This window comes from Dasypus novemcinctus, chromosome 10 (genome assembly GCF_030445035.2).
Source record: "Dasypus novemcinctus isolate mDasNov1 chromosome 10, mDasNov1.1.hap2, whole genome shotgun sequence".
Classification (NCBI taxonomy): Eukaryota; Metazoa; Chordata; class Mammalia; order Cingulata; family Dasypodidae; genus Dasypus; species Dasypus novemcinctus.
In genome coordinates, this window is record NC_080682.1 from 70,116,010 (window position 1) to 70,404,367 (window position 288,358).

Here is a 288,358-nt window from a genome sequence, read left to right on the forward strand (position 1 = left end):
CTCTTTTATTTGTCTTGAATAATGCCTCACTTGAACCTGATAAAGCAATGCATATCTCTCAATATGGATATTTATTGGCAGAATTTTCATGTCTAAAGAAAATACTTAACTTCATTTTTATTTTATGTTTTATTACTTCCCAAAATTAAGTATTACAGGATCTTACTTTGATCTTTTTAATTACACATAGATGAAAGTTTCAGATCACTAAAAGACAGAAGTTAAACAGTCAAAGAAAGCCCGTCTTTTTGTTCCCAAACACAAGACCAAGCAATATTCAACTATGTACCTGGTAGTCTCAACCCACTTCTTGCTTCTTGATTTAATTTACTGCCCTCCATACCCCCTCTGATAATTAAACTTCCTGAAGTCAGTTACCAGCTCTGCTTTTAGCAACTCTTTATACTCAGAACCTAGCATAAAACTTATACAGAATAGCAATTTAGCATATTGCTGTTGAATGAATCAATGAATTAATGGCTTTAAACTAGGTGCTCATGTCACTGAGGTCAAAGATATAGCATCCAGCCTATAAGTCTTAGTATTTCAGAGGAGAAAAACATAACCATTCTAAGACTGCTAGTTATAGTCCTTTAAAAAGTTTGCATAATTATTTTGACCCATGCATGTATGTTCAAGTAATGGTTTTAAGAGTACTTTTATTTTGTCCAAGAAAAGCACAAAAATGCTCCCAATTTACATATTTTATAAAAAAGATAGAATATTACTATCTAATCTGCATTCCTATTTCAAATTATAATTAATATTAACTTGTTCAATATTAAGGAATTAAAAGGCACAAGGCTAAAAAAATTATATTGAATTTTATATAAATTCCAGTATGTATTTGCTAAAAATTCACTGCTAATTCTCATGGATGACATTATTTTCCATCAAATAAAGGAAAACAAAAATACATTTTATGAAACTAGCCTAGAATAAAAAATTAGGTAGGTACTTTTAAAAAGAAAGATAGTTGGTCAAAGGTTATTGAAATAAATAATTAGCAAACTTGGAAACTTGGTTCTGTTAATATTTACAATATTTAAGTGCATGCTACTAATAATATTTTAGCAGAGTCCAAATAAAAATCTTGATTTTATCTTTATAAATTTAGTAACCTTATAATGTGCTAGGAAATATGCCAATTTTGTTTTTCATTTCTGTAAAGTTTAAAATGAAACATTTCTTTAGCAGTTTAGATTTTTCTTTTTTTGTGCAGGAGTCTTAAATGTTTAAGCATATCTGAAAATTTAACATATTTAGTTAAAAGTACCTTTTTTCCTTTCTCTGTGAGTACAAGTCATACATTTGTTTAAAAAACCTACAAAGGAAGTCAAATTTAGTCTGGAAGATTTCAGCAAAGCCTTTTAGAATATACTCATATTCATGGATAATATCAAATTTAAATTATACCTAATTACTAAAATTTTGAAAAGCAAAAGAAGACAGACCTGCCCAATGTGAAAATTAATCCTTCACTTGGAAATTAAACTTTATAGAGATATATCCTAGTAATAGTTAGCTAAGAACAAAATATACAGTTAGAGCATTTAGAAGAACTTCCTTGGTATGAATAGAGTGGGAAAATTCATAAGAATGTTTCACAAAAAAATACTTTGTTTAAAATTGGAGAAATCAAAGGCATTGTGTTTATCTAGAATTACATTAATTAGTATTAGACATTATTCATGACACCTACTTAGATATATCATTTCATTTAAAAAATGTTATATTATTGATTTTTTTCTCAGTGGAATGTGATGTGCATTTCTTGTCCATATCTTAGACTGTTAGTACTTTTTTGCATTGTGTTATGTCCATGTAGTGGAACACTCCTCATCAGTAAAATAGGAAATATCGGTATATGTTGCAAAATAGACAAATCCTAAAATAATGATACAGAGTGAAAGAAGCCAGGCCAAAAGACTACATACTGTATGATTTCATTTATTTAAATTTATAGAAAATGAAAACTAATCTATAGTGACAGAAAACAGGTCAGTGGTTTTAGGGTAATGGAGGAACTGAAGGGAGGGATTACAAAGGGCATGAGGAAAACTTTGGGAATGAAGGAAACATTCATTATCTGATTGTTGGGATGGTTTCACCAGTGTTTGTCTGTCTAAACTTACCAAATAGTACAATTTAAATATATACAGTTTATTTTATATTAGTTATACCTTTTTAAAGCTGTTTTCAAAGGAAAGCAGTAAGTAGAGTGGGATAGAATTCAAAGGAGAACATTTATTTGCAAGACAGGAGAAATTATATAATACCCATACATGTAAATACATAAGAGGCAGGCATGCACTTATCACATGTGTAATACTTTCACAAAAATAATATTGTATCTTTAAAAACTGTTAAAAGATGTTTATCTAAAGAATTGGCAGATCAAATTTGCTACTACTACAACTCTGCATTTAAATTGCCCTGAATCTCCAAATATATGAGAAAAAATTAAGTATTTTAGATAAATTTATAATCATATATTAAGATTTCGATCCAAAATGGAAACTTTTGGAATCTTTGATTTTTAATGCCAATTATGTCTGCTTGATTTAAATATGGGTATACATCTTTCCCATCACCTGAGATTCCTATCTAACTGCTCTGTGGAAAGACTCTGGGATTCATACCTTTTTAAAACCTCAAGATGCGTCTAATCCGTAGCTAACGTGGAAAACCAATATGTTAAGGGTTTAGCTTAGCAACCTAAGTGAACGTTTCCTGAACTACAACAATTGTAGTTGAGATAGCAAGATTTGTATTGATTTATGATTTGATGGTGAATTTGAAGATTGATTTAATAGGGTGAGATAGAAAATTCCAGGTTGGCATCTAGTTTCTGACTTTGAAAAATTTATGTCTTATGATGCCATTCATAGAAACAGGGAAAAAAATCAGGTTGAGAGGGAGATCATTTTGTTCTGAGAGTTCAGTTCACCTCATTAGATCTGCTTGAATTACAGATATGTCAAAGAAAAAATAAAGAAGCAAAAATTCATATTTTAAATGAACCACCTTTTTTGGAAAATTAATTTTATATCAAGAAATCTTTATGAAAATCTCTTTTATGCCAAGAATTATGATAGACTTTGGTGACATATGAACAAATTAAACATGTCTAAACTCTCAATCAGACCTGTCTATTATGTGCCACACACAGTCTGCTGTGTGTTATGCAGTGAGCGTAACCCCTTTTAATTTTCCACAAAAATTTGTAAAGTAGGTAACATCATTATTTTGCATAAGAGAAAAGCTAGGATAGTTAAGTAATTGGTCCAGACTGGCATGAATTAGAAATAGCAGAATTTGAATTCAAACCTAATTCTCTATGACTTTGCCTTTCATCGTTATGGTAGAAAAACAACACAGCAGAGCTTGGGCTTCCAGTGAAGGACCTTGAAGCGTATGATGTCAAAGTAGGATCTTTACATTTGTACTACAGGAAAAAGATATTCCAGAAAGAGGAAAGAGGCTATGAAAATCCTACGAAGCACATGAATTAATTTATGGCTGGCTAGGGAACATGAAGGACAGATTCCCAAAATAAAGGTGGAAATGTGGGTGAGGGCCAGGCCAAGCAGACTGTGAACTGTGTCCAGTCTTAACGACTGTATTTTTTAAAGAATGTGAGCAAATGGGCCGAAAATAGTAAAGTTAAAGAGAGATAGGATTCTATTTAAAAATTAAAAGATAGAAAATGGTTCTTCTGTAGGAAACTCTTTGAAACAAAAAGAGATAGCCAACCCATATATTTCAAATAGGAAAGCTTGTCTTCTAGTAGAACAAGGAACTCGGAAAAGAGCTGGGGCTTGAGCTTAAGCCCATCTGTTTTGACAGGATAGAGGCTTGACTTATAACTGAGCAACTGTTGATGAAACTGTTGATTATCTGTTGGATAATACTGGTTCAAGGGAAGAACTTAATTCTTTATAACTATGAGATGTTTGGCCTATTTATGGACATCTTACAGCAACTGACCAAGAAATCAATGAAAGAAAAGATTCCTCTTGGTAACCAGATAATGAGAGCAGTATGGATGTTAGATATTAGGGGATAGGAAGAAGGCAGTAACCAAGTTATCAAAACTACAGAACCATATTTATGAATACTAGGAGCAATAATAATTTGAACATTGGGTAAATAAACATATTCTGATGAAACACTGATCCTGGAAAAAATACAATGCAAGAAATTGTATACATATACAAACAAAATAGTTTCGTGTGGAGAACAACTTATGCAGAAGCTAGGAATGGGGATGCATCTGATGATGTCCTTTTCTTTTTTAAAATTAGGAAAGAAACATTAAGAAATGAGAGAAGACAGTGAAAAAAATGCAAACATAATATCAAAACAAAATCCATAAGTTAAGTTTTCTCTTTCAATGAATGAGGACAAGTGAGATACAAGAATGATCTATGACAGATAATTCAATGGAAATGTAACAGTCTAATCACATATTTGCTGAATATCCACTGTATTAGTCAGGGCTTTCTACGGAAACAAAATCAAGATGAGATATCTGTAAATAGTATGAGATTTTATAAAATTTTCTCACATGACCGTGGGGATGCACAAGTCCAGATTCCACAGGCAGGCTGCAAACTAGGGGCTCTTATGAGCTCCCAGGAGACACAGGCTGTCCAAAGATAAGCTGGGAAATTCTCTTGAATGCTTAAATCATTTCCTGTTTTAAGTCATTTAACTTGGATTGGATAAAACTTTAATTGGGTAAAATGTCACTCATTGCTGACAGCAAACTCCCTGGTCGATTGTAGATGTAATCACTGTCTATGCAGTATACTCACTGATGACTGAAGTCCCTAAATGTCCATGTATTACAGTTAGACCAGTATTTGCTTGACCAAACAACTGGACACAATTCCCTGGACAAGTTGTCACATTAGCCTAACCAACACATCTACAATATTCAAGCACTGCTCTAGGTTCTGGGAAGAAAACAGTGAAGAAGAGAGATAGTTTTCTCTTGAAGACTGCAAATTACTAGCCTCAGGCTCTTTTTGATGAAACTGAGACAACTCCACAATGTTAATAACAGGGTTAAATGAGACTCTAAAAATGTACACAGTGTATCAGTTAATATCTTTAATCATTATTTCATGGTTATTCCCATACCTTCAATTACATCTGCGTGGCTTTCTGACTTAATACATATTCATGTTAGTCTTTGAATTCTAATTTCAATTGCAGGGAAAACAATTTTCTTTGTTAACTAATACCTAATGAAAGGAGATATAAAATAAATAATGTGAGAAAACTTAAAATAACTTTTTTTCCAGAAAAAATAGACTTTTATATTCACTAAATGTATTAATTGAAATGCATAACCCTCCATCAGTGTATATAAACCAGATGAGCAAAGTGAAAAAGTTGGCTAGATTTAAATGTATACTTTTATTCATATTTACTGTGCATTTTTACTATTACATAGTTGTATGTGTGTGTGTATGTATAATATTTAACTATGTTAAAATTAGGGACATTTTGGAAGCTCAGTACAATATAAATCAAATATTAAAATCACTACCCTTTTGTTTACTAAAAAAAAAAAGAATGAAGACTTATGGAAAGTAAATTACCCATGCAAAGTCACAGAGCTAGTTAATGATAAGCCCCAGAAAACCACCTATTCACTTCAACATTTAGGTCAAAGATCTCCTTAGGTAATTCTTTAGGATTTAAAAACACTTGTGGGGAAGCAGATTTGGCTCAACTGATAGAGCATCTGCCTACCACATGGGAGGTCCAAGGTTCAAACCCAGGGCCTCCTGACCCATGTGATGAACTGGCCCACACGCAGTGCTGATGCACGCAAGGACTGCCGTGCCACACAGGGGTGTCCCCCGCGTAGAGGAGCACAATGTGCAAGGAGTGCACCCTGTAAGGAAAGTCGCCCTAGGGACCGCAACAGAGCCCCACTGGCCAGGAACCCAGCACCCCCACCAGCTGTTGTTTTTAATTATTTCCACTATGAAAATATCCAAACATTTCCATGCACCCGAGACACATGCCCTGTAGAACTCCCTGTCAACCACATGTCCCCTGTCAATAACATCCCACACCAGTATTCCTCCACTGCCATTGTTGAACCACTTTGTGATCAAAAACTTCCTGAAAAGTGAAGCCCAATATAATGCCAGGTTCCCTTAATAGTAAAATGGAATATAGTGATGAGTTTAAAGGTTAGATATAGAATACATATTAATTTGGAAAAATTCTACATCCTATCTTTTTCTTTTCTGTTTTCTAATTATTAAGCTTATCTTCACAAGAGTTTTAGATCACAGTAATTCATATATACTCTCACCTATCCAACATAAAACCTTTTCCCTTCCACAGCAATATCTTTTAACATATTCATAACATATTTACTGAAACTGATGTACAGATATTGAGACAAGAGCTTTCAAACAAGGTAACATTTGTGTTTACATTGTGGTTTATACTTTAGGCTATACAATTTTCTAAATTTTTAGTTATCCTGTTTTACATTATGATTTACATTTTAGCCTATCACCCCTATATATTTTTGGTGTAATTTTACATGTGTTATATCCATCCTCGCATACTCCTGTGAAACACTTCTATTGCCCTCACAGTTTTGTTGGTTCCATCTGTTTAATACCTATCTCCCCCTCCCCTTAGGGCCCACAGTGACAGTCAATCTTCATTTCTTGAAGAGCCATGTTCAGAGCTACTTGCAACAGTGTTGAGGGCTTGACTTGCTCAACTGCCCTAATGTCCTAGGAGCCATCATTTCTCTTGAGAGATACAGTTCCCTCTATTTGATGGCATCAGTCCTCCCCAGGATGTGGATATACCTTCACTCTCATTATATGGGTCTCTGCCCAATGATATAAACCACTCTGGCAAAATGAGCATTCACATATTCCCTAGGAGTCTATCCTGCATCAGATTATCCCCTGTAAGTATCTTAAACAGGTAACTTTCCTTATGATATTTTTGAAAAGGTTTTTTCAGCATTATACTCTCAACAAACACCTGACAATCTCCTATGTTCTTATGTTGCCCCACCCTCCCCCCAATTTCTTGGGCAATATTACCCATCCGCCCATCCCTAGCCCCCCTCAAGCCTGCAAAGCCCCACCCTAGGTAACCCTACGCCCCCATTTTATCCCTTCCTTGTACACATACTTACCTCCAGCTTATCATAGATTTCACCCATGTAGATGTCAGCTTACATCCTTCCTCTACCCCCTGATTTCCTGTAAGCCTATCATCCAGTTTCTAGATCTCTGAGGCAGCTTGATTTACTTATTTCATATCATTGAGGTCATGTAGCATTTGTCCTGCAATGCCTGGGTTGCTTCACTCAACATAAGGCTCTCAAGATTCATCCATGTTATCACGTGTGTTTGTAGTGTATTTGTTCTTAAAGCCGAGTAGTATTCCACTGTAGTTATATACCACATTTTATTTATCCATTCATCAGTTGATGGGCATTTGGGTTGATTCCAACTTTTGGAGATAGTGAACAGTGCTGCTATGAACATTGGTGTGCATATATCGATTTATGTCCTTGTTTTCAGTTCTGCTGGGTATATACCCAGCAGTGGAATTGCTGGGTCATGTGGCAAATCTATGGTTAGTTTTTTGAGAAACCACCAAACTGTCCTCCAGAATGGTTGGATCCTTCTGCATTCCCGCCAGCAGTGGATGAGTGTTCCCATTCCTCCACATCCTCTCCAGCATTTGTATTCTTCTGTTTTTTTTCATAGCTGTCAATCTTAAGGGAGTACGATGGTATCTCATTGTAGTTTTGATTTGCATTTCCCTGATAGCTAGAGATTTGGAGCATTTTTTCATGTGCTTTTTAGCCATTTGTATTTTTTCTTTGGAGAAGTGTCTGTTTAAATCTTTTTCCCATTTTTTAAATGGGTTGTTTGTGTTTTTATTTTCAAGATATAGGAGTTCTTTATATATGCAAGTTATAAGTCTCCTATCTGATATATGGTTACCAAATATTTTCTCCCATTGTGTAGGCTCTCTTTTCACTTTCTTGACAAACTCCTTTGAGGTGCAGAATGCTTTAATTTTGAGAAAGTCGCTTGTATCTATTTGTTCTTTTGCTGCTTGTGCTTTTGGTGTGAAGTTCATGGCGCCATTTCCTATTACAAGGTCTTGTAAATGCTTCCCTACACTGCTTTCCAAAGTCTTTATGGTCTTGGCTCTTATATTTAGGTCTTTGAATCATCTTGAGTTGATCTTTGTATAAGGTGTGAGATGGTAATCCTCTTTCATTCTTTTACATATGGATATCCAGTTCTCCAGGCACCATTTGTTAAATAGGCCAGTTGAGAGGGTTTGGTGGCTTTATCGAATATTATATGGCTATATATATGAGGACCTATATCAGAACTTTCAATTTGATTCCATTTGTCTGTGTGTCTCTCCTTATGCCAATACCATGCTGTTTTCACTACTGTAGCTTTGTAGTATGTTTTGAAGTCCAGTGGTGTGATTCCTCCATTTCCATTTTTCTTTTTCAATATGTCTTTGGTTATTCAGGGCCTCTCTCCTTTCCAAATAAATTTCATAGTTAGTTTTTCTAGTTCCTTAACGAAGGCTGTGTTGATTTTTATTGGGATTGCATTGAATGTGTGTATCAGTTTTGGTAGGATAGACATCTTAATAATATTTAGTCTTCCTATTCATGAACAGGGAATATTCTTCCATTTATTTAGGTCTTCTATGATTTCCTTGAACAGTCTTGTGTAGTTCTTTGTGTATAAGTTCTTTACCTCTTTAGTTAAATTTATTCCTAGGTATTTGATTTTTTTATTTACTATTTTAAATGGTATTTGTTTCTGATTTCCTCCTGATCTTGCTCATTATTGGTATACAGAAATGCTACTGATTTTCGCGCATTGATCTTATAACCTGCGACTTTACTAAACTCATTTATGAGTTCTAGAAGCTTTGTTGTAGACCTCACAGGGTTTTCTATGTATAGGATCATGTCACCTGCAAATAATGAAATTTTGCCTTCTTCCTTTCCAATTTGAATGACTTTTATATCTGGTTCTTGCCTCAGTGCTAAAGCAAGTACTTCTAACATGATGTTAAATAGAAGGGAAGAGAGTGGGCATCCTTGTCTTGTTCCTGATCTTAGAGGGAAGGATTTTAGGATTTCGCCATTGTAAACGATGTTCGCTGTGGGGTTTTCATATATATTCTTTATCATGTTCAAAAAATTTCCTTGTATTCCAATCTTTTGGTGTGTTTTCATCAAGAAAAGGTGCTGTATTTTGTCAAATGCTTTTTCTGCATCTGTAGATATAATCATGTGATTTTTTTCCCTTCAATCTGTTTATATGGTGTATTACATTGATTGATTTTCTTATGTTGAACCATCCTTGCATAACTGGAATGAATCCCACTTGGTCATGGAGCGTAATTCGTTTAATGTATTGTTGAATACAGTTAGGAAGAATTTTCTTGAGGATTTTTGCGTCTAGGTTCATTAGAGAAATTGGTCTGTAATTTTCCTTTCTTGTGGTGTCTTTGTTTGGCTTTGGTACTAGGGTAATGTTGGCATCATAGAATGAGTTCGGTAATGCTCCTTCTGTTTCAATTTTTTGGAAGAGTTTTAGCAGGATTGGTATTAGTTCTTTCCAGAATGTTTTGTAGAATTCACCTGTGAAGCCATCTGGCCCTGGGCTCTTCTTAGTTGGGAGGTTTTTAATGACTGATTCTATCTCTTTACTTGTAATTGGTTTGTTGAGATCATCAGTTTCTTCTTTCATCAATATAGGCTGCTTCTGTGTTTCTAGGAATTTGTGCACTTCCTCTGAATTGTCATTTTTGTTGGAATATAGTTTTTCAAAGTATCCTCTTATGATAGTCTTTATTTCTGTGGGGGGTCAGTGGTGATATTTCCTTTCTCATTTCTTATTTTGTGTATTTTCATCTTCTCTCTTTTTTTCTTTGTTAGTCTCGCTAAGGGTTTGTCAATTTTATTGATTTTCTCTAAGAACCAGCTCTTGGTCTTGTTTATCTTTTCAAGTGCTTTCCTATTTTCTATTTCATTTAGTTCTGCTCTTATCTTTGTTATTTCTTTCTTTCTTCTTCCTGTGGGGTTACTCTGTTGTTTTTTTACTAATTCCTCCAAATGTGCAGTTAGTTCTTCAATTTTTGCTCTTTCTTCCTTTTTGATGTATGAATTTATGGCTATAAATTTCCCTCTCAATACTGCTTTTGCTGCATCCCATAAGTTTTGTTATGTTGTGTTATCATTATCATTAGTTTCATGGTAGTTATTGATTTCTTTTGAGATTTCCTCTTTGACCCACTGTTTTTCTAAGAGTGTGCTGTTTAATTTCCATATCTTGGTGTGAAATCTGAGCCTCTGGCCCTTGCAGATTTCCAGCTTCACTCCACTCTGGTCACAGATATTATTTTGTATGTTTCGATCTTTCTGAATTCATTAAGCCGTTCTTTGTGGCCTAACACATGGCCTATCTTGGAGAATGATCCATGTGCACTTGAGAAAAATGTATATCCTGCTGTGTTTGTGTGTAATGATCTGTATATGTCTATTAGATCCAGCTCCTCTAATATACTGTTCAAATATTTTGTTTCTTTAGTGATTCCCTTTTGAGATGTTCTGTCCAAAGTTGATAGTGGTGTATTAAAATCTCCCACTATAATTGTAGAGGCATCTATTTTTCACTTAGTGTTTCCAGTGTTTGCTTCACGTATTTGGAGGCGCCCTTGTTAGGAGCATAAATATTTATGATTGTTCGCTTTTCTTGTGAGATTGTCCCTTTCACTAATATGTAGTATCCTTCTTTGTCTCTCACAATTGTTTTGCATTTAAAGTCCATTTTGTCTGATATTAATATAGCTACTCCTGCCTTTTTTTGGTTATTGTTTGCTTGTATGATTGTTTTCTAGCCATTCACTTTCAATCTCCATGCGTCTCTGGGTCTAAGATGTGTTTCTTGTAGACAGCATATAGATGGGTCATATTTCCTTATCCAATGTCCCAGTCTGAATCTTTTGATAGGTGAGTTTAATCCGCTGACATTCAGTGTTATTACTTTCAAGGAATTATTTATGTTAGCCATATTTTGATTGGACTGTTTGTCATATTTTGTTTTTTTCCTTCTCTTTTTGTCTTTTTTGTTGCTCTTACACTGTCCTCCAACTCTGCCTCTCCTGTTTTTTCCTTTCCTCCTGCAGAACTCCCTGTAGTATTTCTTGAAGGGGAGGTTTCTTGTTGGCATACTCTTTCAATTTCTGTTTATCTGTGAATATTTTGAACTCTCCATCATTTTTGAATGGTAGTTTAGCTGGGTAGAGTATTCTTGGTTGGAATTTTGTTTTCTTTTAGTACCTTGACTATACCATACCACTGCCTTCTTGCCTCCATGGTTTCAGATGAGAAATCAGCACTTAATCTTATGGAGCCTCCCTTGTATGTGATGGTTTTCTTTTCTCTTGCTGCTTTTAGAATTTTCTCTTTATCTTGAACATTGGATAATTTGACAAGTATATGTCTTGGGGTGGGCCTGTTGGGGTTTATGATGTTTGGGGTGCATTTTGCTTCCTGGATATGTACATCCTTCTCTCTCAGTATATTTACGAAATTTTTAGCCATTTTTTCCTGCAACACCCCTTCCGTCCCCTTTCCCTTCTCTTCTCCTTCTGGGATGCCTATAATACGTATGTTTGTGCATTTTGCATTGTCATTCAGGTCCCTAAGTCCTAGCTGGATTTTTTCTATTTTTTTATTCATAAATTCTACTATCTGTTTGATTTCCAATGTACTGTCTCCCACATCGCTAATTCTCTCCTCTGCCTCTTCTAATCTGCTGCTATTTGCTTCGAGTGTATTTTTGATTTCTTGAACTGTGGTGTTCATTCCCATTATATCTGTTATCTTTTTGCATATGTCTGCAATTTCCTCTCCAAGTGTTTTCTTCATATTGTTTAACTCTTCCTTTACTTCATTAAGTTGGTCTCTAACATGTGTTCTGAGATTTTTAATTACTTGTCCGATGTTCTGCTCCCCTTCCTGGTTTTTAGTTTGTTCATTGGATTCAGCCATGTTTTCCTGATTATTGGTTTGGTTTGTAGTTTTTTGTTGCTGTCTGGTCATCATTTTATCTTGACAGGTTTAATCAGTTCCTTAGCTTCTTTGTCTAGTCTTGGGGATTAATTAGCTGTTGTTTTTGCATAAGTGTTGTATCTTCTCTTTGTCATTTTCTTCTTCTTATTCTGATTTCTTGTTGCTGGCTGAGTTCACTTTGAAGGAAAATATTAGGACCAGGGAAAGGCAATTGTGTACGAAAGGAAAATGTGTAAAGTAGTATTAGTAATAAATGTTAACAGAGCAACAATATGAGATCTGGGAGAATGGATATTAGATTCATGTAAGTTGTGTAGAGTTGTAGTGGTAAGTAGAGTACCTATAATGAGATAGTCAACTAAATATGGGGAGGAATATAGTATGAATTACAAAGCCAGTGTTTTCATGAGAGAGGGAAAGAGAAAAGAAAGACAATAGTATCAAGAGTGGATAAAAGACAGAAAACAAAATGAAGGTATTAGAAATTAAAAGTTAGACAATCTGGGGACCAAAGAAAGGGAGGTTGAATGTAGGAGAGACAGTAGATGATGGAGGATAGCAAGATATGGGGTAAAGGGGGTAGTGTAGGTGGCCAAAATCAATTCACACAGAAACGAGGAAATGGAGGATGAGGAAACCCAGCAAATGTGAGGTGTTCCCTGCAGCACCTATTGTATAAATAAGATAAAATAAGAAGAAAAAGAGAGAAAAGAAAAAAAAGAGAAGAAAAAGGGGCAGGTGGGCAAAGAAAATGGAGGGAAACAAGCAAGAAAAGGAAGAGAAGAAAGAAAAAAAAAAACCTAAATAAATGAAAAAGGACCTTGGGGGATACAATGGGAGAAATGACTAGGAGATAATGCAATATTAGCAACCAAGACAATAAAAAAAGAAAGAAAAAAGAGAAAAAGGAAAAAAAAAAACAGACGTCGAGGGCTAGGACAATCAAGGACCTCACATGGCCCTCAGGGTGTGGTGAATTCAGGGATGGGAAGTCTGTGATATTGCAGACTCAAGAGGTGTGAGTCTCTGGGGTGTCGGTCACCAGGGTTTAGGGGACATAGACCTGGGAACCACACATTGGTTAACAGGGAGCCTGGGAGCACCACAGTGCAATACAGCCTTCAAGGATCCCCGCAGCTGGGCGCTAGCCCTATGGGGAGGGATCACATCCGCAAACTCTGACTTCTGTGTCAGAAACCCAAAATTCCCCCTCTCACAAGAGTCTCTTCTGTCACTGTCTCACCAAGTCGACTTGAGGACACCTCCTGCCCTGCAAGGCCCCAAAGCAGCCTGCTGGGGGCGCAGCTGTACTATAGACAATTTGGTGACTGCTGTAGATGGACTACTACCCCTATGGGGAGGGGCTTTAGCCGGAGGCTCTGATCTCCATGTCAGAAACCCAAAACACCATGTCCTGCAAAAATCTCCTCCATCTTTGTCTCATCAAATTGGCTTCCAGACACCTCCTGCCCTGCAAGCCCCCAAAACAGCCTGCTGGGGATGCCTCTGTGCTACAAACAATTCAAGGACCACCGCAGATTGGCCACCAGCCCTAGGAGGATGGGCTGTAGCTGGAAGCTCTCATCTCTGTGTCAGAAACCCAAAATTCCACATCTCACAAAAATCTCCTCTGTCTCTGTCTCACCAAATTGGCTTCCAGACACCTCCCGCCCTGCAAGCCCCCAAAACAGCCTGTTGGGGGTGCCTCTGTATTACAAACAATTCAAGGACCACCACAGATTGGCTGCCAGCCCTAGGGGGAGGCGCCAGTGGCATTATAATGTCCATGTATGCTGTTTTAGGATGCCAGTATAAAATTTATCAATCAAGAAGGAAGACTTTATTTTCCCTGCCACTGAAGTCAGGACTTAGATTTTTTTAAAAGATAAACACCATATTACTACCACGAAATAAATAATAGCATTCTATTTGTATAGATAAAGGCATGTGAAATAATCTTGACTGAGAAACTAATATTACCTCTTACAATTTCTCCAGCACTAAACCCTCACAAAGAGTGGCACAGAGGAATGCCCAGAGCCAGAGGCTTGTACAAAGGAAATAATTATCCACAGCTGATTAGTCCCATCTTCCTGAGAACTACAGTTGATTCTGAATTATTCCTAGAAAGTTCAGGTACTTTTATCTCATCTAATTCAAATAGCTGTATTCAGTTGTTCCTCTAGTGCTCAGAAAGACATACAGATGAACATAGATCAGTTAAGTGACATACTCAAGGTCTCCTTATTAATGAAAAAAATGAAGAGAAAAAAATGTGTAATCATATTGAGAGCCCACAAAACCAAACTCCATATCTTTTTTTCACCTTTATAATTAAGTACCAACTTTTTTTTGCTACAAAAACCTGACAACATTGTTATCTATAGTCCATATCTTATATTTGTTATATTTTCCCATGTATCACCACATTCTTAACACCCTGAGTTTTCTTGAATTTATATTAACTACCATCTTCATCTACTTCCAAAGTCATTGTTGTACAATCTCAATATTATCCTGAAGCTGTCTTTCAACTCACATCAATCTTTCTAGACTACTTGTTTTAGCAATAATCACATCCATAAATCAACAGTGTTTGTTACATTCATTATGTGTTACCATCAAGTCCAAATATTACCACATATTTATACTTTACCTTATTAAGCATTCTACATACATCCAGCATCTTCTCCATGTTTCATCCCCTATTCAATCTCCCACCAACCTATACTTCAGTCCAACTCCATAAGTCTATTCCTTGTATTTAGATCATTACAGTCAGACCATACAATATTCATCCTCTTGTGTCTGGCTTATTTCATTCAACATAATATCGATAAGGTCCCCCCATGTTGTTACGTGCTTACCCAAGTGATTTCTTTTTACAGCTGGATAATATTTCATCATCTGAATTTACCACATCTTATTTATCCATTCTTCAGGTGATGGACACCTAGGTTGTTTCACTCTTTTAGTAATTTTGCATAATGTCTCTATGGACAGTTGTGAGCAAATATCTGTTCATGTCCTTGCTTTCAGTCCTTCTGAATATATTCCTAGTAGCAAGATTGCTGGGTGATATGGTGGTTCTACATTTAGTTTCCTGAGGAGCCACCAGATCATCTTCCACAGAGGTTGCACCATTTTACAGTCCCACCAAGAGTAAAGAAAAGTTTCTATTTCTCCACATCTCTTCCAGCACTTGAAGTTTTCTGTTCTTTTAATAATGGCCATTCTATGTGGAGTGAATGATATCCCATTGTAGTTTTGATCTGCATTTCCCTAATTGTTAGTGAAGTTGAAGATATTTCCATGTGCCTTTGGTCATTTGTATTTCTACTTCAGAAAAATGGCTGCTTAATTCTTTTTCCCATTTTTTAATGGAGTAGCTTGTCATTTTGTTGTTAAGTTGTGTGACCTCTTTATATCAATATAACATGGAGCTTAATCCTTTACAATATCTATGGTTTCCAAAGATTTTTTCCTATTGAATAGGCTGCTTTTTACTTTCTTGACAAAGTCTTTTTTGAAGAACAAAAGTATTTAATTTTGCAGCAGCCCCATTTATCTATTTTTCCTTTTGTTGCTCATGCTTTAGGTGTAAGGTTCCATAAACCACCACCAAGCACAAAATTTTGATGATGTTTCTCTTCATTTTCTTCTAAGCATTTTATAGCTCTAGTTTCTTTATTTAGGTTCATGATCCATTCTGAATTAATTTTTGTATAAGGTGTGAAATAAGGATCTTCTTTCTTTCTTTCTTTTAGATAAAGATATCCAGGTTTCCCAGCACCATTTTTTGAATAGGCAATTCTGAAAAATGACTAACCCAGCAGGCTGGTTTAGACAGCCTTGTCAAAAATCTTGACCATAGATGTGAAAGTCTATCTCCAAACTCTCAATTTGATTCCATTGTTCAATCTGATTATCTTTAAGCCAGTACTATGCTGTTTTACCATTATAGCTAGATAATATATTTTAAATTCTGGAAGTGAGAGTCCTCCAACTTCGTTCTTTCTTTAAAGATATTTTTGGCTGTTTGGGGGCCTTCCAGATAAATTTGAAGATTGACTTTTCCAATTCTTTTTATCTGGTTTGTGCTAAATCTGTAGATCAGTTTGGGTAGAATTGACATCTAATGATGCCTTAGATATTTTGTCTTCCAACCCATGAACACAGAATATTCTTCATTTATTTAGGTCATCAGTGGTTTCTTTTAGCTATGCTTTATACTTTTCTGAATATAGGTCCTTTATGTTGTTGGTTAAAATTTATTCCTAAGTACTTGATTTTTTATTCACTGTTATAAGTGGGATGTTTTCTGACTTCCTCTTCAGATTGCTCATTAGTAGCATATAGAAACATTATTGATTTTTACATACTAATATTGTATCCTGCCACATAACTGAAATTCTCTGTAAGTTCTAATCATTTTGTTATGGATTTTTGGGTGATTTTCTAAGACTATGATCATATCATCAGGAAATAATGGAAGTTTTACTACTTTCCTTCCTATTTGGGTGTGTGTGTTTTTTCTTGCCTGATTGCTCTGGCTAGAATTTCTAGCACAATATTGAATAACAATTGTGAGAGTGGGCATCCTTGTCTTGTTATTGAACTCAGTGGGAAAGCTTTCAGTCTTTCACCATTGAGTGCAATACTAGCTGTGGAATTTCCATATACACTTTATTATTTGAGACATTTTCTTCTATTCTTTGAGTGTTTTTATCAAGAAAGGATGTTGTATTTTTTCAAATGTCTTTTCTGCATCAATTGAAATGATCATGTGATTTTTCTTCTTCAATTTATTAATGCAATATATAACAGTGACAGATTTTCTTATGTTGAACCACCCTTGCATACCTGATATAAAGCTCACTTGATTATGATAAATATTTTTTATATGTTTCTGGATTTGGTTTGCAAGTATTTTGTTGAGGATTTTGGCATCCATATTCATTAAAGAAATCGGTCTGTAATTTTGTTTGTTTGTATATAATATCTTTATTTGGATTTGGTATTAGGGTGATGTTAGCTTCATAAAAATGAGTTTGGTAGTATTCCTTCATGTTCGATTTTTGCAAGAGTTTGAGCAAGATTGGTATTAGCACTTCTTTAAATTATCGATAGATTCACCTGTGAAGCCATCTGGTCCTGGACTTTTCATTTTGGGGAGGCTTTTGATGACTGTTTCAGTTTATTTTCTTGTGATTGGTTTGTTGAGGTCCTGCAAGACCTTAATTTCCTTGCTGCTTTTTTAAGATATCAATCTGACATTGAGAAATATCTGTAGCGTTGCCTATGTTTACATGTGCCATGCTCTTAGTCTTCCACAGGCTGCTAGTCATTGTGTGTATGTGTGTGTATATATGTGTGTTTAACTTAGTGGGTCACAGAAACAGAGAGGCACAATCTTATAGCATAGGTATATTAAGAGTAGGTCTACCGCTATAGGCCTGGGGTCCACTGATATTTTTATAGACTATATTACCTCAATTCAAGTGACTCACTTTCCTCTACCTCAATGAAAATAGGAAATTTTGAATAGGAGTATAATACCTGACATTGGAAATGCATTGATAGAAAGCCTCTAAAATAAATTTAGACTAAGCAAAAAACATGAAAAGTTTGTTCTGGAATTTTTTAATAATAATAATAGATAAATTCATTCATTTATTCTAACTTCACATTACTTCCCTAATAATAAAAATTGAACACTTATGCTGAAAACAAATGTTGAACACAATCAAAACTGTTGGTTATATGCAATGTCCTTGATAATATAAGCATGCATATACCAAAATAAACATATTTTAAAATATAGTTTCTATTTATTGGGCATAGAAAACATGAGTGCCATCCCATTCTCAAATAAGATATTCAATGCATTTTCCCTCAAAGTTTCAAAATAATCACACCAGAGTACCTACTGACAGATTTTTAAAGCATAGTAAAATGAAAATAAACATTTCAATAGGTCCATCTCTACCCTCTGTCTATTAGAGTATCCAGTGAGTGGAACATGAGGGCTTTGCATTCAAATGACTTTTTTTTAAGTAGTTATTATTTCTAGACGCATAAGGCATTAGAATGGAAAAACAAATTGGAACCAAACTACCTCTGCACTTTGCTTAATAAACTGTAGACTAGAAGTTATAGATGGCATCTTCCTTCAATTATGCCATGAGGTAAAGATAAAGTTATAACCCTGTAGTACTGATTGTTCTTAGAATTTTCAGAGATAGGAAAGTCTTTAATACGTAAGAAGAGATTTTTAGATGCTACATTTCCACTGTGATAGTACAAGTAGTCAAAAAAGCAATGTCTATCTAAATAGTTTTTATTTCTTCTTACTAAAATCCTCATAATAGCACACCTGTTGAGCTTCTGTGTGTCTTTGCTGATTTCATCAGGTTTCGAAGACTAAATCGAATTATTTCTAGGAACCCCAGGATTTCTGTCAGGATTAGGTGTTTCTGTTTCTTCTAAATTATCTCTCAAAGGTCATTGCCAAGAAGACTATTTCAATTTAAGCCATATCATCTATTTTGAGGGAGAGACCTGGAGTAGTAAGTGAGGCAGTATATGTGAATTTTCATGGTATGCAAATGAAAAATGAATGTATGTACCTATGTGACATAAAAAGACCATGACATGAAACATGGATAACCACCACGAATCCTGGAGGTATGCAATATATTGCTCTGGCAAAATCAGTTCAGTATGATCACTTTGCTTAGGCTAAGTATCTAGCAATTTTTTCTTCCTAGAAGAAAATACCATGCAATGAACCTAATCAACTTTTTTATATTGCTATTTGAACAGCCTTATTTATCTCTTTGTTAACATATTTTAAAATATGTTGATTGTATTAATCAACTCAAATCTTGCCAGCTGCTTGCTTCTTTTAGAATGCTATCTAATACTTAGTAATCTAAATACTAATCAGAAATAAGAGTATTTTTTTTTCTTTTGCAAGGTATTGGGTGTGGGTTTTGTATAGAAGTCCTGTATGCTATGCATGTTGTTTTGTAAGTTCACCCTTTTTACTATGAACTTATTTTTTTATGTATGCTCATAGAAGCATTATATACTTCAGTAAAATATTTAAAAATAAAAAATAAATGCAGTAAATCACAAAAAATATTTATTAGATTTCATTCTCAAGACTCATGGTATTCTGCTTTACTATTTCTGACAGTGGGGTTCATTCGTTTTATTTGAGGCAAAAAGGACAGCTCAATATAGCTTGAGAAGAGAGACAATGTACAAACTAAGCTTGACAATGTATGGTGTACTATAAGAAAATTATTATTAAGAATTGTGAATTCATAAGCTTTCTAAACAATAGTGTCTGCTGTTTTAGCCTAGAATTCAAATTATTAACTTGTCCTTTGGAATGTTGTAAAAGCTGCTATGCAGACAACTATATGATCAATTACCCAGAAAACAAATACTTAAGAAGAACTAAATACCAGACATGATGTTTGCATGTCCTGTTTGTAGCCCCTATAAACCTAAAAGCTGAAAACCTTTATGTTCCTCTTCAGTGCACCGTAAATAAAATAGAACAAAGGCGCTCAAGACACTGAGCCTCTCCTCCAGAGGGCTGGCCATGCCCACCCCCACCCCTCATACTTATTGGAGTTCTGAGATTCAGAACCCCTTAAAAGGGATAGTCCCCAAGCTGCCAGTCAGATCCTCACCCAGGAAGGGTCGCTATGCCTGAGACCATTTTTCCAACTGGGACGCTGATCGGCTGGCTACAAAGGGACTCCCAAACCACATGAGAGTTCACATGTTGAGTTTTCCCCTGATTTGGGGAGTGGTTGTATATACTTTCATTCTTTCCTATTTCTTTAAGTGATTACTTTCTTTTGTGATTGTTCAAATGTCATAATCATATGATATAACCACAAAATCATCTGATTGAATGAAACTGCCTTTGCATAGCATTTAGAGTTTGTCTCTTCCTTAGCGGAGCATTTTGGAGTAATAGGCAGGATCCATTAGATATTAAGCTTCCATTATTGTTAACCTTTACTTAGCAAAACATTTTGGCATATTCATCAGGACCCAGGTACAATTAATTATCAGAATGCCTCTGCTCTCATCCTTTCAGGTAAGGGGGGGAACAGTGATGACGTGGCTGTGGGCTAGGGGGTTCTCGTACTCCCAGGTAATGGTGGGAGCAGCAATGATGAGGCTGTGGGCTGATAGAATTAAGTTGCTGGAAGAGTTGAAAACCTTAGCAACGTTAATGTTTTCTGTTTTGTTTCCATGCTAATTCTAATTGGGCCTGGATAGCCAAATTGATAAAATTAGTGCTGTTAAAGTTTAGTAACTTGAACTGGGTGACTCTATGAAAGTAAGAAAAAAAAATGCTAGCAGCTTTTGTAAGCCAGCAATTAAAAATAGATCACAAATCAGAAAGCCCATAAAACTTGTGTAAACTGTAGAAAAGTTTGAATGGGATGTTACTTTGAAATGTTTTAAGTTTTAGTCAATTTTGATCAGAATTTTCATCAAGATGTTAAAAAGAAATTTCAGTTTTGAATCAATAGCTTACTCCTGAACTTCGAGCCTAAGTGTACTCCTAAAGAGCATAGTAATCCAAAATATACAGTTAAATATCTGTCTGTTTAAACTGCTAAATTAGAGCTTAGTTGCATTTATATTACTCAAATATACCTAACTGTTGCTGTTCCTAATAAATGTGTTTCCAAGAGTGAACTTGCATATTACAAGCACCACAGATTCTAGAAGAAATCTTAAAAGCAATAAAATTAGAGATGTGAAATGGTGGAGGGTTTGGAGACAGCCATACCAAAGAAGTAAGAACTATGAATCAAATTAGTAAGCTTTATGTTTCTGCTGATGTGTCTTAACTCTTTCTGTGTTAAGTGTCAATGCATATGTTGATACCTCCAGGTGATACTATTAAATTGATAAATGAAAATTCTTAAAAGAGCTCTATTCAAATGACCATACATACATATATATATATATTTTTTTTTGCCTAAATTGAAATGAATAGTTTATTTTTCTTCACAGAATGAAATGAAGGATGTGCCATTTAAAAGGATATTAAAAGAAGTAAAAGATTTATGGAAGTGTCGACTAAAATTTGATAAGTTTGTTCAAGGAAGTGTGTTTTGTCCTAATATAAGATGGCTGATTTTCATAAAATCAGAATGGGAGTATGTAGGACAAAACTTGAATGCATATGGAAAATTGTAGAAAGTATTGCAGAAGATAGCACTAAGTAAGGGAATGTGTTCTGGGAAGGTATAATTTGTCTTAAGATGAAGTAAATTACTGTATGTGTTTATGAATAGTTATAAGAAGTTTGTAGAAGCATTGTTTAAACTGAAATATTTGAATGGTTGATTCCAGGAATTCATAATTCAGAAGAAACTAAATTAATGATAATAATAAAAAATAACTTCATAACAGGAAAACCTGTCAGAGGCTACCTCATCTGCATATTAAAAGGAGAAGATAATCTTAATTTCATTGGGAATCTTAGATTTTCATAAAGTAATGGAGAAAAGTAGTTTTTTTTATTCTGCTAAAATAAAATACCTGCTAATTAACGTAACTGTGGTAAAGGTGTAAAAGTGGAAAGTAAAGTAATGAAATGGTTAAGTTCATTTGATATAAGTTAAATGGAAAGTGTTTAAAAATGTTATAAAATTAAAAGGAATTCTTTACCCCTCTGTTCATGCAAGTTGTATGAGTAAAATGTTCATATGAATGCTTAAAGACTATATAAAATCCCTGCAAATTTAACAATGTTTTGGCATAATATTAGATAAAAAATATAATGTTGTTAGTCATGGTTTTAATCATTTTTAAAAAATGATATGAGTCACAAAAACAACCTATCTGCCTTGAAATCAAGAGATGGATGCTTTGGTTCATGTTTTTCTGATTTGCTCCACCTCTGCTAAAGAAGCAGCTCTATGGCTGCAGAAAGAGAGTGGCCATTGGGAGCTGTCAGGGGTAATGCATAACAGTAGATTATTATAATTTAAAGTAACACCATTGCGGCATGCAACAGTCCCAAATATTGCTAGTAGTTTGCAAGAAGTTAATATCCAGTTATGTCATTAACACTTTGTTTTAAATCTTGCTAAGACTTTCTTTAGTATCTCTTTAGGCAAGTCAAGTCAGCCTGCATTCACATTCAAATGAGAAGTCCAACAGTGGATTTTGTAGTCTGACCTGGTGGCAAAGAATTTGGTTGCTTGGGAGAAACTTGTGGTTGTTAACACTACTTTATTATAGTGATGATATTATGTTAACCAGTAATTTTTTTTTTCAGATTTAAATGAAGCATCAGTGACAGTGGTATCTTAAGAGCCTTAGGGTGGGCAAGTAACTGGGATAAGTTTCAAGGTCCTTGCTGCTCTGTCAAACTCTTTTTTTTTTTTGTTAAGATTTATTTATTTATTTATCTCTCTCCCCCCCACCCCCAAACCTGGTTGTCTGTTCTCTGTGTCTATTTGCTGTGTCTTCTTTGTCCGCTTCTGTTGTCATCAGCGGCATGGGAATCTGTGTTTCTTTTCGTTGCATCATCTTGTTGTGTCAGTTCTCCGCGTGTGCAGCACCATTCCTGGGCAGGCTGCACTTCCTTTCACACTGGGAAGCTCTCTTTACGGGGCACACTCCTTGCGCGTGGGGCTCCCCTACGCACAGGACACCCCTGTGTGGCAGGGCACTCCTTGCGCGCATCAGCACTGCACAAGGGCCGGCTCCACATGGGTCAAGGAGTACCCGGGATTTGAACCACGGACCTCCCGTGTGGTAGACGGACACCCTAACCACTGGACCAAGTCCACCGCCTCTGTCAAACTTAAGTGTTGTTAAAGTATAATGTTTTCCCACACCACAAACTGAAAACCCTTCATCCCTCATTTAGTTAAAATATTAAAAACATTGTATGTGTTAATAAAAAAAACATGTGCATGAAAATAAGACCCCTCCCCCAAAGCAGGTAGCTTTTATTTTTGTTTTGTTTTGGTTTTGAACCTTTATTTTACTAATTTTTATGCTTTTTATTGTTATTATCATTTTTAAAGATACATAGATCACACAAAATGTTACATTAAAAATATGAGGTTCCCATATAACCCCACTCCCCACCCCACCCCACCCCCACTCCTCCCACATCAACAACCTCTTTCATCAGTGTGGCACATTCATTGCATTTGATGAGTCCATTTTGGAGCATTGCTACACAGCATGGATTATAGTTTACATTGCAGTTTACACTCTCTCCCAGTCCATCCAGTGGGGTTATGGCAGGATATATAATGTTTTGCATCTGTCCCTGCAATATCATTCAGGACAATTCCAAGTCCCCAAAATGCCCCCATGTCACACCTCTTTTTCTGTCTTCCTGCCCTCAGCAACCCCATGACCACTGTCTCCACATCAATGATATACTTTCTCCCATTGCTAGGGTCACAATAAATTTTATTCCTCCATTCTGTGGACCCTGGGATGGTGATGTCCACTCCACCTCTAAATCAAGAGGAGGTTTAGATCCCATATGGTTGATGGATGGGATTCTACTGCTTACAGTTGTAGACTCTCTCAGTTCCCTGGTGTGGTGGTTGACCATCTTCACCTCCCTGTTACCTGGCCTGGGTAAGTCCAACAAACCAGAGGGAAGGTGCAACTATTCTGAGGCTCAGGGCCCAGCAGGTACATGGACAGTCCAAAGATTCAAGTCTCTTGAGCATACATCAACCCCAGCGCCAAGCACATGTTCAGTGAAAATGACAGAAGAGGCATCTGTAGAGAGGCCACTTCTGAATCCAACTCCATCACACTCAGGAACACAAATTCCAAAGTTAGGGCCACTGGCAAGGCACTAAACTCCAGAACCATCTGTCATGACTGTAGGAGCTGGCGGTTTTTAAAACAATAACAGAGGCTCAAGTGGTAAGCAGGGTGGATCTTAACTTACCCTGTGAATTAGATGTAGCCAGTACCAATATTGGCTTTTGGTGGGATTTGTGGCAGAAGTAACATTCTAAACAAATATCCCTTGGGGTTTTGTTGTTGTTGTTGTTTTATTTCTCTCCTCTTCCCCCCATCCTTGGGTTATATTCACAATTGTGGGAAGGGACCAAAGTACAATATAGTCCCTTAGGAAAGCAACTATGTTCAACATACCTTGCCCTGCTGCATGTGAAAAGCTTAACACAATAGTGTTCAGTCACTCTGAAGAATGCCATCCCTATCTAGGGGTGGATTGAAGAGACTATAATCAAGACAGGAAGAATGGGCTATTTTGGGCTGCTCTCTGTGGGGGAGAGATCTGGGAATCTTTGCTTGGGACTGTTTCCCCAATTGGAACTCTGATCAACTGCAAAGGGGCTCCCCAGCCAAATGAGAGTTTAGATGTTGAGTTTCCCCCTGATTTGGTGAGTGGTTGTATATACTTTCATTCTTTCCTATGCCTTTAATTAATTTCTTTTCTGTGATTGCTCAGTTGTTGTAGTCATTTGATATAATCTGAAACTCATTTAATTGAATAAAACTGCCTTTGCATAGTATTTAGAGTTTCTGCCTCTTTCTTAGCAGAATATTTTGGCAGAGTTGGCAGGATTCATTAGATATTAAGGTTCCATTATTGTTAATCTTTATTTAGCAAAACTATGCACAAACTAGGAAAGAACTATTTCTCTCTTTACAATTCACCATTACATATGAAACCTTGCTCCAAATTTGAAGATTTTGCCATTGGGGAGCAAAAATGAAATGAAAACATGCAGCATGAAGATGTGAGGCAGCTTGCCCTCTGGTCAGTGCCAGGAGTCTTAGGGAAGACTACACTGGTGTCTGATAGATCGCAGATCAGATTCAGTGGTTCTGAGGTCTAATGGTTTGGTTAAAAAATAGTGTCCTTGTATCTGAAAAGAAACAAAAAAAGTGCTTCTCAAACTTTGTAATGTATAAGTGATTTCAATATTTTTCTTTCTCTCTACACGTACAGGAGAAAGTTCTTTTTTCTTTTCCTTTTTTTTTTTTTTTCTTTCTCCTTTGGTTTAAAAAAATACCATCTCAATCACATGGAGGCTACTGAACTTGAGAATGTCCAATCTTAGATGGCAGACTCACATTTTCTATTTTGATGAGTACTTAAGTGAAAAAGACTTATTTTTTAGTTGGGGTTGCAATTAATTTGTAAATAGGAAACAGTTCAATGCCAAAATAAGCAAGTGAAAATGCAAGAAATAAATAAGATCCAAATTATTTCCAACTACGTCATCTAAGAACAAGAGATTCCTAAGGAAAACTCATGGTTACTTTAAAAGAAGAAAGATTATACAAATATCTCTTACATATTGCAAATGTTCATTTTTTTTTCTAATAGGCAGTATAGTTTAATGCTAAGCGATTTGTGTTTGGGTTGTGCCAACCTGGGTTTACATTTCAGCTCTGCAATTTACTCTGTGTGTTCTTATTTAAAACTCTTACAAAATATGTAAAATGACAACATTCATAAGGCTGACTCAAATGTTTTGTGTGTGAGAAGTAAATTAAAAACATTCATGTAAGGGGCTTACCATAATCTTTTGCTCAAAGGACATGTGCTCAAAAATATTACTATTATCATTATCTGGTAGGTTGTATATTATCATGTTAATTAAGAATTCAATTTCTACCTTAATCTTTTGACTGTTATACACCATTTTTCTTTGTACCCAGAACATGATTACTTTTTATTTTTAGGATTAGCGAATTAAATTTGGTGTGTGTTTATTGAATTATTCAGCACAAATGAGAGATTCATAATTCTAGCTTTCCACACAACATTATTATGTGTAAACAATCTAAGATGAACTGTAGTTTCATTATAAAAGTGTTGAAGGATGAAGGACACACAGAGGATAAATACCAATCAACACCTTCAGGACACCCCTTCCCATATTTTATTACACGAAGAGTTCTATTATATTTCTAATTAAAATCTTCCTCTTTAATTTCATCTTTTTTTTTTCTTTCTTATCTTTTCTTTTCCTCCTTTGTCATTGCTGTTCTTTGTAGTCTTAGAAAATAAAGCCCCAGAAAAACATGGAGCTAATGATTTGGATATGAATTACATCACCTCATAGAGCATTATTTGCTAAGTCAAATGACTTAAATTATTTATTATTTATTTATTTATTTATTTATTTCATCATAAGGTTCTATTCCCATCCCTATCATTCGTTCAAAAATTTTTTCCAGTTTCACTTCCTCCTTTTAATCCAAGACAAGCAAAGTGGGACCCAGGGTTCCAATTAGGATTTGACCAACGCAAATAAGAAAGAAATGATAACTTTCAGTCCCTTGCATATTCTACTCCTTCCTAACTCCACTTAGATTTGCCAATCATATCCTTATTTTTTTTTTCTTTTGAATTCCTTTAATCAGTTTTCCTTATTCTGTATTTGCATTATTGCTTGTTCTATTGAAGTTATTATTTCTGTATAAGGTACTATATATAATATAGAAATAATGAACTATGTATTCTGTCCCTGTATTATGGGTGATTTATTTTGATTTTACAATGGTGAGTTTGCTTAATTTTATCACTTCCTCATATTTGCTTATTCTGATTTTGATTCTTCCATCTACATAATCATCAAGGATTTTTAATAGAATGCATCTCAAGAGAAATGACTTCCCTGATTCATTTCAGTTAGATTTTTAACAATTATTATGTGTTGAGTGTTGACTTTGTTTCAGGCACTTTTTAGTGATTATCTCATTTCATATTCACAAGAACCCTAGTGAATATTATTATCCCTGTTATTCATATGGGGGAAATGAGGCCTGTTTTAATTTGCTAAAAGCTACCAAGGCAATAAACCAAAAATGGATTGGCTTTTGCAATGGGGATTTATTAGTTTAAAAGCTTACAGGCTTGACTCCGAGACAAATGTCAAAATCAAGCTTTATCATTCAATGCTTTTTCCCCATGAAGACCAGCTGTGTGATCCTGGAATCCTCTCTCACATGGCAAGGCACATGGAAGCAACTGCTGGGGCCCTCGCTCCTTTTCCAGGCTCTGCTGCCCACAGCTTCCTGCTTCATGTTTCTCTCTGCTTCTGTGTTCCATTATTTCAGCTTCTGGCTTCTTGGGCTTTCTCTGTCAGCTTCTGGATATTTCTTTCTATCTCTGTGGTCCCCTCTCTCCATATTCATCCAATAATAGAGCACTCCAGTAAGAAGACTAAGACCAAACCTGGGTCATGCCTAACTGAAGAAATCTAATCAGTCTCACCTACAAACCCACAGGAATGGACCAATTTCAAGATCATGATGTTCTGGCTCAAACTACCACAAGGCCCAAGATTACATAGCAACCTTGAATATCAGGTCCCGTTTTGCCACTTCTCATGACCATTCTTCTATCTCTTTCCTTTTCTTTTTCCTTATTTTGTTCTAGGGGCTGAATCAAAGATGAATTGAGCACTCAAGAAATTCACAGGTTCAAGCTTCATTTTTTTCACAATGTCATATACATAGTTGACATTCACTAAATATTTTAATCTTTAAAAGTGAAAGAAATGAACCTCTAATAAAAAAAAAAAAAGCATTTCAATTCCACCATGGCATTTAGCTAGCTAAGAAAAGATTTAAAAATAGCCCCTATTCTCTTATACCTTAATAATCTGTCAAGTAAGTTCTCACTCTACTACATTGTCTGTACTCTAATAACTTTATTTTGTATTATAAATATTAGAGTGATATATTTTAGACTCTATGTAATGGATGACTATATGAGTAGTGGTAAGTACTGAGTAAGTATTAAATTGGAAGGTTTGCAGGAATTTGGTGGAGACAATACACTTTTGAAAGTTTATGCCCAATTCTAACTTTTTAAAAATTGATTTTGGAAAATAATAAAAAATCTGGAATCAAAAATTACAAAAACACACATGACAATGAGTTAACCACTTAACCTAAGAGCAACAACTTTTCTTCTCAAGTCAGGAAAAATTTACTTTTTGAACAATTGTGAAAAACTAAATGGCACCATAAAAAGAGTAAGGACCTGGCAATCCCACTTCTAAGTATATACCCAAAGGAATTGAAAGTAAGGAGTCAAACAGATATTTCCACTTATATGTTCATAGTGGGATTATTCACAATTGCCAAAAGATAGAAGCCACCCAAATGTCCATCAGCCAATGAGTGAATAAACAAAATGTGGTATATATATATAGAATGGAATCTTATTCATCATAAAAAAAAAAAAAAGAAGGAAGTTCTGATATGTGCAACATCAGGGATGAACCTTAAGGACATCATGAGGAGTAAAATTAGCCAGACACTAAATGACAAATATTGTATGATCTCACTTTTGTGGAATAATCACAATAAGAAAATTCATCAATCAGAAACCAGAATATAGGTTTCCAGGGGCCAGGGTGAGGATAGGGAATGGGAAGTTATGCTTAAATTGTAGATTTTCTATTTGGGGTTATAGAAAAGTTTTGGTAACATATGGTGGTGATGGTAGCACAGCTTTGTGAATGTAATTAACAGCACTGAATTATATATCTGAATATGATCCAAGGGAAAATTTTAAGTTCTTTGCATGTTACTACATAAAATAAAAAACAGAAAAGAAGCCATAAGAATGTAAACAGTGAACCCTTATTCAAATCATGGACTATAGCTAATAATACAATTATATTAGTATTCTTTAATCAATTGTAACAAAGATACCACACTAATGCAAGTTGTTAATAATAGGAGGGACAGAAGAGAACTCTATTTTTCTGCATGAAATTTCTGTAAGCCTACAACTTCTCTAATAAAAAAATAAAAATTTTTAAAAAGAAGAAGAAAATATAAACATTGTTGTGCAAGAAATCAATATATTGATCAAAGAATAACTTTTCAGGCAGTTTCAGATCCCATAGCTTTTTGAGTGGTTCATGCATCCCATTCAGAAAGTAGAAGGGAAACTCTACTGAGAGGGGGTGGAACATGGAAGCAAGTGAGGAAATGTTCTGATTGGCTGACATTAAGTTTCTGTTTTACATAGGAGGGTTTTATAAAGTGGAGAACAAGTGTACATTGATGAATATGGTATGTTTGTCCATTCTGCTAAATTCTCTCTACTGGACTGTAACTAGTTTTATTGCCAGGTGCTGTTTATCAGCAATCCTGTAGGATTGTGCTCTGTTTTCTTCAAAATCCTGAAGGCTAATTGTTTTTCCTTCTGAACAAGCCCTTCTCAAAAAAGCCTTCTCATATATTTAGGGGATTGAATCTTTTTACTGACAATATGATAGCCAGGCCCTGAGCCTCAACAGACTCCAGCTCCTACAATCTGATTTATTGGACTCACCTCACTCAGCTAAGATGGAGTTGGAGAAGGACAACCACCACACCATGGAGCCTAGAGTGCCTACAACTGAAAGCAGGAGGATTGCATCCAGTAACCATGTGGAATCTGAGCCTCCTCTTGACATAGAGGTGCAACGGACACAACCAATCCAAGGACCACAGAGAAAAGGTGGCATTGGAGTGGGAAAAGTGGACATGGTGGCTGATGGGAATGGGGAATGGCAGGAAGAGATGAGATGTGGAGGCACCTTTGGGACTTGGAGCTGCCCTGGATGGTGCTTCAGGGGCAATCACCGGACACTGTAAATCCTCCCAGGGCTCACTGGATGGAATGGGGGAGAGTGTGGGCCATGATGTGGACCAATGACCATGAGGTGCAGAGATACCCAGAGATGTACTTACCAAATGCAATGGATGTGTCATGATGATGGGAGTGAGTGTCGCTGGGGGGGGGAGGGGGAGGGGTGCGGTGGGGGTGGTGGGGTTGAATGGGACCTCATATATTTTTAATGTAATATTTTTACAAAATCAATAAAAAAAAAAAAGCCTTCTCCCAGAAACACCCAATGCAGGCAGTCAATTTATTTTACCTAAAAATATTAATTTGGTCCATTGAAAGTTTGTTCGAAATGTTAGTTATTATTATTTTATGATAAATTTTATTTAGGACTTCTATATTTTATTAGACATATAAATGAAAGAAATATAATTACTTAAACTTAATTATATATTACATCAGAAGGAAAGATGGTCTGGGATGAAGAAAAATATTCTAAATAAATAAATAAATGATCCATCCTTCCCCAGAGTATATTCGATGTTATACTTTTGATATTTTTCTCCATTTTGGTAGACTAATTAAAATAGCCTCTTCAAATCATCAGTAAAGTCACTGTGGTAATTGTTTTATTTAAAGGATTTGCTTACCTAAAGAAATTTAATTGCTGCCTAAATCGACGTCACATTTTGTGATTATAGAACATTTTTTAAACAAAATATTATAATATTTATTCATTTTTAACACAAGGATGGTCAGACGGTAAAGATAATCCATTTTATTTTTCATTTGCCCCCATACAAGCTTCAGTGCCTGCAGCATTAAAACAATTTTTTTTGAGTGAACAGGACATTGAAACTTTTCAATGTCATAGATTGAGAGATAGGATTTGGGGAAAAAAAGAATCTTCTGAGCAAATGTATCATTTATTAGTGCAAAAACACTCAGAAAGATAAATATGCACTGTTCATTCTATAATTCAAGGTTAGTTGTACTGTTAAAGTTAAAAATATAAAAACAATATGAACACTCATGATTAAGCTTACCGTAGTATTCAAGACTCAAAATTTGATTGCTGACATTCTCTCAGGGGTAAGACACCATGTGGAAAAAGTTAAATAATAAGTTAAATAACAAACAAGCAAATAAATAAATAAGCCCTGTTCTCAAACAGCCCACAACAATAATTACTGCTATTTTCAGATGCTAATTTTTTCCAGGCTTTGTGAAGGTATTTCACATTTATGCTTGTTTTTTATCATTCCAGGAAACTACTGATCTAATTATTGAAATTGTCTGCATTTTATTAATAAAAGAATTAAAATTCAGAGTGGACTTAGTATCATATACATGGTGACATAGCTAGTGTGTCAGACAGGAATTTAGCTGCAAATATCATCTCTAGAAAAGAGGATCTTAAACAAAGTAAGTATTTTATTTTTCTCACTTAATGAGTATCTGGAAATAGGAATTCCAGGACTGGGATAGTGACTCTATCATCAGGTATCTAGTCTTCTATATTTCTATAAACTCAGCTTTTTGCTCCACAATCAAAAGAAGACTGCTCCAAATCTAACATGAAGTTCTCCTAAGTAGGATGAAAGGAAAAGGCAACATAAAAATGTGTATGCCAGTTGAATCTCTCCTTTGTTTTAAGATATTCTCCAAGAAGCCCCTTTCAAGAATTTCCACTTAAATCTCATTGACCAGAAATATGTTACATAGTGTAAAGTAAAAAAAAAAGTACCTCCCTAAAGAGGTCTTGTTTTTGTCCTACCTCCTACGGGTGGGAGAGTAGTATCAAAGTCCTTGGAATTTCTTTAGTGATAGGAATGTCTTTGCTATAATTCATGGTGGCCCCTGGAGGACACCTGATAGTTTATGTTAATCAGATGGTTCAGGTGGGACCACACTTGTAGTGTGAAGGTGAAGGCTGGTCATGCCAGAAAGATCACTGTGTGATTAGAGGGTTGGGGCTTTGAGCCATGTCCTTTCAGCTGGACTTTCATGGGAGAGAGGAAGGCTGGAGATTGAATTCAACCATGTGGGACAGTGATTTAATCAATCAATGTAATGAAACCCCAATTCAGCTCCAGATACTGAAGCCCTTATTGGTAATACACGTCAATGCGCCAGGAGCATGATGCATTCTTACTTCATGGGGAGAAGACACAGAAGCTTTGGGTTTGGGAATTCTCCTAGACCTTTCCCTATGATCTCTTGCCTGGTTCTGTTCCATATTCTCTTTGCTATAATAAAACTGTAAAAACAGCTATAGTATTTTCTTGAATTCTATGAGCCATTCTAGTGAATTATCAAACTGGAGGGAGTGGTAGTAACTCCTGAATTTGTGACCAGTTGGTCAAAAGTGAAGGTGGCTCTGGGAATCCACAGTGTCTGAAGAGAGGGAAGTTTTACAGAGAATGTGCCCTTAACCTGTGGAGTATACACTAACTCTGGGTCATTAGTGCCAAAATTGCACTACACGTGGTCACTTTTATCTGTTAAGAAATACAGGTTTTTATTTGGTACTAAGCAGGAAAGGGGGAAATATATTGTCTAAATAAAAATCTCAGACCTACTTGTTCAGAGGCAGAGCTAAAGCTTTTATTTGACAAGTGAAATAAAAACTATTCAGCAAAGTACTGATCAGAAAATACATGTAAGAAAATGATCCAAGTCCATGAGAAAAACTACCCCAAAGAGTTAGAGGTAAAAGTGTCTTATATCTGCAATGGGCTAGACTAGACCTTGTTTCTATTCCAGACCAAAAAAAAAACCTCAATGTGTTCCTGAGTGTGATGGAGTTGGACTAAGATGTGACCGTTCTACACATGCCTCTTCTGTTACTTTTACTGGACCTGTGGTTGGTCCTGGGGTTTGTGTATACTCAGGAGACCTGAATCTCTGGACTGTCCATGTGATACCCACGCCCTGAGCCTCAGCAGACTTGCAAGTCTTATCCTCTGGTTTATTGGACTTACCATGGCCAGCGAACAGGGAGGTGAAGAAGGTCAACCACCACACCAGGGAGCCAAGAGTGCCTACAACTGCAAGTAGGAGAATTGTATCCATTATCCACGTGGAATCTAAGCCCCCTCTTGATATAGAGGTGGAGTGGACATCACCATCCCAGGGTCCACAGGATGGAGGAATAGAGTATGGATTAGAGTGGACTTACTGAAATTCTGCTATGGAACTGCTGTGATTAGTAATGGAAGAGATTGTAGCATTGATGTGGAGAAAGTGGCCATAGTAGCTGCTGAGGGTAGGGAAAGGGAAGAAGAGATGTGATGTGGGGGCATTTTCCGGACTTGAAATTGTCCTGGGTGGTACTGCAGGGACAGAGGCTGGACCTTGTATGTCCTTTCATGGCCCACTGGGTGGACTGGGGGAGAGTGTAGACTACAATGTAAACCATTATCCATGCGGTGCAGCAGTGCTCCAAAATGTATTCACCAAATGCAATGAATGTCCCATGATGGTGAAAGAGGTTGTTGATGTGGGAGGAGTGGGGTGAGGGACTTGGGGGGGGTATTTTTTTTAATATAACATTAAAAATAAAATAGAGGAAAAAAAAAACCCTCAAAACTCAGAAGACATTTGGATAAATTACACAGAAGTGTCCTACCTCAGTATTGGAAAATGATTAGCCCTAACTTTTGCACTACTGCAATTTTGCTTAACAAATCTTAAAAGCAACACCTAAAAGTATCTAACTGCTTCCATGTAACTAAACTGCATCCCATAGCAAATCTCAAAAAAATGTATAGGAAAACAAAAATATCCACACCTAAGAAGGTAAAATTCACAATGTCTGGCATCCAAGCAAAATATTACTGTCTTAGTTTGTCACAGGGCTGCAAGTGTAAAGTACCGAAAATGGGATGGCTTTTATAAAAGGGCTTTATTTGGGGAAAAAGCTTATGGTTCCAAGGTCATGAAATGTCCAAATCAAGGCATCAGCAGAGATGCTTTCTCAGGGTCCTGCCACATGGCTGAACAAGATGACTGCCAATCTCTGCTGAGGTCTCTGCCTTCCCCTGCCCTCCCCAATCTACAGTCTTCCAGAATTCAGTTGTGACAAATGAGGCATAGGGTTCATCTCTTCTGCCATGGGCTCTTCCAGGGTCCAGCACCACTGAGGCCACTTTCTGTGCCTCTGTGTTCTGCTGGTTCCAGACTCCTAGACTTCTCTCACCTCTTGGAGTTTCTCTACTTTCCTGCAGTCCTCTGTCTCACATGGTGGGATCGATACAACATGGCAGCTTCCCTCCCTCTGTGTCTCTATTTATATCAGACCCAGTAAAAGGGCAGAGACCAAATCTGTTTCACAACTCAATGATGTAGTCAAATCAAAAGCCCCAAAGAGGTCTTATCAAGTAATCTAATCAAATGACCCTCAACAGAATTTAATGCAACCAGAAGGCACCAAACCCAAAGGAATAGATTAGTTTAAGAATATAATCTTTTGGGGATTTCTAAAAGAACTGCAAACTGCCACACATTACCAAGCAGGCAAAGAAAAAATACAGATGGCAAATATGCCCGTGAAAAGTGTTGAATACCATTAGTTATTTGGTAAATGTAAATATTGACATCACAGTGAGATATCACTACATATCTGTTAGAATGACCAAAATTAGGAAGACTTACTGTACTGAGTTCTCTGGAGTTCTCATAGACTGCTGGTAGGAATGTAAAATGGTACTATTGCTTTGGAAATGTTTGACAGTTTCTTAAAAATTTTTAAAAATGTGCCTTTTCTATGATTCAGGCAGTCCACTCCTGTGTATTTATACAAAATAGATGAAAATATATGTTTATGTCCAAATCAAATGTTCTTATCAGCTTTTTTTGGTGATAGCCCCAAATGGAAATAACACAAATGTTCATTAACAGGTTAATGGAGAAACAATCTGTGGAATAAAATATTAAGAAATAAATATATGCAATAATATGAATGAATCTCAAAAGATCTCAAAATAATTATGTTGACTGAAAGAAACCAAACCAAAAATGTATTCATACAAATGAAACCTAACATTTATAGAGGGAAAAGCAAATTAGTTTTGCCTGAGGACAAGATGTGGAAAAGTAATACAGAGGGGAACCGGGGACCTTTTGGGGTGATGAAATTGTTCATTATCTTGATTATAGTAATGATATATTGGGTGTACACATTTCTCAAAATGTACCAAATCTATATTTTTAATATGTGCTACTTATTGTATATCCATTATACTTCATTAGCGGTATTAAAAATGAAATTGTCTTTTATTGACTCCCACAGTAGACTGTAAGCAGTTTTAGAGCAGGAACCCTCTATCTCCAAGTTTGTATAAAAGTTTTCTGATTTTTTGTTGAACTATCCTAGTATATTGATATCTCTATCACTGAGAAAGTGTTGTGGAATTTAAGAGAAGTTCAATTATTTGAGTATAGAGAGGCCAGGACTCAGGAATGATTTTGAGAAGGAAAAATGGTTTATTGACAGCCGGCCGGACTCGGGAGCTTTCAGTTTGAATCCCGAGCCCCGAACAATATTTTCAAACGTCTTTTATACAGAGAGGAAAGGCCAAATGGTCCCTTTGTTTCAGTTCTCAATAGGCTTCAATTAGCATATATCTCTTCCACATCTTAGGTAAGCTTTTAGCAAGGACTCCAGACATTCTAGATAAGCCTTGGTTTTTTGCATTTCCCCTAAATACTTAAAGTTTATAGCCCTTGCTTTGTTAAACATTTCCTGGGACTGGAGCCTGCTGTCACTGTCCCTAAGGGCAGGACTGCAGCCTCTTACCGCTCCACACCCATAAGTCAAACAACTTAGTTATCTCTGAAGAGACACAGAGCCTTCCACCCATAGCCCACATCATTCCCCCCCTTTTGTCAAAGTTTACTTGCTAAGCTTTGGCATAATTATTGTTGGAGCTATGAGGTGGATGGCTGTTTGTTGTCTTGACTGATTATTTATCAGTCTTTAGTACAGCATCCAGGACTGTTTTTAGAAGTTTAGAACTTTTCATTCTGGACAGCAGAATCTTGGGCAGGGGCCTCCCGCAGTTATTCTGCTGCCACTGGCACTCACGTGGATTTCCAGTCAGGTTCCAGATCCATCTTTAGAGAGAAATTGCAACAGACACTTAGCTTTGTCTGAAGACACATTCCAAGCTGTTCAATGTTTGACACTCATTCGCTCTGTCAGATGCTCCTGGTGAACTGGTACTCCTTGGGCAACTGGCTTCACTCAGGATTAGAACACTAATTTGGAAATACTCTTAGTTTTCACCTGTGGGAGTGATCAGAACTACAGAATAAAGATTTTTACATCTTGGTTTTCATTGTACAATTTCTAGCAATTTTGACTTGTTCAATAGGTGACTCACCATCAGCAAGCAAGCCTCACTTTTGCTAACTGAGACTGGCTGAGACTGCCACCTTATTCTATAGACATGTTATTAACTGTTTAGAAAATGATTTTACCAGGAATTTAAAATGTCTAATATACTTCTGCACTTGATCCAAAATAGAAAAGATAACATTACAATTATTAGGCATATATTTAGTACAGGATAAAAGTACAGCACTTAATATTAACTAATGTATTACTTAATGCATAAGGATTCAGAGTTGCCATTATTAGTTTTGAGTTTCAGGTTTGTAATACTTTACATGTTATCTCTCCATGAGAGCAGGCCATAATGCCAATTGTGTTTAAGTTTTACTTACAGTCTCCTGGTATCATGGCTCCACTTAGCATGTTCTTCAACGCAGTGAGCAAGTTGCAGCATCCTTCCAGTATTCCAGAGATTTTCCAGTATTCTACTAGCCTGGTGCATAGTGCTCTCTGGCACCATGGAACAGTGCCAGTCTGGAGGCGATATCCATTGTACACTTGGCTGTACCGAGTCATTATTGGCTGCAGGAGCTTGAAACTGCAATATAGTTTCCATCGACTTCAGGAGCAGAACCAGAGACTGATATAGCACATATTTTTAATTGAGGGGTCAGTGACCAGCCTAGCCAATAACTCACATGGAGAGGCCACCTGTAATGTATACAAGGCCTGGTTCGAATGCACAAGAGTTTGACAATGTTAAAGTTTATTCCTTGTTTTATATATATATTTTAAACAACTTAACGCAATACATATATCAAATGACTATTTACTTACACAATTTTACTATGAAGATAACAGTAGGTACTTTACTTTAGTAATAGAGGAAAATATTATTTTTCATTGTTAGAATGAAAACAGAATATTTCCAATAGAATCAAGACAACTTTTTTATTACCATTTACTTAAATGTGTATTTTGCAGTGGCCTTCAGACAGGTTTATTATCATGAAGTTATTTCTGCTACCAATACCAATCTAAGTTTCTTTAGTTAACAATGACTTCTACAACTAGAACTATTTAAACATTTTCAGTTTGGAAGATGTTTTACAAACTCTTTATAATTGACTATAACCACATTGACTAGCCACCTCATGTTTAAATAAACTTACTAAATTACAATTACCAATGAAAGAAATTTACTCTTTATTTAAGAGAGCATATCTACAATCTTTTTCCTTTAGCCTAATTTCACCAATGTGAACTTACAATTTTCATTACTGTAAAGATTTTGTATATATAATGTTAATTTAGTTTATAAATTAACTATGGGAGATTACACTCAAGTTAAATAAAATTGAAACCATAATAGTTCATGCAAGGAATGTTCTCTTTTTCCCTTACAGGAAGCTAAAAACTTCTTTTCTTTAAGTTATGAATATTATTAAATTAAAAGCATACTGACTACCAGGTTTTAAAACACATTACACAATTACTTAATTTTTTAAAAATCATAACCCAGGAAAGATCTCCATAGTTTTTATGGACTTTCCTTTACTTACTGAAAATTTGTTGATAGAGCCACTAATTACCTTTATTTCGTTGGAAAGTAATCTTCTGGAAGAAATTAAGGCTCACCAGATTGTGGAGAAGAAAATAATTTATTCTCAATCTTGCAAGAAGGGGTGCAGAGCCAGATATGGCTGGTGCCCCGAACAAAGAAAAATGGCACAATTTATACCCCTAAGCCTAACATGCGAGCTCTTCCTGTTTTTCCATAGATTGGATACTTCAGAAGTTACAGCTTATCTGAGATTTAACTTTCCCACGCAAAAGTTTGATTTAACTACTTCCTCTATCACATTCCAACCATTTTAGTTTTTACCTGCTCCCCCCTTTGTCAAATAAGGAATAGAATTTAGTGCTGAAATGGCACCGACTTAGTTAGCTCCTTCTTGGGCATCCTTCCACTGCCCATAGGACTGGCCTAAACTGGTCTCCTCCACTGCTGTCCAACCCGGGAGTGGGAGACTGAGGCAGCAGGCCGTGGGGTTACATCAACATTTTTCTTATGTGAAAATTAACCTAATCTTTGGTGTTTTTTTTGTTTTTTTTTTTAATTTTGGAGATAATAAAACTCCAGTGGCCATTTAACCTTATTCTATCAGGCAGCAATTTATTTAGTTTACACTTGAATTCATGAGAGAAAGGGTTACTAATACCAGGAGAGGAGACAGTGATGTCCCAGCTCTTCTCAATTATGAAATAACCATAGGCAAAGGCAAAGGGTGAGGTTAGGCTTGAAGTAACCATAAACAAAGGAAAGGTTAGTGTAGAATTTACACTTAAATAATAGTTTCAGGCTAAATTCACCCAGCTATAATCTCAGTTATTGTCTTTCCACTGTTTTATAATATAAATGCATTTATAAATGATTTTAACTCTTAGTTACAGTTTTTATTAATTTTTTTAAAACCTATTAATTTTATAACACCTTTAAATACCTTTCATTCGACTTATAACATATTAAATGAACTTATTACCTTAATTTTTCCTTTAAAGTAAAAGAATAAATCTCTTGCAGTTAGTTTGAAATAAAAGGCTACTTTTCAGGATTTGATTTCTAGAACATAAATGTTCTTTTAAGAGGTAAGACTCTTCTTTAAACACTGAGGAAATGATGAGGTTAAAGCACAAGAAGCTATTGATAAAAGATTTTCTTTGTATATTGATCTTATTCAATTTTAATCATAAAAATTTCCCTTCCACAAACCTTCTACACTTTCAGTATTCATTCAGGTTCTGTCCCACACTCTACTCTTTCCAATAATCAATCATTTTATCTTAGGACAAAATCATCTTCTGTTTCCTTAACAATAAAAACCCACTCCATATATCCCACATACTAAGTTACCAGGCAAACTTCTTACAACATATAATTGCCATTAATACTAAACAAGTTTGTTAAAATAATGAACCTTTCTTCACTTCCCCCCCTTCCAGGCAGTCGGGTGCACAACAAACAGGAATGCGGCTTATGAATAGAAGGGTGGACTCACTGGAAAGGGGCAAGCCGCTCCCCCCTTTCCAGCTTTCAGCCAAAATGGGCAGACAGAACCTACTCAAATTTGGCAACTCTCCCAGGAACCAGCCGCCCTGACTGGGACATTCCCAACAGACTTGGGTGCTTGGCGCGGACACAGATGGCCTCCAAGCCCCGGCAAAGGGCCAGACCAGAGACAAGACAGCAGAGCATGCACAAACATCTAGACTCCGCAAACATCCAGACTCCTCAGCTTTTGCCCCAGAATCATTTCACCCCCTTGCCAATGGCAAGGGAGGGCTCCAGCTCAGCTGTAATTCTACTTTACATAAGGACACAACTCCGACACTAACATTGAGCTGACACAGACAGAAGCACAAAGGTCACTAATCTGACCCACAAGTTATATATTTATTTTCACCATGGCTGCCCCCACAGCCATTACAAACCTCAGAACACTTAACATTTGGTATAAAGCGAATTCATTCACAAATTAGCACCATAATAAAAGATTTCAGCTAGACTTTTCCACTGTTTAAACTTTACACCCAGACCAAGCTCCACCAGAAAAGCCGATCCATTTTCCTGTAACCAAGTTTTGTTTCCCTTAATCTAGACCAATTTCCAGGACATTAGGACTTGAACCTATAAATAGCCCTTCCTATTAAAATCGAGACTCCACTCCTTTAGTGGATATAAGACCAGTACCAGATTCTAACATGCAGTTAGACAAACCCAAAACACCAGGGCTTTTCCCCGGTTTTCCTCCTTTTCCCAAGCCTAGAGAGAACGGCTTCCCCCCAGCCTTCTGGGGCTACTAGGGTTCTCTCGGGAGGTGATCAGCCTCCCCTTCCTAGCAATTAAAGCTAGGGCCTTCCAGACTGTGCTCACCCGGGGAGTCTTACCTTCTTCCATGTTCGGAGTTCTTTTTCGTTCCCAGAATCTTTCTCTTCAGACCTTCCATTGCCCTCGATTTTTGTCGGGAAGATTCTGGTGGAGCCCACATCTTTTCTGGATTAAATTTAATCCAGGGGCGCCCAGATTTGGGGTTCACCCAAGTCCTCCCGGCTTCCTCGGGAATTTGGAAGGGGCAGCAAAATGCTACCGTCTCTGGCCTTCATTTGTAGTCCCTTCGTGGTCGCCAAATATGTTGTGGAATTTAAGAGAAGTTCAATTATTTGAGTATAGAGAGGCCAGGACTCAGGAATGATTTTGAGAAGGAAAAATGGTTTATTGACGGCCGGCCGGACTCGGGAGCTTTCAGTTTGAATCCCGAGCCCCGAACAATATTTTCAAACGTCTTTTATACAGAGAGGAAAGGCCAAATGGTCCCTTTGTTTCAGTTCTCAATAGGCTTCAATTAGCATATATCTCTTCCACATCTTAGGTAAGCTTTTAGCAAGGACTCCAGACATTCTAGATAAGCCTTGGTTTTTTGCATTTCCCCTAAATACTTAAAGTTTATAGCCCTTGCTTTGTTAAACATTTCCTGGGACTGGAGCCTGCTGTCACTGTCCCTAAGGGCAGGACTGCAGCCTCTTACCGCTCCACACCCACAAGTCAAACAACTTAGTTATCTCTGAAGAGACACAGAGCCTTCCACCCATAGCCCACATCAAAAGCATATAAACACACACATAAATATAATCAATCACACATGATACATCACACTCACTATGTAAAATAGTTATTATCTCTAATTTTTACATGAAGAAATTAAGATATAAAGGAGCCAAGGATATTGTCCAAGGTCATAAAGATTCTAAATGATAGAATCAATTCTCCCACCAGAATTTCTTCTGACCTCGAAGCACCTGTTATTTCCATTCTATATGCAAACATGTTTCAGCATAGTATCCACTCTCTTCTGACATATCTCATTATCTACAAATGTCAGATCTAGTAGCTAAAGCTTACCATGATTTACTCTTAACATGTCATGGAATTAATGCAGTAGACTAAATAATTATCTATCTGAGAGTCTGTTGTTGATACAGGTGGTTTGGTGAATAGCCCTATATTCATGCTTGAGGACACTTTATGCCTTGGAAATCGCAGTGGATAACGTGATTGGAATGAGGTATTGGACTATAGAGAGTCTCCCTTTATATACTGAATCTCAAGGAAATTTTTTGTGAAGAACAGGTGCTCAGTGACATTATATTGTTCTATCAAGTACCCAGAAACCTGATTTCAAGTGGGTTAGAATGAATAAAAGAAAACAGTTAAGCCAAGTATCAAATCATTTCTTCTTTAGGAATTTGCATACATTTGCTTAGCAAGGATTGATATTGAAGAAAAGTGGGTTCTTTCCTCCTGATGGACTTTAAAAGACGAATTCCTGAGACACCCAAGTTTTAAAGAGAAAAAGAGGGCATGTGTTTGCGCAAGCAGAGGAAAACAGTGGTCTAACCGCCCAAAAACTGCCTCCCAGAACTGCAGTTCCCCTAATCTCCAGACCTAGCAGTGTATGCTAATGAGTAATTAGGGTGAAGCTGGTTCAGTTTCTTTCATTAATAAACAGTAAAGGGGCTGAACATAATGGGAGGTGGATACAAAATGGGAGTGACTCACAAGGTTATTACAATCACAAAACAGTCATTATCAGAAATAATGGCATGTGGGGACAGTGAGTACAGAATGGGAGACAGTCACACAGTGGTTCTTACAAATTCAAACAAAGGAGGGTGGAGTGGTTACATTTCAATAGAAATGTTCATATACAAAGGTAAGAGCTGTCTGGAATAATCACCACAATGGCAGGGTTTTACTTAGAAAGGACCATATACAAAGGGTTAGGTCAGTCCAAACAATTCCAGCAATTTTAGATAGCAACCTTTGGCTATTTTATAATAGATTGGAAGTAAAAAAGCACCTATATAGTGATTTAGTCATTATAATCATTAATTCTTCACCTTCAGTTACAGGATGGTTGATTTTTACTTCTGTCACTGTAAACACCAAGCGAGTGCAATGAACTTGTTCCACTCTGTGTAGTCTCTTGTGACCAGGGCATATTTTTGATTCCTAGAAGGACTTCCCCATTGGCAGTCTACACCTTGCCAATTATTTAACCAGCAGTGAATGCTCTATTACTATCCCAATCACAGTGTTACTTATTTAGTTGAACTAAATTAAATTATTGATATTTGGCCCTTTTTACCTCAAAATAGCAATTGTATTTGGTTCAACCTAATATATTTCCTCTGAATTCAGTACCTATTATCTGTTCTACTCTTTGGAGATTAAAAACACTTGAGAATGTTTGGGAAAACTATTGACCATAACATCAACAACAAAAACTAAACTAATGTGTGTGTGTGTGTGTGCAGTATTCACTGCACATGGAATATTGTAAATGAGTGGGAGGAGAATAGTAGCATTTATAGAATGTCTGTTAAGTGTGAAGCCTCACGTTAGGGTGTTACCTGTTTTGTTTTAGCTTAATGACTTTCAGAGTTGGTAACTGTTGCACCTATTTTAGAGACAAAAACCTGCTCAAATTTAAATTATTAAAGCAAAGTCACTGAGATTACCAAGAGCACAGCCAGCTTGTCCAAATTCCTGCTGTTTCTAAATCACCCACTATGATTTATTTCACATTTTTTTGTATTATTTATATATAAAAAATTTCTGTTCAGTCAAGAAAGGGGCTTTTATAGTTACTTTGCATTCACCACATGGCCTGGCTACAGCTTTGTTTAAGTGGCAGCATGGCATTTTTCCTTTCCCATGCCCATCCCAAGATCATTGAAATCAGCTACCAAAGCTGTGAAACTTAAGTCATACGTCTATTTACTCTAAGGCAGTGGAAAACCCTACGATTTCTTTCACAAAAGCAAGTGTGGGTGTCATCCTGAGAGATTTAAAATGTGTTGGGATTTGCCACTTGAATCATAGTGCCTCTACATAGGATGGTTGTGTGTCTGTGTACCTATGGAGGGTGGGAGGAAAAGGAATTATACAATTAAGGGAAGAGAAGGAATATATTGATGTGAACTTCTGAATCTCTGCATATAGAGCTTTTCTACTTGGTCACTGATCTACAACCATTTATAGATTTAATAATTCAACTTTAATCACTTTCTCTGAAAATTAGTGCTCTTCTTTTCTCATACAACTACACAAATATGTAGAAGCCAGAACTCTCCATCTTCAAGGAGCTCAAGAGATTAATCACTTACCTGATATATGAGAGCTTGGTAAATTATATCTCAGAGGGAGGATATTCCTTGCTGGAGAAATTAAGGGCCTTCTGAGTATATTAACAGTAAGAATTAGAGTTATTACAGCATAATGAATCAATGCCCTGCCATACAGATAACATGTGTTTGAATCTAAACCTGAATGTGGTGAACAGAACTGATACTGGCTGTTATTCCCAACATCATTACAGAACACTAGCAACTAATATTAAGAAAATAATATTACAATTTATTGTACCATTACCCTGTAGTTTGTGTATATTATCTTATTTTTCTCACCACAATGTTAAGGGATAGGTATCATTACAACTCCATTTTATACACAAGAAACCTGTGAACTAGAGTGGCTAAGAAACTTGGCCAAGGACTAGTAAAGAGTAAAGTCAAGTTTCATGTCCAGGTCTGTTTAACTTGAGTGTCTGAGCTTTTATTTACCATACAGTGCTACTGGGTTTGGCTCTCTATTGCTGTGTAAGAAACTACCCCAAAACGAAGTGGTCTGAAAATAACAACAATCATTTGTTTTGCTCACAAATCTGCAATTTGAGCCAACTTCAGTGAGGATAGATCATCTCTACAGCAAAACGTGGGGCAGCTCATCTGGGACTGGGGTTTCCATTCTAAAGATGTATGACTCACATGGCTAATATGAGAGTGAAAGTTGTGATTTTCTCTTCACATGGGTATTTGAAGTTTTCTCATAGCATGTTCTCTAGGTTCCAAGAGTAAATGCTATGAGAGTACCAAGAGACAATTATAAAAACTTCTATGAACTAGTCCCATAACATATATATATTTGGTTCCGCCATGGTCACAAATGTACCCTACTCAACAGGAGAAAACACTGTACATCAGAGTTACATGGTAAGAAGAGGTTGTGAGTTGAGAAATAATGTTGCAGACAGTTTTGGAAAATACAATCTAACTTACTGATCCACTGAAGTGTTTGTGTAATCAGCAATGCATGAAGTACTACTTATTTAACCCAAAATTTTGCATATTATGAAGAAATTTATTTTTGCAGCTTTTTTGTGAACCACAGAAGATAATCTTCTTAGAACGAATCCATTTCTGGAGAGATTAGTTCTTAGAACTAATCCGTTGATTGGACTGTGTCAAGGAGGCATGATCCAGGTGGGGTCTCCACTCTCTTGCTGTGGTCTTGTATAAACTGAGAACTGAAAGCAGAAACACCCAGAGAAAGATAGTCACCATTTTGATTCTGCCATGAGAGAGAGTAATAGAAAGTCAAACAAGTCCTGACAGGGTGAGAGAAGTCCCAGAGGTTATAGGCTGTGTATGCCCTAAGTCAGCAGAGCACAAAGTCATGGAAAGAGGTCCCTAAAAAGCTAAGTCCACAAAGTAGGTCAAATCTGAAGAGATGAGTCCTGCCATGTGCTTGATCACCCACTGAACACTGAGAGCAAGTACCCTGGATGACAAAGCAAAGACCCAGACAGAAAGCTGCCATTTTGCTTTGCCACATGGCAAGAACCCAGGATCTGACCAGCAGTCGATCTTTGGTGAGAAGCATCTCTGAGGATGCCTTGATTTGGACATTTTCACTGCTTCAGAGCTTTAATATTTTACCCTAATAAATTCCCTTTATCAAATGTAACCCAGTTTTAGTATTTTGTATCTGTAGCCTTAGCAAATTAAAAGATTTACATCAGGGACCATGGGAAATTGGCAATGGACTAGTAGGCAATGCTCAATACTCTCATAAAAACAGTGGAGAAAGAGCAAAAAGCTGTCTGAGGGAACTGCTTTGGGGTCATCCTGCTAGGACAGTGCTACACAACCCCCTGGAGGGTGAGGGACACAGAGATGAAGAAGCCAAAACAACATATGTGAGTTACCAAGCCCCCATGGTGGCTGGGAATGGCTCCCCTTTCCCACTCCCAAGATATTAAGCTGCAATAAAACCCCTGGCTCACTGCATCCGACTGAGAGGGGAGCAGACATCTTCCCCCTTGTCAGCTGTTTCAAGGGTAAAAAGAGGGGGACTCGGGGGCTTTACTTCCATGAATTTTCAGTCATCATGAATTTTCAGCCATCATCTCTCTACTCTGGAGAGTCAACACAAGGACACAGGAAAACCCAGACTGAAACACCTCTGTGGAAAGATGTGTAGACAAGCACCATCTGCTGTCAGGTCTGGAAATTGCACAGACAAAAACTTTATGGAATTCTCCATATTGTACTTCTGGGAGAACATCTGCATCCCATTAATGTCCCTGGCTGGATCTTGATGACTTAAGCCAGGCAAATTTAAAGACTTAGAGTAAGTTGTACCAAATATCCAAGAAGAGCTTTGAAAAAAACCAAAAAACAAAAAACAATAGGCAAGAGAGAAATTGGCCATTAGAGTAAATTCACAAATTCAGATGCCTAGACATCAGCAAAAAATTATGAGCCATGCTAGGAAACAGGAAGAGATGGCCCAGACAAAGGAGCTAACCAAATATCCTAAAGACATATAGGATTTAAGACAATTAATCAGTGATAATCACACAACTCTCCTAAATCACTTCAAATAATTTAAAGAAAACATGACTAAAGAAATAGAGGATATTAAGAAGACACTGGGTGAGCATAAAGAACAATTTGAAAGCCTGCAAATAAAAGGAATTTCTTATGGGAATGAAAGACATGACGGATGAGATTAAAAATACATTAGAGGCACCTAAGAGAAGATTTGAATTGCTTAAAGACAGAAATAGTGATTTTAAAGACAGAACATCTAAACTGGAAAAGAAAGGAGAACAGAAAGAGAAAAGAATGGAAAAATGAAACATATTCTCAGGGAATTGAATGACAATGCAAAACACACAAACATTCACATTATCAGTGTCCCAGGAGAAAAGAATGGAAAAGGGGCAGAAAGAATGTTTGAGGAAATAATGAATAATAAGTGATATTGCACATATATAAGACTGTTTTTACAAAATATAAATATAAATACACTAGAGAGAAGGAAGGGAAATTGCTACTATGTATAGCAGGGGAACCATAAAGAGTTTGGGGAGTGATGAGTGTTGTTTGTTTTTGGTTTATTATTATTATTGGAATAATAAAAGTACTCTAAGAAAGACTGAAGTGATGAATGCACAAATATGTGATTACACCAAATACCACTGATTATACACTGTGGATGGATTAATGCTTTGTTAGTATGTATCAATAAAATTGATTTGTTAAGAGAAGAAGAATGAGAAAGATATTTAGAAACTCATGGGACACTCCCATGAATATTTTTAGAATATTGTTAAGCAGAGCAATGAATTAATAATGATGTTATTAATGGTATTATTAATCATAGTAGTTTTAGAATTTTAAAATGTATAATTTGCTTTGATTATTTTTCTCATTCTTAGTAAACATTATTTTTTTATCTGAAAAAAATTTACATCACAAAATATACTTGTATATGAAAAGAAGAAATTGAGAAACACTCCCAAATCTCATTCCCCCAGAGAAAACCAACGTTATAGATATTGGATATATTCTTTCAGCCCCTCTTCTGTGTGCCTGATACATGCCCAGAAGACACATACATATACCTATATGAAGGTTAATTTTTTCATGTGTCAACTTGGCTAGATTATAGTGTTCAGTTCTTTGGTCAAGCAATTTGTGGACTTATTGTTACCATGAGGATATTTCATAGATGAATTTGCATTTATAATCAGTTGATTGCATCTATGGCCATTTGCATCTATAACCAACAGAGGAGATTGCTATCAATAATGTGAGAAGTCTCCTCATCCAAGTAGTTTGGAGGTCTTAGAAGCCAGAGCTGAGGAATTCAGATATCAGAAAAAAGAATTTCTGCCTCAAATTCAGCTTGCCAGGTCTCCTAAGAAATTCAAATTCACCTCTGTCAGAATTTTCAGGTTGCAGCCTACCCTATGGAATTTGGATTATCCAAGCCCCATTGATGTGTGAGCCAATTCCTATAATAAATTTCTGTATATTTATATTTAACTGTGTATATACATACACACACATATATCCTGCTGTTCTGTTTCTCTGGAGAACCCTGAAAAATACAATCTATATTGTTATATATATGCACACACACACATACACATACATACCATACATACATACACACATCATATATAACATTAAAAATATATATCCTATATATACATACACACATTTACATATTTGAGTTGCATCCTTGATCCTGTGTCACTTTTTCCATCTTCCATCAGGACCATACTTTTGGAGTCTACTGATGTCCAGCATTTTCCCCTGCATTTTAAGAATAACCATTGCTATCACTAATGTCTATAGAACTTAATCCCCAGAGACAAACTCCCACATTTTCCATTTAATTATGATTAATATCATTCTTATCTTTCTATTGTCTTTATTGTTAAACTGTTAATTCACAATCAGCCTACATCGATAGGAGGTCCTTTGAATTTAGCTCATAATTAAAGGTGGACCTTACAGGCAAATGTGGTATTTAATTAAGGTTGTGAAATTACTGTTCATTAATCAAGTGTCTTGCTGCAGTGTATGGGGGTACTACAATTAGACCACTTGAAAACAGAATGTAAATTGGGCAGTGGCTACACTGTGACTAAAGTTCACAGATAAAACTTAACACAAGCATTTTTTTTTTGCTTTCATTGATTTATTTCTTAATTGCTATGCTTCAGAATCAATTTTTTTTAACCATAGACTAGCAGAAGGTTTTTATAACACATAAGACTATATTTTTAAACATACTCCTAAAAACCAATAAGAAAAAGCACAAGTAACCCAATAGAAAATGAGCAAAAGGTATGAATGACAATCCACAAAAAGGAAAACAAAATGGCCAATAAGTATATAAAAAGATGGCCAACTTCACTATAAACCAAAGAAATACAAATTAAAACCACAAAATACAATTTCACACTATTCAGATTATTAAAAATGTAAAATTCTGACAGTATTGTTGACAATAATGTTAACACAAGCATTTAATGATCTAAAACATGTTTCCATTTTAGTACATTTTTTATTTTTATTTTTTTTTTTATGGGATTTTTCCTCCAAGATCTCATCCAGGGATCTTGATTTCTTCTTCGATGTGTTCTTTTTTTTTTTTTTTTTTTTTTTTTTTTTTTTAATTTTTTTTTTTTATTGACTTTGTAATAATATTACATTAAAAATATATATGTGAGGTCCCATTCAACCCCACCCCCCCACCCCCCCCTCTCCCCCCCCCCCAACAACACTCGTTCCCATCATCATGACACATCCATTGGATTTGGTAAGTACATTTTTGGGCACCTCTGCACCTCATATACATTGGTTCACATCATGGCCCATACTCTCCTCTATTCCATCATGTAGGCCCTGTGAGGATTTACAATGTCCGGTGATTACCTCTGAAGCACCATCCAGGGCAGCTCCATGTCCCGAAGACGCCTCCACCTCTCATCTCTTCCTGCCTTTCCCCATACTCTTTGTCCATTATGTCCACTTTTCCCAATCCAATGCCACCTCTTCTATGTGGACACTGGATTGGTTGTGTCCATTGCACCTTTATGTCAAGAGGAGGCTCAGATTCCACCTGGATGCTGGATGCAATCCTCCCATTTTCAGTTGTAATCACTCTAGGCTCCATGGTGTGGTGGTTGTCCTTCTTCACCTCCATCTTAGCTGAGTGTGGTAAGACCTTATACGGAAGGTTCATTTTAGTACATTTTTTAGATCTGCTCATGTCTAAGAGCAGGGTCAGCAAACTTCTTTGGGCTGTAAGGATTTTCAGTTTTGCAGTTCATCTAGTCTGCTACAGCTACTCAATTCAGTCATTGTAGTGCAATGTGGATAGACATGAAGTAGAAGAACAGGAGCAGCTGGATTTGGTCCATGTGCTAGAGTGTGCTGACCCCTGACTTAGAGTGACTTGTAATTTGGTATGTTTTTAGCTGAAGTCACACTATACTCTGACTCACTTGTCCTAAACCACATAAGTTTACCCTGTATAATAAAAAGTCCTGAGGAAGATTAATCTAGGTTGCTTAACCACAGCAATACCATAAGGTCCAGCTTCTTTCCATTTTCCTGCTCTTCCACCTTCAGTCTGTCTACCTAGTTCACTTCAGGGTTACAAGATGGCTGCTGTCATTCAATAAATAACATAGATATAATGACCTCCATCATAAAAAGCAACACAAATTAGGTTCTTTCTTTTTCTTTTCTTCTTTGTGTCTTTTTTTTTTAAAGATTTATTAATTTATTTATTTCTCTCCCCTTCCCCCCCCACCCCCCCCCGGTTGTCTGTTCTCTGTGTCTATTTGCTGCTTCTTCTTTGTCCACTTCTGTTGTTTTCATCAGCAGGGGAATCTGTGTTTCTTTTTGCTGCGTCGACATCTTGTTGTGTCAGCTCTCCGTGTGTGCGGCATCATTCCTGGGCAGGTTGCACTTTATTTCACGCTGGGCGGCTCTCCTTACGGGGCACACTCCTTGTGCGTGGGGCTCCCCTACATGGGGGACACCCCTGAGCGGCAGGGCACTCTTTGCGCGCATCAGCACAGCGCGTGGGCCAGCTCCACACGGGTCAAGGAGGCCCAGGGTTTGAACCACGGACCTCCCATATGGTAGATGGACGTCCTAACCACTGGGCCAAGTCCGCTGCCCTTTGTATCTTTTTAAATCAGTGAGAAAGCCTTTCCCAAAGTTTTCTCCCAACAGGCTTCCTGGGTCATAAGTATATCATGTTTTCTGAAACTAGTCACTACCAACCAAGGGAAAGTACATGAAATGCTTGTCAGGATTTACCCTGAGTTACCATGGGGAGGGGTGGACTTGCAAATAAAATTCATATTTTGTTAGGAAAAAAAATTGGTACCTGCTTTTTGGATAACAAATAAGGGACATCCTTTCTTCATACTCAGTGGAGTACTGCTATATAATAAAAAGACAATAACACGGGAAGATATTTTTTTTTTTTGCTTTGTTTTGGCCAGGCTCTATCACAACACCTTTGTGTGTCTTTGGCTAAGTCCCATAAACTCTCTAAACTTTATATTTACTATCATTAAAATAAAGAAGTTGCACTAAATGAATTCTAAGCTTTAGAATTCTCTCTCTAATTTTAAGCACTCCGTCTTGATCCCAGAGAAAGTTACGTGTCTCAGCATTGTAAAGTCCCTATCGTCATAATTAGTACACTGAACTATATATGTGAATATGTTCACGCACAGTCCTGTACTGTATAGTAAGTTCTTTTAAGAAAAAGACCGTATCTATTCACTATTTTATCTCCAATGCCTAGACTAATGCCTAATACAAAATTTGGCATTTCTTAAATGTGTTAATTTGAGCTAAATTTTTTGCTAATGTTTTATCATTACATTGTTTGCTGTGCTCTCCTATAAAAAAGAGGCAAACAAAAACATTTCCTAGGCTTCTAGGGGCTGGCTAAAGCCAATAGGAAACTTATTTATGCCTCAACACCCAACTAGGACCCTTTGTACCATGATTGCCCTGGGCATAGTGGTTATTACCACAGAATTGGAAGCTTTACATTCTAACTTACTGTTAAATTGGAAGATCTAACAGTTCTTGCTTTAACAGTTAAAGAAGATGTATAATCATCACAGATGTAACACTCCTGGATCCTGATTCTACCTCACTCCCATATCATATGTAGGTTTCCATCTAAAGCTGATCTTGTGAACATTATTTATTAGGACCAAAGAACGCTACCCTTAATGCAATAATGAAAACAGAGTTGTGAACCATGTCACTCTCACATAGCTAGATTTTTATAGCTCTTTATTGAAAATAAATGTACAACATACAAAGTATGTGCAGTTATGACTTGCTAGTTATGATGTGTGAATGAGTTCATAGTTTTGAAAGTTTTTAAACTCGCTACTAATTTTCTTAAAAGCAATACTTTATGATATATTTATATGCATTCTAATTTCGCTTATTCTAAACTGTAGTAATTTTTTCTGGGGCCTTGTCTTACACTTATCTTTTAGTTGGCAAAGAATTTTTTTAAATGAAGCCACTTGCTTATTCAACATAGATTCTTTAAATGCTCACTGTGTGCAAGGATCTGATAGTTTCTTGTTTGAAATGCAGGGAAGGGAAGAAACTCTTCCTTAATACAACTTAGATACTAGCAAAGTCTTTAAGCTATTTTAAACCAATTATACATTTCATTTAATCACAACTAGAATAATTCAATTTCAAACATTTCTTCAGCATATACTATGTAACAGGAAGTGCCCAAGGTAACCATCAGTGAAAAAAAAATAAAGATCTTTGCTTTAATAGATTTTATTTTGCTAGAAAGAGCCATAAACTATAAACATAAAACATAAATAAATTATGTAACAAGTTAAACATAAGGGCTGTAGGGAAAAAGGAAAGTACAACAGGCTTGAAGAAAATGGGAGTAATTGTTCATTTAAAGAGAATATTCTTTACATTTGTGTTTGATCTAAGTGAAATGGGAGCTATTGCAGGATTTTGAATTGATTTACTTTTTAGGAATCACTTTGATTGCTGTGTTCATACTGGCTTCTACAGGGCTAAAGGCAGAAGCAGAGAGATCAACTTGGAAGGTTATTATAGTAATGAATGTAAAAGATGATGGTTACTCAGGCCAGAATGGTAGTAGAAATTGTTGGTGAAAAATGGTTGAACTTTAGGAATATTTTGAAAATAGAGTCAAGCATAATTCCTGGTGGATTAGATGTGGGGTGTGAGAAAAAGGGAATTAAAAAATAACATAGAAGAGAAGCCAAGATGGCAGCAGAGTAAGGAGCTCCTGGGTCCACCTCATGATACAGAACAGTTGGTAGTCACCTAGAGCTACATAAAGCACCTGTTTGGACAACCCAGGACACCAAAGGAGTATCCTATAACATCCTTGAGAGTGAGGAAGGAGGAGATTGCCCAGCTGCAGAAAGGATTCATGAGTAGGGGCCTCCACACTGCGAAGGTCAGTGCCCATTGGTGCATAAAACAACTTGGGAGCTTTTCCGTGGTTGGAGTTGGAAACTCCATTTCCAAAAATGAAACAGGGAGGAAGACACAGTGTGGCACTGACTTTAGTTACTGATTAGTGGATTCAGTGGGCTGAAGTATAATCCTAGGAACAAGTAAACTTTGAGCCTGTCCAGGTCAGAGGGAAACCAGTGGCCACCATTTTGACTCTGCACCTGGTGTGAGGGGAAGTGGGGATGACCGAAAATCACAGTGCTTGTAATGTCTGACTTCTTTCCACCCAGGTTGGATTGCAGGTCTAGTCTAAACCCCAGTCCCACCTCCAGGAGGGAAGAAATTGGAGGGACCTGTACCACCTCTCTGGGAAGGTGCAAGCCATGTCACAGAGGCCAGCACCCATTCTAATGTAGTGGTGCAAACTGTCCCATGATTTATTCCATGGCTGGAGTTAGAAGCTCCATTTCCCATAAATGGTGGAGGAAGAGACAGTTATCCACTAACCTCAGCTACTGATTAGTGGACTTGGCTAGCTAAAGTATAATCATAGAGAGAGATGGGGTCTGAGCCTGTCCAAGTGGGAAAGAGTCTGGTAGCTGCAATTTTGACTCTGTCCAGGCATGAGGAGAAGCCTGGCTGACTGAAACTCCAGTAAAGTTAGGGACTGACTTCTTTCCACCAAGATCTAACTGCAGCCCTAGCTTAGGCTCCAGCCTACCTCAAGCAGGGAGGTAGCTGACAGGACCTGCACCAGGCTCTCTAAGCAACAGCCAGTGCTCTCCACTGGCACAGGCTGAAGAGCAAACACCTGGGGCTGCTTCCCCATACCCTGAAAGATTAGGAGAGGAGCTGGGTATTCTTGACCTCTCCAGGCAATGGAAGGAGTTTTCATCCCATACAAACTCATTTGCTGAGTGCCTTTGAGCCCATCTCCACCTCTGTCCCCCCATAGGATAGGAGAGGACTGGTTTTCCCTCAGCCTCTAAGGGCAACTTCAGGCAGTTTTGGCCTGCACTAGTTGACTGTTGGGCACCTGTGGCTCCATCTCCATCCCCAATAGGACAAAAGACAGACTGTGTTTGCCCAGCCTCTCTGGGTTACTGCAGGTGCTTTTGGCCCACACAGCCTGGAATGCTGGGTATTTGTGGGACCACCCTCACTCCCCAGTAGGAAAGAAGAAGGCTGGTGTTTCCACAGCCTTTCTGGGCAACAACAGATCTTTGATCTGCATGGAATGGGCTGTCAGATGCCTATGAATCCACCCCCACCCCCAATAGGATAGGAGGGATCTGATGTTGCCACAGCCTCTCTAGACAATGGTGGGTACTTTTGGCCAAAGGGACTGAACTGCAGGGTGCCTGTGGATACAGCCCCATGCCTTAATAGGATTGGAGGGGGCTGGTGTTTCCTCAGCCTCTCCAGAAAACAGCAGTTATTTGCAGCCTAAAGGGACTGAACTGTTGAGTGCCCACAGAACCACCCCCACCACCCAATAGAATAGGAGCAGGCTGGTGCTTCCTCAGCCTCTCCAGGCAATGGTGGGTACTTTTGGTCTACAGGGACTGAACTGTTGAGCATTGTGGTTCCATTCCCACCTCCTAAAAGGCAGAAGGGACGTACTCTCTCAGTCTCTCAGGGAAACTGTAGGCATATTTTGCCCACAAAGATTAGATTGTTGGGCACTCCAGAGGGTCCATTCCCACCCCCGGCAGGAAGAGCATCTGATGCTACATCAGTTTACCAGAGCAACTTTGACCATTTTGGACCCACACAGCATAGATTGCTGCCCATACTATAGCTCCATCCCTGCCCAAAGTAAGGGGGGAAAGGGTGTGAAGCTTCATCAGTGTCTCCAGGTGACTACAGACAGTCTTGTCCTGCCCAACTTAGATTATTATACATGGCTGCAGCTCTCCCCCTACTCTTGAAAGAGGAAATGGTGGGAGAAACTGCATCAATTCCTGGTGCAATGTGGGCAGCTTCAGCCTCCATAGCTTACAACAGTAACTTCATCCTTGGATCCTACTACACAACCAGCAAGGGAGAAAATACAGAAAATCCCTAAACTAAAGGGAGAAACTGCACCCAGAATAAATACATCTAGCAAGCCAGATGCAGAAACACCAACAAAAAATTACAGCCCATACCAAGAAATAGGAAGACATGGCCCAGTTAAAAGAACAAGATAAACCTGAAGATTACATAAAGAAGTTAAAACAACTAATCTTAGATGTTCAAACAAATATCCTTAATAAATTCAATGAGATGGCTAAAGAGATTAAAGATATTAAGAAGACAATGGATGAGCACAAAGAAGAATTTGAAGGTATACATAGAAAAATAGCAGACCTTATGGAATGGAAGGTGCAATAAATGAAATAAAAAATACGCTGCAGGCATATAACAACAGATTTGAGGAAGCAGAAGAAAGGATCATTGAACTTGAAGACATGGCCTCTGAAAGCGAACATACAAAAGAAGAAGTGAAGAAAAGAATGAAAAAAATTGAACAGGGTCTCAAGGTACTAAATGACAACAAGAGATGTGCAAACATATGTGTCATGGCTGTCCCAGAAAGAGAAAAGAAAAGGGGCAGAAGGAGTATTTGAAGAAATCATGGTGGAACATTTCCCAACCCTATTGAAGGACATAGATATCCGTATCCAAGAAGCACAATGTACTCCCATCTGAATAAACCCAAATAGATCAATTCCAAGACACATACTAATCAGAAGGTCAAATGCCAAAGATAAAGAGAGAATTCTGAGAGCAGTAAGAGAAAAGCAATACATAAACATATAAGGGATATCCAATAAGATTAAGTGCTGATTTCTCACCAGAAACCAGGGAGGCAAGAGGGCAGTGGTATGATATATTTAAGATACTGCAGGAGAAAAGCTGACAGCCAAGAATTTTATACTCACCAAGATTATCTTTTAAAAATTAGGATGAGATTAGAATATTCACTGATATATAGAAACTGAGAGAGTCTATAACAAAAAGACCAGCTTTGCAGGAAATACTAAAGGGAGTGTTATAGCCTGAAAAGAAAAGACAGGAGAGAAGGGCCTGGAAGAGAGTCTAAAAATAACAACTGTATCATTAACAGTAATTAAAAGTGTCAAGAATAAAATGACAGCTAAAACACAATGATGAAAATGGATGAAATAAGAACTGCCTTTACAGTAATAACATTAAATGCTAATGAATTAAACTCCCCAATCAGAAGACACAGACTGGCAGAATGGATAAGAAAATATAAGCCATCTATATGTTGTCTGCAAGAGACTCACCTTAGACCCAAGGATACCAATAGATTGAAAGTGAAAGGTTGGAAAAAGATATTCCATGCATGCAGTAATAAAAAAAAAAAAAAAAAAGGCTGGGATCACTATACTTATATCAGATGATACAGACTTTAAAACAAAACTGTTATTAGAGACAAGGAAGGACATTGCATATTAATAAAAGGAATGATTCACCAGGAAGAAATAGCAATCATAAATATGTATGCACCTAACCAGGATGCTCCAAAATACATGAGGCAAACACTGGCAAAACTGAAGGGAGAAATAGACATCTCTACAATAATAGTTGGACACTTCAATACACCTCTCTCAACATTGGATAGAACATCTGGGCAGAGGATCAATAAAGAAAGAGAGAGCTTGAACAATATGAAAATGGACTAAACCTAATAGACATATACAGAACATTGCACCCCAAAACAGCAGGATATACCCTCTTTTCAAGTGCTCATGGATATTTCTCCAGGATAGATCATATGTTGGGTCACAAAGCAGATCTCAATAAATTCAACAAAATCAAAATTATACAAAGCACTTTCTCTGATCATAATGGAATAAAGTTGGAAATCAACAAGTGGCAAAAAAAAGGAGGGAAAATTCACATATATATGGAGATTAAACAGCACTCTCTTAAATAATAAGTGGGTCAAAGAAGAAATTTCAAAAGGAATCAATAAATATCTTGAGGTGAATGAAAATAAGAACACAACATATAAGAACTTATGGGCTGCCTTGAAGGTAGTTTTGAGAGAAAAATTGATAACCCTTAATGCTTTCATTAAAAAAGAAGAAAGAGCTAAAATCAATGTCTTTTTTTTATAGTCTATAAAACTTTATTAAAATTGGGATTACTTACAAACTGTACAATAAAAAATGAAAAAATATGAGACATCATTATCTTTTTTTCCTACAGAAGAGAGGATAAAAAGAAGATCCATGGCAAAGAGCCATCCCTGATAATTTTTCCTTTCAAAACATTCATGGATGTTTATTTTAAATATAAATGACACAGATATTTTTATTTTTAAATAACATTAAGGCATTAACCACAGGCTAAACTTCACCCAGTAAAATTCCTTACCTTCAATTTCAGAAACATGGAAAACGGAGGCAATCACAGGCTATAACAGTCCTAATACTCCATTATGGGCTATTACGTTAACATGGTAAGAATGTTGCTCATGCTGTAGAAAAGTTCAGAAGGTGATCTCATCACTTGAGTCATCATCCAGAGCACAAATAAAAAGATGAAACACATGGCGGGGGGGATGTGGGAATCCATACTTTGGAAGGCTGCAAAACCATCCCTATTCCCATTAAGCTGCGAGGTGACGCTGGTGCGAGTCTACTTGTTTATTCATGGAAGGCTCTGGCTCCTTTCACCTAAGGCACCACGTACTCCTTTGCCAGGTAGTTACCATCTAGAATTCAACTCAACAGGACCTAAATCCATAAGCTACGTCATCGAAACACACTATTGATTCACCACAATTACACAGGTTCCCCTAAAAATAAAAACAATTTGTTACACCAAAACAAACAGTTTAGGAGCATTTGCCCTGTGCAATGAGTATTTTTTGTGTTTAATACTTGGTTGCCTATAGAAAATGCAGGCACAATAAATCTGTCAGCCACTCCTCTCCTTGGTTCAGATCAAATTCTTGACTTTTCAATACAGGCTGTCTCATATGTCAGGCCCTGGTCCAAAGGAATACTAGAAAAACATTTAATTTCCTTTCCTCCTACTTCAACTTTCACTACTCAATTCACAGGAAAGTTATGAGCACAGAGCTAGGAATCATTTTTACACAGGCATCCATCCATCTGAGCCCATTTTATTCCTACAACAAAAAAGAGATCAAGGGCAACTGCGTAATCCATTCCCAAGCCTTTTATGGGTTTCAGGGCCTAGGGGGACTATCGACCTATTTGGGTCCTTTCTTCCCTCAACCTCTACAATATATGCCAACTAGGGACTGGGGTGAAGGGAACACAATCAACGAGAAGAGGGCTGAGCCCAACAATGGGCTGTATTAGCACAAAAGGGAATACTGGGACCCAAAAAGCTATCATAAGCAAAATCCCCTTATAAAAGACAAAAATTCATGAGTTTGCAGAGAGAAATGAACCAGTTCTGGTGGAATGCATTGGGTGACAAGAGTATCTCATTTGAAGATAATGATGCTGCTAAAGTTTCCTTATGGTTATTGCAATCCTTTGGTCTCATGGGAAGTATCAGAGTGGGAAAGTGAAGGAATACGTTTTAGGTTAGTTACCTTCTATACTCCAATTAATCAAAGTCCTATTCTATACAACTTGGCCAGACCAATTAAAGACAATAGATTTCCAGTGCTGATGTGACCCTGAGCCCTAGGGCCGATTTACAGTTTGATATTTGTCAAACAAAATGCTGATGTGGCAGCAGACATGGCTCCAACATCCAGCTCACTCCACAGTTATCCCTTCAATCCTCCTTGATGAGATTGGTCTTGGAGGAGATGAGACTGTGCTGAAATTGCAAGAGCTGTAACTGCCAGAGGAAATTAAATGGGGGCTTCAAATAGAGACTGAGCCAGCAGAGTTAAGTGCCAAGAGGGAGACAAGAGCAACTCCTAAAGGTTTACAGCATTCAGCAATCTCCAATCTCACGAAGGTTCTGAAGCATCTGGGGCAGAGCCACGCAGGCAGGCAGGCAGGGCAAGGACATACAGCACACCAAAGAGGTACCATCCTTCACTGTCTGAAAGCAATTCTCATGCTGCGAGACTGTCATCTCCACCACCTATAGTTCAGTTCTCCAACTACCAGACAGGGAATAACAGAATGAATTTGGTTTTACTCATCCCAAATTCAAAACGTGGAAAAAAAATGTCTTGAGGTGGGAGCTATGCTTCCTAAGGCATTCAATAAACTGAAATAAACACTTGAGGCAAGCTATAACTTCCCACAGTTGCTATTCTGAGGAAGGCACCAAAGTCCCCAGGGAATCCTGAGACCATTTGGACAGTTCAATTTATTTTTTCAATCAACTCATGCTCAAATATGCTAGGTCTCAATTTCTGTAAATAAGGCAAAATTCAACGTAAGTATAATTCAGAACTTTTAACAGAGAGATAAAAGTGTATCATATACACAAAGGCATTAAGGTTTTCCAATATAAATCTTTTTACCCTAAAACTTTAACCCTTAGCACCTGCCCAAATACTGCTCATATTTTCAGTCTCTACTGTGGTCTATTTGCTGCCAACTGAGGTAGCTGTCACCTTGTGATAGTTTAAAGCTGTGGGAAACACTGGTAGAAATAACCAGCCAGCCACCTGGAGGGGTGTCTCAGAGCTGACATTTTGGACGTCAGCAATGGAGCCCAGAGCCTTGCACACTTATCAGCTAAAAGGCTGGACTAGGGAGGCAAATGTGGCTCAAAAGATAGAGCTTCTGCCTACCATATGGGAGGACCTGGGTTTAATCCCTGGGTCCTCCTGGTGGAAAACAAGAAGAGAAAGCATGCCTGCAGGGCAAGCCAGTGCCCATGCAAGCGCCCACATGGTGAGCGCAAAGGGCCTGCGTGCCTGCATGAGTGCCCGTGTGGTGAGCCAGCACCGGCACAAGTGAGTCATGCAGTGAGATGATGATGCAACAAAAGAGAGACAAGGGGAGAGTCAAGGTGAAGTGCAGCAGAGACTAGGAACTGAGGTGGCAAATTGACAGAGAACCTCTCTCCACATCAGAGGTCCCCAGGATTGAATTCTAGTGAATCCTAGAGGAGAGAAAATGAGAAGAGAAGATAACACAGACAACAAAAACAGCAGGGTGGGAGGAGGAGAAGGGGGGGCGGAAAAGTAAATAAAAGGCTGGGCTGAAGGAATCATTACAGTTGTTAGAAAATCATCTGCCTTGTCCATGACCATGATAAGCCAGTAAGCCTGATGCTGTGCTCATAATTTACTTGGCTAAAGTAATTACAGCTTTTTCCAAGGTACAAGGGTGAAGATCATGAACACAGAACCCAGCAAATGACAGACACTTGGGAATTTGCTCCCTCATAAAAGGCACCGCTGGTTTATCTGGGTACTTTTCCAATGGCCAAGGAATCTGAAACTAAAGCCACTGTAATGAAAGGTAGCATGAATCTCTGGCAGAAATGGAATTGCAAATAAGTATAATAAGATCCTGGGAAAATGCCTGATCCTGATAGTTGAAAAAGCACCAATGGGCATGAAGACTACCTGAAGGTCTATTTTTCAGCAATGCAAATTGTGACTGCTACATAGCTATAATGTATGCATCAAGAAATTTTGTATATAGTTTCAGGGCTTGTAAATTAGTCAGAAAATTGGGGTGGGGAGCAGGGATGGGGTGATTGCTAAGGTGGTAAGTAAAGGCTGAAAGGAATGGATAGAATGAGAAGACAAAGGAAAGGAAAGGAAAAGGAGATAGTTTTTGGAGTCCATAACATCTGATCCACTGGCAAGAAAAATGGGGAACCTGTAAAAAACATTTAAATCTCCAAAATAGTATCACTTCTCCTAGCTGGCAGGAATAATGCTATAAACCAAGGGGAAGAGGGCATAAAAATGAGGCAAACACTGAATAATACATCCTTCAGGAAGTAAGACACTTCCTGAAAGGATAAAGGGGACAGGGAGGAGAGGCACCTAAGGAGGAATGCGAAGGGAAGAGTACAAATGTATTTTTAAGAAGGAATTTTAAGAAGTTGAATATAATAAAAAACCACAAAGACCTTGCTTACAGAAGAGACTACAGGAATATTCCCAAAGGCTAGCAGACTCCAAATACCTATTATGAGAACTGAGTCAAAGTCCAACGAACCACAACAGCTCCTGGAGCTCCCATGGCTAATCTGTATTAATAAATATGTAAGGGCCTCTGGGCTTTGTCACTCTGGAGCACTTGGTTGTTCTGGAATATGAGTTTGTTACCTTTTTTTTTTTTTAGGGGGTACCAGGGGTTGAACCCAGGACCTTGTACATGGCAAGCAGGCGCTCAACCACTTGAACTACCTCTGCTCCCCAGTTTGTTACATTTTTACAAATACATTTGTTGAAAATATAAGACAAATAAAAATCCATCTTCTCAAAACAGTTAAATCAAGAATTTTTTTTAAGTCACTAAAATAAAGCAGAACTGAAGGAGGCACAGATTTGTGGATTTCTCTATGGAAGATGCAGCCTTTAGTCTGAGAACCTTAGAGCACTTAAACAGTTTTCACTCCTGATCAGTGAGAACTCACTCATTCCAGCCACAGTGGAAAGATGCCACAGATGTTTAAGCCTTTCTATGGGAAGACCCAGGCAGAAATACCACAACCGAATCACCTTTCACAGAGGAGCTAGAACGCCATGCTGGCTATGTTCCCCAGTTTCTTTGGGAACACACAGGTAGGCTGATAGTTTAACCAAGGGGAAGACAACTGCCCATAGCATTTATTACTTTACCCCCACTTCTCCAGGGGATTCCACGGAGACTACCTAAATCAGTTCCAGAGGGAGGCCTACTTAGGCCTCTAATCTCAGAGGGAGAATTTCTGTATTTTCTCACCCTGTTTCAAAGGGTTCAGGAGCAATTGCACAGCACATGTACAGGGACCACCAAGGTGCCAAGCTACTCCACAAAAAAGTAACTGAACACCACCTAAGCCAGGAAGCTGTTCTGTGTGACAGCAAGGCACCGAGACTCTGAGTCTTCCTCCTCAGAGGATGTGTCCTCAAAGATTTCATCCTGGACATTAATGCTCCCTAAGCCATACTCCTGCTCATGGACAGAAACCTCATTAGGTGTCAGGTGGGAGGAGCCTTCCACAAAGTCAGCAAATCTTTTTGGAGACTGGATTCGAGAAACAGTCTTCCAAGCAGAGCAGTCCGGACTGCAACAAAATTCTCGAAGCTCATCTAAAGCCTTTCGGGTCTCCACCTCTCCCTGTATCCGATACTCTTCTTCTGTCAGGAGACGAGGGGGGACAGGCTTTTCTGTTGCCTTATACACCTTTCTGTAGGTGATGTACAGCCAATGAATAGGATACTCCAGGTTCTTAGTGCACAGTGCAACGACGATAAGGGCAAGGGCAATGTGTGGAATCTGGATGCCGGAATACATGAAACATAAGCCCATCAGCTGCAAGGCCCAAGTCAACAGGTTGATACTTCATTCATTCTCCAAAGGCCCATACTTGTAACACACTGCAAAACTCATGAATCCAACTGTGAGGACGTAGCTTAAAAGATACTGCCAGTAATACCTCCAGATCTCTTGTAAATTTTTAAAAGCTAGTTGAATAAGGTATAAAGAAAAGGACCAGCCTCCCACCAGAATGACGTAAACGGGACTCTTCTTGGGCATAAACTTGGACAGTATGAAAATGATGATTAGTAGAGAGGCCACAATTCCCACACTCATCCCAGTGGAATAGTAGAAAATCTGACTTCTGCTCAGCAAATCTCCACAAAAAAATAGCATAATTCCAAGGAGGAAAATGAAGAAGAGTTTGGGGTCAAATCTCTGGGTCACAACGACAGTGTACTTGGTGTTGTGCTCTATAATCTCAACTTTGAGACAGGTTTTTGTGCTGTACAGACCCACGTTAATATAGGTATCATTCAATTTCTCCTTTAAAAAGGAGGAAAAGAAGTTCCAGATATTGAACTGCTCTAGCTCCTTTAGCTTCTCCTCATTGTCCACTTGGGTGACTCGTACCAATTTGGAACTATATATCCGAATCTGTATCCGTGTCCATAAATCATGCCACTTTGGAACAAGCACATTTTTATAACAGAACTGTTGGTTGTCATCCCTATGATAAACTTGGGATTCTTGAAGCATGACCACATGGGCCTCAACAGCAGCTGCGCCGCAGACCAAGCAGCCGGAGAGGACCAGGAGCAGCCACACTGCCCCACGGCCCCCGGCCCCGCAGCCCCAGCATCCGGAACCAACTGCCGGTGAGACCGCCACTTTCATGCCTCCCGCCATCATCGCCGCACACCCTAAAATCAATGTCTTAACTACACAGCTGGAGGAACTAGAAAAAGAACAGCAAACTAAAGCCAAAGCAAGTAGAAGGAATGAAATAGCAAAGATCAGAGCAGAAATAAATGAAATTGAGAACAAAAACAACAGAGAGAATTAACAAAACCAACAGTTGGTTCTTTCAGAAGATTAAGAAAATTGACAAACCCTTAACTGGACTAAGAAAAAGAGAGAAGATACAAGTAAATGAAATAAAAAATGAAAAGGGAAGCATTACTACTGACTCTACAGAAATAAGAGAGATCATAAGAGGATACTATGAACAATTTTATACCAAAAAACTAGACAAAGTAGATGAAATGGAAAAATCCCTAGGAATGTACAAACAACCTACACTGAACATAAAAGAAATAAAAGACCTGAACAAATAAATCACAAGTAAAGAGATTGATATAGGTATCAAACAGCTCCCAAAATGAAAAGCCCAGGACCAGACAGTTTCACAGGTGAGTTCTACTAAGCATTCAAAGATTTAATACCAATCTTACTCAAGCTCTTCCAAAAAATTGAACAAGAAGGAAAGCTACCAAACTCATTCTATGAAACTAATATCACCCTAATACCAAAGCCAATTAAAGATATTACAAAATTTTCATACCCATTTTTCTAATGAATAGAGGCAAAAATCCTCAATAAGATTTTTGCTAATTGAATCCAACAACACATTAAAAGAATTGTCCATCAGGATCAAGTGGTTTTTATACCAGGCATGCAAGGCTGGTTCAACACAAGAAAATCAATCAGAATAGCATGCCACATTAATAAATCAAAGAAGAAAAATCACATAAACTTATCAATTGATGCAGAAAAATCATTTGACAAAATACAGCTTCCTTTCTTGACAAAAATACTACAAAAAATAGGAATTGAAGGAAACTTTCTCAAATGATAAAGGCCATATATGAGAAACTCACAACTAACATTGTACTCAATGTTGAAAGACTGAAAGCTTTCCCATTGAGATCAGGAACAAGACAAAGATGCCCACTGCCACCAGTGTTGTTCAATTAGTGCTAGAGATTCTAGCTAGAGCAATCAGGCAAGAAAAAGAAATAAAAGGCATCCAAATTGGAAAGGAAGAATTGAAACTTTCCCTATTCACAGATGATATAATTGTATACACAGAAAGTTGCCCAAAAAATCTACAACAAAGCGCTAGAGCTAATAAATGATTTCAATAGAGTGTCAGGATACAAGATCAATTTGCAAAAATCGGTGGTGTTTCTATACCATAGTAATGCACAATCTGAGGGGGAAGTCAGGGGAAAAATTCCATTTACAATAACGAATAAAAGAATCAAATATTTAGGAATAAACTTAACCAAGGATGCAAAGCACTTATATTCAGAAGACTATAATACATTGCTAAAAGAAATTTAAAAAGACCTAAATTATTGGAAGAATATTCCATGCTCATGGATTGGAAGACTAAATATCATTAAGATATACAATCTACCCAAATTGATATACAAATTCAATGCAATCCCCGCCCCCCAAAAAAACTCCACCAGCATTTTTAAGCAAATGGAAAATACAATTATCAACTTCATCTGGAAGAGTAAGAGGCCCCGAATAGCTAGAAACATCTTAAAAGGAAAAGTGAAGTTGGAGAACTCTCACTTCCAGACTTTAAATCATATTACCTAATTACAGTGGTAAAAACAATATGGTATTGGCATAAAGATAGACATAGGCCAATGGAACTCAACTGATGGTTCAGAAACAGACCCTCACATCTATGGCCAAGTGATTTCTGACAAGCCTGTCAAGCCCTCCCAGTTGGGACAGAACAGTTTATTCAACAAATGGTGTTGGGAGAACTGGATATCCATAGCCAAAAGAAAAAAAAAAAAGACCCCTATCTCACACACCTTATACAAAAATTAACTCAAAATGGATCAAAGACCTAAATATAAAGGAAAGTGCAATGAAGTTCCTAGAAGAAAATGTAGGGAAACATCTTCAAGACCTCGTGGTAGATGGTGGATTCTTTACCTTACACTAAAAGCATGAGCAACAAAAGAAAACATGGATAAATGGGACTTCCTCAAACTTAAACGCTTCTGTGATTCAAAGGACTTCATCAAGAAGGTGAAAATGCAGCCCACTCAATGGGAGAAAATATTTGGAAACCACTTATTTGATAAGGGTTTGATTTCCATTCCATATAAAGAGATCATACAACTCAACCATAAAAGAGCAAGCAATCCAATTTAAAAATGTACAAAAGATTTAAATAGACATTACTCCAAAGAGGAAATACAAATGGTCAAAAAGCACGTGAAAAATATTCCAAATCACTAACTATTAAGGAAATGCAAATTAAAACAACAATGAGATATCATCTAACATCATATAGACTGGTCATTATTAAAGAAACAGACAATAAGTGCTGGAGCGGATGTGAAGAAATAGGAACACTCTTTCACTATTGGTGGGACTGTAAAATGGTTCAGCCTCTGAGGAAGACAGTTTGGCAATTCCTCAGGAAGCTATATATAGAACTGCCATATGATCCAGCAATTCCTCTACTAGGAATATATTCAAAAGAAACTAAAAACTATGACAAAAAAAAACAGACATCTGCACACCAATGTTCATAGCTGCTTTATTCACAATTGCCATAAGATGGAAACAACACAAGTGTCCAACCACCAATGAGTGGATAAACAAAATCTGGTATATACATATGATGGAATATTATGCTGCAGTAAGAAAAAATGAAATTGGGACACATGTGATAATATGGATGAGTCTTGAAGACATTATGCAAAGCAAAGTAAGCCAGACACAAAAGGACACATATTGCATGGTTTCATTAATATGAACTAAATATAAAGAATAAATACATGGAACTAAAACCTAGAGTATACATTATTAGGAAATAGGAGGGTTGAGAAGAACTACTGATGATTATTGTATGTAGAAATTTTAATTAACTTGACTGTAAAAGTGTGAAAATGGATAGAGTTGACGGTAACAAATTATAGTGAGTAGCAACTGGCTTATAAATGGATTGTGGCTGAAAAATGTAGTCAGGGGAAGTAAATGTCAATAGAAAGAAAGCTAAAGAATAATCTAGAGACTGAATAACACAGTAAGATAATGTAAGATAAGGACTATGGGTAGTAATATTTTGACAATGCTCTTGCATAGTTTGTAACAAATGTTTGACAACAATGCAAAGTGTTGGTGGAAGGGTGATATATGAGATCCCTATATGATGTTATGTATGTTTATTTTGTCAGTTCACCATCTTTACTATATACTTATTGTTCATGCATGTTCAGGTATGAATAGATACTTCAATAAAACATATATTAAAAATAATGTAAAGCTTTTAGTATGATTGCTGTAAAGATGGAATTTACATCATTCAAGATGGGGAAGACTGTAAGATATCATGAGTTTAGTTTTGCTCTTGATTTTGTCTGGTATGTCTAGTAGAAACCAGCTAGAGATGTTCAGTACATAGTACATATTAAGCCTAGCCTAGATCAGTAGAACCAGTTGATCTACAGGTGTCTGAGAAAGAAAAATTTATCTGTTTTAAGTCACTGAGTTTTTGGGTTTTCACATTACCCAAATATTATAGTTTGCAAATTTTCCACAAGTGAAGGTTGAGTACCTGTCCTCCATCAAAATTCATCTCACAGTGAAGTTTTCCATCAACTGTCTAACAATGACAGGTCTTCCTCACATAAAAATTTGGGACAAAGTCAATAATAGTATTTTTTTTAGAATTGTGCCTTTACTTGATATTAAAACTTGCTGTTTACCACACAAGGAGAAAATACGTTGCTAGGCTAAAAAAACAGTTCACTTTTGAAATGAAAAGATTGATAGTGGAGAGATAACATGACACTTAAAAAATGCTAGAGGTCTTTTTAAATATTGCTTATTGGAAAGAGCTCAAAAATAGGAAACTATTCCAGTAAGTAACTGAATGACCCTAGGAAAATCACTGAACATCTTTGGTTTTAATTATCCTGTGTATAACATGAATGGATTAAAATAGCCCTTTGCCTTTTCAAATTTTTAAATTCTAGCCAATTTCCAGAGTAGTAGATACTAAATAACAAGGATGGGCTACTAATGCCTAAGTGAAGCCATCAGAGGCAGATTGTTCTACTAAAGAATCCTTGTCATTGGCCAAATGCTGAAGTTAAGGAAGGTCCAGAACCTTGTTAATGAAAACTACAAGGTTATTTTGATCAGAAACTGCCAGAGTGAGACCTTGTTTGTCTATATTCTGTCTCCCCACCCCCCACCCCCAAAATAAGTTAGCAAAATTTTCCTTTGAATACAAAAGCAAAGATCAATACCTAAAATGATCCTCCACTTTGATCCAATAATTCCTTACAACTGTTGTACTGAGACCTTTTAGACAACACATTGAAGGACGTAACTTAAAAATGGGAGATGAGGTCAGAATTTATTTCAAACTTCTACTTTCCACACTACACTGTGAACCAGGTGAAGAGTGGGTCATGAACAAGGGCTAGAATACTGCGTTGTGCTTTCTGAGAATACATCCCCAAAATAGTAGTCACCTGTTTGCTATTTTCTTATTTTTTTACTTTTATTGAAGTTTATCATTCATACATGGACACACACAAACAATAAGTGTATACAAAACAAACATGCCTAATATCATAAAGGAGTCCCATATATCACCCCACCACCAACACCTTGCATTGTTAGGAGACATTTGTTACAAATTATGGAAGAATATCATCAAAATATTACTACTAACTATAGTCCATATCTTACATTCATTGTATTTTCCCCCAACCCACCCTATTATTGTTGTTCTTGTTTTCTCTTTTTCTAAATTTTTCTTTCTTTCACTTTTTTATTTTTTAAAAGATACTTCAATTACATAAATGTTACAGAGAATATATAGAGGATTCCCATATGCCCCACTGCCCACACCTCCCACATTTTCCCACATTAGCAACATCTTTCATCACTGTGGTAGATTCATTGCAATTGATAAATACATTTTGGAGCATTGCCACTAAGCATGGATTATAGTTTACCTTGTAGTTTACATTCTGTCCCATTCAACTTTGTAGGTTATGTTATGGCTGGATATGTAATGGCTTATATCTGTCATTGTAATGTCATGCAGTATGGTTCCCAAGTCCCAAAAATGCCACCCTATTATACCTGTTTTTCCCTCTCCCTAACCCCAGAACATCCATGCATCACTGCCTCCACAACAGTGGCATTTCTGCCATTGCTAGAATCACAATAAGTTTATAGTAGAATGCTAGTAAGTTTATTTTAGTCCATAATTCATTTCCCAATTGTATGACTCTGGGATGGTGATGCCCACTCCATCTTAAACTGAGGGGTGCTTTGATCCTCTACATCCAATGGATGGGACTCTCTTACGTGCAGTTGTAGGCACTCTTGGTTCCTTGTCATGTTGTTTGTTCATCATCTCCTCCCTGTTAGTTGTCCTGGGTGAGTCCATTTAACTGGAGAGTAGGTGTTGGAACTCTGTTGAGATTCAGGGCTCAGTTGGCACATGGACAGCCCAAAGATTTAAGTCTCTTGGATATACACCTACCAACTCTGGTAGTAATTATAGGTTCAAATAGAAGGTCAGAAGAGTCATGCACAGGGAAACCACTTCTGAGTCTAACTCTGTTACACTGGGGAACATAAATACCAGATTAGGGTCCACTGGCAAGGGGACCAATTTCTGAGCTGTCTGCCCTGACTGCAGTGTCTGCATGCCTCCATATCCCTAAGGAGCTTCGCTATTTGGAGTAGTATCTACTCTGTCTGTCAGTGAGATCCTGTTGAGATGTGCATAAGTGCTACCTCTGGGACAACCTCCCAACTCACTTTGAAGTCTCTTAGCCATAAAACTCATTTGTTCTTAGCTTTCCCCCTTTGATGAAGATCTTTTTTTTTTTTTTTTTTTTTTTTTTTGCCAGATGCTCTGTGTGTTGGTACTTGGTAGCAATCCCTCAGTGCCAGGGAGGCTCATCCATGGTCTTCATGTTCCACCATGGGGGGAAATTATTGCTTTTATATGCTGAGTTCAGCTTAGAGAGAGGACATATATGAGCAACAGGAGGCTCCCAATAGATAACTCTTAGGCATGCTGCATCATTAGGCTGAGTTTCAATTTCAAGAACAAAGGCTCATAAGCATAGTCATCAATATCAAGGATCCTTCAATGGACTGTCCTCCTTCACAAGTCATTATCTCTCTACTTGGGACATTCTTGTTGTTGTTCCATTAGAGAATGTGGCAAAGCTCCCCCAGAAGGGATTTTGATATTCTTTTGTTATTGTGTAAATCTCCACCCACCATTACAATGCCCCACAAACATTTGAACACATTTATATGCCTTATATGTATAACCAGGTGAATTTCCTTCCATGTATTCCCCCCTCACCAATACCCCAAACCAACGATCCTCCCCTGCCACAGTTGTAACCCTTCTGTGATCTAAAACCTCTTCAAAAGAGAAGCCAATAAAAAAGTCACATATAATTAATAAGAAAATGAAGTAATAATAATAGCTTATACATAAGAAGTAAAACACAGAAAAAATAATTAAAAGTAAAAATATATTTTTTAAAAATTGGGATATTAAAAATAATGAAAAAATATTTAAAGAAAAAAACTTTTTTTTGACATTTTGCCTTTCATCACTGTACTTTTGTCCTATGTGTACAAAGACATTTTCTTTCATTTATTCCCCCAGTGTCTTACTTTTTTTTCTTCCATTTTTTCTTCAGAGAAGTTTTAAGTCACAGTAGTCACATACAGAATACAGGGGATTCACACATACCTGACATCCTCCCCTTTACCCTTTTCCCCCATCAATAACGTTTTATGTGTGGATGGTACATTTGTTACAATTGATGCACAAATATTGAAACATAGCTACTAACCTTCATCAATGGTTCACATTATGGTTTACATTTTGTACCTTATACTTATAAAATTTAATGTGGCCTCTATTCATCATTGTAAGATCATGCAAAACACTTCCATCACCACCAAAATGCCCCCTGTTCCATCTATTCTATTCTCCCTCCCCTTCCCCTTTAGGTCCATGGTGACCACCAGGCTTCACTCCTTGAAGGACAAGATTCATAGTTATTTGCATCTTCACTGAGGGCTTGATACACTAGTCTGTCCTCCCCTATTAGGCACTGGTGATGCTCTCAAGTGACTCCCATCCTTCTGTTTGAGAACACAGCGGGCCTCCCTAGGATAGGAATCCAATGCCTTCTTGCTCATTATGTGGGTCTCTATGCACTGATGCAACACACTATGCCAAAATGATCACTCTCATGCTCCCTAGAAATCTGCCCCAGATGTGCCCTGGCATGAATGCCCCCATCCAACACCCTAAACCAGTAACATTTCCTTGTATATTGCCAAATGAGCATCCCAATATTGTAATTTCAACCACATACCTGCCAGTCTCCAGGGTTCAGTGGCTCCCTCCCCCCAGTTCCATGTACAATCCAATCCACCCTCCCCACCCTGTCAAACCTGCACCACTCAACCTAATATTATCACTGTACCCCTGCCATGTCCCTTCACTATACAACCAGTGGTACCAGGAGCCAGGGATTGAACCAGCAACCTTGTATGTGGGAAGCCAGGGCTTAGCAACAGTCCCATCGGCTTCCCTGAGTTATTTTTTTCATGTTTTGCTTATTCTTTGACTTCTTGTTTATTAATTTTGTTTTGCTTTTTTCAGGAGGCACTGGGAACTGAGCCTAGGGAATCTTCCAGGTGGGAGGCAGGTGCTCAACCTCTTGAGCCACGTCTGATTCCCTGTTAATTTTTAATATATTTTAATTACAGAAGTTGTGAACTTGCAAAACAATCATGCACATGTGTAGAATTCCCACACAACACCCCTTCACCAACACACCACACCTGGTGGAACATTTGTTACAGATTATGAAATAATATCATCAGACAATTGCTATTAACCATGGTCCATAGAGTTTAATATTTTAAGAAATGCTGAATTTGTTTTGTAGCACAAAAATAAGTAGTTCGTGTATTGCTACAATAGAGACGTCTGTACCTTCCCCAAATACATTTTCTCTTCTTCTAGGGCACATACCAGATGAAATTTACCAGCCTCTCTTGCAGTTAAGTGGTTCTACATGACTGATTTCTAGCCAATGGAGCATGAATGGAAATGAAACAGGTACTCTCAGGAAGGGCTCATAAAAACTTCCCACATGTAATCCTTCCCATACTTTGATGCAGGTGAACAATATAACCTTGAAACCCATGTGTTGACGATGGTAGAAATATAAAACAGAAAGCACCTGGTTCCAAGATTGCCTGGTTAGGAGGAGCACTACCTGCCAGTCAGGAGCACTCATTTTGGACTTTAGATGAAAAAAAAATAAACATCTATTGTGTTATCAATGATTTTGCAATTTGTCTGTTACTTTACTTTGTGTTACCCTAATTGGTACAAAATTTAGTACCTTGAAGAGGGACTCTGCCATAACAAAAAAATAAAGTGTGTGGCCTTTTTATTTTTTAGTGTTTGTTACATGCATAGTGAAGAAACAGCTTTAGCAAGAAACAAAACAAAACAAAACAAAACTGGAAAGCCTGATCATGCCTTAGGAAAATATTTGGTAAACAGACACCTTTACTTAACAACAGGCTTTTAGAGTCATGGTTCTGGGGAAATTCTTTGAAAGAGTGAGAGTTCTAGTTTCTCTTAGCTGACTTTAGTAAGAAAAGAACTGGGTAAGAAATGGTCGACTTTCAAGCAGAGATCAAAGAGAACTGGCAAGAAATCAGAGATGAGGGGTCATGGAGGCTCAGAAAAAATGAGTCAATTTGGAGACTGATAGTACGCAAAAAAGATGAAAAAGGCATTAGAGCTACAAAGGCCTAATGAGGATCATCAGTTGAACAAAATATTGCAGCCTTGAAGTGAAGCTTAAGCTAAAGTAATTACATTCCCACCCAACTCTATTGGTGGAAACTTTAAGCCAAAATATAGAAAGATTGAAAAAGAATCATTATGCCAAAATGGGCTAAACCTTTAGTTACTTCTGGTTGCTCTAACCTATGAATTATCAGAGGTTTTTAATGACATCAGCTGGGGAGTGAACCAAAGAGAAGTAATTTTCACTTATATTAAGAGCTATTTACTGTGGTAATACCAATTCCCCAACAGTGGCCTTGGGAAAACTCTCAATTCAAAAATACAGCACCAAAATTATGCTTTCATTGCTCACAACCCATCATTTCTTTGTCATGAACGATCTCGTGACTGCAAAGTTGATGGTCTTTTCAATAATTCAGGTAAGCAAACATTTATTGAGCACCAGTGCTGTGTTGGGTGCTGTGAATATAAAGATTAATTGACCAATATTTTTTGTCCTCAGGAATCTCTCGCTCAATGAACGATATCAAATCATAAATATCTATGACTGAAAGCACCTTGTTAAGAGTTGCCACAGCCTTAAAAAACTGCGCAACTTCAAAGAGGAGGAAAACAAACACACAAGGGTAGATCTCAGAGGTTTCATTGAAGATATGAAATTTAAGATAGAGCCTAATGTTCCTACTAGACTGGCAGTTGGAGCCAACTTAAACAAAAAGAAGAAAGAAAGTAAAATGCCCTTCTGGTTACAAAAAGTTCTAAAGAATTTTTCTACTGCTTTAAAAAAATTGTAGGTTTTGGTGAATCCTGCATTAGCCATTTGTCAAAGTCTATTTCCAGATAGGTATTTGAGAATTTCATGATAAACCTTAGAAAAAAATCTTATAATATAAGAGAAATGGAAATAGTGAGCAGCCTTCTTTTATAAATTGAATGAGCGAAGAAATGCCTAGTACATAGGCTGGATTACATGCAGGTGTTAACATTTTATTATTATCTCTTACTTTGAAATGGCTATCGAGACTTTCCAGCCTAAATATACTATCAAATTCAGTTTCCTAAAATGAGATCACTCCTTTAGAGAACAATTTCTTTTGGTTACTAAATTAAATCACACATTTAAACTGAAATCAAACCTTTCATCATTGCCAATTTAAAAGCTTTGGCACTACTCTGTCACCAATACTTTTGATAGGGTATAGTCTTCTGGGCTCAAATACCAACTGTCCACCTCACTAGTTGTGTGACTTTGAGAAAGTCACTTAACCTCTACATACCTGATCTTCTTTATCTACAAAATATAAATAATATTACTTTCTGTGTAGGATTTTTATGAGTATTAGGCAAATGTGTGCAAAGATCTTAGAAAAGTGATAGTTATTATAACATTTTGTTTCCTTTAAAATCCTCCCCATTTCTATCTAACCTGTCCCCAATTTGCAAGATCCGCCTTATCAACCTGTGCTTTAATTTTCTCAGAATATTCAAGAGAGGTTTTAAACTAAGAGATTCAATTCACTGTCTGTTATGTACCAGGCAGTTTTAGGAGCTCTTCAGTACAGAAGGAAAGATGACAAGGTCCTTGCCCCCAGTACTCCTTGCCTTCATGATGAAGGAAGACATATAGTCAACTTATTTTAGTTTTAATTCACAACTCCATCTAAATGCCTAAAACAGTGCCTGGGGCACAATATATACACTCAATAAATATTTCTTGAATGGATAATCAATATATAATATAGACCGGGATGTGATAAATGTCATAATAGTGGAGAGATAATCAGAGATTAGTTAGTATTTTGAATTGTACATGTGAAAAAGGAGAAATTGATTAGTAGAAAAAATGACCTTTACCAAAATGATTAGTGTCCCTTACCTTCTTTCTTTAATCTTAAATCATCTGAGATTTTAATGAAACCCCATAAATTAATCATCTCCAATGTACTATTATCTCCATAAACTAGTCATCTCTGATGTACTATTTTCACACGATTTTAGACTGTAATTAATATCATGTTTTAGTTGCTTAAAATATCTCCAAGAATAAATCTAGCCTTGTAATACGGTCAACTTTGGCATTCATTCTGAAAATGATTTTAATATTTTTAATTAAAGATATGCACCTAATACTTCTGTATGTCATGATAATCACAGTGAATCTTTCTTTTCCTATCAAGATTTAATAAAAATAATAAATTAAGCATGGGCTCTGTGTCAAGAGACTTCAAGTCATTTTTCTATTTTACATTAATTTTGTGACCCCCCCCCGAAAAAACCTCATCATTCTGAATCTCCCTTTGTCCTTCTGTAAAACAAAGATTTCATTTTAATAACCCCTGTTATGACTACCATAAAGAGTTTAAAGAAAAAAAATCAAACACATGAAAGAATCTTTTAAGATAAAATTTTATCAATACTAATTATTAGAGTCATCTTATAATAGCAGTGCTAGTAGTAATAATAGCATTTCTGATAAATTTGTCAACTCTCTTTAAGCCTTCCCATTCTAAATTTTTTTTGAGTGGGTATTTTTATATTCTCAGATGTACATTGATATACTAAGATCCCCAAGAATCTAGGATCATTAGTATGCCTACCTAATCCAGCCATTTCTTTGTAAATTTTTAGTGTTTATTGATTCCTGATCATGAAGAAATTATAATCAGAGATGGATTCAAGTTTATGGACACTAAAATTCATAAAATTTTAGAACTTAAGAAAGAGTATATGAAATTCTGAATACAAAATTAGATTTATGCATCAATATGCTTTCAGAATGAGTAAAGAATTTCCAAGAAAATATAAGTTGTAACAAGCTGAAAATTAATACAAGCCCCCACACACACAAAAAAAGAAGAAAATATAAACCATATTAATTAGCTATCTGACATGACAGCACTATATAATATATATATATATTAAGTTCTGGCTACATAGTATATGCTTGCCTCCTGATATGATGAAATTTTTGAATTATTATAGCTTTTTCTCTAGAGATAATAAAAGAAAAATCAGTATTTTCTCTATCATGGTTATTTGAAATTTGTTTTTATTTATATATTTCTCTCACCCCACCCCACCCCACCCATTGTCTATTCTCTGTGTCCATTTTGCTGCATGTTCTTTGTCTGCTTCTGTTGTCAGTGGCACAGGAATCTGAGTTTCTTCTTGTTGTGTATCCAAAAGTGTAATTTAACTTCATTTGTAATATAAATTTTTACAAGTGTTGTCAAATTTAGGGAAACCTGTGGAAAGTGTCTTTAATTTGTTAGATATAAGATTTGTAAGAACTTTCTACAGACTAACTTCTGGCTTTCTTTATACAAAACTTTTTTTCTACCCTATTGTCCACATACATTCAGTGGATAAGATATACTAATATTCCAATAAAAGTGCATCTTTATTTTAATTCACCAGTTAAGTTGATGTAGAGCAGTGTTATATATTCCTGGAAGCCTTTCCTACCCTGGGACAGGAATTCCTAAATCTGTATGCATATGACTGTGGGCCACATAGCTCTATTTCACTAAACCAAATCTAAGTCTATGCCTAACTCACTTCTCCTTAGCAAATCATAAAATCTCTACAGCTGCTCCATCACTCTGCACAGTGATAAGATGTGAGTTGAAGTGAAAAAAGACAGTGGTTTAAATATTTTCCAAAACATATGGGTTATAAAATTGTATTGCCATTATGGAAAGCAGTTCAGCCATTGCTTATAAAACTAAGCATGCAATTTTCATACAACCCAGCAATTGTACTCTTGGGCATTTATCCTGAATAAATGAATACTTATGTCCACATTAAAAAAAAACAAAAAACACACACATGAATGTACGGAACAGCTTTATTTGTTAATAGCCCAAAACTAGAAACAACCCACATATCCTTCAACCAGTGAAGAAAACTGAGGTACATCCACCAGGTAGAACAGTGCTGTGGGTTATAGATAAAATATGTTTGTGTTTCTGCAGAGTTGGGGCTTTCTGAATAAATTTTGCACATACATGGGATCTTGGACTAAGAACAAACCTTGAGAAACTAATATACAACTGACTATATAGCACAAAAACCCCAGAAAGAGTTCCCTAACCCCAGAGGTCTGTGTTTCTATTTTAAGGGTAAATGAGACTCCAGCACTTAGAGACATCTCTAGGTCATAAAGCCTAGTGAGCCTCTGGCCCTTGCAGTGGTATATTTACATTTCAAGAGGTTAGGGTGAGAATCCGGGATCTTTTCCATCCCACCCCTAGAAAGTAAACATTTTTGTCCCCCTTCTCAGGAAGAGAGGGTGGGGCAGCTGCCTTCTTCTCCTGTATATAAACAGATAAAATCATGTTTCTTCATTCAGATCCAGAAAACTTAATGTGTGTAATCAGGAAAATTAATAAAGATGAATATTCAAAACCTGACAAGTATTTAGCAATACAAAGGAGTAAATGCTGAAACGTGAAATAAGTTGGATCTTGGGGGAATTCTGCTGAATGAAAAAAGCTAATCCCGGAGGTTACATATTCTATAATACCATATACAGAACATTCTTGAAAAAACAAAATTGTAGAACTGTAGAACAAATTGATGGTTGGCCAGGATGAGGGTGGGATGTGGAGGTATGCATTGCTATAAAATTACAGCAGGAGTGATCCTTGTGGGGAGGGAACAGTTCTGTATTTTGACTGCGGCAGTAGAGACCGAAACCCACGTAAGTGACAAAATTGCACAGAATTAATTACATACACATATTCATACACAAATGAGTATATGTAAAACTGAAGATATCTGAATAATATTGGTGAATTTCATGAATATCGAATTCTTGGTTTGATGATGTACTTTTGTTTTGCAAGATGTTACTGGGGGAAAATGGGTGAAGGGCTTATGGGATCTCTCTGTATTACTTCCTTCCACTGCAATGATCTCAAATAAAATGTTTAATTAAAACATGTGAGTATATGAACCCAATTGTAGTGCCTCTTTCAGAACCTTAGGAATGACTGTGCAACTGTGGGTCCCTGAAACTGATACTTCATTTGCTCCATGGTAATTATGCAAGCACTGTTCTCTACGTATTTGACCAACACTGGCCTGCTTGGTTTTCAACCAGGATGTAGCTTGAACATAGACTCTCTGAGGACAGGAAATATGTACTGTTCATTACTGCATCTTCAGAAACTATGACTGCCCAACATAGTACAGATGCTCCAGAGAAGGAAAAAAATTAACTATCCTAATTTTAATTCCAGAAGTGCCTGGGTATCTGAAATTCATTTATTCAGTACCATGACATTAAACTGAAGTAATATGTATTGTTAAATGATTTGCTACCCAATAAATGTGGGGAAGTCCTAGACAAATATATGAAATAGCTTTAATCCATTCTCCCACTGTGGTGAAGTACCTATGAAGTGAAAGATTCAGAAGAGAAAGCATGTTTCAGAGTGGAGATAAAAGTTTAGAATACCCTTATGGCTTCTTTTGAGTAGAACAACATTAGAGAATTAGGGCTTCAAGAAGAAGGAACAATATTTAAAAACCAAGCAATAAATATCACTTTTTCTTTCTTTTTCCTCTCTCAATTACCTAGTAGATCTTGGTAGATCTCAATCACAGGTAGATCACCTATGAAGTAGGTATCTACTTTGGAAAGGAAAAAATATCACGGCTTGAAATGGTTCAATAAGTTGAACAAGCTCCTGGTGATTAAGTAATGAAGCTGAAATTTGAACTTTTTCTAAAACTGTTTCTTAAATCCATGATCATTCCTTCTGTCATAAAGAAATTTGAAAGTAGCATGCCTAGAAAATTATTTCTGTTTTCAGTACTAATAAAATGTCTCCCTCTCTTAAGCTACTAAAAAACCATTATAAATGAATTTTATTCTGACAGTGCTCTCTTTTTTAAGAGAAAAGTCTTTACTGGGGAAAAGCCAAATAGTTATTTTTAGAAAAATGCATTAGCAGTCAGATATGACTAATGTTTCTTAATACCTTATGGACTTTTAACTTCAGGGGAAAAATAAATGGTGCATTTCACTTTCTCAGAGAACCTGGGGGATGACAGAAGAAAGCAGAAAGTTGAGTAAAAGAAGAGAGGAATGATGAAAAGAGGCCAAGAGAAGGTTGGAGACAGTCACAGATCTTTAAAGTAAGCTATTATAAAAAGGATATCAAATGCAATTTATTGGCATAAGATTTAGAAAGAGATGAGAAATCAAGTTAATCTTGTATTCAAACTATTGAGAAAAGCAGATGGTAAGGGTGGAAGTCAGAGTGAAGCACACAGTCCCCAAAAGTAAATGCAGTATGTGATTAATATAAAGATCATGCCAGCTTCAGTGATCAAAGAGACTGATGAGGCCCAGAAATACAAGGAATACCAGGCGCCTGGGCAGAGCAGAGCAAAGCAGGGCTTAAATGTGCAGGGGCTGCTGACTTCACAATCAGAAGGAAAATGGCCCAAACCATATCTTCTCTGGTTTCCTATTGTCCTACTAGAGAAACTGAGGTCCAAAAAGGAAAAGTGACTTAACAAAAGTCATATTTTATAGTCACATAATGGAGCCTTGACCTTGTATAGCTCCAAAAGGTTTTTTTTTTGCTTTTGTTTTGTTTTGTTTTGTTTTACCATGGTTCCCTAGGGTCTCCTAGTTTTAAAATTCAGACTTGAATTGAAATTAGTGTAGTTAAAATTATATACATACACATATATGAAAGAGGAGAGAGGGCATTTCATCTATTGAAAATTGCTGATTCTAGTTTCATGGTTAGTTATTATGGAAGTTTAGGCAAATCAAGCAAGGATACGGGTGTATTCTGTGCACAGAACTTAAAAATTCTCTGCCTTCTCAAAGGTCTTCAACTCTGGATCAGGATCCCTGTTACCTCCTACCAGTCGTCTGAGATACCTTTAGGAATAGCAGCAGGATCACAGAGGACAGGAGCAATAGATGGGCAAAATCAATATTACTCAGTTCTTTCGAAAGAATTCCTCTATTTATATTTTTAAAATTTTTGGCCGCTGCTTTGTTTGAATTGAGATCCAAATAGCCCACACATTACAAATGGATTTTAATTGATCATTTGTTTGTTTTTTAGGAGGTACCAGGGATCAAACCCAGGACCTCATAGATGGGAAGTGAGTGCTGAACCACTTGAGCTACATCTGCTCCTCTATTTACATTTTGATAGAACATTTTGCTCCTGTGAATTTTACTGAATGTCACTTTCTCCAAACCCCAACAGAAAAGATATGATTTATGAGAGAATACACAAGAACAATAAAGAAAGTTGGACCAGAAAGAGATTTCATATCACAACTTTGCCTGTGACATTTAGTTTCTACTTGATGGCTATGGGCTGCAAGTCCATAAATCAGGATAATGGGATAGATGTATCTAACAACCCACCCAACATTGGCATTCTATAATCTAGATTAAAAACAAATGCTTGACAAGCTTCTGTAAATTTACAGCAACTTGGTAGCTCCTCTTCCCACAGCCTATGCCTTTCCTTAGACCTTCTATTACTCCCTCCAAATGTCATCCTCCCCCACCTCCTACATCCTTCAAGGGAAGACAAAAAAGCCGAGACTTTTTTACAACATGACTAGGGATGGGTCTTCTGTGAAGGAAATTTGCAATAATTGTTTGTCTTTGGTCCTACCTCTAATAGCTTTTTGCATCAGTGAGCAGATGGATGACAATTGCCTACATGGCCAAATAGCAATCTTTATTTTCTTAGCAGGCCTCTAGGCGAAAATATTTCCATTTGTTGAAGCTATTTAAATAAAGGTGCTTTTCTAACCCTTGATCACCCTGTCACAACAACAGGAAAATATTTTGTGTCTAAGCATCAGGAAATAATAGATATAAAACTAGGGAACCATGAATGAAATGTATTTTTATTGGCCAGGAAAGTTTTATTTCGCCACAAACATCAGATTAATCTATCCCCCCCACCCCAAAAAAAAAATTCTTGACAATGAATTTCCCCATCTTAGCTTGTATCATAAAGTTGCAATCTGTAGCATCCTTTTACTTCAAATTTATTAATTCTATAAAATCTTCCTGAGATCTAAAATGCTCAGACATCAGGCTGTGTAATAAAGTCTGGCTGGAAATGAAGGAAAAAAATTTGCAGAGCAAAACTAATGATGGAGAGAGTCAGAATCCTATTACATCATTTGAAGATATGGATAAAGTCTCTCTTAAAGCAAAAAATTCCCCTGGATTCTTCAGCTGTGTATACCAAACAATTCCTATTTGGCTTAAGCCTGTTGGAGTTGTTTCTATTATTTTGCAGGCAAAAAGATGTGATGGAAATTTAGGATGTTAGGTGATCAGATTTATATTTTGTGTATAGATTACTGCTATCTGATGCCAGAAAAGAGAGTGTTAAAAGAATAGGGACAGAAGGATTAATAAAAAGCTAGTAATGCACAGAATAAATACAATGAGAGCCCAAACTAAAGCAGTTGCTCTAGGAATTGGGAAAGTTTAATGAAAGCAGAAGGACTTTCTTACTTTATTCCCTCTTGTATTTATAGCTTCCTGTACAGAGCTTGGCATACAGATTATGTTTAATACATGTTTAATGAATGAATGAACACAAGGTTTTCAAAAGATGGAAGTTTATGGGAGGTGGAGGTGGTAGATGCACATGAAGAAAAAGTCATTGATAATAAAGTAGCGAGTAGTTCCTTCATAAAGTAGTGGAGGAAGTGAGGGAATGAGAAGGAGTTGATGGTTAGGACATAGGTTATGGCTCTACCTTCAAAATCTCTTCAGAATCCTACCACTCAATACCTCCAGTGTTGTCATCCTGGTCATTCAGATCATTCGGTAAGTTCCTGTCTTGTCTCCTTTCTTCTACACTTTACCTTCTACAGCAGCCAGATGGAGATTTGTAAAACCTAAGTCAGATCATGTCATAATCAATGATTCTGTTTCATTCAGAGTGAATTCCAGGGTCCTAATAATGGATGTCAAAGACAGTTATTTTCTGGCTGCCTGTTTCTACTCTGATCTCATCTCCCAGCATCTGTCCTTTTCATTCACTCCACATCATTGGCCTTTCACTTTACTACTCCCAGAACTTAACTGAAATACTCTACTGTTAGGGATTTTGTTTAATCTTTTCCCCAGTTATCTGTTTACATACTTAACAGCTCTGTTCAAATATGTACCCTAACCATACTATTTAATATTGCAAACTGCCCCTCTTACCCTGCACTACTTATCCTTTTTTTAGCATGATACTAAAGACATTCTAATATATTTGAATAGATACAACCTCCGTGATCATTAAGATGTTTGTTGGTACGTTCCTAGAACAGGGCCTGACACTTAGCAATCATTCCGTATCATTTGCCATTATTATGTATTTATTTAGCTGTGAATTTTCTATCTTTCTCCACCAAAGGCTGGGGATGTCTGACAGTGCCATTCACATATATTGTAATGTTGCAGCGAACAACCTATAGGGCTAAATACAGATGCCTTCCACCCACACTAAAATGTAAGCTCCATGAGCATAAGGATTTTGTCCATTTTCATCACTGCTATATACTCATAAACTAGAACTGTTCCTAACACACAGTAGGTGCTTAACAATAACTGTTGACTACATTAATGAATGAGTAAAAATTCCATTGTATATCATTAGAAGGATGTAAATGCTCTGAGGTTGATAGCATAGCATTTTAAAATATATTAAAATGTAAAACAGAAAAGTCACTTCTATGTTTCCTTCTAGGCACAATTGGCACAAACCTTCAGAAAAGTTGATGATTCATTTAAAAGAGTGAAAATCACTTATATGAGACATCAAGCCACAAATTTCATTTTGTTATGCCCAAATTTACCCAAAGGGTACTCAATCACCTCTAGCAGCCATAGGAGCTGGTGAAAAGACACTGGAAGATCAAAGAACACAAGCGCTTATTCCTGAGCAAGGCAGGAATGGGGACAAAAAGGACTCCAGGAGCTAGGCCCAGAGGAAACAGGATGAAATTGATATTCATTTCACGCTGGTTCTTTGATAGGCACTAGTATTTGCGAAGAAGGCTGTAGGTTAGATTGATAGCCCCTTTGATTTCCTGTCAAAAGTAAGGCATAAAATATAGGGAAAATTTAGCAAAGACAAGGAAAAGCCTCTGAAATGCGAAGTAGAATGTAATATATAGCACACACATAGAAAAGCTTCCTGCAACCTACTACTGGTACTGAATACCTGACCTTTGCAAAGGAATTCCCCGCCCCCCCACCCCTAGGTTCTGCTCATGCTTATTCATGAGCTGACTTAGCTTAACAAACAAGAACAACTGGCTGAAGAGTTCTGATCCCAGCCACTGAGCGAAGTCTGCAAAAGAATTGTGCTGCCAGTATACTATCAGTTGGTCAGGGCTGCTACTTGTCCATACTGATCTCAACCAAACACACATATTTTATTGACAACTTTATTGAAACATAATTTACATATAATAAACTTCCCCAGATTTAGTGTACTATTCAATGATATTTTAAAAATCCACTGAGCTGTGCAACCATCACAGTACACTAGTTATAGAACATTTTCAATACATCCAAATACAATATCCCTCATACAGTTAATTATAGTTAACCATAATTAATCCTCATTAATTACAGTTAACCCACATTCCAACCCACAGCTCCTGGCAACCACAATCTACTTTTTGTCTCCATAAATTTGCCTATTCTTAATATCTCGTATAAGTGGAATCATACAACATGTGGCTTTATTTTGTCTAGCTTCTTTCACTTAGCATATTGTTTTTGAAGTTTTGCAGTTAACCATGCTGTAGCATATATCAGCATTTCATTCCTTTTTATTGCTGAATAGTATTTCATTGTATAGATATACCACATTTTGTTTATTTACAAGTTGATCTGCATTTGGGTTTCAACTTTTTGGCTCTTATGAATAGTGCTGTCATGAACATTTCCATGAGATACTTTGTATGGACATATGTTTTCATTTTTCTTGGGTAAATAGGAGTAGAACTGATAGACTGCATGGTAAATTTATGTTTAATTTTTTAAAAACTGCCAAATTGCTTTGCAAAGTGCCTGTAGCATTTTATTTCCCTGCTACTAATGTATGAGGGTTACCATTTTTCCATATTCTTGCCAATGTTTGTTATCAGCCTTCTTTTTAGATTGTAGCTATTCTAGGCAACTGTGAAATAGTATCTCATTGTGGTGTTAATCATTTGCCTTTCCCTAACAAGTAATGATGCTGAGCATTTTATATGTGAGCATTGGTTATCTGAATATTTATTCAAATATATTACTCATGTTTAATTGAGTAGTTTGTCTTATTGGAACAATTCTTTGTAAGAGTTTTAAGACTTCTTATATATTCTGGACACAAGTCATCATATATGAAACTTAAAAATATTTTCCTCCAGCTTGTAGCTTTTATTTTCATTTCTTAATGGTGTATTTTCAAGTGCAAAGTGTCCAGTTTGGGGAATGCAAAAATTCTTTTATGGATTATGCTTCACGTGCTGTGTCTACCATTTGATTTTAGGATATAAATGGTTCTGATGCTGGCCGTCAACCAGCCTCATATTGCACTATTGTTGAACCCCTGAAATTTCCTCATAACTGGCACTCCAATGTCCATTTTCATTTAGTCATTCAGCATTTTCCTTACAGGACAATCTCTAACAATTATGAAATTATGGAAGATAGCAAATATTTTTTGGTGAATGATATGGACAAAGCTCCTAATAGAACTAACATGCTTCAGGCTGAGGTTGGGGAGGAAGAGATAGACAATTAGAAAAAGAAATAAACAAATTGTATTGTATGTTAGAAAATTATAAGTGCTATGGTGGAAAGATAAAGTAGAACAGGCTAAGGGCTTCAGTAATATGAAGGTGGGATGGGAAGGCATATTGTACTAATGAATAACTTGATCAGCACAAAACTTGCTTAGAGGTTAGATTCAAACAAAGACTGGAGGTAGGTGAGGCAGTGACCAAGCAGATTTCTGGGGGTGGAACTGTATCTGGCATGTTCAAGGAAGGCCAGTGTGGAATGTTTAAGTCAATAACAGAGAAAAGATATATCCCTTCTCTAATCCCAGATCTGCCTCAATTAACTATAAAACTGCACAAATTATTTTGTTCTTTCACATCACTCTTTCCTTATCCCTACAAAGAAGAATTTTAACTAAGATTGTCCAAGTCCCTTTCTACTAAAGCATATTTAGTACTATGTATTTTTGGTAATAAAATACCAACGAATACATTGGAATAGGACATTTGTATTGGAAACAGGTATTTCTTCAAGGGATTAGTGCATACAAATATTCAGGGCCTACTTCCCCAACAGAGGATAAAATAGAACTCTGGAGAACTGGAAGGGAAATTTAAGGCAGGTTGATTTTAGCTATAAAGAAGGAAAATCTATTGGTGGTGAATAGTAAGCAGCCAAAGAGAATCACTCTTGCCTCTCCGAGGAGTTGTAGATATAGGACTCGCTCAGAAAGGTAGGTAGAAGCAAATAATGGTAAACAAAAATGCTTGAGATCAAGGAAGTAAACTTTTCAGACATTAATTATTCAACTTTATTTGGCATAGATAAGAACCAATATCATGAGATTGAATATTTAAATCAATTCAGTAGCACTGCAAGGATTGCACTAAATCCAGTGTGCCACATAAGACGCTTGGCACAGGTCTGACAGAGTGCTCAGTGAATGCTGTTGATGAGAGGAGTGTCAGTGGGAGCGTGAGATGCTTTTGCAGTCACTCCCCAAAATACAGGATAATCTGGCTTTAGGCCTACCCCTTTCATCTTCAAACCAAGGAATCAGAAAATTAAAAAAAAAAAAAAACAGTTTGAACTGATAAATAACCCCATTCAGTGACTTTTTTAACTCCTTATTAGCAAACACATGAATGGAGTCTGAAGACCGTCCTGTAGTTTCAATGGCTATATTGAAAGAGAGAAAGAAAGAAAAAACACTACTTGTCTGCCATCCATTTTATTTTTATTTCTCCTACATAATACCCAATAGCCTCTTCAGTCTAATTAATCCCAGTAAAGGGCCTTGGAGAAAGCTAAGAGAAATACTCAGTTTTGAAGTGAAGCAGTTTTTATTCTCCTTTTCAAAGCACTAAAGCATCTTTCTAAATTCAAGGCTTAGGATGAGTATCTCTAACTGTTTAAGTCAAATCAGGCCATGTACCTCTACCTATAACTGATACTTGGCAAATCTCTAACTTCTAAACAGTTTCAAACTGCAAGGAACAAAGTAAGCCTCAAATACACAGACCGATGGTGAAATTTTTATTCTCAACTGATCTAATATCCAGTAGATCTATAGTTAAATCTTTTCCTACTCCAAGAATTCACCAAACTCTTACTATTGCAACATTTTTAATAGTATATTATTGCAACAATTCTTATAGTAATTTTCTCATGAAATTTCCATCTATTATAATTTACTTCCTATTGGGTAATCATGAGCTTTCTTTCTAGAATGGTGACATTTGCTGACACATGATGACCAGAAAGAGTTGAGACTAAAAGTTGAAAATGAGCTTTGTTCAAGAAACAGAGAGCTAGGAGGGAAAACTGTAGAGTTTAAGAAGAAGAGTGGTAGGAGAGGGTGCAGAGGAAAGCAGGGGGTAGATATTGTAGGAGAATGAACTTTAGCAGGGAGACCAGTAGGGAGGATGTTATATTCCTGTGAACGAGATATGGTGGTGGTTTGCTCTAAAGTGGGAGTACTGAAGATAAAGACAAATATCCTGATCTGGGAGATGATTCAAGGTAGGATCATTAGTTTTGTTAATGGATTGAAATGAGGAGTAAGGCGATACAAAGAATTAGCAATGACTCTTAGATTTGGGGCATGACAACCAGAGAGATAGTTCATACCATTTACTGATACAGAAGACTAAGAAGCAGGTTTGAAATGTTTCAGAGTTTAATGTTACCACTCAGCATTTTCCCATGAAAACTGAAATATGGAGTGGTTATCCATAACATGAATTCATGAGTGTGTAATCTGAAATACTTTTATCCCCATATTATCACACTGAGAAGCAGGATTTCAAGATGATTAAGATATACCTTCTCAAATCAGGCTGCCTGCATTCAATTGGCTGCACTTAGCTCAGTGATCTTGAGCTAGTTTTTAATCTCATTTTCCTTAGTTTCTTTACCTGTGAAATGGGAATACTAATGCAACTTGCCTCATTGAGTAAGAGGAAATGAATTAATTTCTGAAAGTCCTCAGAACAGTGCTTGGCACAGAGTATGTGCTCAAAAATGTATTATTATTCTCAATAAATTTCTTTCCATATGAGTACATTTTGATTGCCATATAATGACTAACTAGATAAGACAGGGTTCTTTCTGGAAGTTTATCCTCTCTCTGCTCAGGCAGTAATACCTAAGTACTCACTCCCTGCTGTCCTGTGGCAATTATCCTCTGGTTACTTTCTCTAGGCAACATCATCATTTAATTATAAAAATAACTTGTACTTGTCGATTAATATCTATGTGCTTGTAAGAAAGGTTTATGCATAATCTAATTTAATTTACCGCTATCTTTAATCCTATGAAATAGGTTTTATAGTGCCATTTCACAAATAAAGAGATGGAAGTTTAGAGAGGGTATGAAATCAATCCAAGTTGAGACACAACCAGTAAGAGTCTAGAGTTGGCATTAAATTGTGTTTTAATCACTTCATGTGTCCATTTCAAGTTTATTCTGAAATATTGTATATCATATAACTGTTGAAAGTAATTTTCTTAAGGGACCAAAACTATTTTTTCCTTCTCTCTGGCCATCAGTATGACCACACTCCTTCTCAAGAGTCATTTCCCAACACATGCCTATTGCTTCCAGACCTCGCTGGGCCCTTTATTAGCTGGCTCACTTACTCCGTTCCCTATGGCTGAATTTCCCACAATGCCCCTGTCAGCACACAGGTTGACCTTGTTGTCCTTTCCTTTTCCCCTGATAGGAGCGTGTGGATTTACCCCATTTTGTGTTTCTCATATTATCTAGGTGTGATTGTGTGAAGTTGTATGTACCCCAGAAAAATATATAATTAAATCAATCTATTCCTATGGGTGTAAACCCATTGCAAGTAGGACCTTTTGATGAGACTACTTCAGTTTATGGTGTGACCTACCACATTCAGGATGGGTCCTAATCCTTTTACTGGAGTCCTTTATGAACAGAATGAATACAGAGAGGAAAAAAAACCTATGGAAGCAAGAAACTGAAAGCAGTAAAACTCAGAAGAGAAGGGAGAGAACAGCGGGTGCCACCATGTGCCTTGCCATGTGGCAGAGGAGCCAAGGATCACTGGCAGCCAGTCTTTGGAAAGAGATCATTACCTTGATGATGCCTTAATTTGGATTTTCTTTCAGCCTCAAAACTGTAAGCTAATAAATTGCCATTCCTTAAATTGACTCACTCCATGGTATTTGCTTTGAGGAGCCTAGGAATATAAAACATTCCAGCTTGAGACTGTCTTTGAGGACCTGTTTTATAGATGGTCTTCTCACTACCATGAGCCAACATTCCCTGAGTACCAATAGAGCCTCTTAAGGACAAAACCACAAAGTCATCAAAACTAATTTGCACAGGACAGGGCTTGCAAATCAGAATCCAGAAAAGCAATTTTCTGCAAAGGCAAATGAGGGAACTGAGTTTTCTTTGCTCATTTTTTTTCCTGCAGCTCCTTGAAAACATAGTATTGAGATTTAGTCAAGCCTGTTTAGAATCAATAAGCCTAATTGCTCATTTCTTTGGAGAAAGAATAGCAAAGAAGATAGGATTTGAAAGCTTAAGCTTTGTTGGGTAGAATATGGAAATATATGGAAATCCATGCTAAATTTTATGAGCATAATTTTGAAAAACTGGAAGACCTTAAAAAGATTCATCATGTGGGGTGCAGGTGTGGATGTCAGAGCCGAGGGCAGGCAAAGAATCTGGATATGGGAAAAGAAAGGAGCCAGGGGACAATGTGGCTGTTAATTAGAATGTCCTTCTGTTACAGGAGGTGTTTGCAAAGTGGTATGGAGAGGATAAGAAAACAGACAGTGGAAATTCAAAGATAGGGTTGGAAAGTGTGATATAGATACATCTTCATGATCATTTGCAATATTAGAATATCATTTTATATTTTGCAAATGTATCGTATTCTCAAAATACAAAGTACAGAATGTAAGCTCAGAGATATCTTCTTGACTAATGATGCATGAATTAAATAAAGGTTGAGGAAACATTGCTTTAGAGAATCTGTGTACAAGGCTAATTAAAGGAATACATAAATAAATGTGCTGTGCACTTGGCTCATTAAATGAATACATAAATAAATCATTTGTTTAAAAGTTGCCATAGAGTTCATTGTCCTGCTCTTGCTAGGAAAAGTTATAATTGCTCAGCAGTGTCCTTGTGACAAATTATAATTTTTTATAAAAGAAAGAATAAAGAAAAAAGAAAAGTCATGGATCTTTAAAATCCTTTTATTCTAAACTAGTGCCCCATGCTGCCTGCATTTAGAATGATGGATGATTACTGATTGTATGAATAAAGTCAACTGAACAGAAAAGAGAGGCAATTAATTGTGTCATACATATTTGGAATTCAATAATGGCTATATCTTTTTGAGATAATTTCCTGCAATTCTCAACAAATCTGAAATTCAGTAGTCTTTTCCTTTATCTTTAAGACCTAGGGTACAGTACACTGCAGCATTAAGACTAATGTTCTGGTGTGCAACTGCCTGGGTTTGAATCCTTGATCCACAACTTGACTTCTCTGTGATCTCAGTGAAATAGCTTCAGCTTTCTAAGCCCCAGATTCCTCATATGCCATACATAGAGAAATATCTCTCTACCTAACAAAGTTCTTGCTAAGATTAATTGAAATACTGCAAGTAAAATATTATCATAGTGCCTAGAAAAAGATTTCAATAAATGTTAACCATTACAATCATCTTCTCTCTTTTATCTTTTTTTTCTTCTTTATTTTCTTTTAAATGTTACATTCAAAAAATATGAGGTCCCCATATACCCACACCCCTCCCACATCAACAACCTCTTCCATCACTGTGGTACATCCACTGCACCTGGGGAACACATTCTTGAGCACCACTGTACCACATGCACAGTGGTCCACATTGTAGTCCACACTCTCCCCCAATCCACCCAGTGGGCCACAGCAGGACACACAATGTCCAACATCCATCCCTGCAGCACCACCCAGAACAACTCCAAATCCTGAAAGTGCCCCCACACCATATCTCTTCTTCAGTCTCCCTACCTTCAGCAGCCACCATGGCCACCCTCTCCACATCATACTACAATTTCTTCCCTTAATAATCACAATAGTTCCCCAGCAGCACACCAGTAAATCTACTCTAATCCATAATCTATTCCTCCATCCTGTGGACCCTGGGATGGTTATGTCCAGTCTCCCTCTACATCAAGAGGTGGCTTAGATTCCACATGGATGATGGATGCAATTCTCCTGCTTGCAGCTGTAGGATCTCTTGGCTACCTGGTGTGGTGGTTGACCTTCTTCACCTCCCTGTCAGCTGGCCAGAATATGTCCAACAAACCAGAGGGTAGGAGCCACAAGTCTGCTGAGACCCAGGACCTGGCCATCACATGGACAGTCCAGATATTCAGGTCTCCTGAGTATACAACAACCCCAGCACCAACCATAAGTCCAGTAAAAGTAACAGAAGAGGCATGTGTAGGAAGGTCACATCTTAGTCCAACTCCATCACACTCAAGAACACAAACTCCAAAGTAGGGCCAACTGACATGGCCCTGAACTCCAGAGCCATCTGCCATAACCATAGAACCTGCAGGTCTCTGCAGCCCTCAGGAGAATCAGCACCTGGGTTTCTATCTACCTTGGTTGTCTCTGGTACCCTGCTGAGGCATGCATAAGCATCGCCCCTCTGATGACCTCCTGACTTTTTTTGGAGACTCATAGCATAAAAACTCCTTGTCCTTTCCATTTTCCCCTTTAATCCAAAGTCAAAAAGCAGTTTTTAGCACCTGATGTTAAATGTAGGCTGAGATATTCTGTCGGTCTGAGTTGACCCCTTTATTCAAGGTCTTTTTCTAGTTACATCATCAGCTAGTGCTTGGTAGTAATCCCTTGGCACCAGTGAGGCTCATCCCCAGGAGTCATGTCCTTCTGCATCTCAAAGGACTTTGTCAAGAAAGTGAAAAGAGAGCCTACACAATGGGAGAAAATATTTGGTAAACATATATCTCATAGGAGACTTATATCTTGCATATATAAAGAACTCCTATATCTTGAAAATAAAAAGACAAACACCCCATTTAAAAAGTGGGAAAATATTTGACACGTCTCTGAAGAAGAAATACAAATGGCTAAAAAACACGTGAAAAACTGCTCAAAATCACTAGTTATTAGGGAAATGCAAATCAAAACTACAATGAGATACCATCTTACTCCCATAAGACTGGCAGCTATCAAAAAATCAGAAGATTATAAGTGCTGGAGAAGATGTGGAGGAATGGGAAAACTCATCCACTGCTGGTGGGAATGCAGAAGGATCCAGCCATTCTGGAGGACAGTTTGGCAGTTTCTCAAAAAACTAACTATGGATCTGCCATATGATCCAGCAATTCCACTGCTGGGTATATAAGCAGTAGAACTGGAAACAAGGACACAACTGATTCATGCAGCCAATGATCATAGCAGCACTATTCACTATTGCCAAAAGTTGGAATCAACCCAAATGCCCATCAACAGATTAATGGATAAATAAAATGTGATATATACATACAATGGAATACTACTCAGCTACAGGAACAAATACAGTACAAACACATGGCATAACATAGATAAATCTTGAGAACCTTATGTTGAGTGAAGCAACCCAGGCATTGAAGGACAAATACTACATGACCTCAATGATATGAAATAAGTAAATCAAGCTGTCTCAGAGAGCTAGAGAATGGATGATAAACTTAAAGGAACTTGTGGGAGAGAGGAAGGTTGCAAACTGACACCTACATGGATGAAACCTACGATAAGCTGGAGGTAAGTATTTGTACAGCGAAAGGATAAAATGGGGGCATAGGGATACCTTTTGGTGGGGCTTTGCAATTTGAGGGGGCTAGGATGGGAGGGTGGGTCAGATGGCCCAAGAAATTAGGGGAAGGTTGGGGGAACATTGGAACATAGGAGATTGTCAGGTATGTGGTTGAAATTATAATGTTGAAAAAACACTTTAGAAAACATAATAAGGAAGGTTATCTGTTTAAGATGCTTAAGGGGGGGGGGTGGGCATCAGACACAGCGCAGGCTTCTAGGGAGTATGTGAGTGCTCATTTTGTCATAGTGGGTTATTTCATTGGGTGGAGACCCATACAATGAGAATGAAGGTATACCCACATCCTGGGGAGGAGTGATGTTCTCAAACAAAGGGAATTGTATCTCTTGAGAGAATTGGTGGCTCCCAATGGGTTAGGGCAGTCGAGTATGTCAAGCTCTCAACATTGTTGCAAGTATCTCTGAATATGGTCCTTCAAGTCAGGAAGATTGATTGTCATGGTGGGCCCTGAGGGGAGAGAGAAAGAGGTGTTGAATACATGGAATCAGTGTAACTGTGGGGCAATGGAAGTGTTCCACAAGATCATGCAATGATGGATATAGGACGTGTTAAATTACAACAAAAATGTATAAAAGTCTGTAGGCTAAAATGTAAACCATAATGTAAAACATAAGATTACTAAAAATTTAGAAAATTGTATAGTCTAAAATATAAACCATAATGTAAACCCAAATGGAACCATGTTTGAAAGCTATTGTTTCAATATCTGTACATCAGCTGCAGCAAATATAATATGACTATGTAAAAAGATCATTGCTCTCTTTTATCTTTCACACGTATCTTATGAAAGGAATGTTGGATTTCGTGTGTTTGGCTCCTCTGAAAGAGAGCATTGTCCTATGATTAGTGCCCTAACTGGAATAAAAACATCCAGGATTTGGACTCTGGACTCATCACTGACAAGTCAGATAAGGATGGGGAAGTCATTTAACTTTTCTGAGTCTCTGTTTTCTCATTTCTAGAGGATGCTATCTTCCTTTGATGGATTTTTTTTTAATTAAATGACCTGTGAATCACTTGGTAAATAAGAATTAACCAAACATACTTCTTTCTCCTTTTATTCATTCGGTCTTACTTCCCTAAATATAATTTTTGTTAAAATACTAATAAATTCTGAAATACCTAATATTAAAATGATTTGAAAATGTACTCACAAAATGCCAAGTCTGCCAGTATTTCCTCATTCAATATTTGGTGGCTTTATAAGGCAAGCAGCTTTAAATTATCAAATACACATGGAACATATTTTTGCATTATTCCTTCATGCCATTTGAATTTGAATCTCTCTTTAAAAATTTTCAGACTGATTTCTGCATGTTTTCTGTAAATGATGCTACATATAGGAAAGAAGAAGAAATTGCATTTCTACAAATTGTATTTCTACAAATTATAATATTAGGATTTTTTTTTTTAGTTTTGCCATAAGTTCCAAATTGTTACAAGTCTAGATAAATCTAGTTCATGAGTGGATGCTGAATAGCAAATGATATCAAAATCTTTCAGAAAGAACAGGAAGAGACTTCCAACACGACTGCCCAAACTGTTCCCAGAGTTCTACATATCACAAATCTAACTATTGAGTCCCCACAGCCCACACCCAAGATTTAGACCCCTTCCCCCACCCCCAGATCCTAAAGAAGCTGCACTCTTCAAGGGTCAGCCTGAGTGGGAGCCTCAATCTGCTGAATCTGGGTGATGACTAGAACCACCAGAACCCAAGATGTCAAAGTTCCAGGGAGTCAGGACAGGGAGTTTCTCTTCTCTCATGCCTCACTGTTTTCTTTTGAAGATATATAGGCAGTTTTAAGTGACTCACAAAATTACAACATTAATAAGAAGGAGTGAAGGGAATCAGTTACAGAGGAAGTTGGCTTAATGACTGTACCCCAAACCAAAATATCTCAGAGGTTTAACAAAATAGAAATTTATTTCTCACCCACATGGAGCCCAAACTGTGCATTCTTGCTCAGTGGGAGAACTCTTCCAGGCCGGAGTTTAGTAATACAGGCTCCTTCCATCTTGTTTCTCTACTAGGGAGTTTGCTTATGGGCAGGTGTGGAAGCGACACAGATCATTTTTGTTCTCTGTCCACCCTTTTCCAGTTCTGACTAGAACTTGGTCATGTGGCCACAACTAAGCAACACAAGCTAGAAAATGTGTTCTTGCTATATCCAGGTAAAAAAGGAAAGGGGGTTTTAACACACAGCAGTCTGCCACATTCTGCAATTCTGATCACCATATGTCCATTTCACCCTTCTGCACTTACAGAATTCAACCTTCCCTAGGGAAGAAAATCAAAAGCCCATTAGAGCACGAATTTCAGTTCAAATCCCATGATCTCCAGGTGATATGCAGTTTTCTACTCCAAATGTGACCTCTTGTTGTTCAACAATCTATGAGGAGAAAAACACACAAATTTTCTACTGCCTACATACACACACTCATAAAAGTATGGTAAAGCAGAGATCATGTAGCTTCAATACACATTAGCATTTGTAAAAGGGAAAAATGAAAAATATTAGTTCAAAGCAATGATGTAGGTAAGCATTATGTACTACTTGTAAGTTTACAAGGGTGATGTTCCCTGATCATATCCTTCATTCTGCTCTTTTCAGTGCATTTCTTTATATATTATTCCCCAAGGCTACATCTGGAATGGATATTAAGAAGTATGCCTTCCTTAGAATGCCTTGTTTTTGAAACTTGCTTTTGTGCTCATGAAATTTGTAAGCCCAAGGATTGTTTTAAAGCTAAAAAAATTTTTTAGGCCAGTATTGAGGTTGTTTGGCAATACAACTCCTTTAACAATGTGGCAGGCCTTAGGTCTTTTTGTTTCCAATATATTCTGTCTGTCAATAACACCTAAAATCTTCACTAAAATTTGCTCTAAACTTCAATGTATTTCTTATAGTTCTCATTTCTAAGTATGTCTCTAGCAACTTATCTCGAGTTACCTTGAGGACATTCCTGCCTTGCTGTGGCAGCTTTCATAATCTCAAAGTTACCAAACAGCTAGGGCAATGTTCATTTTCTCTAGGATAAGGAGAATGATTGTATGAATAGTCACCTTGTATGGATGCCCAGGAAGAATCTATTTGTTTGCATAAATCTGCCAGATCCAGATAATTTATTTGTTTTTCTTAAATGAATTCCACTGAGGTGTAATTCACATGCAATAAAATACAGAGTTTTTTCAAGTGAATATACAATTTATTTAACATTCAAACTTCATTAAGTCATGTACAATATGGCAATTTTACTGGGTTTAACCCTACCTAGGTATGATCACTTGCTGGGACTTAGCAGCAGGGTTCAGCGCACACTTAGTTAAATACTTTATTGAGTAAATACAATACCAAACAAAATGCATTCAAATGCTTTCTGAAAAGGGAGAGGTGGGACAAGATGGTGTCTGAGTGAGTGAACCTCATAATCTCTACTGCAAAGAAGCAGCTGGGTAGGGTTAGAATCTTGCCAGAGAGGGCTATTTCGGGGGCTCACAAGGCAAGAGATGTATGGACATCGATTTGGAGAGACTGACAGAAGTAGTGCTTGCTAAAGGTAGAAATGCGGGTTTCAAGCACAGAAGCTGGAAGTTGTGGGGAGGCAGGACCCTTTCCCTTAGGGCTGGTGGCCACAGTATTCCCTGAAAACTGTTGGTTGTGTGGTGGTGTTCCCAAACCCCATGTTCCCCAGATGCATGATCCCCAGGTCTGTGTCCCCTAAGCCCCTGTAGCTCACATTCCACAGACCCACATACCCTGAGTCTGCAATATATTGGACTTCCCTTTCCCAAATTCAGTGCTCCTTGAGGTCCAGGATTACCCTAGCCCTCCAGTTTGGACTGACTCTGTGAGTGGGAGGGATTTGGTGGGAAGTGCACAGGGATCAAACAAGTGTGGGTTCAATTTTCTGGTCCTCCCCTCCCCACCCCCCTTTTTTTCGAGCTTGAAGGAGCATGCCAGCTGGCTTGGGGAAAGCCTGGGAAGAAAGGAGAGGTGAATCTGCTGAAAAAGCACAATGTACCTTAATGCCCTGGGATAGGAAACTTGATCTGGGAAAAGGTAGAGTCAGAAAATCAACTAGCACTCCTGTAGCACACCTAAGGGAGAAGGACTGTAGGACGTGCTTTCCAAGCTCCCAATAACATATTTGGGGTTTCTGGTGAGGTGTGGGTGCTCTATCTTTGGAAATTAAGAATCATTGTTTTCTGTGCTGAGCTGGTTCCCAAGGACCCCAATGGGGAAAGGGGCAGTGTCAGGTTCCTAAGCATTTTATTTAACTGCAAAGAGGATTCCTTGCTTGAAACTTTGTCTGGTCTTTTTTGTTGGTTTGTTTTCCTGTTTTCCTTCCTCTTTATCCCCCAAAGGCCCTTTTTTTCTTTTTTCTTTTTTTCTCTTTCTCTTTTTCTTTTTCTTACTTGCTTCCCCCCTTTGTTGCTTTTTTTTCTTTTTAATTCTTTCTTTTCTTTTTCATTTATTTTATATTACGTGCTGAAGGGAGCAATTTGAATTTGCAGTGTTTCCTCATCCTCCATTTCCTCTTTTCAGTGTGTATTGATTTTGACCACCAACACTATCCCCTTTCCTCTACATCTTTATATCTTCCATCATTTATTGTTTCTCTTAGTTTCCACCTATCTTTGTTTGGCACCCAATTTTTCTGAATTTTTATTTTTAATACCTTTGTTCTGTTTTCTGACTTTTATTCACTTTATATTATTGTCCTTTCTTTTCTCTTTCCCTCTCTCCTGAACACACTGGCCTTTTAATTCATAATATATTCCTCCCCGTATTCAGTTTACTGTCTCATTATAGGTCCTCTACTTTTCTTACTGTTATAACTCTACACAGCTCACAGGAGTTTAATATCCATTCTCCTATATCTCACACAATTCCTCTGTTAACATTTACTATCAATACTACTATTATACATTTTCTTTTCTTACTCCTTTTGCTTTTGCTGGCCTTAATATTTTCCTTTGAGTGAACTTAGCCAAAAACAAGGAAATAGAATAAAACCAACAAAGTGACAAATAGAAGACTTAATGCGAGCAATAAAACAACCAATTGAATCCCAAGACTAGACAAATAAGCTAAGCAAATGATTAAACCCTTCAAGATAAAATGATGAGCAGACAGCAACAAAAAAATACAAACCAAACCAATAATTAGGAAAACATGGCCCAATTCAATGAACAAACAAAAACTAGGAAGAGGGGCAGAAAATTGAACAAATAATTAAAGATCTCAAAACACAGAGTAGGGACCAATTTGATGAAGTGGAGGAAGGGATTAAGACTGTGAACAAAACACTTGGAAAGAATACAGAAGAAATTGAACTCATACACAAAAAGAAAACAGATACAATGGTGATGAAAAGCACAATTCAAGAAATCAAAAATACAATCTCAGCAAATAAGAGCAGATTGGAAGAGGTAGAGGAAAGAATTAGGGATGTGGAAGACAGGACATCTGAAATCAAACATAGTAAAACTGATCAATACAAAGAGAAAAAATCCAGCAGGGATGTAGGGACCTGAATGACAATTCAAAACACACAATCATACACATTATAGGCATCCCAGAAGGAGAAGAGAAGGGAAAGGGGACCACAGGGGTGTTGGAGGAGATAATGGCTGAAAATTTCCCAAACCTATTGAGGGAGATAGATGTACATGTCCAGGAAACCCAAGGCACCCCAAACAGCATAAATCCCAACAGGCCTATCCCAAGAGATATACTTGTCAAATTACCCAATGCTCAAAACAAAGAGAAAATACTAAAAGCAGAAAGAGAAAAGAGAACCATCACATACAAAGGAGGTTCCATAAGATTAAGTGCTGATTTCTCATCTGAAACCATGGAGCAAGAAGGCAGTGGTTTGACATAGTCAAGGTACTAAAAGAAAAGAATTTTCAACCAAGAATACTCTATCCAGCAAAGCTGGCATTCAAAACTGATGGAGAGTTCAAAATATTCACAGATAAGCAGAAACTAAGAGTGTATGCCAACAAGAATCCTGCTCTTCAAGAAATACTAAAGGGAGTTCTGCAGGAGGAAAGAAAAAAAAAAAAAACAGGAGAGACAGAGTTGGAGCAGACTGTAAGAGCAAAAAATCATATAAACCATTACAAACAAAAATCCAAAGAAAATATGCCTAATATAAGTAATTCCTTGAAAGTAATAACACTGAAAGTCAATGGATTAAACTCACCTGTCAAGAGACTCAGACTGGAAGATTGGATAAGGAAATACGACCCATCTATATGCTGTCTACAAGAAACACATCTTAGACCCAGGGATTCAAGGAGGTTGAAAGTGAATGACTGGAAAACAATTTTACAGGCAAACTATAAACAAAAAAGGGCAAGAGTAACTGTATTAATATCAGACAAAACAGAATTTAAATGCAGAACAATAGTGAGAGACAAAGATGGACACTACATATTGGTGAAATGGATAATCTTTCAAGAAGAAAGAACAACCATAAACATTTATGCTTCTAACAAGGATTCCTCCAATTATGTGAGGCACACACTGGAAAAACTAAGCGAAGGAATAAATGCCTCTGCAATTATAGTAGGGGACTTTAATACACCACTATCAACTTTGGACAGAACATCTCAAAAGGGAATAAAGAAATAAATAAATAAAGAAACAAAGACTTTGAACAACATATTAGCTGGACCTAATACACATATACAGAAAATTATACCCAAATACAGCAGATATACATTCTTCTTGAGTGCACATGGATCATTCTCCAAGATAAACCACATGCTAGGCCACAGAAAAAGTCTCAATGAATTCAGAAAGATTGAAATCATACAAAATAATTTCTCTTTTCACAGTGGAATGAAGCTGGAAATCTGCAAGGGCCAGAGACCCAGATTTGGCAAAAAGATATGGAAGTTAAATAACACACTCTTAGAAAAACAGTGGGTCTAGGAGGAAATCTCAAAAGAAATCAATAACTACCTTGAAATGAATGAAAATTGTAACACAACATATCAAAACTTATGGTATACAGCAAAAGCAGTACTGAGAAGGAAATTGTAGCCATAAATTCATACATCAAAAAAGAAGAAAGAGCTAAAATTAAAGAACTAACTGTGCCCTTGGGGGAATTAGTTAAAAAAAAAAAACTAAACCCAAAGAAAGAAGAAAGAAAGACCAATGATCAGAGCAGAATTAAAGGAAATAGAAAATAAGAAAATACTTGAAAAAATAAAAAAACCAAGAGCTTGTTCTTTGAGAAGATCAATAAAATTGACAAACCCTTAGCTATACGAACAAAGAAAAAAAGAGAGAAGATGCAAACACAAAATAAGAAATGAGAAGGGTGATATCACTACTGACCCCACCGAAATAAAGACTATCATAAGAGGATACTTTGAAAAACTATATGCCAACAAGAAGGACAATTTAGAAGAAATGGAAACATTCCTAGAAACACATAAGCAACCTGCATTGATGAAAGAAGAAATTGACAATCTTAACAAACCAATCTTAACAAACCAGTAAAGAGATAGAATCAGTCATTAAAAACCTCCCAAATAAGAAGAGCTCTGGGCCAGATGGCTTCACAGGTGAATTTACCAAACATTACAGAAAAAACTAACACCAATCTTGCTTAAACTCTTCCAAAAAATAAAAAAAAAGGAACATTACCTAACTCATTCAATGATGCCAACATTACCCTAGTCCCAAAGCCAAACAAAGACACCACAAGAAAGGAAAATGCAGACCAATCATTCTAATGAACCTAGATGTGAAAATCCTCAACAAAATACTTGCTAATCATATTCAACAATAACTAAATGAATTATACACCATGAGCAAGTGGGGAGATTCATTCCTGGTATGCAAGGATGGTTCAACATAAGAAAATCAATAAATGTCATACATCATAGAAACAATAATAAGCAATCTCAGGAGGAAATCAAGAAACAAATGCCATTTACAATAGTAAATAAAAAAATCAAATACCTAGAAATAAATTTAACTAAAGATATAAAAGACTTATACACAGAGAACTAGACAACACTGTTCAAGGAAATCAAAGAAGATCTAAATAATTTGAATATTCCCTGTCCATGGATAGGAAGACTAAATATAATTAAGATATCTATCTTACCAAAACTGATCTATGGATTCAATGCAATCCCAATAAAAAACAACACAGTATTCTTCAATGAACTAGAAAACTATGATATTTATTTGGAAAGGAAAGAGGCCCTGAATAGCCAAAGACATATTGAAAAAGAAAAATGAAACTGGGGGAATCACACTACTGGACTTCAAAACATACTACAAAGCTACAGTAGTGAAAATGGCATGGTATTGGCACAAGGATAGACGCACTGACCAATGGAACTGAATTGAGAGTTCTGATATAGATCTCCATATATACAGTCAAATGATATTCAACAAGGCCACCAATCCCTCTCAACTGGGAGAGAATGGCCTCTACAACAAATGTTGCCTGGAGAACTGGATACCCATATGTAAAAGAATGAAAGAGGATTACCAACTCACACCTTATACAAAAATCAACTCACATGGATAAAAGACCTAAACATAAGAGCCAAGACCATAAAGACCTTAGAAAGCAATATAGGGAAACATTTACAGGACCTTGTAATACGAAATGGCTTCATGAACTTCACACCCAAAGCATGAGCAGCAAAAAAACTAATGGATAAATGGGACTTCCTCAAAATTACAGCATTCTGTACCTCAAAGGAGTTTGTCCAGAAAGGGAAAAGTAAGCCTACACAGTGGGAGAAAATATTTGGCAACCATATATCTGATAGGAGACTTATATCCTGCATATATAAAGAATGCCCATATCTCGAAAATAAAAAGACAAACAACCCATTTAAAAAATGGGGAAAGGATTTGAACAGATACTCCTCCAAAGAAGAAATACAAATGGCTAAAAAGCACATGAAAAAGTGCTCAAAATCACTAGCTATTAGGGAAATGCAAATCAAAACTACAATGAGATACCATCTTACTCCCATGAGACTGGCAGCTATCAAAAAATCAGAAGACTACAAGAGCTGTAGAAGATGTGGAGGAATGGGAAAACTCATCCACTGCTGGTGAGAATGCAGAAGGATCCAGCCATTCTGGAGGACAGTTTGATGGTTTCTCACAAAACTAGCTATGGATTTGCCATATGACCCAGCAATTCCACTGCTGGGTATATACCCAGTAGAACTGAATAAAAGGACACAAACCAATATATGCACACCAATGTTCATAGCAGCACTATTCACTATTGCCAAAAGTTGGAATCAACCCAAATGCCCATCAACATATGAATGAATAAATAAAATGTGGCATATACATACAATAGAATACTACTAAGCTGTAAGAATGAATACAGTTCAAACATATGTGATGACATGGAGGAATCTTGAGAACCTTATGTTGAGTGAAGCAACTCAGTCATTGAAGGACAAATAATACATGACCTGTCTGATATGAAATAGGTAAACCAAGCTGTCTCAGAGAGCTAGAGACTGGATGATAAACTTAAAGGAAGTTAGGGGAGAGAGGAAGGTTGCGAGCTGACACCTACATGGGTAAAATCTATGATAAGCTGGAGGTAAGTATTTGTACAGGGAAGGGATAAAATGGGGACATAGAGATACCTTTGGGTGGGGCTTTGTGGGCTTGAGGGGGCTAGGAAGGGAGGATGGGTCAGATGGCCCAAGAAATTGGGGGGTAGGGGGGAGGGAACATTTGAACATAGGAAATTCTCAGGTATATGGTTGGAACTATGATGTTGAGAAAACTCTTTAGAAAATATAATAAGGAAGGTCATCTGTTTGAGATGCTTAAGGGGTGGCATCTGACACAGGGCAGGCTTCTAGGGAGTGTGTGGGTGCTCATTTTGTCATAGTGGGTTATTTCATTGGATGGAGACCACATGATGAGAGTGAAGGTATACCCACTTCCTGGGGAGGACTGAGGTTCTCAAACAGAAGGAATTGTATCTCTCAAGAGAATTGGTGGCTCCCAATGGCTTAGGGCAGTCAAATATATCAAGCCCTCAACATTGTTGCAAGTATCTCTGAATATGGTCCTTCAAGTAGGAAGATTGATTGTCACTGTGGGCCCTGATGGGAGGGTGTAGAGGTATTGAATAGATGAAATCAGTATAACTGTGGGGCAATGGAAGTGTTCCATAAGATCATGCAATGATGGATATAGGACATGTTAAATTACAACAAAAATGTATAAAAGTCTATGGGCTAAAGTGCAAACCACAATGTAAAATATAAGACAACTAAAACTTTAGAAAATTTAAATTAAAAATTAAAATATAAACCATAATGTAAACACAAATGGAACCATGTTTGAAAGCTATTGTTTCAATATCTGTACATCAGCTGCAGCAAATATAATATGAACATGTAAAAAGATCACAGCTGTGAAAGAAACAAAGTGATGTTGGATATGTGGGAGTACTGTGTATTGTATATGTGAATTACTGTGATCTAAAACTTTTCTGAAGACAAACTTAATAATTAGAAAAATAAAGAAAGGATTTAGACACTGAGAAAGAAATGAAAGAAATTGCCTTGCCTCTGTACATACAGGGCAACACCTATAGCAGTGATGAAAGGCAAAAGCTTTTCCAGTTTTTCATTTTTGATACCCCAATTTTTTTACTTTTAAAAATTTGTCTAAATTAATATGTTTTCTACATCTAACCTTTAAACCCATCACTATAGTCCATTTTACTATTAATGGAGCCTGGCAATATATTAGGCTTCATTTTTTAAGAAGTTTTGGACCACAGAGAGGTTCAACATGGGAGGAACACTGGTGTGGGGTGTTATTGATAGGGGGCACATGGTTGGGAGGGAGTTCTCCAGTGCATGTATACAGAGTACATAAAAATGTTTGGATATTTTCATAGTAGTTACAATTAAAAACTACAGCTGAGGGAATGCTGAGTTCCTAGCCAGGGGAGCTCTATCACAATCCCCAATGGAACAGCAACAATCCCCCAAGGGCAATGATAAAGACCAAAAAAGGATGGTCCAACAATGAGCCCTTAATACTGATGACTATACTTATAAGCCTGTGCGTCTGAAATATGAACTAGGCCTAGAGCTGCAGGGTGCCTAAGAGGTACCTCCTGAGAGCCTCCATGTTGCTCAAATGTGGTCACTCTCTAAGCCAAACTCAGAATGTAAATGCATTACCTTCCCCCAGTATGGCACATGGCTCCTGGGGATTAGCCTACATGGTGCCAAGGGATTACTACCAAGCACTAGCTGATGATGTAACTAGAAAAAGACCTTGAATAAAGGGGGCCAACTCAGACCAGCAGAATATCTCAGCCTGCATTTAATATCAGGTGCTAATGACTGCTTTTTGACTTTGGATAAAAGGGGAAAATGGAAAGGAGTGAGTTTTTATGCTATTAGTCTCCAAAAAAGAGTCAGGAGGTCATCAGAGGGGTGATGTTTATGCCCACCTCAGCAGGGTACCAGAGACAACCAAGGTAGATGGAAACCCAGGTGCTGGTTCTCCTGAGGGCTGCAGAGACCTACAGGTTCTATGGTCATGGCAGATGGCTCTGGAGTTCAGGGCCATGTCAGTTGACCCTACCTTGGAGTCTGTGTTCCTGAGTGTGATGGAGTTGGACTAAGATGTGGCCTTCCTACACATGTCTCTTCTGTTACTTTTACCGGACCTATGGTTGACACTGGGGTTGTTGTACACTCAGGAGACCTGAATCTCTGGACTGTCAATGTGACAGCCAGGCCTTGAATCTCAGCTGACTTGCAACTCCTACCCTCTGGTTTGTTGAACTTACCTTGACCAGTGAACAGGGAGGTGAATAAGGTCAACCACCACACCAGGGAGCCAAGAGTACCTATAGCTGCAAACAGGAGAATTGCATCCATCATCCATGTTGAATCTAAGCCCCCTCTTGATATAGAGGTGGAGTGGACATAACCATCCCAGGGTCCACAGGATGGAGGAATAGAGTATAGATTAGAGTGGATTTACTGATATTCTACTGTGGAACTATTGTGATTAGTAATGGAAGAAATTGTAGCATTTATGTGGAGAAAGTGGCCATGGTAACTGCTGACGGTAGGGAGAGGGAAGAAGAGATATATTGTGGGGCATTTTCAGGACTTGGAGTCGTCCTGGGTGGTACTGCAGGGACAGATGCTGGACATTGTCTGTCCTGCCATGGTCCACTGGGTGGACTGGGGGAGAGTGTAGACTACAATGTAAACCATTATTCATGTGGTGCACAGTGCTCCAAAATGTATTCACAAAATGCAATGAATGTCCTACAATGATAAAAGAGGTTGTTGATGTGGGAAGAGTGGGGTAAGGGGGGTGGGGGCATATGGGGACCTCATATTTTTTTAATGTAACATTTAAAATATAAATAAATAAAACCATTAAAAAATGAGAAAAAAAACACAAATGCTTTCTAAAAAACTGTTAGAGGCCTTTCTAAATTCATGCTAATGACAAACACAATAAAGGCAGATATGAAAGTTTAAAGTTATGTGCTGAATTTTTACAGCACTTTTTTATCTTTTGGTTCACAAGTATGTTATTAAGTGATAAAGAACATCTAATATATCCATTTCTACAATACCAAGAAACAAATTTCAAAGAAAGGAAGATTTTACGGACCTCATCTTTTATATCCAACTTCAACAGTCTAACTCTAAAGATGATAAAGCCAATGATTTTCCTCACAAGAGGTCATAACTAAAGTCACTTTTCTATCAAAAATCTGTATTTCTGACTCGTAATGAGAATTGAGACAGGGCTGAGATATTCCCAATCAAAGAAGCACAACTCTCATTGTGATCGCCTATTCAGCAACAGCAAGCACTGCATTCAAAACTCTCATCCCACATCCCTTGGTATTTCCTCCACGTAGTATTGTAGAAAGTTCCAATGTCCCAAAGAATCCTCTTATGTTCTTCAGTAACAAAGCTAATAGCCTCACCTTTCCTCCCTAATTAACCCCTTTGCCCATTTCTTTATTCAAACAGTGTGCAGTTTTGCTTATGACTCCACGTCCTTAATTACATAAATGCTGTTTCTTAAAACCATCTCATCATCAACTGCAGCCATTGACTCCTGTGAATATAGTTTTCACAATTGATAGGTAGGTCATAGTTTATAACCAAAGACACTTGTTGCACATCAATTCCATGAGCAACAAATTAGCTGTGATCAGAACATGGCTTGACCCTGATGGGAATTCCCTCATGACAACATCACTTTTCTTCTGGTGCATATCACCATGCAGTGCAGAAATTATGAGGTTTTATTGCCAGTGTCTCATACAAGTCACAAAGTGAATCCAACTTCCATTCCTCTCTTTCAACATTAATATAAAACTGTTTGATTCCTTCAAAGGTCAATTCTTTCTTCTTCACCAGAATCTAAATTGGATCTTTCATGAATTTTTGGTCACTTCCAATACATTTTTGGGCATTGTGGCAGAAAACAACACAACCTGAATACTTGTACTCAGCTTTTGGAAAATCTCATAGATTTGATCTTTAAAACCTCAGCCTAACAGTTCATCTGCTTCATCCAAAACAAACATTTTATTCTATTTTGGATAAATTTATCTTCTGCTTAACATATCAAACACTTTTCCTGGAGTACTAACAACAGTATGTGGTGCTTCAGCCTGCAGTTTTTGCATTTTACATCAAACATTGGTTCCACCATGCAGGCATGACAAGTTGCTCCTATATATTCTCCAAGTGCCAGAATTTCCTTTCATATCTTTAGTACAAGGTATAATAGTACTCTGCTAAATAGGTGAAGATTTCTTAAAACTATAAGCATAGATACCCCGAAGAAAATATTCTATTAAATTTATATTATTAAAATTATCAATGATCTCATTCCAGTTGCTCTCAATGACACCATTGGGGTCCATTCTCTCTAGTCCACTGTATTGTTTGACGAGTTTTGAGATTAATATATACCCTGATAAACAACACACAAATCAAAATATAGGACATGTCATCATTGCAGAAACTCCCTGTGTGTCACTTCCAAGTCAATCCCCCATTATCAACTAAAAACTGATCCAGGAAAGCGGATTTGGCTCAATGGATAGAACCTACCACATGGGAGGTTCAGGGTTCAAACCCAGGGCCTCCTGACCCATTTGGTGAGCTGACCCATGTGCAGTGCTGATGTGCACAAGGAGTACCCTGCCATGCAGGGGTGTTCTCTGCATAGGGGAGCCCTACACACAATGAGCGCACCCCATAAGGAAAACTACCCCGTGCAAGAAAAGTGCAGCTTGTGCAGGAGTGGGGCTGCACACACAAAATGCTGACACAACAAAAAAGAGACACAGATTCCCAGTGCTGCTGACAAGAATGCAAGCAGACACAGAAGAACACACAATGAATGGACACAGAATGCAGACAACTGGGGGGGCGGGGGGACAGGTGGAAGGGGAGAGAAATAAATAAATCTTAAAAAAAAAAGAGATCCAGTTTATGTTATTTGCTTGTTCTCTAACACACATCAAATTTATTTGCATCCTGTAGAACAGCACTGTCCCAAAGAGTGTCCTGCAATAATGGGAACCCCATATATGAACATTCCAATATGGTAGTCACTAATCATGTATAGCTATTAAGTACATAAGATATGCCTAGTGGCACTGAAGATATGAATTGTTTATTTAACTTGAAAAAAATTAAAATTCAAATGACCAGATATACTGAATGACTACTTTATTGGAAAGCACGGTTCTAGAACTTCATGTGAATGGATTTAAAGAGGATATGCTCTTTTGTGTTTGGCTGTTTTGATTCAACATAATGTTTTTGAGATTCATGTATGCTGTGTTATTTATCCATTTGTTTTCACTACTGAGTAGTGTTCCACTTCATTAATATATCAGAGACTGTTAATCTAATATCCTTTCCATATGTATTTTGGCTGGTTCCAGTTTTTGACTATTATGACTAAGCTTCTCTAAACATTCTTGTACAGATCTTTTAGTTGTCATATATATATATGTATATATATGACATATATATATATAAATTTGGGAAGAAAGGTAAATTTCTAGAAGTAGGTTACAGGGAGTAAATGTTTAAATTTATAATATCTGTCAAAATAATAACCAAAGTGATTGTATAATTCATGGAGATTTTAATGTGCATTTCCATCATTTAAAACCATGTTAAACAACTTTATATATGCTTATTTGTCATTTGTGTGTCTTCTTTTGTGAAGTATCTGTTCATACCTTTTGAATTTTTTACTGGGTTTCTTTTTATCTTCAGAGAAGTTTTAGATCTACAGAAAAATTTCACAGAAAGTACAGAGTGCTCCAATATACAGCCCTCCCCCAACACACACACACAGTTTCCCTATTATTAACATCTTGTATTAGTGTGGTATTTTATTATTACTAATGAACCAATATTGAATCATTGCTATTAACTAAAGTCTATAGCTTGCAGTATGGTTTATGCTTTGTGCTGTAAAATTTTATAGCCTTTGACAAATGTATAATGCCATGTACCCACCATTATAGTATCATACAGAACAGTTTCACTGGCCTAAAAGTGCCCTATTTTCCATCTATTCATCCCTCCTCCTCCCCTCTGAACCCCTGGCAACCACTATTTTACATCAATGTTACAAGTTACTCCATTAACATAAGATAACAACTACAGTAATAATAAATCTGCTTTGGTCCCTGGTTATACCTGCCCACGTTTATTCATTTCTCAACCAGGAGGGATTTAGGATGATATCCACTCTGACTGCTTCAGGCTGAGAGGGGACATGGGGCAGAGAGAAGGAAATGTTTTGCTTGAAGTTGTAGATACTCCTTGATTTGGGGGGATTAGACTTGCGCATTCTCATCATTTTGTTATTTGTCCACAGGGCAGGCCCAAAGAACTAGAGAGAAGGAGTTGGCTGCAACACTGCTGGAGTTCAGGGCTTAAAATGTGAGTCTCTGAGAAATATATTTAATACCTTTATTGAAAGTTATAGGATCAAATAAAAGGAATAGAAGAATCATGATTATAGGAATTATAAATGAGTATAACTATGTTGTACTGAGGAAATGGATTTTCACATCTTCCCAAATAGCCTTGCCAAGGGGGTGTTGATTTTAGGAGGCTGTGTGCCTTGCCTATGGTTATCTGTATGTTCCTAAAGTCCTTGGGAGCACTTTTCTTTGAGGCTTTGTTTACTGTCTCAATTTGTGCACTCTGCTTGAGATCTGAATAAGTGCAACCTTCAGAATGAACTTCCAACCTGCTTTGAAATCTCTTAGCCATGAAACACTGTTATATTTAATATTTCCCCCTTTTAGTCAAGGTCTTTTTCCACATCGAGAAATACTTGGTGATAATTCCTTATTTCCAAGGAGACTTATTCCTGGGAGTCAAGTCTCACACTGGGGGGGAAGGTAATGACTTTATTTACAGAGTTTGGCTTAAAGTTTAGAGAGATTTGAATTTTTATTTTTATTATTGTGTTATAGGAGGTCTTCATATACTCAGAATAAAAATCCTTTTTTCAAATATATGAATTGCAAACATTTTCTCCCTATCTGTGGCTTGATTATCCATTGTCTCCATAATGAGGTTTGATATAGAGAAGTTTTAAATTTTTATTAGTTTCAATTTATCAATTTTTAAAATTTATGCTCAGTAATTTTTAATGTCCTAAGAAATATTTGCTTACTCCAAGCTCATTGAAGATATTTTTCTATATTTTCTTCTGGAAATTTTATAGTTTTAGCTTTTAGGTCTATGATCTATTTTATGAATTAGGATTTAAGGTTTCTATTTTTAAATATGTATACACATATTCAATTTTCTTCCACCATTTATGGAAAAAGTGTCCTTTTACCACTGAATTATCTTGGATATTTTTGAAAACCAATTGTCTTTATGTATTAGTTACCCATCATTGTACAACAATTTTCCCCAAATCTTAATGGCTAAAATAGCAAACAATATTTATGTTATAATCTCTGTGGGTCAATAATTTGGGAACAGTTTACATGGTTATCTTGCTCACAGTCTCTCATGAGAATGCAGTGAAGCCATTGGCCAGGGCAACATTCATCTCAAGGCGTGTGGGCTGCAGGATCTGCTTCCAAGTTCACTTACATGGTTATCTGCAGGCTTTAATTCTTCACAAGGTATTTCATTCAGGACCTCAGTTTCCTGTGGACTTTGAAAGAATTTCCCTACCATGCTACATGGGCCTCTTCACCAGGTTGTTCATATCATGAATTTTCTCCCTCAGAGTGAGTGAGCCAAGACCAAGAGGGAGATGGAGAGAAGAGAATAAGTACATTATTGTACTACTTCTCATAAAACTTAGTAATTTTATAACTGTATATGCTTATTGTACATTTTTCATGTCATAGTTGTTAAATGTATTAAATCTGCATATATTATTATTGATAGTTAAATTTATTGATAAATTAATGATAGTGTTAAATTTTATTTTAAAGGGTGCATATTGTGTAGAAAATTAAAAAAAAAAATGTTTTCTTTAATTTATCCAGATAGCATTTCTGCTGCTCTTCTTTTCTATGTATTTGAATTTCCATCTAGTATTTCCATTTGATCTGAAAAAAATGGTTTATCATTTCTGTCACATAGGTCTACTGATGTCATACTTCTGATAAAGCAAATTAAGAGAATGTATCTTTTTCCAACTTTCATTTTTTAAGGATATTTTTGCAGATTGTGAAATTCTAAGTTGAATTTTTGTCAGCACTTAAAATGTTTTGGAGCAGAGCAAGATGGTAGCTGAGTGAGCTTACCTTATGGTCTCTCCTGCAAAGAAGCAGCTGGGCACCGTTGGAGGTTCTCCGGGACCAGGCTGTTTCAGGATTTTTGCAGGGCAGGAAGTGTCTAGACATCAATTTGGTGGGAAGGTAACGGAGAGGATTAGTCTATAAGATATAATTGAAATTCTATTGCACGGAGGTGAGAGCTGCACACGGGTTGCTCCCTCCTTGGGGGAGTGGGGTGGAGCCCCAGAACTGGTGCTGCTACCGTGCTTTTTGGAGGCTCTGCAGCACTGGGGAATTCGTGAGCCCTGGGCGGGCTGTTGGGGGGTTGACAGGACAGGACGCCTTTGCAGACAGATTTGGGGAGACAGACGGTGTTTTGTTGTGAAGTGGGGAATTTTTGACTGCGGACACAAGTAATAGTGCTTCCGCCTGGAGCCCGGCCCCCACAAGCCCAGCTGCGGATCTGCAGTGGAATTAGATTGCTGGCAATAAAGGGATGTAATTGGGAGATTGTTATAGGGTGCGGCGAGGGGAGGGGGGACACGTCTGGAAGCCGATTGGGGAATATTTTGCGAAGCTTGGGAACTTTGGTTTTGGACTCTGTTGTCGGCATTTCCGGCTGAAGCCCCACCCACAGGCCTGGCTTCTAATCTGCGTCATTAAATTGGCTGTAGTGTAAAGGCGCCCTCAGGTGGCCGTTCTGGGGGATCACAGGGTGGGAGCTGTCCAGAAGCTGAATTGATGATATATCCACATAAATAGACCCCAGTGAGTGAGTGAATTGCAGGGTGCAGACATAACGTAGAGTTTGCAGATCTGACTGCCCCCATAGGGCTGGCACCCAGCTGCGGGGATCCCTGAGGGCTGTGTTACACTGCAGTGCTCCTAGGCTCCCTGTTGACCAGATTTGAGGTTGCCAGGTCTGAGTCCCCTAAACTCTGGTGGCCCACACCCCAGAGACTCACACCTCTTGAGTCTTCAATATCTCAGACTTTCCATCCCTGAATCCATCATGCCCTGAGGTCCATCTGAGGTCCTTGAATGCCCTAGCCTTCAATGTTTGCATTTTTTCTTTTTTATTTCATTTTGTTGTGTTTTTATTTTCATTTTATCTTATTTTTTTACTTGTTTTAATGTCCTGATTGCTAATATTGCATTATCACCTAGTCTTTTCTCCCAGCGTATCCCCCAAAGTCTTTTTTTTTTAAGTTATTTAGGGGTTTGTTTGTTGTTGTTGTAGTTGGTGTTGCAATTGTGGTTGGTGTATATCTTTTTTTTTCTTTCCCCTACCTGTTCCCCACACTTTGCCCACCCCCTTTTTCTTTCTTCCTTTCTTCTCTTCTTTTTTTTTTTCTGTTTTTTCTCTCTCTCGTCCCTCATTTTTTTCTTGTTTTATTTTAATTTAATTATACAATAGGTGCTACAGGGAACACCTCACATTTGCTGGGTTTTCTCATCCTCCACTGGCTCATTTCTGTGTGAAATGATTAGGGTACCTACACTATCCCCTTTCCCCTACATCTTTTTTTTTTTTATTGACCTTGTAATAATATTACATTAAAAATATATATGTGAGGTCCCATTCAACCCCACCCCCCCACCCCCCCTCTCCCCCCCCAACAACACTCGTTCCCATCATCATGACACATCCATTGGATTTGGTAAGTACATCTTTGGGCTCCTCTGCACCTCATAGACAATGATTCACATCATGGCCCATACTCTCCTCCATTCCATCCAGTGGGTCCTGTGAGGATTTACAATGTCCGGTGATTACCTCTGAAGCACCATCCAGGGCAGCTCCATGTCCCAAAGACGCCTCCACCTCTCATCTCTTCCTGCCTTTCCCCATACCCATCGTCCACCATGTCCACTTTTCCCAATCCAATGCCACCTCTTCTATGTGGACATTGGATTGGTTGTGTCCATTGCACCTCTATGTCAAGAGGAGGCTCAGATTCCACATGGATGCTGGATGCAATCCTCCCATTTTCAGTTGTAATCACTCTAGGCTCCATGGTGTGGTGGTTGTCCTTCTTCAACTCCATCTTAGCTGAGTGTGGTAAGTCCAATAGATCAGATTGTAGGTGCTGGAGTCTGTTGAGGCTCATCCCCTACATCTTGATATCCGCCATCATCTACTGTCTGTCCTATTTTCCACCTCCTTTTCTTTGATCCACAAAGTGTCTAACTCTTAATTTCTAATACCTTTGTTCTGTTTTCTGTCTGTTATCCACTCTTGAAATTACTACCTTTCTTTTCTCTTTCCCTCTCTCGTGAAAATACTAGCTTTTTAATTCATACCATATTCCTCCCATATTCAGTCGACTACCTCATTATACGTACTATACCTACTGTTATAACTCTACACAACTTACATGAATCTAATATCCATCCTCCCAGATCTCATATTGTTGCTCTGTTAAAATTTATCACCAATACTGCTATACACTTTTTCCTTGCTTATACAATTGCCTTTCCCCGGCACTAATACTTTCCTTTAAAGTGAACTCAACCTGCAATAAGAAATTAGAATAAGAAGAACAAAGTGACAAAGAGAAGATATAACACTTACGCAAAAACAACAGCTAATCAATCCCCAAGACTAGACAAAGAAGCTAAGAAACTGATTAAACCCGTCAAGATAAAATGATGACCAGAAAGCAACAAAAATCTACAAACCAAACCAGTAATCAGGAAAACATGGCTGAATCCAATCAACAAACTGAAAATCAGGAAGGGGAGCAGAACTTCACACAAGAAATAAAAGATCTCAGAACATTCATCACCGACAAATTTAATGAAGTAATGGAAGAGGTTAACAACATGAAGACAACACTTGGAGGGGAAATTGCAGACATATGCAAAAAGATAACAGATATGATGGGAATGAACACCACAGTTCAAGAAATCAAAAATACACTTGCAGCAAATATCAGCAGACTAGAAGAGGCAGAGTAGAGAATTAGTGATGTGGAAGACAGTACATTGGAAATCAAACAGATAGTAGAATTGGTCGATAAAAAGGTAGAAAAAATCCAGCTAGGACTTAGGGACCTGAATGATAATGCAAAACGCTCAAATATACGTATTATAGGCATTCCAGAAGGAGAAGAGATGGGAAAGGGGTCAGAAGGAGTGTTGCAGGAAATAATGGCTGAAAACTTCCCAAATGTACTGAAAGAGAAAGATGTACATATCCAAGAAGCACAGCACACTCCACTGGTCATAAACCCCAACAGACCCACACCAAGACATATACTTGTCAAATTATCCAATGTGCAACACAAAGAGAAAATTCTAAAAGCAAGAGAAAAGAAAACCATCACATACAATGGAAGCTCGATAATATTAAGTGCTGATTTCTCATCTGAAACCATGGAGGCAAGAAGGCAGTGGTATGATATAGTCAAGGTACTAAAGGAAAAAAAATTCCAACCAAGAATACTCTATCCAGCTAAACTAGCATTCAAAAATGATGGAGAGTTCAAAATATTTGCAGGTAAACAGAAACTGAAAGAGTATACCAACAAGAAACCTCCCCTTCAAGAAATTCTAAAAGGAGTTCTGCAGGAAGAAAGGAAAAAACAGGAAAGGCAAAGTTGGAGGAGAGTATAAGACCAACAACAACAACAAAAAAGACCAAAAAAATATACAAACAAAATATGACAAACATAAATCCAATCAAAATATGGCTAACACAAATAATTCCTTGAAAGTAATAACACTGAATGTCAATGGATTAAACTCACCTATCAAAAGATTCAGACTGGGACATTGAATAAGGAAATATGACCCATCTATACGCTGTCTACAAGAGACACATTTTAGACCCAGAGACTCATGGAGGTTGAAAGTGAATGGCTGGAAAACAATCATACAAGCAAACAATAACCAAAAAAAGGCAGGAGTAGCTATATTAATATCAGACAAAATAGACTTTAAATGCAAAACAATTGTGAGAGACAAAGAAGGATACTACATTTTAGTGAAAGGGACAATCTGTCAAGAAGATCAAACAATCATAAATATTTATGCTCCTAACAAGGGTGCCTGTAAATATGTGAGGCAAACACTGGAAAAACTAAGTGAAACAATAGATGCATCTACTATTATAGTGGGGGATTTTAATACACCACTATCTACTCTGGACAGAACATCTCAAAAGAGAATCACTAAAGAAACAAAACATTTGGACAGTATATTAGAGGAGCTGGATCTAATAGACATATATAGATCATTACACCCAAACACAGCAGGATATACATTTTTCTCAAGCGCACATGGATCATTCTCCAAGATAGACCATATGCTAGGCCACAAAGAAAGGCTTAATGAATTCAGAAATATTGAAATCATACAAAACAATATCTCTGACCACAGTGGAGTCAAGCTGGAAATTTGCAAGGGACAGAGGCCCAGATTTCACACCACGATTTGGAAATTAAACAGCACACTCTTAGAAAAACAGTGGGCAAAAAAAAGTGGGTCAAAGAGGAAATCTCAAAAGAAATCAATGACTACCTTGAAACAAATGATAATGATAACACAACATACCAAAATTTATGGGATGCAGCAAAAGCAGTACTGAGAGGGAAATTTATAGCCATAAATTCATATATCAAAAAAGAAGAAAGAGCAAAAATTGAAGAACTAACTGCACATTTGAAGGAATTAGAAAAACAACAACAAAGTAACCCAACAGGAAGAAGAAGGAAGGAAATAACAAAGATAAGAGCAGAACAAAATGAAATAGAAAATAAGAAAGCACTTGAAAAGATAAACAAGACCAAGAGCTGGTTTTTTGAGATCAACAAAATTGAAAAACCTTTAGCGAGACTAACAAAGAAAAAAGAGAGAAGATGCAAACACACAAAATAAGAAATGAGAAAGGCGATATCACCACTGACCCCACAGAAATAAAGACTATCATAAGAGGATACTTTGAAAAACTATATTCCAACAAAAATGACAATTTAGAGGAAATGGACAAATTCCTAGAAACACAGAAGCAGCCCTTATTGATGAAAGAAGAAATTGATGATCTTAACAAACCAATCACAAGCAAAGAGGTAGAATCAGTCATTAAAAATCTCCCAAGTAAGAAGAGCCCAGGGCCAGACGGCTTCACAGGTGAATTCTACAAAACATTCTGGAAAGAACTAACACCAATCCTGCTGAAACTGTTCCAAAAAATCAAAACAGAAGGAACATTGCTGAACTCCTTCTATGATGCCAACATTACCCTAGTACCAAAGCCAAACAAAGACACCACAGAAAGGAAAATTGCAGACCAATTTCTCTAATGAACCTAGACGCAAAAATACTTAACAAAATACTTGCTAATCATATTCAACAACACATTAAATGAATTATACACCATGACCAAGTAGGATTTATTCCAGGTATGCAAGGATGGTTCAACATAAGAAAATCAATCAATGTAATATACCGTATAAACAGATTGAAGGAAAAAAATCACATGATTATATCTATAGATGCAGAAAAAGCATTTGACAAAATACAGCACCATTTCTTGATAAAAACACTTAAAAAGATTGGAATACAAGGAAATTTTTTAAACATGATAAAGAGTATATATGAAAACCTACAGCCAACATTGTTTACAATGGAGAAATCCTAAAATCCTTCCCTCTAAACTCAGGAACAAGACAAGGATGCCCATTGTCTCACCTCCTATTTAATATTGTCTTAGAAGTACTTGCTCGAGCACTGAGGCAAGAACCAGATATAAAAGGCATTCAAATTGGAAAGGAAGAAGTCAAAATTTCATTATTTGTAGATGACATGATTCTATACATAGAAAATCCTGAGAGATCTACAACAAAGCTTCTAGAACTCATAAATGAGTTTAGTAAAGTTGCAGGTTATAAGATCAATGCACAAAAATCAGTAGCATTTCTGTACACTAATAATGAGCAAGATCAGGAGGAAATCAAGAAACAAATACCATTCACAATAGTAAATAAAAAAATCAAATACTTAGGAATAAATTTAATTAAAGAGGTAAAAAACTTATACACCAAGAACTATACAAGACTGTTCAAGGAAATCAAAGAAGACCTAAATAAATGGAAGAATATTCCTTGTTCATGGATAGGAAGACTGAATATTATTAAGATGTCTATCCTACCAAAACTGATCTACACATTCAATGCAATCCCAGTAAAAATCAACACAACCTTCTTTAAGGAACGAGAAAAAACTAACTATGAAATTTATTTGGAAAGGAAAGAGACTCCGAATAGCCAAAGACATATAGAAAAAGAAAAATGAAATTGGTGGAATCACAGTACCTGACTTCAAAACATACTACAAAGCTACAGTAGTGAAAACAGCATGGTATTGGCATAAGGAGAGACACACAGACCAATGGAATCGAACTGAAAGTTCTGATATAGAACCTCACATATATAGCCATATAATATTCGATAAAGCTACCAAACCCTCTCAACTGGGAGAGAATGACCTATTCAACAAATGGTGCCTGGAGAACTGGATAGCCATGTGTAGAAGAATGAAAGAGGATTACCATCTCACACCTTATACAAAGATCAATTCAAGATGGATCAAAGACCTACATATAAGAGCCAAGACCATAAAGACCTTGGAAAGCAGTGTAGGGAAACATCTACAGGACCTTGTAATAGGAAATGGATTCATGAATATAACACCAAAAGCACGAGCAGCAAAAGAACTAATAGATAAATGGGACTTCCTCAAAATTAAAGCCTTCTGCACCTCAAAAGAGTTTGTCAAGAAAGTAAAAAGGGAACCCACACAATGGGAGAAAATATTTGGCAACCATATATCTGATAAGAAACTTATAACTTGCATATATAAAGAACTCATATATCTTGAAAATAAAAAGATAAACAACCCATTTAAAAAATGGGAAAAAGATTTAAACAGACACTTCTCCAAAGAAGAAATACAAATGGCTAAAAAGCACATGAAAAAATGCTCCAAATCTCTAGCTATCAGGGAAATGCAAATCAAAACTATAATGAGATACCATCTTACTCCCATAAGATTGGCAGCTATGAAAAAAACAGAAGAATACAAATGCTGGAGAGGATGTGAAGAAAGGGGAACACTCATCCACTGCTGGTGGGAATGCAGAAGGATCCAACCATTCTGGAGGACAGTTTGGCAGTTTCTCAAAAAACTAACCATAGATTTGCCATATGACCCAGCAATACCACTGCTGGGTATATACCCAGCAGAACTGAAAACAAGGACACAAACCGATATATGTACACCAATTGTTCATAGCAGCATTGTTCACTATCACCAAAAGTTGGAATCAACCCAAATGCCCATCAACAGATGAGTGGATCAATAAAATGTGGTATATGCACACAATGGAATACTACTCGGCAATAAGAACAAAGACACTACAAACACACGTGATAACATGGATGAATCTTGAGAACCTTATGTTGAGTGAAGCAACCCAGGCATTGAAGGACAAATACTACATGACCTCAATGATATGAAATAAGCATGCTGCCTCAGAGAGCTAGAGACTGAAAGATAGGCTTACAGGAAATCGGGGCGTGAAGGAAGGATGTGAGCCGACGTCTGCAGGGGTGGAATTTATGATGAGCTGGTGGTAAGTATGAACACAAAGAAGAGAGAAAATGGGAGCAAGGCGTTGCCTTTGGGTGGGGCTTTGCAGGTTTGAGGGGGGTTGGGGATGGGTGGATGGGTAATATTGCCCAAAAAGTGGGGGGAGGGAGGGGTAGCATACAAACATAGGAGAGTGTCAGGTGTTGGCTGAGAGTAAAATGCTGAGAAAATCGTTTCAAAATATAATTAGGAGGGTTAACTGTTTAGGATGCTCGGAGGGGATGGTCTGATGCAGGACGGGCTCCTGGGGAATGTCTGAATGCTCATTTTGCCAGAGTGGGTTGTACCATTGGGTAGAGACCCATGTAGTGAGAGTGGGGGTGGACCCACATCCTGGGGAAGGCTAATGCCATCAAATAGAGGGAACTGTATCTCTCGAGAGAAAGGGTGGCTCTCAGGGCATTAGGGCAGTTGAGAAAGTTAGGCCCTGAACACTGTTTCAAGTATCTCTGGACGTGGCTCCTTGGGAAATGGAGGTTGGCTGTCACTGTGGGCCCCAAGGGGAGGGGAAAATGGAAGCTGAATGTGTGGAACCAAGGTAAATGTGGGGTAAGAGAGGAGTTTCACGAGAGTACACAAAGATGGATAAAAAACATGTAATATTACACCATAAACATATAGGGGACGACAGTCTAATAATGTAAACCATAATGTAAAACATAGGATAACTAAAAATTAAGAAAACTGTATATCCTAAAGTATGGACCACAATGTAAACACAGATGTCACCTTGTTTGAAAGCTATTGTCTCAGAGCCTGTACATCAGTTTAAGTAAATATGATATGAATAAGTTATAAGAATATCACTGTGGAAGGGAAAAGGTTTTATGGTAGATGTGTGGGAGTGCTGTATATTGTATATATGAATTACTGTGGTCTAGGGCTCTTGTGAAGAGAAGTTCAATAATTAGGAAAAAATAAAAGAAAAAGATAGGATGTAGAATTTTTCCAAATCAACACGTATTCTATATCTAAATTTTAAACCCATCGCTATATTCCATTTTACTAGTAAAGTATCCTGACATTATATTGGGCTTCACTTTTCAGGAAGTTTTGGATCACAGAGTGGTTCAACAACGGCAGCAGAGGAATACTGGTATAGGATACTATTGACAGGTGATATATGGCTGACAGGGAGCTATACAGGGCATATGTCCAGGGTGCATAGTAATGTTTGGATATACTCATAGTGGCAACAATTAAAAACTACAGCTGGGGGGGTACTGAGTTCCTGGCCGGGGGTGCTCTGTCATGGTCCCTAGGGGAGCAGCGGCAGTCCCCCAGGTGCAACGGTAAGGACCAGGAAAGAATGAGGGTCCAACAGTGAGACCATGATACTAATGACTATGCTTGTGAGCATATATGCCTGAAATAAGAACAAGGCCTACAGCAGCACTGTGCCTAGGAGTTTCCTCCTGACAGCCTTCATGTTACTCAAATGTGGCCAGTCTCGAAGCCAAACTCAGCATGTAAATGCAATGCCTTCCCCCCAGTGTGGGACATGAAACCCAGGGATGAGCCTCCCTGGCACCAAGGGATCACTACCAAGTACCAACTGATGATGCAACTAGAAAATGACCTTGAATTAAAGGTTCAATGCAGATCAGCAGAATATCCCTGTCTACATATAATAACATGACTTTAAAATGCTGTTTGACCTAATGTAAGAGGGAAATGGAAAGCAGAAATGAGTCTATATGGCTATGAGTCTCTAAAAAAGAGTCTGGAGGTTGTCAGAAGGATTGCCCTTATGCACAACTGAGCAGAGTCTAAGAGACAGATAAAGTAGATACAACCCCAGGTATTGGTTCCTTTGAGGGCTAAAGAGACCCATGGGTTCTATGGTCATGGCATATGGGGTTTACTGCCATATCAGATGGCCCTTCTTTGGAGCTGGTGTTTCTGCGTGATGGAACTGGACTCAGATGGGATCACTTTTCACAAGACTTTCATGCTACTTTACTGGAATTGTAGTTGGTGCTGGGGTTTAAGATATATCTAGGGGATTTGAATCTCTGGAGTGACAATATGATAGCCAGGCCCTGAGCCTCAACAGACTTCAACTCCTACACTCTGATTTATTGGACTTACCCCACTCAGCTAAGATGGAGTTGAAGAAGGACAACCACCACACCATGGAACCTAGAGTGCCTACAACTGAAAGCAGGAGGATTGCATCCAGTATCCATGTGGAATCTGAGCCTCCTCTTGACATAGAGGTGCAACGGACACAACCAATCCAAGGTCCTCAGAGAAAAGGTGGCATTGGTGTGGGAAAAGTGGCCATGGTGGCTGATGGGTATGGGGAATGGGAGGAAGAGATGAGATGTGGAGGCGTTTTTGGGACTTGGAGTTGCCCTGGATGGTGCTTCAGGGACAATCACTGGACATTGTAAACCCTCCCAGGGCCCACTGGATGGAACGTGGGAGAGTATGGGCTATGATGTGGACCATTGACCATGAGGTGCAGAGATGCCCAGAGATGTACTTACCAAATGCAATGGATGTGTCATGATGATGGGAGTGAGTGTTGCTCTGGGGGGGGGGGGGAGTGGTCGGGTGGGGTTGGTGGGTTTGAATGGGACCTCATATTTTTTTAATGTAATATTTTTACAAAATGAATAAAATTAAAAATAAATAAATAAAATAAAATATTTTGCTCCAATCTCTTTTACCTTTTAGAATTACCAATGAAAAGTCAGCCATTAATCTGATAATTGTCCTCTTATTAAGTGTGATTTTATATCCTGTTTTAAAAATTTGCTTCCTTTCTTTGAATTTCAACAGTTTGATTATGATATGCTTTGCCCTGGGCTTCTTTATATTTATTCTGCTTGAAGTTTGTTGATGATATATCTTTCATGAAATTTGGAAACCTTTCAGTCATTATTTCTTTAACTATTCTTTCTGCACCATTCTCTATCTGTTCTCTGAGAATTCCAATTACTTACATGCTGGACAATTTGGCATTTTGAGAATATATGACAATAGAGATATTGATATTTTTAAGTTTCTACAACTTTCATTCTGAAGGTATTCTAGACAGTCCTGATCAAAAAATAATATATGCCTTTCTAAGGTGTATTATTTGGATATATTCAAAATCTATTTTGATATTTCAGTTATAGAATTTTGTTCAAAAATTTTACTAGTATGGAAATTTCCAGTCACATGATGAGATTGTTTGTTCTCTAAGGATTTATGTTTTAAGTTGCCAATATCAATTACTTCAGGTTCCTTACCTTTCAAATATAGAAAAATTCTTTTTCAGCAGCAAACCAAGTATATAACCAAGAAAAATATGAAAATGTCTTATCTTTTATTAAAATTACATACTTTGACAAAGGCTAACTTACTTATAAATATTAAATAGATATTTCCAATAAAATAGTAGCAAGAAAATGCATAACGTGCAGAAAACTTGTAATATTTTTTATGCTTTATAAGCATTGTAGAAGTATTTTGATGTGAAACTTCCTTGGTATGCTTTAGGTAACTATTAAAAGGAAAGCCAGATAAAGTGCTCTCTAGGCCAATAATATTTTATCTTCTGGTAGAGTTGCCAGATGTATCAAATAATAATGAAAAATAACTAAATTTTAATCTCAAGTACACAATGAATAACTGTATTAATATAATATTTGGTATATATATATATGCTAAACAACTATTGACTGTGTATTTAAAGTCAAATTTAACTTTATATCCTGTATCTTATCTGTTGATCACATCTTTGTTTTAACAGTTTTATAGAGCTATAACTCACTTAAAATTCAATGCATATAGCTCAGTCATTTTTAATATATTTGCAACAATCAACATAATCAATTTTTTAGAATGTTTTCATCATCCTAGAAAGAAATCTCATACTTACTAGCACTTGATCCCCATTCCACCCAGCAACCCAATCCCACAGCCCTAGACAACTGTTTTAATAGAATTGTCTATTCTGGATATCTCATATAAATGGAATAAAAAAAATGATATATGAGAGAGTGGGAAGACGGCATTAGGTTAGGCAGGCAGGGCTCAGCTGTCTCACAAAAACAACAGAAAGACCCAAAAGCTGTCCAAGGGAACTGCTTTGGAAGTCAGAAGACCAAGATAGTGCTTCACAACTCCCTAGATGGTGAGAGACATGGAAATGAAGAACCCAAAGCAGAAAACATGAGTTGCCAAACCTCTGTGGCAAATGGGAAGGAATCCTTTCCCATCCCCATTATAGAAGCTTGGGGTAAAACCCCTGACTCATTGAAGTTCACTGTGAGGGAACAGACATATTCCTCCCTGTTAATTATTACAAGAGAAAAGAGATGGGGAGTCAGGGGATCTTTCCTCAGTGAAAAGAGCCAGTGAAACCTGCTTTGAATATTGACCATGGCAGACCAAATGAAAGAAAACAGAGACTTGCTCTCTGTGGAAAATTGCAACAATGAGTGCCATCTGCTGGCTGGTCTGAAATTGCATGGGCAAAAACTGCTTTTGGGTCTCTCTGTTCTCTAACTCCTGGGAGAAAATCTCTGCCCCGTTAGTGAATCCTTAGCATGGTTTTGATAACATCAGCTGGGCAATAAATACTTAGAAAAAGTTGAACCTATATCAAAAAAAGAGCTGTGGAAAAAAAAAAAAACAATAAGCAAGAAAGAGAAATTGGCCATCAAAGTAATATACCAACATACTTAGATACCTAGATACCTAGATATCAGCAAAAAATCAAAGCAGTACTCGAAAACAGAAAGAAATGACCCAGCTAAGGGAACAGACCAAATATTCTGAAGAGATACAAGATTTAAGACAATTAGTCAATGGTAATCACATAACTCCCTGAATTACTTTAAATAATTAAAAAGGAAATACAATTAAAGAAATGAAGGATGTTAGAGAAGAAGACACTGGATGAGCATAAAGAACAATTTGAAAGTCTTCAAAGAAAAGTAACAGATCTTATGGGAGTGAAAGACTCAGCAGATGAGATTAAAAATACATTAAAGGGGGAAAGGAAAAAGGATGTTGGTTGTATGGGAATCCCCAATGTTCTGTATGTGAATTTACTGTGACCTAAAATTTCTTTGAAGACAAAATGAAAAAAACTTAGACACTGAGGAAGAAATGAAAGAAAATGCACTGTACATACAGGATGATAGATATTACAGTATGAAAGGCAAAATGTCAAAAAGAAATTTTAAAAATATTTTTCATTATTTTTTAATATCCCAATTTTTTATTTTATTTTAATTTTAGTTTTTCTAAATTATCACACATTTTATTTCTATGTTTAAACCTATCTTTATTATTTCATTTTCTTAATAATTGTATTTGGCAATATACTTGGCTTCATTTTTGAAGAAGTTTTGGATCACAGAAGGGTTACAACTATGGCAGGGGAGGATCATAGGTGTGGAGTGTCAGTGATGGGGGGATGCATGGGAGGAAGTTCACCTGGCCATACATATAAGGTATATAAAGGTGTTCATGTGTTCATGGGGCATTGCTACATTGGGTAGAGATGCACTCAAAAACTGAAAGAATATTGAATTCCCAGCCTTGGGAGCTCTGTCTCATTCTCTAATGGAACAGCAACAATCACTCAAGTACAGGAGCAGTGACTAATGTTCACTGATGGGCCCTTGATATTTATGACTATCTTTATGAGCCTTTGTTCTTGATGTTGCAATGTAGCTTAGAATTTTGGGGTACCTAAGAGTTACTTCCTGAGAGCCTTCATGTTGCTGAAATGTGGCCTCTCTCTGAGCCAAACTCAGCATATAAATGCATTACCCTCCCCCTAGCATGGGACATGACTCCCCTGGATGAGCCTCCCTGGCACCAAGAGATTCCTGCCAAATACCAATAAGCAATGCAACTGGAAAAAGACCTTGAATAAAAGGGGGAAAAGGTAAAGACAAATGAATTTATATGGCTAGGAGACATCAAAGTGAGTCGGGAGGTCTTCCCAGAAGCATATGCAAGTCTCAGCAGGATCTCATAGACTGCTAAAGTAGATACTACCCCAAATCGTGGGGCTCCTGAGGGCTCTGGAGACACCCAGGTCCTACATTCATGGGAGATAACTCCAGAGATTGGTACCTCACAATTGTGCCCTACTTTGGAGATTGTGCTCCTCATTGTGAGAGTTGGACTCAGATGTGACTTCTCTATACATGCTTCTTCTGTCCCTTTTATTTGAACTTATAGTTGGTGCTGGAGTTGGTAGGTGTACTTCCAAGAGACTTGAATCTCTGGGCTGTCCATATAACAGCTGGGCCCTGAGCCTTAGCAGAGTTGCAACACCTACTCTCCCGTCATTGAACTCACCCAGGACAGCTAACAAGGAAGTGAGGATGGACAACCACCACAACAAGGAACCAAGAGAGCCTACAACTGCAAGCAAGAGAGTCCCATCCATCAGCAGTATGGGATCAAAGATCCTTCTCAATTAGAGGTGGAGTGGGCATCACCAACCCAGAATCTTCAAGATAGGGGAATAAAATTTGGACTAGAGTTCACTTACTAGTGTTCTACCATAAACTTATTTTGATTGTAGCAATGGAAGAAATTATATCATTGATGTGGGTACAGTGGCCACTGGAGGTGCTGAAGTCAGGGAAAGGGATGAAGAGGTGTGATATGGAGGCATTTTTAGGACTTGGAGTTGTCCTGAGTGACATTGCAATGACAGATATTGGTCATAATATATATGGCCATAACCTACAGAAGTGATTGGGGTAGACTGTAAACTGCAATGTAAACTATAACCCATGCTTAGTGGCAATGTTCCAGAATGTGTTCATCAACTGCAATGAATGTATCACACTAATGAAAGAAGTTTTTGATGTGGAAAAAGTGGGAGGTGTGGGTAGTGGGGCATATGGGACTCCCTTATTACTTTTATATAACATTTTGTGTAATCTATCTTTTTTTAATTAATAAAAAATATATTTTAAAAATACATTAGAGGATATGGGGGGGGGGAAGATGGTGGTAGAATAAGGAGCTCCTAGAGTCAGCTTATCCTACAGGGCTGTTAGTAATTAGTCAGAGCTATATAAAGCACCACTGTGTGGTCCCAGGAGACCAGAGCAATATCGTGCAATATCTTTGAAAGTATGGAAGGAGAAGACTGTCCATCTGCAGAGAAGATTCATAAGTAGAGCACTCGATAGCATGGGGGCCAGTGCCCATTGTGCAAGCCACCACAGGAGCTATATCATGGCTGGAGTTGGATGCTCCATTTCCTTAAAATGGGGGAGGAAGAGACAGTTGGTTATCAACCTCTGCTACTGATTAGTAAACTTGGCTGGCTAAATCCTAATCCTAAGAAGAGCTAAAGGGTGAACCTGTCCAAGTTGAAAAGAGGCCAATAACTGCAATTTTAACTCCACTCCCAGGATGAAGGGAAGCAGGACTGATTGAAAATCATAGTGCTGGTAGGGACTGAATTCTTTCCACCAGATTGGATTGCAGTTCTAGCCTCAACCCCAATCCCACCTCCAGCATGGAGGAAGCTGGGGGGGACCTGCACCAGCCTATCCAGGAAACTGCAGGCCAAACTGCAGAGGCAGGTGCACATCTTTCCCTGGCAACACAAGCCACCTCAGTGGCTATTCTGTGGCTGAAGTTGGAAGCTCCCTTTTCTCTAAACAAGGAAGGAAGAGATGGTTGGCCACTGACTTCCACTACTGATTAGCAAACTTGGCTGGCTAAAGTATAATCCTAAGAACAACTTGTTTTGAACCTATCCAAGTCAGAAAGAGTCTGGTAGCTGTTATTTTAATGCCATCCCCGGCATGAGGGGAAGTGAGGCTCACTAAAATCACAGTGAAGTTATGGACTGGCTTCTTTCCATCCAGATCAGATTACCACCCTAGCTTAGGCTCCAGCTTCACCTCTGACAGGGAGGAAGCTGGAGGGACCTGCATCAGCCATTCTGGGTAACTGCAGGCACTTTCAGTGGCACAGACTGAATAGTTGGACACCAGGAACTCCAACCCCACACTCTGCTAGGATAGGAAAGGAGATTGTTTCCTCTGCCTTTCCAGGCAACTGCAGACATTTTCAACCCATGTGAACTGGTTTGTGAGTACCTTCTATTCCATCTCCACCTCTGCTCCTACCCCACCATGATATTTCCTCAGCCCCTGAGAGCAACTGCAGGTACTTTTGGCCTGCACAAAGTTTATTATTGGGAACCTGTGACTCTACCTCCACCCCCAGTAGGAAGAGAAGGACTGTGTTTCCCCAGCCTCCCTGGGTAACTGCAGGTAATTTTGGCCCACACAAACTGAGTAGTCAGACACCTGTAGTTCAATCTCCACCCCACATAAGATAGGATGGGAACTGAGTTTTTCTCAACCTTTCCAGGTAATGGCAGGCACAGCCTGGACTGGTGGATACCATTGCAACCACCCCCACCACCCAATAGGATAGGAAGGGACTGGTGTTTCCTCAGCCTCTCCAGACAATAGCAAGTACTCTTGGCTTACAGGAACTGAACTATTGAGTGTCCATGAATCCACACCCACCACCCCATAAGATAAACAGGGCCTGGTAATTCCTCAGCTTCTCCAGGCAATGGTAAGCATTTCCAGCCTACATGGATGAAATGTTTGACATTGGTGGTTCTGTTCATACCCACTAAAGGGCAGAAGGCACAGTACTTCCTCAGCCTCTCAGGGCAACTGCAGGTATATTTGACCCATATTGATTGGCTGATTGAGCACTCCAGAGGGTCCATCCCACCCCTGGTAGGGAGGATGATCAGTGCGATGTCAGTCTACCAGTGCACTGTGTTCCTTTTATTTTTAGTGTTAATTTGCATTACTTTTATTATGCACTAAATTAAACATTTTTATTCTTTATTATCTTTTTTAAAGATATGTAAATCACACAAAATGTTCATTAAAAAATATAAGAGGTTTCCACATACCCCACTCCTCACACCCTCCACTCTTCCCACATCAACAACTTCTTTCATTAGTGTGGCACATTTATTGCATTTGATGAATACATTTTGGACCACTGCTACACAGCATGGATTATAGTTTACATTGTAGTTTACACTCTCCCCCAGTCCACTCAGTGGGTTATGACAAGATATATAATATCCTGCATATGTCCCTGCAATATCATTCAGGACAACTCCAAGTTCCAAAAATGGCCCCCTATCCCACCTCATTTTCCCTCTCCCTGCCTTCAGCAACTCCTGCAGCCACTGTCTCCACATCAGTGGTATAATTTCCTCCATTGCTAGATACACAATAATTCTATAGTGGAATACCAGTGAGCCCACTCTATTCCATATTTTATTCCTTCATCCTGAGGACCCTGGAATGGTGATGTCCACTCCACCTCTAAATCTGGAGGGAGCTTAGATATCACATGGCTGATGGATGGAATTCTCCTGCTTTAAACTGTAGATTCTTTTAGTTCCCTGGTGTGGTGACCTGGGTAAGTCCAATGAACCAGAGAGTAGGTGTTGCAACTCTACTGAGGCTCAGGGCCCAGCTGGCACATAAAAAGTCAAGATTCAAGTCTCCTGAGAATACACCAACTTAAGCACCAACCACAGGTTCAGTAAAAGTGACAGAAGAGGAGGCATGCATAGAGAGGACAAATCTGAGTCCAACTCTATCATACTCAGAAATGCAAATTCCAAAGTAAGGCCCCTGGCAAGGCATTGAACTCCAGAGCCATCTGTCTTGACTGTAGGACCTCAGTGTCTCCATAGCCCTCAGGAGCACCAGTAACTGGGTTGTATCTACTTTGGCTGCCTCTGAGATCCTGCTGAGATGTGCATAAGTGCAACCCCTCTGATGACCTCCCAACTCATATTGAAGTCTCTTAGCCATATTAAGTCATTTGTCTTTACCATTTCCCGCTTTTATTCAAGGTCTTTTTCTAGTTGCATCAGCTGCTGGTGCTTGGTAGTAATCCCTCAGCACCAGGGAGGCTCATGCCCAGGAGTCATGTCCCATGCTGGGAGGAAGGTAACGTATTCACATGCTGAGTTTGGCTTAGAGAGTGGCCACATTTGAGCAACATGGAGGCTCTCAGGAGGTAACTCTTAGGCACCCTTCAGCTATAGGCCTAGTTGAAATTTCAAACACACAGATTCATAAGCATAGTCATCTTCATCAAGGTCCCATCATTGGACCATCATTCTTCATTGGGCTCTGCCCTTGTACTTGGGGGATTGTTGCTGCTCCATTGGGAACTGTGACAGAGTTTCCCAGAATGGAAATTCAGCACTCCCTCAGTTGTCATGGGAACTCTACTGCCTATGTCAATACCCAACGAACATCCAAACATATTTATACACCCTAAATGCATGCCTTGGAGGACTCCCTCTCAAACATGCATCCCCCATCAATGACTTGTCACATCAGTGCTCCTCCCCTGCCATAGCTGAGCCCCTCTGTGATCCAAAACTTCTTCAAAACCAAGTTTAATATATTGCAAATTCATTTAATAGGAAAATGAAATAGTAACGATAGGTTCAAAGATTAGAAATAGAATACATAATTTAGAAAAACTAAAATGAAGTAAAAAATAAATTGGAGTATTAGAAAAGGAAAATATCTTCAAAAACATTTTTTGATGCTTTGCCTTTCATCACTATAATAGGCATTTCTCTGTATGTACAGTGGCAAGGTAGTCTCTTCCATTTCTTCCTCAGTGCCTATATCCTTTTTTAAAATTATGTCTTCAAAGATGCTTTAGGTCACAGTAAAGTCACATATAGAATATAGGGAACTCCCATATACCCAACATCAAACCCTTTTCCCCCTCCCCCAGCAACAATCTTTTTACATGTGGATATTACATTTGCTGTCAATGATGTACAGATATTGAAACATAGTTACTAACCATGGTTCCATTATGGTTTATACTTTGATTTACATTTTAGACTGTACACTTTTAAATTTTTGGTTATATTATGGTTTACATTATAATTTACATTTTAGACTATATACCTTCATAAATTTTTAGTGATATTTAACCTGGCCTGTATCCATCACTGAAGGATCATGCAGGGCACTTCTATTGCCCCACAGTTACCCTCCTCTTCCAACTATTCTATTCCATTTTTCCCCTCCCCTCAAGGCCCACAGTGACAACCAAGCTTCACTGCTTGAAGGACAAGATTCATAGATATTTGCAACAATTCTGAGGGCTTGACACACTAGTCTGTTCTACCCATTGGGAGCCACCCATGCACTCAAGAGATACCAATCCCTCTGTTTGAGAACTTCAGACCTCCAAAAGATGGGTGCATAATACCTTCCTGCTCATTGTATGGATCTTCACCCACTGATATAACATGCTATGACATGATGGGCACTCACACACTCCCTAGAGGCCTGCCTCAGATGCACCCTATGCCAGAAGCCCCCCGTCAAACATTTTAAACCAGTAACCCTTCCTTATTATATTTTCTAAAGAGTTTTCTCAACATTAAAATTTCAACCACATACTGAACAATCTCCCATGTTCACTTGCTCCTTCCCAAATCTCCCCCCAATTCCTTGGACCATCTGTCCCATCCTCCCAACCCAGCACCCCCAAGACTGCAAAGCCCAACCCAATAGTATCCCTCTGCCCCCATCTTATCCCTTCATGGCACAACTACTTATCTCCACTTTATCATAGATTTCACCTGTGTGAGTATTGGCTCGCAACCTTCCTCTCTCCACCCATTTCCTGCAAGCTTATCTTCCAGTCTCTAGCTCTTTGAGACAGCTTGATTTGCTTAATTCATATCAGAGAGGTCATGTAGTATTTGTGCTTCAATGAAGTCTGGCTTGCTTAGTTCAACATAAGGTCCTCAAAATTCATCTATGCTACCCCATGAGTTAGCACTGTATCCCTTTTTACAGCTGAGAAGTATTCCATTGTATGGATATACCACATTTTGTTTATCCATTCATTTTGTTTATCCATTCATCTGTTGATGGCACTTGGGTTGATTCAAACTTTTGTCAATAGTGAATAATGACTTGATGAATGTTGGTGTGCATATATTGGTTCATGTCCTTGTTTTAGTTCTTCTGGGTATATACCCAGCAGTGGAATTGCTGGATTATATGGGAAATCTAGCTAATTTTTTAAATAGCCACCAAACTGTCCTCCAGAATAGCTGGATCACTCTACATTCCCACCAGCAGTGGATGAGGGGCCCCATTCCTCCACATCCTGTCCAACACTTGTAGTCCTCTGTTTTTGTAATAGCCACCAGTCTAATGGGTGTAAGATGGTATCTCATTGTAGTTTTCATTTGCAGTTTCCTAATAGCTAGTGCAGTTGAGCATCTTTTCTTGCTTTTTTTAGATATTTGTATTTCTTCTTTGGAGAAGCATCTATTCAAATCTCTTGCCCATTTTTTAAATGGGTTCTTTTTCTTTTTAAGATATAAGATTTCCTTATATATGCTGAATATTAGGCACTTATCAGACATATTGTTACCAAATATTTTCTCCCATTGAGTAGGTTGTCTTTTCACTTTTTTGACAAACTCCTTTGAGGTGCAAAAGGCTTTAATTTTGATGAAGTCCATTATCTACTTTTTCTTTGACTGCTTGTGCTTTGGGTGAGAAGTTCATGTAATAGGAAATAACAAGATCCTGTAGATGCTTCCCTACATTGTCTTCCATGGTCTTTATTGTCTTTGCTCTTATATTTAGAGCTTTGCTTTATCTAGAGTGGATTTTTGTATAAGGAATGAGATGGTAATTCTCTCTCATTCTTTTACATATGGATGTCCAATTCTCAAAGCACCATTTATTGAAGAGGCCATTCTTTCCCAATCAAGTGGGTTTGGTGGCATTGTTGAATATCAGATGACTGTATATGTGAGGATCTATATCATAACTCTCAATTTGGTTCCATTGGCCAGCATGTCTATCCTTATGACAATACCATGCCTTTTTAACCACTATAGCTTTGTAGTGTATTTTAAAGTCAGTTTGATTCCTCCAATTTCATTTTTATTTTTCAATATGTCTTTGGCTATTCAGGGCCTCTTTCCCTTCCAAATAAATTTCATATTCAGTTTTTCCAATTCATTAAAAAATGCTGTGGACTCCTACTCTCTGGTTCATTGGACTTACCCAGGTCAGCTAACAGGGCAGGGGAAATGGTCAAACACCACACCAGGGAATCCTGCCCTTTTATTGTTATTGTTTATTTGTAATATTGCTTTCCAGCCATTCACTTTCAACCTCCTCGAATCCCTGGGTTTCAGGTGGGTTTCTTGTAGACAGCATACATATAGGTCATATTTCCTTATCCAGTCTGCCAATCTGTGTCTCTTGACAGGTGAGTTTATTCCATTTATATTCAGTGTTATCACTTTGAAGGAATTACTTACATTAGCCATATTTTCTTTGGATTTGTGTGTGCCATATGCTATTTTTATTTCTCATTTTGTTTTGTTTTTTAGTTGTTTTTTACACTCTCCTCCAACTCTGCCTCTTCTGTTTTTTACTTTCCTCCTACAGAACTCCTTTTAGTAGGAAGCACTACACACCCAAACAGTATAAATCCCAATAGGTCTATCCCAAGACATATACTTTTCAAACTATCCAACACTCAAGACAAAGAGAAAATACTGAAGTCAGCAAAAGAAAATAGCACCATTACATACAAGGGAAGCTACATAAGATTAAGTGCTGATATCTCATCTGAAACTATTGAAGCAAGAAGGCAGTGGTATGACAGAGTCAAAGTACTAAAATAAAAGAATTTCCAACTAAGAATACTCTCTCCAGCAAATCTAGCATTCAAAATGATGGAAGGTTCAAAATATTCACAGATAAACAGAAACTAAGAGAGTATGCCAATAAGAAACCTGTCCTTCAAGAACTAATAAAGGGCATTCTGCAGGAGGAAAGAAAAAATCAGGAGAGACAGAGTTAGAGGAAAGTGTAAGAAAAACTAAAAAGACAAAAAGAGGAAAAAATCAAACAACATGTGACAAACACAAATCCAAGGAAAATATGGTTAATAAAATTAATTCCTTGAAAGTAATAACCCTGAATGTCAATGGATTAAACTCACCTGTTAAGAGACATAGATTGGATGATTGGATAAGGAAATATGACCCATCTATATGCTGTGCACAAGGAACACATCTTAGACCCAGGGATTCAAGGAGATTCAAAGTGAATGGCTGGAAAATAATCTTACAGGCAAACAATAACCAAAAAAGGGCAGGAGTGGCTATATTAATATCAGACAAAATAGACTTTAAATGCAAAACTGTTCTGAGAGACAAGGATGGACACTATGTATTAGTGAAAGGGATAATCTTTCAAGAAGAAAGAACAATCATAAACATTTATGGCCCTAACAAGGGTGCCTCCAAATATGTAAGGCAAACACTGGAAAAACTAAGGGAAGGAATGGATGCCTCTACAATTGTAGTGGGGAACTTTAACACACCACTGTCACCATTGGACAGAACATCTCAAAAGAGAATCAATAAAGAAGCAAAGACTTTGAACAATATATTAGAGGAGCTGGACATCAGAGACAGATACCGAACCTTACACTGAAATACAACAGGATATACATTCTTCTCAAGTGCACATGGATCATTCTCCAAGATAGACCACATGCTAGGCCACAAAGGAAGTTTCAATGAATACAGAAAGATTGAAATCATACAAAATAATTTCCCTCTTCACAGTGGAATGAAGCTGGAAATGTGCAAGGGCCAGAGACCCAAATTTGGCAGCAAGATATGGAAGTTAAACAACACACTCTTAGACAAACAGTGGGTCAAGGAAGAAATCTCAACAGAAATCAATAACTACCTTGAAACTAATGAAATGATAACAAAACATATCAAAACTTATGGGATGCAGCAAAAGCTGTACTGAGAGGGAAAGTCATAGCCCTAAATTCCAACATCAAAAAAGAAGAATGAGGGAAGCAGACTTGGCCCAATGGATAGAGTGTCCACCTACCACATGGGAGGTCTGTGGCTCAAACCCCAGGCTTCCTTGACCCATGTGGAGCTGGCCCATGCACTGTGCTGATGCACACAAGAAGTGCCATGCCATGCCATGCCAGGGTGTCCCCCATGTAGGGGAACCCCATGTGCAAGGAGTGACCCCATAAGGAGAGTTGCCCAGCATGAAAGAAAGTGCAGCCTGCCCAAGAATGGCACCACACACACAGAGAGCTGACACAAGATGATGCAACAAAAAGAAACACAGATTCCCAGTGCCACAGATAAGGATAGAAGTGGTCACTAAAGAACACACAATGAATGGACACAGAGAGCAGACACCTGGGGGGGGGGGAAGGGAGAGAAATAAATAAAAAATAAATAAAAAATAAATCTAAAAAAAAAGAATGAGCTAAAATTGAAGAACTAACTGCACAATTGAAAGAATTAGTAAAAAACAACAGCAAACTAACCCCAAAAAAGAAGGAAAGAAAGAACAAAAATCAGGCAGAACTAAATGAAATAGAAAATAATAAAGTGTTCAAAAATATAAACAAAACAAAGAGCTGGTTCTTTGAGAAGATCAATAAAATTGACAAACTCTTAGCTAGACTAATAAAGAAAAAGAGAGAGAAGATGCAAATACACAAAATAAGAAATGAGAAGGGGATATTACCACTGACCCCATTGAAAGAAAGACATTCATAAGAGGATATTTGTAAAACTATATTCCAAAAAGAAAGACAATTTAGAGGAAATGGACAAATTCTTAGGAACACATTAGCAGCCTATATTGATGAAAGATGAGTTCAGTAATCTCCATAAACTAATCACAAGTAAAGAGATAGAATCAATCACAAAAAACCTCCAAACTAAAAAGAGCCCTGGGTCAGATGGTTTCACAGGTAACTTCTACCAAACATTCTGGAAAGAACTAACACCAATCTTGCTTGAACTATTCCAAAAATTGAAATAGAAGGAATATTGCCTAGTTCATTTTATGATGCCAACATTACCCTACTACCAAAGGATAGGAAAATTACAGACAAATCTCTCTAATGAACCTAGATGTGAAAAGAAAATCTTCAACAAAATACTTGTTAATTGTATTCAACAACACATTAAATGAATTATACACCCTGACCAAGTGGGTTTTATTCTTGGTATGCAAGGATGGTTCAACGTAAGAAAATCAATTAATGTAATACACCACATAAGCAGATTGAAGGAAAAAAACCACATGATCATATATATATATATATATAAAGCATTCAACAAAACACAGCATCCTTTCTTGATAAAAACACTGCAAAAGATAGGAAAAGAAGGAAACTTTCTGAACTTGATAAAGGGTATATATGAAAAACCCACAGTTAACATCATTTACAATGGTGAAATCCTAAAAGCTTTCCCTCTAAGATCAGGAACAAGACAAGGATGCCCACTATCACCCTTCTATTTAGCATTGTGTTAGAAGTCCTTGCTTGAGCACTGAGGCAAGAACCAGATATAAAAGGGATTCAGGTGGTGGACATGGCCCAGTGGTTAGGGCATCCATCCACCATGGGAAGTCTGCGGTTCAAACCCCAGACCTCCTTGATCCACGTGGAGCTGGCCCAAGCACAGTGTTGATGTGTGCAAGGAGTGCCCTGACACGCAGGGGTGTCCCCCATGTAGTGGAGCCCCACATGCAAGGAGTGTGCCCCGTAAGGAGAGCCGCCCAGCATGAAAGAAAGTGCAGACTGCCCAAGAATGGCACCACGCACACAGAGAACTGACACAAGATGACACAACAAAAAAAGAAACACACATTCCCGTGGCACTGACAGCAACAGAAGTGGACAAAGAAGATGCAGCAAATAGACACAGAGAACAGACAACCGGAGTTGGGGGGGAGGGGAGAGAAACAAATAAATAAAATAAATCTTAAAAAAACAAAACAAAACAGCAACAGACAAGCCCTCAAGCATGGAGTGAAGCAAATATTAAGAAAAACCAGATTTCCCTCTTATGCCTTCTGGAGCTTGTCAGGCTTCTGGTTTTTATTGTTCAATTACCCTGCAGCTTTCTCACTGCAGAGTTTGTAGTGGATTTTAGTGAGTACTAAGCCAAATTATGTACCAAGAGTTATCTTTTTTTTTTTTTTTTTTAGGAAAAATAAGAGACCCACGGGAAGATAATACAAGGATTATGTCCATGTTTTCCCTGTCTCAAAGTATCAGCTAGATGTTTATTATCCCAGTGGGTCACTACTCTAAGAGGAGCTGGGAACTGAACCAGAGACCTTGCACGTTCAAGGCTGAAACTCCTCCACTGAGCAAAACCCTCCTTCCAGGTCAACCTGCTCCTCAAAGAGTCCCCTTCCTGCGGCTGGATTGGCTCTTTGCAATTGAATAAACTGATTAGGAATCTGTCATTCCCCCTTTCTCCCTTCCTCCCTTCCCTCTCTCCCAGGGCAGCAGGAAGCCTGTGTGAGATTTCCCCTCCAAGATTCAAATCGGGCCCTGATGAACCAAATCACCACAGAAAATAATGATTCTCAGTCCCTGAGAAAAAGCACCACACTTTGCTAGGAACCCTAAATGTGCTCTTGGATGCTTACCAAGCAGTCTCTTCCCCTCCCTTAGGTGTGTTGCACAGGACTAGTTAATTCATGACTCCACCTTCTCCCAGACCAATTTTCCCTTTCCCAGGGTGGTTAGGTAAATCAGGCTGCCTCAGCAGATTCACCTCTCACCTCTTTTTAGTTTTTTCCTCAAACCAGCTGATGTGCTCCTCAAAGCTCAAAATCAGGGATCCAGACAATTAAACCCACACTTGTTGAACCCCTCTGCACCTTTCACCAGAACCATCCCACTCTCAGAGTTTGTCCAGGACTGTCAGGGTTTGGGAAATGCCAGGTTTCAGGGCTCAGAGAATGATGAGTTTGGGGAAGGCAGATGAACGGATCACAGGTGGGGGAATGTGGGGTTTGGGGAATGCCACCACGTGACTGGTGGGGTTCAGGGAATGCTGTGACTCCTTGCCCTAAGGAAGGGGCTTAGTCTTGCCAGAGCTCCAGCCACAAGCATCAGAAACCTGTCATTTTACCATGAGCATTCTTTTTGTCACACTCCAGATCGATGTCCAGAAGCCTCCTGCTTTGTGGGTTCCCAAAACATCTTACTCAGGCAGGATTTTGTCCCCACTCAGATATTTTTTTTTTGTAGGAGAGATGATGTAGGTGTACTTACTCTGATGCCTTCTACTCTGCCTCCTGTGTTCATTTTAGACCTGCATAGCATAGATTGTGGCCTGCAGATGGGCCCACAGGTGCAGCTTCATCCCTGCCCAGGTGGGAGAGAAAGGGGTAAGAAGCATCATCAATCTCTTTGGGCAACTACAGACAGTCTTGTCCTGAACAACTTGCATTACTACATATGACTGTGGCTCTGTCCCTACCCATGACAGAGTAGAAAGTTGAGAGAAGCTTAATCAATTTCTGGGGCAACATGGGAAACTTCAGCAACCACAACTTACAGCACCAACTACATCCTCAGCTCCTACTACACAACCAGCAAAGGGAGAAAAGACAAGAAAGCCCTGAACTAAAAGAGAGAAACTACACCAATAAATACATTTATTAAGCCAGATGCCAAGACACTAACAAAAATTACAATCCCAACCAAGAAACATGATAATATGGCCCCGTTAAATGAATAAGATAATCCTCCAGATGACATAAGGAGTTGAGAAAACTAATCATAGATGCTTAAACAATTCCCTGTAATAAATTAAATGAGATGGCTAAAGAAATTAAGAATATTCAAAAGACAGTGTGTGAGCACAAAGAATTTGAAAGCATACATACAATAATAGCAAATCTCATATGAATGAAGGACACATTAAATGAAATAAAAAATACACTAGAGGCATATAACAGCACATTTGAGGAAGCAGAAGAAAAGATTGGCAAAAGAACAGATGAATAAAAGAATGGAAAAAAAGTTGAACAGGGAACTAAATAATAGCAAACATATGTGTCATTGGTATCCCAGAAGGTAAAGAGAAGGGAAAAGAGGCAGAAGAAATATTTGAAGAAAGAATGGTAGAAAATTTATCAACCTTATTGAAGGACATATATATCCATGTCCAAGAAGAACAAAGTATTCTCCTTTAAATAGACCAACTCTGAGGCACATGCTAATCAGAATGTCAAATGCCAAAGACAAAGAGTATTCTGAGAGCAGCAAGAGAAAAGTGAAGCATAATATATAAGACATACCCAATAATATTAAGTGCCAATTTCTCTTCAGAAACCATGGAGGCAAGAAAGTAGTGGTATAATGTATTTAAGATCCTGCAAGAGAAAAACTGCCAACTAAGAATTTATATATGGCAAGATTGTCTTTCAAAAATGAGGGTGAGTTTAGAATATTCACAGATAAACAGAAACAAAGAGTTTCTAACAAAGAGTGCAGTTTTACAGGAAATAATAAAGGTAGTGCTACAGTCTGAAAAGACAAGACAGGAGAGAAAGGCTTGGAAGAGAGTCTAGAAGTAAAGAACGTATTAGTAAAAGTAACTAAATGTGTCAAATGAATAGGGAAAATAAAATACAACAGATAAAACTCAAAGGTCAAATTCATGAAATAAGAACTGCCTTTACAATAATAACATTAAATGTTAATCAAAAGACAAAGTGGCAGAATGGATAAGAAAATATTAGCTATCTATATGCTATCTGCAGGAACTCATTTTAGACCCAAGAATACCAATAGATTGAAAGTGAAAGATTAGAAAAAGATATTCCACACATGCAGTAACCAAAAAAAAAAAAAAAAGCTGGAGTAGCTATACTTATACTGCATGAAATAGACTTTTACTACAGACAAGGAAGGACATTGTGTATTAATAAAAGAGGCTATTCACTAGGAAGAAATCACAGTCATAAATGTCATAAATGCACCTAACCAGGATGCCCTGAGATACATGAGGCAAACACTGACAAAACTAAAGGGAGAAATAGATACCTCTACAATAATAGTTGGAAATTTCAATACACCACTCTCAGCATTGGATACAACATCTGGACAGGGGATCAATAAAGAAGCAGAGAGGTTGAACAATAAGATAAATGGGTGAACCTAATACACATATACAGAACATTGCACCCCAAAACAGCAGGATATACATTCTTTTCAAGCGCTTATGGATCTTTCTCCAGGATAGACTGTATGTTGGGTCACAAAGCATATTCAATAAATTTAACAAGATCAAAATTTTAAAAGCACTTACTCTGATTCTAATAAAACAAAGTTGGAAATCAACAAGAGGTAGAAAAGGGAAATATCACGAATATGTGAAGATTTAACAACACACTCTTAAATAATCAGTAGATCAAAGAAGAAATTTCAAGAGAAATCAATAAATATCTCATGATGAATGCAAAGATGAATACAAAGTATCAGAACCTAAGGAATACACCAAAAGCAGTGCTGAGAGGGAAATTTATAGCCCACAATGTTTACATTAAAAAAGAAGAAAGAGCTAAAATTAGTGACCTAACTACACTGCTGGAAGAATTAGAAGAAGAACAGCAAACCAATCCCAAAGCAAGTAGGAGGAATAAAATAACAAGGATCAGAGCAGAAATAAATGAAATTGAGAACAACAACAACAACAAACCCTTAGGTAGACTGAGAAAGAATAAAAGAGAGAAGATGCAAATAAATGGGGAAAAAAATGAAAATGGGGACACTACTACTGACCTCACAGAAATGAAGGAGATCATAATACAGTAATATGAACAACTGTATGCCAAAAAAAAAAAATGGAGAAGAAATGAAAAATTCTTAGGAACATACAAACAACCTACATTGACCTCAGAAGAAATAAAGATCTCAACAAACTAATCACTAGTAAAGACATTAAAAGTCATCCAACAACTCCCCAAAATGAAAAGCCCAAGAACAAATGGTTTCAGATGTGAATTCTACCAAGCATTCAAAGAAGACTTAATATCAGTCTTGCTCAAGGACTTCAAAAAAAATTGACAAGAAGGAACACTATCAAACTCATTATATGAAACCAATATCACCCTAACACCAAAGTCTGAGAAAGATATTATGAAAAAAGGAAATTACACACCCGTTTCACTAATGAATATGGATGCAAAAATCCTCAATAAAATACTTGCTAATTAAATCCAACAATGCATTATAAGAATTATTGGCCATGATCAGGTGGGTTTTATACCAGGCAAGCAAGGATGGTTCAATACAAGAAAACCAATTAACTTAATACAACACATTAAAAAATCAAAGAACCAAAATCACACAATCTTATTGATTTACACAAAAAATGCATTTTACAAAATACAGTATCTGTTATTGATAAAAATAATACAAAAGATACAAATTGAAGGAAACTTCCTCAATATGATAAAAGCCACATATGAAAAGTCCTCAGCTAACATTGCACCCAGTGATAAAGGAATGAAAGCTTTCCTGTTGAGTTCAGGAACAACTCAAGGACGCCCACTGTCACCACTGTTGTTCAATATAGTGCTGGAGGTTCTAGTTAGAGCAATCAAGCAAGAAAAAGAAATCAAAGGCATCCAAATTGGAAAAGAAGATTTAAAACTTTTGCTCTTGGCAGATGATATGATCCTATATTTAGAAAGTCCCAAAAAGTCTACAACAAAGCTGTTAGAGCAAGTAAAGGATTTCAGTAGAGTGTCAGGACACAAGATCAATATACAAAACTCAGTGGTGCTTCTAGACAATCATAATGTGCCATCTGAGGAGGAAGTCAGGAAAAAATTCCATTTTAAATAGCAACTAAAAGAATCAAGTATTTAAGAATAAACTTAACCAAGGATGTAAAGCACTTGTATTCCGAAAACTAGAGTGCATAACATTATAACATGGTATCTTGAAGATATTATGCTAAGTGAAGTAAGCCTGACACAAAGGGACAAATACAACATGGTCTCAATGATATGAGATGAATATGAAAAATAAGCATACAGAGTTTAAATCTAGAGTTTGGGTTATTAGGAGATAAGAGGATGGTTGAAAGGAAATACTGATATATAAACTGTGAAAATTGATAGAATTGGTGAGAACACATTATAGTGAGTAGCAGCTGGTTTATAAGTGTGATTGTTGCTCAAAAACATAACCTAGGAATGTAAATGTCAATTGAAAGAAAGCTAGAGAATAATCTATGGAATGAATAATACAGTGAACCCAGATGTGGATGAATGTGGGAAGCTGCCTCTGGCACTGGTGTTGTATTGGCAATCTTGTTGCTAAGCGCTATTTTTAGATACTAACCCGGTTAAGTTTCTGTTTCCCCACCCTCGCTGTAGTAATTAAGTTTCTATCCTCATGCCACTCAGACAGTTGTTTTGAAACGTCTGCGAAAAGACTTTGTGACGTGGACCAATCAGATCTGTGGCATGAAACCTCATTCATCCCTGGCTATAAATACCCCTGATTGACCCTCAATAAATGAGACTTGATCAAAATCCTGTCTTGTCTCCATTCTTTGTGTCTCTTGTCCCCTTTCATTCCCATTCCCTCCCTCAGGTCTTGGTTTGACTGATCAGCGGGTCAGGTCAAGTGGCGCCCGAACAGGGACCGGAGTACGAGGGATCAAGTGAGGAACACCGATCGAGGAGACAGCCAGGACGCAAGAATCAGAGGACTCCACGAGGGAACCTGCCTCTTGGTTGGAGCCTCAGTAAGTGATCGGCAATCATGGGGCAAGAAATGAGCCAGCATGAGACATTTGTAGAGGGTCTCCAAGAGGCATTAAAGACATGAGGAGTAAAGGTGAAAGTAAAACAGTTATTGAGGTTTTTTGAGTTTTTGAAGGAAGTATGTCCATGGTTTCCTCAAGAAGGAACTATTGATGAGAGAAGATGGAAAAGAGTAGGGGATGCTTTACAGGACTTTTACAAAACTTTTGGCCCTGAAAGAATCCCAGTAACTGCATTCTCATATTGGAATCTCATTAATGATATTTTAAGAATTCGCCACAGGGACACGGTGGTGGCAAATGTTATTAAGAAGGGTGAGGAAATTTTACAAGAAGGGCAGGGGCTGGAGGCTCTAGTCACCAACCCTAAGAAATCAGCAGACTGTCCAAAGTCCAAACCACCTGGTGCATCCGGAGCATCTGGTCCAGAGGAGGACTTGATCTCGCTAGATAGCGAAGAGGACAAGAAGCCTACCACCAGGCCAAAGCAGCCATTAACCCATGCAAACAAAAGATCCTATAGAGAGGATAAAAATAAAGGAAAAACTAAAGCCATATCTACTAGGAACCCGTACCCTAACCTCAGAAAATTAAAAGTGGAAACTGATGATGAATCTTCTAATATAGAATCAGGTGAATCTGAGGAGGAGACGGTAAAGTCTCCACCTCCACCATACGTTCCCTATCCTGCAGCCCCACCTATAGTTATGCTGGTAGTTGACCCAAGGAAGGAGTTATTAGTAAAAATAGAGAAACTAAAAGAACAAATCCAATTAGAAGAACAACATCAGGAGCTTATATCTCAGCTAGAAAGGTTAAAGACCGAAAAAACTGGTAACGCTAATAAAACTCCCGAGCCCTCTGTTAGACCACTTAGAGGAGGAGCGATTTTAAAAAATACTCCAGCTTCTAACACTCTGGTTGATCCAGGAGAGCCAGAAGCATTTCCTGTAACAGAAACCAAAGACAATCAGAATCAAACTTGGAGGCACCACCATGGTTTTGACTTTAAGATTATCAAAGAAATGAAAACCGCTGTTGTGCAATATGGCGCTACTGCTCCTTATAACATGGCCATCCTCGAGGCTATAGCAGAAAATTGGCTCACTCCTATTGATTGGCACACTATTGCCTGTGCTACTTTGTCCGGAGGAGATTATTTGTTATGGAAATCAGAATATGTTGAGCTTTGCAAAGACACGGCCAGGCGCAATGCGCAAGCGGGCAACGGGTGTATTCTGGATATGCTTATAGGTGAAGGAAAGTATACCACTAATGAAGATCAAATGCAGTATGATGCAGGCTTATTTGTGCAAATTCAAACTGCAGGCACTAGAGCCTGGAGAAAATTGCCTGCCAAAGGGAACCTTAGTTCCTCTCTTACTAGCATAAAACAAGGACCGGAGGAGCCTTTTGCAGACTTTGTGCATCGGCTCATAACTGCCGCAGGGAGGATATTTGGAAATGCAGAAGCGGGTGCTGAATTTGTAAAACAATTAGCTTATGAAAAGGCAAATGCCACTTGCCAAGCTGCAATCCGTCCATACAGAAAAAAGACGGATTTGTCTGGCTACATTAGATTATGTTCAGACATAGGAGCTGCATATCAACAAGGTTTAGCTATGGCAGCTGCCCTACAAGGGTTTACAGTTAAACAATACCTAGCCCAACAGAATAAGGGGAAATGCTTCACCTGCAGGGAAGAAGGCCACTTTGCCAGGAACTGCAAGGGCCAACCGGTTACAAAAGGGAAGGGCACTACCCCTAGGTTATGTCCTAGATGCCGACGGGGAAAGCATTGGGCTAATGAATGTAAGTCAAAAATGGACACTTAAGGTCAGCCTTTACCTTCCCTCCAGGGAAACGGGAATCGGGGCCAGCCCCAGGCCCCCAGACCCAAACAAGTTTATGGGGCAATCAACTTTGTTCCAGCCAGCAACAATCCATTTCAGACCTCTGTAGAGCCACCCCAGGGAGCGCAGAACTGGACCTCTGTGCCACCACCCACACAGTATTAACACCTCAGATGGGGGTACAAGCCTTACCAATGGGTGTGTATGGTCCCCTGCCGCATAATACTTCTGGTCTACTAATTGGACAAAGTAGCTCCACAATTAATGGGCTTCAAATTTCTCCTGGTGTTATCGATAATGATTATACCAGAGAAATAAAAATTATGGCATCCTCTCCACAAAATATTTCCACTATTCCCACAGGACAAAGAATTGCCCAACTATTACTACTCCCATTAATAGGCACAGATAGTAGAGTGAAAGGTTTTAAGTGCGGCTCAGGAGGATTTGGTTCCTCTGATGCATATTAGGCACAAGCTATTTCCACCAGTAAACCTATGATGACCTTATGGTTGGACGGTAAGGAATTTAACTGGCTTGTAGACACTGGGGCAGATGTTACCATCTTAAAAAGAGAGGACTGGCCACTTAATTGGCCTCTCTCTCCCACGTTAACTAATTTAAGGGGCATAGGCCAGAGTCAAAATCCTTAAAAAAGCTCAAAACTACTAACCTGGAAGGATAAAGAAGGAAATCAGGGAACTATACAACCCTGTGTGATATCGGGACTCCCCATTAATCTTCCGGGAAGGGATTTGCTTTCTCAAATAGGGCTTCTCATGTGTAGTCCCAACGATATAGTCACAGCTCAAATACTCTCGCAAGGGTTTAAACCGGGAAAAGGTCTAGGAAAATCCGAATCAGGCATTGCTCAACCCCTATCTATAAAGGGACAAAATAGCAAAAGGGGCCTGGGAAATTTAGCCTAGGGGTCATTGATCTTCCTGTACCCCATGCAGACCAAATCACCTGGCTTTCAGATGAACCTGTATGGGTCGATCAATGGCCTTTATCTTTTGAAAAATTACAAGCCACACAGCAGTTAGTACAGGAACAGCTGGCAGCAAGACATATTTTAGAGAGTAATTCACCCTGGAACACACCAATCTTTGTCATTAAGAAAAAATCTGGAAAATGGCGTTTATTGCAGGACTTATGGGTAGTGAACAAAACCATGGTACATATGGGAACTCTGCAACCTGGTCTTCCATCTCCTGTTGCTATTCCTTTTGGCTATTATAAAATCATTATAGATCTGAAGGATTGCTTCTTAATGATCCCATTACACCCAAATGATCAGAAACGTTTCGCGTTTAGCCTTCCCTCTATCAATTTTAAGGAGCCTATGAAAAGATTCCAGTGGAGAGTTTTACCTCAGGGCTTGGCCAATAGCCCCACCTTATGCCAAAAGTTTGTAGACATAGCCATACAAAATGTTAGGACTAAATGGAAAAATCTTTATATCATACATTATATGGATGACATTCTGATGGCTGGCAGAGACGGGCAGGACGTCCTGAAGTGCTACCATGATATGGAGGTAACTTTGAAAGCACACGGGCTTCAAATTGCCCCTGATAAGGTACAGCTGACAGATCCCTATACTTACTTGGGATTCCAAATATCAGGGAACAGAATTACAAATCAAAAGGTAGAGCTTAGACTAGATAAATTAAAAACCCTTAATGATTTTCAAAAGCTCCAGGGAGACATAAATTGGCTCTACCCATATTTAAAATTAACTACGTGATATCTAAAACCATTATTTAACATCCTACAGGGAGATCCCAACCCTAACTCCCCAAGAAATATTACCCCAGATGGATGTCAAGCCCTCAAAATAGTGGAACAGGCTATTCAATCGCAATTCGTCACTGCCATAAACTATGATCAGCCCCTGCTTCTAATCATATGTCAAACTTCCTTAACACCCACTGCAGTGTTCTGGCAAGCTGCTCCTATAATGTGGGTTCACCTACATGCATTGCCTGCCAAAATAATCTACCCCTATTATCAGGCAATTGCAGACATTATTATGCTAAGTAGAGATCAAAGTAAACGCTACTTTGGCAAAGAACCTGATACTATTATCCAGCCGTATACTAAGCACCAGGTCGATTGGCTTTTCCAAACCACTGACTGTTGGCCCATCGCCTGTGCATCATATACAGGGCAAATAGACAACCATTACCCCACTGACAAGCTTCTTCATTTTTTAAGTACCCATGATTTTGTACTCCCTACAAGAACATCTATGCAACCCATTGCTAACGCCCTGTTAGTATTTACTGACGGGTCCTCCTCGGGAATGGCTGCTTACGTCTTTTAATGACAAAACTGTCCAGTTTCAAACTCATTCAAAATCTGCACAGCTTACAGAACCACGAGCTGTCATAGCTGTGTTCTCTGCATTCCGAAGTGCCTCTTTTAACCTCTTCACGGATAGCGCTTATATAGCTCAGTCAGTCCCTTTACTTGAAATGGCCACTCAAATAAAAAACATCTCAGAGGCAGCTATTTCATTCACTCAACTGCAATCTCTTATTCATAAAAGGAATCACCCCTGTTTTATTGGTCACCTCAGAGCTCATTCCAATCTTCCGGATCCCCTCACCCAAGGAAACCATTTGGCTGATCAGGCTACTCGGCTACTGTGCTATGTTAACAAGGGCATGCATGACAACTCGAATAACCTTAACAAAGCTGTTAAAGCCCACCAGTTACATCATATTAACGCACATACTTTAAGGCTTATGTTCAGAATTACCCGAGAACAAGCTCGTCAGATTGTTAAAAGATGCCCTTCCTGTGTAACCCTTTTACCTACACCTCATTTAGGAGTAAACCCCCGTGGTCTGATACCTAATGCCCTCTGGCAAATGGATGTAACTCATATTCCTGAATTTGGTAATCTGAAATATGTGCACGTTACAGTTGATACCTTTAGCGGATTTATCTTCGCTACTCCACAAACGGGAGAAGCAGGAAAGAATGTCATAGCGCATGTATTGGCAAACATGGCAGTACTGGGAACTCCACAACAAATAAAAAAGGACAATGGCCCCAGATATATTGTCCATGCATTCACCACATTTTGCCAGCATTTAGGCATAAAACACATCACAGGCATTCCATATAACCCCCAAGGGCAAGGTATGGTAGAAAGAGCACATCTGTCTCTAAAAATTACTATCGAAAAAATAAAAAAGGGGGAGTGGTATCCTGTCAGAGGATCCCCAAAAAATCTTTATCCCACTCTCTTTTCATTTAAATTTTTTAAGCTTAGACCAAAAGGGACACTCTGCAACTGAGCACTTCTGGCACTCTAACCCCAGCACTAACCATGCCACAGTTCTGTGGAAAGACCCAATGGATAATACCTGGCATGGACCCAATCCCATCCTAATATGGGGCAGAGGATCAGTTTGCATCTATTCAAAAGAATTAGATGCAGCCAGGTGGCTGCCGGAATGATTGGTTAAACAAATGAATAATAACAATCTATCCAGGGTAGAGGACTCTCCCTGAGATGAATACTGTTTTCTTGCAGGAAAGTAACCAACGCTAAAACCAATGCAGCTGTGCAGCGCCCCTGGAATCCTCCTATGCAGCTTCGTCACCATCATCGGAGCCCTTCTGTTATATGCCGGCACTCCGAGTGACTGGACCACGCTGGACAGATCCCTTCTACTTACTTTCTTTGTAATGTATATTTGCCTTCTTCTCGCTATCGCCTGCTGTGTATAACCCACCATGTGCCTGAAAATCTGGACACTAAGCTGCCTCCTGAGTACTGTCCAAGGGGGGTTTGGACCACCCCCCAGTAGACAAGCACTATTGGAAAGCTTATATGGCAAACTTTGCGAGTGTAAAGGAGGTCAGGTTATCACTGTACCCAATATGCATACACAGTCTGTGCAGTGCAATAATAATAAGATGGCTTATTTGCAGACCCCGACTAGTCATGCTGGAGGTTATGGGGAACAGGAGTGGATCTGCCAAAACCTACCTAGAGTAATTCCCTCCGTAGGCGGCTGCCCTGGACGCTGCCACTGTGAATCTATATACCCATCCATGCACAGTAGCTGTCACATTGAGGTGCAATCGTGCACCAAAAACAATAAGACCTATTATACTGCCAAATTAGCTCGTACCAAAGCTGGCAGCACTGGAGGAGACTGGGGCGTGAATCCTAACCCCCTACAGAGTAATCATTTAGCAGAAGCCAGCTGTCTCGGTACCGCGGGAGACACTGTTTGCTGAAATAAAATTCCCCCGGTCCATGTTTCAGACAGAGGAGATCCACAAGATCGGGCCGGGCAGGTGATTATCCAAGAAAGAATAGAGGAAATTATAAGGAATTCATTCCCTCAACTTGAATATCACCCTTTAGCCTTACCAAAGACTGAGGGTGTAAATATAGATGCTCAGACTTTTGATATCCTTATGGCTGCCTATAAATTGCTCAATGGGTCCCAACCCGACACTGCACAAGACTGCTGGCTGTGTTTACATACAGGAAGCTCAGTACCCTTAGTGCTACCTGCAGGTAATAGATCTTACCTTAGTAATCAAACCTGCGCTATCATCCCACCCATTAGGGTACAACCCATTTTCACTGATGCATATGCTGTTTTCTGCCTCCATGCTCCATCAATCAATAATAGTCATGAACTTCATTTAGAACATATTGCCTTTGCCCAATGCAACATGACACTCAATACCTCTGATGCTCTTTGTGCCGGTAATGGCACAGTATTCATTTGTGGCAATAACCTCGCATACACCTTCTTGCCATCAAATTGCACAGGGACGTGTACCCTTGCCATTCTTTTCCCAGATGTAGACATTGTGGGGGGAACTGAACCTGTGCCTATTCCAAGGATGGACTTTATTGCGGGTCGCTCTAAGAGGGCCTTTCAATTTGTTCCACTTTTAGTGACATTAGGTATCTCTGGAGCTTTAGCCACTGGAACAGCAAGTTTGGGGATATCCATTAATCAATACACAAAGCTATCTAAGCAATTAATTGATGACGTCCAGGCCTTATCTAGCACTATACAAGATATCCAAGATCATTTGGATTCTTTAGCTGAAGTAGTATTACAGAACAGGAGAGGGCTAGACCTCCTTGTGGCAGAGCACAGTGGGATATGCTTGGCCTTACAGGAAAGATGTTGTTTTTACGCTAATAAATCTGGCATTGTTCGAGACAAGGTTAAGAAGCTTCAAGAAGACCTGGAGAAAAGAAGAAAGGAGGTGACTGACAACCTCCTGTGGAGTGGGATGAATGGACTATTGCCCTATCTACTCCCTTTCTTGGGACCTCAGCTTGACTTACTAATACTTCTATCATTAGGACCTATTCTCTTTAACAAGATTATGGCCTTTTTAAAGCAACAACTGGATGCCATAAAAATGCAGCCCATCCAGGTCCATTATCATAGACTGGACATGGCTGACTACGACGAGGAGTCTGACCATTACTTGCAAATGGATCCAGCCGATAGGCCTGATCCCAGACCATGAATATCTCATCAGTATCTTCTGAGGCGCTGGACTGGTTAGTCAATGACGGGCAACTGGGCAAGGCATTCTCACGATAACAACCACCTAAGACAGAGACATGGCCTTTCACTGCCATGATTCTCAATGATGGGTAAGGTCTAATGCTATCATCTGTTTGCCAGCCCTGACCTAAGACAGGCACAGTCCCCCCAGAATGGACCGTCTTGTCAGTCTTCCTTTTCTGCTAAAAATATTAAAGAAAAGGGGAACCTGTGGGAAGCTGCCTCTGGTACTGGTGTTGTATTGGCAATCTTGTTGCTAAGTGGTATTTTTAGATACTAACCCGGTTAAGTTTCTGTTTCCCTACCCTCGCTGTAGTAATTAAGTTTCTATCCTCATGACACTCAGACAGTTGTTTTGAAACGTCCGTGAAAAGACTTCATGACATGGACTAATCAGATCTGTGGCACGAAACCTCATTCATTCCTGGCTATAAATACCCCTGATTGACTCTCAATAAATGAGACTTGATCAGAATCCTGTCTTGTCTCCATTCTTTGTGTCTCTTGTCCCCTTTCATTCCCACTCCCTCCCTCAGGTCTTGGTTCGACTGATCCGTGGGTCGGGTCAGATGAAAATTGTGGTTGATGGTACAGATGCAAGAGGACCTTTCTGTGAGCTAGAGCAGATGTATCCCACTATTGCAGGGTCATGGGAATGTGGAGAAGCATGGGAAAAAAACAACTGGAGTTACCTATGGATTACAACATTATTGTAATATTCATGCATCTGTGCCAAAGATGTACTATGTTGATAATGGGGGAGTATGGAAAAAGTGTGCCAAATGTATGCTATGGACCATGGTTGGTGGTAGTATGTTGGTGATGTAGCTCATAATCTGTAACAAAGTTCCACCACAATATGGTGTGTCGATGAAGTGGTGTTGTATTGGAATTCTACACATGTGCATGATTGTTTTGTAAGGTCACAACTTTGGTAATAAAATATGTATTTTTTAAAACAATAATAGAGTGGGTTAGGGAGAAAATACATCAAATGTAAACTATGGACTATAGTTAGTAGCAGGCTTTTGATAATATTCATTCACAATTTGTAAAAAGCTATCTCACAATAATGCAAGGTGTTAGTAGTGGGTTGATGTAGGGAACCCCTGTATGATGGTATGCTTGCTTGTTTTTTAAGTTCACAGCTTTTACTATACACTTATTGTTTATATATGTTTATGTATGAATGATATACTTCAATAAGAATATATAAAAATATATTAGAGACATATAAGAGCAGATTTGGATTGCTTGAAGACAGATATCTGAAAGCCAAAAGACAGTAGAAGAGAAAGTGAAGAAAGGGAGAAATGCAACAGGGTCTCAGAGAATGGAATGACAATGTGAAATGTGCACACACATTATAAATATATTATTGGTGTCCCAAAAGTAGAAGAGAATGGAAAAAGGGCAGACTAAAACCTTCACAATGCTTATGAAAGACATTAATATCAATATCCAAGAAAGAAAATACACCTCAAAGAGTAAATTTGAATAGACCTACCCTGAGACAACTACTATTCAGAATGACAAATATACAAAATAAAGACAGGATTCTGAAAGCAGCAAGAGAAAAGCAAACTATAAAAGGGAAGCTTGATATAATTAAGTGCCAACCTCTCTTTAGAGAACACAGAGGAAAGAAGAAAGTGGTATGATGTATTTAAGGTACTGAAAGAGAAAAAGAGCCAGCCAAGAATTCTGTATCTGGAAAAGTTGTCCTTCAAAAATGAGGGTAAATTCAAAGTCTACACAGACAACCAAAAACATAGAATATGTTACCGAAAGACCAGAATTACAAAAGATACTAAAACATGTGCTGCAACCTGAAAGGAAAATCAAGAGTGAGAGACTTGGAAAAGAGTATAGGAATGGATATTATTAGGAAGGGTAAATTAAAGCATAAAAAGGGAGACAATAGTACAATATGATAACAGAAAGCCAAAGGACAGAATGGTGAGGTAACTAATAGCTTTACAGTAACCACATTGAATGTTAATGGCTTTAACTCCCCAATCAAAAGACATAGACTAATAGACTGCATAAAAAAACATATGAGCCATCTATACGTTGTCTACAAGAGAGTCACCCCAGATGTAGGGATGCAACCAGGTTAAAAGTGAAAGGTTGGAAAAACTATTCCATGTGAATAACCAAAAAAGAGCTGGAATAGCACTACTAATACGTGAAAAAAAATATATTTTAAATTCAAAACAGTTATAAGGTACGAAGAAGGTCTTCATATATTAATAAAAGGGGGCAATTCACTAAGAAGAAATTACTATGCTAAATATTTATGCTCCTAACTTCAGTAACCCTAGATACATGAGGCACAAACTGTCAAATCTGAAGGGAGAAATAGATGTCTCTACAATAATAGTTGGAGACTTCAATACTACACTCTTAGTATTTGATAGAATATCTGGACAGAGGATAAATAAAGAAACAGAGAGCTTGAATATTATGAAACATGTGAAAAAATATATTTTAAATTCAAAACAGTTATAAGGTACGAAGAAGGTCTTCATATATTAATAAAAGGGGGCAATTCACTAAGAAGAAATTACTATGCTAAATATTTATGCTCCTAACTTCAGTAACCCTAGATACATGAGGCACAAACTGTCAATCTGTTTGCCAAAAATGACTGTTTGCCAAAAATATAGACAATATACACAAAATAGACAAATTCCTAGAAACACATGAACCACCTACACAGATCCTAAAAGAAAGCAAAGACCTCAAGAAACGAATCACAAGTGAAGATTTTGAAACAGTCATCAAAAACCTCCTAAAGATGAAAAGCCTAGGAGGAGCTGACTTAACAGCTGAGTTCTACAAATCTTTCAAAGATGATCTAATACCAATCTTGATCAAGCTCTTCCAAAAAAGGTGAACAATAAAGGACACTAACAAATTCATTCTATGAAGCCACCATCACTCTAATAGCAAAACCAGATAAAGATACTACAAAAAAAGAAAATTACAGACCAGTACCTCTAATGAATATAGATATGAAAGTCCTCAACAAAATACTTGCAGACAAACACAAAATATATTAAAAGAATTATTGACTTTCAGGAAGATGGTGGACTAGAAAGACAAGTGACTCTCTTCTCCAGAAAAATAACTATAGGACAGGCTGAAAAGGCCTAGATAAAGATCTTCTAGAGCTTAGGACACCAGGCAAAGGCTGAACCCTGCCCAATGGAGAGAGGGATAAAGGAGGGAAATCATGATGACAGACCTTTGAGCTGAAACCATCTGTTGTTGCTGCCAGCACCATCCCCCACACTAAAGACACTTCAGAATTCTCAGGCCTCTGAACCTGCCACTACAAAGGAGGCTCCAGGTATCTTTGACCCCAGGAAAGGGGAGAGAGAGGGACAAAGCCTAAAGCTGATTCTACACCTGACTCACAAATTTGGTCTGCTATGTCCCAATAGCCATTCCAGGCCAGAGAAAGTATGAATTACAAGGATCCTAGCCTTGAGACAGGAAACCTTATCATATTGACCCAGTCTGTGTTTCAATAAATACACTCTGACCAGGAATTGAACTGAGAGCTGCTAAAGAATGCCATCTACTGGCAGTCCAAGGAAGTGCATGAGAAAAAATTAAAAATAATTTTCTGGTGTCTGTAGCCTCACTCCCTAAGGCCCTAGGAAGTGAGTCTACAACCAGTTAATGCAGTCTGTGCTCAGTTTTGAGCAACTAGCAGAGACAATCCTAACAATCCAGTTCAAGTCAAGAATCAAAGAGCAGTGGTATCACACAGCCTCCTGCCACTAAATCCCTACAAAAGAGAAAGAAATTGAGCATCTCAGCAAACTATATTCTAGCCAGATGTCTAGATATCAGAAAAAAAGTATGAGCCTTACCTAGAAAATAGAAGACATGACACAAGAAAAGGAATATATCAAAGTCCTGGAAGAGATGCTATATTTGAAAGAACTAATCAGTGAGATGTGCACAAATTTCCAAAATCAAAATAATGAATTAAAAGACAATATGGTTAAGGAAAGATAAATGACATAAAAAAGACATTGAATAGCACAAGGAAGAATTTGAAATCCTGAATAGAAAAGTAACAGAGCTCATGAGAATGAAAGACACAGTAGGTGAGATAAAAAACACATTGGAAGCATACAGCAGCAGACTTGAAACAATAGAAGAAAGAATGATTGATGCATAAGACAGAAGAGCTAAAATCGAAGAAAGAAAAGAACAGAGAGAGAAAAGAATGGAAAAAAATTGAGCAGGGGCTCAGAAATCTGAATAACAACATAATTTGCAAGAGCATACATGTCATGGGAATTCCAGTAAGAGAAAAGAAGGGAAAAGTGGCAGAAAGAGTAGTTGAGAAAATAATAGCAGAAAATTTCCCAACTCTCATGAAAGATATGAACTTACATATCCAAAAGGTGCATTGTATCCCAATCAAAATAAATTTGAATAGATCTACTCCAAGACACATACTATTCAGAATGTCAAATGCCAAAGATAGAGAAAATTCTCAGAGCAGCAAGGGAGAAGCAAACCATCACATACAAGGGATGTCCAGTAAGACTTAGCACCAATTTCTCTTTAAAGTCATGGAGGTGAAAAGACAGTGGTATGATACAATTAGGATACTGAAAGAGAAAAAAATGCCAGGCAAAAATACTTTATTCAACAAAGTTGTCCTTCAAATATAAAGGCGAATATAAAATATTCACAAACAAACAGAAACTAAGAAAGTTTGCAAAAAGGAATCCACCTTTGCAGGAAATATTAAAGGGAGCCTTAGAAAGAAAAAGGCAACCCAGGCTTGGAGGAAAGTATAGATGAAAGAATAGCAGAAAGTATAATAAAAGAGTAAAAATGAGAAAAAAATATGATATGACATATGAAAGTCAAAAAATAAAATGGTGGAAGTAAATAGTGCATTTACAGTAATATCCTTGAATATGAATAGATTAAACTCTCCAATCAAAAGATACAGGCTGAAAAATGGTTAAACAACATAAACCATCTATATGCTACTTACAAGAAATTCACCTTAGGCCCAGGGATACAAAATGGCTGAAAGTGGGTTTGGAAAAGATATTCCACATCAATTGTAACCAAAAAAGAGCAGGGGTAGCTATACTAATATCAGATTAAACATACTTAAAATGCAAAAAAGTTATGAAATACAAAAGGCCATTATATTTTAATAAAAGAGACAATCCATCAGGAATATATCACAGTCATAAATATCTATGCACCTAACGAAGGTGCCCCAAAATACATGAGATAAACTCAGAAAACTGAAGGGAGAAATGGACATCTCTACAATAATTGTTGGAGTCTTCAACACTGCACTCACATTATTAGATAGAACAACTAGACAGAAGATCAACAAGCAAACAGAGAAATTGGAAAATATGACAAGCAAGTTAGACCTAACAGACATATACAGAACACTGCATCCAAACTCAGCAGGTTATACACGTTTCTCAAGTGCTCATGGCTCTTTCTTCATGATAGACCACATGTTAGGGCACAATGCAACTCTCAATAAATATAAAAACATTGAAATTATACAAAGCACCTTCTCAGATCACAATGGAATGAAACTGGAAATCAATAATAGACAGGAAAAAGGAAATTTGCAAATGTGTGGAGGCTGAATAACACACTACTAAATAAACAGTGGGTCAAAAATTGCAAGTGAAATCAGTAAATATATTGAGATAAATGAAAATAAGAACACAAATTATCAAAACTTCTGGGATACAGTGAAGGCAGTCTTGAAAGGGAAATTTATAGATCTAAATGCCTATATTAAAAAAAAAGAAGAGGGGGATGGGCAAGATGGCATCTGAGTGAGTGCACTTTATAATCACTCCCGCAAAGGACCAGCTGAGTATGTTTTGAATCTTGCCGGTTTGGGCTATTTCAGGGTCTTGCAAGGAAGGAGGTGTTTGGACATCAACTTGGAGAGACTGCAACAGAAATAGTGCTTGCTAAAGGTAGAATTGTGGGCTTCTAGCACTGAGGTCAGAAGTTGTGGGGAGGCAGGACCCTTCCCCCTAGGGCTGGCAGATACATTCCCTGGACCGTTGGTACTATGGCAGGGTTCCCAAACCCTTTGTTCCCCAGAAGTGTGGTCCCCAGGTCTGTGACCCCTAAGCCCCCATAGACCATGGTCCACAGACCCACATATGCCAAGTCCACAATATCCTGGACTCCCATCTCCCAAATCCAGCACTCCCTGAGGTATGGGATTACCTTAGCCTTCCAGTTTTGAACTGATTCTGTGAGTGAGAGAGTTTTGGTGGGAGGTGCAGAGGGGCCAAATGAGTGTAGGTTCAAGCTCCTGGTCCCTGACTCTTTTTTTTTTTTTTTTTTTTTGAGCTCGGAGGAGCATACCAGCTGGCTTGGGGGAGCCTGGGAAGAAAGGTGAGGTGAATCCGCTGAGAAAGTCCAATTCATCTAAATGCCCTGGGATAGGAAACTTAGTCTGGGGGAAGGTAGAGTCAGAAATACAATTACAGGAAATGGACTTGGCCCAATGGATAGAGTGTCCACCTACCACATGGGAGGTCCACGGTTCAAACCCCAGGCCTCCTTGACCGATGTGGAGCTGGCCCATGCACACTGCTGATGCGTGCAAGGAGTGCTCTGCCACACAGGGGTTTCCCCCATGTAGGGGAGCCCCATGAGCAAGGAGTGCACCCCATAAGAAGAGCCACCCAGCATGAAAGAAAGTGCAGCTTGCCCAAGAATGGCACTGCACACACAGAGAGCTGACACAATAAGATGATGCAACAAAAAGAAACACAGATTCCCAGTGCCGCTGGTAAGGATAGAAGTGGTCACAGAAGAACACAGCAAATAGACACAGAGAGCAGACAACTGTGGAGGAGGGGAAGGGGAGAGAAATAAATGAAAAATAAATCTTAAAATAAAAAATACAGTTAGCCCTTCTGTAGCACACTTAAAGGAGAGGGACAGTAAGACGTGTATTCAAAGCTTCCAATATCATATTTGGGGTTCCTGTTGAGGTGTGGGAGCTCTGTCTTTGGAAATTAAGAGTCATTGTTTTCTCTGGTGATTTAGTTCACCAAGGACCCACTTGAATCTCCTACTGGAAACCAAACACAGCTTTCTTGCTGCCCTGGAAGAGAGGGAAGTGAGAAAGGGAGAAAGGGGGAAGGTCAGATTCCTAAGCATTTTATTTAACTGCAAAGAGGATTCCTTGCTTGAAACATTGTCTGGTCTTTTTTGTTGGTTTGTTTTCTTGTTTTTCTTTCCTCTTTATCCCCTTACAGCCCTATCTTCTTCTTTTGTTTTTCTTTTCTTGCTTGCTTTCCACCCACCCTTTTTTCCCTTTTTTTTCTTTCTTTCTCTTCTTCTTTATATTTTTTATATTAGGTGCTGCAGGTAGTGCTTCACATTTGCTGTGTTTCCTCATGCTCAATTTCCTCTTTTCTGTGTGTACTGATTTTGGCTCCCAACGTTATCCCCTTTCATCTACATCTTTTTATCCTCCATCATTTATTACTTCTCTTACATTCTACCTCTCTTTGTTTGGTCCCCAATTTTTCTGACTTTTTATTTATAATACCTTTGTACTGTTTTCTGTCTTTTATTCACTCTCTATATTATTGTCCTTTCTTTTATCTTTCCCTCTATCCTGACTGCATTGGTCTTTTAATTCATAATATATTTCTCCCTATATTCAGTTTACTGTCTCATTATAGGTAGTGTACTTTTCTTACTGTTATAACTCTACACAGCTTACATGAGCCTAATATTCATTCTCCTATATCTCATATGGTTCTTCTGTTAAAATTTACTATTAATACTACTATTATACATTTTCTTTTCTTACTCCTTTAGCTTTTGCTGGCTAATATTTTCCTTCAAGCGAAATTAGCCAAAAAAAAAGGAAATAGAATAAAACCAACAAAATGACAAAGGAATGATTTAACACACACAAAAAAACAACAAATTAAGCCCGGAGAGTAGACAAAGAAGCTAATCAACTGAATAAAACCCCAAGATAAAATGATGACCAGCCAGCAATAAAAAACGACAAATCAAACCAATAATCAGGAAAACATGGCCCGATACAACAAACAAACTAAAAACCAGAAAGAAGAGCAGAACATCAAAAAGGTAGTTAAAGCTCTCAAAACATATATCAGGGACCAATTTCATGAAGTGAAGGAAGAGATTAAGTATATGAAGAAAACACTTGGAGAGAATACAGAAGAAATTGCAATCATGCACAAAAAGATAATGGATATGATGAGGATGAACAGCACATTTCAAGAAATCAAAAATACACTCTCAGCAAATAACAGCAAATTTGAAGAGGCAGAGGAAAGAATTAGGGATGTGGAAGACAGTACATCTGAAATCAAATATATAGTAGAATTGATAGATAAAAAAGACAGAAAAAATCCAGCAGGGACTTAGGGGCCTGAATGACAATGCAAAACACAGAAACATATACATTATAGGCATCCCAGAAGGAGACAAGAAGGGAAAGGGAACAGAAGGGGTGTTGGAAGAAATAATGGCTGAAAACTTTGCAAACCTATGGAGGGAGATGGATTTCCATATCCGGGAAGCACAACACACCCCAGATAGCATAAATCCCAACAGGCCTACTACAAGATGTATACTTGTCAAATTATCCAATGCTCAAGACAAAGAGAAAATACTAAAAGCAGCAAGAGAAAAGAGAAACATCACATACAAAGAAGGTTCCATAAGGTGCTGATATCTCATCTGAAACCATAGTCAAGGTAGTAAAAGAAAAAAAATTTCCCACCAAGAATGTTCTATTCAGCTAAACTAGCATTCAAAAAAGATAGAGAGTTCAAAATATTAACAGATAAACAGAAACTAAGAGACTATGCCAACAAGTATGCCCTTCAAGAAATACAAAAGGGAGTTTTACAGGAGGAAAAAAAAACAGGAGAGACAGAGTTGAAGGAGAGTATAAGAGCAACTAAAAATACAAAAAAAAAGGAAAAAAATCAAACAAAATATGACAAACACAAATCCAAAGAAAATATGGCTAATATAAGTAATTCCTTGAAAGTAATAACACTGAATGTCGATGGATTAAATTCACCTGTCAAGAGACTCACACGCAAATTTGGATTAAGAAATATGATCCATCTATATGATGTTTACAGGAAATACATCTTAGACCCAGGCATTTGAGGTTTTTGAAAGTGAATGGCTGGAAAACAATCTTACAAGCAAATAATAACCAAAAACGGGCAGGAGTAGCTATATTAATATCAGACAAAATAGACTTTAAATGCAAAACAATAGTGAGAGACAAAGATGGACAGTACATATTAGTGAAAGGGATAATCCTTCAAGAAGAAAGAAAAATCATAAGCATTTATGCTCCTAACAAGGACACCTCCAAATACATGAGGCAAACACTAGAAAAACTAAGTGAAGGAATAGATGCCTCTACAATTATAGTGGAGGACTTTAATACACCACTATCAACTTTGGACAGAACATCTCAAAAGAGAATCAATAAAGAAACAAAGACTTTGAACAGTATATTAGAGGAACTGGCCATAATAGACATATACAGAACATTAAACAGAAATAAAGCAGGATATACATTCTTCTCAAGTGCACATGGATCATTCTCCAAAGTAGACCACATGCTAGGCCGCAGACAAAGTCTCAATGAATTCAAAATTCATACAAAATAATTTCTTTGACCACAGTGGAATAAAGCTGGAAATCTGCAAGGGCCAGAAACCCAGATTTGGCAACAAGATATGAAAGTTAAATAATACATTCTTAGAAAAATAGTGGGTCAAAGAGGAAATCTCAAAAAAAATCAATAACTACTTTGAAACGAATGAAAATGATAACACAACGTATCAAAACTTATGGGATACAGCAAAACCAGTACTGAGAGCGAAATTTATAGCCATAAATTCATACATTAAAAAAGAAGAAAGAGCTAAAATTAAAGAACTAACTGCACACTTGGAAGAATTAGTAAAAATTCAACAACAACAACAACAACAACAAAACAGCAAACTAACCCCAAAGAAAGAAAGAAATAAAGAAGATCAGAGCATAAATAAAAGAAAATAAGAAAGCACTTGAAAAAATAAACAAAATCAAGGGGTGGTTCTTTGAGAAAATCAATAAAATTGACAAACCCTTACCTAGACTAACAAAGAAAAAAAGAAAGAAGATGCAAATATACAAATAAGAAATGAGAAAGGGGATATCACCACTGACCCCACAGAAATAAGACTACCATAAGAAGATACTTTGAAAAACTATATTCCAACAAGAAGGGCAATTTAGAGGAAATGGACATATTCCTAGAAACACGTAAGCAGCCTACATTGATGAAAGAAGAAATTGATGATCTCAACAAACAGGTAAAGAGAGAGAATTGGTCATGAAAAACCTCCCAACTAAGAGCCCTGGGCCAGATGGCTTCACAGGTGAATTTTACCAAACATTACCGAAAAAAGTAACACCAATCTTGCTTAAACTCTTCCAAAAAAATTTTTAAAAAGGAACATTGTCTAACTCATTCAATTATGCCAACATTACCCTAGTTCAACACCAAACAAAGACACCACAAGAAATGAAAATACAGACCAATCATTCTAATGAACCTAGATGTGAAAATCCTCAACAAAATACTTGCTAATCATATTCAACACACTAAATGAATTATACACAATGACCAAGTGGGATTCATTCCTAGTACGCAAGGATGGTTCAACATAAAAAAACAATTAATGTCATACACCACATAAACAGATTGAAGGGAAAAATCACATGATCACATCTATAGAAGCAGAAAAAGCATTTAAGAAAATACAGCACCCTTTCTTGATAAAAATACTGCAAAAGATTGGAACAGAAGGAAACTTTCTAAAAATGTTAAAGGGTATATATGAAAAACTCACAGCTAACATCATTTACAATGGTGAAATCCTAAAATCTTTGCCTCTAAGATCAGGAACAAGACAAGGATGCCCACTATCATCCCTCCTATTTGACATAGTCTTAGAAGTACTTGCTCGAGCACTGAGGCAAGAACCAGAAATAAAAGGCATCCATATTGGAAAGGAAGAAGTCAAAATTTCACTATCACAGATGATATGATCCTATACATAGAAAACCCTGATAAGTCTACAACAAATCTTCCAGAACTTATAAATGAGTTCAGTAAAGTCACAGGTTACAAGATCAAAAAATCAATAGCATTTCTGTATAACAATAATAAACAATCTGAGGAGGAAATCAAGAAACAAATAACATTTACAATAGTAAATTTTAAAAATCTAATACCTAGGAATAAATTTAACTAAAGAGATAGAAGACTTATACACCAAAAACTGCAGAACACTGTTTAAGGAAATCAAAGAAGACCTAAATAAATGAAAGAATATTCCCTGTTTATGGATAGGAAGACGAAATATTATTAAGATGTCTATCCTACCAAAACTGATTTACAGATTCAATGCAATCCCAATAAAAATCAACACAGCATTCTTTAATGAAGAAAAACTAACTATCAATTTTATTTGGAAAGGAAAGAGGCCCCTAATAGTCAAAGATGTACTGAAAAAGAAAAATGAAATTGAAGGAATCACACTATCTGACTTCAAAACTTACTATGAAGCTACTGTGGTGAAAATGGCATGCTACTGGCACAAAGATAGACATACTGACCAATGGAACCAAATTGAAAGTTCTGAACTAGACCTTCATATATACGGTCATATGATATTCAACAAGGTCACCAAGCCCACTCAACTGGGAGAGAATGGCCTCTACAACAAATGGTGCCTGGAGAACTGGATACCCATATGTAAAAGAATGAAAGAGGATTACCAACTCACACCTTATACAAAAATCAACTCACATGGATAAAAGACCTAAACATAAGAGCCAAGACCATAACGACCTTAGAAAGCAATATAGGGAAACATTTACAGGATCTTGTAATAGGAAATGGCTTCATGAACTTCACACCCAAAGGATGAGCAGCAAAAGAACTAATAGATAAATGGGACTTCTTCAAAATTAAAGCCTTTTTCACCTCAAAGGAGTTTGTCAAGAAAGTGAAAAGAGAGCCTACACAATGGGAGAAAATATTTGGTAACCATACATCTGATAGGAGGCTACTATCCTGCATATATAAAGTACTCCTACATATCGAAAATAAAAAGACAAACAACCCATTTTAAAAATGGGCTAGAGACTTAAACAGACACTTCTCCAAAGAAGAAATACAAAGGGCTAAAAAACACATGAAAAGAGCTCAAAATCACTAGCTATTAGGGAAATACAAATCAAAACTACAATGAGATACCATCTTACTCCCATGAGACTGGCATCTATCCAAAAAACAGAAGACTATAAGTGCTAGAGAGGATGTGAAGAAATGGGAACACTCATCCACTGCTGGTGGGAATGCAGAAGGATCCAGCCATTCTGGAGGACAGTTTGGCAGTTTCTCAAAGAAACTAGCTATAGATTTGCCATATGGCCCAGCAATTCCACTGCTGGGTATATACCCATTAGACCTGAAAACAAGGACACAAACTGATATATGCATGCCAATTTTCATAGCAGCATTATTCACCATTGCCAAAAGTTGCAATCAACCCAATGCCCATCAATAGATGAATGGATAAATAAAATGTGGTTTATACATACAATGGAATACTACTCAGCTATAAGAAGGAATACATTACAAACACATGTGATAACATGGATGAATCTTGAGGACCTTATGTTGAGTGAAGCAAGCAGGCTTTGAAGAACAATTACTACATCACTGCTCTGATATGAAATAAGTAAACCAAGCTGTCTCAGAGAGCTAGAGACTGGATGATAGGCTTAAATAAAGTGGGGGGAAAGGAAGGTTGTGAGCTGACATCTAAATGGGTGAAATCTATGATAAGCTGGAGGTAAGTATTTGTACAGGGAAGGGATAAAATGGGGGCATAGGGATACCTTTGGGTGGAGCTTTGAGGGCTTAAAGGGGGCTAGGGATGAGAGGATAGGTCAGATGGCCCAAGAAATTAGGGGGAGGTTGGGGGAACATTTGAGCATAGGAGACTGTCAGGTATATTGTTGAAACTATAATGTCGAGAAAAGGTGTTAGAAAATATAATAAGGAAGTTTACCTGTTTAAGATTCTTAAGGCGGGGGCATCTGACACAGGGCAGGCTTCTAGGGAGTGTGTGAGTGCTCATTTTGTCATAGTGGGTTACATCATTGGGTGGAGACTTATACAATGAGAGTGAAGGTATACCCACATCCTGGGGAGGACTGATGTTCTCAAACAGAGGGAATTGTGTCTCTCAAGAGAATTGGTGGCTCCCAATGGTTTAGAGCAGTCAAGCATGTCAAGTTGCAAGTATCTGTGAATATGTTCCTTCAAGTAATGAAGATTGATTGTAACTGTGGTGCTGTGGGGAGGGGGAGAGAGGTATTGAATAAATGGAATCAGGGTAAATGTGGGGCAATGTAAGTGTTTCACAAGATTATGCAATGATGGATATAGGAAATGTTAAATTATACCAAAAATGTATAAAAGTCTATAGGCTAAAATGTAAACCATACTGTACAACATAAGATAACTAAAAATTTAGGGAAGCAGACTTGGCCCAGGGGTTAGGGTGTCCATCTACAACATGGGAGGTCCGCGGTTCAAACCCCAGGCCTCCTTGAACCATGTGGAGCTGGCCCATGCACAGTGCTGATGTGCGCAAGGAGTGCCGTGCCATGTAGGGGTGTCCCCCGCATAGGGGAGCCCCACGTGCAAGCAGTGCACCCCGTAAGGAGAGCCGCCCAGCGCGAAAGAAAGTGCAGCCAGCCCAGGAATGGCGCTGCACACACGTAAAGCTGACACAAGATGATGCACCAAAAAGAAACACACATTCCCGTGCCACTGACAACAGAAGTGGATGAAGAAGACACAGCAAAGAGACACAGAGAACAGATAACCGGGGGGGCGGGGAGTGTAGGGAAGGGAAGAGAAATAAATAAATAAATCTTTTTTTAAAAGTTTAGAAAATTGTACAGTCTGAAATATAAACCATAATGTAAACCCAATGTATCATACAATGAAGTTATGTCTGAGATATGGGAAACAGAGTGAGCCTCATGATTTCCCCAGCTTACCTGTAAAAACTTTTCAGACAGCAGTGCAGGGAAGGAGAACCCAGACAGACTCATGTCTGGTCTCTGAGTTGAGTAAACAAGAGTTGAGAGTCTTATAAGGCCAGCTAGGGATCACAGAAAAGAGTACTGGAGAGGATAGAGCTGTACAGGAAGAGCACTTCAGAGATTACAGAGGGTCCACATTTGAATATACAACTGAGCTCTGATAAACATATGTGTCAGGAAGCTGCTGGAGGTTGGAGAAAGGAAAGCACAAAATTAGAGTCTGATTCGTGAATTTCATTTTTTCTTTCTTACTAATCTGTTTATACTATCTTGTTGCTTATTGGAGTATTTATTTATCTTTGAAATTCACAATGAATTTCACCATTTATTTCTTCATATTAAAGGCATTCTATCTTCTGTATGGAATGTCATTTTAATGTGCAGAATAGGGCCTAAATTCAAGTCAACATTTATTCTAGGCTATCTATTAATATTGTTTATATTTCTTTTGCACCTATATTTTGAATCTTTATTCTTGGCTTAGATCATTTCATTTTTTTATGTTGCCAGACTTTATTTTCTGGATGATTTTTCTAAAATACTTCTAATCTTTCTTTCTTCTAATATTTTAAATTATTACATTAAAATTCTAATTTATATTGTCCAACTTGCTTCCATCTTTGTTTTTATAGCATTTTAATTTTTAATTGGATTTATTGTCTCTTCTTTTATCTATACTAAGATTAAAAAACCTTTGAGAACATAGTTTTTAGTTCCTAAAGGGAACTAAAGTATTACTTTCTGATCCCTTAGGACAATGTGATATAAATTTTCATTTGTTTTTTTCTAATACTATGTTTACTTCCATATTTTATTTCATACTTTATTTGGAAGTGTTCATATTTTTCTTCTGTTTTCAGTCTTAATTTGTCACCCATTAACCCAAACTTTTATTTACATGAAAATAATCATGTAAATAGAAAATTTTACAATGGACAATGTCCCCTCAGAATTTAGACTAGAATAACAGTTGATTATATGTCTGTATCAATTGTTTTTCAGAAGCCTGAAAAGAGTGGAGAAGACAGGCAGAAATCTAGTCACTTAAAATCAGAATTTTGATGTGCACTGTATTTGGTTTATATCTTGCTTTATTTTAGTTGGTTATTTGGCTTGGTTTATTTTGATTATTTAGTTTGGTTGCTTAACAATGGACTTGGGCCCAGCTCTACTGAATTGGAGGAGTGGGCTGGGTCATTTGGGGCTGTGCCCAACCCAAACAAAACTGTCATCTAATTCAAGCTGAATTAGACTTACTGATTTTAAAAATCCATTATACATGTACATTTTTAAAAGATTTATTTTGTTTATTTGGTCATATAGTGGTAAGTTATGAATTTCATATTTCAAAAGAGAAATACAGGTGAAAAGAGAATGCCAGAAAAGAGAACCCACTTGGTTGAAGTAATTGAATTGGCTTATCCTGAAGAAGGCAAGCTTCAACATGATGAAAGGGTAATCTGCATATTTGTGAAGAAGGCTTAAACTTGAACAGTTTAATCTTAGATTAGAGGGATAGAGTTTAAAAGGTTGGTGAGAAAAGTGTTCAGGAAAATAGTTCATTTTTATCCAATATCAGAATATTTATATGGTCAGAATTTTCTGAAAATGAAAAGGCTAATTTCACTGGGAATTGGGAATTATGTTGGAATTCAGGTTCTGGTTTAGGACCTCAGGCATCTGGAATTCTGTAGCATGATTTAAGATACAAGGTGTATTTTGGGGATTATTAAAAGACAGATCCAAAAAGGAAATATAGGAAATCAGAATAAAATCTAAACAGAGAACGAGTTTTATAGAGTCTTCAATGAAAAATAAATGGGTCCACTTTTTATTCTCTAAAAAAGAGGAACTGGAAGAAAGTATAGAGAGTGCTCACTGAAGACTTTTGGTATTTATATAACTAAAACAGTACCTTAAAACATTAAACTTGCTGATAAAACAGAGGACATTTAGAACAAATGGCAACTATTCTGCATAAAAGAATGATTTCTACACATGTATTTAATTGGAAAGATATAGTTATCTTACTATTCCAAAAATTTGGTGAAGAATAAATCCATGAGGGATTAAATAGAATGCAGATAAGGTAAAGAAATATTTCAGGCTTAAGAGATAAAGGAATGGAATGAAAATGAAAAACAGAAAAATAAAATATATAGAAACACAATCAAATTAACTAAGAGAAATAGCAGGAGGTGTTTAGTATGATCTCATTTGCTCATATCACACAAGTCTATTCTCTTGAAGCACATATGGGTAGAAGTCTTGTTTCTCAAGGAGGCTATAAAACTTTTTTTTTTAATCCAGGGGGAAATGTTTATTTTTTATTTTTTGTTTTTGAATAAGCTTTAGATTACATAAATATTACATCAAAAATACAGGGAATTCCCATATACTCCATCCCCTCCCCCTCATGCTTTTCCTGATCAACAACATCTTTCATTAGGGTAGTACATTTGTAATAATTTAGGAACACATATTGAAGCATTGCTACTAACCATAATCTATAATTTATGTTATACTTTACACTATGCACGGCACAATTTTATAGGTTTTAACAAAATGTATAATGGCCTGTATCCATCATTGCAATGTCATGCAGGACAATTCCAATGTCCACAAAATGTCCCATATTACATCTGTTCTTCCCTCTCCCTCCCCTCAGAAACTCTTGTGGTCACTGCCTTTATATTATAGATACAAGTTCCCTCATTGCTAGAATAATGATGTCTACTTTAGTTCATAGTTGTATTTCTCCCTTATGTTTGTTCATTCCTCAATATTGAGGATTTGGGGATGAGATGCCTACTCTGTTTCTGATTGAGAGAGGCTTAGATGCCATGGGGTATTTAAATCTTTTTAAGGGTGTCTGGAACTATCTATTCTGCTCTACACAGTAGTGGCCATAACACACTATATGAGGCAGAAAGTGGTAGAACAATTCGATGATTTTGGTACTAGATATTTTATCACTAAATGAGACAATTTGCTTACAAAATATAGCAAAATATAGCAAAATATAGTACAGAGGCTGGTAGAGGTAGAATGGTAGAGATATAATTTTCTTTTTTTTTTTCTTTTTTCAGAAGTTAATTTTGGCTTGACTGTATGCTTTCATTTCTGGCAGGAGTTGTAGACTTGCTTTTTCATTTTATCAGAACCAGTTGCTTGGACACTAAAAGTCTTTCAATTACCTGGTCTAGCCTCAAGGAGCACATAACTACCCAGACAGAGGAAGACTTATAGTTCCAGAAGTACGGATAAGAAGAAAGGATAAATGAACAAAAAAGAAAAAAAAAAAATTTTCCAAAAAGTGCTGGGAAATAATTACAGCATCCTCATTAATGTAGTGACATTCAAACTAAACCTTGATAAAGACCTAGATAAGCCTTGACAAACAAAGGGAAATAAAGAACAGCATATTCCAAGTAGAGGAAGAATGTGCATTAAAACACATAGACCTGGGAAGCAGATGTGATTCAAGTGACTGGGCTCCCGCCTACCACATGGGAGGTCCATGGTTCAATTCCTGGTGCCTCCTAAAGAAACAAAGAAGACAAACAGACACAGCAAGTATAAACAATGAGGGGGTGAGGAGAGATAAATACATTAAATAAACCTTAAAAAAGAAAGCAAAAAACACATAGACCTGAAAACCCAGGGTGGATGAGTACTGGACAGGGACATTTGGCAAGTTAGTTTGGCTATATGTGGTCCAATACATTTGGAATTAACATAGTCAATGCCATTTAAAATAATCTAGTCACAGCATTTTATTTTTGCAATATTTGGGGTAAATTCTGCATTGAAAATTCTTTTTATTCAGCAATAAAATATGGCACATTCTATCATTGTCTTTTACTCTCAATTAATATTATTCATTTCAAACTGTATTTAAATAAAAATCCTAGAGTTATTATTATTAAATATTCCAACTCTAACATTAGAATCTTATACACACACATAACAGATTTTATCCTATCCTCTTGTAAGAAGACTAAAAAATGAGTGCTCCGTTATGTTGAGGGAAGCAAACCAGACACTAAAGGACAAATACTGTATGATTGTCCTATTAAGATCTAAATATATTATGTGAAATATAAGTATGTTATGTGAAATATGAATATTGGTAAAACTGTATAAATAAGACCATTTTTCTTGGAAGCTGAACAAATGTAAGTTAATACTACAAAATATTAATATCAGACAAAAAAAAAATCATTATACTAAGTGAAGGAGACCAGACACAGAGTACTACATATTGAATGATTCCACTTATACAAAATATAAATATAAATCAATTAATAAAGATGAAATTAGATTATGTTATGCATGGCTGAGGAAGGAATGTTAAAGGATATGGAGCCTTTCTTTTTGGAGAAGTGAAATTGTTCTAAAATTTTTGAGATGATGAATGTACAACTTTGAGATTATACTAAAAGCCACTGATTATACATAGATTATATGATATATAAATACACCTAAAAAAACTGCTTGTATTAGTCAGGGTTCTCTAGAGAAACAGAATCAACAAGAGACAGCTGTCAATAGTATGCCATTCTATAAGAGTCTCTCATGCAACCGTGGGGATGCCCAAGTCCAGGTTCCACAGGCAGGCTGCAACTAGGGATTCAGTTAAAGTCCAATGAAAGTTTTTGATGAGTTCTGGGAGATGCTGGCTGTCCAAAGATGAGCTGGGAAATTCTCACTCAATGCTGGAATCACTTCCCCTTTTCAGGGATTCAACTGATTGGGTTAAGGGTCACTCATTGCTGATGGCAATCTCCCTGATTGATGTAATTATAACCAGCTATCTATGATTTACCACTGCAGTAAAGACAATGGTGACTAAAGTTCATAAATGCCCTTGTATTACAGTTAGCCCAGTGCTTGCTTGACCAAAACAACTGGGCACCATTACCCGACCAAGCTGACACAATAGCCTAACCATCACACTGCTTACTAAACAAACAAATAATTGTGCAAGAATAATCAGAAATAGCAACTATGTACAGCAGGGGAAACAGAGTTTATACAATTTGGATAAATTGTATGCTTTACGATATATATTTAAAAATTGATTTAAAACAAGCGTCCTCAAACAGAAAGTCTGTAAGAATCTTCCAAATGAACTCAATGCTTTAAACAGGATGTATTTTAGAAAAAAAATGAAGTCAATAATTGAATACATTTTATTTCTTTCCAACTAAGAACTGGATGAATTGCACCTACTTTTCAAAGAAGAAATCTACTGAAAAATATTTATTACAAAGAGAGGCAACATAGGAATCTATGCACAATGCTCATCCCAAGTAACAGGGAGTATCCACAACTGCAAGCAAGATAGCTCCACCCATCTGTCCTATGCGATCTAAGTGCCCTCTCAATTAGAAGCAGAGTAGGCATCACCATCCCCAATCCTCAAGATTGGGGAATGAACAATTGACTTAAACTTAATACTAATTTACTATAGACTAGTATTATTTTAGCAATGAAAGAACTCTTATCATTGATATAAAGGCAGTGGCCACCAGAGGTTCTGAGAGATGAAAAGGGAAAAGAATAGGTATAACATGGGGCATTTTCTGGACATTGGAGTTGTCCTGCAGTACACTACAGTGACGGAGACAGGTCATTGCATATTTTGTCATAACCTACAAAATTGTGTGGGACAGAGTGTAAAACTACAATGTAAACTATAGTCCATGGTTAGTTGCAATGCTTTAATATGTGTTCATCAATTGTAACAAATGTACCACACTAATAAGGGATGTTGTTGATCGGGAAAGTGTGAGAGGCAGAGCGAGTGGGGCATATGGGAGTCCCTTATATTTTTCATGTAACATTTATGTCATCTAAAGCTTCTTTAAAAATAAAAAAAAAATTAATAGAATTTTTAAAAGAAAGCTATGCAACTGCTTTTATTTAAAAATTCATTTAAGAATGAATTACAGGCAGCGGACTTGGCCCAGTGGTTAGGGCATCCATCTACCACATGGGAGGTCCGCAATTCAAATCCCAGGCCTCCTTGGCCCATGTGGAGCTGGCCCATGCACAGTGCTGATAGGCGCAAGGAGTGCCTTGCCACGCAAGGGTGTCCCCGCGTAGGGGAGCCCCACACACAAGGAGTGCACCCCATCAGAAGAGCCGCCCAGGGCGAAAGAAAGTGCAACCTGCCCAGGAATGGTGCCACACACATGGAGAGCTGACACAACAAGATGATGCAACAAAAAGAAACACAGATTTCCATGCCGCTGACAAAAACAGAAATGGACAAAAGAAGACGCAGCAAATAGACACAGAGAACAGACAACCGGTGTGGGGGGCGGAGGGGAGAGAAATAAATAAATCTTAAAAAAAAAAAAAGAATGAATTACAATGAATCAAGCCAAATCCTGTATTTTGTTTAAAAAAAAATCCATTTTCTTGACTGGTGCTCTTGAAATACTTTGAAACAATTATTAAACTCCAAAAAACTTCTGGAAAGGAGACTAAGTTTGGGCTAAATTAATGAAGAAGATAACCTCACATTGCATCCAGCTCACATGCTGTCAATCCTAGTTTGTAATTTTATAGCTCAGCTTCTTCCTTAAAAGAAATATTCTCTTAAATGTAATGAGAAAATATGCCAAAAAGTAAATCACTAGAATAGAGAATTTATCAACTGACTTCCAAACATAAAAAGCAACTAAGTGGAAAAAGTTTACATATATTTTCGTTTAGTAAGTTCTTAAACATGTGCAGCAAATTTGGATGCTTGCCAATGAGAAGGGATTGTGATTGCAGTGCATTTTTAAATTGGGCAATGTCAATAAAGTAAATGTAACTAATTTGCTCATTAAATTAGAATCACTCTTACTCTATTTTAGAAACCATATAAAGCAATAGAGATGTAAAAATGAAAGAGTCATTAGTCAAAGTTGTATGGTATATACATTTGCTTCTTTCATCTGTAGTTACTAGCATGCGTGGGTTTATTCAGCAAAATTTTTGAGTATTTACTTTGAGCCAGGCACGTGTTGGGCCCTATGAATAAAAGAGAAATGGAAGACAACCCTGACTCTCCAGGAGCTTGAAGTCCAGAAGTGCTAGACTTATCATCTTACATGTTTTGGAGACTGGCCTAGAAAGTGTAATACTCTGGCCCATCCAGGGCCCAGATGACTCCAGAGCAGGCATACTAATATCTAAGGGAGTCCCAGCCTCAACTTATACCTCTATAATGTTCTCTGTCAAGTGCCTGTTAAGCCCTGTGCCAGGGTGGTATTCAAAGAAACTACAAAAAATTAATATTCTAAAAATGATTCCACCAATATAAGGGTTTCCACGACTGTGTGTTCTATTAGAGAGTAAAAGGTCAGTAAAATCTTTTGGATGGTTTGACCATCCCTTCCATACAACTGTACCTATATTGCTGTACTGAAACTGTATGTAATCCCAGGGTCCCCTACTAGAAAGAAATCTCCTAAAAACCATTTTTAATCTTCACTTTGTAACACAGTGCATGCCATACAATAGGTGCCTAATAATTGCTCACTGGCTACAGGAATAAATGAATGAATTGCTTCACCTAGAATATCAAATGGTAAGAGTACATTTGCCTCTTGTAATATTTTTACTATATTCTAATTTTCTGAAGCAAACAGTTACTAGGTTAATGATATTTGGACCTGGATGTTTTCTTCTTTTCCTGTCTGCCTCTCCATTCTCTAGCTGGCAGTGCAGTAATAAATACCAATAAGCAGCATAATAATTATATCTGTTATATTATTTGATGCAAAAGTTAGGAAAAGTTTATCAAGAGACTCATGGTGGATTACTGCCACTCCACAAATAAGCTGCAGCATAACTAAATCTCTTCCCATCTCTCTCTTCCTTATAGCTTATTGCCAATTGTCACCAGAGAAAGTTAAAGGAGCAAAATTTCATCATACTCTTCCCAAACCGAATATTTTAAACTTTTTTTTTTTTTTTTTTTGCTGAGAGCATTCACAAGGGATAGGGCCTTTGGTTCATTATATAAAGCAGCTAATGTACTCAACCATAAAGTTATACTTTCTTGTAAATTTGGTGACATGTGACAGATGTCATGCACCTAAAACTTCCACCCAGAATGTCCTCTCTCATACTTCTAGGCCCATCTAACTATATAGACAAATATAGACAAATGATTTGCAATCATTTTCAAAAGAACTTTTTAAATTCTACTGAATTGCTAACGTTTACCAGAAATGTACATGAATGCAATTTAAAACCTTCTATACTATTCTGCTGACTATTTGTAGGAAGGCTCATATTGAAAACTTGTCATTTCTATGAAATTATGACATTATTTTTTAAACCAAGAAACTCAAGAATTTTCTGTTTGCATTATTAATTTCTATGTTTTGATGTCACTTTTTGGTTTGTAAAATATACACACCTGTTTTATACCCCACCTCTTGGTGAACATACTAAGCATTCACTGAACACTCCATATGATCTCCCAGCTTACCTTATAATTAGGTTAGTTAATGAAATTGGGTGTTGACCAATGAATCAGACATAAGTGATGTAAACCTCTTCCAGTCCTGGCCCTTAAAAATCTCTCTTGAGAGACAGGAATGCTTATTCATTGCTGGTGGGAATGTAGAACGGTATAGCCACTGAGCAGGAAGGGCCGTTTAGCAGTTCCTAAGGAAGTTGAATATAGACTTGCCATGAGACCCAGCAATACCATTACTAGGTATATACTCAGAAATACTGAGAGCAGTGATACGAAAAGACATCTGCACATCAATGTTCATAGCAGCTTTATTCATGACAGCCAAAAGTTTGAAACAACCCAGGTGCCCATCAACTGATGAATGGATAAACAAATTGCAGAATATATACATGATGGAATATTATGCAACAGTAAGAAGAAATGAAGTTGTGAAACATATGACGACATGGATGAATCTGGCGGACATTATGTTGAATGAAAGAAACCAGACACAAAAGGAGAAATACTATATGATTGCCCTATTGTGAATTAAATATATTATGTGAAATATGAAAAAAACCTTTGGGAAGCCTTTTAAAAGACAGTTGGACTGTGGTTAACAGAACAAATATGAAAACATTCTCTCATTAACTGTAACAAGTATATAATACTAATACGGGGTATCAGTAATTGGGTAAGGGAAAAATACACCAAATGTAAGATATTAGCTATAGTTAGTAGTGATATTTTGACAATGCTCTTTCTTAACAATGCATGATGGGGAAATGCGTGGGAGCCCTATATGATGATATGCATGTTTGCTTTGTAAGTTCACAACTTACACTATATACTTATTGTTTATGGATGTTCATATATGAATGATAAACTTCAATAAAAAAGTTTTTTAAAAATCTCCTGTATAACCATGACTTAGAATGGCAGAGACCTATCACTACCTATTTGCGTCAGGCCCTGCATAAAAATTGTTCTTCTAAGTCACCAAGATGTCAGGTTTAGTGTGTTTTAGCAACTAACATTATTTACTCTGACTAATGAAATCACCCTCTCTATAACACCTCTTCATCGTCTTTAATAACATTCTTCTCCAGCAACAGCAAGGAATTCAACAAAACTGTCTCCAATTTAAGAGTGATTGCAACCCAGCCAGTAAACCACAGAGTAAGGTGTAACTGAATGGGCAGCTGTGTAAATATCTGCACTCTACCTTCTAACTGGTCGAAAATGATTCATTCCTTCAATTGCCAACTTCAGAGGATTTTTTCCTCCAGTAATTCATTAACTTCTCAATACTAATTGCCAGGTTTTCAACAACACAGATGGATCATGAGTACAAAAAAGGCTCAACACACAATATATCGAAAATAATTAAATTGTTATGGCTTCTGAGGGCACTGAAGCTATTAAAATATAATTTTAAAAAATGAGAATGGAATAAGAATGTAATTTCACAGGCATAATTCGAACTAGTCCAAGTACTTATTCACCATGTGCAATTAATTGTAAATACAAATTAGAGGGGGAAGTAGCAGAGCTAATGTATAGTAAAATTAGATTTATGAAGCTTTTCCTAATGTGCAAACAAAAAATAAAAATGCCTAATCACATAGTTCATTAAAATTCTTATAAACTTTTCCTACTCATTGTGCAGGGGAATGAGATCCACCATGAATAACTCAGAGGATAAAAACCAATTAAAATAAAAGTTTATCCTGATAATTCTTCACAAGGAGATTAAATGATTTTATCAGTCATGATCATGTCAGGACAATAGAAACTATCATTTAAACAGAGAAAATTTAATCTGAGTACAGGTTATCCAGACCAGGACAAGGGTGATTATAAATTTGAGAATAAACCAGCAGTTGACCACCCAATTTTTCAAGAATTGTTGAATGGGAGTGGTATTAAATTTTGCTGACCGCTGACACTTTGCAGATGTATTTTGTAAATATATGTCTGCTTTTTAAAATTTTTCAGCAATTTTGTGAATTATAGATTATTTTGACAATATTCAGATGACAAAAGTCTCTGAATAAAATAACCAAGTGATATGTCCAAGTCATAAGTGACGGAGCTGAAATTTAAATTGAACAGTCTCCTTATAAACTTCCCCATCTATGCACCATGTGTAATAGATAAAGTGTACAGGCACTGAAACCAACTCTGAATTTCTTTGGTCACATAAATAATTATTTTTTTGAAACAATCATTAGTAGCAATATTCAAGGCTGTAATATTGTATATTTGATGAATACAAAGTATGTAACTGAAACAGGGTTTATCTATGCATGGTAGAGCACATTCCACAAATTATGAGGCCAATTGCTTACATAAAAGGGGAAATCCAAAGTCTTTTAACTTTTTGGTCAATCTATACTTACATAATCAGGGAAATTAGAGATGTGCTTTGTTTTTTTTTATTTGTATTTTTTTAAAGGATACACAGATCACAAAAAATATTACATTAAAAAATATGAGTTTCCTATATACCCCACACCCCACCCCCACACTCCTCCCACATCAATAACCTCTTTCATCACTGTGGCACCTTCATTGCTTTTGGTGAATACATTTTGGAGCACTGCTACACCACATGGATTATAGTTTACTTTGTAATTTACACTCACTCCCAGTCCATTTAGTGGGTTATGGCAGGATATATAATGTCCTGCATCTGTTCCTGCAATATCACTTCGGACAACTCCATGTCCCGAAAATGCTCCCACACCATACCTCTTCTTCCCTCTCTCTGACCTCAGCAACTTCCATGGCCACTGTTACCACATCAGTGATACAATTACTTCCATTCCTAGAGTCATAATAGTTCTACAGTAGAATAGAGTAAGTCACTCTCACTCTAATCCATATTTTATTCCTCCATTCTGTGGATCCTGGGACGGTGATGTCCACTCCACCTCTAAATCTAGAGGGGGCTTAGATCCCACATGACTAATGGGTGAGATTCTCCTGCTTGCAGTTGTAGACACTCTCAGTTCCCTGGTGTGATGGTTGATCATCTTCTCCTCCCTGTTAGTTGACATGGATAAGTCCAAAGAACTAGAAAGTAGGTGCTGCAACTCTGCTGATGCTCAGGGCCCAGCAGGCACATGGGCAGTCCAGAGATCCAAGTCTCCTGGGCATACACAAACCCTAGCACCAATCACAAGTTCAGTAAAAGTGACAGAAGAGGCATGTGTAGAAAGGTCACAACTGAGTCCAGCTCCATCACGCTCAGGAGCACAAATTCCAAAGTAGGGCCCACTGGCAAGGCACTGAACTCCAGAGCCATCTGTCATGACCATAGAACCTGTATTTCTCCATAGCCATCAGGGGCACCAGTACCTGGGGTTGTATCTACTTTGGCCGTCTCTGGAATCCTGTTGAGAAGTGCATAAGTGTGACCCCTCTGATGACCTCCCAACTCATTTTGAAGCCTCTTAGCCATATAAACTTATTTGTCTTTACCATTTCCCCTTTTATTCAAGATCTTTTTCTAGTTGCATCACCTGTGATGATTGGTAGTAATCCCTCATTGCCACAGAGGCTCATCCCCAGAAGTCATGTCCCACGCTGGGGGGAAGATAATGCATTTACACGCTGAGTTTGGCTTAGAGAGTGGCCACATTTGAGCAACATGGAGGCTCTCAGGAGGTAACTGTTAGGCAACCTGCAGCTCTAGGCCTAGTTGGAATTTCAAGCACACAGGCATATAAGCATAGTCATCAGTATTAAGGGCCCATCACTGGACCATCCTTCTTTCCTGGTCTTTGCCCTTGCACTTGGGGGATTGTTGCTGTTCTATTGGGGAATGTAACAAAGCTCCCCCAGCTAGGAACTCAGCACTCCCTCAGTTGTTGTGTATAACTCTATCTACTATGACAGTGCCCAATGAATATTTGAACATTTTTTTATATACCCCACCAATGACACCCCACACCAGTGCTCCTTCCCTGCCATAGTTGAAGCCCTCTGTGATCCAAAATGTGCTATAAACATACAATGGAATACTACTCAGCAGTAAGAAGGAATGCAGTACAAACACATGGGATAACAGGGATGAATCTCTTGAGGACGTTATGTTGAATGAAGCAAGCCAGGCATTGAAAGACAAACAGTACATGACTTCTCTGATATGAATTAAGCAAATCAAGCTGTCTCAGAGAGCTAGAGACTGGGTGATAGGCTTACAGGAAATTGGGGGGGAGAGGAAAGTTGTGAGCCGATGCCTACATGGGTGAAATCTATGATAAAGTGGAGGTAAGTAGTTGTCCAGGGAGGTGATAAGAAGGGGGTATAGGAATACTATTGGGTGGGACTTTGCAGGCTTGAAGCAGGCTAGTGTTCGGAGATTGGGTCAGATGGCTCATGGAATTGGGGGGAGGTTTTGGAGGAAGCAGGTGCACATGGGAGATTGTCAGGTATGTGGTCCAAACTATAATGTTCAGAAAACTCTTTAGAAAATGTTATAAGGAAGGGTTACTTGTTGAAGGTATTTGATGGGACATCTGGTACAGGGTGCACCTGGAGCACGCTTCTAGGGAGTACGTAAGTGCTCATCTTGTCATAATGTGTTATATCATTGGGTAGAGACCCATACAATGAGCGGGGGTGTTGTACCCCCATCCTGGGAAGGCCTGATGTTCTCAAACAGAGGGAAGGCTGTCTCTCTATAACATGGGTGGCTCTCATTGGGGAGGACAGTCTAGTGTGTCAAGCCCTCAGTATTGCTGCAAGTTATCTATAAATCTGGTCCTTCAAGCAGTGAAGCTTGGTTGTCACTGTGGGCCCAAGGGAGAGGGGGATAGAGGAATACAATAGATGGAAGAGGCAGTAACTGGGGGGCAATGGAAGTGTTCCACAAGATCATGCAATGATGGATCTAGACCACGTTAAATTTCACCAAAAATTTATGAAAGCATATAGTCTAAAATGCAAACCATAATGTAAACCATAAGGTAACTAAAAATTTAGAAAAGTGTACAGTCTAAAATATAAGACATAATGTAAGCCAAAATGAAATCATGATTAGTGGAGATGTGTTTTTCAATGATTTTTCCAAGTTTTATATTCTGCTAGTTTCTTTTCCCAACTCAAAATTGTTAGGATCTTCTATAAGAATATATGGAGATGGATAATATTGATTGTCTGAAATTAAAATTTGCTGTTAAGAAATTTTTAAGGCAAATTATTTGCTCAATATTCTGAAAACAAGAGGTGATGTTTTCTCAAAGAGATCAATTGATCTGGATAACAGAGGCTAATCTATGGGGCACTAATTGATAACATGTTCCATGTATGGTCTACTAAATCCACAGAAAGTAGAAAGATCTCTGAGTAAGTATCAACCTTCCAATGAGAAACCATCAATTTCAGTGAAATTTGACAAGACTGGGCAGTTAGTTGAAATTTCTTTTCTAGAAAACTGCTGCAAGGACAGAGTCTCTAGAATTGCTCTTTCTTTTGAGCTTCCTGGTGGGATTTTTTTCTCTACACAAGTTGAAAGCTCTACTTGCAGTATAGTTTTCCTTTTAATTCTGTCTGCAACTAATATTATAACTTGATAGGAAGTATCCAGTATCATGTTTCTATATATGTATAAATTACCACAATATAATAGAGCCGATAACCTGGAAGGAACCAACACTGTCATCAAGGAAATGAAAAATAATTAATAATAATTGTCAAAAGGAAAATGGATGTGGCTCAACCAATTGGGCTCCCATCTACCATATGGAAGGTCCCAGGCTTGATGCTCAGGGCCTCCCGGTGAGGGCAAGCCGGCCCATGTGGTGAACTGGCCCATGCCGAAGGCCGGCCTATGCAGGGAATGTCACCCCGCACAGTAGTACTGCCCTGCGTGGGAATGCTGTCCTGCACAAGAAAGCCACCCCACACAGGAGTGCTGGCCAACACTGAGAGCTGGCACAGCAAGATGACGCAACAAGAGACACAGAGGAGAGAAAATAAGAAGACGTAGCAGAACAGGGAGCAGAGGTGGTGCAAGAGAGTAATTGCGTCTCTCCCACTGCAGAAGGTCCCAGGATCAGTTCCCGGAGTCACCTAATGAGAATACAAGCAGACACAGAAAAATCCACAGTGAATGGACGCAGAGAGCAGACAACTCGGGGTGGGGGGGGGGAATTGCGGGGGGGGGGGGGAGAAATAAATAAAAAATGAATCTTTAATAATAATAATAATTTTCAATAGCTAAGCCAAGCAAGAGAACTGAGCTGCCAGGTGTTGAGGTAGAAGATTTAGTTAACAAGCCAAAAAGAAAGTAGCAGTCAAGCCTTGAATCATTTACCATGTTTGTATAAGCAAGAGGCTGAAAGGGAGAAAGTGCCAGCACCACCAATGTTCCATTTCTCCTTATGGAATAGCACCAGGCAAGGGTCAGATGGATCTCTGCAAATGAAGGGGTCATCTCACTGCTAAGAGAGCCCTGAACAAAAGGCTTCTGCCATTTTATGGACCTGGGCTGGGGAGGAAGGGAGACCAGGGAGGGCAAACAGTGGAAAAGTACTGAATACTGAGCTGGACAGGAGCAAAGTGTCTTCAAGTCCTCCCCATTCAATTACCCTCATTTAGGGGTTCTCAGAAAAGGCACCTGGGAAGGCCTGGGTTGAGCAGCCCTAATAAGGAGTACTCCTAATGGAAGTATGTGGATTAGTAATGCAGATAGGTATAAAAGCATAAGCACCTAGTGGGGGTGAGCCCTTATTGTGGCTTTCTTCAGAAACTTCAATGCACTGGCAGTACTCCAAGTCTAGTGCAGAATTGGCAGTTCTCCCCCATGAGCTATACCAGTAAAGCCACTGTGATTTCCTAGGGCAAGATCTGAAGACCACACATACAATTTCTGACTAGGAACTGGACTGCTCAACAGTTAAAATTAGTTGTACAAAATAATGGGCTATTTAGGGATCTGCTTCCAACACCTACTCCTGAGTGCATTTTTAACTATGACAAAAAAAATTTTTATTGAGAATTTTGGTTGAACAACTCTAATTAAATATGAAACTTGGGAAGTGGACTTGGCCCAGTAGTTAGAGCGCCCTTCTGCCACCTGGGAGGTCCGCGGTTCAAACCCCGGCCTCCTTGACCGGTGTGGAGCTGGCTCATGTGCAGTGCTGATGCGCGCAAGGAGTGCCGTGCCACACAGGGGTGTCCCCGTGTAGGGGAGCCCCACGCGCAGCGGGTGCTCCCTGTGGGGAGAGCCACCCAGTGTGAAAGAAAATGCAGCCTGCCCAGGAATGGTGCTGTACAAGGGAGAGCTGACAGGGCAGGATGATGCAGCAAAAGGAGACACAGATTTCCATGCGACTGACAACAGAAGCGGACAGGGAAGAGCACGCAGGAATGGACACAGAGAGCAGACAACCGGGACAGGGGTGGGGGTGGGGGGTGGGAAGGGGAGAGAAATAAAGAAATAAAGAAATCTTTTAAAAAAAATGAAACTAGGAAAATGTTTTATTTTGGTTGCCAGATAAATTTATTATTATAAATTTATTATTACTCTTTACCTTCAGTCTCCATTGAATCTTCCTGTAACGTCTGCTGTTTGAGTTTTCTTCTATTATTTTTATTATGATCACCATTTCCTATTCTATGTGCTTAGATATATTTAATCCCATATAGTATTTAAAAATTTTTTTTAAATGAATACAATACAGAATATATTCACAACACATACTTCTTTATCTCCAGCAGAGGTGTTCTTTAGTATAAGGAAAGGTATTTGATTTTTAAACTGCTGTGGTTTTCTTCTCTGGGAAGATAGAAATAAAATGTTATTCCTTTATTATGTGTCTAGTTACATGTCTCACTGAAAACTAAGTTGAATGTTTAAAGCAGAAAAATTGAAATTATTTCCAAAAGATGTAAAATTGCAAACTAAAACTGAAACTCGCATATATTCAAAATAAATAATCTTTATTTTAACAAGGAAATTTGAGACCTATGATACAGAAGTGGTGTGGGTATGTTTTATTCATTTTTCTAATGGCCATTTTGATGAATTATAGATGCCAGTTTTCTCAAATGCTCTAAAGTAACTTCTTACAAGCAACTTTTATCATAAGGCATATGCACACACTCCCTCAACAGCTGCCAGTAACTTGTGGAATGATGCCTGTATCTGATGCATTTGTAGTCAACTCTGCCTGGACAGAATAAGATACCAAAATTATATTTTGGGCCCAGAGGCACAATATATCATGTATTGGAACATTTACAAATTTGACCCTTCAGTGAAATTTATTTTAAGGCAGGTTGTGGATTGTTCAAATTTTCTCACTCTTTTCTAATGGCTAAGTAATCTTTGTATTAGTGATACTCCAAGGATACATATATAAATAAATGTCTAATTCACTTTTTAAAGCCCCACTCCAAAAAAAGTGGGGAAAGTTTTCCTTCTTAAATTTTTCAGCACTTGTTTTTATCAACTATTTATTAAGGCAATGTTACAGAAACTGGTGTAATTAACAGGCAAGAGCAGCAACTACCAGTTATGCTGCTTGCTTGCAAAGACTAAGAGCTCCATAGTAATCAGTTTCTCCTCTGAGAAATGCTCATGAATGCAGAGAGAACATTTGTAGGAGACCTATTCACAAGGACTTATATCTAACTATAAGGTTTATAGGTCTAGGTTGGAATAAATTGAGTAGTAACCACTGGTAGCTAAAACTGTTATAGACTCAGGAAGAATTTGATTATGGTTAAGAAGGAATGAAAATTCTAATTTAAAGGAGAACTGAGTATAACATCAAAAGGATGAATAAGACAATAAATGGTAATAAAAGCCAAGTCAAAGATCTGATTATGGATGGAACTGAAGTTGGTTTATGACAGGGGATTTAGGAGAAATTTTGTGGTTTTGTGATACAGGAGTGAGTCTTATGCTTAATGTATTCAAGACCTTGACAAGTGATCATTCACAAGCACTAAAAGATCTCAAGGGTTCTTCCCATTGACAAGCCCATGGCACATCCTTTCTTTGCATCCGCTCTATTAGCTGCTGCCTTTCTCTTTGTCATTCCACATGAAACTATTTAGGCTAGAAATGTCCCCTTGAAATTAAAGAAAAATGAACAATATTCCATCAGGAGAATGTAACACTCTTGCTAACATTCATTAGCTCAGGACACCACACTTATCCAGTAAAACTCCTATACCACCATCTAGCTATGAATATGTTCCTTAACTTCATTTGAAAAGTAGAAATCATAATATCTATTGCACAAAAAGTGCTCAGTGTGGGACATTTCATATAACAGTTTCTCAATAACATGAATTCATTTTTCTTATTTTCATGTGGTAATTCAAATGGAACAGTAAAATAGAGAATGAAGACATTGGAAGGGAGACTATAGAGAATAGGAAATAGAAAATACCAAGTTTCCTGAATGATAAGGACATGTGGTTGGAAAAAAAAAAACAATAAATAAAAGAATCAAGGAATATGAAATTCTGACAAAATAGAAACTAAAGGAAAATACATAGGAAAACAGATTGATAAAGAAGTAAATAGAAAAAGCATAAGCAGCCACAGAAAAGTAAAGGAAATTGAAAATGAAAGTTCTTTCTCTCATCCAGAGGCTTTGCAAGATTATTTGATTTATTATATATCTTAACTAGTTCAATAAATTTCATCTTAGAATGCATTATAGTGTACCGCAGTGTTTTAGCTTGCCAAAAGGCTGGCAATGCAAAGTGCTAGAAATAGTTTGGCTTTTATAAAGGAGATTTATTTGGGGTAAAAGCTTACCATTCCAAGGTCATGAAAAGTACAAACTAAGGCACTGTAAGAGGTGCTTTCTTACCAGTCAGCCACTGATGACCCTATTGTCCAGGTACCTGGAAAATAAAAGGGCCGCTGATTTCTTCAAGGTCTCAGACTTACCCTCCATGCTCACTGTCTCTCAGAGCTGAGCTCTCAAAGCTAGCATGTCTCTTTCTGGACCTCCTCTATCAATCTCAGCTTCTCCACTTTCTTCCCAAGTTCAGCTGTAAACTATGAGGCATATACCCAGGTTCATCTCCTTTTGAGCTGCTCTGTGGGCCCAGACTCTTGGGGGCTTTGTGTTCTTAAGTAATCCTCTATTCCTCTCTTACATGGCAGGATCAAATCTAGTGGCTTCCTTTTCCTGTATCTGTGTCTATGGTTTTTTTTCAGACCCAGCAAGAGGGCAGAGACTCAACATGAGTCATTGACATAGTCCAATTGAAAGGGTCTCACACCCACAGGAATGGGTTAGCTCACAAGTATAATCTTTCTCTTTTTGGGATTCATAAAATAAATTCAAACGGCCACACACAGAAATGAGGTATCTGAGAAATCCCCAGAATTAGAAATGACAAGGAGAATGGAAACAAGGCAAAAGATGAGATTAAAAAGTAGAAACCAATTAAATGATTAAAGTAAATTCTAAAATTCATGAGCTTCACAGCTGCAGGGAAATCTGAGGAGACTCAGAAGATGTTCTGTAGATTTGTTCAAGTTATATAATCTTAGCAAAAATTCCCAAATAGTTGTAAGCATCCAGCATAAAGATACTGCATAGTGTTTTCAAATACCCATTTCTAAAGTCCAGTTCCAAGGACAGGTGCTCCATGTTATTCCATTCATAATTAAAACTCAATAAGCCAGCACTGTTTCAAAAATGTACTAGCCCTGCCTGACACCACTTTCATTCAGTAGTGCATGAATAATGTACTCCAAATGAACACTGATTCTCTCATCCCAGCTCAGCAAAATGAAAACTACCAAGTGTCTCAGAAGATGCAAATGGTTGGTTTTTTCCTAAACCCCAAAAAGGAAAAGTAAGAGGAATTGTGGTGGGGAATATTTAAATGGCGATAATGAGGAGATGGTAAATATAATGGAAAATGACTTGTTCAGGAAGCCAAGTAAAATAACAATAATAGGTGGCATTAATTAAGCTCTTATTTGTTATGTATTTTGAAAATAACTTTACATTCATGACTGAATTTAATACAGTAAACCATGCCACACAAAGGTTCTACTAATACTTTCATTTTACAGTTTCCAGGATACCTTGCTCAAAGTCACTCTCCTTGTCTACGGGTAAGCCAAGATTTTGACCAATGCTGTTCTGATTCTGTCAAAGACTCTAATTAGAACCAATATTTTCTGGTTCTATGTCAAAGACTATAATTAGAACAATACTAATAAATGTTCTGATAGAATATAGAACCACAGGGGAATTTAGAGTCAATGCATTATAGTCTCTTACTGGAAGCAAGAAATTCTTTTCCACATATATCTAAGGAAAAAGTCATTCATCTTCTGCTAGAGCATTTTGACAAAAAGCATTTGGGACCTGTCTTAGTTTTCCAGCTGCTAAAATAAATACCATACAATGGGTTGGGTTAAACAATGGGTATTTGTTAGCTTGAGATTTGAAGACTGAGAGAATTCCAAATTCAAGGTGATACTTTGTCCTCAAAGACCGTGGCATTTGTGGCTAACTGACAGCAGTCCTTGGGGGCTTCTTGGCCTTTCCAACACATGACAGTGTCCTTTCCTTTCTCTTCTGGAGTCCATTGATTTCAGGCTTCTTGCATCTGCCATGATTTTCTCTCTCTATGTTTGAATTTCATTCTGCTTATAAAGGATTTCAGCAATCCAGATTAAAGCCCAAATTGATTCATTTGGCAATATTTTAAACAAAAATAACCTCTTCAAAAGGTCCTATTTACAAATGGGTTCACACCCAAAGAACCGGGGGTTGATACTCAAACATGGCTTTTGTGAGGGGTATGATTCAATCCCCAACAGGATCCAAGATCCCCTTCCTCTTCCAAGTCTCCTCTTGGAATAGGAATGTCTATGCCACTATTGAACTTTGGAAGCAAAGAACTTGTTTTCTAAGTTTTACAGGTCGATGGACTGAGGAATTAGAATAGACCATATCCAGATTCTCAACCAAACTTGATTTAGATGATGTCAATTATGAGATTTTGGATATCTGAATTGACATTTAGATGAGATTTGAGACTTAAGATTGGTACTTTAATGGGTGAAGACTTTTGGAGATCTTGGAATAGAGTGAGTGTGTTTTGCACTTGGGAAGGACATGAATTCCAGAGACCAAGGGCTGTACCAGGTTGAACAGTGTCACCCCATCCAGAACCTCAGAATGTGGCCTTTTGTGGAAATATATTTTATGCAGATAGAATTAGTTAAGCTAAGACAAAGTCAAATTGGATTATGGTGTGCCTTAAATCCAATCTGACTATTGTCCTTTTAAGAGAAGGAAATTTGGAACATTTCAGATCAGGAGGGCAGTGTTTCTGCTATACAAAACTATCAAAAACCTACTGGTCTTCAGTGAATGTCAAGGGAACCCACACCTATTTGTCATGAGGTTCTCCACAGATATTTCTTGGATACCCCATCCCTATTCCTGGTTTCTGCTGAGATCATGATATTATCCATAAGGCACACACCTAATCTCTTTATCTCCAGTCTCACCTTTGGCTCTGTCACAAGGACACACTATCTGGATAGGCTGGTAATTTTTCCAAATCAAGTGCTTGTTGGACCTCATCAGAAGTAGCTTTAACAATTTTTCTTAGTTTGCTAGGGCTTCTCAAACAAATACCGCAGAGTAGTTGACTTAAACAACAGGAATTTAATGTCTCAGTTTTTTGGTGGCTGGAAATCCAAAATTAAGGTGTCAGTGGGATCATTCTTTCTCTGAAGTGCATAGCTTCTGGTGACTTATCAGCAATCTATAACTCAGTCTCTGTCTCTGTCACACATTCATCTGTCTCCTGTCTTCTACTCCTGACTGGGTCCAAATTATCTCTTCTTAAAAGGCCTCGAGTCATATTAGATTAAGGACCACACTGACTCTGGTTGGTTTCACCTTAACTAATAATATCTTCAAAGACCCTATTTACATATAAGTTCACATCCATAGGACTTTGTTGGGGACATAATTAAATTCATAGCAATGTTCATATTTCTACCAACTATCCCTTCAAAGCAATATGGACTTTTTAAAAAGTGCCTCAAAATTCTTCCAACCTCTACCCATTACCCAACCCCAAGGCCATTTCCACAGTTTTAGGTATTTGTTAGAACAACACCCTACCTCCCAATACTAAAAACTGCTTTTGTTTTCTAGGGCTGCCATAACAAAAGACCACAAACTTGATGGTTTAAAAACAACAGAAATTTATTGTCTCACATTTAAGTCTGAAATCAGTGTGTTGGCATGGCCACGCTCCCTTTGATACCTCTAGGTGATGTCTTCCTTGTCTTTTCCCAGTTTCTGGTACTTCCCCAGCTATCCTTGGCCTCCCTTGACTTTTTAGATACCTCACTCTAATGTCTGCCTCCATCCTCACGTGGTGCTACTCCTGTGTCTGCCTCCTTATATGCAGTCAAAATATGCCCCCCTGTAAATTCTCCCAGGATTTACCTATTTTCTTTCCCTTCAGAATGTCAGACTGAAGCAGGCTAGTAAGATAGAGAATCAATAGATGGATCTGGAACCTGGCAAGAAGTCCATGTGGACATTGATAACCCCAGGATGGCTGCTAGAAAATCCTCCCCAAGATTTTGCCACTCAGAAGAAGGCTTCCTCTGGAAGCCAGGAGAAGCCCCAGATATTCCTCAAAGACTTCATCATTGGGCCCTCAAGGGAGAGTGATGGGAGAGATAATCAATCAAAATGATAAACAGCTGGAATTCCTCCCCTGCCATTAGTGAAGGGGTAGGATAGTTAACAGTTCAAAAAGGTAGGCACAGGGCCTGAGGCTCTCTCTCTCATGTGCTCTCTCACCTGTGGACCCCTTTTCCTACCCTCTGTGCACCACTCTCACCATTTTTCCTCTGCCATGTGGCCATGCAAGTAAAACCTGAGCACTTATAATCTATATTGGGGAATTGTAGTCTGAAAATCAGCCCACTTTATCATTTTTCAACCCTTCCTCTCTACATGGAACCCCTGATCTGTTCTTTTCTCCCATTTCTTTTCCCTCCCTACCTGAATATATTACTGGCCTAACTCACCCAACGTCCTCTTGAAATTCATTTCTGCAGCATAATCAAGAACCTAAACAAAATCCAGTAACAATACAATTCCTCTTCCCAAGCAGCTTGGTGAGTATCACGCTCCTACTCTTAATCTTTATTACTTAAATTGAACTACTCCATGTTCTTCAAACATTCCTCCTTCCCTGAATTTTTGAAGTTCATTTTCCCAGCCATCTTCTTCTAGAACTACTAGTTCACTAAGGACAAAGTTATTTTCTTATTCATTTTTGCTCCTGTTATAACATACATATAGGATGAGTTTAATAAATATCTGCTGACGTGAAAGTCATTTATAAAGTTTCTGCTTCAATATCCATAATACATTGAAATGATCAACATGCCAAAAATAAGAGCGTAGTATACAAAGACCAGCAATAAATATTTTAAAATAGTCTTTTTCAGCCAAATGTTTCTTATTCCTGTCCCACACTCCCTTCTCTATGCACCCCTTAATCTTAGGTATCATGCCTATTCTCCCTCTCTAGCATATAAACATATTCTAAGGAATGGATACAGTATGTTCATTCACATAAATAGTAAAATCTGATGATTTATATATAATTCTTGAATGTGCTTTTGCACAGTATAAGGAACCCAATGGATAAAATTTAAAAGCAGAAAACCAATGGGTAGATGTATCATTAAAATACAAAGAAGTATTGTTCTCTATACCTTCTTGAATGAACTTCTCAGGTTTTAATTTGCACATTCTATGCTCCAGATTTTTGGCTGGGAACTGCTAAGGAGCTAAATAAAGACCTATATATAACATGTGTAGAAGGTGCAATGAGAGTATATATAGGAAATAATTATTTTCACTAGTAATCTTGAAATGTTGCTAGAGAATTCTAAGTAGAAGTTTTCCAGGCAGTTAAGCAGAAAGCAAGAAGAGCTGTCCTTAACAGAAGGAAGCAATATGAACAAACTAAAAGGATCCGGGGTGGGGGGAGGTGAATTAAATCACTTTGCAAAATTAAGAATAAATAGCAGACTATTACAATTAGAAAATATGCTGCAAAGCAAAATTAGTGAGAAATTATATTAGTCTGGCCATGTTGGAAATGGCCTTGACTGCCTTGTGGATTTGTCATGTTTTGGTTACTGTAACACAGATCTAATATTGAATATTTCTGAACAGTAGAAGATTATTTCTTTCTCACATAACAGTTGGGTACATGTGTAATTCAGGTCAACAAGATAGTTCTCCTCTAAGGGGTTATTCAGGGACTTCTGGTTCTACCAAACTCAAGTCCTAGTCACTGCCACTCACATTCCATTGGCTACAACTGAGTCACAGATCTGTACCTAATAGAAAGAGAGCTTGGGGAATGTATCCTAGATGTGCACCAGAGTGAAGAGGAGATTGGATATCTTAGGTTAAGGTACAGTTGCATCTCAATAAGCAATGTGGTGCTGTGGAAATTTGTTGTAACTGAGAGTTACAGGAGCAAAGTAAAATCAGAGATAACATAAGCTCTTTATAATGAACCAAAACTTCATTATAATACACTTTGGCTCTAAGAAGGTATTTATCTCTGTTAATCTCAATGTAGAAAATTATTGGCCAATTGCCAATTGGATTCTAACTTCTGTCCCTGGACCAAATAACATATGATAACTACTATACAACCAACATAAATAATTAGTTATTCTACTAAAGCACACATTGTCATTGCTCCTGGACAGCCAAATTTGAGCCCTTTTCTAACATGAGTACAATTGATCTGGCTTATTTTAGGTTCTAAATTTCACTTTGAAATAAACAACAAAGGAATTAGATCTCCTCTTTGATATGCCTAAAGATAAAAGAGCAGATGGGAACTAGATGCTCCTGAGCAGTTGATTGCATTTTCTTGTTGCTTTTTTACCTGCATGACATTTTGACAATTGCTTTTCTGCAACTGCTGAAAAAAGTTTAAATTTAAATGTTTTTCAGGATGTCATTTACCCATCTGTAAACATTTGTACACATCTCCAAGCAACCTTTTAGAAAACCTCAGATCTCAAAAAAAAGTTGAATTTATTTGTGTAGAATAAATATAGAGTATTTGTAATGGATCATAGAATTACAAAGTCTTGGTATAGGATCAATTGTAGAAAAAAGTTTACCCACCTTTCCCTTCAATACAAAATGAATCTCTTTGGCACTATTGCTGAAAGCAGATGTGTAATTCTATCACATCTCCAAAGTCAGAAAGCTTAATATAAAAGAACCCAATGGTCCTTGAGGAACTCTAAATGCCATAGTGGTTAGGTTATAATATTTTTCACAATATATAATCTAGTACTAAAACAGCAGTATCAGTGAAAGAGGAAAGGACAGACTCAGGATTTGTACCCCTCCTCCATTCACTGCTAGAGTGATCATCAAAGCTAAATGGCTTCAAATATTCCTACATCTGCTTAATTCCTTTGTTTTAAATAATTTAAAATATAATCTATTATATTAGCCTTAGACTTTTTTGCCCTCTTAATAATGAGACAGGTAAAGAATGATATTGATCCTCTAACTGTTTGAGAAAAATTTGGAATTAATGATTTTTTTCATATGTAATATGCATGGGGCACCATTAGTTCTTGTAAAGTCCAGATTCTCAGTTAATGGTGACTCCATCCTTATTTGGTCACGTCATAAAACTTGGAATCAGGCTTGACTCTTTTTTTTCTCTCACATCTCAAATCCAGTCCATGATTATTCTATAAATGTGTTAAACGAATGATGTATCACTGATATAATTTATTATTTGGAATAATAGAACACACTGGAACACTGGAAAAAATTAACTAAGAACTCCAGTCTTTAATCCTTTCCTTATATAAAGAGAACAGTAATAATTCCAAGCCCATAAGGTTCCTGGAATTTTAAAATAAACTAATTATATGAGGTCATATACAGTTGGAAAATAGTGGCCATTCAAAAATATTGATTCTAAATATTTTATTTGTTTTAATATTTTCTGTGAGCAACTTCTCTTCTTTTCCATATTCAGGTTAAATCTTAATGTCTTGGTTTGCCAGGCTGCTATGATAAATGATACACAATGTATAGGTTTAACAACTAGTTTAAGGTTTTGGAGGCTAGAAGTCCTAAATCTAATCATTGGCAAGGAGTCACCTTTCTCTCCAAGGTCTCTTCTGATGTGCAGGGATTGTGATTCTGCCATGGGTCAAAAATGGTGAGAGAAATATCAATTCTAAGTTGTTAATCATCCTATGAGAAAACATCATGATAGTGGATTGCTTTTTTTATCATTTTATTGTATAGAGCATTGTTTATATTAGCAATTCATATATTGAAGTCAGTCATCGACATCAAGACATTTCAAGCCAAAAGAGAACTGTGGCTTTTAGAATCTAGTAAAAGCAAGATTTAGATCTTATTTGGCAATTTTTGGGGTGCAGTCAAAGAGCAAGTTAATTTGTCTTCCATAGGTCTACAGAGTATCTAGGAGGGTTTTTTTTTGTTTTGGTTCTGTTTATTTGTATTTTTAGTTATATGAAGTGTATGGATCAGTAAATATTTATAAATTGATTTATAAAAGAGAAATATAAAATCATTTCATATGTTACAAAGTTAAAATATTATTAAGACTTCTTGAAGAAAACTTTATTGGATAAATTAAAATAGTCATTGACAAACTTGTCTTATATAGTATTAAATAGGAATTTTGAACTTTATGGGACAAGACACAAATAGGAAATACTATATAACTAGGCACTTACATAACAAAAGATAAAATAATATACAAAAAATTTTTCTTAATGAAATTCAAAATATGATAACAAGTGAGTATAAGTTTTAATACAGGTCTACTGAAGAGAAGAATGAAATTCTTTTTAAGGGCATGGCAGTTAATTAATTGGAGCTTAAGTCAGTGTTCCCTTTTTCCAAAATTAATTGCAAATTTTTGTCTGTTAATGGTGACCAATAATGAAATTGTACATATCTCATCTTTAAAATATATTTTTGCACAGAGAGGAGCTTCCAAATACTGATAACAATCCATTAGCATATGATTTTTATTGAGCATATTCATTGCTTGGAATGCATTTTAAAATTCTATTAGCTTCCTCTTTTGATATTTGACTTTTAGCATGTCATTATTTTCCAGATTAATTACTTCCAATTGAATATTTGTTTAAAAGCCCCTCAACTGTCCAGTTAAATAGATGTTTAAATACAGAAATTTCCTTTGCACTTGTATTGAAGTCATAATAACACAGGTGGATCTATAGTTTTACCTCAAAATCTGCATGGGAATGGAGATCTCACTTCTTGTGTTAACATTTGACAATATGGGAAGCTTGAAATTACATGTGATTCTAAATTAATTCTCATTAAAATGATTGTTCCTTAGCATTAAGTGTTGCATTAAGTCTAATTTCCAAAGACATTTTGTATTTGATATTAGTGTCTGAGGGTGGCTCTTCTCTTCAGAAAAATATCAATCTCAGCCCAAATCACAAAAAATCATCATAAAACTTTACCAGTTCTAAGCCATTGAACTTCTATAATGTAAGGCAGATCAGAATACTCAGTATCTATTTCTGACAAAAAGTCGTGGTTCTGATGACAAAAGAGCAAATGAAGTTCACAATTGTCTCTATTAGTTCAATAGCACATCATAATTTCAAATGTTTTCAACAAAGTACTTGATGATGAATAATACAATGATCAGACTTAGACTTTGAACACATAAAATTTTTCAGAAACTTTGTAAATCTGTCCAAAAACCTCGTAAAACCTTTTTCTGCTTCACATTTATTTCCCCAGATCAATTTAAACACATCTTGGCAGATTCCACTTCATGTAACACTGAATTGGTGTTTTCTCAGCTCCTTTGAAAATATTCTTGCATTTAGGTTTCCATGAAGACTATTCATAGACACTAATTCCTCAGTCACGTCTCAGCATTGATTCTTCAAATAAATAAAAACATACTTAGACTGGTAACATCTGTTGATGATGCAAGAGACATGGAAAGCCTCAAAAATACCTTTGTCTTTTTTTAAATTAACTATGGATGTTGCTCCCAGCATCATCAATTCTTCAAGCAATTGTTCTCATCAAAAGGTTAATAATCTTTAAAAGTTTATTTGCTCTGGACACATTTCTTCAGCTGCTTCAATCAAACACAATTTAATTAATTCACCGTCAGTAAATGGTTTTCCTTACTTGACTAACAAATGAATATGTCAATAAATAATTTAATTACAGTGTGGAAAATGTGTCTTGAATTTACTTCACCAATTTTAAGGAAGAGTTATGTAAAAAATGCAAATATTTCCTGATGATAATATTATTTGTTCTCTCTAATTGGAATAGTGCTTTCCATCGTTCTCAAATTTCAGAAGGAAAGGAATTGGAAGCTTTTAAATGACATATAGGAGTCTTGCAGTTTCTAAATCAATATAAAGTGATTAGATTGTTATATAATTTTTGTTGGATATTTCCATAAAGGAGTCAGCAGCCCTTGAAAGGCTTTGGATAATTGTTTGATCAAAATAATTTTTTTTTGGTGAGTTAATAAACATTTATTTAAGGCATACCCTCAGAGCATGAAAGAAGACAGCATTTTCAGAGCTCGAACGATCATTTGTGCTCACCACAAAATGAGAAATGTGTTTTGTGATACATGTCCATATGCAGATGGGGAAGGCACTGTGAGAGGCAGCAGCAGGATTTCTAAAGAATGCAGTGTTCCAAGATTTACTGATCAGTCACCAGTACACAGCCAGTTCCTGTGGCTTGCCTTTTTAACTTCTAGAAATACTGCTGTCATTTGGGAAGAGGGGAAGAACAGGAAGGGTTGGGGGAGAAAATGCAAAGTTATGAATGCCACAGTTGTATTTTCATTTACCTCAAGATATTTCCTAATATCTCTTCTATTTTTCTCTCTAAACCTTTGGTTGTTTGTATATGTTGTTTAATTTACACATTTTTGTTAAGTTTCCATTTCTTCCTTTGTTACTGATTTCTAGCTTCATTCTGTTGTGGTTAGAGTATATACATTGCTTGATTTCAATATTTTTAAAATTATTGAGACTTGTTCTGTGAGGTAATGTATGTTCTATCCTGGAGAATGATCCATGTGCACTTGAGAAAAATGTATATTCTGTTTTTGCTGGGTGAAGTGTTCTATATATATCTCTTAGGTCTAGTTGGTTAAGAGTATCATTCAAGTCTTGTACTTCCTTATTGATCTTCTGACCAGATGTTCTATCCATTATTGAGAGTGGTGATTAAAATCTTCTACTATTTTTCTTCATGTTAATCCTGTCTGGCATTCTCTGGACTTCTCAGATGTGCATGTTCACATCTTTTGTGAAGTTCATGAGTTTCCTGTCATTATTTCTTTGCATGTTCTTTCTTCTCCTTTTGGGACTCCCGTGATGCATATATTGGTGTGCTTAGTGGTTTTCAGGAGGTATCCTGAGCTATTTTCTCCTTTAGTATTTCTTTTTTCTTTCTACTCCTCAGTCTGACTCATTTCAAGTGTTTTGCCTGGAAGTTCACTTGCTCTTTCTTCTGTTAGCTCCAATCTGCTCTTGAAACCCTCCTGAGCATTTTTCTTTTATTATTGTGGTCTCCAACTCTAGTAGTTATGTTTGGTTCCTTTTAAAAATTTCAATCTCTTTACTAAAATTCTCATGTTGCTTATTCATCATTTTTCTGGTATCTTTTAATCCTTTCTCTGTATTTTCTTTCATCTACTTGAGCATTTTTAAGATAATTTTTAAAATGATTTGTTCAGTATGTCTACATTTTGGTCTTTTTCACTGGTGTTTTCTGGATTTTTATCCACTTCCTTTGGATGGACCGTCATTTCCTGTATCTTTGTTTGTCTTGTACTCTTTTGTTACACACTGTACATTTCAATATTTTAAAATGTGGACTCTGGGGTTTATTCCCTAAGATATCTGTTTCTTTTTTTACTGTCTTTATTTTTTTAATGTTACTTTCAAAAAATATGAGGTCCTCATACACCCCCCACCCCCCTCACCCCACTCCTCTCCCCATAACAACAACCTCCTCCATCATCATGAGACATTAATTGCATTTGGTGAACACATCTCTGAGCACCACTGCACCTCATGGTCGATGGTCCAGATCATAGCCCACACTCTCCCACAGTCCACCCAGTGGGCCATGGGAGGACATACAATGTCCAGTAACTGTCCCTGCAGCACCACCCAGGACAACTACAAATCCCGAAAACGCCCCCACATTACATCTCTTCCTCCCAATCCCTACCCCCAACAGTCACCATGGCCACTTTCTCCACACCAATGCCACATTTTCTTTGATTACTAATCACAATAGTTCATGAATAGAGTATCAGTAAGTCCACTCTAATCCATCTCTATTTCTCCATCCTGTGGACCTTAGAATGGTTGTGTCCCCTCCACATCTATATCAAGAGGGGGCTTAGATTCTACGTGGATGCTGGATACATTTCTCCTGCTTTCAGTTGTAGGCACTCTTGGCTCCCTGGTGAGGTGGTTGACCTTCTTCACCTCCATGTTAGCTGAGTGGGGTAAGTCCAATAAACCAGAGCATAGGAGTTGTAAGTCTGTTGAGGCTCAGGGCCTGGCTATCACATGTTCATCCAGAGATTCAGGTCCCCTGGGTATACATTAAACCCCAGCACCAACTACAGTTCTGGTAAAAGTAACAGGAGAGACTTGTGGACAAAGATCACATCTAAGTTCAGCTCCATCACACAGAAACACAAACTCCAAAGTAGGGCCAACTGACATGGCACTGAACTCCATCTGCCATGACCATAGAACCTGTGGGTCTCTGTAGCCCTCAGAAAAACCAATACCTGGGGTTGTATCTGCTTTATCTGTCTCTGGGACTCTGCTCAGATGTGCATAAGGGTGACCCCTCTGATAACCTCCTGTCTGTTTTTGGAGACTCAGTCATGTAAACTCATTTGTCCTTTCCATTTCACCCTTTGATTCAGGTCAAAAAGCATTTTTAACTCCTGGTATTATATGCAGACTGTGATATTCTGCTGGTCCAAGTTGATGGTTTTATTCAAGGTCATTTTCTAGTTACATCATCAGCTGGTACTTAGTAGTAATCCCGTGGCACCAGGGAGGCCCATCCCTGGGAGTCACGTCCCACGCTGGGGGGAAGGCAACACATTTACATGCTGGGTTTGGCTTCAAGGCTGGCCACATTTGAGTAACACGGAGACTCTCAGGAAGTAACTCTTAGGCACCCTACAGCTCTAGGCCTTGTTCTTCTTTCAGGTGCATAGGTTCACAAGCATAGTCATTAGTATCAAGGGCTCATTGTTGGACATTCCTTCTTTTTCGGTCTTCGCTGTTGCACTTGGGGATTGTTGCTGTTCCTTTAGGGACTGTGATAGAGCTCCCCTGGCTAGGAACTCAGCACTCCCTCAGTTGTTGTTTTTTATTGTAACCACTGAAAATATCCAAACATTTTTATGTACCCTGAATATATGCCCTGGAAAACTCCCTGCCAACCATGTCTCCCCTGTCAGTAACATCCCACACCAGTATTCCTCCCCTGCCATTGTTGAACCTCTCTTTGATCCAAAACTTCTTCAAAAGTGAAGCCCAATATATTGCCAGGTTCCATTAATAATAAAATGGAATATAGTGATGAGTTTAAAGGTTAGATATAGAATATATATTAATTTAGAAAAATTAAGGTAAAAATAAATAGGGATATCTAAAAATTTAAAAATGCAAAAGCTTTGTTTTTGATATTTTGCCTTCCATCTCTGCAATAAATGTTGCCCTGTATGCAAATTGGCAAGGCAACTACTTCTGTCTTTTCCTCAGTGTCTACGTCCTCCCTTTTTCTTTTTTCCCCCTAATTATTAAGCTTATCTTCACAAAAGTTTTAGATCACAGTAATTCTTATATACAATATACAATACTCCCACCACATATCCAACATAAAACCCTTTTCCTTTCCACAGCAATAATCTTTTTACATATTCATACTATATTTACTGAAACTGATGTACAGATATTGAGACAATAGCTTTCAAATAAGGTAACATTTGGGTTTACATTGTGGTTTATATTTTAGACTATACAATTTTCTAAAGTTTTAGTTATCTTATGTTTTACATTATGATTTACATTTTAGCCTATCAGCCCCTATATATTTTTGGTGTAATTTAACATGTCTTATATCCATAATTGCGTAAACTTGTGGAACGCTTCTATTGCTCACACAGTTACAGTGGTTCCATCTATTCAATACCTCTTTCCCCCTCCCCTTAGGGCCCACAGTGACAGTCAGTCTTCATTGCTTGAAGGGCCATGTTCAGAGATACTTGCAACAGTTTTGAGGGCTTGACGTGCTCAACTGCCCTAATGCACTGTGAGCCACCATTTTTCTTAAGAGATACAATTCCCTCTATTTGAGAACATCAGTCCTCCCCAGGATGTGGGTATAACTTCACTCTCATTATATGGGTCTCTATCCAATGATATAACCCACTATGGCAAAATGAGCATTCACATACTCCCTAGGAGACTGTCCTGCATCAGATTATCCCCTTTAAGCATCTTTAACAGGTAACCTTCCTTATTATATTTTTGAAAAAGTTTTCTCAGCATTATATTCTCAACCAAATACCTGACAATCTCCTATGTTCATATGTTTCCCCACCCTCCCCCCAATTTCTTGGGCAATATTACCCATCCTCCCATCCCTAGACCCCCTCAAGCCCGCAAATCCCCACCCAAAGGTAACCCTATTCCCCCATTTTATCCCTTCCTTGTACAAGTACTTACCTCCAGCTTATCATAGATTTCACCCATGTAGGTGTCAGCTTACATCCTTCCTCTACCCCCCATTTTCCTTTAAGCCTATCATCCAGTCTCTAGCTCTCTGAGGCAGCTTAGTTTAATTATTTCATATCATTGAGGTCATGTAGTATTTGTTCTTCAATGCCTGGGTTGCTTCACTCAACATAAGGTTCTCAAGATTCATCCATGTTATCACGTGTTTTTATAGTGTATTCTTTCTTGAATCTGAGTAGTATTCCATTGTATGTATATACCACATTTTATTTATCCATTCATCTGTTGATGGGCATTTGGGTTGATTCCAACTTTTGGCAATAGTGAACAATGCTGCTATGAACATTGGTGTGCATATATTGGTTTGTGTCCTTGTTTTCAGTTCTACTAGGTATATACCCAGCAGTGGAATTGCTGGGCCATATGGAAAATCTATAGCTAGGTTTTGAGAAACTGCAAAACTGTCCTCCAGAATGGCTGGATCTTTCTTCATTCCCACCAGCAGTGGATGACTGTTCCTATTCCTCTGTATCCTCTCCAGCATTTGTAGTCTTCTGTTTTTTTCATAACTGCCAATCTTATGGGAGTAAGATGGCATCTCATTGTAGTTTTGATTTGTATTTCCCTGATAACTAGAGATTTGGAGCATTTTTTCATGTGCTTTTTAACCATTTGTATTTCTTCTTTGGAGAAGTGTCTGTTTAAATCTTTTTCCCATTTTTTAAATGGGTTGTTTATCTTTTTCTTTTCAAGATATAAGAGTTCTTTATATATGCATGTTATAAGTATCCTATCAGATATATGTTTACCAAATATTTTCTCCCATTGTGTAGGCTCTCTTTTCATTTTCTTGACAAACTCCTTTGAGATGCAGCAAGCTTTAATTTTGAGGAAGTCCCATGTATCTATTTGTTCTTTTGCTGCTTGTGCTTTTGGTGTGAAGTTCATGAAGCCATTTCCTATTACAAGGTCCTGTAGATGCTTCCCTACACTGCTTTCCAAAGTCTTTATGTTCTTGGCTCTTACATTTAGGTCTTTGCTCCATCTTGAGTTGATTTTTGTATAAGGTGTGAGTTGGTAATCCTCTTTCATTCTTTTATCTATGGATATCCAGTTCTCCAGGCACCATTTGTTGAATAGGCTATTCTCTCCCAGTTGAGAGGAGTGGTGGCTTTATCGAATATTATATGACTATATATATAAGGGTCTATATCAGAACTCTTAATTTTGTTCCATTGGTCTGTGTGTCTCTCCTTGTGCCAATACCATGCTGTTTTCACTAATGTAGCTTTGTAGTATGTGTTGAAGTCAGGTAGTGTGATTCCTCCAATTTTGTTTTTCTTTTTCAATATGTCTAAGGCTATTCAGGGCCTCTTTCCTTTCCATATAATTTCATAGCTATTTTTTTCTAGTTCCTTAAAGAATGCTGTGTTGATTTTTATTGGGATTGCATTGAATGTATAGATCAGTTTTGGTAGGATAGACATCTTAATAGTATTTAGTCTTCCTATCCATGAACAGGGAATATTCTTCCATTTATTTAGGTCTTCTTTGATTTCCTTGAACAGTGTTGTGTAGTTCTCTCTGTATAAGTTTTTTACATCTTTAGTTAAATTTATTCCTAGGTATTTGATTTTTTTATTGACTATTGTAAATGGTATTTGTTTCTTGATTTCCTCCTGAGCTTACTCATTATTGGTGTACAAAAATGCTACTGATTTTTACGCATTGATCTTATAACCTGCGACTTTACTAAACTCATTTATGAGTTCTAGTAGCTTTGTTGTAGACCTCTCAGGGTTTTCTTTGTATAGGATCATATCATCTGCAAATAATGAAATTTTGACTTCTTCCTTTCCAATCTGAATGCCTTTTATATCTGGTTCTTGCCTCAGTGCTCAAGCAAGTACTTCTAAGACAATGTTAAATAGAAGAGGTGATAGTGGGCATCCTTGTCTTGTTCCTGATCTTGGAAAGATTTTAGGATTTCTCCATTGTAAATGATGTTGGCTGTGGGTTTTTCATATATACTCTTTATCATGCTCAGAAAATTTCCTTGTATTTCAATCTTTGGAGTGTTTTTATCAAGAAAGTGTGTTGTATTTTGTCAACTGCTTTTTCTGCATCTATGGATATAATCATGAGATTTTTTTCCTTCAATCTGTTTATATGGTGTATTACATTGATTGATTTTCTTATGTTAACCATCCTTGCATACTCAGAATGGATCCCACTTGATTATGGTGTATAATTTGTTTAATGTGTTATTGAATATGTTTAGAAAGTATTTTGTTCAGGATTTTTGCATCTAGGTTTAGAGAAATTCGTCTGTAATTTTCCTTTCTTGTGGTGTCTTTGTTTGGCTTTGGTACTAGGGTAATTTTGGCATCATAGAATGAGTTAGGAAATGTTCCTTCTGTTTCAATTTTTTGGAAGAGTTTCAGCAAGATTGTCATTATTTCTTTCTGGAATGTTTGGTTGAATTCACCTGTGAAGCCATCTGGCCTGGGGATCTTCTTACTTGGGAGGTTTTTAATGACTGATTCTATCTCTTTACTTATGATCGGTTTGTTGAGATCATCAATTTCTTCTTTCATCAATATGGGTTGCTTATGTATTTCTAGTAATTTGTCCATTTCCTCTGAATTGTCATTTTTGTTGGAATATAGTTTTTCAAAGTATTCTCTTATTATAGTCTTTATGTCTGTGGGGTCAGTGGTGATATCTCCTTTCTCATTTCTTATTTTGTGTATTTGCATCTTCTCTCTTTTTTTCTTTGTTAGTCTAGCTAAGGGTTTGTCAATTTTATTGATCTTCTCAAAGAACCAGCTCTTGGTTTTTTTTTTTATCTTTTCAAGTGCTTCCTTATTTTCTATTTCATTTAGTTCTGCTCTTATCTTTGTTATTTCTTTCTCTCTTCTTCCTGTGTGGTTACTTTGTTGTTTTTTAGCTAATTCCTCCAAATGTGCAATTAGTTCTTCAGTTTTTGCTCCTTCCCTTTTTTGATGTATGAATTTATGGCTGTAAATTTCCCTCTCAGTACTGCTTTTGCTGCATCCCATAAATTTTGGTATATGCGTTATCATTTTTAATAGTTTCAAGGTAGTTATTAATTTCTTTTGAGATTTCCTCTTTGACCCACTGTTTTTCTAACAGTGTGCTGTCAAATTTCCATATCTTGGTGTGAAATCTGGGACTCTGGCCCTTGCAGATTTCCAGCTTCACTCCACTCTGGTCAGAGATATTATTTTGTATGATTTCAATTTTTCTGAATCGATTGAGCCTTTGTGGCCTAGCATATGGTCTATCATGGAGAATGATCCATGTGCACTTGAGAAAAATGTATATCTTGGTGTATTTTGGTGTAATGATCTGTATATATCTATTAGATCCAGCTCCTCTAATATACTGTTCAAAGTTTTTGTTTCTTTATTGATTCTTTTTGAGGTGTTCTATCCAAAGTTGATAGTGGTGTATTAAAGTCTTCCACTATAATTGTAGAGGCATCTATTCTTTCACTTAGTTTTTCCAGTGTTTGCCTCACGTATTTGGAGGTGCCCTTGTTAGGAGCGTAAATATTTATGATCGTTCATTTTTCTTGAAAGATTATCCCTTTCACTAATATGTTGTATCCATCTTTGTCTCTCACAATTGTTTTGCATTTAAGTCTATTTTGTCTGATATTAATATAGCTACTCCTGCCTTTTTTTTCATTATTGTTTGCTTATAACATTGTTTTCCAGCCATTCATTTTCAACCTCCATGAATCCCTGGGTCTAAGATATGTTTCTTGTAGACAGCATATAGATGGGTCATATTTCCTTATCCAATCTTCCTGTCTGAATTTTTTGACAGGTGAGTTCAATCCGTTGACATTCAGTGTTACTACTTTTAAGGAATTACTTATGTTTTTGTTTGGACTTGTGTTTGTCATATTTTGTTTGTTTGTTTGTTTCCTCCTCTTTTTGTCTTTTTTGTTGCTCTTACACTCTGCTCCAACTCAGCCTTTCCTGTTTTTTTCTTTCTTCCTGCAGAACTCCCTTTAGTATTTCTTGAAGGGCGGGGTTCTTGTTGGCATACTTTTTAATTTCTGTTTATCTGTGGATATTTTGAACTCTCCCTCATCTCTGAATGCTAGTTTAGCTGGGAAGAGTATTCTTGGTTGGAAATTTTTTTCTTTTAGTACCTTGACTATATCATACCACTGCCTTCTTCTCTCCATGGTTCCAGATGAGAAATCAGAACTTAATCTTATGGAGTCTCCCTTGTATGTGATGGTTCTCTTTTCTCTTTGTCTTGAGTATTGGATAATTTGACAAGTATATGTCTTGGGGTTGGCCTGTTGAGATTTATTGTTTTTGGGCTGCATTGTGCTTCCTGGACATGTACATCCACATCTCTCAGTAGATTTGGGAATTTTCAACCATTATTTCCTGCAACACCCTTCTGTCCCCTTTCCCTTCTCTTCTCCTTCTGGGATGCCTATAATACATATGTTTGTGCATTTTGCATTGTCATTCAGGTCCCTAAGTCCTAGCTGGATTTTTTCTACTTTTTATTGATCAGTTCTACTATCTGTTTGATTTCAGATGTACTGTCTTCCACATCACTAATTCTCTTCTCTGCCTCTTCTAATCTGCTGCTATTGCTGAGAGTGTATTTTTGATTTCTTGAACTGTGGTGTTCATCACCATCATATCTGTTATTTTTTTGCGTATGTCTGCAATTTCCTCTCCAAGTGTTTTATTCATATTGTTAATCTCTTCCTTTACTTCATTAAGTTGGTCTCTAATATATGTTTTGAGATCTTTAATTACATATCCGATGTTCTGCTCCTCTTCCTGGTTTTTAGTTTGTTCATTGGATTTGGCCATGTTTTCCTGATTATTGGTTTGGTTTGTGGATTTTTATTGCTATCTGGTCATCATTTTATCTTGATGGGTTTAATCAGTTCCTTAGCTTCTTTTTCTAGTCTTGGGGATTAATTAGTTTTTGTTCATGCATAAGTGTTATGATTTCTCTTTGTCACTTCATTCTTCTTACTCTATTTTCTTGTTGCTGGCTAAGTTCACTTTGAAGGAAAATAGTAGGGCCAGGGAAAGCAAAGTGAGTAAGAAAAGAAAATGTATAAAGTAGTATCGGTAATAAATGTTAACAGGGCAACAATGTGAGATCTAGGAGAATGGATATTAGACTCATGTAAGTTGTGTAGAGTTATAGTAGTAAGTAGAGTACCTATAATGAGATAGTCAACAGAATATGGGGAAGAATATAGTATGAATTAAAAGGCCAGTGTTTTCATGAGAGAGGGAAAGAGAAAAGAAAGACAATAATATCAAGAATGGATAAGAGACAGAAAACAGAACAAAGGTATTAGAAATAAAAAGTCAGACAATTTAGGGGCCAAAGAAAGGGAGGTAGGATGTAAGAGAAACAGCAGATGATGGAGGATAGAAAGATGTGGGGGAAAGGGGATAGTGTAGGTGGCCAAAATCAATACACACAGAAAAGAGGAAATGGAGGATGAGGAAACACAGCAAGTGTGAAGTGTTCCCTGCAGCACCTATTATATAAAGAAAATAAAATTTAAAAAAGAAGAAAAAGAGAGAAAAGTAAAAAAAAGAGAAGAGAAAAAGGAGGACAAAAGGAAGGGGGTAAACAAGCAAGAAAAAGAAAAAGAGAAAAAAAAACTAAATAAATGAAAAAGGACCTTGGGGGACAAAACAGGAAAAAAGACCAGGAGACAATGCAACATTAGCAACCACGCCAGAAAAAAAAAAAAAAAAAAAAAAAGAACCAATGTTTCCAGCTAGGAATCCTCTTTGCAGTTAAATAATACACTTAGGGATCTGACCTTCCCCCTTTCTCCTTTCCTCACTTCTCTTTCTCCCAGGGCAGCAGGAAAGCTGCCTGAGAGGTCTGGTAGGAGATTCAAGTAGGTCCTTGTTGAACCAACTCAACACAGAAGACTATGACTCTTTATTTCCAGTGTGAGAGAACCTACAACTCGCCAGAAACCCCAAATATATTATTGGAAGCTTGGATAGCACCTCCTACAGTCCCTTCCCCTTAGGTGTGCTAGGAGAGGTCTAATTGATTTTCTGACTCCACCTTCTCCCAGACCAAGTTTCCTATCCCAGGACATTTATGTAAATTGGACTTTCTCAGCAGATTTGCCTCTCCTTTCTTCCCAGACTCTCCCCAAGTCAGCTGGTACACTCCTCCAAGTTCAAGGAGAGTGAGGGAAAAAAATACAACACAAAATGCTGAGGGCTAGGGTAATCAAGGTCCTCATTTGAACCTCAGGGCGTGGTGGATTCAGGGATGGGAAGTCCATGATATTGCAGACTCAGGTATGTGAGTCTCTGGAGCATGGGCCACCCAGGTTTAGGGGACACAGACCTGGGAACCATGCATCCAGTTAACATGGGGCCTGGGAAAACCACAGCACAACAAAGCCTTCAGGGATCACAGTGGCCGGGGCTGCCAGTCCTAGAAGAGGGGGTCCTGCCCACAATTTCTGACCTCTGTGTCAGAAACCCAAAATTCCACCTCTCACAAGAATCTCTTCTGTCATTGTCTCACCAAATCGACATCCAGACACCTCCCACCCTGCAAGCCCTCAAAACAGCCCGCTCAGGGCTTGGTAAAGTCCCAGCTCAACAAAGCCTTCAGGAATCATTGCAGTTGGGCTGCCAGCCCAAGGGGGAAGGGTCCTGCCCACAACTTCTGGCCTCCGTGCAAGAGACCCAAAATTCTACCTCCTGCAAGAATCTCCACTGTCATCATCCCACCAAATCAATGTCCAGACATCTCCTACCTTGCAAACACCCAAAACAGCCTGGTCTAGCAGGACTCCAACCCTACTCAGCTGCTTCTTTGCAGGAGAGATTATGAGGTGCACTCATTCAGATGCCATCCTGCCCCGCCTCCTCTGTTTCAAAACAATTTTTTTAAATGAACTATTTTCTTTTAGAGCTATACCCTCACACTGAACCTCCAAATACAAAGGAATAGCTGTTGAATTTACTTTAAAATAAAGTCATTTCAATATTCCATATTTACAGAAGATTCCCTTTTTCTATGAAGTATTCATTAATATCAAGTTAGTGCTATAGAACTGTTGTATAATCTGGCAAACAAACCAATTGTGACTGTTGTCTGCAGCCATAAAATAAATTTGAAATTACTATACTTCATTCTTGATGCACTTGTTGGCTCAAAAATGCACTGAGTGTGGTATTCAGGGACTGATTGTCCTTACTTAGACACAATATTACTCTTTTCAGTCAACATCCTGTATATTACCACTTGACTACTTGACTTGGCCATCCTGCATAATCCAATGGATAAACAAGCTAGGGAAAACAATAAACTCAACATTATGGAGTCCAATTGTGTGCCTTCTCAACAGCAAAATAACTCAGTCTAGGTCATTTTTGACATAACTTGATGTCATTGAATTTCTGTACAGATAACTCCTCCACCTCCCTTTGTTTTTATTTGTGTGTGTGTGTATTTTTCTAAAAATACCCTTTTCTGCTGTGACTGTTCACCAAATAGGCAGTGATGAACTAAGAAGATCTATTGCAGCTTCTATTTCAATTGACTTTCAATTACACCTTCATTAACATCTCTGAAATTGAGCAGACTCACAGAGCTAGAGTCTGGAAGATAGGTTTAGAGGAGACAGAAATAGAGTAGAGGGTTGTGAGCCAATGCCCATATGGGCAAAATCTATGATAAGGTGGAAGGGTGTAGTTGTGCAGTGGATGTGTATGACAATGCTACAGTGACGCTTTTGGGTTCAGCAGGGCTTGTCTGTGAGGGTGGTATGATGGGAGGTTGGGGTTAGATTATCCATGGAACTGGGGGATGGGTCAGGGGAAGGAGCAGGTGAACTCTGGGATTTTTAAGACTCTGGTTAAAACTGCAACATTGGGGTGCCTACAGGACAGGGCACACCTGGAGCAGGCTTCTGTAGAATATGTAAGTGTTCATCTTGTCATAGTGTGTTATGTCAGTGGAGGGAGGCACACACAATAAACAAGAAAATACTGAACTCCCATCCTGGAAAGTCCTGCTGTGTACTCAAATAGAGGGGCAAGAGTTTCTCAAGAACATATGGAGTACATAATGGAAGAAAACAGACCAATATGTCAAACCTTCAGTATTATTTCAAGTAACTATGGATCTTATTCTTCAAAAAGTGAAACTTAGTGGTTACAATAGGTCCCAGAGGGAAAGGAAGGGAAGAATAGAATAGATGGAACATAAGACATTTCCAGAGCATTAGAATTGTTCTGCACGATCTTGCAATAATGGATACAGGCCATTTTAGATTTCATCACAATTTATAAAAGTGTATGATCCAAAATATAAACCATAATGCAAACCAGTGACCATGGTTAGTAGCAAAATTTCAGTATTTGTACAATGGTAACAAATGTACCATCCACATATAAAATATTATTAATAGGGGAGAGGCAAAAAAAGGAGAGAAAGTTGGGTATCTGGGAATTCCCTATATTCTGTACATGACTTTTCTGTAACTTAAAGTTTCTTTGAAGATAAAATGAAAAAAATAAGACACTGAGGGAATATATGGAAGAAAATGTCACTGTACATACAAAACAACAGATCTTACTTGATGAAAGACTTGATTTCAAAAAAGTTTTTTTATTATTTCAATTTTTTCAATTTTTTTGTATTTTGTTATTTTTAAAGTAGCATTATTATCCCATTTTCTTATTAATTTTATTTGGTTGTTTTGTTGGTTTCATTTTTAAAACTTTGGATCACAGAAGGGTCACAACTGTGGCAGGGAAGGATCACTGGTGTTTGTTATCAGTGAAGGGGATGCATGGGAGGGGTTCTCCTGGGGCATACCTGTAATGCATGTGAATGTGTTCAAGTGTTCATGGGGCATTGTCACGATGTGTGAAAATCCACACAATAACTGAAATAATATTGAATTCCTATCCTGGGGAACTCTGCTACATTCTCTAAAGGGACAATAAGAATCCCCTGAGTACAGGGACAATGCCTAGTGAAGGAAGATGGACCCCGTTGTAATGGGCCCTTGATACCTATGACTGTTTTTATGAGCCTTTTCTTTTGAAATTGAAATTTAGCCTAGCATTAGATGCTCCCTAAGAGTTACTTCCTGAGAACCTCTTTAGTGCTCAAATGTGGTCTCTCTGTTAGCCAAACTCAGCATATAAATGCATTACCTTCCCTGCACACACACCAGCATGGGATATGATTCCTGGGGATGAGCCTCCCTGGCACCAATGGATTATCATCAAGTGCCACCTAGCAATGTACCTGGAAAAAGACCTTGACCAAAAGGCAGAAATATTAAATACAAATGAGCTTTTATGGCTAAGAGGTTTCAAAGTGAGTTGGGAGGTCATTCCAGGGGTTACACTTATGCAGGTCTCAGCAGGATCTCTTTGACTGCCACAGAAAATAGTGCCCCAAATTGTGGGGCTCCTGAGGGCTCTAGAGACATTCATACACTATGGGTAGGGCAGACAATCTCAGGAGTTTGGTGCCCTGCCAGTGGGCCCTACTTTAGAATTTATGCTCCCCAGGTTGAAGTCAGTTTTGGTTTACCTACACATCACTCTTCTGCCCCTTCTATTTGAACCTATAGTTAGTGCTAGGCTTAATAGGTATGTGTCCAAGAGACTTAAATCTTTGGGCTGTCCATGTGCCGGTTGGGCCTTGAATCTCAACAGAATGGCAACACATACACTCCAGTTCATTGGACTCACCCAGGACAACTAACAAGGAGATGATGATGGGCAATGACCATCCCAAAGAACAGAGAGAGTCTGCAATGGCACCTGTCCCAGACTCTCATCTGTCCTATTGGATCTAAGTTCCCTCTCAATTAGAGGTGGAGCAGGCATCACCTTACCAAAATCCTCTGGATAGGGGAGTGAACAATGGACTAGAGTAGACATTGTTATTCTACTATAGACTTATTGTTATTCTAGCAATGGAAGAACTTTTATCATTGATGTAGAAATAATGGCTACCTGAGGTTCTGAGGGGAGGAATAGGGAAAAACAGGTGTTATATGGGGGCAATTTTGGGACATTGGAATTGCCCTGAATGATGCTACAATGATGTACAAAGGCATTATATATTTTGTCATAACTTACAAAATTGTGCAGGGCAGAGTATAAACAATAATGTAAACTATGATCCACACTTAGTGGCAATGCTCCAGTATGTGTTCATCAATTGTAGCAAATATACCACACTAATAAAGGATGTTGTTAATGTGGGAAAGTATGGGAGTGGTAGGCAAAAGAGCATAAGGAAATCAACTCTATTTTTTATGTAATATTTATGTAACCTAAAGCATTTTTTAAATTTTAAAAAAGTATTTTAAAAATTTCACCTTCATATTTGATTATTCTTTAAAAAAGCTCTGGACACAGTTGAATTCTGTCCATACCCTGTAATGAACTAGGGGCTAGGTATGGCATAAGAAGGCTATATGGCATGAGTAGGGGGACTAAATATTTCATTTTCCAAACTAGGACACTTTGGAGAGTGACAGGGAATGTTAACAATTATAGTATAAAAATAAATATATGATGGGACTGTATAATGCAAACTGGGGTGTATGATCTTAGCATGAAGGAAAGAGCACAGAGAATGGGTACAGATATGGATTTGAATACTGCTTCTACCTTTATTACTTATGTGACATTATTCAAGTTAATTGAACTTTGTGGGCCTAAGATTCCTTACCTAATAGTAAAATAATATTCAGGTTTGTCATAATGTGTGAGAAATAAATCAGATAAAATGATTAAAAATAATGTCTGGAAAAAGAAAAGATTGTTATTAAATATACATATCATGATTACTGTTATTCTTCTTTGTGTCCTTAGTTCTTAGAAAACTATCTGACACTTGGAAGCTTTTCAATTTATATTTGCTGAATAAATGAATGAACAAGTCAATGCAAAACAAATAAATCAAAAACTGAATTCAAATTAAAAGAAAGCACAGCTGCCATTTAGGGTAATCCTACATCATAGAATGGCTAGTAAATTAAAAAAAAAAACTGAATAGCCTATTGAGCAATGAAGGAGACTCAGGGAAACTATAAAATAATTCTGAATTAATATTATTCAAGAGAAGGTAAAGCCATATTTATTTTTCTACATACTTTGTTTTTTTTCTTTTTCCTTTTTAATTTTAATTGTTTTTTTGAAGACACATAGATCACAAAAAATGTAACATTAAAAAATATAAAAGGTTCCCATACACCCCACCCCCCACCACACTCCCACTCCTCCTACATCAACAACCTCTTTCATCACTGTGGTACAGTCATTGCATTTGATGAATACATTTTGGAGCACTGCTGTACCGCATGGATTATAGTTACATTGCAGTTTACACTCTTCCCCAGTACATTCAGTTGGTTATAGCAGGATATATAATGTCCATCATCTGACCCTGAAATATCATTCAGGACAACTCCAAGTCCCAAAAATGTCCCCACATCACAGCTCTTCTTCCCTCTCCCTGCCTCAGCAACTCCCGTGGCACTGTCTTCACATCAGCAATACAATTTCTTCCATTGCTAGTCACAATAGTTCTATAGTACAATACCAGTAAGTCCACTCTAATCCATATTTTATTCCTCCATCCTGTGGACCCTGGGATGGTGATGTCCACTTCTACCTCTAAATTGAGAGGGTGCTTAAATCCCACATGGTTAATGGATGAAACTCTCCTGCTTACAATTGTAGGCACTCTTGTTTCCCTGGTATGGTAGCTGACCATTTTCACATTCCTGTTAGCCGACCTGGGTAAGTCGAATGAACCGGAAAGTAGGAGCTGCAACTCTGCTGAGGCTCAGGACCCAGCTGGCAGATGGCCAGTCCAGAGATTCAAGTATCCTGAGTATATATCAATCCATCATCAACCACAGGCTCAGTAAAAGTGACAGAAGACGAATGTGTACAATGGTCACATCTGTGTCCAACTCCATCTCACTCAGGAGCACAAATTCCAAAGTAGAGCCAACTGACAAGGCAGTGAACTCCAGAACCATCCGCCATGACTGTAGAGCCTGTGTGCCTGCATAGCCCTCAGGAGTACCAGTACCTGGGGTTGTATCTACTTTGGCTGTCTCTGGAATCCTGCTGAGACATGCATGAGTGTAATGCTTCTGATGACCTCCCAACTCATTTAGAAGTTTCTTAGCCATATAAACTCATTTGTCTTTACCATTTCCCCCTTTTATTTAAGGTCTTTTTCTAGTTGTTTCACTAGTTAGTGACTGGTAGTAATCCCTCAGTGACAGTGAGGCCCATCAGCAGGAGTCAAGTCCCATGCTGGGGGGAATATAATGCATTTGCATGCTGAGCTTGGCTTAGAGAGTGGCCACATTTGAGCAACATGGAGGCTCTCAGGAGGTAACTCTTAAGCACCCTGCAGCTCTAAGCCTAGTTCAAATTTCAGGCACACAGGCTCATAAGCATAGTCATCAGTATCAAGGGCTCATCATTGTGTCATATTTCCTCACTGGCCTCTGCCCTTTCACTTGGGAGATTGTTGCTGTCCCATTGGGGAATATGACAGAGCTCCCCCGGCTAAGAATTCAGCACTCCCTCAGCTATCATTTGTAACTCTAACTACTATGAAAACATTCAATGAATGTCTGAACATATTTATATACCCTATAAACATGCCCTGGAGAACTCACTCCCAACCATGTGTCCCCCATCAATAACACCCCACACCAGTGATCCTCCCATGTCATGGATGAACCCCTCTGTGATCCAAAACTTCTTCAAAAGTGACGCCTAATATATTGCCAAATTCAATTAGCAGGAAAATTAAATAGTAATGATAGGCTTAAAGATTAGAAATAAAATACATACTAATTTAGAAAAACTAAAATAAAGTAAAATATAAATTGGGGTATTAAAAAATGAAAAATATCATAAAAGTTTGCTTTTGATGTTTTGTCTTTCATCACTGTAATAGGTATTGCCCTGTATGTACAATGGCAAGGCAATTTCTTTCATTCCTTCTTCAGTGTCTACATCTTTTTTTAAATATTTTGTCTTCAAAAAAGTTTTAGATCACAGTAAATTCATATATGCAATATAGGAGACTCCCATATATCCAACATGAACCCTTTTCCCTCTTCCCCAGCAATGATCTTTTTACATGTTCATGTTATATTTGCTGCAGCTGATGTACACATATTGAAACAAAGCAACCAAACATGGTTCCATTTTGGTTTACATGATGGTTTATATTTTAGACTGTACACGTTTCTAAATTTTTGTTACATTGCGTTTGACATTATGGTTTACATTTTAGATTATACACTTTTATAAATCTTAGGTGAAATTTAACATATCCTATATCCATCATTGCATGACATTGTAGAACACTTCCATTGCCCCCCTGATTACCCTTGCTTCCATTTCTTCTATTCCTCTCTCACACTCCCCTCAGTATCCACAGTGACAACCAAGCTTCACTGCTTGAAGGACCAGATTCATAGGCACTTGGAACAATGCTGAGGGCTTGACACACTAGACTGTTCTCCCCTATTAGGAGCCACCAATTCTCTCTCTAGACACCCCTACCTCTGTTTGAGAACATTAGGCCTCTCCTGGATGGGGGTACATCTTCCCACTCATTGTATGGGTCTCTACCCAAAGGTACAACACACTATGACAAGACGAGCACTCACACACTATCTAGAAGCCACCTCTGTGCCAGATGCCCCCCATTAAACACCTTAATCAAGTAACCCTTCCTTATTATATTTTGTAATGAGTTTTTTCAACATTATAGTTTCAATAACATACCTAACAATCTCCCATGTTCATCTGCACCCCCCAATTCTTTGAAACATCTGACACATATTCCCAACTGTAATCCCCCTAAGGCCTGCAAAGCCCCACCCAATAGTATCCTTATGCCCGCACAACTCTCTGCACAACTGCTTACCCCCACTTTAACATAGATTTCACCCGTGTAGGCATCAGTTCACAGCATTCCTCTCCCCCGCAATTTCCTATAAGCCCATTACCCAGTCTCTAGCTCTCTGAGACAGCTTGGTTTGCTTTTTGCATATCAGAGAGTTCATGTAGTATTTGTCCTTCAATGCCTGACTTGCTTCACTCAACATAAGGTTCTCAAGATTCATCCATGTTATCTCATGTGTTTGTACTGTATTCCTTCTTACAACTGAGTAATATTCCATCGTATGTATATATGACATGTTTTTATCCATTCATCTGTTGATGGGCATTTGGGTTGGTTGCAACTTTTGGCAATAGTGAATGATGCCGCTATGAACATTGATGTGCATATATCAGTTTGTGTCCTTGTTTTCAGTTCTTCTGGGTATCTACCCAACAGTGGAATTGCTGGCTCATATGGCAAATCTATAGCTAGTTTTTTGAGAACAGCCAAACTGTCTCCAGAATGGCTGGATCCTTCTGCATTCACCAGCAGTGGGTTTGTGACACCATTCCTCCACACTCTCTACAACACTTGTAGTCTTCTGTTTTTTTGATAGCTGCCAGTCTAATGGGTGTAAGATGGTATCTCATTGTAGTTTTGATTTGCATTTCCCAAATAGCTAGTGATTTTGGGCATCTGTTCATGTGATTTTTAGCCATTTGTATTTCTTCTTTGGAAAAGCATCAGTTCAAATTTCTTGACTGTTTTCTAAATGAATTGTTTGTCTTTTTATTTTCAAGACAAAGGATTTCTTCCTATATGCAGGATATTACTCTCCTGTCAGATGTATGGTTACCAAATATTTTCTCCCATTGGGTAGGCTATCTTTTCCCTTTCTTGACAAAGTCCTTTGAGGTGAAAAAGGCTTTAATTTTGAGGATGTCACATTAATCTATTTGTTCTTTTGCTGTTTGTGTTTTGGGTGTGAAGTTCATGAAGCTATTTCATATTACAAGGTCCTGTAGATGCTTCCCCACATTGTTTTCCAAGGTCTTTTTGGTCTTGACTCTTATATTTAGGTCTTTGATCCATCCTGAGTTGATTTTTATATAAGGTGTGAGTTGGTAATCCTCTTTCATTCTTTTGCATATGAATATCCAGTTCTCCAAGCACCATTTGTTGAAGTGGCCATTCACTCCCAGCTGAGTGGGCTTGGTGGCCTTGTCGAATATCAGATGACTGTATATGTGAGTATCTATATCAGAACTCTCAATTCGGTTCCATTGGTCAGTATGTCTATCCTTGTGCTAATATCATGCCATTTTGACCACTTTAGCTTTGTAGTATGTTTTAGAGTTAGGTAGTGTGATTCCTCCAATTTCATTTTCCTTTTTCATTATATCTTTGGCTATTTGGGCCTCTTTCCTTTCCAAATAGATTTCATGGTTAGTTTTTCAAGTTCATTTAAAAATTGCTGTGTTGATTTTTATTGGGATTGCATTAAATTTGTAGATCAGTTTGGGTAGGATAGATGTATTAGTCAGCCAAAGGGATGCTGATGCAAAATACCAGAAATTAATTGATTTTCATAAAGGGTATTTATTTGGGTAAGAGTTTACAAATACTAGGCCATAAAACGTAAGTTACTTCCCTCACCAAGTCTATCTGGAGCAAGATGGCTGATAATGTCTGTGAGGGTTCAATCTTCCTGGGTTCCTACGTTCTTGGGACTTGATTTTCTCTAGGTTCAATGTTCCTTCCTTCCTGGTCCTGGCTTCTCTTTCCTCTGGGTCTTCAGCATCAAACTCTAACAACAGAAATCCACAAATCTGTCCTTCAACATGCCTTTTATCTGTGAGTCCCCATCCACCAAGGGGTGGGGATGCAATGCCCTAACCATAACTAAATCATGTCCAGGTACAGATTAGATTACAAGCATAATCCAATATTTCTTTTTGGAATTCATCAATTATATCAAACTGCTACAACAGACAACTTTTTTTTAAAGATTTATTTATTTATTTATTTCTCTCTCCTTCCCTCCCTCCCCCACCCCAGTTGACTGTTCTCTGTGTCTATTGGTTGCGTGTTCTTTGTCCGCTTCTGTTGTTGTCATTGTCATAGGAATCTGTGTTTCTTTTTGTTGTGTCATCTTGCTGCATCAGCTCTCCATGTGTGTGGCACCATTCCTGGGCAGGCTGCACTTTCTTTCGCACTGTGCGGCTCTCCTTGCAGGGCACACTCCTTGCCAATGCAGCTCCCCTATGCGGGGGACACGCCTGCATGACACGGCACTCCTTGCACGCATCAGCACTGCACATGGGCCAGTTCCACATGGGTCAAGGAGGCCCGGAGTTTGAACCGCGGACCTCCCATGTGGTAGACGGATGCCCTAACCACTGGGCCAGGTCCGTGGCCTACAATAGACATCTTCATAATATTTAGTCTTCCTATCCATTAACAGGGAATATTCTTCCATTTATTTGTCTTTTTTAAATTTCCTTTAACAGTGTTGTGTAGTTTTCTGTGTATATAAGTCTTTTACATCTTTAGTTAAATTTATTCCTAGGTATTTGATTTTTTTATTTATTATTGTAGATGGTATTTGTTTCTTGATTTCCTCCTCAGATTGCTCATTATTGCTGTACAGAAATGCTACTGATCTTTGTGCATTGATCTTATAACCTGCGACTTTACTGAACTCATTTATAAGTTCTGGAAACTTTGTTGTAGATTTCTCAGGGGTTTCTATGTATAAGACCATGATGTCTGCAAACAGTGAAATTTTCACTTCTTCCTTTCCAATTTGGATGCCTTTTATATCTGGTTCTTGCCTCCATGCTCAAGCAAGGACTTCTAAAACATTGTTAAATAGGAGTGCTGAGAGTGGGCATCCTTGTCTTGTTCCTGATCTTAGAGGGAAAGATTTTAGGGTTTCACCACTGTAAATGATGTTAGCTCAGGGTTTCTCATATATACCCCTTATCACATTTAGAAAGTTTCCTTCTATTCCTGTCTTTTGCAGTGTTTTTATGCAGAAAGGGTGTTGTATTTTGTCAAATGCTTTTTCTACATCTATAGATATGATCATGTGATTTTTTTCTTTTGATCTCTTTAAGTGGTGCATTACATTGATTGATTTTCTAATGTTGAACCAACCTTGCATACCAGGGATGAAACCCACTTGCACATGGTATAATTCATTTAATGCATTGTTGAATATGATTAGCAAGATTTTGTTGAGGATTTTAGCATCTAGGTTCATTAGAGAGATTGGTCTGTAATTTTCCTTTCCTGTGGTGTCTTTTTTTTTTTGGATTTTGGAACTAAAGTAATGTTGGCATCATTGAATTGAAATAGGCAGTGTTCCTTCTGTTTTGATTTTTTGAAAGAGTTTAAGCAAGATTGGTGTTCGTTCTTTCCAGAATGTTTGGTAGAATTCACCTGTGAAGCCATCTGGCCCAGGACTCTTCTTAACTGGGAGGTTTTTTAATGAATGATTCTATCTCTTTACTTGTGTTTGGTTTGTTGAGATCATCAATTTCTTCGTTCATCAATGTAAACTGCTTGTGTGTTTCTAGGAATGTGTCCATTTCTTCTAAATTGTCCTTGTTGGCATATAGTTTTTCAGAGTATCCTCTTAAGATAGTCTTTAGTTCTATAGTCAGTGGTGATATCCCCTTTCTCATTTCTTATTTTGTGCTTTTGCATCTTCTTTCTTACTTTCTTTGTTAGTCTAGTTAAGGATTAGTCAATTTTATTAATCCTCTCAAAGAAGAAACTCGATTTTATTTTTTCTAGTGCTTTCTTTCTATTTAATTTAGTTCTGCTCTGATCTTTGTTATTTCTTTCTTTCTTCTTCCTTTGGGGTTAGTTTATTGTTTTTTGTTGTTTTTTTTTTACTAATTCCTCCAAGTCTGCAATTAGGTCTTCAATTTTAGCTCTTTCTTCTTTTTTGATGTATGAATTTATGGCTATGAATTTCCTTTCAGTACAGCTTTCGCTGTATCCTATAAGTTTTGATATGTTGTGTTGTCATTTTCATTAGTTTCAAGGTAGTTACTGATTTCTTTTGAAATTTCCTCCTTGACCTACTGTTTGTTTAAGAGTATAAGAGTGTGTTGTTTAACTTCCATATCTTGGTCCCTAATCTGGGTCTCTGTCCCTTGCAGATTTCCAGCTTCATTCCACTGTGTTCAGAGAAATTATTTTCTATGATTTCAATCTTTCCAAATTCATTGAGACTTTCTCTGTGGCCTAGCATGTGGTCTGTCTTGGAGAATGATCCATATGCACTTGAGAAGAATGTATATCCTGATGTATTTGGGTGTAATGTTCTGAATATGTCTATTAGTTTCAGCTTCTCTAATACATTGCTTAAAGTCTTTGTTTCTTTATTGATTCTCTGTTGAGATGATCTGTCCAATGGTGGTAGTGGTGTATTAAAGTCCCCCACTATAATTGTAGAAGCATCTATTCCTTCACTTTGTTTTTGGAGTTTGACTCATGTATTTGGAGGTAACTTGATTAGGTGTATAAATGTTTATGATTGTTCCTTCTTCTTGAAAAAATACCCCTTTTATTAATATGTAGTGTCCACCTTTGTCTCTCACAACAGTTTTGCATTTAAAGTCTATTTTGCCCAATATTAATATAGATACTCCTGCTTTTTTGAGGGTTTGTTTGCTTGTTAGATTGTTTTTCAGCCATTCACTTTCAATCTCCTTGAATCCCTGGGTCTAAGATGGAATGTCCATGTACTTTAAATCTCAAGATAATTGCAATTATGAGTTCAATTCATTTAAGTTAGCAATCAAAATAATTTTTCCGCATTTGGCTATCAAATATTTTTGTCTCTGTCAATAATCAAGATAGGCTGGGTTAGGCTGTTTAAACAATAAACAAATAACCACCTAATATCAATATCTACTCACAGCAATGGTTTGTTTATCATAAGTTTAAAGTGCACAGTGGATCTCAGTGACTCAGCATGGCAGCCCTCCTCCATAAAGTAACCAACTGACCCAGGCTGCTTAGGCCCTAAGGCTCCTCTATAGAAGTATGAGGAATTACCCTCTGATAATGTGACATGGGAAGAAAGAAACCTAGAGGATCTCACATTAGCTTTCTGTCAACCTGGCAATGCTACATCACCTCTATCACAGGTCACTGGCCAGAACTTCTCAAATTTCCATTAGGAACAAATAATCAATATGGGAGAGCTTTAGGAATCTCTACCATAAATATTTTTATCAATATTTAGGAAAATTACAAAGAAAAGCATTTCTTTTACTTCTAGTATCATACCAAGAATTTATGTCTATTTGTTCCATGCATTATTTCTTTTCTTCACCTATATACACATGGTACACCATAAGCGATGTTGTAACAATTCTTTACTTTATATCTAAATATGCATCATGTATATTACATTCTTCAGAATTATAATTCTAAGAATTGTATAATATACCCATTATATTAAAATACCAAGATTTACTAAACCTAAATATTTAGTTTGTTTCTGGTTTTAAGCTATTATAAATAATGCTGGAAAAACATTTGAGATAGTTATAAAAATCAGTAAATGATCAGAACTGTATGATTATGAGATAATGAGTGAGGTTAAAAAAATACAAAAATTTGAACCAGTAAGGGGTACTTCAATAATTTAAGCAAGCAGCAATAAGATACTGAACAGTAGCAATGGAGTAATAAATTACAATCATTAAATCAACAGACTTGGTTGAATTTAGCAAATGTCTCAATATGGAATGTGAGAAACAGAAGCAGAGTTGAAGACAATTTGGTGATGCTCAGCCTGCATTCCTGGGAGGAAAACACTGCTATAATGGAGAGCTGACATTTGATTGTGAATATACTGAGTGTTGGTTTTAGATTGGGCATTTGCTTTAGTTGTTATTTTTATTTTTGTGTGTTTTGTTTTCTCTTATCCCTTCACCCCAGTTTCTTCCAGCAAGGCACTTCCTCCCCCGTTATCAGACCTTTGAGTATATGATGAGGCTGAAACCATGAACAACTCCAAAATGAAGCATGTGACCTAGGCTAGAAACAATGGGCATTTTTCATCCTTTTGCCACAGTAATTGACATGATTAAATGGATGCCAATCAGTCAATTGGGAAATAGAGTCACTTTTTCCCACTAGATCTTAATCCTTGAGGACATAGGAAAGAGAGCTTCTGTTTCCAGTTTTATGCATATCAAATTTTCATAAATTAAATTATAAGTAAAACATTTCCAACTTCTGCAACATTTTGTTTTCACTTACTTCCTGAGATCTGCATTAGATACACCTACAACATAATCCATTAAAATTCAGACTTAATTTTCCTTTAAGAGTTTAATGGGAATTTCATATACGCACACAACCATATAAACATCCCTTACATTTTTCTTCAGTATTATTATTTATTAAAATTACATGTGATCATAATTTAAAGTTTCAAATCATTTTTCATATTTTGTCCCAAAAGTTGCATTCCTACTCCTTTTTCTATTTCTATCTCTCCATGCACTGCCATCCCCCCAGAGACAGCACTTACTTACTAGTAAATTTCCCTATAGACCAACTATTAGCAGAATAGTGCTATTAGGAGGTAAGGAAACCGCTAGAGCAGCAATTCAGATTTCTCAGCACAAGGACTTTCTCTTCTGTTATTAAATCTTAACCAGTATATTTAATACAGATTTATGCCTTGTTATACAAATTTCCATATCATTTCTTTTTGCTTTCCCAGTTCTCCTGATCTTTTCATTCTCAGACTTACCCCTGAGAGCTATCCTCAAGATGGACCCTCTCCTTGTTAATAGGTTAGTTGCTGGGTTTTCTGACCCTTGCCACCGCTCATGAGCAGGGTTTTTTTCCTCCCATTTCTCACCAAACTAGCCACTCTGAGCCTCACTGGCCTAACAGAACATAAGCCTTCCACTCTTATTCTACTGCTTCAAGTTGATCCCTGATGCACACACACCTTTTATTTGCTGGTGTCTGTGTGTGGTGAGGGATGAATCTGTAGGTTTCTCTGCCAGCAGGTATACACTGTTAGTGTTGTTTTAAATCATTTGCTCTGTAAGATTGCTTAAAGTGGTTTTGTTTTGTAGAATTTTAAAAGTTAAAATATAAGGAAATTTAGATCAAAGCTAGGTAGCCATTCTTCTACAGGAACCCAGAGCTACCAATGATTTCTCAACAGATTTGCCATTAAAGATTTCTCCTCTCCCTTCAATGTGAACAATGTTAGAAAATGGAGTAGCCGACAGAAAGAGGCCTTGAAGAGCAATGGCTAGAGTAAAATGATACACACTACTTATGGCAGAGTCAAGCTGTGAAGAAGAAAACACTGCACTTTTATTTCAGGCATTTCCTCCTAGGGATCCATTGAATACCAAGTACCCTCAACTCTACTGAAGTGTGACATGCCTGAAAAACAGAACACAAATGCAGGGTACCAAAGTGGTTTCAGGGGGATAGAGGCATTTCTAGTATCAGAAATGATGTGGGTTTTTAAAAATTTTGTTATTAGAGCAATTGTGTGTTTACAAAACAATTCTGCATGAAATACAGGATTCCTGTTTACCACCCCACCATATGTTGTATTGGCATGGAACATTTGTTACCATTAATGACAGTATGTGTTTATATTTGTACTATTAATTAAAGACCATAATTTAACTGTAATCTTGTTTTGACCTTGGTCCTTAATATAATGTTCTAAGTGCTCTTATATAGTTCTCAGAAAAATGGTTTCCTACTTCTTAAGAATATATATGCATGCCAAGTGAGATGGATTGGAGCTGTATATACCCATGAAAAATATGCTTTTAAACTTTATCCATCCATGTGGGTGTGAAACCATTGTAAGTAGTACCTTTTGATGAGGTTGCTTCAGTTAAGGCGTGGCCAATATCAAACAGAATGGTCTTAATCCTATAACTGGAGACTTTTATAAACAGAATGAAACTTGGATAAATAGAGGAAAAGCCATTGAAAATTAAAAGCTGAAATTCAATGGAGCCCAGAAAAGAACTGAGAGACCAGGAGAGTTCACCATATGCATAGCCATGTGACAGAAGAGTCAAGGACTAAGGATCACCAACAGCCAGTTCCAGAACATCATAGTCTTTGGACAGAAAGCATCACCTAGATGATGCCTGTATTTGGACTTTTTCCTAACCACAAAAGCATGAGCCATTAAATTCCCATTGTTAAAACCAGCCCATTACACAGAATTTGCATGAGCAGCCAAAGAAACTGAAACACCAGGGGGATATGGAAACCCATCGGAAATTATTCCAACACAATTTTTAAAAAGATTATTGTAGCCCTCATATACACCTTTTAAGGGCTTCTTTTGGTTGTTGTTTGTTTGTATTTTCCTGATGGTGAATTCCTAAATAATAAAAATGGCAGTAATAGTCCAGCCTTATGATTGGAAATACATAACATACTGACTGATATGTATGGCAATTACAGTACCAACTCTTATTTTTGTTTTATTCTTTTCTTATTTCAGTTACAAAAGCTAACATGGTTTTACTTTATGATTTGTTAAAAGATGAAGAAGAGAGAACTTTTCCAGAAATATTACCAAAGACAGGTTCAAAGCCTCTACTTTCACAGCAATTTAATTTAGATATGTTGTTAGTTTGGGTTCTCTAAGAAGTGGATACCAAGGCAAGCAACATTCAAGAGACTTTTTTAAATGAACTTCCTGTGGGAGTAAATTGGGAGAGATCTAAGGGAAGCGATGCATGCCTGATCTGTTTTGAAGAGAAAGGAAAGGAAGGGAGATTGAGTAAAAGTGTCTTTCACTACAGTGCTGTTCCAAGAAATTTTGGCAAGACCAACAGAGAGTCATTACACCAAAGTCACCTTCTAGGAATGGGTCTGCCTTAAGTCTCTCTGCATGCTCAGCCATCAATTGTGAGCAGCCTGTGGGAAGTATGACCTCTGAGTGAACTGGGTTGTGATAGATTCAGCAGTCATTGGGGCCATAAGTCAATTACTCTCCTAGCAGTCTGTGCATTTTCATTGCTGCCATATATTTATAGTAAAGAAAGCATGCTACATTACCCATCTCTGAGAATACAGTATATCATCTTTTTATGCAGAAATCCAGAATTAAATGCAAACATGCCTTCTTAGAAAATGCTTATACTTTAAACAAGGATAAGCACCACAACATTCTTCTGCATGTTCAAAATGTGATTATTGTCTAAAAAATTAAATGTATAGGAATCAAGTCAGCCATGGTTATTCACTGACATTATTAAAGGGAAAATAATGTGAATACTTCAATTATAGAACTGTTGACTATATATATTATGTTATCATTATTGCCCCAGTTGTATGAAATGAATAGAGCTTTGAAGGATTGCAGCATGCATAATTTGTGGACATCTTCCTCAATACCCTCATCATTGGTTTGCTGTATTTTTAGTAAATTTATTAACTAATGATTAAGAAAATAAAATCATGAGCTACATGACAATCTCAGGGCAAGAGATCTGAGTGTTAGAGTCTAAGGCTAGGGAACAAAGGTATTTTATTATTTTCCAGCCTAGATGAGTTTTCTTTCCCTTGTGGCTTCTTCCACTGCCAGGAGTTCCCCTCCATCCTGAATTCCACCTCTCTTATCCATCCCCTGAAGACTCCACTTTTCTGCTGCTTCTGTGGCTGTATCTTGCTGTGGCTCCTGATCCTTCACACCAATTTTCTTTGACTATGTCAACAATTTTCCTGGGAAACTACAAGGACATGACTATGTTGTTCTATGCAGGCATTCCCCTTAACCTACTCCAGTCTGTGGATGTGCAGATACTCTATCTTAGACTGACATTCATCTTTTTATAACAGCCCATATGGTTCCTATTTGAGATCTTACTGATTTTGTGCTTCACCATCAAGGGATGATACTGGGCTCACTGTAGTCAACATAAAAGAAACATGGTGCCATGGAGAAAGGTGCAATCACCATCACTCCATCTTTTTCCAGTGTATAAAAAGAAACAGTATAAGATAAAACTATCTGTTTCTTGAAGGTTTATTAGAATTCATCTCTAATAAAGGCACTGCAGGAGATGTTATAGTCTGTTTAATTTGCAAGCCAGTAGGGAAAGAAAAATGAAAACTAACAATCAAACAAAGGGAGAAATTGGGAGAGAGGTAAAATGAAAGTGTAATAAAGAAATCAGAGAAAATAATAAATCAGAATGATTAATTAGACAGCAAATAACTTATAGTAGATAATGCCAGGTCATAACATAACAGAATAACTTAAACATAACAACAACAAGTGCCAAGTGCTGATAAGAGTCATAAAAATAAAATGGGTAATGAAATAAGACTGAGCAATTGCTTTCATTAGGATGGTCAGGAAAGTCTGGAAGAAGGTAATATTGATTTCACATCTCAATGATAGAAAGGAAAGTGTTCTAGGCTGATGGATCTTCACCTTACATCTCAACATCTTAAGAGATTATAATTTTCTCCAGTGTTCAGAAAGATTCATAGATGAACATGAATTAGTTAAATGAAATTGTCAAGGTCTACTTAGTATGAAGAAAACTAAAAAGAAGAAATGATTGATCATATTCATTTCTCACAAAACCAAACTCCATAGCGTTTGTTTGTTTGTTTTGACTTTTAGCATTAATATAGTACCTGCTTTACAATTGAATTTGTTGTTGTGAGTAGATGAGATAAAAGTGTCTGGACAGAATTTTTAGGAGTAATACTTCCATAACTTGTTAAGCTACCTTTTCCCTGTTATATTATGTTTTGATTGAAATAAAATTTGGAAAAAAAAGAATTATAATTTGATTCCACTTTTATTCTACATCCCTGCTTCTAGAGCAATATTATCCTGTGCATTTCTCAGAAACAAATTAAATTGCCCATAGTATTTTCTTATAGCTGTTTGAATTATCTTGGTATCTGTAGCTATTTCTTACTTTTATTACTAGCATTATTTGTTCCTTATCTTTTTTTCTTGATCATATTTTAAAAGTTATGTTAATATTTTAAAAGCTTCAATGCTTTCATTTATCTACATTAATTTCTGCTTTTCCTCTGTTAATTCCTTATTATTCTTTCAATGGGTTTATGTAGTTTGTTTCCTAGCTTAATATGAAAGCATAGTTCACTGATTTTAATCTTTTTTATTAATAAATGAATTTAACGTAGCAAATTTTCTTTATTTTCCTTCTTGTCTAAAAGCCTTTGCGTTCATTCTTCCTTCCACGAAAAGATGTTGTTCAATTGGTATCTTGTCTCCAGTAACCTTATCTTCATATTTTTCAGAATTTTTAAAGATTTTATTTTTATTTTTAGTTCTATTAGTTTTTGTTATTTGGCTAAATTTTCTAGTAATTTTCAATTTAACCTTCTCAGGATAGAGTGGACTCTTCTAATAAGATAATTCATTCTTCAATTCTACCAATTATCTGGTGTTATTTGTGTATCACATGCACTCCTTCTGTTCTCCTATTAGTTTGATTTTGGAATTTTTGGGTTTTTCTTCCATGCTTCATTACTTTTCTTTCACACTTTCTTTCTCTTTCTCCCTTTGTGCTGCTTGATTTATCAAGATCTTCCAGCCACCTAATTTACATTTCCTCTCAATCCACTCTGACATTTTTTTATTTTCAATTTCAACAAGTTTTCATTTCTGAGATTTCTCTTTTTCTCTTCACTGTTACTAGTTTTTTTCTTTTATGGCTGTGATTTACTCATTTATATAGCCCATATGAAGGTAGGACACTTCAAAGTTTAGAAAAAACCTAGCCAGGTAGGAAACAATCAGTGAACACAAACATTGTGATGAATATTATTATGCTAATTTGAAAGTCCAATCCTGCCTCAGGAATTAACACTTCCTTATTGTTTAAATTCTTCCATATATTGAGCCTTTTATCGGTCTTGGATTTTTTGGCTGTTGAACTTCTTGACTGTGTTCATCTTTAAATTTAAAGTTCTCATTTAGACCATCTAATGGTATCTGTAAACTGCTTAGAGAGAACACATTTGATCCTGAATTCTGGCCTAGTTTCAGAGAAAAAGGCAATAGCTTGGTGGTATTTCCCATGCTAGCCTTCTCTGGAGAGTCCTTCCTGTTCCTCCAAGTATTGTCTGCTATCTACAACACTCTCCTGGCTCCCTAGTCAGAGAATACACACACATTGCTCCTACATGGAAACAGACACTGGAAGTGCACTTGCTTGGCTATTCTTGTTCTGGACTCCCTGGCTTTATACAGCTCTGAGTATCCATGGTTTGGGATGCAAAAGCTTGGGATGGCTTTTGCCTTTGCTTGGCTTGGGATGCAAAAGCTTGGGATGGCTTTTGCCTTTGCCTTGGACCTGTTTTTTCTGACTTTCCTGTGACATACCATATACTGCCCATTTGGTAGAGATTTCTCACTCTTTTGTGGTCACTAAAGTTTCTTTTTCTTATTTTTTAAGTGTTTGTGTTTTGTTTTCTACTTTTTTCATAATTGTATGAATATGGCTAGGGTGGGGTAGATTGCAGTCTTTTCCCAGGCTGGGCATATTGAATGGAAATTTAATATATAAAGTTTTAGGGTGAAGTTCTTAGTTATCCTTGAAAAATGAATACCTATGAAATTAAAATTATTCAGGCCATTAAAATTATGAAAAATTTTCGGCCCCTTTTATGCCTCAAACATAACTCATCTTATTACTATACACTCAATATTCCAAAGGAAATATTATCACATAAAATCCACCAGTATATTAAAAAAACTAGTACACTATCACTAAGTAGTATTTATTCCAGGAGTGTTGTTGTAATTAAAGAGATAAATAAGCATAATCTAGTCAATAAGTTAAAAGGAAAATCCCATAGTTTTATAAACAGATGACAAAATTACATTAGGCAAAATTTACCAGGGATTCTAATGAAAATTGAAATAAAATAGGAAACTTTGCAAGCAAATAGTTCAGTAAATTGTTCTACAGCAACAAATAACTATTATTTCTATCTCATTACATGCATTCAAGATTTAGTTTCAGTTCTGCTTGTCTTTGCTCAGCTTTACTCCACATATCCCTTTCATCCATGGGTCCAGGCTAATAGGGTAGCCTTTATCTATAACAGATTATCCTCAAGGCAGTGGACAAAATGAATCTTGGGAAAACCATGAGAAGGTTCTGAAAACTTCTGTTGAACGTGACAGTCAATGATGGATGCCTATACTACTTAACCAAAGTGAGTCATATGCCAGCCTGATATCAAAGGATGGAAGGAATATATTCCTATTAGGAAGTACTGGAAATCAAATTGTATTGGGTAGACATGTAAGCTCTTCTTCTAGGAAGGACTATGAAAAATCTGGGACCAAATGCTATCTAAAACATGAAAAAGTCATATGCAAAACCCAACAGTGAAATGCAGACCCTGTACCTGTAATCAGCACTAATACCTAAAATATTTCTCAAGGATCTAGCTAATGTACTAAGAGAAGAAAATCAATTAATAAGTTTGAGTAGTAGATATGAAGTCAGGGTACTATCCTTCTTTGATAAGAATATTATTGTATATTTATTAAATTTCCAAACAAACAAACAGAAAAGAATTATTACAATACCTGGGAACTAGATGAATTAGAGCAAAAAAAAAAAAAAAATAGAATCCACTTTACAATACATTACAATGGGGGAGAAACTAAAATATTTAAGAATAAACTAAATCAAAAGGTATACAGTTATGAGGAACAAAAAATTTATTAAATTACTTAAAGATTAGTTATTGGATTAATATACAACATTACTTAATCAGAAGATTTATTATCACAAAAATATCAATTCTTCACAATTAATGTATAAATGAACTATCTCTTCAATCAGAATTCTGAGGGGTTTTGTCTTTTTAAACTAGACAAAATTATTCTGAATTTCATGTAGCCTTTTTGACACAACATCCCCTAATTTTTCTCTTACCTCATTGACAAATTGTTTCTTTTGCAGGCTTCTCCATTTCTACTTAATTTTATATTAGTCCTTAAAGAAAAGACTAGGTCCTGGACCTTCTTTACTACTTTTGTTACACTCTCTCCATTAGATACTGCAACTATTCTTGAGGTTTTAAATGTGATTTATGTATGTATATTCTCATATTATGTTTATAATACAAACATAAACTTTTAAGGTTTAGACAAGTTTATCTGACTACTTGAAATGCCACTTTTATATGTCATAGATATTTCAAACAACATATCTAAAATTGAACTCCTACATTTGCTAAAAAATTAGTTCCTTCCACCTTTCTCTCATCTTCAACACTTTTTGTTAAATGGTTTCATTTCCCATACAATTTCTCAAAACAGGAAATTGGGAGTCATTGTTGATTTCTTCCTTTTCTAAAAGGCTTCAGTAAGTCCTGCTGATTGGACCCACCAACAACTTTTAAATCTATCCATTACCCTCACATCTCCTTTTTTCACTGGTTCAGTCCAGGCTACCATCTTTTTTCTTGGAATCCTGCAGAAGCATTATAAATGATGTTTCGCTTCTACTCTTTCTATCTCACACATGGAGAAGCAAGTCACATTTTAAATGGTAATTAGGTCCATATTTATCCCCTACTTAAAAGCCCCAGTGGCTTCCCATTTGATGTAGAATGAAATAAAAAATTCTTATGAGGCCAGCATGATTGGGACCTACTCACCACTAAAATTTCTTCTGATATTACTTTACTTTTTCCTTCTCTTTTAGCCATTCAACCATTATTTTAGATTTTAGTAGAGTCAAATCCTTTCCTATTACTGGAAGAGCTATTCTTTCTGCCTGGAATCCTGTCTCTATCTCATCTAGGATGCCAATCCTTCTGAAAAGGTAAGACCATTTTGTGTCTGGCTTATTTCACTCAACATAATGTTTAATGTTATGTTCTCCATCTCAACATTATTTATCCTATTTAACATTAGTTATCCTTCTATTTGCATGTTTACTCATTTTCCTCTTTCTTTCCTACTTGCCTGGAAGGACCAGATCAATCTTGCTTGCCATTGTAGTCACAGCTCTTTGCATTATTCTGTTCAGAGTTCAAAAATTATTTCTTAATTGAATGGACCACATCATCACATCATTGACAAAATAAAACATTATTGCATTATATTACAATGTTAAGAACTTCATGTGGTTCTATCTATTTGTTATTAACACTATTCCTTGTATAATGGTAAATATTGTGGAGACATAGAGATGAATTGAATATACATTAACATACAATATATGTTAATATACATTAACATCAATAATTTCATAAATATTTAAATGATGGAAGCAATGAACATTTCCCTTGAACAAACATTTAGTGAGAGTTACAACCATATAAAGAAGTAAATATTACACAAGGTAGGAATGGTGAAGAATTATTAAAGAAAAGCACCAGTGTATTGGGCATCAGTTGGAATACTAACTGATATTGATTGGGGTGGATGATGTCTGATGGTTTTTTATATATTAGTCATATCAGTAAAGAATGATTAGAATTTCAATAACCAGGAATGTTGAGTCTAGACCAAGAAAAATAACTATTAACCAAAGTTAAGCTATACAATATGTAAAATAAATACAGTGGGATATTTTATCATATAAACTCTGAGGTCAAGCATTATTTAGAGCTGAATTATTTCAGTCTCAACTTATTTTATTATTAGATATTCCTTTGGTGACTTAATTTAACTTCAGTGACGTTGAGGGAAAAAATTGATGCATTTTTCTTTTCTTTAATTAGAAAACTTGCAAGGTTTTAAAACTACATCATGTAAAAAGTACAGCATTCTCATATACCATTCATTCTTTTATATATATATATATTTTTTAAAGATTTATTTATTTATTTATTTCTCTCCCTTCCCCCCCACACACACCTGTTGTCTGTTCTCTGTGTCTATTTGCTGCACCTTCTTTGTCCGCTTCTGTTGTTTTCAGCAGCACGGGAATCTGTGTTTCTTTTAGTTGTGTCATCTTGTTGTGTCAGCTCTCCATGTGGGCGGTGCCATTCTTAGGCAGGCTGCCCTTTCTTTCACGCTGGGCAGCTCTCCTTACAGAGCGCACTCCTTGCGCGTGGGGCTCCCTTACGCGGGGGACACCACTGTGTGGCAGGGCACTCCTTGTACGCATCAGTACTGCGCATGGGCCAGCTCCACATGGGTCAAGGAGGCCGGGGTTTGAACTGTAGACCTCCCATGTGGTAGACGGACACCTTAACCACTGGGCCAAATCCACTGCCCTATATTTATTTTTTAATTGTCTTTTTTATAAAGATACATAGATCACAAAAAATGTTACATTAAAAAATATGAGGTTCCCATATACCCACATGCCACCCCACCCAACTCCTCCCACATCAACAACCTCTTTCCTCATTGTGGAACATGCATTGCATTTGGGGAATACATTTTGGAGCACTGCTGCACCTATGGATATAGTTTACATTATAGTTTACCTTCTTCTCCAGCCCATTGAGTGGGTTATGGCAGGTTATATGATGTCCAGCATCTGACCCTGTAATATCACTTATGACAACTCCAAGTCCCGAAAATGCACCCACATCACATCTCTTCTTCCCTCTCCCTGCCCTCACAAACTACCATGGCCACTGTCTCCACATCAATGATACGGTTTCTTCCATTGCTAGAGTCAAAATAGTTCTATAGTAGAATACCTGTAAGTTAATTCTTATATATATTTTATTCCTCCATCCTGTGCTCTGTGGGATGGTGTAATCCACTCCACCTCTAAAACTAGAGGGGACTTAGATCCCACATGGCTGATGGATGTGATTCTCCTGCTTGCAGTTGTAGGCACTCTCAGTTCCCTGGGTGGTGGTTGACCATCTTCACCTCCCTGTTAGCTTACCTGGGTAAGTAAAAAAACTGTAGAATACAAGTTGCAACTCTGCTGAGGCTCAGGGTTCAGCTGACATACGGCCAGTCCAGAGATTCAAGTTTCCTGAGTATACATCAACCCCATCACCAATCAAAGGTTTGGTAAAAGTAACAGAAGAGGCAGGTGTAGTAAGGTTACATCTGAGTCCAACTCCATCACACTCAGGAACACAAATTCCAAAGTACGGTCCACTGACAAGGCAATGAAATCCAGAGCCATCTGCCATGACCGTAGAACCTGTATGTCTCCTTAGCCTTCAGGAGCACCAGTACCTAGGTTGTATCTACTTTGGCTGTCTCTGGGATTCTGCTGAGATGTGCATAAGCGTAGCCCTTCTGATGACCTCCCGATTCATTTTGAAGTCACTTAGCCATATAAACTCATTTGTCTTTACCATTTCCCCCTTTTATCCAAGCTCTTTTCTAGTTGTATCACCAGTTAGTGATTGGTAGTAATCCCTCAGTGCCAGTGAGGCTAATCCCCAGGAGTCATGTCCCATGCTGGGGGGGAAGGTAATGCATTTATATGCTGAGTTTGGCTTAGAGAGTGGCCATATTTTAGCAACATAGAGGCTCTCAGGAGGTAAGTCTTAGGCACCCTGCAGCTCTAGGCCTAGTTCAAATTTCAGGCACACAGGCTTATAAGCATAGTCATCAGTATCAAGGGCTCATCATTGTGCCATCTTTCTTCACTAATCTCTGCCCTTTCACTTGGGAGACTGTTGCTGTCTCATTGGGGAATGTGACAGAGCTCCCCTGGCTAGGAACTCAGCACTCCCTCAGTTGTCATTTGTAACTCTAAATACTATGAAAATACCCAACAAATATCTGAACATTTTTATATACCCTATATACATGCCCTGGAGAACTCACTCCCAACCATGTGTCCCTCATCAGTAACATCCCTCTCCAGTGTTCCTCCTTTGTCATAGTTGAACCCCTCTGTGGTCCAAAACTTCTTCAAAAATGAAGTCTAATATATTGCCAAATTCAATTAGTAGGAAAATGATATGGTAATGACTGGTTTAAAGATTAGAAATAGAATATATACTAATTTAGAAAAACTAAAATAAAGTGAAAAATAAATTGAGGTATTAAAAAAAGAAAAATAGCATAAAATTTTGTGTTTGACATTTTGCCTTTCATCTCTGTAATAGGTGCTACCCTATATGTACAGTGGCAAGGCAATTTCTTCCATTTCTTCCTCAGTGTCTACATTCTTTATTTTTAATTTTGTCTTCAAAAAAGTTTTAGATTACAGTAAAATCATATATATACTATAGGGGACTCTCATATATCCAACATCAAATCCTTTTCCCCTTTCCCCAGCAATGGTCTTTTTACATGTTCATGTTATATTTGCTGCAGCTAATGTACAGATATTGAAACATAGCTACCAAACATGGTTCCATTTTGGTTTACATTGTACTTTATGTTTTAGACTGCACACATTTTCTAAATTTTTAGTTACATTATGTTGGACATTTGGTTTACATTTTAGACTATACACTTTTATAAATTTTTGATATTTCAACTTGGCCTATTCCATCATTACACAGCCTTGTGGAACACTTCCATTGCCCCACTGGTTACCCCTGCTTCCATCTCTTCTATTCCTCTCTCATACCTCCCCTCAGGGCCCACAGTGACAACCAAGCTTCACTGCTTGAAGGACCAGATTCACAGATACTTGCAGCTATGCTGAGGGCTTGACACACTAGACTGTTCTCTCTCACTGGGAGCTACCAATTCTCTTGAGAGACACCCTTCCCTCTGTTTGAGAACATCAGACCTCCCCAGAATGGGGTACACCTTCCCACTCATTGTATGGGTCTTGACCCATGATATAACACATTTTGACAAGATGAACATTCACACACTACCTAGAAGCCTGCCCCTGTGTCAGATGTCCCCCATTCAGCACTTTAAACAAGTAACCCTTCCTTATTATATTTTCTAAATGTTTTCTCAACATTATAGTTTCCACCACATACCCGACAATCTCCTATCTTCATCTGTTCCTCCCAATTCTCCCCCAATTCCTTGGGCCATCTGACCCATCCTCCTAACCCTAGCCCCCCTCAAGCATGCAAAGCCCCACCCAAAGGTATCCCTATGCCCATGTCTTATCCTTTCCCTGCACAATTACTTACCTCCACTTTATCATAGATTTCACCCATGTGAAAGTTCACAGCTTTCCTCTCCCCTGAAATTTCCTGTAAGCCTATCACTCAATCTCTAGCCCTCTGAGGCAGCTTGGTTTGCTTATTTCATATCAGAGAGGTCATGTAGTATTTGTCCTCAATGCCTGACTTGCTTCACTCAACATAAGGTCCTCAAGATTCATCCATGTTATGCCATGTGTTTGTACTGTATTCCTTCTTACAGCTGAGTAGTATTCCATTGTATGTATATACATTTAGTTTATCCATTCATCTGTTGATGGGCATTTGGGTTGATTCCAACTTTCGGCAGTAGTGAAAAATGCTGCTATGAACATCGGTGTATCCCCCCCCCCCCATTTCTTTGCATTACTAGTGCAATACTTTGCACTAGTGTGGTACACTTGTTACAATTTATGAATGAACATTTTTATAATTGTACTATTAACTATATTGCATCATTTACAATAGGGGTCACCATGTTGTACAGTCTTATGTTTCATCTTTTAATTTTTAATCAAGTAACATATGTACAACCCAAATGTTCCCTTTTAACCACATTCACATGTATATTTCAGTGCTGCTAATTACACCCAAAATGTTGTGCAACCGTCATCACCATCCATATCCCAAATTTTACAATAAAACTAAATAGAGGGAAGCGGACTTGGCCCAGTGGTTAGGGCATCCATCTACCACATGGGAGGTCCACGGTTCAAACCCTGGACCTCCTGGACCCATGTGGAGCTGGCCTATGTGCAGTGCTGATGCATGCAAGGAGTGCCGTGCCAAACAGGGGTGTCCCCATGTAGGGGAGCCCCACACACACCCATAAGGAGAGCTGCCCAGCGCAAAAGAAAATGCAGCCTGCCCAGGAAAGGCACCACACACATGGAGAGCTGACACAGCAAGATGACGCAGCAAAAAGAAACACAGTGTCCTGTGCCACTGACAACAACAGAAGCAAACAAAAAAAGAACACGCAGCAAATGGACACAGAGAACAGACAACTGGGGCGGGGGTGGGAAGGGGAGAGAAATAAATAAAAAATAAATCTTTAAAAAAAAAACCTAAATAGAAATTCTGTACAAATGAAGCACTAACTCTCCATTGCCTACGCCCATACCAGCCCATGGTAACCTATATTCTAGATTCTAACTCTATGAGCTTGCATATTCTAATCATTTCATACCAGTGAGGTTCATACATTATTTGTCATTTTGTGTCTGCTTATTTCACTCTATATAATGTCTTCAAGGTTCATCCATGTTGCAAAATAATGTCGCTATGAACATCAGTGTGCTGATGTTCAAATCCTTGCTTTCAATTCTATTTTGTATAAAACTGATAGAGATATTGCAAGGTCATATGTTAATTCTACACTTAGGTTTCTGAGGAAAGGCCAAACTTTCTTCCACAGGCGCTGCACCATTTTACATTGCCACCAGCAATGAATGAGTATTCCCATTTCTCCACTTTCTCTCCAACACTTGTATTTTTCTTTTTTAAATAATAACTATTTTAGTGGGTGTGAAATGGATCTCATCATGATTTTGATTTGCATTTCTCTAATAGCTGTTTTTTAGCCATTTGTATATCCTTTCAGAGAAATGCCTATTAAAGTCTTTTGACTACTTTTTATTTTTTATATATATACTTTTCTATTTTTTAAAGATACTTAGATTACATAAATGCTAAATAAAAAATAAAGGGGATTCCCATATGCTCCAGTCCCTAGGACCAATGGATGGCACTCTCTTGCTTTCAGTTATAGATTCTCTTGGCTCCTTGTTACGATGGTTGTCCATCATCACCTCCTTGTTAGTTGTCCTGGGTGAGTCCAGTGAACTGGAGTGTAAGTGTTGCAACTCTCTTGAGATTCAAGGCCCAACTGGCACATGTATAGCCCAAAGATTTAAGTCTTTTGGACATAAACCTATCAACTCTTGTACTAACTACAGGGTCAAATAGAAGGGGCAGTAGAGCCATGTGTAAGGAAAAGAAAATGGAGTCAAACCTGTCACATTGGGGAGCATAACTTCCAGAGTAGGGTCCACTAGAAAGAAACCAAATTCCTGACCTGTCTGACCTGCCTATAGTGTCTGGATCTCTCCAGAGCCCTCAGGAACCCTGCTATTTGAGGAAATATTTACTTTGGCTCTTTTTTCTATCAGGCTTTTCTGTCTCTGATTTCTTCTTCATTAATGTATTCTGCACCAGAAGCCCAGAAGGACTCAATACAGAAAGGTGAGTCGATGCAGAAAAGTCCATTTTTCATTTCGGTGGTCTTGCCAACAGAGACTGGATTGAGTGTGCACACCTCTTGCCAACAGTTTCGCCATAGTGTCTCTTTCTCTCTTCTCTCCTCTCTCTTTCCTCATCTTCTCTCCCCCTTGGGGCACATTTATATGCTGCATTCCTCAGCTACTTGTCTGCCCTGAGTGTCTGCAAACTTGGGTTCCTGAGCCTGTTTATGTGTGGGTTTCTAACTCACTGTTATGAGCGGCTCTGTATAGTCTGCATCTGCAGCAGGAGGGACCTGGGCAATGTCCTTTCCTTTTATTAGTTAACTCTGAATGTAGACTTTTCCAGGGAATGTCTTATATCACCAAGCCAATGGCATCACATATAGATTTATGAATTTTGGTAGCTCCTTGTATTTCTTCTTCTTTGATTTTTCTATCACTCTTATATTTATCTCTTCTCCCACACCTCTCTTTATTTTTAAAATAAACTCACTTGTTAATAATTTTTGGTAGTTCTTTTCTCCCTGAGTCCATGAGGAACTACATATAAAGTTTGTTTAAAAATGATACTAATGAGTATTTCTATATTGTAGTACCTTCAATGTACAACAGTTGGTGGGGATTCCTTGGTATGTATGTGAAGGAACTGTCATACCTATTTACTAAGGTGCCAGGAAGTAAGGCTTATTAAAAAAAAAACACTCACATGATTTTATGATTAACAGGGTACAAATCACATTGTTAACACACTTCCTAAACATTCCAGGCATTTTTATAAATTCTTAAGATGATGTATTTCAAAGGACTAGTTTAGAAAAATAGATTCAATGATTGTACCATATATTAAATATAAAACATCACTGGTCAACACATAATATATGGAAATTAACATTTTTAATTGGATCCACATATGCTACTGGAAGTTCAATTAATTGAGGGATGTTTTTTCAGTATGAAAGATTATTTTGATGTCCTCGAAGAGACTATATAGCTCTAATAAAGAATCAGTTGATGACTATACTCTAATCCCTTGGCCAAATTTTGATATTCTTGCAAACTGAAAGAAAGAAAAAGAGAACATAATTTTCAATGAATGAAGCAACAGAAAATAGAAGCTAAGTTTCTGTCTTAATCTCCAAAAATTTTAATTTACTCAGTACATATAGAATTTGAATGGTTGCCTGTTCAGCAAATGGCAGAGGCAGGTTTTCTAAGGCAAAATGCACTATTTTCTTTGATATATAAAGATGGTATCTGTGCAGTGTGACAGCACCATGTGTGCCTGTGGTTTTTAAACACATTATTTTTTCATTTCCTTCTTTCATAAAATATGGCATCATAACTATCTTCTGGGCCTTTACTCTCTTTGTAATTCATCTTTTTTTTCATACCCGAGTTGTATAGGTCCCATTTAACAACTATGCTAATAACAGTTGGACAGACCTAAGCAGAGGTCACCTATTACCCAAGAATTTCAAATTAAGGTATTTATGAGGTCATTGTCCTTTAGAAGATAATAAATGCAATAGCAGACTCTTTATTGACTAAATGTCCATCTGCTCCTACTATAATTCAAATCCAAAAGGGAATATAATCTTGAGCTGGAAGAGATAACTACTGTGATGTGCCAATCCCATATTTTTCCTCTTATTATGTTTTAATATCATCAGGAATATTGCTTTGACCCAGGGACACCTAAAGAGGGGTGGGGGATACAATGTTAAAAATGTTTTGCTATAAGAATGACCAGAGTCAGGTTAGAATCCTTCAGACCATATTCACTCTATAAAATAATTGAAAAGAGCAATAATGTGAAGGGAAATACAGCCTAAACTTAAAAGGCATTTGAAGTCTAAAGTAAGGTTCCAAATTAGAAACAATTCGACAGTGACAGAATTGAACTGACTATTCATAAGAATATTTATTAAAATGATTTATACATTTTTAAATGTTGGGAAGGTTTATAGTTTTTGATGAAATGAAGTAATTGGCTCAATCTTAGGTTAAGTGTGTTCCCCATAGATGTGAAACTGTCACATTTAGTTAATAATGACAAAATTCATAGTATTTTCAATTTCTCCAAAACTATTAAAATATAGAGTATAAGGAACAATTAGATAGTGTGCAGGAAGAGTAACTAATATACACATTTACATATTTACCTTTAGTTTTCCATGACTGCAAAAGAATACTAAGCTGAAAATATATATATATAAGCTTTCTCCTACTGGCTCTGCCACTTTTATCAATCAGGGTTCAATCACAGAAGTAGAACTACTAGAATACACGCACACAATTTATCACGGGTATTTGATCTTTCACATTTTAGGAAAGTGGTTAAATAGGGTATGGAAGGTTATTTACACTCTCTCTGGTACTGCAGCTGAATGCCATCTGGGCAGGCAGGCAGGAAGGGAAGGCAGACCATGATGAGGGGAAAGCAAATACTAAAAGGAATTTGTGAAGATAATGAAACTCATGTCAACAGACTGGAACTTGCATGGTTCTCTAACAGCCTCTAAGCCTCCAACCTTGAGGATTTGCCTGTACTGCAGGAGAAGCTGCTGCCCTTCATCACAGAGAAAAACCCACACCTCGTACATGAATCAGAAAAGCTGAAAGAGGAGATGCAGCAGGAACTGGAGATGCCGCAGGCCCAGAAGTTGTCCACACCAAAAAGGTGAATCAATGGATAAATGATAAAGTACCTAAGTTGCCTTATACATGGTGATCTGCTTTGACTTCATGAGTGTAAAAATATAGTGCTGGTCTGTCACTATTGCCTTCCAATTTTCACACAAATATCACGTGGCTCACACTAATTAGTAAAAAGAGAAAGGGAGTTTCTGTAAATGTAGTTCTAGTTTACATTAGTTAACCCCAAAAAACTCACCACAATTCTCCCCTTGTCAATTTTCCATTTAAATATACCTCAATCAACCTTAACATAATTTATAAAGAAAACAGAAAAATTATGCTTCTATATTACATAGTGCCTTTTACAATCCTCTCCCCAAAATAAGATAAAGAATCCCTTTATCTATCCTTGGGTGATGTTCATTCCTTTCCTAGCTTCACATTGCTTTTTTGATATCTTAATAAATTAAATACTAAAATATAAAATTAAATACTATTAATACTTAAGTTAGATGATAGGCAAATGTAAGAGGCAAGAGAAAAAATGTTAATACATGCATAAGCATATGCATATCAAAATAAGAAAAAATACTCAAAACTATTACAGGTCTCATTTCTGTTATTGGTCTTGTGATGATGCTTGGTATTCAGAAGTACCTTATTCTATGCCCTTTGCCTTCAGCAAGAACCATGGAGAGTTAGGATTTCGTCTAGGCTATTAGCGTCCATCCTGTATTAGAATGCTTTCACTTCCCGTTGACTTTAATCGCTGGGTATGGGAGTACTAAGAAATACTTGGAGAATCTCCTGCATTTCTGACATACTATCATCACCCCTATTTTGTCTTAGAAACTCAATTTCTCCTTGATAATTTGGATCAATCACTCCAGCTAGAACAGGAATGCTCTTCTTTGAGGGCATACTGGTTTGAGGAGCCCAGAGAGTACAGATGGTAGTCTCAACTTCCAGTTATAGGGAACTATTGCTATAGAAGACCCTACGGTCAAAGCATTCCTTCATTGGTAACTAAGATTTCTAGATCAGCATTGCTCAAAGGTGTAAGAATAAGAAGCAGAAATGCTGTTAGTGGTCTCTGGGGGTAGTAATGAAAAAAGCCACCCCCTCCTCCCTTGATTCCTGTTCTCCTGAGTCCCCATATGAGAGAAATACGCCATATATTGGTCACTGATGTGGACCACATACCACATCTGGAGGTTATTATCTCAGTGCCACAAAGTGTTGTCATTCACCTGGCACTTCACAAGTCCATTTTGTCATTATATCATGCCAGTTTGCTTAGAGGTGATGGGGATCATGATAACAGCAGTAAATTTCATGTACATCTTTCTACTTTATTTTCTATAAATATTAATTCCTTGATCAAGCTCTATCCTGCCTGCAATATCGAGATGGTGAATAAAGCATTCCTTAATTCTATGGAAAGTTGATTTGGCAGAAGCATTGCAGGCAAGGAAGGTAAATCCATAACTAACCTAAGTGTCTATTTCTTTGAGAATAAAGCACCACTTTTCCCATGATGGAAGAGCATGAATACATATTCTGGCTGACTTTCCTGCAAACATACTTTGTAGACACCGTCATGCCACCCACTATCTATTGTCCATATTATACATGTAAAGACATTCTTTTAAAAATTTTTTAAAGATTTATTTATTTATCTCCCCATGGCCCGCTGCCCCAGTTGTCTGTTCTCTGTGTCCATTTGTTGTGTGTTCTTCTTTGTCCACTTCTGTTGTCAGTGGCATGGGAATCTGTTTCTTTTTGTTGCATCATCTTGCTGTGTCAGTTCTCTGTGTGTGCGGTGCCATTCCTGGGCAGGTTGAACTTTCTTTCTCACTGGGCGGCTCTCTTACAGGTGCACTCCTTGCACATGGGGCTCCCCTATGCAGGGGACATCCCAGCGTAGCACGGCACTCCTTGCGTGCACAGCACTGCACATGGACCAGCTGCACATGGGTCAAGGAGGCCCAGGGTTTGAACCACAGACCTCTCATGTGGTAGGCGGATGCCCTAACCACTGGGCCACGTCCACTTCCCTGTACTAAAATTGACTTATGTATTATGCATTTACCTGCTGCTGGCATTGAAGCCTCTCTAAGATCTTATTTTTTGTTCATGACATCTCAGTTGAGGGCTGTAGAAATCATTGTGACTGATGCTAGAGCAGACACAATGAAAGGAGAAAGACAGAAAGAAGTATATTTTCATGTAAATATCTTCAGCAGCACAAAAGTTATTTATTTAAAAATAATTTTTTGGCCTTTATGAGGTTTAATTTGTGGACCTAACGCACTTGATCCTTGGAACAGGTCAAGTCCTATGTCTTACCTAGCTGGTATTGAAATGTTTGTAGGCGTATTTTCCTCCTTTCAAATAATGACCATGTCTTTGTACTTTGTAAGACAATCACAGCAGCATGTGGAGACATGCAAATTTCTCAATAAATATTTGTTAAATTAGTAATAAAAGGGAAAGAACATTTAGATTGTTTTGCAACTATCATATTGTGATAATTATTTTAAATAAAAATCAGTTTTTGGCTCATGCTTCCTTTATTTAAAAAAATGGCAAAACAAATGTTATTAAGATAATATGGAAAAACAAAAATGCAAAACTTTTTACTAGCAAACATTTTGGAAATGCACTTAATGAGAAACAAATTGAGCTTCTTCACACACTTGTGTTGAAATCACAAAACAATTGCACATCCTTCTTGCTTCACTTTTCACTCAACTTTCTACCTGCCTTATCATCATTCATTCTGTCAGCAAGCATTTATAAAGGAGTTATTATGTACCAGTTCCCAGTACTAAACAAAGAAAGAAATGTCCATTCTTTCAAGAAATAAATCATTTGTTTTGATGGAAAGGACTTTGGGGAATTTACATACATCAATTAACAAAAAGGGTGTATTGAAACTGTTTCAAGGCAAATACCTTGTAAACAGTAATGGCATTTTAATTACTCATTAGTTGATAATAAAAGACAACTAGGTTCACCTGACAGCACTAGAGGCAAATTACATTTTGATTGGTGGGCCCACACACTGTCCAACTCCCCACTTCCTCTTCTAAAAATATAAGATTCCCGTGTTTGAGAGTAGTGACTGATCGTAGAGGATACTTACCATGGCATTTCTTCTTAAACTATGCTGCCCAGGCACATAGCCCTGTTCAATAACCATATGCACATTATTTGACTGAAAGTCATGCAGTTGAAATTGGTAGAGTATAAATGTAATTAAGAAAAATACACTGAAAATAATTTCTAAGCCAACATCCTCCTCAAATCCTGAGAACCTGTTTTCAAAGTGTATCCAACAAAAATGTCATCTGAGTTGGTCTTCCTAATTCCATTCTTCCTCAAAGTTCATAATCCACACACCAACTATTTATCTCTTCAAACACAAACTGATCACCTCATTTCCCTGCTTAATCTGTTCATATCTCCTCACAACCTACAGGAGTTCACCCACATTCCTTGGCAAAGAACATGTGGTCCTCTACAATCTAGAGACCCAGGTTCCATTTTGAATCTCTCTGTCCACTTGTTCCAAATTTTCTCCATCCACCCTGTAGTAGTAGCAATAACACACCATGTCCTCTTTTGCTTTGCCACTGCATACACTCTTCCCTGGCCTGGAACACCATACATCTTAGCTCATCTACCTTGTAAAGTCTCTTTATTTCCTTTACTTTCATTCTATGAACATGAATTAATCCACAACTATAATAGGTTGAATTGTTTTCCCCAAAAAGTCATCTGTTGAAGTCCTAACCCTCAGGCCTGTGTAAGTGACCTGATTTGGAAATAAGGTAATTTCAGATGGAAGTGGTTATGTTCAAATGAGGTCAAACTAGACTTTGGTGAACATTAATCCGGTATGACTGGTGGCCTTATAAGAAGTAGAAATTCGGACACGCAGACAGACATAGAGAAAACACGATGTGAAGATGGAGGTAGGGGAGAATGCCATGAGATAGTTGACACAGAGACTGAAGCCTAAAGATTACTGGCAACCCTCCAGAGCCTAGGAGGAGGAAGGATTATTCTAGGTAGCTAACAATCAACTAAGTCTAAATTGTTACACTTGGAATGGAGAATGCAAAGATGATTAAAAAGTATTGCCTATATTGTAGAGGACCCTCTGGAAAATAAGCGTGTAAGTAAAGAACCATAGCCTTGTGGAAAAAAATTATATTAGAACCATGATAAAATGATATATGAGCAGAGGAAGAATGATGAAAAGTTCAAAAGAAGTGACTTAAATTGATTTAAAATTTAAAATTTAAAATAATATAAGAGACACAGGAAAAGTGAAGATCAGAAAGGACACCCCAGGTAGAGGGAATAACTACAAAAGTATGAGGGAAAGAACAGCAGGAAATGGGGGACATGACTTTACTGGAAGGTAAATGTGCAGAAGTAGGAGGAAGTTGGAAAGATACAGTTTCAGTTTTCTAAGTAATTGATTATTTATCAATTGTACTTGTCAGGTAAGCAAATACCTCTGTTTTACAATTCACTGATTAACATTAGTTAAATGTTTTTCACTGAAACCTCTAAACACAAAAATCTAATACACAGTCTCACATCTACTGGTAATAAATAGCACTTTCACATATCAATTTCTTAATTCCACATTTAAGGTTATAAGAATACTTGAAAACGTTTGAAGAAATAAATTTGAACCCATGCATTAGAAAAATGCAAGAATATTTATGAAAATGGTTAGTAAGATAGGAAATCAATAGATTGATCTGGAGCCTGGCAGAGAGTCCACGTGGATATCAATTACCCCTGAGATGGCTGCTAGAAGACTCCCACCCCCAAAATTCTGCTATTCAGAACAAAGACTTCTTCTGGAAGCCAGGAGAAGCCCTAGATATTTCCCAAGGATTTTATCACTGGGCCCTCACAGGAAATTGATAGGTGCAGTAATCAACCAAAGCAGCAGTTAGAACCCCTCCCCTGCCATGCAAAGAGGTGGAATAATTAACAGTTTAAAGCCAGGCACAAGTCTGAGCGCCCATGTGCTCAGCTCTCTTGCCTCTGGACCCATTCCTGCCCTCTGCACTCCACTCTCACCATTTTTCCTCAGCCATGTGGCCACACAAGTAAAACCTGGGGATTTGGAACCTATAATGGGGAATTGTAACCTGTAATTCAGCCTGCTTTATCACTTTTCAACCCCTTCCTCTCTACCTGGGACCCCTGCTCTGTTATTTTCTCCCATTTTCTTCCCTCCCTACCTGAATAAATTACTGGCCTAACTCACCCAGTGTGCTCTTAAAATTCATTTCTGCAGCATAGCCAAGAACCTAAGCAAAATCCAGTAACAGAAATGTTAAACTCTGTTAAAAACCATGAAATTGATTCCCCCTTTGTTTTTCTTCTGTATATGAACTGAGAACAACCTGTCTTTCCAGACTTATATTCTTCCACTCCTCTTTTCACTTAATTTACCCCAGTTCCATCTATCTTTCCTTGATGCCACTGGTTCACTGCTATGTGTAGAGTTGCCAGTGTTCTTATAAACTAGCAGAGAAGGAGGAGGAAATAGTTGGAAAAGGTTGCACATTTGCTCCACTCCATCTTGTAAGTGAAAATCTACAATTTAGATTTTCTGAGTTTGAATATCTGATAAAAAGACATACGGTCATGGTTAATGATAAAGATTTTTTAGGATAAAGTGTCTAGTGTGTACCAGTTTTCTGACGTGGTTCCTTTTGCATCCTTTCCTTACCAATCCTATGTATGTAGGTTCTTACAATTTTATATTTGGAAAAGGATACATTTGATAAAGAGGAATATGGAAACTTTTTTAAAAATTTTGATGCTTACAAAATCTTTGTAAAATCCTCCTTTTTAAGACTGAGACAATATTTAACTCTCTTTCTGTGGAATATGCCATATGGTCAGTAAAATCTTCTGTTTTAATGAATAAAGGATTCTTTCATACTTTTGCTGCATATGTCAGTAGAAACCTTAGATACAGAGGAAAATGGGTCCAGGAAGCCAAAATACCTTGTGCTACAATGGTTCAAATATGTATTGCTACTTAACAGGAAATCAGACTAGAGAGAGTACCCCTGTTCAGATAAAGCCTTGCATATTGCTGGACACTCAAATCAGTATTGATGCATTAGTAAGGCAGTTTTGTGGGAAAGTAAAACACAATACCAAACAATATGAGCATAGGCAATGTATAGTATGTAAGATAACCTGCAGCCCAACAGAGATCAGAATTGTCAGTTCTTGAAGACTGAAAAACACTTCCAGGATCATTTCCTACAAAACAATTGCCCTGACCCTGCATCCAGGTACACTCTCCATCCAGATACAAAAGACCCACTTGTCGCTTGTGCACCCACTGTAAATTTTAACTATTTCTTTCATAGTACCTAAAGCATATCATTGAAGCTTTGTTTTCGCATGTCATCTCCTCACCAGATGTGTGTTTTTTTCTTTGTATGCTCAGAAATCAACATAACTGCTATCTGTAGGGACTCAAGGGGAAAAAAAAAATCATTGTAAATTTTGCTCGAATAAAGATATGAGCGGCCAAGAGCTCTGAAATGTTAAACTCCAGGTGAGAAACAGCAGACACCTAAGGAACCCTAATACTGTTACCTCCTAACACTAATCATTCTCCCACCAAAATAATGTGCAACATCAATATCGAGTATGATTTTTCTTTATTTATTGATCCAAAAGTACCATGTCTCATGAATGACTGTTTTGTAGGTGAAGCAGACAACTTTTGTGCTGTCTGATCAATTCATGCTTTTCTTTCTGGTGAAAGCAATGCTCAAGAGAAGATCCTGGCACCATATTTGTGTTGCAGATCTCACTGGTCCCAGAACACAGATGATGGTATCATTAGTTGGAGCCAAAGTCTGCTTTATGAGCTTTTGAAATTGCCCCATAGGTCCTAACTAGTCTCTAGTGGGCATTAAATTGGGAAGATATGTAAACCATAGTTCGGAGCAGACATGTCCATGAAGCAGGAAATCCAACATAAACATTGAGAATGAATGAAACAAATGCTAGAAGAGAAAAGCATAGATAAAAATAGACCACGTAAGCACAGGCAAAGGGGAAGATAATTTGCTGGTTCTTGTTTAACTACCCTTCTCTTATGGAGTTCTGTGTTATATAACCAAAGTCTGTCCTAAAGTATCTTTTTATTTTTCCTTAAAAAGGCTTTCTCTTATTTCTTTAAAACTCTCCTGTCTAACAAAGTGATACATATAGGTACATTTGAAAAGTGCTTTAAATTAATTTTATGATGAAATTTATGGATAACTTCAAGGTTTTCAATGTCATGAGACCTATCTAGGTTCCAGAGAAGGAAGGAAGAATTTCAAGGAGAATAATCCATGAGTTTATGAAAAATAAAGGTCTAAATAAAGTTTCCCACTATATGATAAAAAATAAAGGACATACTTCTCCAATTACTCCTAAATTCTTACTAATAGAAGCCCAGTTTTATTCAAGGAAATGTACCCAACCCTGGAAAAGATATAAAAATTGGTTTAGTTCTTTTGACAGAGACTTAGATTTAGTGGCTATGTTGCAGTAGAGGTGACCAAGTGACCTAATTCTGGTCAGTGAGATATAAGGTTCTTCTTGGAAAGCTTTTTATCACTACTGTTGAAGAAAAACCCGTTTTTTATCTGCCCTCTTTCCTTTTATTTGGGATGGTGGTTTGAGGACAGAATTCTGGAAGTTGTGGCATCTGTCTTGCACCCAAGAGGGAAAGGTTGAGGGAAGCATCAATAATACCAATCCAGAGAAGTGAGATGTTTGTTCCTCTGAAGGATCTCAGAAGTACCTCCCTCTGAAGAAACTTCCAACTGCAACCTATCTCAAGAGTACTTATAATACTAGTCAATCAAATTTTCAGCTACCATGCATTCTAAGTACCCTAAGAAACTTAGGAAACATCTAACAATGAGAAAAAAGGAAGGAAGAGAAAAAGGGAAGAGGAAGGAAGAAAGGGAGGAAGGGAGGGAGGGAGGAAGGAAGGGGAATCTATTTTATAGAAATAACACCAATAATGCAATGTTTTCATAATTAAATGATGTGTATACATATCCCTTAATAAAGCCTTTGTCTCCTATTAAAAGTTTAAAAAGTGTAAACTATATTTAAATGATAAATTATTAAAATTTTAATTCAGGTAAAATAATTTATTCCAATAAATTATAAATTATAGGTAGGCAGGGGAAAATTCTTTAAACTGTCCCTACTGTTTTCTGAACCTCCGATTATTCTGTTATTAAATTTGGAGCATAACTGTTGATCCACCTCAGATAATGTTCAGAAAGTATCTACAGAGCAATTCGAGTTTTTAACAGCCCTCGTAAAGCAGGGCTATAGGAGTCTGTAAGTCAGCAAATCTAAGGAAGCTAAATTGACAGTATTCCCTTGGAAGAAAGGCTATGTTAATGCTCACTGGCAGGAATCATTCCATCAGTATTCAGCAGAGGACACAAATTAAAGAGTCAGTCAGGGCCTCCTGTGGTGTCCTAATGCTACAAATGGCTCTTCCTTTCTGTCACTAAACATGCCAAAGATAAAAACAACTCTGTGCTTTTCTCTGCGACATTCTGTAGTCTTTGAATTCCAAATGTAAGAAGAGATGATTTCAGCTGTCCATGAGCAATGGCTTGTGACTTGAAATATTTTTTAGTTCTTAGAGTACCAGTTATTACAAAACTCAATGAAACTGGGGCAGAAGATCTACCCCATTTTATTTCATCATTTTATTGTGGTCATTGCAAAAAATTTACATTAACTTCAGTTCAGTTAGGGCCATGTGTTTATGTGCTTACACACTAGTGCATATTTCATTCAACAAGCATATTCCTTCCTACTGCTACTTCCTTCCTTCCTACTGCTATGATTTACTATCATCCCAATTTGGGAGACAAGCACATATGTGATGAAATATCTTTCAGATATCACCTGGCCTACTTATCATAGTATGACTTTCCAATAGTGACACAAAAACTTATAGGAAAAACAGGTTAAAAGTCAATCTAATCAGTCCACTAAGATCAAGATGGAAGAAAGATGGTTTGGGGTTCAGTCCCCTCACAGGAGCTTGAACAACCAGCAAAAACTGGCAAAAACATATTTCTCAAAGTTTCAGAAACCATTTAAAGATTGTAGTAACAGGGCAAATAACAAATCAAGAAAAAATCTACTTAAAAGTTGTAGGTTCTTCTGGCACCCTGGCTGGCCCCCCTTCTACCATTCATTGGCTCAGGGCAAAGCCATCCTCACCTGGTACAGATCCCTGATCCCAGTTCCAGAGGGAGCTGAGTAACCCTCATCCACATACTGGAAGCATGTGTGTCTGCAAAATCGGTCTAGTGGAGGACTGAATGACTCTGTTCCAGAACTTATTCCATCTATAGAAGGCAGCTCACCAAGTTCTCTTATCTAATATGGAATGCTGTGAGAAAGCAGACAAATGGCTGCCTGGGACAAGAGATTGGTGGCTGTAGGACATACAATGCAGTGCCCCCATGAGAAAAATGTTTCCCAGAGAAGACATGACATTCATATTCGTAAGTGGGGAATTCCCAGACCCATATGCATATATCTAAGACAAGATACATGTGCAGAAAGGTTAAGGGTGGCTGAACGGAAAGCTCTGCACAGGTCAGTTGCAAAGACTGAGAAATTTGTTTTCTTTTTCCTTCTTTGTTAGCTCCAGGTATTCAAGGAAAGCTCAGTCATAACACTATCTAGGTACAAACTTATGGAACAGACATCTCAGATTTAAAATTCCAGTGATAACACATTAAAATATCAAAATGCTCAAGTTTCAGCAAAATACTATTAAAAAATAAATTTAAAAAAAAAGGAAGTGATGGCCCAGGCAGAGTTGAGAATTAAAGCATTAGAAACGTTGATGAGGAGGACCAGACCTGGAACATACCATAGAAAGACATTTAAATAAATAGTTTTAATTATGCTCAAACAGCTAAAGAAAAACATGGGCAAAAAAACTAAAGGAAATCAGGGAAAATACAGATCAGCATAAAGAAGATAATATTAGAGAAACATAAATTAAGAAAAGGAACTAAACAGAGATGAAGATCACAGTAACAGAAGTTAAAAATCCCTTAGAGAGGATCAAGAACAGATTGGAGGTGACAGAAGAAAGCGTCAGTGAATTCAAAGATAAAACAATTAAAACCATCCAGTCTGAGGATCAGAAGGAAAAAGAGAATGAATAAAAATGAACAGAGTCTGAGGAAACTGTGGGACACCATCAAGCATATGAATACACACACTGAAGTAGTACCAGCAGGAGAGGAAAAAGAGAAAGGAACAGAAATAATACTCAAAGAAATAATGACTGAAATTTTCCGTATTTAATGAAAGCATAAATATACACATCCAAGAAACTCAATGAATTCCAAATAGGATAAATCCAGGAGAGCAAACTTGACACAGTGGATAGAGGGCCCACCTACCACAGTTCAAACCCCAGGCCTCCTTGACCCATGTGGAGCTGGCCCATGTGCAGTGCTGATGCGTGCAAAGAGTACACCCCATAAAGTGTCCCTCAGGTAGGGGAGCCTCACGCGCAAGGAGTGCACCCCGTAAGGAATGCCGCCCAGCACAAAAGAAAGTGCAGCCTGCCCAAGAAAGGCGCTGCACACACAGAGAGCTGACATAGCAAGATGATGCACCAAGAAGAAACACAGATTCCTGGTGCCGCTGATAAGGATAGAAGTGGTCACAGAAGAGCACGCAGTGAATGGACACAGAGAGCAGACAACTGGGGGATGGGGAAGAGGAGAGAAATAAATAAAAAATAAATCTTTAAAAAAAAAATCCAAATGCACACATGCCACAGCATATTATAATCAAACTTCCAAAAGCCAAAGATATAAAGAAAATTCTGAAAACTACAAGAGAGAAACAATATGACCCATGCAAGGGAATGTCAGTTAGATTAAGTGCCAATTTCTTATCTGAAACCATGAGAGCAAGAAGGCAGTGGAATGACAAACTTAAAGTAAAGAAAACAAAATCTTCCAATCAAGAATTCTATTTCCAGCAAAACTGTCTTTCATAAATGAGAATGAGATTATTATATTCCTTGATAAACAAAAGTTGAAGGAGTTCATCTCCACTACACTGACTCTAAAATAAATGCTAAATAGAGTCCTGCAAGTTGAAAGGAAAGGATAATAAAGAATAGATCAAAGCAACATCAAAAGAGAATAGAGGGAAGCGGACTTGGCCCAGTGGTTAGGGTGTCCATCTACCACATGGGAGGTCCGCGGTTCAAACCCCGAGCCTCCTTGACCCTTGTGCAGCTGGCCCAAGCACAGTTCTAATGCGCAAGGCATACCATGCCATGAAGGGGTGTCCCCACGTAGGGAAGCCACACGCCCCATAAGGAGAGCTGCCCAGCGTGAAAGAAAGTGCAGCCTGCCCAGGAATGGTGCTGCACACATGGAGAGCTGACACAACAAGATGACGCAACAAAAAGAAACACAGATTCCCATTCCGCTGACAATAGAAGCGGACAAAAAAGAACACGCAGTGAGTAGACAGAGAGAACAGGCCACTGAGGCGGGGGACGGGGGGGGAAGAGAAATAAATAAATAAATAAATCTTTAAAAAAAGAGAGAGTAGATCAAAGACACATAAAGAAATAAAGATCTCTTGTAAGGATAATGACAGGCATAAATATAAACGTCAGTGCTATTGTATTTTTGCTTATAACTCTACTTTTTACTTCATACAGTATCTAAAAGGAAAATGCATAACATGTAGTGAGAAATCAGTGGTTTGGGGATTATAATGTATAAATAAGTAATTTATGATAAGAACTACATGGGATAAAGAAGAGGTTTAGGAATATAGTTTCTGGTGGCAGACTTGGCCCAGTGGTTAGGGCGTCCATCTACCACATGGGAGGTCTGTGGTTCAAACTCCGGGCCTCCTTGACCCATGTGGAACTGGCCCATGTGCAGTGCTGATGCGCGCAAGGAGTGCCCTGCCACGCAGGGGTGTCCCCCGCATAGGGGAGCCCCACGTGCAAGGAGTGTGCCCCGTAAGGAGAGTCGCCCAGTGTGAAAGAAAGTGCAGCCTGCCCAGGAATGGTGTTGCACACCAGAGAGCTGACACAACAAGATGATGCAACAGAAAGAAATACAGATTCCCATGCCACTGACAACAACAGAAGCGGACAAAGAAGACTGTACTATTGAAGTTAAGTTGGTATCAAAGCCAACAAGATTGTTTATAGAGTTAGGATATTAAATTTAAGCCCTATGGTAACTACAAAGAAAATATTGGAGAATACACAAACTCACCAACACAGAACTTACATACAGGTTACTGTGAGTGGGGGCAAGGAGAATAGGAAGTTAATGCAAAATAGTTGTAGGGTTTCTGTTTGGGGATATGGGGAATGTTTAGTAATGGAAGGTAGTAAGGGTACCACAACATAGTAAAAGTGATTAATCCCACTGAATGGGATGTTTGGCAGGGGTTGACATGGGAAAAGTTATATTGCATATATGTTATCACAATAAAATAGGCAACTAAAGAGACAATAACTATTAAAGTCAATACATGATCCTGGATAGTATCTAATAAGGGAGGAAAGAAGGTTCAAAAAGGCATTATTAGGATTTATGAAAAACTGGAACATAAACTATAAACTTGGCATCAATTTTAAATTTCTTGAACTTGATAATGGAACTTAATATGGATACATAAGTGCTGTGAATAGAATTTTGTACCCCTGAGTGGACATGTTCTTGGTCTTGGTCCATATTCTACATTCTGGTGGGTGTGGACTCATTGCAAATAAGATCTCTTCAAGATGTTGTTTCAGTTAAGTTGTGACCCCACTGAATCAGGTTGGGTTTAATATAGATTACTGGAGTCCTTTATAAGTAGAGTGAAAGTCAGACAGAAAGAGAGGCTATGAGGAGCAGCCACAAGCCTTGACAGCATTATGCTGAAAGAAATAAACCGGAAAAAAAGAGAAAATGTTGTATGATCTTATTGATGTAAAATAATTATAATAAGCAAATTCATAGAGTCAGAAACTAGAGTACAGTTTACCAGGAGCTGGAATGGGAATAGGGAATATGGAGTACATTTTTTAATTATAGAGTTTCTATTTGGGATGATTGAAAAGTTTTGATAATGGATGGTGGTAATGGTAACACAACACTGTGAATGTAATTTTGACAACATTGAGTTATACATTTGGGTGTGCTTAAAAGGGGAAATTTTATTTTGTATATATGTTACCAGAATAAACTAAAAAAAAAATGGAGCTATATAACTCAAACAGTGAATATTAATGTAAATTGTAAACTATAGCTCATAGAACTATTATAATAATACTCTTTCATCAGTTATAGCAAATATACCCCATTACTGCAAAGCATTAATAATGGGGGTGGTGGTTTATGGGAATGCTGTATTTTCTGCATGATTTTCTATAAACCTACAAGTTCTCTAATAAAAAAGGAAAAATTAAACTCTTAATTTTCATACAAAATTTTAAAAGCATACTGAGATTTTAAGTGGGAGGGATATTAAAATTTAAAATATTGTCATGAATACAATTATAATTATATTCCTATATCAACTGTAACAAAGGTATAGGACTAATACAAAGTGTTTACAGGGGGATATATGGGATCTCTGTATTTTCTTCATGATTTTTCTGTAAACCTCAAATCTCTAAATTAAAAACACCATGATAATGACACACACAAAATGTCATAGAAAACTGACATCTTTTTACTACTGAGTCTTGAATCCATTAATATGATATATAACCTATTTGTGTAAATCTTCTTTAATTTCTCTTAATAATGTTTCAGGGAAGTGGATGTGGCTCAAGTGATTGGGCTTCCACTTACCATATGGGAGGTCCTAGGTTCAGTTCCCAGTTCCTCCTGGAGAAGATGAGCTAGCACAATGGGCAGACACAGCAAGCTGATGCAACAAGATGATGCAACAAAGAGACACAAAGAGAAAAGACAATGAGAGACACAACAAACCAGGGAACTGAGGTGGCTCAAGCATTTGAGCACCTCTCTCCCATATGGGAGGTCCCAGGTTTAGTTCTCGGTATTTCCTAAAGAGAAGATGAGCAGACACAGAGAGCACACAGCAAATGGGCACAGAGAGCAGATAGTGACCTTAAACAATGGGTGAGGGGGCTAGAATAAATAAAATAAACATTTAAAAAATAGTGTTTTGTAGTTTTCAGTCTTAAAATCTTGCAAATCTTTGTTTTATTTATTTCTAGGTAATATTTTTTCATTATCCATTTTGTTCTGATATTTATAAATGTAACTGTTTTATAATCTATGAAACATTTAAATTCACTTAGGAATTCTATTAATGCATCTGCAGATTCATTTGCTATTCTATGTCCACAAACATCTGAGAATTATGAAAGCTTAAGTTTTTTTCCCTTTCTAATTCTTATACCCTTGTTCTTTTTCTTGCCTTCTGCTGGAAATGACCTTCAGTAATATGTTGGAAAGAAATGTTATTAATGAATATCCTTGTCTTCTTTCTGACTTTCGGAGATTTTAAAATATTACCATTAAGCAGGAGGTTAGTTTAAATTTTCTGTAGATAATCTTTATCATATTGAGAAAGGGCTTTTTGATCCCCAGTTTACTGATAATTCATCATAATAAATATTGAATTTTTATATTATTTCTCTTCATTCACCAAGATTATTAAATGAATTCCCCCTTTGATTGTCCATCTATTATTGAGGCAATGATCTGTTAATTTCTACAACTACGATTCTTATCATGTCTACTTTTACTTTCAGTTCAGGCAATTATTTGGAAGCAGAATTTTGATGTCTTCCTGGTGGACTCACGTCTTAATCACTATGAAATATTCCTTTTTACCTCTACTAATACTTCTTGGCTCAAAGTCTGCTTTGTCTGATCTTGGAATATTTTCACCAGTATTCTTTCAGAGGAATGTGCTGGATTTATAATTGTCACTATTTTTGTCAACATTTAAAATATATAAATAGTTAAGGTATGTCTCTCTTAAGCAGCATATATTGACTTTTTCTCTTTTAATTCATTTATTCTGTTAATTCATTATATTTGTCAATTTATATGTAATGTTATTATTGATAAATTTGCATTCATAAATACCATCTTTTTTCTTGTTTTCTACTTGACACACCTGATTTATATTACTTTCTATTGCCTTTCTTACATTCTTTTGAAAAATCAAAAATTTTTCTCTACCTATTAATTTGTTAGTTATAAAATCTGTTTCTATTTTGTAAACTTTTTAGTGGTGGGCTGAGTAAGGCATTCCAATAGTCAACTCATCTTAAAGTGCACTGAGTAATCTAAACAGAGCTATCTAAAGCACCTGTTTGGGAAGCCCAGGAGACTAGAAGAGCATCCTGCAACATCCTTGAAAGAATGGAAGGATGAGACTGCTCATATGCAGTGAAAATTAATGACTAGAGTACTCCACACTGTGGAAACCAGTGCCCATCCTCCATTTTTGGTGCAAGCCATCTCAGGAGCTATTCTGTGGCTAGAGTTGGAAGCCTCATTTCCCATAAATGGGGAGGAAGTGACAGTTGGCCATCAATTTCAGCTACTGTTTAGTAAATTTGGCTGGCTAAAGTATAATCCTAAGAACAACTACAGTTTGGACCTGCCTAAGTAGAAAAGATGCTGGTAGCTGCCATTTTAACTCTGCCCCCAGCATGAGGGGAAGCAGGGTTGATTGAAAATCACAGTGAAGGTTGGGACAGGCAACTTTTGACCCAGATCAGATTGAAGTCCAAGCATTGGTTCCAACTGCACCTCCAACTGCATGGGAAGACCTGCAACAGCCTCTCCATTCAATTTTAGGTGCTTTCAGCTGGCATAGACTGAATAGTCGGGCACCTAGGGCTCCAACCCTAGACCCCAATAAGAGAGGAGCTATGTTGCCTCAGCATTTCTGGTCAACTGCAGGCACTTTTGGCCTATACAAACTAGTTTGTTGAGCACCTTTGGCTCCATCTCCACTCCTGCCTTCCCCATAGGATAGCAGGGGGCTGGCGTTTCTTCAGTCTCTCTCAGGGCAACTACAGCACTTTTTGCTGCATAAACTTGAATGTTGGGCACCTGTGCTCCATCCTACACCTGATAGAACAAGAGGGGAACAGTGTTTCTCCAGCTTCTCTGGGTAACTGCAAGTGCTTTTGACCCACACGGACTGAATAATTGGACACCTATATTAGAAACTAAGGTGCAGTGGCCTCTCAAGGAGAGACGTGCTGTCTCCATGCTAGTGCTGTCTCCATGGCTATGCTTGCAACCTAAGAAATGTGATAATTAAGAGTTCCCAGCAAATGGGATGAAGCTGTTAAAGGCTAAAAGAAAAGATGAGCACATACCTTTTGTAGTGAATAGAACACTTAGACTTTGTACTTTGAGATAAGATTTTTAAAAATTCCTTAGACTATGGGTATGTTGCTGCTTGATGTCACATACCCTATGTTTATGCTTATTGGCATGTAGCTTATGTAAGCCTGCTTCTTGTCACATACACTGGGCTATATAGAGAGCCCCTTGTAAACAATAAAGTTGTCTGAGGAGTTATTACTCACAGACCCCCTGATCGCAGCTCTCTTGTGCATTCCTTCCCCCTTTTCTCTTTCTTTCATTCCTGATACCCTTCAGATCCAAATCTCCAACATCTGGTGCCCAACGTGGGGCCCAAAGAAGTTAGTGAGTCTTCCAAATCAGTATCAGGAACCACGGAAAAGACCTCGTTGAGGGTCGTGTGACGTCCAAAGCAGTGTGACTCGGGTCTTCTTTTAGGTAAGTAACATTTTCTGCGAAGTCATCAGGGTAATGGGTAATTGAACTGGACATGTGGAAGAACATTCACAAGTGTTAAAAACCTTATTGAAAGCTAGTGGGGTCCTGTAAAAAGTTGTGAGTTAAAAGAACTGTTTGCTTTAATACAAAAGCATTGTGGTTGGTTTCAGCCTCGGGGACGTAATGTCTTAAATTCAAAACATTGGAAATATGTAACAAAGGCTTTACAAAGAGCATATCAGAAAGGGTAATCCATTCCTTTATCTGTGAGGACTTTGTGCCAGCAAATTCCTGCCACCTTAGATCCTTTACAATCAGATGAAGATGAGGAAGAAGAAATTATTCTATTTTCAAAACCCACAGACAAAAAGAAAGTGGAGGGCCATTTGAAAGAACTAAATTCTGAACCAAAAGGTGGAGGAGAATCTCCTGGCTTTATGCCTAATCCCAGTACTAATCCTTTTATAGATAAAAAGACAACTGTCTGCTTTAACGAAATATCCAATCTCCATATATCTCATCCAGGTGCTTATCCTAGCTTATATCCAGTCCAACCTACTGCACCTGATGAGCCACCGCTTATGGCTGCCCCGACCTCAGCCCCTGGAATTTTTTCAGATATGACAGACACTATACCCTGTGTTAAAAAAAAATAGTTGTTTTCAACCCCACTCCTCAAATACCTTTGATGTGCTGTTTATTGCAAGGATCTCGACAGGGGGATCTGGAGGCCATGCAATTTTTATCAGCTTTTCCGGTTATATCACAACCAATTCCATCAGATGCTAATAATCCTCAGGGAGGTGCTGGGTTCCATCATGAACCAATACCTTTTAAACTATTGAAAGATTTAAATCAGGCTTGCGTGCAGTATGGGATTAATTCTTCATATACGTTTGGCTTAGTTCAGGGCATGGTTCAGGCAGATAGATTGATTCCTTGGGACTGGGAAATTTTAGCCCATACTGTTCTTAGCCCTGCTGAATTTCTGCAATTTAAAACTTGGTGGACTGATGAGGCTAATATGACTGCACAGTGAAATGCTAGTCAAGACCCTCTGATGTTTATATTGGCAGAACAGCTATTGGAAATTGGAGCTTAGGTAGGAACGGGCAGACAAATGCAGTATGATGATATAGCAATACCTCAAGTTAGAATGTCCTGCTTAGCAGCTTGGAGAAAAATTTCAGCCCCTGGGAAACCTGTACAATCCTTTGCTAAAGTTATCCAAGGAGTAAATGAGCCATATGTAGAATTTGTAGCTAGGCTATCAGATATTATTTTAAAAACTATAGAAATTCCAGATGCTAGAGACTTGATCTTATTAACTCTTGCATTCAATCAAGCAAATAGTGAATGCAAAAAAGGTATTAGGCCCATTAAGTCAGCGGGAGGGTCAATACAAGACTATATTAAAGCTTTCCAGGACATAGGTTCCACCACCCACCAGATGGGAATATTAGCTGCAGCAATAAGGGGCAATCAGAGACCCCAGACTAAAAGAGGAAGTTGTTTTAAATATGGGAAATCTGGTCATTTTCAAAGGGATTGCAGAACAAATTTTGCTCAGCCACAAAATAATGGGGGAGGAAAAACCCCCTCTAAACTGTGCCCTATATGTCAAAAGGGCTTTCACTGGGCTAATTAATGTAAATCTAGATTACATAAAATTGGCTATCCCATTTCACCATTGGGAAACTGCTTTGTGGGCCTAGCTCAAGGCCCTCAGACAGACAATCTGAGCCTAGAGGAAAGACACCCAGTCAGCAATGGCCAGCAGCATGCATCCCAGTTTCTGAATTAAGGAATGCTACTTGAGGGAGCGCTGCTGTTGATTTACCTTCTACAGAAAGTAAACTTATTACTCCTGCTATGGGTATGCAAACTATATTTACAGGTGTAAAAGGCCCATTACCTCCTGAAACTATTGGCTTAATTGTAGGTAGGAGTAGTTTAACTATGAAAGGATTGCTAGTACAAATTGGCATTATAGACAGTGATTATAAGGAAGAAATTAAGGTTGTGCTGCAAGCTGTTAATCAAGTACAAGTTATTTTGGGGCAACATGTAGCTTAATTATTACTCCTGCCCTATTACAAACCATGCACTCTTCCTTCTGCTAGAAATGGGGGATTTGGGTTTATGGGGAATGAAATTTATTGGCAAACTTTTGTAGGCAATGATCAGCCTGAAGTTACTATTACTTTTGATGGAAAAGTGTTTTGGGGATTAATAGACACAGGAGCTGATGTGTCCATCATTGCTAAATGATATTGGCCTCAATCATGGGCATTACAAAAAGTCCCAACAGTCTTTACTGGCATTGGCACTAAGATAGATATTTATCAGAGTACCTCTATTTTTGATGTATTAGGACCTGATGGGCAAAAATCTACGCTACAAACTTATGTGGCTGATGTTGGACTTAACTTATGGGGCCGTGATTTACTTAGTCAGTGGGGAGCTTTTGTTCACATTCCTACATTATCTGAGCAGACAAAAGCTTTATTTATGGATATGCAGTATAACCTTAACATACGTCAACAAAAGGATTGTAGAGGACTTGGTTCTGTTACAATGAGATGGGATTCAGAGATGCAAAATTTAACATAGGGGCCATTGCAATAAAGGGCATTACTATTCCCATAACCTGGCTTACAGAAACACCAGTGTGGGTTGATCAATGACTCTGACCTGTGGAATCAATGCCCTTCATAGTTTAATAAAAGAACAATTATCTCAGAAACATACTGAGCCCTCAAATTGTCCTTGGAATTCTCCAGTGTTTCTAATAAAAAAGAAATCTGGAAAATGGCGATTGGTAACTAATCTAAGAGGTGTTGATAAGGTTATGAGCCCTATGGGGGCACTGCAACCAGGGGTTCCACAGCCCTCTATGATTCCTAAGAATTGGTCTTTGACTATTATAGATTTGAAAGATTGTTTCTTTACTATTCCTTTGCATCCTTCTGATAAAGAGAAATTTACCTTTTTTGTTCCTGCTATAAATAATCAATCCGCTATGCAGATATATCAGTAGTGTGTGTTGCCTCAGGGCATGATGAACAGCCCTACCATGTGTCAATTATTCATTCATCAGCCTCTACAGGTGCTAAGAAAAAGGTTTCCAAAAGCTATGATTATTCATTACATGGATGATATATTATTTGCACATTCTTCAGATGACAAGTTACAGCAATTGTTTCAGTATGCTGAAAAGGTGGTTCCTGAGTATGGATTACAGACTGCCCCTGAAAAAGTTCAGCAGAATGCCCCCTATTGTTATCTAGGTATGCAATTGGCAAATGGATGCATACACGCACAGAAAATACAATTGAGACATGATAAATTAAAAACCTTAAATGACTTTCAAAAACTTCTGGGGGATATTAATTGGATTCATCCTACTCTAGACATTCCTAACTATATGTTGCAGCACCTATTTCAAACTTTAGAAGGAGACCCTGCCCTCTTAAATCCAAGGAAATTATCCTCAGAGGCAGAAAAGGAATTAAATTTGGCTGCCAGCTCAATGGATTAAACCACAGATAGAGAAGAAGAAAGAGAATTTTGATGATGATTTCTCCTCTTCTGGCCATGTTAATGGTAACTCTGGGTCATGCAGGTGAAAATCACACTTATTGGACATATATTCCTAACCCACCTCTAGTACATGCTCTAACATGGAGAGACCCATCATTTCCTATATTTTTTAATAAAACACATGTGTTTCCTGGGCCTATAGATGACAGACTACCCTTAAAACCTGCTGAAGAAGGGAAGGAAATATATAATCTTATCCTTCCTTTTGATCATAGACCATTATGTATTGGAAAAAGTCCCCCTTGCATGCAAACAAAAAATCGGACTATGGTTACCATGAAAAATAATGGTTGTTTCCTTCATATAATTCTTCAGTAACTAAAAAGCAAAACTATATTGTTCACCCCAAAAACTTGAAAAGAAAAAGTGATGGCAGGAATGCCATATAGAAAGAAGATCTGTCATTTTTAATGATTCCTATGGAATAGTGTGGGAAAGTACTCCTATGGAGACCCCCAAAAAATATAATGGCAAATTTATATAGTATGGATGTAAGAACAAGGGTCAACAAGTTAGTAATATGCAATAACCTTTTTCAGAAACTCTATTCTTGGCTGAACAAGTGGTATATACTAACAATTTTACTATTTGGAAATGTAAAGGAAAATGGTTGCCAACCCCTTGGATTAATGACAACTATAATCTTAATATACGTAAAAACTTGTGGAAAGTATTTCTTGGAATTGTACCTACTTAAGAATGGATTGGTAATTACAGTCAAACAGGTCAGTATCTACAATTAAATCAAACCTATCAATTGAAAGCCTGTGTCAGGGATACTTTCATATTCATTACTGGAAAAGTAACCATAAAAAATAATGCCTTGTTTTATAAGAATGGTGCCTTGTATAAATGTCTGTCAGAAAGTGTGTTGCAGGATGGAGACACTGTCACAATAGCCAGAAGATGATGAGGTATATGGATTTCTGTCCAAATGAAGCGAATATGGCAGTTATCATCTGAAAGTCAGCCATTTCTCTGTATGGTGCAAGAAATCATAAAATGGACAAAAAGATTTATTCGACTCCTAATATTTAGTATAATGGGACTAACTGGAATCATCACAGCTGCTGCAACCGCTGCTGTCGCCTTGCATGAGACTGTTCAGACTCAACAACACGTGCATGATTGGCATAAAAAATACTAGTGATTTGTGGCAAAGCCAAGAGCACATTGATAAACAGTTAAATAATTGGGTTAATGATTTAGAATCTGCTGTTTCACATATTGGAGATCAATTGTATAATTTAAATGTGTTAAGGGGATTGAAATATGATTGGAATGAAAGCAAGTTTTGTATTACTCCTCTTGCCTATAATTCATCTGATATAGAATGGGGAAAATTTAAGACTCATTTGCTAGGCCATAAAAGTAATATCTCTTTGGAAATAATGGAATTTCAAAGAAAAATATTAGAAATGTCTCAAAATAAAATTCATGTAGCCAATGATAAGGATATTTTCTCAGATATGATTTCACATATTACAAAATTTAACCCAGTTAATTGGTGGAAATCACAGCATTTCCTGTCAGCTTTATGAATAGGGCTAATCATATTTGTTCTATTGCTCATGATCTTTGCCTGTGCCAGACAGTGCTTTTGAAGAAAATTGCAAAGTGTAACAGCCATGGGACATGCAAATAATCTGGTGCTAGCAAAAGCACTTCAATAATTTCCCCAAGTCAAGGAGCTTGGCCAGTAGTCAATGACAGGTAAGACTCTCAGAGGAGGGCAACCTAAGACAGTCACAGTCATCTCAACTAAAACAAAAAGGGAGATTTTGGAAACTGAGGCACAGTGTGTTCTCAAGGAGAAACGTGCTGTCTCCATGCTAGTGCTGTCTCCATGGCTATGCTTGCAACCTAAGAAATGTGATAATTAAGAGTTCCCAGCAAATGGGATGAAGCTGTTAAAGGCTGAAAGAAAAGATGAGCACATATCTTTTGTAGTGAATAGAACACTTAGACTTTGTACCTTGAGATAAGATTTTTTTAAATTCCTTAGACTATGGGTAATACTGATAGTTAATACATGCTGCTGCTTGATGTCACGTATGCTATGTTTATGCTTATTGGCACATAGGCTAGGTATGCCTGCTTCTTGTCATGTGCACTGGGGTATATAGAGAGCCTCTTGTAAACAATAAAGTAGTTCTAAGGAGTTATTACTCACAGACCCCCTGATCCCAGCTCTCTCATGCTTTCCTTCCCCCTTTTCTCTTTCTTTCATTCCCAATACCCTTTGGGTCCAAATCTCCAACACACCTGTAGCTGTATCCCCAAGCCCAATTAGAATAGAAGGGGAACTATGTTTAGCCTTTCTTGGCAATGGCTGGCACTTTCAGCCTGCACAGACTAAACTGTTGGGCACCACTCCCACCTCCCAATAGGATAGGAAGGGCCTGGTGTTTCCTCGGCCACTCTGGGTAATGGCAGGCACTTTTGGCCTACAGAAACAGGACTGCTGGGTGCCTGTGGTTCCATTCCCACCCCATAAAGGGCAGAAGGGACAGTACTCTTTCAGTCTCACAAGGCAACTGCAGGCACATTTGTCAACCCACAAAGATTAGATTTTTGGGAACTTTAAAGTGTCCATCTCTACTCCTGGGAGGGGGAGGGGCATGCTATCTGGGCAACTGCAGTCATTTTGGATCTGCACAGCATAGATTGCTATTCCATCCCCAGCCCAGGCAAGGGAAGAATGGGCATAAAGCTTCACCAGACTATGTGGGCAACTACCAATGGTCTTAGCCTGCACAATCTGGATGATTACTCACAGCTGTGGCTCTGTCCCTACCCTGGCAAAGGAGAAAGGTGGGAGAAGCTTCATCAGTTCCTGGGGCAGTATGGGCAGATTTAGCCTCCACAGCTTAAAGTACTAACTACATCCTCAGCTCCTACTACACCAGCAAGGATGAAAGGGCAACAAAGCCCTAAACTAAAGAGAAAAAATGCTTCCATAATAAATACATCTAGTAATTCAGATGCCAAGAAACAAAAAAAAAAAAAAATTATGATCCATATCAAGAAACAGGAAGATATGGCCCAGTTAAAGGAATAAGACAAGCCTCCAGATGGCATAAAAGAGGTGAGACAACTAATCATAGATGTTCAAACAAATCTCCTTAATAAATTCCATGAGATGGCTAAAGAGTAAGGATATTAAGAAGACATTGGATGAGAACAAAGAAAAATTTGAAGGCATGCATAGAAAAATAGCATATCTTATGGGAATGAAAGGTGCAATAAATGAAATTTAAAAACATTGGACTCATATAATAGCTGATTTGAGGAAGCAGAAGAAAGAATTGGTAAGCTTGAAGAAATGGCCTCTGAAAGTGAACATACAAAAGAACAGATGAATAAAAGAATGGAAAAAATTGAACAGGGTCTGAGGGAAAAGTAATTTATGATTTATGGCCTGGTATCTGTAAGCTCCTACCACAAATAAATACCCTTATAAAAACCAACCAATTTCTGGTATTTTGTATAAGCACCCCTTTGGCTAACTAATACAGATTGGAAGGCTAAATATCACTAAGATGTCAATTCTATGCAAGCTGATATACAAATTCAATGCGATTCCTATAAAAAGTTCACCACCAATGGAATGTTAGGATTAATGGAAAATATGGCTAATATAAGTAATTCTTTGAAAGTAATGACACTGAATGTCAATGAATTAAATGAAATAGAAAATAGGAAAGCAATCAAAAAATAAAATAAAGAGCTGTTTCTTTGAGAAGATCAATAAAATTGACAAACTCTTAGCTAGAAAACAAAGAAAAAAAGAGGGAAGATGTAAATACACAAAATAAGAATTGAGAAGCAGGATATCAACACAAACCTCACTGAAATAAAGACTATCATAAGAGTATACTTTGAAAAACTATGTTCCAACAAAAAAGACAATTTAGAGGAAATGGACAAATTCCTAGAAACACATAAGCAGCCTTCATTGACAAAAGAAGAAATCGATGGTCTCAACAAACCAATCACAAGAAAAGAGATAGAATCAGTCATTAAAAACCTCCAAACTAAGAAAAGCCTTGGGTCAGATGGTTTCACAGGTGAATTTTACCAAATATTCTGGGAAGAACTAACACCAATCTTGTTTAAACTCTTCCAAAAAATCAAAATAAAAGGAATATTGCCTAACTCATTTTATGATGCCATCACCACAAGAAAGGAAAATTACAAATCAATCTTTCTAATGAATCTGGATGCGAAAATCCTCAACAAAACACTTGCTAATCATATTCAACAACACATTAAATGAATTACACACCATTACCAAGTGGGTTTCATTCCTGGTATGCAAGGATGGTTCAACATAAGAAAATCAAGTACTATAATACACCACATAAACAGATTGAAGGGGAAAAAATCACATGATCATACCTATAGATACAGAAAAAGCATTTGACAAAATACAGCACCCTTTCTTGATAAAAACACTGCAAAAGACAGGAATAGAAGGAAACTTTCTGAACAAGATCAAGGGTATATATGAAAAATCCACAGCTAATGTCATTTACAATAGTGAAATCCTAAAATCTTTCCCTTTAAAATCAGGAACAAGACAAGGATGTCCACTATCACTCCTTCTCTCTTACATTGTCTTAGAAGTACTTGCTCGAGCACTGAGGCAAGAACCAGACATAAAAGGGATCCGAATTGGAAAGGAAGAAGTCAAAATTTCACTATTTGCAGATGACATGATCCTATACACAGAAAGCCCTGAGAAGTCTACAACAAAGCTTCTAGAACTTATAAAAGAGTTCAGTAAAGTCACAGGTTACAAGATCAATGTACAAAAATCAGTAGCATTTCTGTACACCAAAAATGAGCAATCTGAGGAGGAAATCAAGAAACAACAAATAACATTTACAATAGTAAATTTAAAAAATTGAATACCTAGGAATAAATTTAACTAAAGATGTAAAAGATTTATACACAGAAAACTACACGACACTGTTCAAGGAAATCCAAGAAAACCTATAATAAATGGAAGAATATTCCCTGTTTATGGATAGGAAGACTAAATATTATTAAGATGTCTATCCTACCAAAACTGATCTACAGATTCAATGCAATCTTAATAAAAATCAACTGCATCCTTTAATGAACTAGAAAAACTAACTGTGAAATTTATTTGGAAAGGAAAAAGACCCTGAGTAGCCAAAAACATATTGAAAGAGAAAAACAAAATTGGAAAAATCACACTACCTGACTTAAAAACACACTACAAAGCTACAGTAGTGAAAATAGCATGATATTGGCACAAGGAAAGGCACACTGACCAATGGAACTGAATTGAGAGTTCTGATATAGATCCTCATACATACAGTCATCTGATATTTGACATGTCCAGCAAGCACACTCAACTGGGTTGCAAATGGCTTCTTCAACAAATGTAAAAGAAGGAAAGAGGATTACCATCTCACACTTATTCAAAAATCAACTCAATATGGATCAAAGATCTGAATATAAGAGCCAATACCATAAAGACCTTGGAAAGCAACGTAGGGAAGCATCTACAGGACCTTGTAATACAAAATGGCTTCATGAATTTTACATCAAGAACAAGAGCAGGAAAAGAACAAATACATAAATGAGACTTCTTCAAAATTAAAGAATTTTGCACCTCAAAGGAGGTTGCAAGAAAGTGAAAACAGTGATTAAACAATGGGAGAAAATATTTGTAACCATATATCTGATAGGAGCCTTATATCTTGCATATATAGAGCTCATATATCTTGAAAATAAAAAGACAAACAACCCATTTAAAAAATGGGAAAAAAATTTGAACAGACACTTCTCCAAAGAAGATATACAAATGGCTAAAAAGCACATGAAAAAATGCTCAAAACCACTAGCTATTATGGAAATACAAATCAAAACTACAATGAGATACTATCTTACTCCCATAAGACTGGCAGCTATCAAAAAAACAGAAGACTACAAGTGTTGGAGAGGATGTGGCCGAATGGGAACACTCATCCACTGCTAGTGGGAATGCAGAAGAATCCAGCCATTCTGGAGAACAGTTTGGCAGTTTCTCAAAAAACTAACTATAGATTTTCCAAATGACTTAGCAATTCCACTGCTGGGTATATACCCAGAAGAACTGAAGATAAGGACACAAACTGATATATATGCACACCAATGTTCATAGCACCATTATTCACTATTGCCAAAAGTTAGAATCAACCCAAATGCCCTTCAACAGATGAATGGATAAAAAAATATGGTATTCGGACATTGTAAATCCTCACAGGGCCCACTGGATGGAATGGGGGAGAGTATGGGCCATGATGTGGACCATTGACTATGAGGTGTAGAGGTGCCCAAAGATGTACTTACCAAATCCAATGGATGTGTCATGATGATGGGAACGAGTGTTGCTGGGGGGGGGAGAGGTGGGGTGGGGGGGTGGGGCTGAATGGGACCTCACATATATATTTTTAATGTAATATTATTACAAAGTCAATTTAAAAAAAGAAAAAAATATGGTATATACATACAATGGAATACTACTCAGCTATAAGAAGGAATACAGTACAAAAACATTTGATAACATGGATGAATCTTGAGGAACTTATGTTGAGTGAAGCAAGCCAGGCTTTGAAGAACAATTACTACATGACCTCTTTGATTCAAAATTAGTAAACCAAGCTGTCTCAGAGAGCTAGAGACTGGAAAATAGGCTTAAAGGAATTTGGTGGGGAGAGGAAGGTTGTGAGCTGACACCTTCATGGGTGAAGTCTATGATAAGCTGGACATAGGTGTTTGTACAGGGAAGGCATAAGATGGGGGCATAGGGATACCTTTGGGTGGGGATTTGCAGGCTTGAGGTGGGCTAGGGTTGGGAGGATGGGTCAGATGGCCCAAGAAATTGGGGTAGGACTGGGGGGAACAGTTGAATATGGGAGACTGTCAGGTATACAGCTGTAACTATAATGTTGAGAAAACTCCTTAGAAAATATAATAAAGAAGGATTACATGTTTAAGGTGCTTAAGGGGGGCATGTGGCACAGAGGCAGGCTTCTAGGGAGTGTGTGAGTGCTCATTTTGCCATAGTGTGTTAAATCATTGGGTAGAGACCATACAATGAGTGTGAAGGTGTACCCACATCCTGTGGAGACCTGATATTCTCAAACACAGGGCATTGTGTTCCTTGAAGGAATTGGTGGCTCCCAATGGGTAAGGGCAGTCTAGTATGTCAAGCCCTAAGCATTGTTGCAGGTATCTGTAGACTTGGTCTCTCAAGTAGTGAAGTTTGATTGTCACTGTGGGCCCTGAGGTGGGGGTAGAGAGGTATAGAATGGATGGAAGCAAGATAATTGGGGGGCTACGGAAGTGCTCCACAGAATCATGTAATGATGGATATAGGGCAAGTTAACTTACACTAAAAATGTATAAAAGCCTATAAGCTAAAATGGAAACCATAATATAAATCATAAGGAAACTGAAAATTTAGAAATTTTTACAGTCTAAAATATAAACCACAATGTTAACCAAAATGGAATGATGTTTGATAGCTATGTTTCAAAATCTGTACATCAGCTGCAGCAAATATAACATGAACATGTAAAAAGATCATTGCTAGAGAAGGGGGAAAAGGGTTTGATGTTGGTTATATGGGAGTCCCCTATATTGGATAAGTGAATTACTGTGATCTAAAACTTTTCTGAAGACAAAATTAAATTTTTTTTAAAAAAAGGAAAGTATGTAGACACTGAGGAATAAATGAAAGAAAGTGCCTTGCCACTTTACACACAGGGCAACACATATTACAGTGATGAAAGCAAAATGTTAAAAAAAAAGCTTTATAATATTTTCATTTTTTAATACACCAATATATTTTTACTTTATTTTAGTATTTCTAAATTAGTGTGTATATTTTTAATCTTTAACCCATCACTATATTTCATTTTCCTATAAATTGAGTTTGACAATATATTAGGCTTCATTGTTGAAGAAGTTTTGGACCACGGAGAGGTTCAACTATGGCAGGGGAGGAACACTGGTGTGGGATGTTATTGATAGGGGGCACATGGTTGGGAGGCAGTTCTCCAGGACATGTATAGGAGACATAAAAATGTTCTGATATATGTTGGGTATTTTCATCATAGTTACAGTTACAAATGACAACTGAGGGAGTGCTGAATTCCTACTCAGGGAGCTCTGTCACTTTCCCCAGTGGAACAGCAATAATCCCCAAGTGCAACAGTAAAGACCAACAAGGAAGGATTGTCCAATAATGAGCCCTTGATAGTGACAACAATGCTTATGAGTCAGTGTGCCTGAAATATGAACTAAGACTAGTGTTGCAGGGTGCCTAAGAGTTACCTCCTGAGAGCCTCCATGTTGCTCAAAAGTGGCCACTCTCTAAGCCAAACTCAGCAAGTAAAAGTATTACATTCCCCACAGCGTGGGACATGACTCCCAGGGATGAGCCTCCCTGGTGCTGATGGGCTACTACCAATGACTAATTGGTGATGCAACTAGAAAGAGACCTTGAATAAAAGGGTCAGCTCAGATCAGCAGAATATCTCAGCCTACATGTACAATCATGTATTAAAACTGCATTTTGATCTTGAATAAATGGGGGAAATGGCAAAGACAAATGAGTTTACATGGCTAAAAGTCTTCAAAAAAGAGTCAGTAGGTCTTCAGATAGGTTGCACTTAGACACACCTCATCAGGACCCCAGAAACAGCCAAAGTAGACACAACCCAAGGTACTGGTTCTCCTGAATTCTATGGAGACCCATAGGGTATATGGTCATGGCAGATGGATTTGGAGTTCTGTGCCATTCCAGTGGGCCCTACTTTGGAATTTGTGCTCCTCAGAGTGATGGAGCTGGACTCAGATGTGGTCTTTCTACACATGCCTCTTCTGTCACTTTTACTGAACCTGTGGTTGGCGTTAGGGGCAGTGCATAGTCAGGGCACTTGAATCTCTGGATTACCCATGTGCCAGCTAGGCCCTGAGCCTCAGCAGAGTTGTAACTCCTACTCTCTGGTTTGTTGGACTTACCCAGATCAGCTAACAGGGAGGTGAAGGTGGTCAACCACAACACCAGTGAATCAAGAGTGCCTACAACTGCAAGCAGAAGAATTGCATTCATCATTAATGTGGAATCTAAGCCCCCTTTTTTTATAGAGGTGGAGTGGGCATCACAATCCCATGGCCCACAGAATGGAGGAATAAAATATGGATTAGAGTGGACTTACTGATATTCGACTATAAAATTATTGTGACTAGTAGTAGAAGAATTTGTAGCATTGATGTGGAGAAAGTGGCCACAGTAGTTGCTGAGGGCAGGGAGAGGGAAGAAGAGATGTGATGTGGGGGCATTTTTGGGACTTGAAGTTGTCCTAAATGATATTGCAATGTCAGATGCTGAACATTATATATCCTGCCATAGCCCAACGAATGACTGGGGCAGAGTGTGAACTACAGGGTAAACTGTTATCCATGTGGTGCAGCAGTGCTCCAAAATATGTTAGCCAAGTGCAATGAGTGCGCACAATGATGGGGGAGGTTGTTGGTGTGGGAGGATGGGGTGGTGGGGTGGGGATATAAGGGAATCTCTTATATTTTTTAATGTAACATTTTTGTGATGTATGTATCTTCAAAAAATATAATTTACAAAAATGATCGGGGTGGGTGGGCGGGGAGTGGGTTATATGGGAACCTCATGTTTTTGTAATATAACATTCTATGTGATCTCTTAACTTTAATTTTTGAAAAAGTGTTTTAAAAACCTAGAGTATAGGTTATTAGGAGATAAGAGGAGGGCTGAGAGGGACTAGTGATGTTTAATGCATGTAGAAGTTTTAATTAACTTAATTGTAAAAGTATGGAAATGTATAGAGTTGATGGTAACACATTATAGTAAGTTGCAGCTGGTTTATAAATGGTGGGAATGTGGAGAAGCTTGGAAAAATACAATTAATGTAACCAATGGGCTATAGTTAACAGTAATACTATAATATTCTTGCATCAATGCCAAGGATGTACTGTGTCAAAAATAGGGTTTATGGAAGAAATATGCCAAATGTGCATGATGAACCATACTTACTTGTAATACTTTGATGATATTATTTCATAATCTGTAATAAATGTTCCAAAACAGTATGGTGTGCTGGTGAAGGGGTCTTGTATGGGAATTCTACACATGTACATAATTGTTTTGTAAGTTCACAACTTGTGTAATAAAAATATATTTTTTAAAAATTCAATGTAAACAACTTTATTTTTCCTTGGTAATGTTAACAAATTAGAAAACTTTGACTTACCCCCTCCTGCCTTTTAAAAATTTTGTTGGCAAAAATAACAGCTGAACATGCATTTTTAAACCCACAAAACATTGCTATTCATTTGATACCTTCAATATTCAGTCAATATGTATTCATATTTGCCCACATATTTACACTTTTATTTTTCTACTTCTTTTCTACAATCTGCATTTTCTTCTAGGAGCATTTTCCTTCTGTCTGAAGAGTTTCCTTCAAAATATCTTTTATTGTTGGTTTGATGGCAATACCTTATCTCAGTTTTTTATATTGAGAAACATTTTTAGTTTTCTTTCATTTTGGTGGATGTTTTTGCTTGTTACAAAATTCTAAATTGGTGATTACTTTCTTTTAACACTTTATAAAAATATCAGCCCACTGTCTTCTGGTTTCCATATTTTCACTGGAGGATCTGTTATGATTTTATTTGATGCTCTTTTAACATCATGCCCTCTTCCCCCCCAACAAATGCTTTCAAATATTATATTTGTCTTTGTTTGTGAACTACCTTGCTATGATATATCTATGCCTAATATTCTTTATATTTGTTCAGCTTGATTTTGGAGAACTTCCAGGAAAAAAATGTTGGGTTATTATCTATTCAAAATATTATTTCTGCCTTATTTCTCATTTCCCTTATTGGTGGGACTCCGTTAGACCTTTACACTTTTTCCCACATATTTATAAAACTCATTTTTATGTTTTTATTTCTTTGTGATTCAGTTTGAATATTTTCTGTTGATTAGTCTTTTTGTTCACTTATTCTGCCCTCTGCTGCATTTAGTCTACTGTTAAATCCAAACAATTTGTCTTCAATTCAGATGGTGTATCTTTCAATTTTAAAATTTGTATTTTGTTCTTTATTATAAATTCTAATTGTTCATCTTATCATTTATATTATCCCATTAATTTTTCTGTTTGCAATTTTAAAGTCTTTGTCATCTATTGCCAAAATTTGTATCTTTTGAAATTTTTATTATCTACTTTCTCTCTTGGTTTACATGTATGTAATCTTGTCTTTTGACATGTATAGTCATTTTTTAAAATTTATGGAAGTATATCACTCATACATAAATATACATAAACAAAAAGTGTACAATAATAGTTATGAACTTACAAAACAAGCATATGTAACATCATACAGGACTCTCATAACTCATGCTACCACCAATACCTTGCATTGTTGTTAAACATTTTTAACTAATGATTAAGGAGTATTGTCAAAGTATTACTACTAAACAAAGTATTTTCCCTTAACCAATCGAAGTATTATCATCTTTATATCATTTATATATGAACATATGTAAACAATAAGTGTATAGTATAGGTTATGAACTTACAAAGCAAGCATGCATAACATCATACAGGGGTTCCATACATCAACCCTCCACCAACACCTTGCATTGTCATGAGACATTTGTTACAAATTACAAAAAAATATTGTCAAAATCTTGTTACTAATCATAGTTCTTATCTTACATTTGGTATGTTTTCCCCCCAATGCCCCCTATTATTATTTTTTGAATATTTTTTTAATGACAGAAGTTGTAAACTTATAAAACAATCAGGCACATGTGCAGAATTCCCAAACAACACCCCTCTATCAATAATATCATCTGATTGTTACCAAATCCATAGTGTACATTTGGAAAGCATTTTCCATACTGTCTCAGTATCAACACAGTACATTTTTCACATAGATGTAAGAATATTATATTATTACTACCAACCACAGTCCAAGGTCACTCCAGCTGTATTTTTCCCATGCTTTTCCACATTCCCAACATCCTGCAATAGTGATATGCATTTGCTCTAGCTAGCAAAGGACACTCTTGCATCTGTACCATCAACCACAATTCTCATCCACCTCTTGGGTTACTGTGCAGTCCAGTTCCAAGATTATTCTCTAGCATTCTGTCAATTAGCATTTACATAACTATACTACAATCTTCAGTCACATCCCCATTTATAAACTAGCTATCACTCACTGGGTATTACCATCCACTCCATACACTTCCACACTTTTACAGTAAAGATAATTAAAACTTAAACATACATTCAACATCATTAGTCCACCCAGTCCTCCTTTTATCCCCTTTAAGAATCCACCACCTACCATCAGGTCTTGAAGATATTTTCCAATAATTTCTTCTAGAAGTGTTATGGTTCTTGCTTTTATTTTTAGATTTTTTATCCATTTTGAGTTAATTTTTGGATAAGGCTTGAGATAGGGGTCCCCTTTCCATCTTTAAGCTATGGATATCCAATTATTTCAGCACCATTTGTTGAATGGATTGTTCTACCCAAGCTGTGTGAGTTTGACAGGCTAGTCAAAATTTACTTGACCATCCTGTGAGGGTCTATTTCTGAACCATAAATTTGGTTCCATTGGTCTATTGTGTCTGTCTTTAGGCCAGTACCATGTTGTTTTTACCACTCAAGGTAGGTATTATAATTTGAAGTCTGGAGACGAGGGTTCACTTTTATTTTTTATGATATTTCTGGCTATTCAGTAATCTTTACCTTTCCAAATAAATTTAATGATCATGTTTTCAATTTTTTCTTTAATGCTGGTGGAATTTTTTATTGGGATTGTATTGAATCTGTATATCAATTTGAGTGGAATTGGCATCTTACTGATATTTAGTCTTCCAATCCATGAGCATGGAATGTTCTTCCAGTTATTTAGGGCTTTTTAAATTTGTTTTAACATTGGGTTGCAGTTTTCTGAATATGAGTGCTTTACATCATTGGTTAAGTTCACTCCTGACTGTCTGAGTTTTATCTGTCAGCTTCTCTCTCCTATCTTTTCTTTTCAGCTGTAGCACACACTTTAGTATTTCCTGAAAATCTGGTCTCTTGGTTAGAAATTCTCTCAATTTCTGTTTATCTGTGAATATTCTAATTTTTCCCTCATTTTTGAAAACAGTCTTGCTGGATATAAGATTCTTGGCTGGAAGTTTTTCTCTAATAGTATCTTAAATATATCAGACCACTGTCTTCCTGCCTCCATGTTTCCTGGTGAGAAATCAGCACTTAATCTTATTGGATATCCCTTACATGTTATGCATTGCTTTTCTCTTGCTGCTCTCAGAATTCTCTCTTTGTCTTTGGCATTTGACATTCTGATAAGTATATGTCTTGGGGTTGATCTATTTGGATTTTTTCTGAGAGGAGTAGGTTGTCCTTCTTGGACATGGATATCTATGTCCTTCAGTAGGGTTGGGAAATTTTCTACCACTATTTCTTCAAATATTCCTTCTGCCCCTTTTCCCTTCTCTTCTCTTTCTGGGACACCCATGACACATATGTTTGCATGCCTTTTGCTCTCATTTAGTTCCCTGAGACCTTGTTCAATTTTTTCCTTTTTTTTTCTTCATCTGTCCTTTTGTATGTTCACTTTCAGAGGCCATGTCTTCAAGCTCACCAATCCTTTCTTCTGCCTCTTCAAATCTGCTACTATATGATTCCATTGTTTTTTAAATTTCATTTATTGCACCTTTCATTCCCATAAGATCTGCTATTTTTCTATGTATGCTTTCAAATTCTTCTTTGTGCTCATCCAATGTCTTTTTAATATCCTTAATCTCTTTAGACATCTCATTGAATTTATTAAGGAGATTTGTTTGAACATCTATGATTAGTTGTTTCAACTCCTTTACGTCATCTGAAGGCTTATCTTGTTCTTTAACTGGGCCATAGCTTCCTATTTCTTGGTGTGGATTGTAATTTTTTGTTGGTGTCTTCACATCTGGCTTACTAGAGTATTTTTTCTGGGTGCAGTTTTTCTTTCTGGTTTAGGCCTTTCTATCCTTTCTCCCTTGCTTGTTGTGCAGTAGGAGCCAAGCATGTAGTTGGTGCTGTAAGCTGTGGAGGCTCAGGCTGCCCTCATTGCACCAGGGAGCAATGAAGCTTCTTCCAACTTTCTCCTTTGCCAGGGGTAGGGACAGAGTCATAGCTGTGTGGAATAATACAAGTGCAGGCCTAGACTATAGTTGCCCAAAGAGACTGATGATGCTTCACATCCCTTTCTCCCCTTCCTGGGGTGGGGATGGAATTGCAGGTGTAGGCAGCAATCTATGCAGTATGGGTCAAAGCTGACCACAGTTGGTAGACTTCTGATTTTCAGTCTATGCCAGCCAAAATTACTTGTGGTTACCTGTATAGGCTGGTGCAAGGTTCCTCAGCCTCCTTCCTGCCAGAGGCAGAGGTGAAGCCTAGACAAGGGCTGCAGGCTGATATGCATGAAAGAAACTGGTTCCTCCTGACACTGAGAGTTTCAATCAGCCCAGCTTCTCTTAGGTGGGGGTGGATTCAAAATGGTGGCCACTAGCCTCTTTCTGACTTGGGCTGGTTCACACCCCAGCTGTTCCCAGGGTTACCTCTTAGCCAGCCAAGAACACCAATCAGTAGGTGAAATTGGCAGCCATTCATCTCCTCCTCACCTGTTTCTGGGAAATGGAGCTTCCAATTTCAGTCACAGAACAAGTCCTGGGGCAGCTCATGCCACCAGAGTAGGATCATCACCAGCCTCTGAGGCTTGATCAGTAATTTCCCAGAGATGCTGGTGCAGGTCCCGGCAGTGTCCTCCCTGCTGGAGGTGGCACTGGGGCTTAGGCTAGAGCTGCAGTATAATCTGGGGGGAAAGAAGCTGATCATCATCAGCACTGTGATTTTCAGTCCACCCCCCTTGCCCTCGTGCCAGGCGGGGAGTTAAGATGGTGACTCCCAGCCTCTTTCTGACTTGAACAGGCTCAAACTTTAGCTGTTTTCTGGATTATACTGTAGCCAACTGCATTTACTCATCAGTACCTGAAATTGGTGCTCCCCCATTTTTGGGAAGTGGAGCTTTCAATTCCAGCCATGGAATAGCTTATGAGGTGGCTTGTGCCTCCAGTGGAGGATGGGCACCAGCCTCTGGGGCGTGAAGTGCTCTACTTATAAGTCTTCTCTGCAGATGGGCAGTCTCCTCCTTCCACTCCTTCAAGGATGTGGCAGGATGCTCTTCTAGCCTCCTGGAGCCCCTAAACAGGTGCTTCAGCTAACTCCAGAGAGCTCTGGGTGTTTGCTCACTGCCTGGTAGCAGGAGCTGACTCTAGGATCTCCTTCTCCACCGCCATCTTGCTGGTTCACCTATAGTCATTTTTGATGACCGGAAATTGTATATAAAATAATTACGAGGACTCTAGATGTTATATTCTTCTAGAGAGGGTTCAGGATTCCCTCTGGTAGTCCAATAGAGAGATGGAAGATCATGATTATCAATTCAGGAATTGTGATGAGTCAAAGTCTGTTCAAACAACATAGTGAACAGCACTATGCTGTTCAGTCTATATCTTGTTGAGTCCTGGCCTTCTATGATATTCAGGTTATCACCTGGTATTGTACATAGGGCTCTCCCTCCTCTAACATTTTGTGTCATGCAACTGCTTAAATCACAGTCTGTATGTTCGTGGCATTATGTTAATTTTGTTGTATCCATCCAAGATAGCTTCAGATTTCAGGAAATGTCCTGACTGGCAAACCAGAAATGTGCTTGAGATAAGATCCACATCTTCACAAACCTCTGCCTGTTTTTTTTACCACTGTCAGCACTGTCCACAGGGACAAAGTGTGAGTCCTCAGACATTAGATACAGGAAAAACTGGCAAAATCTTCCAGGGAAAAGGTGGTTCCAGAATTAAACACACCTATAACAGGTTCACACTGCTCCAGTGAATTAGTACTGCAGTTTTTGTTTCCTTAGAACCCAAGCATAGCATTCAAATAAATAATTTCTATGTTTTATACAATTGTTTGTTGTTCTTGGTGCAGTTATAGTCTGACATGAGCTAGTCTATCCTACTCTGTAGCATAATTGTAAATGAAAAACATTTATTTATGATTATTTTATTCTCTTAGGCAAAAAACTAATCACATAATATGAAATACACTAAAGGGAGCACTTCTAACGTAACTATCAATGTAAAATGACAGTAACAAAATTCAAGAAATATTTCTACAATTTTTATTGCTAAATCGTATTATTCTGTCAGGCTGAAGCATGTATAAGGGAAATGCTCATTTATAACTTGTAAGAATATCAAAACCAGAAATCGTATTTCTGAAAATATACATATTTCTACAAACAAAACTAGATTACATTTCCATTTAAATAGAAAACATGAGCTTCAAAATGATTTTTTATATATCTTCATAATCATGTGGAAAGTACTTTTGAATTTGTAGGAAAATTAAGCTATTGAAAATATTATCTATCTGTACAACTTTGAAGTAAAAGGCAAAAAGCTAACTTGGTACCAAAAGTATCTGTCTTTGTAAACATTTGATACCTATTCAAAAAAAATTATATTAAATAGGAATACTTCTAGATCGAATTGTATATCATGTTTGATATTATGTTCCTAAGATATAGGTAAATACTAAATGTTATATATAAATCATTTTTAATGTGACCCTCATTTTATTTAAACCCTATCATTTTTTAAGACTTAAACAGAACATTGAATATTTCATAAGTACTAGTTATATTTTCAAAGAAAAGGAGGCATGAAATACTTAACATTTTAGTATAAATATACTATGTTTGTTGCCTGTAGTACTATTTTTCTTATGGTAGATTTGCGTTTTGATGGTGAATTCTTACTGAAGAAAAACCATGAAAAAACAAGTCCCAAATTTTTGTCTTAAAGAACTACAAATATGATGTTGGCAACTTGTGAAGATAATTTATAAAACATGTATATGCAAGTAGGGAAAAGGAGGGAGTTATTTGCCTTCTCAGCAGAAAGGAGTTTCATAGGTTTCTTCTCACACTGTCACCCTCATAGCTAATCAAGCCTCAGTTTTTGAATTCAGAAATGAGGATAAATATAGTTCTTACCCTATATTAATTAATGAGATAATATATACAATTTATAAAGTGACAGCACAATGCCTGACTTTCAGTAAATAGTTACTATAATTCTTATTTCCCTTGTTATTTTTTTTATTTCATACAGATTTGGCACATTTTTCCTAAATATACTTGGCGTCTAGTTCTGACAAACCAAAGATTCTTTAAAGCATGATTTTCGTGTAAAAATGTCTTCAGCATAATTAACAAAAAATCTTAGATTTTTTAATCTTTTTAACTTGAAATCACCCATATGATATTTACTATTACATGAATTTAAAGTAAAGAGGAGCAAAATATGTTTGCTCAGGACACTAGCTTTTACTGAGGAATCTCTTCATTTACTCACTTTTCAAAGCCATGGTATTTTTCTTGCTAACAATTAGATATACATTTATAAAGTTATTTACAGGTTAGTAAAGGTTAGTAACTATGAGCTTGAATCACTCATTATACTTCAGAACGTAAGCCATGCTTAGCATGGAAGGTCCACCACCCCAGGTCCATTTATCTTCATTTTCTTCATGTCATTAATCATGTCCAATATCCTGTTAAATTCCTCATCATTCTAAAGTGTGGGTGGGTGGCTAACAACCTATTTTTAGTCATCACTAAAGATACAAACAAATGTTTGCAAACCACTCTCCGAAGATCCAAGTATAATAAATTAGACAAGCCAGACAGACACACTCACCTGTCTAAAGCCTGATGAATTATCTGCATTCTCCATGGGAACTAACCAGATATGTCACCTATCCATTTCGTCTTTTCAAACATGTCCAGTGGTCACAATATTTTAACATATACTTTTGTAGCAGTTTACTTTTCTCCTACACCTGGATCTACTAAAACCCATCTGTTTCTAAAAAAGAGAACATTGATTTGAAGGAACAAGGAATCTAGTCTGCTTCCTGCAGTTAATGAACTTTCTCAGAAAAGCCATGTTTTAGTTTAACTGTGCAAATCAAGATACTTGGTATGTGAGGGAGCAGCTTCTATCCTGAGACTTATGAAATTTTCAAAGGTACAATAAGCAATATAATTTTCTACATAAAACATTGTTGTCTCCTAATAACCATTATTTTGCATTCATCTTTATTCACTCATTCAACAAATATCCTTGTGAGCTCACTATATGACAGATACTGTGCAGTAATACAGATTTAATGATGAAGTAAAACAAAAAGCACAGTCTCTTTACACAGTGACTAGCCAAAATCTGCCTAAAAGTATGTAAAACTAAAACTGGACAAGTTATATAAAAAGAGGTAAAGGGGGTACACTATGTAAACTGGTCTAGTCGCAGAGATTAGAGAAGACCACCTTGAAAAGGTGATGATTGGTCTAATAAATTAGATCTTTATTCTTTATATCCATTGCTTCTTCCTTTATTGGAGATTTCCCACAAAGTATAAAACCTTTCATCCTTTTACAGGAGTTTAGAAGAATGCAATGAAGAATAGATAAAACAAAGCTAGAGTGTGATATGGGTGCTGGGAATAAAGTTAACTATGGTAATAAATAACATTCACGGTGATTCAGTGTTTTACAGGCTGATAGCACTCCATGAATGTTATTTATTACCATAGTTCAAAAGACTACTATTTCCTTGCATATAATTCACTAAAAATGTAATGTAGATAGAAATATTCTATTTGGAGATGAGAATATAAACAGTATAGTAAACAGCAAATACAGTAAACCTACAAGGAGAAATGTTTTTGTATTTGTTTTTTGGGTTTTTTTTTAAAGATTTATTTATTTCTCTCCCCTTCCTCCCCCCACCCCCCCACCCCAGTTGTCTGTTCTCTGTGTCTATTTGCTACATCTTCTTTGTTTGCTTCTGTTGTTGTCAGCGGCATGAGAACCTGTGTTTCTTTTTGTTGCGTCATCTTGTGTCAGTTCTCCGTGTGTGCGGCACCATTACTGGGCAGGCTGCACTTTCTTTCGCGCTGGGCGGCTCTCCTTATTGGGTGCACTCCTTGTGCATAGGGCTCCCCTATGCGGGGGACACCCCTGCGTGGCACGGCACTCCTTGCGCACATCAGCACTGCTCATAGGCCAGCTGCACACGGGTCAAGGAGGCCCGGGGTTTGAACCGAAGACCTCCCATGTGGTAGACGGACGCCCAAACCACTGGGCCAAGTCCGCCGCCTGTATTTGTTTTTAATGTTTGATTAAAATTTTGTGAATGCCAGAAGATTATATTTTTTTAATTAATCCAATCCTGGGGGAGGGCATCTTGATTGCATTAAATTCAGTTGAGGAATCTTTGATTAAATCACTTGATTATCAGCTTTAGGGTTTTTGATTGGACTACATCAGTGAGGCATGACCCAAGTTGGGTTTCCATCCCCTTGCTGAGCCTTTTATAAACAGGGGCACAGAAAGGAGAGTCAAAGAAAAGGAAGTGCTCTCATTTTAACCCAGCCAAGTAAAAGAAAGGACTCCAGGTTTGCCTACAGCTGCAGAAAGACAAAGAAGCCCTGACAGTCTCAAGGAGATGAGACCCAAGGAAAGATGACTGATCACCCACAGTTGAGCTCTAGGAAAAAGTAAAAAGAGACTGGCAGACCTGCCATCTTGCCTTACCATGTGGCAGGCCTCTAGGACCTGCTGGCAGCCAACCTTTGGTGAGAAAGCATCTCTGTTGATGCCTTGATTTGCACATTGTTGCAGCCTCGGAACTGTAAGGTTTTACCTCAAATAAATCCCCTTTATAAAAGTCAACAGATTTCTGATATTTTCCCATTGGCAGTCTTTGGCAAACTAAGACACTATATAGCACCAGTCCTTCTGAAATGTTTTAGGAAAATATAGCATAAAGTAATCTCCATTGATTTATTTAATCTTAGTCATAATAATTGAAAGTTATATTAATTTTCAAGAGCATCAGATAACCATTAAAGACATTCCCATTCCAGAAGGAAGAAAATTGAAGGAATACAAGGATCACAACTCCCAAAGAAGTTGAAAACCAGAGGGGAATAGTCTACTAGATTTTAAAACCTGAGGATAATCTTCTGTATCTCATGACTCTGCCCTCTGGCACCAAGATTCTGACTTCACGGTCATCCTTCTTTTTTCATGAAGGGTAATGCATGTTTACAGCTGATTAGTTTTATTAGCCTATTTTCGTGCCTGTAGAATTTTGGGAGTCCAGCAGGCTTCTTTCATTCCATCTATTCCCTGTCCCTTTCAGACAAGATGTCAGTGTTTCTGTTAAGACAATATTCTTAAAAACCTGGAGGCTCCTATATATGTCATGGGTATTCACAACAATAGACAAGATGTTTCTCCATAGAACTCTCTTAAATAACCTCATCTCTATTGGTAGATTGTGTTGAGATGGTTGAGTGGACCCCTGAGTCACTTTAGATCTAGCAAAAAGGTTGTCCAGCCACACACTTGGTTTTCTTTCCAGAGAACAATTTCCTAACAGTAAATCTTCTAATTTTAGCACCTTTTACAATCCGGATAGGCTGAGAATTATCCAAATCATCACATCCTGGTTCCTTTGGGTTTAACAGTACCTTCCTCAATTTACTCTTTCTTCTTATATATTATTATAAGCAGCAGGAAGAAGCCAGGCAGCATCTTCAACATTTCATTTGGGTAACTCTTCAACTAAATATTCAAGTTCATTGCTTACAAATTCTGCTTTTCATACTACTTTGGGACATATAAATCCATTTTCTTGTTGCAACCATATAACAAGGACTGGCTTTCCCCCAGTTTCCAATAGCATCTTCCTCATTTCCTTCTGAGCCCTTACCAGATGTACCTTTAATTTCCATATTTCTGGCAATAGTATCTTTCAACAATCTAAGATTTTTCTATCATGCCTGTCAAAATTCTTTCAGGTTCTGTATATTTATCCAATTCCAAAGCCATTTTTACATTTTTAAGTTTATTGTCATCACAGCAGCATTTCACTTCCCACTACCAGAATCTGCATTAGTTTCCTAGGGATGCTAGAACAAATTGCCACAAACTGTTAGCTGAAACAAGAGAAATTAATTTTCTTGCAGTTTGGAAGCCAGAAGGGAGAAATCAAGAAGAGGGCTGGGTGCATTCCTTCTAAAGGCTCTGGGGGAAAATCTACTTATTACCTCTTCTAGCTTCTGGCGACTCCAAGCATTCCTTGGCCTGTGGCAGCATTATTCCAGTCTCTGACTCTGTGGCCACATTACCTCCTCCTGTTCTCTGTGTGTCTTCTCCTCTGTGAATTTATATTATAATGATACCTATGATTTCATATAATCAAATTATTCAAATAATCCAGGATAAACTCATCCTCTCAAGATCCTTAACTTCTTTTGCCATATAAGGTGATATTTACTTTTTTGCCATATAAAAATATAGTCAAGTTTCCACACATTAGTATGTGGGCATATCTTTTGGGGAGCTACCATTCAATCTACTACAAATTTATATGACTCTCTTGATCACTCCGTATCCAGATTTCATTCAGCATTTAAAATATCCCAATTGAGAAGGGAAAGATTCACACATGAAAACTGTCTCCATACTCAAGTTAAAGTGATAAGAAGAAAAGCAATAAGATCTTTGCATATGGTTAATTGCTTTTTATTATTATGCTTTGAAATAGCGATGTATTTATTAATCCCTGATTGGGTATTATGGGGAAATGTAGAATAAATTATGTCACCATACTCAGAGCAAAAAGTCAGATGGAAAAGTAAAATTCATTGAAAAATACTGAGACAGAAACTCTACAGTGTGTCCTTTTTATTATCTGAAAGTAGATGTATTTTGAATACTAGGGATTTAGTAATATTTTGAAATACATGTATATCAGAATGTTGGCACAGGATAACACTATTAGCCCTTGCTTCACTAAATACATCAGGTTGAGCATGTGGTAATTGCTCAATAAATGTTAGCTATTATTATTAGCTATTTCAGTAAGGCATTATAAGGTGATCTATCAATGTAAATAATCTAAAGAACTTACGACAGAACTTCTTTCTGAAAAATAAATGGTAGGGAAAATGCAAACTCCTAAAATCATATAAGATGTATGTTATATAATTAACAACTTTGGTCTTTTCCAGAATAAAAGTCTTATTTCATTCATAAACAATCATTTGATTTTCAGAATATGCTTAGCAATAGAAAAACCCATTAAGTTAGTGCAGCAATTCAGGTATTTTAAGAGGCATCCACACTCATAGGTTTTCCAAAGTAAAGGATTTTTTACTCTATTTGTGCAATGGAAGCAAAATGAATCTCATTTTAAAAAAAATAAGATGACAAGGTTTTCTTCTCATAAATGTCTCTTTGTTAGGAAAATGCAAAAAGATTCCTTCTATGTCAGTACACCTTTACAAGAAACTGATTTTTTTTTCCTCTGCAAAGTAAATCTACCGAAAAATGTAGAAGGAAGAGTTTTATGTCACTGTCAGTAACTAACACAAAATTGATCTGGCACTTCTTGGTAATTTAGTTCGTAAGAAAGCTGAGCCCATTCTTTTTCCATTTTTCATTTGTTTCTGTGGAGGAAGTGCATGGCAAGAGAGAGGGTATGACGCAAAGCCAGAAAATATGGGTCACAGCCTTAATCTGTGTCAGGAATAACCATGTGTTTAATTTTGTATGCATCAGAGCATCTTCTGAGTATTAGTATCTCTTCAATATAACAGAGCAAAGACTTCTGTATCAGAAATACTTGAGTTTTAATGCAGACTCCCCCCACCTTTAGCAACACTCAGTACGAATAAGTCACATGTAATACTGTGTAACAGGGTTACCGCCAGCATCCATACAATAAATTCCCTGACAATACACTCCCATAGCAACCTTTATTTCCTTTTTCTTAAAAGATTTATTTTTTATTTATTTCTCTCCCTTCCCCTCCCCTCCCCCCCAGTTGTCTGCTCTCTGTGTCCATTTGCTGTGTGTTCTTCTGTGATCACTTCTATCCTTATCAGCAGCACCGGGAATCTGTGTTTCTTTTTGTTATTACATCATCTTGTGTGTCAGCTCTCTGTGTGTGCGGCATCATTCCTGGGCAGGCTGCACTTTCTTTTGCAGTTGGCGGCTCTCCTTACGGGGCGCACTCCTTGCGCGTGGGATTTCCCTACACGGGGGACAACCCTGTGTGGCACGGCACTCCTTGCGCATCAGCACCGCACATGGGCCAGCTCCACACGGGTCAAGGAGGCCCGGGGTTTGAACCGCGGACCTCCCATGTGGTAGATGGATGCCCTATCCACTGGGCCAAGTCTGCTTCCCCCTTTATTGCCTTTTGTGAACACTCACTCTTGCAATTAAGTGTTCAATTAAATGGGAGTCTCACGTGGTTAGAAAAGTAGTTCACAAATAAGAGACGTCCAATGAAACAATTATATATTTAGTTTCCATGGATTACATATAATTAGTATAATTATACTTAGCATTATTTCTGGCATGTAACAGTTCATTAAATGGAATTATTACTTATTATTCCTCTATAATTTAGCATGGTTGGGCAAAATATGCTTCCAGAAATAAAGGATGAAAGGTTATAAAATAGTTATTATTCTAAAAAGTTATTTATTCAAAATTATTTCTTTAGCATCTCCCAGAGAAAACAACAACAAACCATTACAATACTTGTGTTTTTCATTCAGTACTGGAACGATTACCACTTTTCTGTGAATAACCTATGACAAGAATTAGTCTCCAAGCAGTCAGATTTTTATCATAGGATCCCACCTCTCCTTGTCATATCTAATTAACAAGGGTAGACACCTGACTCAATTAAACAAGGTACTTCTCTCCCCAAAGATGGTCAGGTAGACTTTGTATGAAATTAGGATGAAAAAGAGGAATAATTTGAGCCATTAATCAGGTATCTCCTAGCTCTTGCAGAGAAAGCCAGTTCTCAGAGATAGGAGACTTAAGACAGGTAGAAAATGGAGGATGAAGCGGGATGTGAAGGCACGAGAGAGGTGTGACTGCGTTACCAAAGGACTCTCAGTTCCTGCTTCCAACCCCTTGTGAGTACTGACCACATCCTTACTCTTGGGTCCCATAGGCAACTTTAACACTTAAAACCTTGCAATAACCTCCGATTCTCATAGTTTGGTTAAAATTGTTTGTTTTTAATTTTAAAAGTAACACACTCAAGCTTATGTATTCAGCTTTTAAAAACTGGGGCTCGTATAATCCAAGATTGACTATCACAATCCATTTTCTTTAGCAATCTAAAATGGAAAAAAAATACAATAATCTGCTATTATTTTTCTTGTTAGTAGATATGTGTCCTTGAAACACTTTATGAAAATTTCACCTGAGGATTCCACTTTGTAGCATAAATCATGAATAACACTGGCTTTGCTGCAGCACTGGCTTTGCTGCAATAGAGGTAGGACAATTTCTAGATTAACTGGAAAATTCTAAGTTAGTGCCAATCTTGTTTACCTTTTAATTTACTGTGACAAATCAAGAACCAGTTGTCCATTTAGACCAATGCATTTTAAATATAAGGTAGTCAAGGCCTGGGGAGGTAGAGTAATTTCCCCCTATTCAGTAATCTTTGCACCTCACCACATTCACCATTTCCCTTTCATTGTGAATATTTTTGGACATTTGTTAATCACTAAAATAGAGTTAATCATGTTTTTTAAATCTATTTTTCCATCTTACAGGACTAGTCATTTTCACAGAGGTTTCTGACATGTTGAAACCTTTATTCATGTGAATAAAGTTAGTATTAAACTGCTTTTCTTTTAAATTAGAACCAACTCAGGTAATCAGAAGGAAGATGAATATTGCGTACTATGAAATTCTGCTGCGGGAAACGGACTTTGGCCCAGTGGTTAGGGCGTCCGTCTACCATATGGGAGGTCCGCGGTTCAAACCCCGGGCCTCCTTGACCTGTGTGGAGCTGGCCATGTGCAGTGCTGATGCGCGCAGGAGTGCCGTGCTACGCAAGGGTGTCCCCCGCGTGGGGGAGCCCCACGCGCAAGGAGTGCGCCCGTGAGGAAAGCCGCCCAGCGTGAAATGAAAGAGCAGCCTGCCCAGGAATGGCGCCGCCCACACTTCCCGTGCTGCTGACGACAACAGAAGCGGACAAAGAAACAAGACGCAGCAAATAGACACCAAGAACAGACAACCAGGGAAGGGGGGAAATTAAATAAATAAATGAATCTTTAAAAAAAAAAAAAAAAAAAGAAATTCTGCTGAAGGAAAACATTATTTTAATTGCATTTTATAAATTATTAAATATTTTTCAGAAAGAAAGGTTATATGGTGTATTCAGTGGAAAATTCATAAGAAAGGAACTGTGGGAGTTGTCTTTACATCTGGCAGTGCTGCCAAATGGTAGGTACGAGAAGGTATTGACTTAATGAGAAGAGAACAAATGATTGCAAATATCACTTCCAACTCTAAAAGTCTTTTATATGATGCAAGAAATAAAACTATGGAATTTCCACATTCCCAATTTCATATGTTTTATTGATCACTTTAAAACAAGTGCAATTTTACGACTTCATTTGCCATTCTACATTATTTCCAATAAATGTACTTTCACTGAAGCAACATTAAATCAGACCAAATTGTTTTATAATGGCTGATAATCACATAATCAATGACAGAAGTGGCTTTATTGAACCGGGATTTATTTGCATACTGAATCATCTATTTATTGTTAATGTAATAATGCACTAGCGATTAAACATTGATATTTATCTGCATAGTTGAATACTATTTAATTTACTCATTTCTCTTATCTGTCACATCTGTACTTTTAACAAGTTCAGTTAATTTTAACTGTAACAATTAGTGCTCTAAAATTAAGTTTTGTGTTCCCAGGAGAAATAGGAATATAATGTTAATTTGTCATTATATAGTTCATATTATCTTTAAGTAGCTAAGGCACATTACAGTAGGATCATATAAAATGACCATGTTTGTTGAGATTTGCCTTACATGATTAAAGGAATTTGGGGGGGAGAGGAAGGTTGTTGGCTGCAGAGAAATATTTTAGTTTTAAGATAATTTTTTTCTGGATTATTATACTCATTTAAGAAACACAAATTCTTAATTTTAGTGGCATCCACTATATTTTAAAACAAACAAATAGAATCATTTTTGTGTGAAATAAAATTTTTCTTAATTAGGAGCTTCTTTATCAAAAAATGAAGAAAATGGCTTAATCATTTAATTACAGATACAACTCAGCTCTTTTTTTAAAAAACCTTCATAGTATTGATATGCTAGAATAATTTTATACAAACTACACTAGTCTAATTTTGTGAGTCTCTAGTAGTACGCAGTCATTTAAGATGAAAGAGTTCTAGCATAATGGCTACGTGAGATTCTACAGTGAGAAACTCTAGAATCAACCTATAGAAAAATATAACTTTTGGAAATCACTTTGCTTTAACATCCTCACACACTTAGCAGTGCATTAACGGCCAATATACCAATATATGTATTCACCAATAATCTGTTTATGTGTGATGATTATGGCATATCTCTATCCTCAATCTTTTTCTTCATTCTCATCCTGAAACTATGTGCAAAATGGACCCCAGATCCGGTCCAAAGTTGTAGGTTAAGTCTGAGTGGCCTTTTACTTTGGGGAAAAGATGTATTGCTAAGAATTCCTTTCTGTTGACACAAACACACATTCTCAGAGCCTAATACGGCACTGAGTTTTTTGGTTTTTTTATGGTAAAATGCAATCTTGAATCTTTAAAGTTCATCTTTGTAACATTTTATATTTTAAAAAGTTTTCCATTATATTTTTAATTTAAATAAGCATTTTATAACTAAAAGGCATTGAATAATTAGGAAAAATTGCTTTTGCCTTTATATTTTAAATTTTATTAATCATCCATTTTATCATTTTATATATATGTATATGACTTAATTTTTCAACATCATTTCACAAAACCTTTTTTTTCCTTTTTGGAGAAACCAAATATGAAAATACTCTGGTTTTTAAAATCTAATAGAAAAAGTAATTGCTTTAATCACACAATCATACAGGAACAATCATTGAAAATCATCAAATACAAAATTGGTTTTTATTTAACTTAAAAAAAATTCTTTGACTCCTATATTCATGAAGTAGGTAACTCTGCTATTTGGAAATATATTTTTACACTTTTATATTTGTAAATTAGGAAAATATTGGAAAAATTGTTAAGCATCTGCTGGCCCAGGGCTATTGTACTTAGATATTTTCTCATCTGTATTTAAACAGCATAAATATAATTTCATTAAGTTTGGTTGGCTTCATAAAATACAGAAAACATGAATCTTTGAAAAAATATTATGAAAGTAAGAACCCCAAGATACAGAACATGAAACATTTCTCTCATGATACAGGTACATTACATAGTGTACAGACTGAAGGCTAATAAGAACTGAGAAGAAACAAACGGGGAGACTAGATGTAGCAGTTTGATATTATTGATGAATTCCAAAAAGAAATATTGGATTATGTTTGTAAACTGGTCTTTTTCTCTGGGCATATGAGATTATATTGGAGTCAGAGGTTTAAATGATTAAGTAATCATGTAAATCTCTTGTGCCAGATAAAAGGCATGGCAAAGGACAGAGTTAAAGGACTTTTAATGTTGGAGTTCTGATGTTTGAGTGTGATGCTGCAGTCTTAAGCAGGAGCCCCGGGGAGAGAGACAGAGCTGTTCACCTGATCGTCTACAACTGACTTTGTGGAGGGAGGCAAAGCCTAGAGACCCTCACAGTCTATAGCTGACCTTGTGGAGAAAAAAGAGGAACTGAGTTCAGAGGAACCCAGGAAGCCTGAACCCTCACAGATGTCAAGAGCCATCTTGCTCCAACACGTGAAAATAAACTTTGGTGAGGGAAATAACTTCTGTTTTATGGCCTGGTATCTGTAAGCTCCTTCCCCAAATAAATACCCTTTATAAAAACCAACCAATTTCTGGTATTTTGCATCGGCACCCCTTTGGCTGACTAATATACCAGATATGAAAATATAGCCTGGTATGATAATGATATGGTTTATATCACAAAAGTTGCTCAGGCCATATAAGCATCAGGAATAACATTGGGCCATTGCTGAGAAGGGTCTTGGTAATAGCCTTCAAAGAAGCTGTTATACTTTGTTAAAAGCTGCCTAAAGCACTATACCAGAATGGGCTGGCTTCTACAATGGTAATTTATTAGGTTGTAAGCCTACCGTTCTGAGGCCATGAAAATGTCCAAATCAAGGCATCAGGTGACTTTCTCTCCCCAAAGACCAGTTGCCAGCGATCCTGGAATCCTCTGTCATATGAGAAGGCACATGGCAGCATCTCCCTTCTCCTCCTGGTCTCATCACTTTCAGCTTTCTTTGGAAAACTCAATTTTTAAAATGGGCAAAAATCTGAATAGATAAGTCTTCATATTTATGAAATTTGAAATTATGTAACGTTTGGACCAGGTAGACAGAATACCTTAAGAAAAACTATAATCTTGCCATTTTAAGGAGATTATTGTTCAAAAAATGGCAAATGTGTAAAATGAAGTAATGCAATGCTGACTCATTATTCAGTAATTAATCAATGTAATCCACTGCCGCAGGAATGAAAGTCTTGCACACCAGAACTCCTATGAAGGGAGGGCTCCATCTGCTTTATTTCTCTTGCTTATATATCATGTATTTTTGGATTCAGCCAAGAGCTGTGGTTAAAGTTAAATTTCTCAATGATGTTTAGTCTTGGAACAAGAAACCTTGTCCCTAGACTCACATCCTGTCTAGCAGCAGAAATACAAAAAGAAGCTGTTTTCAAACTTCAAGCAAAAGGAGACAGCTTGTGCAGAGATAAGCAAGGATAGAGCTCTTTTTGCTCTTTTTATCTCTTTTTGTAAGAACAGATGAGTTTTATAAATCATTTACCCATGCCCTTGCCAAGGTGCTGGAACTAATCCCCAAAATCCACCATGCTAAGAGATTGAAGGAAAAAAACATGTAATCATATCAATCAAAATAGATAAAGCATTTGAAAAGATTCAAAACACGTTCATGATAGAAACTTTCATAAAAATAGCAATAGAGGGGGATTTCCTTTACCTGATAAAGAACATCTACAAAGCCCTACAACTAACATCATACTTAATGGTCAAAGAATGAATACTTTTTGCTAGAAAACTCATAAACAATTGATGCCCTAATTATGGCAATTGTACTACCTTCCATTTGACTTTAATTCAGTCATATTTTCTCTTCCATTAAATTTATGATAAAATTACTATTTTTTAAAGATGGGGAAAGTAAGGATTTCCTAAAATAACATGAGTCAATAAATTTCCAAATTTAGAAATAAAAACAAACCTCTGATAAATGTAACAATATTTAGAAATATTTGGGAATTTTATTTGTTATAGTCAACATATTTTGCGAAAGTTTTACAACACAGTATTTCAGTTGGAAAGACCCAGTCATAAATTAAATTGTTTTATCTTTTAAGGTGATTGCACTAATAGAACATAGATAACAAATATTAGATTTTTTCCACTTCTGAATTACCTTTAGCTAGTTGTATAATTTATTAAATTGCTTAATTTATCATCTAAGCAATATAATTTAAATTGAGGACTTCAAGGGCTCTTGGTTTTTTGTGGGTATTCAATTGAAAGTAGGCTAGCACAAATGTGGAATACAATTTCCTAAAGGGCCATAAAAAGAGTATAAGACATTTGTATTTTTTAAACTAAGTCTGTTAGCTTCAGTCAGAAAGCTCAAAGCTCATTTCAATAATTGCAATAAAAGGGATGGATACATCAGATGTTACCTCAAAACTAAAATGAGAGGGAAAAAAATTACAGTTATGATTCATTATTTAATTATGTGAATAGGGAACCATTCATAAAGAAAGTAATGTTTGAGCTAATTCACAAATAAGAAAGCAATACATACCAGATGTTGCCTCAAAACTAAAATGAGAGGAGAAAAATATTAAGTTAAAATTCATTATTTAATTATATGAAAAGGAAACTCTTCATGGAGAAAGTAATGCCTGAGCTAATTCTCAGACAAGGAGGGATATAAACCATTTAAAAGTAGGAAAGGAGGACATTCCAAGTAGAGAAGGCACCATAGGGAAATGCATCATTTTGCACATTCATTTAATTGGAAAAAAGCAGAAACTCTTTCAAGGTATTTTATTTCCTTAAGTAATTTTCCTTTCATGCTTGTTCTTAATATTTTTAGGACTGTTTCAAATGAAATTTCTAGTGAAGTGGTGTGGTGGTTTGAATCGGTACATATCCCAGTAAAATGTGTTCTTAAATTTAATCCATTTCTCTGGTTGCAAACCCATTGTAAGCAGGAATATTTGATGAGGTTACTTCAGTTAGGATGTGGCCGACTTCAATCAGGATGAGTCTTAGTCTTAATACTGAAGTCCTTTAAAAGAGAATTGAATTCAAACACAGAGAGAAAGCCACAGAAAGTAAGAAGCTAAAAACGTTGAAACCAGGAAGAGAAGAGAGAGACAAAGAGACCCCAACATGTGCCTTGCCATGTGGCAGAGGGGCCAAGGATTGCCAGCAGCAAATCTCAGAATGCCGCAGTCTTTGGGAAGAAAGCATCATCTTGACAATGCCCTAATTTGGACTTCTTTTAGCCTCTGAATTGTAAGCTAATAAATTCCCTTTGTTTAAGCCAACCCTTTTACTGGTAAATCAACCTAGGAAACTAGAATAAGTGGGTTTCACTGTGCATAAAAGAGCTCTTAAGTTGTATGACCTTCAGCAATGCTATCATCTACTCTGCTCATGTATTTCTCACTTACAAAATTAGAGGTAGACTAAGAATTTCTAAAATTGTTTCTAGAAATTAATTTATAAAAAATCATATGGGTATTCCAAAATTGGTAAAAAAGAGATTATTTCCCTTTACAAGTAGGACTTAGTTTTAGATTGACAGTATTTCAGGCAGTTAAAAATAGTAAAAGATTATAAATTTCACCAGAAATGAGTACTATAAATACTTTGGAATTATATTATTTGGAAGTAGGCAAGCAAAACTATGACTGTGAAATTTAATGTGTTTACTGATGAAACTTTGAGAAATGGGCCTTTTAAAGTTAGAGTGGCAGAAAATACAGTATTTAACTAGCATAGAGAAAGAATTCATGTAAAAAGAGGAAATGTCCTGAGTTTCAACAGAAATATGTCAGTTTAAATTGAATATATATATATAACCTTTCTGAATGCAGCACAAAACATGGGGAAAAAATTAAAAGCAGCTTGTCCTGATAGTATTAAAGATTAAAGAAAACTAGCCTTAAAAGCCCAAATTATCTCCAGCTTTCAGACCTTTAGACCTCAAATCAACATGTGTCCTTAGAGGGAATCACAATCTTGGCTTTTATGATCATATTTTATTTTTATTTATAGTTTTAACACTTTAAACAATATAGTATTGTTTGGCACAGTTTTGAGTTTTATACATACCAATTATTAGATTATGTTATTTTACATGACCAGACTTCAATTATTTTCCCTGCTGCATAATATTCCATTTTCACATAACCACAACTTATTTATTAATTCCACTGTATATACATTCAATTTACTTCTAGGTTTTTAGATATTATGAAAGTTGAAGCTTTGAACAATTTTTTGCATATATCCTAATGGTGCATAGGAACACTAATTCTCTAAGATGGGAATTGTAGGGATTCTAGGAATGGTATTATTTGATCATATAATATGCATGTCTTCAAATTTATAGATAAAGTCAAATCATTTTTTCCAAGCAGTTTTACCAATTAAAAATTCCCAACAGCAGTTATAAGAAAACATACCTGGTATTGTAATGTTTTTAATACATTTATTGGGTGTGTAATTGGAATATCATTGTGGTTTTTAATATGAAATTTCTGATATCCTCAGGATATCACTAAGATTGAGAACACTTCATATGTTGTGGTACTTGTCCTTATATTTCTGCTTGAGGGTTATGCAAATCTATTACCTCTGTGGACACAAATAGAGTGAGGACTCCATTTTTCTACTTAGTCTCACTTCCAGACCTGAAGAAGCAGCCCAAGAAGAACCACTCATATCAACTCCTTTTACCATGTGGGCAATGAGAATCTTTGCAATCCTTCATATTAAGTAAACTCCAATTTATAATGCTTCTGTCCCTTACAGGTGACTTCCTTATTGAATTTTTTATACACAGAGAAATTTTAATGCTTTCAGATCTTATTCAAGAGTTAAAGGTACAGACTTTATTCTGTCTTGTAACACCTGAAAATATTTCATTTTCCATTTAGTATAATTTGTTGTTCCTAATCACGTCAATGTTATGATAATTTCTTGACTACTGAACATGGACTTCCAGCTCATTTTACTTAACGTCTCTAGTTTTCATAGTTGAAATAGTTCAGCAATTATCTGAAATTATTACTATTATCCATAAGTGGAAATCCATCATAGAAATAAAGATTTTCTATATAAGAGTGCTGATGAAGTTAATAAAATCATTGGGAACTTATCTACTAATGCTACATTTGGACTTTTTGGCCCATATTTGAGTTTCTTCATTATTGTTTATTTATGGATTATTTTAATAAAATTATTTATTTTTTATTATTTACTTGAATTATTCATAGATTTAATAATATTTTTTTTCTTAAACATTAATTCTTTGTCATACTTTGCAGATCTAACTTAAATACCAGGTTATGATTTCTGATGGAAATTTAAAAATTAAAAAAAAAATCAATGACTCATAAATACCATTAGAAATGCATGAAAACCTATGAACAATATATATTAAATGACTCTTAAAAGCTTCTCACTTTGAAGGACTCTTACAGAGTTCAGGGACAGTAGATTTCAGGTTTTCATTCTTGGCTCATTTCCAATTATGATGTTTTTATTTGGCTTCTTTATAAGTTTTAACATTTGTGACAACACAATAATTGGAAAGTTGTAGTGTGTAGTAACAGAGGCTGAATTCTAAAAGGGGAAAAGGTGGCTCAAGATCACCGGCTTGAATAAAGACATGAGTTAGAAGGGTTAGAAGTACAGAATTTATTCTGTCCTGTATCATCTGAAAATATTTCATTTTTCACTTAGTATGATTTGTTGTTACTGTAGAGACAATAAATTCACTCTAATAATGACAGAAGTTGGGACAAAGAAAAAGTCTATGATTCAATTACAACAATTCAATGATTGTGAGTGAGAGAAAGTTGTTAGATGACATGACAATAACAAAGAGGCATAAATAGTACTATGTGGAGAAGTCAAGAGCATTAAAAAAGAAATGTTTTTTGTTTTCAAGAATGTAAAAAGTAATAGCCCAAACTTCTGATTTCTGTTCCAACACATAAAGAGCTTGTATGGCATCATTCCCATTCTTACAACAAAAACAAGAAAAAAAACTTGGCAAACTAAAAATCCATGACTTTTCTTGGCTCTTTCAGAGAACTGAGGTCACAGAAAAATGTCCACAGTGATATCTGAAGAGACAGCAAAGGCAGAGCCACAGCCAAGGTTTGCCTACCTAGAGCAACAAACTGATAGGAATACCTAAAAGGTAAAAATTGATGGAAGCTAAGTGTCGACTAGAATAAGAATGAGAAAATCCTGATGGCTGCACTTTAGAGGAAACACTCTGTGTATTTTGCTCCCAGAAACACCACTGTGTTCTCAAGGTGAAGACGCAGGATAAATCAGATTGTGTCAAGGCTTTGGCAGGTGAAGGGGGAGAGTAATAATTTTTGTATAGCCTAGAGCCTTCTACAAGTAAAAAACCTATTTTCTACCACACCATCAAGGCTCCAGTGCAATAACAGTGGATTACAGCTGAGTGAAAATATACAGACTTCTTTGAGGAGGAGTACTGAGGGAAACCCAACATCAACGGTGGGGACAAAAACAAGGACACAAGAGGAATTTGAGGTGAGGCCCAAGACATCTATAGAATATCAAATATTAAATATAGCCTAACAGTCAGATTTACATAAATCCTCTCAATAAAGATCTATATGCCCCAACACCTAATACCAAATTTAACTGTCTGGCTTTCAACAAAATAATTAGACATTCCAAAAGGCAAGGAAAGGTTTCTGAAGAGACAATACATGCATCAGAACTGGTCTCAGATAACCCACAGATGTTGTAATTATCAGACAGGAAATTTAAGATAATTACGTGATTAGATTAAGGGCTCCGATTGAAAAGGTAGACACCATGCAAGAATAGATGAGTAATATAAGCAGAGACATCGAAATTCTAAGAATCAAGAGGAAATGCTAGTAATCAAAATCATTGTGACAGAAAGGAAGAATATCTTTGATGGGTTCATCAGGAGACTAGATACAACTGAGTAAAAAATCACCAACCTTGGAAATAGGTCAATGAAAACTTCCCAAATTGAGATGCAGAGGAAAATAGTGAAAATTTTTTAAGAAAAGAGCATTCAAAAACTGTAGGACAATTTGAAAAACGTACAAAAGTGTAATTGTAACACCAAGAGGAGAAGAAAGAGATTGGAGCAGAAGAAATATTTGAAATCATAATGGTCAAGAATTTTCCAAAATTAATGACATACAGCAAACCAAAGATAGAAGAATCTCAGAGAACACGAAACAGAAAAATACCCAAAAATCAACACACACACACACACACACATACATATAAATTTTCAAACTCCTGAAAACCAAAGACAAAGCAAAAACAAGCTGGGGAGAGGGGGAATACCTTACCAATAAATGAGCAAGCATAAGACTTACAGCAGACTCTTTATCAGAACCATACAATTAAGAAGAGAATGGAGTGGAATATTTAAAGTGTTGAAAGAAAAACAAACAAGCAAACAAACAAAAACCACCAGCCTAGTGTTCTACATCTAGTAGAATTACCCTTCAAAAGTTAAATTAAGTAAAGTTTTTTTCAGAAAAATAAAACTGAAGAAATGTATCACTAGCATACATGTCCTAAAAGAATTTATAAAAGTCCTTATATAAGTCAAATATGAGATCTCTACCTAAACAAAGATGGTGGGTTGAAAAAGGGCTAAATGAAATTAAAATAAAATCTTTTATTCTCTAATTCTTAATTGACCTAAAATATAACTGTTTTTAAGCAATAAGATTACAATGTATTGGATGATTATAGCATATAGAGAAAAGAAATGAATAACAGCAATCTCAAAAGATGGAAGAGAAGAATTCAGAGTACCCTGTAGTAAGGTGCCTGCATTCTATGAAACTAGATCATGTTATTTGAAAGTGGACTTAGATTAGTTAAAAAATATGCATTATAAACTCTAGGGCAACCACATGCAAAAAAAAAATTTAAAGTATCACTGATACACTAAGACGGAAACTAGTAGGAAGTATTGGGAGAAAGGACGAACTAAACAAATATAATATAATAAAATATATTTTAAAAACTAACTAAACTAAATACAACAAAACAAAAACACTGAGCCAGTTGAGCAACATCAATGTATATTTAAGGAAATTTTAAGCAATAGTTTAAAATAATTTTTATATCAAAAAATCCAAATAGAAACAAAGCCCATTTGTTTATTGCAAGAAATTTCAATATAATATTTGTCATTAAAGAGAAAAGACTGGTCAAATTTATCTGAAAATAATTTCAATCTAGAAGTGCATTTTAAAGTTGAATTACCTGTTTTGTTAATGAAGAGAAAGATGTACATGTAAATAAAAGAAAAGTGATATTCTTGTGATATTTTGTTATTACTGCTTATGCCTCATTTATTACAGATGGTGACTCCCAAAAATTAAATAATTGTGTATGACTATTCTGAACATAAAATCTAATGTAAAAAAATTAACTTCCACAGAAACAAGCCAATTTTCAAAAGTGGAGAAAATACTTTCCTTATAGTTTTAGAGTATAAAGAAATGTGATAGCCTATTTCAGCAGTTCTTATATAAACACACCCAAACCCACTCTCATTTGGCCTAAATTACAAATGTAATTTTCTATATGGTTCATGACATGGAAATCAATGCTCAAGTTTTGTGTACTGTTCCTGGATTGTCTTGAATTAGAAACCGGTCTGATTCTATAGTTCACTAAGTAATGTATTAAAGTTAAAATATTTTGCAGGGAGGTGGCTTCATTCTCCTTTATCTCCAAGTTTTTCTACATTAAGTGAACCTCAATACAAAATCAATGTCATCTCAAAACTTGAACAATGAACTTTAGACATGTTCATTTTATTTCATAAGAATCAATTTCAAGAAAATCATATTATTTGGACACAAAGCATAAAAGGAAACAAAATATCTCTTTGGATAAGGAATGTTTATTTTTTAAAGAAAACATCTTTATTCAATTTACCTAAAACAAATCAGTTTTCATTCCATCTCCAAATGATCAAAGTAACTTATTTTTCAATCACAACATCAAAATAAAATAGCTTGGTGAAGAGTCACCAAACCTGAGTCTGTTTACGATGGTCTGGTTTCAGATATAGACAAGGAAAAATAGCAGAAAATTAGGAAGGGTCCTGGAAGACCTTCCACGTGGCCTCCAGAGGGATGAACAACAGCGCTAGTGGGTCTCTGGGGCCACCCAGATTCATTGGAAAGCTTCTCAGAGAAGTAGGCTGTCATCAGTCTGAGTCACCCTAAGGAAGATATAAAGAAAGAGACCCATGAGGTAGCTGATTGGGAGACTTATGAGGCATTATGCCTTGGAGAGAGAAAATAAACAGTAGTTCTGAATATGAGATTCCCAAATGGATTGACACAAGGGTCAACACTCGGACTCATAGGTGTTGATTTGCAATCAAACTACTTTGCACTTGAGCAATC

At 37.3% G+C, this 288,358-nt stretch overlaps 2 pseudogenes; both read right to left on the reverse strand.

Moving 5' to 3' along the window:
- Nucleotides 1–60,655: 60,655 nt before the first annotated feature.
- Nucleotides 60,656–62,620, reverse strand: LOC101433668 (nuclear envelope integral membrane protein 1 pseudogene; annotated as a pseudogene).
- Nucleotides 62,621–103,612: 40,992 nt separating this feature from the next.
- On the reverse strand, nucleotides 103,613–104,697 carry LOC101423456 (eukaryotic initiation factor 4A-II pseudogene; annotated as a pseudogene).
- Nucleotides 104,698–288,358: the final 183,661 nt, after the last annotated feature.